This window comes from Oncorhynchus nerka, linkage group LG15, assembly GCF_034236695.1.
Source record: "Oncorhynchus nerka isolate Pitt River linkage group LG15, Oner_Uvic_2.0, whole genome shotgun sequence".
NCBI classification, from domain to species: domain Eukaryota; kingdom Metazoa; phylum Chordata; class Actinopteri; order Salmoniformes; family Salmonidae; genus Oncorhynchus; species Oncorhynchus nerka.
In genome coordinates, this window is record NC_088410.1 from 61,622,071 (window position 1) to 61,900,345 (window position 278,275).

A 278,275-nucleotide genomic window follows, 5' to 3' on the forward strand; every position below is an offset into this window, starting at 1 on the left:
GGGAAGGGTACCAAAACATTTCTGCAGCATTGAAGTTCTTCAAGAACACAGTGGCCTCCATCATTCTTGAATAGAAGAAGTTTGGAACCACCAAGACTCTTACAAGAGCTGGCCAAACTGAGCAATCGGGGAGAAGGGCCTTTGGTCAGGGGGGTGACCAAGAACCCGATGATAACTCTGGCAGAGCGCCAGAGTTCCTCTGTGGAGATGGGAGAACCTTCCAGAAGGACAACCACCTCTGCAGCACTCCACCAATCAGGCCTTTATGGTAGTGGCCAGACGGAAGCCACTCCTCAGTAAAAAAGGCACATGACAGCACGCTTGGAGTTTGCCAAAAGACACCTAAAGGACTCTCAGACGATGAGAAACAAGATTATCTGGTCTGATGAAACCAAGATTGAACTATTTGGCCTGAATGCCAATCATCCCTACGGTGAAGCATGATGGTGGTAGCATCCTGCTGTGGGGATGTTTTTCAGCTGCAGGGACTTGGAGAATTGCCAGGATTGAAGGAAAGATGAACGGAGCAAAGTACAGAGAGATCCTTGATGAAAACCTGCTCCAGAGCGTCCAGGACCTCGAACTGGGGTGAAGGTTCACCTTCCAACAGGAGAAGGACCTGAAGCACACAGCCAAGACAACGCAGGAGTGGCTTCGGGAGAAGTCTGATTGTCCTTGAGCAGCCCAGCCAGAGCCCGGATTTGAACGTCTCTGGAGAGACCTGAAAATAGCTGTGCAGCTACACTCCCCATCCAACCTGATGGAACTTGAGAGGATCTGCAGAGAAGAATGCTAGAAACTCCCAAATACAGGTGTGCCAAGCTTGTAGCGTCATACCCAAGTAGAATCAACAAAGTATATGAGAGTTAAGAGTATGAATAGTTATGTAAATGTGATATTTCAGTTTGATTTTTTTAATTGCAAAAAAATCTAAAACCTTTTTTGTTTTGATTAGGGGGTATTGTGTGTAGATTGATGAGCGGGAATGTTTGTTTAATCCATTTCAGAATAAGGCTGTAACGTAGAAAAAAATTGAAAGTCAAGGTGTCTGTATGCTTTCTGAATTAACTGTACATTTATTTTTGTTGCGTTGCATTAACAGAATATGATCCCTCACATTTGAACCAGCTTACATCTGGTGTCTTTTTTCCATGTCATATAGGAGCTGACTGGTCGGCTGTCTGCAGACTACCCTTTGCTGCCTGGGGAGAAGCCACCTCAAATCCGCCAACGAATCGGAGCTGCCTTCAAACTAGAAGAGCAGAGCATCCCACAGGGAACAGTGGTAAAGAGCCTGACAGGGTTTGGGCATGGACAATATTGTAATTTACACTGACTATCCCTTTAACAGTAGTTGTAAAAGCCACACACACAGGTGTACTTAGTACTGAAGGCCACTCCCGTGGTTCCCCTTGGAGAAATATTATGTTTCGCAATTCAAGCCATCGTCCTACCTTCCTTGCCACCAACCATCAATAATCAAGCTTCTTTCATCGTAAGAGCCAGGAAGAGATCTTTCATGTTCAGCCACTCATGTTTGCCCAACCTCCTTTTGTCACATCCTGTAGAACTCTGAGCTGAACTCTGAGCTGAACTCTGTGGAAGCTGAGCTATCCCTGCAGTTGCAGATACACAAAGCGGTCCAAAGACTGTGCTGTGAGGAACACCAGAGCAAGGCGGTGAAGAGAAGCCGGTTACAGCAGTGCAAGCGTGAGGAGAAGAAAGTCAAACAACTGCAGGACACAGCGTTTCAGCTGCGCCTACAGCATGGGCGGTCTTCACCACGGCCAGACTGCACCAGCACACAGAGAGGTGAGCGCCGCCCTCCTGGCCAACTGATAAAATAACATTGAAATCTTTCCTCTCTGACCTGAGAGGAATAGAATTCCAGTGCCCTTCCCATGGATTAATACGGTTGTTCGCTATGCTTTTGTTTTCAGATCAGGGCACTTCTGATGATAGCTCTCTGTCGGATTCGGCACTGCTCGACGAAGGTTAGAGTCACTGTGCAAAAATTTGTCTTGTAAAAGTTATATTGATAAGCATGTTATGACAATACCACCAAAGTACCTAATAACACTCTGAATTCAATTGTATCTTTACTTTTCTCCAGTAGAGGTGATTAGTCAGTCATCTCAACCATCCGTGGAGCTCCCTCACCTAGGAGGACCAGTAGATCCTCCCCAGCCTCCCCTTGACCCCTCACACCCCCTGGGCCTAGCCCCCGCGAGTCTCCCACTACTACTCCAACCCTGGAGGAGCTACAGTCTCTTTTCAACACCAGCCTGGAATTGGAGCCCCCTCCCATCGAGCACTCGCCCTGGACAGAGTCCAGTCTGGACCAGCCTTACCAGAAGACCAAGAAGAAGTCACACTCTGGTAGCAGAAAGTCAAGGTAAAGGCCAAGGGAGAACCCACTGTGCCTCCTGTAATTTTATATGAACACTACCCTTGAATTTATTGTACAGGAAAGCCCAAGAATAGCTATAATTTAAGCTTCACAGGTTGGTGAAAGCTCTCTTAAACACAAGTCATTATGGCTTGGTAATTGTTTCCATGTAGCCTAATATAAGATTAACTTGGCTTTTTGAATTCATGCAGCTCCATAGTTGAACCCAAATAGATCTACCTTTATGAGAAACCACAAGATCAGGAATCTGCTTTGACAGCACTTATATGAAACTTAAACTCCATTTGATATATGAAAAATGAGAGTTCCTTTTCAAGTGGTTTCGCTCAAGTTGGCATTAATACGTACCTTGTTATTTTGGGGAGGAAATTACTTGGGAACATTCTGATTCAAGTTGTGACTCGTCTGAGTGAAAGCTCGAATAGACTGATACAAGGGCACATGGAACAGGTTCAAGCGTGCAAAGTACACGCACTCATTTGGCCAACTCATGGCTCTCCTCTGAATAAAAAAATCTTCTGGGTTTAGTCATTAACCCAGTTCTCTCTCCTTCCTGTTGATGTTGTTACCTTTCTGCAGTAGTCCAGCCACGACCCCTGTGTTGCCTCCTGTGGATACCTGTTGTAGAGACACGGCCCTGACACTGCAGTTCTCCTCCCATCTCAAACTGAGCTACACCCAGTCCAACAGTGCACCATCCACCCCGGAGATGCACCTTCGCCGCCAGCTCTCTCTCAGGTCATCAAATTAAAATGTTTTACATTTTGGTAGTTGTTCTTCGAGCGACTTAGTCAGTGCATTCAACTAAGGTAAATAAGACATCCACATCTCAGTCACACAACACCACTGTCCATTAGTATATCTCATTCACACTGTCCCCACACCGCTTGAATCTTGAGACTGTATCTTACAAATTAGTGTTGAGTTTGTACTGTTTTGGCCTTGTTTTTAATGCTTCTATGTAATATTTTAGACTTCCCAACAGTGAGCCTCCGTTGAACCTGGATAAGGATCGAGGACGTACCCGTGTTCCCAGGAGGCTACTAACGGATTACGTGGTAACGTCTCCAGGCGAGTCCCCTGTCCTGAGGGCAGGCTACGGAAATCCCATATACCATTCCAGCTCTGAGACTGAGGACAGTAACTCTGAACACTCTGCCCCATCCTACACCAGTTCACCATGTCGTGAGATGCCTTGTGACCTGCCCAGGCAGTCTCAGCTCACCTATAAGTACCAACACTCCAGCCCCAATGACAATCATCGACCAATGGCCTACCCCCCAGGCCCCGGCTTCTACCAGAACCCCCAGCACCAGTCCAACCCCAGCTTCCACAGGGGTTACTATGACGACAGGATGGTCTACCCTTCAGAGATGGACATGACCAGGCTGTATCATGGCACCCCGCTCCCCTGTCACCCCAGCCAGTATGAACACTGGTACGAGGAGGCCCCTTTGCACCCCCAGCGGGCTCTCAGGTCCCTGCCCCCTCACATCAGACTGTCCCGCGCCCCTTCGCTCCGGGAGTACCCTCACCACCCATCCAGAGGCCTCCCCCAGCAGGTGGTAAACGAAGAGCTCAAGTCGTGGCACCAGCGCAAACAGTTCAGACCTCGCTCCCTGGACAGACAGGGCACGGCCAGGGTGAGGAGCGTACAGTCACCTCTCACCCAGCACAACAAGTACCATGAACAGGTAAACTGCCACAATGGCACTTCACTCTCTAAATGACTATAGTTGCTCAATATGAAGTTACGGTCTTTGCAGAAGTCCTGTTAGCATCAGGCAGGTTCCCTGTAACTGAATATCACTGGATTATATTACTGTCAGGTCGGTGTCAGTCGGTGCACCGCAGGCTTTAGAGAAGGGGATTTCTAATCAGTTAAGATGGATGATACGGAGGTGCTGTGTCCAGACCTGTCTGCAAGTTCCATCGAATCAACAGAACTCTTAAAATGTTTGTGTCGTATATTAATGCGGTCTTTACAAGTTAGCTTACTTTGCCAAACTCACACAGTTCAATAGAACACAATCACACCTGACAAACAAACAAGTATTACCTCCATGAACTAGTAAGCAAACTATGTGAGGACAGGACAACACACAACTCTTCAATGATACTCGTCTCAGCACGTTTTATGACGGGGAAGGCAACCCTGTTCCTGGAGTGTCACAGGTACTGCAGGATTTTGTCCCAACTAGACACCACACGGAACAACTAAGGTAATTGATCGGTTCAGTGATTGCCTAAAGCACTCCTGGTGTTCCAGGTTGGTTAAATCAAAAGCATGAAGTACCTACAGCACTCCAGGACAAGGGATGCCTACCTGTTTTATGACTTTCAATCTACACACAGTACCCCAAAATGACAACGCGAAAACAACATGTTTTTTGATTTTTTTTGCAAATGTATTAAAAATATTTAAAAAACTTCATATTAAAAACACTAAACCATATTCAGACCCTTTGCTATAAGACTCAATTGAGATAAGGTGTTTCCATTGATCATCCTTGAGATGTTTCTACAACTTGATTGTCTACCTGTGGTAAATTCAATTGATTGGACATGATTTGGAAAGGCACGCACCTGTCTATATAAGGTCCCACAGTTGACAGTGCATGTCAGAGCAAATTCCAAGCCATGAGGTCGAAGGAATTGTCCGTAGAACTCCGAGACAGGATTGTCGAGGCACAGATCTGGGGAAGGGTACCAAAAATGTCTGCAGCATTGAAGGTCCCCAAGAACACAGTGGCCTCCATCATTCTTGAATGGAAACAGTTTTGAACCACCAAGACTCTTCCTAGAGCTGTCAGCCCTGCCAAACTGAGCAATCAGGGGAGAAGGGGCTTGGTCAGGGGGGTGACCAAAAACCTGATGGTTACACTAACAGAGCTGAAGAGTTCCTCTGTGGAGATGGGAGAACCTTCCAGAAGGACAACCATCTCTGCAGTACTCCATCAATCAGGCCATTATGGTAGAGTGGCCAGAAGGAAGCCACTCATTAGTAAAAGGCACATGACAGCCTGCTTGGAGCTTTCCAAAAGGCACCTAAAGGACTTTCAGACCATGCAAAACAAGATTATCTGGTCTGATGAAAACAATATTGACCTCTTTGGCCTGAATGCCAAGCATCACGTCTGGAGGAAACTTGGCACCATCCCTATGGTGAAGCGTGGTGGTGGCAGCATCATGCTGTGGGGATGTTTGTTAGCGGCAGGGACTGGGAGACTAGTCAGGATCGAGGGAAAGATGAACAGAGCAAAGTACAGAGATCCTTGATGAAAACCTGTACCAGAGTGTTCAGGACCTCGGACTGGGGTGAAGGTTCACCTTCCAACAGGTCAACGTCCATAAGCACACAGCCAACAAAACACAGGAGCAGCTTTGGGACAAGTCTCTGAATGTCCTTGAGTAGCCCAGCCAGAGCCCAGACTTGAACACGATCGATCATCTCTGGAGAGACCTGAAAATAGCTGTGCAGCAACGCTCCCCATCCAACCTGACAGGAGCTTGAGAGGATCTGTAGAGAAGAATTGGAGAAACTCTCCAAATACAGGTGTGCAAAGCATACCCAAGAAGACTCAAGGCTGTAATTGCTGCCAAAGGTTCTTCCTAAAATACTGAGCAAAGGGTCTGAATCCTTATGTTAATGTGATATTTCAGTTAAAAAAAATATACGTTTCAAAAAATGTGTCTAAAAACCTGTTTGGGATTTGTGATTATGGGGTATTGTGTGTAGATTGATGGGGGGGTAAAAAAAACGGTTTAATCCATTTTAGAATAAGGCTGTAACGTCACAAAATGTGGAAAAGGTCAAGGGGTATCTTTTGAGTTCAGATACAGTTAAAGAAAATCTATGGAGGCAGGTGGTGAGTCAATTTGATTTTTAAGACCTTGAAATTATTATAATATGTGAGGCAGTGGGTATCCTGAGTTTTTATTTTTTTTATTCTCCCCCGCAGAGGGTAAGGTGTGGGAATGTTCATGCATGGGAGGAAGACCCAGGTGCCACATTCCTGTATCGTTTTACTGTCTACCCTTCAGCGATGATTTATATTGCCAGCTGTTGAAAAAGCATGGGCAGCTGTAGTACAGTACTGGATCTAATATTTTGCAGCAGTAGTAGTAGTAGTAGCAGAAGTAGCAGCAATTCTTAATTTCAGGGGATGGTCTGATCACAGCAAGTAAAGGAGGTTTGAGAGACGTTCAGACAGCTGCAGTGTGGGAGTGAACATACTGTACGTGTGGCCCTCCCATCGTCAACCTCACCCCTGAATCATACAGTGTCACGCTGAGTCACATTGTGGCTCACTGTAGAGAAAAATGACACACCCTTGTGGATCAGCTGCTAAAACCTAAAAGCCAAGCTTTTTCAGACACTGGCTGTTTTGAACTCTTATGACCTCGTTTATGGAGCTCTCAATGGTGAGGTTATACCACAGTGCTATGTACTGCACTTCCTTTAACATATTTGTATATCCAACTTCCTGGTGTTGTGAGAACTGAGTAATACAGCAGCTGAGCCCTTGGTGTCTGCTGTAGGGCAGTATACTCACTCCTGGCCCTGAAGGGTTGCAGGGAACCACCAGTAGAAACATTATTGCAATGATCTACTTTGTTGCCTTCTCTCCATACTATGAACCAATAATGTTATTTCTTGTGATATTTAAAAGCCTAACTCTATTAGTACTGACTTGAAAAAACAGACATTGAAATAAATGTTCCCTGTTTGTCGTCCCATCTGCAGGCTCCCCAGAGACGTGTCATCCAGAGGGCAGCGGACGGGTCCCCAGTGCAGTGGTTTGTGGATGACGACTCTGAGATCGTCAGTCAGGTGTAGGACTAGTGAGAGGGCCCCCAGTGCCACCCTCTCTCTGGAAAGCTCTGACCTCCCCAGGCCCACAGAGCCCTATTTATTCATTAATTTATTACATCACTGGACTTGGTGCTGATATGAGATGAGAGAGAGCGAGAGACTGGGCATAGTATCAAAGAGGATCTGAGGCTTTATATTATTGACTTCAACATGTTACCAGGGCAACACGAAAGTCAAAGGCACAAAGCAACAGACTACAACGTTCCCCTGGTGCCTCCCTTTTTACTGTGAAAGAGCCGCTGTGTTGAACATTCTTTCATGGTTAGTTTGTTAGCTGTTTTTTTGTACGGATCTATTGTTTTTTTGTACGGATCTATTGTTTTTTTGTACGGATCTATTGATGTGTTAAGTACTATCGAAAATGTTTCTAAAATATATTTAGATATTGTTTTTCTAAAAGGAAACAGTTTCTCTTTAGAAATGAATAAATAATTAAATAAAGATTTATAATGTTAATCCTATCAGTGTCATTCTGTTAAACTTCACTTTCTTCAGAGTTGGCAATTCAGTTCCAACGGGAATTTTCTGAGTGGTGATATACATAGGATCAGAATAAGTACCAATATTATTATCATTGGTTACACATTATTTTGTCATCATTTGACCATTCAGTGTTGACGGTGCACTATCTTTTATCAATTTACTAGTCTCTCCCTGACAGACATTTGCAGCAAAGAAGCTCTTTGACTGACAACCAAGTTCAAGTTACTGCCGGTTGCATTCATGGCTCATGATTGCCCCCTGCTTTTGGACATTAATTATGCCCATGATAAACCCTTAATTTATAAGGCATTATAATACACTTTTTGTATATAGATTATTGGTACTTGAAAGTTGGACTTTATTTAACCATGGATGTCACATTGAACAATACATACTACAAAACAACTTAAATCCAAAATTGGGGGGTATTTTAAGAATCCCCCCCCAAGAAGTTGTTTTTGGGATTACCATGCTATTTCAATGTCAATACATTGTTATGCAGCATAATTAAACATTTGATTTCCAATTTTGGGATGAAGTTGGCAAAACATTGCAATGGCCAATTGGAAAACCAATTGTCATTAAACGTGTCAAATCTTAGGAATATGTGGGACAAGAATATAACATACATTATGTTGCTAGTGACAAGGTGAAATTAAACAAAATGGTACAAACAGAATGTAAATGAGGCTCAGGTACAAAACCTGTGGAGAATTTCAATAAGGGAATGTTAACTGCTCAGAGGAGCCACAGACTACCAACTTAATATGCAAAATGTACACACTTGAGGATAAAGAACCTGTTTCTGATCTTCATCCTGATCTGGAGTGTCATTGGTGCAGCTCAATCAAATCTCAGACACCCAAGATATTGGGAATGAATACTACCACTTAGAGACAAAGTTGTAGTAGAGGTTTATCAGATGAGGAAATCGTAAACTCTATGAAAACTGAATCAAATGAGCAGCATGCAATTGGAGAGTTCTCAATTCTCTCCTCTGCTCTCATCCTTCTAAACCTATCGGCTGCCTTCGATACTGTGAACCATCAGATCCTCCTCTCCACCCTCTCCGAGTTGGGCATCTCCGGCGCGGCCCACGCTTGGATTGCGTCCTACCTGACAGGTCGCTCCTACCAGGTGGCGTGGCGAGAATCTGTCTCCTCACCACGCGCTCTCACCACTGGCGTCCCCCAGGGCTCTGTTCTAGGCCCTCTCCTATTCTCGCTATACACCAAGTCACTTGGCACTGTCATAACCTCACATGGTCTCTCCTATCATTGCTATGCAGACGACACACAATTAATCTTCTCCTTTCCCCCTTCTGATGACCAGGTGGCGAATCGCATCTCTGCATGTCTGGCAGACATATCAGTGTGGATGACGGATCACCACCTCAAGCTGAACCTCGGCAAGACGGAGCTGCTCTTCCTCCCGGGGAAGGACTGCCCATTCCATGATCTCGCCATCACGGTTGACAACTCCATTGTGTCCTCCTCCCAGAGCGCTAAGAACCTTGGCGTGATCCTGGACAACACCCTGTCGTTCTCAACTAACATCAAGGCGGTGGCCCGTTCTTGTAGGTTCATGCTCTACAACATCCGCAGAGTACGACCCTGCCTCACACAGGAAGCAGCGCAGGTCCTAATCCAGGCACTTGTCATCTCCCGTCTGGATTACTGCAACTCGCTGTTGGCTGGGCTCCCTGCCTGTGCCATTAAACCCCTACAACTCATCCAGAACGCCGCAGCCCGTCTGGTGTTCAACCTTCCCAAGTTCTCTCACGTCACCCCGCTCCTCCGCTCTCTCCACTGGCTTCCAGTTGAAGCTCGCATCCGCTACAAGACCATGGTGCTTGCCTACGGAGCTGTGAGGGGAACGGCACCTCAGTACCTCCAGGCTCTGATCAGGCCCTACACCCAAACAAGGGCACTGCGTTCATCCACCTCTGGCCTGCTCGCCTCCCTACCACTGAGGAAGTACAGTTCCGCGCAGCCCAGTCAAAACTGTTCGCTGCTCTGGCCCCCCAATGGTGGAACAAACTCCCTGACGACGCCAGGACAGCGGAGTCAATCACCACCTTCCGGAGACACCTGAAACCCCACCTCTTTCAGGAATACCTAGGATAGGATAAAGTAATCCTTCTCACCCCCCTTAAAGATTTAGATGCACTATTGTAAAGTGGCTGTTCCACTGGATGTCTTAAGGTGAACGCACCAATTTGTAAGTCGCTCTGGATAAGAGCGTCTGCTAAATGACTTAAATGTAATGTAAATGTAAAACAAATGCAATATAGACAAAAACAAATGACAATTAAATGAAATAACCATATAAATAGCAATTCATGCTATTTGATTAAAAACACTTAAATATCTGTCTAGGTTGGAACTGTTGCTGTTAAAATACAATAAATAATTTTTAATTTTTAATTTTTAAGGGTTTTAAGCATAAGGGCAATGAAATGTACAAATATTTACATCTAGTTGCATGTTTTCATAAGCTTTGGTCCCAGGAAAACATAGGATTTCTCATTTGGGTCCTTAAGGACCACTGGCATAAGCCAGTATAGTATGTATTACATATACAGTGCTTCGAATTGTGGCTACCTATGGAATGGGTGGAGTAAAAAGCCAGCAACACTGTGTATTATTCAAAGTCCCATGAAATGACACCATACATGTACATTTTATATATCCGACGTATTTCCTACAATACTTTTACTGCGGCTCCCAGATACGGACCCTACTAAATATTCCCTAATGTAAAAACGGCCAGCTCATCTCCTTTTCAAGACCCCAAATGTTTTTTTGTTTTTTTAAATAAGGTCTTGGCAATCATCATTTTATTAGCCAATCAGCAGCCTTTTCCCCCGGGACTTATTGTAATACCGGACCAGGCAGGGCCTCAGGCAGTCTGTAGTTTTCGTTCTGCTGACCAACCGATGTTTGTCTCCTGCTTATTCTCAGTGGTGTAAAGTACTTAAGTAAAAATACGTTAAAGTACTACGTTTTTTTGTTGTATCAGTACTTTACTATGTATACTTTACTATTTATACTAGTTTTACTTTTACTTCACTACATTTCCAAAGAAACATTATACTCCATACATTTTCCTACACCCAAAGGTACTCCTTACATTTTGACAGGACACGCACTTATCAAGAGAGCATGCCTGGTCATCCCTACTGCCTCTGATCTGGTGTACTCAATAAACACAAATGCTTTGTTTGAAAATTATGTCTGAGTGTTGGAGTGTGCCCCTGGCTATCCATCAATAAAAATACAAATAAAATAGTGGTGTCTCGTTTGCTTAATATAAGGAATTTGAAATTATTTATACTTTTACTTTTGATACTTAAGTATATTTTAGCAATTCCATTTAATTTGGATACTTAAGTATATTCAAAACTAAATACTTTTAGACTTTTACTCAAGTAGTATTTTACTCTGTGACTTTTACTTTTGTCATTTTTTTTAATGTATCTTTACTTTTACTCAAGTATGACATTAGAGTACTTTTCCACCACTGCTTATTCTACCACCTTAGAAAAATGTTATTTTCTTTCAGATGTTTTATTGTGCATGCAGTTAAATAAGCACAATTAGTATCACAGAGAGTGGTGTTGTGTGTGTGTGGATCTTCATTAAACCCTTGAACTGGAACTACTGCTTCCTTGTGTTCTGAACGGACACCTTGTGGTGGTTGCTACCGGCCTAAAATCCAGCACCTACATTTTCCATCCCTTTTTATTGGATTCTTTAACACCCCATATTTTCTCCTACAATACTTCTACTGCGGAACCCAGAATAGTGTTTGCTCTATAAACCAACATGTATTCCATATACAGTGATTCGCATTGGTGGCATTTATTGGCACCATGGAACATGTTTTAAAAGCCAAATATCACTTAAATATTAACAAATATGAATCATTGTAATTTATTTTTCATATGTCATGAATAAAACAGGTTATCGACACTTTTCTACTATTATGCGGGGACTTTTATTTTGAAGATTTCCGTGACCCAGAAGTACTTTTTTGTGTGTTGATGCTGGAGAGGTGCAGCAGTTGGATGCCAATCACCGATATACACCCCACCGAGGAAGAAGAAGAAGCGGTGCAGCCAATCGTTGGAGGAAGACTCACGTTTACCCAGTTATTCTTGCTGTAGGCTACTAAAATATGGAAAAATCTCTCAAACTACACTCCGATCTAGCAGAGGACGTGGCTACGTCTTCGAGCTTTCGTCAATTCAAAATAAAACACTTCCACTTGGATCTAAGCGTGGACTTTGAGAAGAGAACTTTGAGAGGAACTGAAACGCTACAGCTGAAATGCATCCAAGATTCTCAAAGCGAGCTACTGTTGGACATTCATCCCTCCCTCTCAATGCAAGAGGTGTCCTACTGCCGAAGTGAAGATGATTCGGATTCAGTGAAAGTAGAATTCATGACGCGCAATTTCACCAGTTATGGCACCACACTGGTTGTAAAATTCCCAGCACCATGTAAAATTGAGGAACAGTTTCGAGTGGTGGTCAAGTTTCTTGCATCCGATGGACCAGGGGTAAGTGAATGTCATTCAGCCGTCGTAACTAGAGTCAGTTTACCTAGCAACAACAACACTAGCTTGTTACTTCCAGATGATTGGTTACCAAGAATGTATTTCTATTTGAACCTATACAGAAGAAAAATACAAACACAACATGTAAAATGTTGGTCCCATTTTTAATGAGCTGAAAGACACTTTATTTTTAAATATTTTTTTTTACATATGCACAAAAAGCTTATTTCTCTCATTTTGTGCTCAAATTTGTTTAAATCTCTGTTAGTGTACATGTATTTCTCCTTTGCCAAGATGATCTATCCACCTGGCAGGTGTGGCATATCAAGAAGCTGATTAAACAGCATGATCATTACACAGGGCTGGGGACAATAAAAGGCCACTCTAACATGTGCAGATTTGTCACAACACAATGCCACAGATGTGTAAAGTTGAGGGAGTGTACAATTGGCATGCTGACTGCAGGAATGTCCACCAGATTTCTTCACCTGCAGGATCATTTGAAACCAGTCACCCAGACAGCTGATGAAACTGAGGAATAACTGAGGAATATTTCTGTCTGTAATAAAGCCCTTTTGTGGGGAATAAATATTTCTTATTGGCTGGGCCTGGCTCCCCAGTGGGTGGGCCTGGCTCTCAATTGGGTGGGCCTATGCCCTCCCAGGCCTATGGCTGCTCCTGCCCAGTCATGTGAAATTCAAAGATTAGGGCCTAATGAATTTAAATAAATTGACTTTTTTCCTTATGTGACCGTTTGCCTCGATTCGGTTTTATGTAGAAAAATGTGAATTAATTTTTTTATATATTTTTTAAAATGTTGGATAAAAGTAGAGACTGGTATATCATACACTGCAGTTGAAGAACAATGGGAAAGTAATTCTGCTTTAAAAGTTAATAAACTTGTAACCCCACTTTTGAGAAAATGGTCCTGGAATGTTTTGGCACACCTACTGGAGAGCTCTTCTTTGTCTACATCCATTCAGCATCATTCACACCTTCTTAGCCTCACCCGTCTCTTTAAGGATTCACATGCGAGGCCATGTGTTAAACAGAGTGAGTAGTTTAGTAAACAACCAAAGATTAAAGACTAAAAGTGGTAAAAGTAGTGGCCTACAAAAAGGAAAAATTCCAGGTAACAATACACTATCTAGTCCTTGGCCTGTATCCTAATCTGATTTTGGTGCAGGTCATGTTGTTCTTCACATTACCATCTTTGGTAACACACACTATATCAAATATGATCTAACTTTATAAGTCACATCCACAGGATACAGAAGGTGTAAACTGTACAGTAAAATGGTTACTTGCGCAGTAGCAATATAAAAGTGTCCAGATACAAATATTTTATAATTATTAGATGATGCTTACCTGACGCACATGAAATACAATAGATGGCCATAAGCACCGCCAGACACACCTGGCTAACTTGACGGGTCATGTAATCATCTGTCGAAGTGGAGTCTTGTTTAGTCATGTAGCTAGCTAGCTAAGCAATGGACTGGCATAATCCAAACTCATACGACTACCTATACAAATGTTGTCATAGCTGTAGTATGAATCTGCAGGTAGCTAAAATCTAACAACTAGGTTCTCTGATTCAAATAATATTACTACACAGATCATACACGTAACGTTCCATAACTAGCTAACAGTACTCTTTAACTTTCAATGAAAACGACTCTGACAAAATTAAAAACGTATAATATCTTAAAATGTAGCTAGACTCTTACCCGTCCGTATACATGGATGAACACTTCACGGTAGACTGGAAGCATTTAACTCTGTTTTGTTTGTAGCTACATCTTGTTTGGCCAGCATTGTGTCAAGTCACTGCGGTTTACACTGACTTTGGCGTGAGCAGAAAGTAGCCCATCACTTTTTCCAACTGATCTGTCGATTTAGCAGCTGCTAAATTCAGGGCGTCAATGTTGTTGAGAAAGGTCCTTTCTACCGCGCCTTTTTTTAAATGATGAACTGTAACTCAGTAAAATTGTTAATTGTTGCGTTTTTTTGTTCAGTATATTTAAAACTGTAAAACCTTTTTTTTCTTTTCAAATTAGATCAACTCTGTTGGCTATACATTATATTCATAGTCTGCAACGTTTCATAGTTTTTAGTTTCACATTTCTTGGAAGTATGCACTCCATTTGGAAATTATTCAGACCCCTTGACTTTTAACAAATTTTGTTAAATTACAACCTTATTCTAAAATGGATTATGGCCCCCCCTTCAATCTACACACAATACCCCATGTATTACAAATAAACACACTACCGTTCAAAAGTTTGGGTTCACTTAGAAATGTCCATGTTTTTGAAAGAAAAGCCATTGTCCATTGAAAATAACATAATTGATCATAAATACAGTGTAGACATTGTTAATGTTGTAAATGACTATTGTAGCTGGAAACTGAGGATTTTTAAAGGAATATCTACATAGGTGTACAGAGGCCTATTATCAGCAACCATCACTCCTGTGTTCCAATGACACGTTGTGTTAGATAAACTTGGGTTATCATTTTAAAAGGCTAATTGATCATTAGAAAACCCTTTTGCAAGGATATTAGCACAGCTGAAAACTGTGGTGCTGATTTAAAAAAAATAAAAAACTGGCCTTTAGACTAGTTGAGTATCTGGAGAATCAGCATTTGTGTTCGATTACAGGCTCAAAATGGCCAGAAACAAAGCACTTTCTTCCTAAACTCGTTAGTCTGTTCTGAGAAATGAAGGCTATTCCATGTGAGAAATTGGCAGAATAGAAAGAGGAGTGGGAGGCCTCGGTGCACAACTGAGCAAGAGGACAAGTACATTAGAGTATCTAGTTTGAGAAACAGACGCCTCACAAGTCCTCAACTGGTAGCTTCATTAAATAGTACTCGCAAAACATCAATCTCAACGTCAACAGTGAGGCCTTCTAGGCAGAGTAGCGAATAAAAAGCCATATCTCAGACTGGCCAATAAAAATAAAAGATTAAGATGGGCGAAAGAACACAGACACCGAACAGAGGAAGATTGGAAATAAGTGCTATGGACAGACGAATCTAAGTTTGAGGTGTTCGGATCACAAAGGAACATTCGTGAGACGCAGAAAAAATGAAAGATTCTGTAGGAGTTCTTGACGCCATCTGTCGGGCATGGTGGAGGTTATGTGATGGTCTGGGGGTGCTTTCGTGGGAGATTTGTACAGGGTAAAAGGAATCTTGAAGAAGGAAGGCTATCACTCCATTTTGCCACACCATGCCATACCCTGTGAACGGCGCTTAAGTGGAGCCAATTTCCTCCTACAACAGGACAATGACCCAAAGCACAGCTCCGAACTATGCAATAACTATTTAGGGAAGAAGCAGTCCGCTGGTATTCTGTCTATAATGGAGTGGCCAGCACAGTCACCGGATCTCAACCCTATTGAGCTGTTGTGGGAGCAGCTTGACCGTATGGTACGTAAGAAGTGCCAATCCAACTTGTGAGAGGTGCTTCAGGAAGCATGGGGTGAAGTCGCTTCAGATTACCTCCACAAATTGACAACTAGAATGCCAACGGTCTGCATGGCTGTAAATGCAGCAAATGGAAGATTCTTTGACGAAAGCAAAGTTTGAAGGACACAATTATTGTTTCAATTAAAAATCATTATTTATAACCTTGTCAACATCTTGACTATATTTCCTATTCATTTTGCTACTCATTTCATGTATGTTTTCATGGAAAACAAGGAAATATCTAAGTGACCCCAACTTTTGAACAGTAGGCACATGACAGCCTGCTTTGAGTTTGCCAAAAGACACCTAAAGACTCAGACCATGAGAAACAAAGATGATCTGGTGAAGCAAAGATTGAACTCTTTGGCCTGAATGCCAAGCCTCACGTCTGGAGGAAACCTGACACCATCCCTACGGTGAAGCATGGTGGTGGCCGCATCATGCTGTGGGGATGTTTTTCAGCGGCAGGGACTGGAAGACTAGTCAGCATCGAGGGAAAGATGAACGGAGCAAAGTACAGAGAGATTATTGATGAAGACCTGTACCAGAGCGCTCAGGACCTCAGACTGGGGCGAAGGTTCCCCTTTCAACGGGATAATGACCCGAAGCACACAGCCAGACAACACAGGAGTGGCTTCGGGACAAGTCTCTGATTGTCCTTGAGTGGCCCAGTCAGAGCCCGGAGTTGAACCCGATCGAACATCTCTGGAGAGACCTGAAAATAGCTGTGCAGCAACACTCTCCATCCAACCTGACAGAGCTAAGCTTGTAGTGTCATACCCAAGAAGACTCAAGGCTGTAATCACTGCCAAAGGTGCTTCAACAAAGTACTGAGTAAATGGTCTTAATACTTAAGTAAATGTAATAATTCAGTTTATAATGAATAACTGTGCAAACATTACTTAATCTATTTTTGCTTTGTCTTGATGGGATATTGTGTGTAGATTGAGTATTTTTTTTGTTATTTAATCCATTTTCGAATAAGGCTGTAACGTAACAAAATGTGGAAAAGGTCAAGGGGTCAAAATATTTGACGAATGCACTGTACATAAGTGCAACAAATGAGTGCCTATTGATGAACTGCACCATCCTCATTAAACCCAGCATACATTTGTAGATATCATGGCTGGAGCCTGCTCAGACTGCCGAAAAGAAAGAGCCTTTCCTCTACACCTCTGGCTTCCCTGTGCTGAACCGCAGCCTGTTCCCTGGCTTCCACACCCCCATGACTAAGAGCCCCTACTCGGTTGCTGTGAAGGTAAAGTGTGCCCCTACCTCTACACTCAAACCCTGGTCTCTGCCCCCCTGACCCACTAGGTGTGCTGGCTGGATCCAGAGCAGACAGCTGGGAAGGCCAAGCCTTACGTCTTCACCCAGGGCCAGGCTGTGCTCAACCGCTCCTTCTTCCCCTGCTTTGACACGCCGGCCGTCAAGAGCACCTACTCGGCCGCCGTGAAGGTGAGCCCCTGGACTGGACTCGGACTGAGCCAATGTCCATGGGAGGATAACCACAGAGACATTGCTGTCTCACAATCTTTTTCTCTTTGTAGGATAATTAAGCTTCTGTGTTTTTCCTTTTTGTCATTCACATCTTTTTTGTCTATTATCCTGTTTATTCTATTTTGCCCTGTCGTTCAACTTCTTGTGCTTTGCATGGTGTGTTGTGTTCACTCGTTTTTCAATACTTAAAGCACTTTGAATTATAGGTCTAGTATTAACACACATTGATGAAAAAGCTCTTAATGTATGGTGGGAACCTCACCTTATCCACCATTCCGACTACTTTGTCTGTATTAGTAATGGATATTGGTACCATTATCGATCATGATGACTCTGTCCGAAGACTGCCCTGTGCCTCCACAGGTTCCTGATGGTTTCACAGCAGTCATGAGTGCCAGTAAGGGAGAGCACAGGATGGCAGACAACACGTTCCTGTTCACCATGGAACAGCCCATCCCCTCCTACCTGGTGGCCTTGGCTGTAGGAGACTTGGTCTCTGCGGAGGTGGGGCCAAGGTGAAAGAGTCTGCGTTGCCTTTAAAAAAAAGTTTTATTTAACTAGGCAAATCAATTAAGAACAAATTCTTATTTACAATGACGGTCTAGGAACAGTGGGTTAACTGCCTTGTTCAGGGGCAGAACGACAACTCTGGGATTTGATCTAGCAACCTTTTGGTTACTGGCTCAATGCTCTAACCACTAGGCTACCTGCCACCCCTGGTAGCCTAGGATAGGTCCCAGATCTGTTTGTGCTGTTGATTTGTTTGTGCTTAAGCCAAATATGACAATTCCAAAAGGAATTGTCAAGAGATCAGAAATAGACTGGCACCCATGCTAGGCCTCTAAATCTTGTGACAGTTTGACAATTTGTTTTGGTCAAGTAAGGGGTGTAATTTGATAGTGTTAAGCATTCTGCTTCTAGTATGGACCTCACCTAACCTCACGGTAGGTACAAGACAATATTCCTCTCCTGTCTAAAGCATTTACTGATAACAACCTGGGCGTGTTGGTCATTGACCCGCAAAATGCATTCTCTGTGTCAGACTGAGTAGAGAGATGAGAATCAAAAAGCAGGGTGAATGTTCAACTTGAATGAAGTTTGAACTTGAATGAAAACTGCACTTGCTACTTATGGGCCATATAATGCTGCTGAAGAATGTGCTTTGAAGAACATGCATGATAGTGTTTGCCTACTATGGAGTTTCAATGCTTGGTAGTAATTGTAAATCTGTATATTTTAGGACCCGAGTATGGACGGAGCCATGCCTGCTGCAGGCAGCCAAGCAGGAGTACGACGGAGTCATCGAGGAATTTCTGGTTGTGGGGGAGAAACTATTTGGACCCTACGTCTGGGGAAGGTAAAATTTCCCCAAATAACAATATGGTCCAATACTTCAGTGGTCAGTCAACAACCCTGGTTCTGAAGCGCTACAGGGAATGTAGGATTGATTGATTAGTTGAATCAGGTGTCTTAGTGCTAGGCTAGAATAGAAAATGCACACGGTAGCTCTTTCCATGACTAGGGATGGTGACCACTGACTTTGCGCTTGCAGTGTCATGACTTATTCTGCTTATAAACATACAGCTACATAATTGGTTCGTCCCCTCAGGTATGATGTGCTGTTCATGCCACCGTCATTCCCCTTCGGGGGTATGGAGAACCCCTGCCTCACTTTCGTCACCCCCTGCCTCCTGGCCGGAGACCGCTCACTGGCTGACGTCATTGTGCACGAGATCTGCCACAGCTGGTTCGGTAATCTGGTAACCAATGCCAACTGGGGTGACTTCTGGCTCAACGAGGGCTTCACCATGTACGCCCAGCGCCGGGTGTGCAGGGAGATCTACGGTAAGAGACTGTCAATCAATCAAATTGAATTTATAAAGCCCTTTCTTCATCAGCATAGTACATCACTTTGTCACAGTTTGTCTACTGTAGACCAGGGCTCTCCAACCATGTTCCTGGAGAGCTACTGTCCAGTTGGTTTCACTCCAACTTTAATCAAGTGCCCCTAATTCTAATAATTAGCTGGTTTATTAGCTGAATCAGGTTAGTTACAACTGAGGTTGGAGTGAACCTACAGGAAGGTAGCTCTCCAGAAATAGAATTGGCGAGCCCTGCTGTAGCAATGTATGATTGGCTCATCCTCAAGTCTCACAACTCTTTCCATTTGAAAGTAAACTGTAGTTGTCTACACAGCTATTTGTGCACACCTGTCTATGTCTTATCACTCTCAAAGCCCTGATGTCTATTGTGTTGTTATTTGTAGGAGAGGCCATCACTAGTCTGGAGGCAGCGACTGGGAGGGCTTTACTCAGACAGCACATGGACAACACCGGAGAGGACCACCCTCTCAATAAACTGCGTGTGAAGATCAAACCAGGTCAGACTGCTTACATTTACCCTTGACTGCTAAGGCTAAAGCCAAAACCAATTCCATTAGTAGCCCAGTGGTCTTAGTTTAATTAGTAGTTAATCTGACTGAGATTTGCCCATGGAGCTGCAGACCCAATAGAACTGATACACTTGATCATGACTGCTCAAGTTAAAGCAAAACATTTTATTTTCTCCCATCCCTCAGGTGTTGACCCTGATGACACTTACAATGAGACGCCTTATGAGAAGGGCTTCTGTTTTGTCTCTTACCTGGCCCACCTGGCTGGAGACCAGAGTCACTTCGATGCCTTCCTCAAGGTTGGTGTTGCTTCTCATTCTACGGTGCCTTCAGAAAGTATTCATACTCCTTGTCTTATTCCACATTTTGTTGTTAAAGCCCGAATTAAAAATGTATTTAAATATGTAATTTTAATGACAAAGTGAAAACATGTTTTTTTAAATGTTTGAACACTTATTGAAAATGTAAATACAGAAATATCTATTCACACCACTTTGCTCTGACACTCCAAATTGAGCTCCGGTGCATCCAATTTCCTTTGATCATCTTTGAGATGTCACTACAACTTGATTGGAGTCCACCTGTAGACAATTCAGTTGTTTGGACATGATTTAGAAAGAAACACACCTGTCTATATAAGCAGTGGTGGAAAAGTACTAATTTGTCTTTACTTGAGTAAAAGTAAAGATGCATTAATAGAAAATGACTCAAGTGAAAGTCACCCAGTAAAATAATACTTGAGTAAAAGTCTAAAAGTATTTGGTTTTAAATATACTTAAGTATCAAAAGTAATTGGACCATTTTCCTGTCAAAATGTAACGAGTACTTTTGGGTGTTACGGAAAATGTACGGAGTATAAAGTACATAATTTTATTTTGGAATGTAGTGAAGTATAAAAAATATGAATAGTACAACAAAACTCTACTTAAGTAAAAATACTTTAAAGTACTACTTAAGTACTTTATACCACTGTATATAAGGTTTTACAGTTGAAAGTGCATGTCAGAGCAGAGACTATACCATGAATTCCAAGGACCAGTCTGTAGGCATATGGGGAAGGGTATAAAACTATTTCTAGAGTGTTGAACGTTTCCAAGAGCACAGTGGTTGCCATCATTTGAAAATTGGAAAAATATGGAACTACCCAGACTCTGCTTAGAGCTGGTCGTCCGACCAAACTAAGGAACCGGGCAAGAAGGACCTTGGTCAGAGGGGTGACCAAGAACCCAATGACCACTCTGACAGAAGGTTCCTTGGCTGAGATAGGAGAACCTGCCAGAAGGACAACAGTCCCTACAGACCTTCACCAATCTGGGCTTTATGGAGGAGTGGCCAAATGGAAGCCACTCCTGAAAAAAAAAGGCACATGATAGCACGCCTGGAGTTTGCAAAAAGACACGTGAATGAATTCACGTGGCAAAATATTCTGTGGTCTGATTAATTTTTAAAAAACCTACTTGGCCTGAATGCAAAGCACTATGTTCGGCGAAAACCAGGCACAGCTAATCACCCGTCGAACACCATCCCTACTGTGAAGCATAGGGGTGGTAGCATCATACTCTGGGGATGTTTTTCAGCGTTAGGGACTGGTAAGGATAAAGGGAACAATAAATGGAGCCAAATCCTTGATGAGGACCTGCTTCAGAGTGCAAACAACCTTAGATTTGAGTGAAAATGTTATATTCCAACAGGAGAATGACATTTTACATTTACATTTAAGTCATTTAGCAGACGCTCTTATCCAGAGCGACTTACAAATTGGTGCTTTCACCTTATGACATCCAGTGGAACAGCCACTTTACAATAGTGCATCTAGGTCTTTTAAGGGGGGGTGAGAAGGATTACTTTATCCTATCCTAGGTATTCCTTAAAGAGGTGGGGTTTCAGGTGTCTCCGGAAGGTGGTGATTGACTCCGCTGTCCTGGCGTCGTGAGGGAGTTTGTTCCACCATTGGGGGGCCAGAGCAGCGAACAGTTTTGACTGGGCTGAGCGGGAACTGTACTTCCTCAGTGGTAGGGAGGCGAGCAGGCCAGAGGTGGATGAACGCAGTGCCCTTGTTTGGGTGTAGGGCCTGATCAGAGCCTGGAGGTACTGAGGTGCCGTTCCCCTCACAGCTCCGTAGGCAAGCACCATGGTCTTGTAGCGGATGCGAGCTTCAACTGGAAGCCAGTGGAGAGAGCGGAGGAGCGGGGTGACGTGAGAGAACTTGGGAAGGTTGAACACTAGACGGGCTGCGGCGTTCTGGATGAGTTGTAGGGGTTTAATGGCACAGGCAGGGAGCCCAGCCAACAGCGAGTTGCAGTAATCCAGACGGGAGATGACAAGTGCCTGGATTAGGACCTGCGCCGCTTCCTGTGTGAGGCAGGGTCGTACTCTGCGGATGTTGTAGAGCATGAACCTACAGGAACGGGCCACCGCCTTGATGTTAGTTGAGAACGACAGGGTGTTGTCCAGGATCACGCCAAGGTTCTTAGCGCTCTGGGAGGAGGACACAATGGAGTTGTCAACCGTGATGGCGAGATCATGGAACGGGCAGTCCTTCCCCCGGGAGGAAGAGCAGCTCCGTCTTGCCGAGGTTCAGCTTGAGGTGGTGATCCGTCATCCACACTGATATGTCTGCCAGAGATGCGATTCGCCACCTGGTCATCAGAGGGGGGAAAGGAGAAGATTAATTGTGTGTCGTCTGCATAGCAATGATAGGAGAGACCATGTGAGGTTATGACAGAGCCAAGTGACTTGGTGTATAGCGAGAATAGGAGAGGGCCTAGAACAGAGCCCTGGGGGACACCAGTGGTGAGCGCGCGTGGTGAGGAGACAGATTCTCGCCACGCCACCTGGTAGGAGCGACCTGTCAGGTAGGACGCAATCCAAGCATGGGCCGCGCCGGAGATGCCCAACTCGGAGAGGGTGGAGAGGAGGATCTGATGGTTCACAGTATCGAAGGCAGCCGATAGGTCTAGAAGAATGAGAGCAGAGGAGAGAGAGTTAGCTTTAGCAGTGCGGAGTGCCTCCGTGATACAGAGAAGAGCAGTCTCAGTTGAATGACTAGTCTTGAAACCTGACTGATTTGGATCAAGAAGGTCATTCTGAGAGAGATAGCGGGAGAGCTGGCCAAGGACGGCACGTTCAAGAGTTTTGGAGAGAAAAGAAAGAAGGGATACTGGTCTGTAGTTGTTGACATCGGAGGGATTGAGTGTAGGTTTTTTCAGAAGGGGTGCAACTCTCGCTCTCTTGAAGACGGGAGGGACGTAGCCAGCGGTCAGGGATGAGTTGATGAGCGAGGTGAGGTAAGGGAGAAGGTCACCGGAGATGGTCTGGAGAAGAGAGGAGGGGATAGGGTCAAGCGGGCAGGTTGTTGGGCGGCCGGCCGTCACAAGACGCGAGATGTCATCTGGAGAGAGAGGGGAGAAAGAGGTCAGAGCACAGGGTAGGGCAGTGTGAGCAGAACCAGCGGTGTCGTTTGACTTAGCAAACGAGGATCGGATGTCGTCGACCTTCTTTTCAAAATGGTTGACGAAGTCATCTGCAGAGAGGGAGGAGGGGGAGGAGGATTCAAGAGGGAGGAGAAGGTGGCAAAGAGCTTCCTAGGGTTAGAGGCAGATGCTTGGAATTTAGAGTGGTAGAAAGTGGCTTTAGCAGCAGAGACAGAGGAGGAAAATGTAGAGAGGAGGGAGTGAAAGGATGCCAGGTCCGCAGGGAGGCGAGTTTTCCTCCATTTCCGCTCGGCTGCCCGGAGCCCCAAGGATATAGCCAAAGCAATGCTGGAATGGCTTCAGAAAAATAATGTGAAGGTCCTTGAGTGGCCAAAGCCCAGACATGAAACCCATTGAAAGACTGCTAGGTGTGAATACTTACAGTACCAGTCAAAAGTTTGGACACCTACTCATTCCAGGGTTTTTCTTCTATTTTCTACATTGTAAAATAATAGTGAAGACATCAAATATGTGAATATTTGGGAACTCCTTCAAGACGGATGGAAAAGCATTCCAGGTGAAGCTGGTTGAGAGAATGCCAAGAGTGTGCAAAGCTGTCATAAAGGCAAAGGGTGGCTAATTTGAATAATGTCTTTTTTTGGTCTTTGCTATTATTCTACAATGTAGAAAATAGTCCAACTAAATAAACTCATTCCAGAGTATGTGTGTCAACTTTTGACCTGTCGGTCTGTCTGTCTGTCTGTGTCTGAGTGAGTGAGGGCAACAGTCTGACATGTGGGTGTTTCTTCTCACAGGCCTACATTGACAAGTTCAAATTCCGCAGTGTTATGGCAGAGGACGCTCTGGAGTTCTTCCTGGAGTATTTCCCTGACCTGAAGAAGAAAGGAGTAGATATGATTAAGGGTAAAACACAGTAGTTGCTTTTAGAGTGTTGGATTGGCCTTTTGGGGTCGTATTTGCCTTTTTATAATGAGTATTTAAGCTTGGAAGTGAGTTTGCTGTTACAAACTGACCTCACTCTCCTTGTGGTCTCTTTGCTAGGTCTGGAATTTGATAGCTGGCTCAATGTGCCCGGTTGGCCTCCCTACCTCCCTGACCTGTCGGCTGGCAAGAGCCTGATGAAGCCTGCTGAGCAGCTGTCAGAGCTGTGGGCTGCCGAGGTCCTGGATATGGCCAGCATCAAGAAGACCAACATCCAGGCATGGAAGACTAACCAGGCTGTCTACTTCTTTGAAAAGATCATCGAGAAGTCCCCACTCCCTAGAGGTAGGACACGATGGTAACAACACTTCTGTACTGATATCCTTAGCACAATCGTTGTTATGAAGATGCATGTGATTCACCCCAATTCCTCACTGTGTGGATCTCTATTCTTTTTTCATTACTTTACTTTTTGTAACTTGCACCTGCAAGTCTGGATGTGCGTACACTACTTTTGAAATGAGTCACACCAATGATGTACCATCCCTCCGACTTTGATAAGGTAATATGGAGAAACTGGAGGAGCAGTACCCTCACATCGTGATGTCAAACAACGCTGAGCTACGACTGCGCTGGGCCCAGATCGTCGCCAAGAATTATCACCAGCCAGGATATCAACATGTGCGCAGCTTCCTCAGCTGCCAGGTCAGAAAAACAAATGTTTGGTCCTCAACTATCAATTATAGGGCCTCCCGAGTGGCACAGCGGTCTAAGGCACTGCATCGCAGTGCTCGAGGTGTCACTACAGACTCGAGTTCGATCCCAGGCTGTGTTACAGCCGGCCATGACCGGGTGACCCATGAGGCGGCGCACAATTAGCCCAGCATCGTCCGGGTTAGGGGAGGGTTTGGCCGGCCGGGATGTCCTTGTACCATCGCGCTCTAGTAACTCCTGCTGGGCGCCTGCAAGTTGACTTGGTCGCCAGTTGTACGGTGTTCCTGCCGACACATTGTCGGCACAGCGGTCTAAGGCACTGCATCGCACAGCGGTCTAAGGCATTGCATCGAACCTGGCTTCCGGGTTAAGCGAGCAGTGTGTCAAGAAGCAGTGCGGCTTGGGAGGGTCGTGTTTCGGAGGACACATGGCTCTCGACCTTTGCCTTTCCCGAGTCCGTACAGGAGTTGCAGCGACAGGACAAGACTAACTACCCAATTGGGGAGAAAAATGGTTAAAAGTACAAAATAATAACCACAAATTATAGTATTTGTCAGGCACATTTTGTTTAGGCTAGTTTGTTTTATTATAGTAAATATAATATATTTATATGTGTGTGTGATATACCATGTGTATTTTTATAGTGTCCTTTTAAAGCTAAATTAGTATTTTTCAGGTGTCTGAAACAATCATGTAAATAGTAGTATTTTAGCATATTAAATTGTATCTTGCTCCCAGGGGAAACAGAAGTACACACTGCCTGTGTACCGTGCACTGTGGAATGGATCAGAGGAGACCAGGGCTTTGGCCACAGAGATCTTCAGTGCCACCTCCCATCAGCTCCATGTCAACGTCCGCAACTACGTCAAGAAGATCCTTGCCTGTGCGCCATCATAGGAGCTGAACATGAGATCCAGAGTCTAGTCTCACGGACCCTGGCCTAGAGATATAATAGAGGAGTAGTAGTCTTACCCAGTACTTTCAGATGGCCTCCTTTATTTAAATGTACTGTACCAGGTTAGATTGAGATGCCAATATCATCTAGCTTGGTCAGTGGTTACCAAGGAAAAGAGGCCAATTTACATATTTTACGGCATTTTTGGTATTTACGAAGGCCAGCCTTAAAGGCTCTGCTGCGGGTATGTCTTACTTTAAAGTACTTACTGTGGGAGGGCATACAACTAATTTAAGTAGTATTGGTAAAAAAAAAATGAAGGGAAAATAAAAGTAGGTATTACTTTGTTGTATTGAGTATGTAAACCATTGATTATGCTTTCACCCAAACTAAGCTGTATTTTAAATGTTCCAAACAGTAAAAGTACATTCTTCTGAAGTAAATCTAGTAATTGGTTTTCAAGATTCAATGCATCTTCTTGATTTCATTGCATATGCCATTCACAGCATACTTTATTTTGCTACCTTTTATGGCAGAATATTTCATTTCACTTGAGAACAAAACTGATGTATACTCCTTGCAGTAGTATCATAATCGTGCTGCTGTAAAATTAGGTTGGTTTTCCTCTTCTCCCCAACGGAAGTTGGACACATTTGGTGTAACCGCTAAATACGCCCTCCCATCAACTCAATTCTTTGGGTGTGCCTTCACTGATAAATTATAGCTAGTCAAGTACATCTTCGCTTCAACGGTATAACCTTGCTCTGGGGAATTCAGAATCGCCATGAAGTACGCATTGGTAAGAATATCCTGTCGTTTAAATACATTATTTCCTGTGTTGCTTGTCTGCGTACAGTAGCTACTTTAGCTAGTTACGTTTTCAAGCAGCACCTGATAGCCAGTCATAAGGTTGCTTGCTACCTAACTAGTCAGCTAGTTTGCGGTATTTTGTTATTAAACAGAGAGAGTGGGAACAAAGCACTGCAGCTGTCAGAATTTATATTCCCTGAACCATTCAAATTTAACTCCCATAATTTGTAGATTTGGCGCTGACATTGAACTGATTAGAATATAACTAACTAGTGACTCATGTTGTAAACTTGTGCAAGTGACTCATCTTGCCTAGCTGCCAGCCAAGAAACCAACTGCTGGTACATGTCACCGCAGTCTTTGCCGCAAGCAATGCTTTTTTTAACCATAGAGAATTCCAGATGCCATCATAGTTGTCAAATTTTGTCTGACATTGGTTGTATTTAAAAAGCAACTACACTGTCAGTGACAAATGTCACCAGGAAGACTGCTATTTTGTTCATTCTGAGACTATGCCTGACAAAGTGTCTTGAAAAAATGTAACGTATAATAGCAGAAAATATGCAGAATAAAAACAGTTTTACAGTGCCTTAAGTCTTAACACATTGACTTAAACATTTGGTTGTGTTACAACCTGTATTTAAAATGAGGGGAAATTAGATTTTCGTTCTCTGGCCTACACACAATACCCTATAATGTCAAAGTGCAATTGTTTTTTTTTATTTTAAATTTGTACATTCATTTAAAAAATGAAATGCTGAAATGTCTTGAGTCAGTAGGTATTCAACCCATTTGTTATGACAAGCTTAAAAATCACAAGTTGCATGGACTTGGTGTGCAATTACGGTGTTTAACATGATTATTGAATGACAACATCTCTGTACCTCACATTACAAACACTGATTCAACCACAAAGGCCAGGGAGATTTTCCAATGCCTTGCAATGAAGGGCATGGTGAAGTTATTCATTACGCTTTGGATGGTGTATCAATACATAATACAGTCACCACAAAGATACAGGCGTCCTCCCCAATTAAGTTGCTGGAGAGGAAGGAAACCGCTCAGGGATTTCACCATGAGGCCAATGGTGACTTTAAAAAAATGGTTACAGAGTTGATTGGCTGTGATAGGAGAACTGAGGATGGGTCAGCAACATTGTAGTTACTCTACAATACTAACCTAAATGGCAGAGGGAAAAGAAGGAAGCCTGTACAGAATGCACCCTGTGTGCAATAAGGCACTGAAGTAGAACTGCAAAGAAATGTGGCAAGAAATGAACTCTGTGTCCTGAATACAAAGCTTTATGTTTTGAAGCAAATCCAACACATCACTCATGCATTCAAGCATGGTGGTGGCTGCATCATGTTATGGGTATGCTTGTCATTGGAAAGGAATAGGGAGTTTTTTAAGATACAAATAAACGTAATAGATCTAAGCACATGCAAAATCCTAGAAGAAAACTGGTTCAGTCTGCTTTCAACAGACACTGGGAGACAAATTCACCTTTCAGCAGGACAATAACCCAAACCACAAGGCCAAATATACACTGGAGTTGCTTACCAAGACGACATAGAATGTTCCTAGTTACAGTTTTGACTTGAATCAGCTTGAAAATCTATGGCATGACTTGAAAATGGCTGTCTAGCAATGATTAACAACCAACTTGACAGAGCTTGGAGAATCAATTTTAAAAAATGGCAAAAAATATTGAACAATCGAGGTGTTCAAGGCTCTTCGAGAAAGACTCACAGCTTTAATTGCTGCCAAAGGAGATTCTAACATGTATTGACTCAAGGGGTTGAATACTTGTCTAATCAAGATATATTAGTGTTTTATTTTACATTACATAGTATGTTGTGTAGATCGTTGACAAAAAATGACAAATCCATTTTAGTCCCACTTTGTGTAACAACAAAATGTGGAAAAGGTCAAGGGTTGTGAATACTTTGAAGGATTTGTGATTGTTATTATTATAACACAAAACCTTCTTTCTCTCTTGTATATAGTCCACGACGGTAGCTGTGACTGCTGGGGTGGTAGTGCTGTCCACTGTGGGCATAATTGTAGCCCTCTATCTAGGCAAGAAGAAGAAGCCTCCAGTCACCTTGCTTGACCCTACTCAAAAATACCACCTAACACTCATCGATAAAGAGGTACTGTGGGCTATTGAAACAGATACTTGTATCAAATTAATTATACATTTTTGGTCTGTGCTTCAGAGGCCTGTGCCTAATTCATATATGTACTTCATGGAAATAATTTTTGTCTTAACATTTGGTAGTAGTTGTTCTTCCACACCGACCTCGATAAAGCATTTCTGTATGGACCTAGCTTTGTGTATGGGAGCATTGTCATGCTGAACAGGAAAGGGCCTTCCCCAAACTGTTGCCACAAAGTTGGAAGCACATTGTCTAGAATGTCATTGTATGCTGTAGCGTTAAGATTTCCCTTCACTGGATCTATTCCTCCTCCACCAAACTTTTCAGTTGGCATTGGGGTAGGTAGCAATCTCCTGGCAATCCGCCAAACCCAGATTTGTCCGTCAGATTGCCAGATGGTGAAGCGTGATTCATCAATCCAAGTAACGTGTTTCCACTGCTCCAGAGTCTGGTGGCGAGCTTTACGCCACTCCAGCCGATGCTTGGCATTGCTCATGGTGATCTTCAGCACTTCCAGTTGACCGGGTCAGCTGTAGCTGGGTTGAAATTTGACAAACTGACTTGTTGGTAAGGTGGCATCGTATGACAATGCCACGTTGAAAGTCACTGAGCTCTTCAGTAAGGCCATTCCACTGCCAATGTTTGTCTATGGAGATTGCATGGCTGTGTGATCCATTTTTATACACCTCAGCAACGGATGTGACTGAAGTAGCCAAATCCAGTAATTTGAAGGTGTGTCCACATACTTTTGTATATACAGTTGAAGTCAGAAGTTTACATACACCTAGGTTGGAATCATTAAAACTCGTTTTTCAACCACTCCACAAATTTCTTGTTAACAAACTAGTTTTGGCAAGTCGGTTAGGACATCTACTTTGTGCATGACACAAGTCATTTTTGCAACAATTGTTTACAGACAGATTATTTCACTTAAAATTCACTGTATCACAATTCCAGTGGGTCAGAAGTTTACATACACTAAGTTGACTGCACCTTTAAACAGCTTGCATAATTCTAGAAAATGATGTCATGGCTTTAGAAGCTTCTGATAGGCTAATTGATATCAGTTGAGTCAATTGGAGGTGTACCTGTGGATGTATTTCAAGGCCTACCTTCAAACTCAGTGCCTCTTTGCTTGACATCATGGGAATATCAAAAGAAATCAGCCAAGACCTCAGAAAAAAATGGTAGACTTCCACAAGTCTGGTTTGTCCTTGGGAGCAATTTCCAAATGCCTGAAGGTACCACGTTCATCTGTACAAACAATAGTATGCAAGTATAATGGGACCACGCAGCTGTCATAACGCTCAGGAAGGAGACACGTTCTTTCTCCTAGAGATTAACTTACTTTGGTGTGGAAAATGCAAATCAATCCCAGAACAACAGCAAAGGACCTTGTGAAGATGCTGGAGGAAACCGGTACAAAAGTATTTATATCCACATTAAAACGAATCCTTTATTGAGATAATCTGAAAGGCCGCTCAGCAAGGAAGTAGCCACTGCTCCAAAACCGCCATTAAAAAAGACAGACTACGGTTTGCAACTGCACATGTGGACAAAGAGAGGACATTTCTCCAAAAAGTACAACGGTCTGATGACACATTAGTAGAACCTTTTGGCCATAATGACCATCGTTATGTTTGGAGGAGAAAAGGGGAGGCTTCCAAGCCGAAGAACACCGTCCCAACTGTGAAGTACGGGGTGGCAGCATCATGTTGTGGGGGTGCTTTGCTGCAGGAGTGACTGGTGCACTTCACAAAATAGATGGCATCATGAGGTAGGAAAATTATGTGGATGGAAAATGACGTGGATATATTGAAGCAACAGCTCAAGACATTAGTCAGGAAGTTAAAGCTTGGTTGCAGATGGGTCTTCCAAATGAACAATGACCCCAAGCATACTTCCAAAGTTGTGGCAAAATGGCTTAAGAACAACAAAGTAAAGGTATTGGAGTGGCCATCACAAAGCCCTGACCTCAATCCTATAGAAAATGTGTTGGCAGAACTGAAAAAGCATGTGCGAGCAAGGAGGCCTACAAACCTGACTCAGTTACACCAGCTCTGTCAGGAGGAATGGGCCACAATTCACCCAACTTATTGTGGGAAGCTTGTGGAAGGCTACCCAAAACGTTTTACCCAAGTTAAACAATTTAATGGCAATGCTACCAAATACTAATTGAGTGTATGTTAACTTCTGACCCACTGGGAATGTGATGAAAAAATATAACAGCTGAAATAAATCATTCTCTCTGCTATTATTCTGACATTTCACATTCTTAAAATAAAGTGGTGATCCTAACTGACCTAAGACAGGGAATCCTTACTAGGATTAAATGTCAGGAATTGTGAAAAACTGAGTTTAAATGTATTTGGCTAAGGTGTATGTAAACTTCCGACTTCAACTGTATAGTGTATGCATGGCTCTATGGCCTCTTTTCATAGGTGATCAACCATGATACTCGCAGGTTTCGCTTTCGACTTCCCTCAACAGAACATATCCTGGGACTCCCTGTAGGTAAGTCTTCACTTGCACATTGTTCTTTCTGGGTTTTGTCAAGTGACTATTTGATCATTAATGATTATTTTGTAGAATTCAGTAGTCCTTTATCTCACCAGCATATTAACTAGACTCGCAACGTAATACTTGATTTGCGTTCCTGGAATGCTCTCTACTGTATGAGTCATTTAGCAGAACAATCAGAGGATGAAGCCACACCCAATGACCCTAGCGTTATTTTAAGTCAGTGTTGACTTTGTTTCTAACCACCTTATTTGTTTCTTTTAGGGAATCATGTATACCTCTCTGCCCGTATTGACGGCAGCCTGGTAGTCAGACCATATACACCTGTGTCCAGCAACGACGACAAAGGATATGTTGATCTGGTTGTGAAGGTATGTATGGCTTCTCCAAGCAATCCTATATCATATTCTGAATATGTACACACTAGTACTATCAAACCTGGGTCTGTATGTATCAAGCATCTCAGAGTAGTAGTGCTGATATAGGATCAGGTTCCCTTTGTCCATGTAATCTTATTATTTGTGATCTAAAATTAAAAACAGATCCCTAAATCAGCACTCATATTATGAGAATCTTGATGCATACAGACCCTGATCTGCAAAGTGTATTTCATGGATAAAATTTCTCCCCAGATCTACTTCAGGAATGTGCACCTCAAGTTTCCTGACGGGGGGAAGATGTCCCAATACCTGGAGAGTTTGCAGCTGGGAGACGTGGTAGACTTCAGAGGACCAGGAGGCCTGCTGGAGTACAAAGGACATGGTACGGCCAGTCTGCTGCCTGGCACACCCTCCCTCTGATATTTACAAAAATGATGTGTCCCAAATGGTACCCTATTTCCTATATAGTGCATTACGTTTTTTTTGTTTTTTTTATTTCACCTTTATTTAACCAGGTAGGCTAGTTGAGAACAAGTTCTCATTTGCAACTGCGACCTGGCCAAGATAAAGCATAGCAGTGTGAACAGACAACACAGAGTTACACATGGAGTAAACAATTAACAAGTCAATAACACAGTAGAGAAAAAATAAATAAAAAAATAAAGGGGGGGGGGGTCTATATACAATGTGTGCAAAAGGCATGAGGTAGGCGAATAATTACAATTTTGCAGATTAACACTGGAGTGATAAATGATCAGATGGTCATGTACAGGTAGAGATATTGGTGTGCAAAAGAGCAGAAAAGTAAATAGATAAAAACAGTATGGGGATGAGGTAGGTGAAAATGGGTGGCTATTTACCAATAGACTATGTACAGCTGCAGCGATCGGTTAGCTGCTCAGATAGCAGATGTTTGAAGTTTGTGAGGGAGGTAAAAGTCTCCAACTTCAGCGATTTTTGCAATTCGTTCCAGTCACAGGCAGCAGAGTACTGGAACGAAAGGCGGCCAAATGAGGTGTTGGCTTTAGGGCCCATAAGAATCAGGTGCCATTTGGGACACACACCTAGTCTCCAATGGAATGGGTGTTTTTTAGATTTGTGTGCTTAAGTGTGGTGTGGCTGGCTGAGACTGACCATGTGTGTACATACTTGTTTTCAACCTTAAGTCTACTGAATAAGTCAGCAGTACTTGTGTTATGTGTAATATCTCCAAGTATTCACATTTTGCAACTTTCATGCTCCAGAAAAGCACTGCATAAAGAATATAATTGTACTGTATTGCCACTGAAATGTATTATTAGATGATAATGGACACACCCAACAACTGTCTTCCATTTTGGACAAGATAGCTCCCCAAGCACACATTGGAAAAGGAAAGTAATTATTGTGTTGGCTTAGTTGTTGTCTCATTGCTTTCTCCCATTAAATTCAACAGGGCAGTTTGCAGTTCAGACAGACAAAAAGTCTCCTGCTGAGATAAAAGTTGCCAGTACTGTGGGTCTGATAGCTGGAGGAACAGGTGAATCTTCTTTTTGCAACCCTACCCTCTGAACTTAAACACTTACATGTTGTCTAAGCACAGGTAAATGTAGAGTGCTTTTAGTTCCTGGTGCTGAACTCCCTTCCCTGTCTGTAGGCATCACCCCTATGCTACAGCTGGTGCGCGCCATCATGAAGGACCCCAGTGACAGCACCACCTGCAGCCTGCTGTATGCTAACCAGGTGTGTGGCCGTAGCTCACACTGGTCTCTCCTAAAAGACTTTTAATATCATCTCTATAAATAAAGGATAGATAAATGCTTATGACTAGCATCACTGTGGATGTAGCTCATAGGCTTGCTTAGGTTGAGAGATAACACTGATCCAGACACATATGTTAACTGTGTGTGTGTGTGTATATGTGTTCAGACTGAGAAGGACATCCTGCTGAGGGATGAGCTGGAGGAGGTCCAAGTCCGACACCCAGACCGCTTCAAGCTATGGTTTACAGTGGACAGGGCACCCGAGGGTATGTGGTTTATGGCTTTTGCTTGCATTGCTTAAGTATTGGCATCCCAGATTTCAGAAGTCTTAACAAAATGTGTCAATTTGTATTATCGTTTTGAATTAGTATTCATTGTGTTTATTATGCCACAATAGTTTTTCAGACTGCTGAAAAGCTAAACCTGGCGGTCTCCCTGCACAGACATGTAACGTTACCTTAGAGCCTATTTGCACCAGAGACTCCAGTATATGCACCTTATAAATTATTTGCACTGACTACCCACAAATCCAACCCTTACAGACACATACACAGAAGCACCCATTAACACACACACACATTCACACTCAACTCATATACACACACATTCTTCGCTGCTGTTCTAATATATACTATTGATTTCACTGCACCTTTCGCTGCAAGTAGCCTAGTGGTTAGTGTTGGGCCAGTAACTGAAAGGTTGCTGGATCGAATCCCTGAGCTGACAAGGTAAGTCTGTCATTCTGCCCCTGAACAAGGCAGTTAACCTGCTGTTCCCCGGTAGGCCATCATTGTAAATAAGAATTTGTTGCCTAGTTAATTTGTTGCCTGACTTGCCTAGTTAAATAAAGGTTACATTTAAAATGTACCAAAAAAACTGCTTTAAACTGTATGTGACAAATACATTTTATTTTATTTGAATCCTTATGCATAGCGGTACTTGTTTGCGATCCCATAATTGAATAAGATTCATTTGTGTGGCTCAGGCTGGGAGTACAGTGAGGGCTTCATCAACGCAGACATGATCCAGGAGCACCTGCCGGCCCCCAGTGACGACACCTTGGTGCTCATGTGCGGTCCGCCCCCCATGATCCAGTTTGCCTGCAACCCTAACCTGGACAAGTTGGCCTACCGGCAGAGTCAGCGCTTTGCCTACTAGTCTCCAGCCTAGGGACTCTCCTCCCAGCCACCCCCGGCCTGGGCATTCTCAATTCAACAAGGACATCAATTCAGTGTTAGACTTAAGCTGGATCTACTGCTTGAGAACCAGCATCTCTTTATAGAATATTCGGTTAAAACTATTGCAGAGTTCCGGGACCTAAACATAAACAATACCGGCACCCAAAATGAGTAACGGCTCCTATTTCAGTCCACTAGAAGCACTGAATCAGTCTACTGCCAAAACCCCCATCTGATAAGTGCAGACATGCCCTCTTATATATCAGGTTGATCATTAAATGCTCACTTGCAACCAAAGTCCTACCTTTGTATTATTGGCCTCCACTAAGCTCTGCCTCCATCCCCTGCTGATGGCTACAATTGATTGGGCCCTGTGTATTTTTAGGTGAGCTGTTGAGGCTTTGATTTATTATTGATGTTCTTACCCTTGCACGTTCTTCCTAAGAACAGGACAGAGAGAACAAACCCTAAAGATAAAGCCACATACTGAACTGAATTACGCCCAGGGGTGCAGTGCTGAATATTGGAAGGCCACCCAGGCAGCATTGCTTTAAATGCACACAAATTATATGCACTTAAGTATTTCAGCTTCTGCAGAGATGCATTATACTGTATTTTGGCATCTGCTTTGAGTGTTACAAATATATACAGTGCCCTTTGTATTTACTGGGATGTTGACAATTTTGTTGTTATTTTGGCTCTGTACTCCAGAACTTTGAATTTGAAATGTTACATTGACTATGAGGTTAAAGTGCAGACTGTCAGCTTTAATGTGACTTTTTGTACATCGTCCTCTCATTTTAGGGGACCAAAAGTATTGGGACAAATTCACTTGTGTGTATTAAAGTAGTCAAAAGTTTAGTATTTTGTCCAATATTCACGCAATCGATGATTAAATTAAGCTTGTGACTCTAAACATGTGTTGGAGTCATTTGCTGTTTGTTTTGGTTGTGTTTCAGATTATTTTATGCCCACTAGAAATGAATGGGAAATAATGTATTGTCATTTTGGAGTCTCTTTTATTGTAAATAAGAATGTTTCTAAACACTTCTACGTTAATGTGGATGCTACCATGATTATGGATCGTATTGAATGAATTGTAAATAATGATGAGTGAGAGACTCACAGATATCATAGCCCCCCAGCTATCCTTCCCTGTTATTGAAATAGTGAAAGGTTAGCATGTCTTGGGGGGTACGATATTTGTATGTCTGTATTTTTCTCACTCATCATTGTTCAAGGTTAATTCAAGACTATCGGTAATCATGGTAGGTTTCCCATTAGCAAATGTGTAAGTGTTCAGTCAGAATGAGTGAGCACAATTACTAAAGGCGCTTTTTGTATGCCTGTGGCAAATGTTTGATATATTATACTTTCAGAGTTTTATCTGCAATGCACTACTACACTCGTTGTAAAATGTATTCTGTGTTTATGATGAGAGAGAAACGAACATTTCTGGCAGCATTTCAAATTGCTTCCACTCAGACATGATCCATCCTGTTCTGTTTACGCATTATGCTGATCGATTCCCTAGATATTATCCCTGGTTGCAAAAAAAAGAGTATTGAGGAAAACAATCATTTGTACACCTTCAGTTTGCTGGAACAATGTAGCTCTGGTTGTGGCAGTTGAATGCTGTCGCAAAGAGGAGTCGTCTGCATGGTCCATATGCTGGGACAGAGTGGGAGTTGGAAATGTTATTCTAATTCCACTGCCTACACTGTTGACAGGGATTAGGGATTACTGAGGATTGGAGATGCTGAATTGCTGTTGGTTTGGGTGTAGGAGTAGCTCTGTCCACAAGGATGCTGGATGAGGATTTAAAAAAAAAAAAATTTAAGTTTATCTTGTGCTGCTAAAATGTGTCGTCGGCAGCTCCGGGCCGAATACATTTTTTAACATTGTGAAGTACAAGAAACGTTCATGTGGGTTCGTGCAGGCACTATTATGGAGGTAATGCGATTCCACTGAATCATTAATAGCAGAAGCACGTGCATGACCTGGGAATAGAACATTACTATTTTTAGCCTATGTTGATTTGATATCATTCATAGGGGGTTAAACCTAAAACATTTTAACCGTTGTACAATTGTAATTTTAACCACTAGATGGAGACGCAGCGTCATTGTTTATGAGTCCCAGTTAAACGTAAACCAGTTGCTTGGCATTAATATAACTTGTCATTTTCATTCGTCGTGCTTCGTGACTGTTCGGAGGTTCGGCTTGTTTTTGTAAGAATCCGGAAGGGCTCAGGGTCACGTTTCTTTTGCCGTCTGGAGTATAAGGTACGTCTGTTGAATGAACATGTAAACGTTAACTACGACAACGAACAATATTATTGCAGGTGCAGTAATTGCAATAGTCAGTGTGTTTGGTATTGGTTTGATACAGCCAGATGTGCCCTGCTTTCTTTGAATATGCGAACGCTAATTTGCTAGTTCCACTAACCTGCTAGTGCTAGGCAGTTAGCTAGCGTGCGGTAGCTTCGGGCTCAAACTATAATTTACCAGTGTACGTAAGCAATCAAGTCAGCCAAATAATAATAAAGGAGTTTGGGGGTGTCAAGTCGTTATATTGCTATTTAATTTCATGTTTCTTCTGATACTATTGTGTTGATGTTTTGTTCAAAGCTAGTCAACCAGCTGACAGTCTTGCCAGTTTTGTTTGTTAGCTGTTAGCTAGCAAGCTAATGTTAGCTAACCAACTACCATTTCGTGTTTACCAAGAGCAATTTTGGTCTTGCCATTTTAGCCGAGTAACATATCGTCTAAACTGTTATAAAATGTTGATTTAACGAGTTAATATTTTCACGACTGTATAGCTGAGCATGATACTACAATACGTTGTTGCTGGTGTTAAAATGTTTGTCAAAGTAATACTGGAAGCTGCACACTCCGTGCTGAATGCAAGAGCAGGCGATTATAATCTCTCTGGGGGAAATATTAGATTTACCAAAAATCCACATCAGGTGCTATTGTCACAGGTGAAGTTAGTTGTAATTAGTTCATCGAGTTGTTTCAGTGAAAAGCTACAGTAACTGGCTAGGTAATGTATTTATTTGGCTAATTTAATTTGAGTCCTCAGTACTGGCCAACTGAGAACTGAAAGTGCCAGGCTTCAGCAGGATACACGGGCAGAGGACAGGTCATCAGGCGGTCTCCCTATGTCAGGCCGAAACGGGTCTGCGAGCGATGCAGACTGTCGGATCTCGGAGGACTGCCGGTCCCCGGATGTAGAGCTGATGGAGTTGGGACCCCTGCTGGAGGAGGCGGGCCGGCAGGCAGGGGGGAAAGGCATGATGTCGCAGGTGAGCGTGGGGGAGACAAAGTTATCTTTCCAAATAGCACCCTATTCTCTACACAGTGCTCTAAGATGGATCCGTTTCCCATGGGCCCTCGTGAAAAGTAGTGCCCTATATATGGAATAGGGGGTAATTTGGTATGAAGCCTGACTCAACTGCTGTATTAACACAGATATTTTCTAAAGCGGAGCTCAGAATCTTCTAAATCAACATTTTGAAAGATTGAGGTGGTCTGCTAACACAAGTTTCTAGTGAAACCATCAGTGTATTCAGAGAGGTGAAAGTTCAGAACGTTGCAGAACTCCCTATTGGCCAATTCTACATGGCAGACACATTGGTTTGTTATACACAATGCATTTATCTGAATGTTTTGAAGCATTGCACCCACCTGATTAGACCCCAGTTGAAGACAAAACAAATGTAGGTTGAGGTCATTGGGCAATAGCGCTCAGCTTGGTGGGGGTCACACCTAAGTATTGGTTAGGGAAATGTAGACCAAAGCCAACTGGGATTAATTCCCATGTGGTCACTATTATCCTGCCATGCTCTACTCACCTAACTAAATCACCTTCCACTTTATCTCTGCAGGGGGCCTCAGTTCTGCCTGATGATGATGAGGATGATGATGACGAAGAGGTGGAAGAGGTCCTGACGCTGCCCCTCCAGGCTCACCACGCCATGGAGAAGATGGAGGAGTTTGTGCACAAAGTAGGCATCATTGGGCTGTTCCAGAAGCCAGGATCATTAAGTTAGCCAGCTAACTTTCATAACCAGCCAAATGTATCTCTTGATTTCCTGATTCATTTAGAAAGCTAAACTTGAATATGGGTTGTTGGTTGTCGAGTCAATTATACCATGCCCATTTCAAGTCTATATTTCTTGAAAAGATGAAGTTATTTCAGAAATTCTGGTACAGTTACCTGGCTAACTCATTGATCCTGCTTTCTGGAACAGCCCCCATGGCTGCTCTGTCTTAAATTCATACCGAGAGAATAAGACTGGTGAGATGAACAAGACATTCATGGTAGCCTATACCCCTGTGTTTCAGGTGTGGAAGGGTAGTTGGAGGGTAATCCCTTTTCACGTCCTGCCGGAGTGGCTGAAGGACAACGACTATCTCCTGCATGGACACCGGCCCCCAATGCCCTCCTTCCGCGCCTGCTTTGGAAGCATCTTCAGGATCCATACAGAAACAGGCAACATCTGGACCCACCTTCTGGGTGAGTGAGTGTGTGAGATGACTACATGGCCAAAAGTATGTGGACACCTCTTCAAAGGCTATTTTCGGGCTATTTTATAAAATTGGGTACACCGCCATGTAATCTCCATAGACAAACATTGACAGTAGAATGGCCCATACTGAAGAGCTCAGTGACTTTCAATGTGGAACCATCATTTAATTTTAATTTTTAATTTTACCTTTATTTAACCAGGCAAGTCAGTTAAGAACACATTCTTATTTTCAATGACGGCCTGGGAACAGTGGGTTAACTGCCTGTTCAGGGGCAGAACGACAGATTTGTACCTTGTCAGCTCGGGGGTTTGAACTCGCAACCTTCCGGTTACTAGTCCAACGCTCTAACCACTAGGCTACGCTGCCGCCCCATCATAGGATGCTACCTTTCCAACAAGATAGTTTGTCAAATTTCTGCCCTGCAAGAGCTGCCCCGGTCAACTTTAAGTGCTGTTATTGTGAAGTGGAAACGTCTAGGAGCAACAACAGCTCAGCCGCAAAGTGGTAGGCCACACAAGCTCACAGAACGGGACCGCCGAGTGCTGAAGTTCATAAAAATCGTCTGTCTTCGGTTGAAACACTCACTACAGACTTCCAAACTGCCTCTGGAAGCAATGTCAGCACAAGAACTGTTCGCCAGGAGCTTCATAAAATGGGTTTCCATGGTCGAGCAGCCGCACACAAGCCTAAGATCATATGCGCAATGCCTAGCGTTGGCTGGAGTGTTGTAGAGCTCTCCGCCATTGGACTCTGGAGTAGTGGAAATCTTAACGCTACAGCAAGACAATGACATTCTAGATGATTCTGTGCTTCCAACTTTGTGGCAACAGTTTGGGGAAGGCCCTTTCCTGTTTCAGCATGACAATGCCCTGGTGCACAAAGCGAGGTCTATACAGAAAAGGATTGTCGAGATCGGTGTGGAAGAACTTGACTGGCCTGCGCAGAGTCCTGACCTCAACCCCATCGAACACCTTTGGGATGAGTTGGAACGCTGAATGCGAGCCGGGCCTCATCACCCAACCTCACTAATGCTGTTGTGGCTGAATGGAAACAACCCCCCCCTGCAATGTTCCAACACCTAGTGGAAAGCCTTCCCATAAGAGTGGAGGCTGTTATGGAAGCAAAGGGGGTCAAACTCCATATTATTGGCCTTGAATTTGGAATGAGATGATCGACGAGCAGGTGTCTGTATGCCCCATAGAGATCCTGTTCTTTCGCTAATGTTAATTTGTTATGATATGCCCTATATGATTACTGATCCACTAATGATGGCCTCACCTCTCCAACCCCCAGGGCTGATCCTGTTTATTTGTCTGGGCACGTACACCATTCTGCGGCCCAACATGTACTTCATGGCACCTCTGCAGGAGAAGGTGGTGTTTGGGATGTTCTTTCTGGGCGCGGTGCTCTGCCTCAGCTTCTCCTGGCTCTTTCATACCGTCTACTGCCACTCTGAGAAAGTGTCTCGCACCTTCTCCAAGTAAGGCCGCATGGAACTTTTGTTTGTTTTCTGAATAGCACTACCGTGTTTCAGTTCAGAAATTGTCTTATGTTCGAGTGTCATCCAAATGGATCTGCGTCAATCCTCATCTAACCTTCACGTTGTTGTTCGTCTCCCCTTAGGCTTGACTACTCAGGTATCGCCCTGCTGATCATGGGTTCCTTCGTGCCCTGGCTCTACTACTCGTTTTACTGTTCCCCACAGCCACGCCTCATCTACCTCACCATCGTCTGTGTGCTGGGCATCGCCGCCATCGTAGTGGCCCAGTGGGAGCGCTTCTCCACGCCCGCGCACCGGCCCACCCGAGCAGGTGCTGCACCACATATTAACCAGCCTGTCAGACAGTGAACTGTGACGTAGCTACAGAGCAAGGACATGCATGTAAATGTATTAATTCAACATGCTACTATCTTTATAGTACAATTATTTTTTAACTAGAGTATCTGATATAGGCTTTGAAGAAGTACCTGCAAATAGGCTACCAGTGCATAATAATGTGGGGAGTTCAACAAAATTGAACAATCTACCATATCTAATTTTAAAATGTTTTACTTCTTGTCAATATCATTTACCTGATAAGACAAGACATGGAAGGGGGGGGGGGCAAGAAAATATTGAAGACCCCCGTCCTATACTATGAATGCTCCAGCCCAGTGCTTCCATCAACCAACCTTTCCACTCCATGTCTCCCACAGGAGTCTTCATGGGCCTGGGACTGAGCGGCATCGTCCCCACAGTGCACTTCACCATCGAGGAGGGCTTCGTCAAGGCCACCACTGTGGGACAGATGGGCTGGTTCTACCTGATGGGCGCCATGTACATCACTGGCGCCGGACTGTACGCCGCCAGGATCCCTGAGCGCTACTTCCCCGGCAAATGTGACATCTGGGTAAGACAGGCACTTTTTTTTTTTTTTCATTTGGGATGTAAACACAGGCTTGTAGCTAGCTCCTGAACTAACCCTATGTCCTCATTTATATAAGGATAATGTTATTGTCATTTATCAGATGTTTTTGTGTGATGGGACTTACGTTCTCACATGTTCTGTAGGCATATGCGGCCCATGCAGTAATCAAACTCCTAGATCTTTAGGGATGCAAACGCCATGCTCCAACCAGAGGAGCCTTTGGAGATACTCTGGCTGCATCCCAATTCACTAAATGGAGAATTATGGTGCCATTTGGTACGCTGCCTCTGACCTCTCTCTCTCTCTCTCCTCAGTTCCACTCCCACCAGATCTTCCATGTCCTGGTGGTTGCGGCAGCCTTCATCCACTTCTACGGCGTCACCAACCTGCAGGAGTTCCGCTACGGCCTGGAGGGAGGCTGCACTGACGACACCCTTCTCTGAGAGCAGCCCAGCTGTGGCCCCCTCAGCCATTTCCTGGTCGATGCCCCTCCCTCCCCCGCCTCCCTACCCTATAAAGTGCTGCTGGAACACGCCATGGTCCCCCGTAGCTCCTTCTCTCCACTCTTCTTCTCCTCCCCTGATTTGCTCATGTCATACTTGGTTTTCTGGTGGTGGTTCGCTGCTTGGGCTCCTTTCTCCCCATTAAAGTATCTTTAGCCAGTGAACTAAATGGAGGGGCATCCCACTGATGCGGCACCACTTTTTTTCAATCAAAATTAAGCTCTAGGCTTGACTTTAGCTCATTAAGAACAACAGGGGATTTTTGACCAGATTGATTACATGTTTCCTTGAAGGAAGGGAACCTCAAAGTCATAGAGATATCGTAATGGTGTCTTTCTTGGCCTACAGAGCTGCCTACATCAAGTTGTAGGAGGCTTGTGTGATAAAATGGGTCCGGGTTGGGGTCAATACATTCCATATTTATTCTGTCAATACAAGGAATTATTTGAAATTCAATTAATGAACTGAACATTGAAAAGTCCTGATTGAAAACAATGGGCAATTCCAACAATTCATTATGGGCATTTGATTCTGTTGATTTAACATTTTTTTAAAGCAGTCAACCCCAACCCAGGTATGGGTTATGGAGCTGGAAGGCAAACAATTTAAATTACTTTCTTACAAGACATGGTGCTTGGCACCCTTACCCCTCATGTCCCTTTACAATTGAACACAATCTTGTATGATTGATAGCTGGTATGAAACTAACCTTGCAACGCACAATGGGCAAATCTGGGAATAGGTTAACTCTTTCTCTTCTCATCTTGAGTTTCTTTTTAAGGCTATATTTCAGAACTCTTAAGGTCAAATTATTGCACCTTAAAGGTATGTTATTACGGTTTAAACTTTAAGTCATTGCATAGGGTCCACCGTGTAGTGTGTATGAATAATCATTTAGTATTCCTGTGCCTTATGCAAACCTCACCGGCCACGTTGCATGCCGCGAGCGTTGCAAAATAAATGTACAAATACATGTTGTTCACACCGCTCGCGTGAATGAGTGCCTGCGTAGCCCAGCTCTAAAATAGAACTTGGTTCTATTGAGAAGCGCCAGATGCTGCAAGTCCCCTCCTTATTGGATATCAGGAAGATAAAAAGGGAAACCTACTTAGTTTCTAGTTCTGTGGATTAATGGTCGGGGTAGAGAAACGCACAACTGCGTGTGTTGTGATTGCATCAAATGTGGATGGACAAAATCAGCATACGCACGCGTGTGGCCGGTGTAGTCCGCATGTTAGGCCAGTGGAAATAGTTTTTCAATAGATGGGCCAATATTGCAGTCACGTGAACTTCATTAGGATCTCCAGATATGATAGGGACCTTTTTTTCCCCCTTATATCAATTCACTATTAAACTTTTGACCTCCAATAGTTCTCAAACTACTATTTATGAAGACCTTTTTTTTAAAGCTGACTTTGTGGCTTTATTACAAAGACTAAGCAATCTATGTATTCTTGACTTTGTGTTATATCCTGTGTAGACAAGTTCATGGATCATACATTTCCCTGAAATGTAAACACATAATAAATATTTATTAATGGGAACCAAACTGAGTCATGAATTTTCTGTCTGATATTGCACTACCTTTCACATACATGAACATTGTTTTCAATAATTGTTTAGCCATTTGAGTTACTAATGCTGCTTCAATGTAGTACATTATCTTTGGTGTGTTAATAGACTGACCATATTAATGCCTCATGTCTCTCCACATCTATACTAGTCGTAATTTATCAGGGGTGTTGCATATAATTGAATCACTCTTACTCCAGTACATTCGGAAAGTATTCAGAACTCTTGACGTTTTCAACATTGTTACGTTACAACCTTATTCTGAAATGGATTAAATAGTTTTTTCCCCTCATCTACACACACCCCATAATGACAAAGCGAAAACAGGTTTTTAGAAAAGTATTCAAAATAAAAAACACCATATTTACACAAGTATTCAGACCCTTTGCTATGAGACTTAAAATTGAGCTCAGGTGCATCCTGTTCCCATTGATTGTTCTTGATGTTTCTACAACTTAATTGGAATCCACCTGTGGTAAATTTAATTGATTGGACATGATTTGGAAAGGCAGACCCTTGACATATGGCCCATCCAGTTTAACAGGATTTTTGATAGTTACAATCTCATCCATAGAATTTGCTTTCTGAGAACAAAAGGCATTGGGGACGTTTGAGTGGTAAGGCTAAAGCAACCGACTGACGACATTTGAGGAGTGAAGTCAAGGGATGTTCAACCACAGAACAATGAGCCAGATATTTCACTGGAAGTATAAATGTGAAGCATCTGGCTGGCCTTTCCACTTACTACCAAATATGGTGATGAGATGGATTTTGGCTGACATTCTGCAAATTTTCGCATTAAACATTTTATCAGTATTGTTTCCAAAACTAGAATCTGTAACAATAGGATCTCACTAGCTCACGCTCGTCTCTGCCCACCTCTTTGCTTGTTCTTCCCTCTATGATTAATTTGCTCTCATTGGAAACGACAGGCTCTGGTCTATCTTGGGTTAGTTATACAAATCTTTGGCTGATCCTTCCTGATGACCTGGTTGGAGTCATGTCCAACCGGTTCATCAGGAGGGATCAGCCAATCATGATGAAGAAAATGGACTACTTCAAAATTGAGATTGCCTCAATGGAGCTGCCACTCTGTGACAGAACTATATATATATATAATTTTAAAAGGCTAATTGATGATTAGAAAACACTTTTGCAATGATGTTAGCACAGCTGAAAACTGTTTGTACTGATTATAGAAGCAATAAAACTGGCCTTCTTTAGACAAGTTGAGTATCTGGAGCATCAGCATTTGTGGGTTTGATTCTAGGCTCAAAATGGCCAGAAACAAAGCACTTTCTTCTGAATCTCGACAATCTATTCTAGTTCTGAGAAATGAAGGCTATTCCATGTGAGAAATTGGCAAGAAACTGAAGATCTCGTACAAAGCTGTGTACTACTCCCTTCACAGAACAGCTGGCTCTAACCAGAATATAAAGAGGAATGGGAGGCCCCGGTGCACAACTGAGCAAGAGGACAAGTACATTAGAGTATCTAGTTTGAGAAACAGACGCCTCACAAGTCCTCAACTGGCAGCTTCATTAAATATTACCCACAAAACAAGTCTCAACGTCAACAGTAAAGAGGAGACTTCGGGATGCTGGCCTTCTAGGCAGAGTTGCAAAGAAAAAGCCATATCTCAGACTGGCCAATAAAAATAAAATATTAAGATAGGCAAAATAACACAGACACTGGACAGTGTAAGAATGGAAAAAAGTGTTAAGGACAGACGAAGGCTGTAATTGCTGAAAAAAAAACACCATAATGATTGGTAGACAATAGAGCTGATGGCTGCAGGATGAAGTTGGTGAAAAGTAACTGCAGAAACTTGCAGTCAAAACTTCATGACCTTTGATTACATGTCTTTTCATGCGGTTGACATGTAGCCTCAAGTTGGACAATTTTATCCCCGTAATCCAACACACTTTGAAGGGTGTTGGTCACCACAAAAGTGATCCACTCGAACATGCCCAATAACAAGGCATTCTGCCTTATCCCAAGGGTTCTCAGCTAAAAGCACCGCTTGCTGGTGGGACCATGTGAACTACAATCCGACGCTCTGTTTTAACATTAATCATCACTTGTGATACGGTTTTTGAAACATATGGAACTTATCTTTTATATCAGCGAGAGCAGGTGTTTGAGCACGCTAGATAGCTAATTAGCACAGGTGGTCGTCTCCACTGAGGTCTCCCTCCAGCAGGCGGCGATTCTTTCGTTGTTTTTGCCCACCAAGCGAGGAGTTTTTGTAAGGTCAACGAGAGAGTGTCAAATTAGGTCAACAAAGAATGTCTTATTTGCTACGTGAGGTTTATTCGATCTAAAATAAGTTTCATCAATTGTTTAAATTGTTTCGAGTGTACTGATATAAGCAAGACACTTGACAACCTTGCGACTTAGAGAAAAAATTATATATATTGGAGTCTCGAGATGTCTATGCATATTCATGACATGAGGCTACTCGCATAGCATCTCTCTCCATTGAATACAAGCGGTTGACGTCAACAACCCTCATGGAATATTCAAAATAGGATTACAATAATGTGATGTATCCACCAATCCAAAGAAAGGATAGGCGGGAGCTAGACAGCCGCGGTGCCACTTTGTGGACAACGACAATTGTTAGGGCGGAGAGACATGTACACTATATATACACAAAAGTATGTGGACACCACTTCAAATTAGTGGATTTGGTTATTTCAGCCACACCCACTGCTGACAGGTGTATAAAATCGAGCACACCGCCATGCAATCTGCATAGACAAACATTGACAGTAGAATGGCATTACTGAAGTGCTAAGTAACTTTCAATGTGGCACCATCAAAGGATGCCACCTTACCAACAAGTAAATTCGTCAAATTTCTGCCCTGTTAGAGCTTCCCCGGTCAACTATAAATGCTGTTACTGTGAAGTGAAAACGTCTTGGAGCAACAACTGCTCAGCCGCGAATTGGTAGGCCACAAAAGCTCACAGAATGGGAGAGCTGAGTAGAGCATAAAAAAATGTCTACCCCCGGTTGCAACGCTCACTTCCGAGTTCCAAACTGCAAGCTTCATGAAATGGGTTTCTATGGCAGAGTAGCCATGGAAAGAGTCGGCTGGAGTGGTGTAAAGCTCGCCGCCATTGGACTATGGAGCAGCGGAAGCGCATTCTCTGGAGTGGAGTGATGAATCAGGCTACTGGCACTTTCCTGTGCCAGTAGCACAGGAAAGTGCCAGTAGCCTGATGTGCACAAAGCGAAGTCCATATGTAACTGATGTGAAATGGCTAGCTAGTTAGTGGGGTGCGCGCTAATAGTGTTTCAATCGGTGACGTCACTTGCTCGGAGACCTTGAAGTAGTTGTTCCCCTTGCTCTGCAAGGGCCGCGGCTTTTGTGGAGCGATGGGTAACGATGCTTCGAGCGTGGCTGTTGTCAATGTGTGCAAAGGGTCCCTGGTTCGGGGCGAGGAGTGGCACGGAAGCTATACTGTTACACATACAGAAATGGTTTGTTGAGATCGGTGTGGAAGAACTTGACTGGCCTGCACAGAGCCCTGACCTCAACTCCTTTGGGATGAATTGGAACGCCGACTGCGAGCCAGGCCTAATCACCCAACATCAGTGCCCGACCTCACTAAAGCTCTTGTGGCTGAATGGAAGCAAGTCCTCACAGCAATGTTCCAACTTCCAGTGGAAAGCCTTCCCAGAAGAGTGGAGGCTGTTATAGTAGCAAAGGGGGGACCAACTCCATATCAATGTCCATGCTTTTGGAAAGAGATTTGCACTACCCACCACCTATTCGACTGGAGTACAACTCCCTTATAATATGCTTGAAAAAATAAATAAACAAATACCATCTAACACAACACTCACAAAAAAATAAAGTAACAAAAAAATAACATCACCCTACTCCACTATTTAAATCTATTTAGTCCTACTTCAGGCCAACGACCTGAAAGGATGAGATACCACCACTTAACACCCTGTAACTCCAGCCACCACAACCTCCATTTTCTGCGACTAAATGTCCATCCCTAAAGTACAGTTGATAACCATTGCTATAAATGCTAAAAATCAAATCTTACTGAAACATATATCACTTGTTGGCCTCTGTGCTGTACTGGTACAGATCTACTACTCACACCACTCTTCCCCCCCACTACTCTAACCTCAACCTGCCTCTCTCGCACGGGACCTGTCTGTCTTCCGTAAACAAGCGCTTTAGTATGGAGATATGGCCGTGTGGGAACACTAACCCTAACGAACGATTTATTGCAGTATCAGCCACATTCTGGCATCTTATATATTGTTGACCTCACTCTAACGAATTGGTAAACTGTGTGGATGTGATTATTTCTGTCACAAGGGTCTGTCTGTTTTGATCTTATCCAAAGTAAATTAAATTAAATTGTTTGAACCATATTTGAGTTATAGTAGACTTATTGTTTCCCTAAAATATTATCTTAGTGTTTAGATGAAATTACATTATTGAATTTGTTTTATCTCTAGATAAAGAACAATAAAGCAGCAGTTATTTTAACGTCTTACACGACGGAGGAACGTATAATTTAACGATGTGGTTTCCGAACGGAAGTTTCAGCGGGTGCACACTGTCCCGCAATGCTTGTTGTTTGATATAGCCGAGTGTTTTAAATACAATTTAGTTACATTATTTGTACTACCGTTTAGTAGTACTTTAGGCGTACTCTAGCCATTATTTCTTATGGTTGTTAAGCCCAATGTACAGCAATAAGGCCAATGAAGTTCGCATTAGCCGATATTAGCTAGCTAGTTGGGTACTGTTTGCTGGTAAGGCAGGCTAGACGAATTGTTGCAAAAATATATATAGAGCAGTAGTTCGACTATAGCTAACGATCTTAGCATTAGCTTTATAGTGTACTATAGTCACATAAGTTGCCTTCTATTCGCGTTTAACATGGACAACCACGAACAGTGCTCTCCCTCTGAAGGATGCGCCGACCGGTCTACGCTGGTGTCAGAGGATGGAAAGAATATCAAATCAGTTTTGTGCCAACGTTGTGGATCGAAGGTCCTCTGCCCAGGGGTGGCGGTGATTGCAGAGAAGGAGGTAAGGTTCTCCTCAGACAGGAGTAACCCCAAAATATAAATGACCTAAAATGTCAAGTTATTTCATTAATAAGTATTTTCCTATCCGAATGAACATTCATCATAGTTGCTTTGTTTTTAGAATAGTGCAATGTCTAACCACCACCTAATGAACGAAATGATATTGTGCATACAATGTGCAATTTGCTATGCCATGATTTGACTAAATGTCAGGGAGTGGAATATCACTTCTGTTAATCTATTCATATTAAGGCTCATTGACATGATGAATCTTGTATTTTATTTCCTCCCCAATATGCACCAGCTGTTCCTTCCCGCAATGAGGAAGAAGACCACTATCACCCAATCAGAGGGATCCGTGGATGGGGACAAATTGACTGCCCACTGGTTAGTCGATGATATGTACACCTTTGAGAATGTGGGCTTCACCAAGGACGTGGGGAGAATCAAGTACCTAATTTGTGCAGACTGTGAGATTGGACCCATTGGCTGGCACTGCCTGGATGACAAAAAGAGCTTCTATGTTGCATTGGAAAGAGTCAATCATGCCTAGTGTGGTCCATAGTGAGAAACTGAGGAAACATGAGAAGAGTGTACAATTTGGAACTGAAGGACAAGACGGACCAACACGAATGTTGGCCATGCGCAGTAGATTATCTTCTGGGTGTCGGCGGACAGTATCGATTCAGCATGTAGAATCGTTGGGAAATTAACAGAAAATGACGGCCAATGTTCTGTGGTCAGAGGCAAGAGACTGGTCACCTGCTGGGATAGGCGACATTGGTGTTGGTCTGTCTTGTCCGTAACTCTTTACTCCTTCTCTTTCCCCTTCTGGCTGGTGCTGGATGCTGTCTCTGTTATGATGACTCCTTAGTTCAGCAAGGCCAAGCTTTTACTTCTATCCCTTTTTGTTCTCTACTGATAACAATGGTATTGATGTGGTTCTCTAGACACACATCTGTCTTTAAAATTGTTATTCAATCTAATATTCAATCAATATTCTGGTGTTATGCTTTGGTCTGAGGCTAACCCTACAGCCTCAGCTGAATTTAATTGTTTGTATAGGCCGAATGATTACTTTCTACTTCTGAAATATTACTACTAATACTTATTGAAGATGGTAATATGAAATTATGTGCAGCATTTTAACCCGTTAGTGTGCTTATCCACTTGGCACACCCTTCACCTTGCATGTTGAATAATGGGAGTGGTTGTATTTGATGTGTACTCTAGGCATTTGTTGCTGATATACTTCACTTCAAGTGTTCTGTCTGTTGATATACCACATTGGCTTTGAAGGCTGCTCTCTGCTGCCTTGTTTGGCTCTTCTATTGCCAGCTGACTCCATTAGATCTCTACAGTACATGCTCATCATGTTCCGGCATTTATTCAGTTTCATCTGCATTAAGGACTGAATTACTCTTGGCTTCACTATGTGACCTATTGATCATGCATTTCACTTCTCTTGCTCTGCACCCAAGCATTTTTTATGCTCTTCTAAACCGTTCTTAACTCATTAAAATAAAACGTATCACTCAGTTCTGTGCTTTTTGACCAGTTTGTGAGTTCAAGGATAGAGTACACCCTCATTGATGTAATTGTATGGGAAATAGGAAGTCAGTACTGGTAGCGCAAAACCCCCTGTGGCTGATGGAAATATTTGGGATTAATGATTTTTATTATACTTTCATTGGACAGTCGCTACGGGACAGATTTATCTAACTTAAACATGTTCACTATTGGTTCAAGTAGCCTATTGTTTTTATTTATTGCATAGCTTGCCAGTTTTACATGTACACTGAGTGCACAAAACATTAGGATTAGAGGTCGACCGATTATGATTTTTCGACGCCGATGCCGATTATTGGAGGACCCAAAAAGCCGATACCGATTAATTGTCCGATTTAAACATTTTTTTTCATATATATTAATATATACTTTAACAATACTGAATGAACACTTATTTTAACTTAATATAATTCATCAATAAAATCAATTTAGCCTCATGTAAATAATGAAACATGTTCAATTTGGTTTAAATAATGCAAAAACAAAGTGTTGGAGAAGAAAGTAAAAGTGCAATGTGCAATGTGCTATGTAAGAAAGCTAACGTTTCAGAACCTGAGAACATATGAAAGCTGGTGGTTCCTTTTAACATGAGTCTTCAATATTCCCAGGTAAGAAGTTTTAGGTTGTAGTTATTATAGGACTATTTTTTATTTATTTTTTAACTTTTATTTCACCTTTATTTAACCAGGTAGGCTAGTTGAGAACAAGTTCTCATTTGCAACTGCGACCTGGCCAAGATAAAGCGTAGCAATTCGACACATACAACAACACAGAGTTACACATGGAATAAACAAAACATACATATCCTCAACCATGTGTAGTTAACTTGTGATTATGATTGATTGTTTTTTATAAGATAAATTTAATGCTAGCTAGCAACTTACCTTGGCTTACTGCATTTGCGTAACAGGCAGTCTCCTTGTGGAGTGCAACGAGAGAGAGGCAGGTTGTTATTTTGTTGGACTAGTTAACTGTAAGGTTGCAAGGTTGGATCCCCCGAGCTGACAAGGTGGAAATCTGTTCTGCCCCTGAACGAGGCAGTTAAACCCACCATTTCTAGGCCGTTATTGAAAATAAGAATGTGTTCTTAACTGACTTGCCAAGTTAAATAAAGATTAAATAAAGGTGTAAAAATTTAATTAAAAATAATTTAAAATTAAATAAAAAAATCGGCAAATCGGCGCCCAAAAATACCGATTTCCGATTGTTATGAAAACTTGAAATCGGCCCTGATTAATCGGTCGACCTCTAATTAGGATAACATTTTACTAGTCACATGCGCCGAATACAAGTGTAGCCCTTACAGTGAAATGCTTACTTATAAAGCCCCTAACCAACAATGCAGTTGTAAAATAACAATAGGTCTGTGAGAGCCAGAAATCTTGTTTGTTTGTAGGTGACCAAATACTTATTTTCCACCATAATTTGCAAATAAATTCAGTAAAAATCCTACAATGTGATTTTCTGGATTTTTTTTCTTCTCATTTTGTCTGTCATAGTTGAAGTGTACCTATGATGAAAATTACAGGCCTCTCTCATCTTTTTAAGTGGCAGAACTTGCACAATTGGTGGCTGACTAAATATTTTTTTGCCCCACACTACCTGCTGGAGCGTGTGCTACGGGTGGGTGTTGCTATGGTGACCAGTGAGCTGAGATAAGGCGGAGCTTTACCTAGCAAAGACTTATAGATGACCTGGAGCCTGTGGGTTTGGCGACGAATATGAAGCGAGGGCCAGCCAATGAGCATACAGGTTGCAGTGGTGGGTAGTACATGGGGCTTTGGTGACAAAACAGATGGCACTTGATAGACTGCATCCAATTTGCTGAGTAGAGTGTTGGAGGTTATTTTGTATATTGCATCACCGAAGTCAAGGATTGGTAGGATAGTCAGTTTTGAGCATGCATTCTGTTTTACTAGCATTTAAGAGCAGTTGTACTCATGTAATTTTCTCCATACCCTAATCTTTCCATCAGCGTGTAACCGCAGCAACCATGATTCATCAGACCAGGCAATGTTTTTCCAATTCTAAAGTATCCAGTGTTGTCGTTTCTTAGCCCACTGCAACTGCAGTTTCTAGTTTTTTTTGCTCTAAGAAGTGGAACTCCGTAAGGTCGTTGGCTGCCATACGTTATTCGTGTCAAGGTACGACTAGTTGTGCATTCTTTTATGGGTCTTTGGTCACCAATGTTGTACTGGACTGTCAGTTGACTAACTGTAGCCTGTCAGTTGCTCTGCACAATTCATGTCAGTCTCCTTTATCGTTTTTCATCGATGACCCATTTTCAACCGGTGGCCTGCTGTTGGCTGGATGTCCTTTGGGTGGTGGACCCTTCTTGAGACACACAGGAAACTGTTGAGCATGAAACTCAGTAGCGCTGCAGTTCTTGACATACTCAAACCAGTGCGCCTGGCACCTACTACCATATCCTGTTGAAAGGCAGTTACATATTTTGTCCTGCCCTTTCACCCTCTGAATGATGCAGGTACACAATCATTATTTATCCTGTCTCCCCTTCACCTACACTGATTGAAGTGGATTTAACAAGTGACACCAGTAAGGCATAATAGCTATCACCCAGTCAGCAGCATGGAAAGAACGGGTGTTTTTACGTTTTGTACACTCAGTGTATCTCTGGCCCTCGTCTCCGCAACCTACTGCCACCAGAATTCAAGGAATGCCACCCAATCAACGAGCCCACCGAGTCCATTTAATAAACAAGTCCCGGTCACCAAAAGGATTTAGTATGAATGCGCTCATCTTTTTCACTGCCACTAGAGTGCATAACTCAAAAGGTAGCATATACATTTGTGTACTATAAACTGAAGAAAGAAGAATAAAACATATTTTATTTGCCTATTTATTCGTTTTATTAACTATATAAATGACAATTATTTTCTTGGTCGGACCAATTAAATTACAAACGGTAGGTTGTGTATTTTCATTACGTGTATTTTTTTGTTTTTATTGTTTACTGACCATTTGTTTCTTATTTGCCACAATCCGTTGAGATTTTGGTTGCTATAAGTACATTCTAGTCATTTAGTGCATTGATAATGCGACCTTTTTGTATTTAAACTCCCAAAATGGCATGCCACGATTGAAGCTACCGTGGGTAGTTATTTATAAAAAATAAATAAACAAATTTCGAATGTTTTGTAGCTGGTCTGTGTGTGTGGGGGGTTCTCTACTTTTTTAAGCGGAAGTAGGTGCTGTTCCCCGACCAGATAATGCGAGTGAGACTTCAATGAGTGAGTGGTGATGTTCTTAATTGACCGAGTTAAAGGGTGCAGTTCTTCAAAGACAGCTTTCATTGAACTTTAATACGTGCAACTCGCAGCTATTTAGAACGAAGATGCAACGATGACCCAGCTTCGGACCAACGAATTCATTGCTCCACCAGAGTGTCCTGTTTTTGAGCCCAGTTGGGAGGAATTTGCCGACCCATTTGCGTATATCAACAAAATACGGCCTATTGCAGAGAAAACGGGCATCTGCAAGGTCCGACCGCCAAAGGTGAGTGTCTTTAATCAGGGTAGCATTTCAAACTCCTGCTTAAACATTTTCTAAAGGTTGTTGGTGACATTTTTAGTCGTTTACTTATCTTTTTAGACAGATTTTCAACATGGCGGCTTGAGTTGAATTGCCAGCTTCTTCTGTGTATGTGTGCCTCTGTGTGTATATTATGTGTGTGCATGTATACGCACGCGCCCAGTGATCTATGTGCGAACAGACGCGCGACAAAATTCTAATAAAGTATCGCCTATGTTCCAGAGAGTACGTTACATTGTATGTGAAGGGATCTTTAGAGGCTATTGGTCAAATGGATGGGTGAAAAGGTTGCTTAACCTTTCTCTTCCTGGGAGTTGTACATTGTGAAATGACAGGGAAATAAAGACATTTTACCAAGTCACTTTAATGCCTTCCAGTTTATCAATAAAATGTTCTACTGTGAAATTGGAAGATATTTATAAAATATCCTTCCATACTGCTTTTTATATCGACTTGTATTGACCTCGCAATGTTTTGATGCTAGATTGCCGTGTGACGGTTACGTGCATCATGACAATCTAGATTATTTGATAACTGGTAGTGGGGCTGATTTAGAGGCCTGTCTATATTGATGTTGTAGGCCTGTCTTCTACCTTGGTAATGCCATCCATGTTGTCTTTGTGGTTGTGGGTGTGTTTTAAAAGCTGGATTGTGTGTGCAAACCAAGTGAGTTTAACAGTTCAACACTATTACATAATAATCGGTGGCAAGTAGCCTAGCGGTAAAAGCGTTGATCCTGTAATCTAAAGGTTGCTTGTGTGAAAAATCTGTCGATGTGCCCTTGAGCAAGGCATTTAACCCTAATTACTCCATGGTCGCCTTTTGATAATGTCTGACCCCGGTGGTGACCTCACTCTCCAAGGGTGTCTCGGAGTTGGGATATGCAAAAACACATTTTCTATTTTACACATGTATAATTAAGCAATAAAGCCTGAGGGGCTGTGGTATATTGCCAATATACCATGGCAAAGGGCTGTTCTTAGGCATGATGCAAGGCAGCCTTTAGCTGTGGTCAATTGGCCATATGTCACAAATCCAGATGTGCCTTATTGCTGTTATTAACTGGTTACCATCGTAATTAGCAGTAAAAATAAATGTTTCGTCATACCTGTGGTATACGGTCTGATATACCACAACTGTCAGCCAATCACCATTCAGGGCTCGAACCACCCAGTGTATAATACACGTGTACATGTGTGAAAACGGACAAATATAACCACTCACCAAATTATTAATCAGATTTTGCTAGGGATATTTGTTGATTCATCTGTGAGTAATTTGACCCTTTTTCTAATGGTAACCCAATGGTTCTTGAAGGGCTGGCCTCTGAACATTCGTTATCATAACAAATTCCTCTATGTAGGCTATGGTAATAACTTTTTTTACTGGGGTATGCATGCATTATTGCTGTCGTTTGCAATAAAACATATTACTACAAGAGTTGATAGTAGTTGATTAAACATAACAATTTGGGTAACACTTTACATAAGTAGTTAAACCTATTTGTTAATACTGTAGTTGCACTTTGTAGACCTATTAGTCAGTTTATAGCCTAATTGAGTTGATTGTTTTATTAGACCACATAATCGGGACTGTCCCTCATACCACTGGTGTAATATCAAAATATTCTCATTGACAATCAATTATTAAAATACTATGCAACAACATTGTACACCTACAATAACCTAAATGTAAACTTTGAGAAACCAAGGCAACCTGTTTATGCATTAACATTGTTTACCAGCACATTGTTTAGTCCCCACCATTTGTGCTGTATTATATAAACCCATTTGTCCCACTCTGTACGGTCAACAATGCTGTTTTCACTTTGCTTCTTAATATAAATCTCTTCTATAATTACACTATTAGTCTGTTTCTTACATCTGCAAACAGCTAGTCTTTTTTTCTTAGCAAGTTGGGCCTAAATGTTGTTAGCTGCTAATCGCTAATGTACTGAGTCAGAGCAAATGTTTATGTATATATTTTTATTTTACCTTTATTTAACCAGGTAGGCCAGTTGAGAACAAGTTCTCATTTGCAACAGCATCCTAGCCAAGATAAAGCAAAGCAGTGCGACACAAACAACAGAGTTGCGCATGGAATAAACAAATGTACAGTCAATAACACAATAGAGAAGTCTATATACCGTGTGTGCAAATGTAGTAAGATTAGGGAGGTAAGGCAAAAAAATAGGCCATAGTGGTGAAATAATTACAATTTAGCAATTAAACACTGGAGTGATAGATGTGCAGAAGATAAATATGCAAGTAGAGATACTGGGCTGCAAAGGTTCAAAAAATAAATAACAATATGAGGTAGTTGGGTGGGCTATTTACAGATGGGCTATGTACAAGTGCTATGATCGGTAAGCTGCTCTGACAGCTGATGCTTAAAGTTAGGGAGATATAAGACTCCAGCTTCAGTGATTTTCATTCCAGTCATTGGCAGCAGAGAACTGGAAGGAGAGGTGGCCAAAGGAGGAGTTGGCTTTGGGGATGACCAGTGAAATATACCTGCTGGAGCGTGTGCTACGGGTGGGTGCTGCTATGGTGACCAGACATATTACCTCAAATGTAATTGGCTATACAGTCTGATAATACCAGTGATGGTGTAGATCTACATCAGAATGTTTGTGCGACACTATCTTCTAAATCAAAGAAGAATACGCAAAGCAAGAATATGTTTGCTACATGAAGTAGCTAAAACAAAACATTCAGGAGGACCGAGCATGCCCCCATTCTCATCAACAGGGCTGTAGTGGAGCAGGTTGCGAGCTTAAGTTTCCTTGGTGTCTACATCACCAACAAACTAACATGGTCCAAGCACACCAAGACCGTCGTGAAGAGGGCACAACAAAATCTATTCCCCCTCAGGAGACTGAAAGGCTTTGGCATGGGTCCTCAGATCCTCAAAAGGTTCTACAGCTGCACCATCAAGAGCATTGCATCACTGCCTGGTATGGCAACTGCTGGGCCTCCGATTGCAAAGCACTACAGAGGGTAGTGCGTACGGCCCAGTACATCACTGGGGCCAAGCTTCCTGACGTCCAGGACCTCTATACTAAGCGGTGTCAGAGGAAGGCCCAAAAAATTGTCAGACTCCAGCCACCCTGGTCATAGACTGTTCTCTCTGCTATTGCACTGCAAGCGGTTCACTGTACGGTGAAGTAGACCTGTTGTATTAGGAGCATGTGACAAATCAAATTTGATTTTGATTTCAATGTAGCTAAAGATTACAGGGTCCCTTAAACACAAAAACTCCTCTCTGGCATTTTCATAACAAACACTGTATTCAAAGTGCCCACTATTGTATTCTAACTAGAGCATTAGAACATTCTTTATATCCCATGATTCCATGACTGTCGAAAATGCAGAAATGGACAATAAGTTTTATTGTTAAAAAAAAAAAAAAAAATTTCAGAATAAAGACCCATTGAAATCCCATAGAATATACAGTATGTGTTGCCACCCTAGGGTTCCACACTTCTCATAAAGCAAATTTAGAAATTTTACTATTCAAAATCAAAATGACGTCCAATTAAACTTTTATACCGTGATATATTGGCAAAATCGCTGAGCCCTAATTTACCTTGGAAAAAGTCTCTCTCGATTGACTCGCTTGCACAGCAGTCGTGTCATCTGAATGTTTTGTTCTTACAGCTCTGTATTATTATTTAATATTTTGAAATATGATCCAGATCACAACTGTGCCTACCTTAGGTAGTCTGATGGCTGAATTTGGCTTGTTGTTCAGAGGATTGAAATTGTTTGTACGGAATGGGAGGGCTTATGCAGTGGGCCTGCCTGTTGTCATAGCTCCACTACTCCACAAAGGGGCTGATGGAAATGCAGCCAGAGCTGTTTTCATAAACCATGTCCCCATCTGGGCCGTGCACTGCAGACTGAGCGTGCAGGGTCAAAGGGTAAGCTATGGAGGCACAATTTATGGTGCTCTCATCACCCCTCTTCCCCGGCCCCATGGGATACATATTTTTTTCCAGCTAATTTTTTATGACTGGAGGGCACTTAGATTCGTCCACATCCCCAGCTGGTTCACTTTTCAGTTTGAAGTGACAGTTGGGTTCTCTTGTTTAGGGAGTTTGGTTTTAGGATGGATTCTTCCAAAAAGGGTTCTGTCCCATCTGTTGCTTGAGCCGAATTTACAGAATTGCTGTGAAATAGTCTGAGAGCCTCTCTATCACTTGTGTGGCCTATTTAAAATTATATTGTTCTCTATTCCTGAGTTATCATGCACATTCAAATAGGCATGCTGGCACTCTGAGATGCCACGCAAGGTCACAGTGTAGTCTCCAAAGGTAAGGATGCTATACTAGTGCACACTGAGTTTCCTGTTGATGTTTGTCAAACAGTCTCTCTCTCTGAACCCACTGTTTAATAGAAAATGAGAGGACTGGAAATACCAACTCTACTCAGAGGGCCCATATCAAAGAAAATACTTTAAAGAAAGTCTTATGTGCATCATACTGTATTTTAACTGCTGGTCCAGTGCCGAAATAAGACTTAGACTTTCATGGTGCATTTATGGTTTCTCAAATGTGTAGGTCTATTTATAAATAGTTGTTAATCACCAACTCTACTCAGGTGATGCTAACTATTGACAGGGTGCCCGTGTCTATTGACATTGAGTACAGTTACATGCGCACAACAATGCGATTATTGTGGATAGTCAGATTAATATAATAGTTTGATTAAAAGATGTACATGCATTTCAAGAATGGTTTCTCTAATAATCCTGTTTACAAAGGACACGTCTGAAATCAGGCTACCTGATGGCACTCTGATAAATGTAGAAAATCGGCAATTAAAATAAACATTCTACCACAGCGACAATGTTATTTTTGAGATGCATATTTGATTACATTTAACGTTTGTGAAAACTACTTCTAAGACTCATGCATTGTTCCATTGACACTACGTGTTAATTTAAAAATATATATTTTTTTGTCTGTAATGTCTTATTCGTTATTTCAAACCCCAGCATGTTGACCACACCGCTCGTGTCGCCAAATGAATTCACACATGCATGTTATTTAATCATTGCACCCACACTGCTCGCGCGGGTTAACGAGGTCCACACTCCAGTCCCATTAGTGGTGGTAATGCACCTTAAAGTTGGATGGCAAATGCCATATAAAGTCCAAAAAATTAGCCTGAAGGAGGAGAGATTACAAGAAACTCTGTTAACCCTTTTATCTGTGGATTAATTGTCGGAGTAGAGGACCTTGTGCATTTTAGGTAAAATAACAACCCAATGTTTATATCCCAGGACAAATTAGCTAGCTATTGCCATAAATGTTCAATACTCTTCGACCTGCCCCAAATTAATATAGTTGGTTCAGAGATCGTTTTGATATTTCAACCTGTGTGTCCTGATTTGCGTGTGGGTGAACAAAATCAACATGTGCATGATTGCTGGTCAGATAGTGCACATGTCTGCGTGCACCATCGCAAGGATGTTTATTTTGTCCACCCACACCAGACATGATCAGGACACACAGTTTGAAATAACAAAATTAACTCTGAACCAACTATATTAATTTGGGGACAGGTCGAAAAGTATTAAACATTTATGGTAATTTAGCTAGCTAGCTTGCTGTTAGTAGCTAATTTATCTTAAAATAGCAACCCAATGTTTATATCCTATCTGAAATGCACAAGGTCTTCAACTCTACCCTTTTATCTCTGGATTAATTGTCAAACCGAGTTAGTTTCTTGTAATCTCTCCTCCTTCAGGCTTCTTTTTTGGACTTTAAATGATGGTTAGCATCCAACTTTAAGGTGCATTACCACCACCAACTGGACTGGAGTGTGGACCTCAGTTCATCTTTCAATCACCCACATGGGTATATGCCCCTAAAAACTAATGAGGAGATGGGAGAGGTGGGACTTGCAGCGCTTCAAACGTCACAAATAGAACCAAGTGCCTGGCTATGCAGACACTCGCGAGCAGTGTGGGTTCATAACCTTTTGTGTACATTTATTTTGCAGTGCATCCTAATAAATGAAATCGAACTGACTTCACTCGTGCTAAAGAGGGAGGCTTGCTCGGCTGGTGCTAGCACAGGTCAAATACACTGTTGTTGAATGTTTATTTAATTTTTATGGCGTTTACATGTCCTAATTCGAAAGGTTGCTCAGAAAACCAGGTGTTTTAATCAGCGTATGCTTACTTTGATTCAGACTTTACTCGGATTAAGATTATTAGAGTAAATTGTTTACATGACTATTGAATAATCTGCCTACTGCCATAATCAGTTTAATATAAAATGATTACTTTGCATGTAAATGTACTGTGTGTCTGTCATGCACCCGTTGGTCAAATATATTTCATATCCACTCAGGTTCTTATTGATCCATCGGGATCAAATTGTTTTATTAATGTGATATTTGAAATCATGTTTGATTGGCATCTAGCCTAGTGTTAATTAGTAAGAGTGTAACCAGAGGAGATATCAAATATGGCTTTAGGCTGAAGAGGAACAGCCAACGTGACTTTCTTAATGGAACATAACCGTGTCACAATGTTCCTAAACACTGTAGTGTAAATAATATATTTAAACATGTATTCAAATTCAGCACCGACTGTTGCTCAATTGATAATGATTCTCCTAAATGGAAGATAAACTAGGAAAAAGGTTTGTCAGTTTGACAAGATGGTGTTGTTTACTCCTGCAGGGATGGCAGCCACCGTTTGCATGCGACGTGGACAGTCTGCACTTCACTCCCCGTATCCAGAGACTTAATGAGTTGGAGGTACGTTCATGTCACTACTTAACTGGTATAGCCATTACAATACTGAGTAAAAATATCATCTACTTTTTTTAAATTATGAATGACTGCATATGTACGTAACCACGTTTTTATTTTGATTAAATATGTGGATTACTTTTTACAATGATGATCCACAGATATTCTGGGGGGGATTTAGCCTTTTGTACATTTTTCTAATTATCCCAGTCTTTCGTAAGTGCTAAAGAAATAAAAGAAAATGTACAAATAAGTAATCTGCGAATGCTTTAAGCCTAATTGAAGGTGATTCGGAAGGCTGCGTTGGCGCATCAAGTGACGTTGTCAGTAGAACAGTGGCTTCAGCAGGCTTAGAACCCACAGCAGCAGGGTGTCTATTGAAGCCAGAGTGCTGATGACATCAGGTTAAAGGTCACTGTGACCCCCTCTGATGAGCTTGTTAAAATGTCAATGTCCTGTCATTTGCAATTAAAAGTAGCACAGCAGGGGATGTTATTATATAAACAATGTTAATAAGGGCATGTAATGCACCATTTGTGATCAATATTATTTGTTTTATGTTGGCAATGTGTAAAATGTACCATCTCTTATTGTGTGTTTGTTCATGTTGAGTAGGCTCAAACCAGAGTCAAGCTCAACTTCCTGGATCAAATCGCAAAGTTCTGGGAGCTACAAGGGTGCACATTGAAAATCCCTCATGTGGAAAGAAAGATTCTGGACCTATACCAACTCAACAAGGTATGTAGCTACAACTTCTGGCACACCCTGGATGCAGGTAACTGGCCAGCTATTCTTGGATAGGATCCAGTGTGCATTTGTGTTATACACTCATATAAGCATGGTGTGTTCTATATGCTTCTTATGTTGACAAATTTGAACACCCACACAATAACAAGGTCATTAATTGGGATGCTCCTTTCCCAGTTGGTGAACGATGAGGCGGGTTTTGATGCGGTTTGCAGAGAGAGACGCTGGTCTAAGATAGCCCTGAAGATGGGCTTTGCTCCAGGAAAGGCCATAGGCTCTCATCTGCGCTCCCACTATGAGAGGATCCTTTACCCCTACAACCTGTTCCAGACTGGAGCCAACCTTCTGGTGAGTCAGATGGGTCTTTCGCTCTCTCTCTTTTTCTCACCACCCTTGTATATTCTACATTCTCTCTTTTCTTTCTCACTCACTCTCTCGCCCGCTCTCCTGTGTCTCCCAGTACTCTCTCTGCAGAGTCATCTTCCACCCCTCCCTCTCATCCTCTTTGTTGTTCTCTCTCGATGGGTAGCCTTGTCTTGGTCCTCTGCTCTGTTTACTATTGTGTAATTTTCTCGAGTTGTCTAAGATTGTGCTGCGTCAAAGGTGTAGATATTGTTCATAGCAAAATGGCAGGTAAATCTCAATTTAATTTGTCCATGTTTTTGCTGTTGATATAAGATCAATTTTCCATCAAATACCTGCTCTAAGAAGAAATCACAAATTAAGTCATAGGCTAGATGAGGCCTGGGATGTTTAAAAAGTATGACTGGAATCCTGAAAATAAACCAACCATTTTCATAGCGTGCTCTCCTCCCCATTGGGTAATTTAAAAAATGTAGTACCGGTTTCCTCTTGTCTCCATGTTTATTTTCATTGAAGACCTCAGTTGTCTCTTGCAGCTTCCCTGATTGTACCTTGGGGCCCTGGTTGGGGTTTTGTGGTTAGCAGCAGCTCATCCTCTCTGCAGTGCTGCATGTCGCTCTCTCTCTCGCTCTCTCTCGCGCTCTCTCTCTCTCTCAGCCTGCTGGCCTTGACCTCTCCTGTTCCCTCCTCCCTCTCGCCCCACACTCCCTGTAGCAAAGTTAATGAGCTAAACACTGTCCTCCTGATATACCAGAGAGCGGAGCGTCAGTGTTCCCATCCCCCACCTCAACCGACAGTGTTGCTGCCTGTCTTCCTCTTTCTCATGTTAGTGGTGTCAACAGAAAGAACAGACCACGTGTTGATCTCGCAAGACAAAAACAAGTATCAATAGTTGAAGCCCGTGTGTAGTGGTGGGTGGATGTTTGTATTGAATGATTGTGTTTATAATCAAGCCACGGTATTCAACAACTCCATTACAATGTCAGACAACTAGACACCTGAACAACCAAATGGCCCTGTTGTATATAGATGCCTGGTTTGTTTTTGTCAAATGGAATTTGTCACAACATAATGGTAGTAGGAGTGACAAGGAGGTAGCAAAGCTCATTCTGTTCAAACAGAATGATTGTCCTTTTCTTATAATTTTCTGACAAACATATCAGTTTGAGATTGGTGAAACATTTCTCATTGATCTTATGGGGACTTTGTGCTGGAAAGCTCTACATGCCCATTCACTCCCCCATGTCTCCCCTACAGAAGCCCACCCTGACCAACGACACGAAGGACACTGACTACATCCCCCATGACCTTCCCCAGCGGCAGTCTGTTCAACCCCTGGAGACCTGCAGCATCGCCCGCAGAGCCAAGCGCATGAGAGCTGAGGTGGGCCTCTTCCCGGGTCTCCATAAGTCACAGTTCTACCGCTAGGTCCCCATAAGTTACAATAAGTACATTCGCTCATTTTTCATGCCTCTGACATGCGGTAATAATAAAAAGTGGTATAATGGCCTACAGCTTTGTTGACATTTTGTTTTAATTATTGTGATATGTTCTACTGGTACAGCATACCCCCACTCTTTGTTTTGCCGGGAAGCAGTATTTCCTTATTTCACCCTGACTATAACTCACAATAGTTCTCGGGTCCTCATAAGACACAGCTCTTCCTGAGCCAATGGATGACTAACACCCTGTAAAACAAAAGCCCAGTGACCCAATGCAGACAAGCGGTGGTTTGCAGCTTTGCATGTATTTCTGGACACCAAACCAAAGAGCTTTTGTGTGTATGCAATTGTGAGCTCATAAAAAGGATGTTGCTATCCCTGAAATTCCTGTCGTGGTCCACATGGCATGGACCCCTCTTCTCTTTCTCTCTGGCAGGAAGGCTGTATGAAGACGGTGACCGAGGAGGACTGTGAGAACCGGCCCAACCTGAGGAGGAGGATGGGCTCCTACGTAGCCAAGCCAGAGCCACAGGCTGGTAAGCTCTGTCCTCTGGCAAAGTTTAGTGCAATGTGAAAGAACTGAATATTTTTCATGAACTAAAAAACAGTTTTTCTGGATTCATTTAAGTCTTGGGAATTATTGCATTTTAAAGAAATGTTTTAAAAGTAAAATGATTTAGAGAATGTACCTTTTTTTTTTTTTACCATATTTTAAATGTATACTGAACAAAAATATAAATGCAACAATTTAAAAGATTTTCCTGAGTTACAGTTCATATAAGGAAATCATACAATTGAAATAAATTCATTAGGCCCTAATCTATGGATTTTACATGTTTGGGAGTATGAAGGCCATGGATGAACTGGGACATTTTTAGTTTCCAGGAACTATGTACAGATCCTTGTGACATGGGGCTGTGCATTATCATTCTGAGACATGAGGTGATGGAGGCAGATGAATGGCATGATAATGGGCCTCAGGATCTTGTCACAGTATCTCTGCGCATTCAAATTGCCATCAATAAAATGCAATTGTTTGGTGTACATTGTCCATAACTTATGCCTGCCCATATCATAGCCCCATCGCCACCATGGGGCACTCTGTTCACAACATTGACATCAGAGTCCCGCTAGCTCACACGACGCCATACATGTGGTCTGTGACTGTGAGGCCGGTTGGACGTACTGACAAATTCCCTAAATAGATGTTGGATGCGGCTTATGGTAGAGAAATTAACATTCAGTTCTCTGGCAATAGCTGTGGTGGACACTCCTGCAGTCAGTTTGCCAATTGCAAGCTCCCTTAACTTGAGACCTCTGTGGCATTGTGTGATACAACTGCACATTTTAGAGTGCCCTTTTATTGTTCCCAGCACAAGGTGTGCCTGGTGTAATGATCACGCTGTTTAATCAGCTTCTTGATATGCCACACCTGTCACGTGTATGGATTATCTTGGCAGAGGAGAAATACTCACTAACAGGGATGTAAATGAATTTCTGCACAAAATTTGAACGAGATAAGCCTTGTGCGTATGGAACATTTCTGGGATCATTTATTTCAGCTCATGAAACATGGGACAAACACTTCATGTTGCGTTTTATTTTTGTTCAGTGTTTATTAGAACAGGGTTGTTTATATTAGTACATACTGTATTCCTTGGCCTCCATTAACAATGTGATAAATGTATTTCAGTGAAAGTGTTACCTGTTCAGGTGAAACAGGAAGCCACCGAGCATGAGGAGCCAATAACAAGTGACAAAGAAAACATGCTGACTAAGAAAAACGACCCCACAGTGAGTAAAGCACCTTTATATATGCTAATGTATTTTAGCTAATCAGGGCTAATTGTCTCTTCATTATTACTATGATGATGGTAATGATTATAATAACCATAATAGGGAGCATTTATACAGGTCAGTTTCTCTCAAAAGTAACTCATCCCATCCACCCACCTGGTTGATCTATGGCAGCCATTTTGCAATGTTTTAGCTGAAAAGTGTGTGTCGCTGTGTCTGTCTGTCTCAGGTGGACCAGTACATGTGTCTGGTGTGTGGCAGCGGGAGCGAAGAGGACCGCCTGCTGCTGTGTGACGGCTGTGACGACAGCTACCACACCTTCTGTCTGATCCCGCCCCTCCACGATGTCCCCAAAGGAGACTGGAGGTGTCCCAAGTGCCTTGCTCAGGTGACAGACTGCCTCTCTCTTCCAGACCCAATTACCATACTACTCTGTCAACACACTCCACACACCCCGTCCACTGGGGAAGCTGCTGAACACTGCAGCAGCAGTAGTCTGGAAATGGAAACTCCAATATTGTTTTCACTGTAAAGGCAAACGCACAGCTCGACAAAAGCATGCTCAAATTCTGCTCTTCTGTTTGTTATTTTCTGTAGCTACTCAATGGAATTCTTCTCCTGTTATTTTATTTATTTATTTATTTAAAGGTGACATTTGCTGTATTAGTGCTTACTTCCCATTCTTGTCTTCCCCACAGGAGTGTTGCAAACCTCAGGTAGCCTTTGGTTTCGAGCAGGCTGGCAGGGACTACTCTCTACGCACTTTTGGGGACATGGCAGACTCCTTCAAGTCAGACTATTTCAACATGCCGGTTCATGTAAGTTTGGCAGTATATGTGGTGTTTAGTAGAGGGAGAACTGGAAAATATTTGGATCCTCCATTTCAAAATATTTTCTCAGTGGCGTGCTTCTGAACTCCAGCCTGATATTGACTGTATTAGATGGAGCTCGGTCGGAAGTTGAGGTAACGGTGTGTCTTTCTGTCTGTCAGATGGTTCCAACAGAGCTAGTGGAGAAGGAGTTCTGGCGCTTGGTCAGCACAATCGAAGAGGACGTTACTGTGGAGTATGGGGCAGACATCGCCTCCAAGGAGTTTGGGAGTGGCTTCCCCATCAGAGGCGGACGATTCCAAGTCTCCCCTGAGGATGAGGTACAAAGGCTCTCTTACAGGTTAACATAGGCTAGGTATTGGGAGGATTATGAAGTTTATTTTACCACAACATCATTGCAACAGTACATCATCTCTGATCTAGAGAGCAGTTTGTCACCTAAAGATAATTCATTTCTTTAGAATCTACCTCTCTCAATATTTTCTAGATCTAGAATTGAGACAATCATTAGCTAGCTAGTAGCTAATAATCACAACCTCCCAGAAATCTATGCCCATCAGAGACCCTGCTAGTATTTATGGTGATATTGGAGTTCTAATGCAGATGAAACCCTTCCCAGTAAAGTAGCATCTCAGACCCAGTATCTTAGACTGTCACCCTGAGTTCAGTCTAGCCTGAACTTGTCCTTTCTCTGACGCTTAGGATTACCTGAGCAGTGGCTGGAACCTGAACAACATGCCCGTGATGGACTCTTCGGTGCTGACTCACATTACGGCCGACATCTGTGGGATGAAGTTACCCTGGCTCTACGTGGGCATGTGCTTCTCCTCCTTCTGCTGGCACATTGAGGACCACTGGAGCTACTCCATCAACTACTTGCACTGGTACAGACAGGTGTCCTCTTAAGGCCCCACAGGCCATCAGTATAGTATAATATGACCTTGTGTCTGGACCTGGGATAACTTGGCCCTCGGTATCAAGCATTGTGTAGAGGTCTAAGCAAATAGTCTCTGCTTCTTTTATTCTGAGGAATCTTTTGAAACCCATATGCTTGTTTACTATTGGAGTTAGTTTATTGGTTGACGTAGTATTAACACACAAGAATACACCTCAAGCTTAAGTGATAACATCAGTGTTTTTGAGACAATGGCATCTGTGTTCTCAGGGGAGAGCCCAAGACGTGGTACGGGGTTCCGGGATACGCTGCAGAGAAGCTGGAGTGGGTGATGAGGAAACTGGCCCCCGAGCTGTTTGAGTCCCAGCCTGACCTCCTGCACCAGCTGGTCACCATCATGAACCCCAACACACTCATGAACCACGGCGTCCCCGTAAGTACCACACCCACCAACAACACACATACAGTGATGAAGGCAGGTGGGTAAGTGAAAAAATATAACATTGTGTGTAGCTATGGTATTGGTCTAACCATGACTTCATACCTACTCTTCTCTAGATTTATCGCACCAATCAGTGCTCTGGCGAGTTTGTCATCACCTTCCCCAGAGCCTACCATAGTGGATTTAACCAGGGCTTCAACTTCGCTGAGGCTGTCAACTTTTGCACCATGGACTGGGTAAGATGCCATGAAGTCCCTCATAAATACCATACAGAAGCTAGTAATTTAATAACCGGAAGATGCTTCTAATGAGCAGTGGACAAAAGCCTTTATACCTTGTAGCTCTTTGGATCAAGTTTGGTTATCACTGATGTAACCAGCACTGTGTATGGATCTTGTTGATGGTGTTAAATCGATGGTAGAGTATAGTTCTAACCCAAAGCCTCCTGCTGTTTCTCAGATGCCCATGGGCCGCATGTGTGTGGACCACTATCGGCAGCTGAATAGGTACTGTGTCTTCTCCCACGACGAGATGGTCTGCAAGATGGCGTCCAAGGCGGACACCACCATGGATGTGGCCCTTGCCTCGGCTGTGCAGAGGGACATGACCGTCATGCTCCAGGAGGAAGACAAGCTGAGGGACAAAGTCAGCAAGATGGTGAGGCCTTCTCATACCGGCACGTACAGTGCATTTGGAGAGTGGTACTGTATGTGTATATATACAATCAAGTTTGGTCACACCTACTCATTCAAGGGCTTTTCTTTATTTTTACAATTTTCTACATTGTAGAATAATAGTGAACACATCATAAAAAATATGAAATAACACATGGAATCATGTAGTAACCACAAAACAAATCAAAGTATCTTTGAGATTATTCAAAGTAGCCACCCCTTGCCTTTGACAGCTTTGCACACTCTAGGCATTCTCTCAACCAGCTTCACCTGGAATACTTTTTCAACAGTCTTGAAGGAGTACCCCACAAAAGTTGAACACTTGTTGGCTGCTTTTCCTTCACTCTGCGGTCCAACTCATCCCAAACCATCTCAATTGGGCTGAGGTCGGGTGGTTGTGGCCAGGTCATCTGATGCAGCACTCCATCACTCTCATTGGTCAAATAGCCCTTACACAGCCTGGAGGTGTGTTGGGTCATTGTCCTGTTGAAAAACAAATGATAGTCTCACTAAGTGCAAACCAGATGGGATGGCGTTATGCTGCAGAGTGCTGTGGTAGCCCTGCTGGTTAAGTGTGCCTTGAATTCTAAATAAATCACAGACGGTGTCACCAGCAAAGCACAGCAAAGCTTCATGGTGGGAAATACACATGCGGCGATCATCCGTTCACCTACTCTGCGTCTCACGAAGACACGGCGGTTGGAACCAAAAATCTCAAATTTGGACTCATCAGACCAAATGACAGATTTCCACCGGTCTGTCCATTACTCGTGTTTCTTGGCCCAAGCAAGTCTCTTCTTATTATTGGTGTCCTTTGTAGTGGTTTCTTTGCAGCGATACGTTCATGAAGGCCTGATTCACACCGTCTCCTCTGAACAGTTGATGTTGGAATGTCTGTTACTTGAATTCTGTGAAGCATTTATTTGGGCTGCAATTTATGAGGCTGGTAACTCGAATTAACTTATTCTCTGCAGCAGAGTTAACTCCGGGTCTTCCTTTCCTGTGGCAGTCCTCATGAGAGCCAGTTTCATCATAACGCTTGATGGTTTTTGCGACTGCACTTGAATGAAATGTTAAAAGTTCTTGAAATTTTCCGTATTGACTGACCTTCATGTCTTAAAGTAATGATGGACTGTCATTTCTCTTTGCTTATTTGCACTGTTGTTGCCATAATGTGTACTTTTACCAAATAGGGATATCTTCTGATAAACCACCCCTACCTTGTCACAACACACCTGATGAGCTCAAATGCATTAAGAAGGAAAGAAATTCCACAAATGAACTTTTAACAAGGCACACCTGTTAATTGCAATGCATTCCAAGTGACTACCTCATGAAGCTGGTTGAGAGAATGCCAAGAGTGTGCAAAGCTGTCATCAAGGCAAAGGGTGGCTACTTTGAAGAATCTCAAATATAAAATATATTTTGATTTAACACTTTTGGTTACTACATGATTCCATGTGTTATTTCATAGTTTGGATGTCTACACTATTCTACAATGTAAAAATAAAAACCCTTGAATGAGTAGGTGTGTGAACTTTTGACTGTGCGTGATATATAAATTCAGCAAAAAAAATAAACACTCACTGTCAACTGCGTTTATTTTCAACAAACTTAACGTGTAAATATTTGTATGAACATAAGATTCAACAACTGAGACACAAACTGAACAAGTTCCACAGAAATTGAATAATGTGTCCCTGAACAAAGGGGGGGGGTCAAAATCAAAAGTAAGTCCGTATCTGGTGTGTCCACCAGCTGCATTAAGTACTGCAGTGCATCTCCTCCTCATGGACTGCACCAGATGTGCCAGTTATTGCTGTGAGATGTTATCCCACTCTTCCACCAAGGCACCTGCAAATTCACAGACATTTTGTGAAGGAATGGCCCTAGCCCTCAGCCTCTGATCCAACAGGTCCCAGACGTGCTCATTGGGATTGAGATCTGGGCTCTTGGCCATGGCAGAACACTGACATTCCTGTCTTGCAGGAAATCATGCACAGAACGAGCAGTATGGCAAGAGGAGGATGTCTTCCCTGTAACGCACAGTGTTGAGATTGCCTGCAATGACAACAAGCTCAGTCCGAAGATACTGTGACACACCGCCCCAGACCATGACGGACCCTCCACCTCCAAATCGATCCCACTCGAGAGTTCAGGTCTCGGTGTAACGCTCATTCCTTCGACGATAAATGCGAATCCGACCGTCACCCCTGGTGAGACAAAACTGCGACTCGTCAGTGAAGAGCACTTTTTGCTAGTCCTGTCTGGTCCAGCAACGGTGGGTTTGTGCTCGTAGGCAACGTTGTTGCCGGTGATGTCTGGTGAGGACCTGCCTTAAAACAGGCCTACAAGCCCTCAGTCCAGCCTCTCTCAGCCTATTGCGGACAGTCTGAGCACTGATGGAGGGATTGTTCGTTCTGGTGAATATCTGAAGTAATTTAGATTTTTACAAATGATTTTTGAAAGACAGGGTCCTGAAAAAGGGACATTTTCTTTTTTTGCTGAGCTTATATACAAAGAAGTTGTTCTAAAAATGATTAAATATACATTTTCCTCATAAATCTACACAATACCCCATAATGACAAAGCAAAGTGTTTTTTTTATTTAAATTTTTACAGAAATACTTTATTCAGACTCTTTGCTAATGGATTTGAAATTGAGCTCGGGTGTATCCTGTTTACATTGATCATCCTTGTTGTTTTTAAAACTTAAGTCCACCTGTGGTAAACTTAATTGATTGGACATGATTTGGAGAGGCACACACCTGTCTATATAAGGTCCCACAGTTGACAGTGCACGTCAGAGAAAAACTAAGCCACGAGGTCAAAGGAATTGTCCGTGGAGCTCCAAGACAGGATTGTGTCGAGGCACAGATCTGAGGAAGGGTACCAAAAAAATTATGCCGCATTGAAGGTCCCCAAGAAAACAGTGGCCTCCGTCATTCTTAAATAGAAGAAGTTTGGAACCACCAAGACTACCTAGAGCTGGCTGCCCGGACAAACTGAGCAATGGGGGAGAAGGGCCTTGGTCAGGGATGTGACCAAGAACCCAATGTTCACTCTGACAGAGCTCCAGAGTTCCTCTGGAGATGGTTTTCCCTTCTCTTCAGAACTTCACCAATCAGGCCTTTATGGTAGAGTGGCCAGACAGAAGCCACTCCTCAGTAAAAGGCACATGACAGCCCGCTTGGGGTTTGCCAAAAGGCACCTAAAGGACTCAGAACATGAGAAACAAGATTCACCGGTCTGATGAAACCAGGATTGAACTCTTTGGGCTGAATGCCAAGCATCACGTCTGGGGAAAATCAGGCACCTCCCAACAGTGAGGCATGGTGGTGGCAGCATTATGCAGTGGCGATATTTTTCAGCAGCATGGACTGGGAGACTAGTCATTTACATTTACATTTAAGTCATTTAGCAGACGCTCTTATCCAGAGCGACTTACAAATTGGTGCATTCACCTTATGACGTCCAGTGGAACAGTAGTGCATCTAAATATTTTAAGGGGGGGGGGGGGGGGGGTGAGAGGGATTACTTTATCCTATCCTAGGTATTCCTGAAAGAGGTGGGGTTTCAGGTGTCTCCGGAAGGTGGTGATTGACTCCGCTGTCCTGGCGTCGTGAGGGAGTTTGTTCCACCATTGGGGGGCCAGAGCAGCGAACAGTTTTGACTGGGCTGCGCGGGAACTGTACTTCCTCAGTGGTAGGGAGGCGAGCAGGCCAGAGGTGGATGAACGCAGTGCCCTTGTTTGGGTGTAGGGCCTGATCAGAGCCTGGAGGTACTGAGGTGCCGTTCCCCTCACAGCTCCGTAGGCAAGCACCATGGTCTTGTAGCGGATGCGAGCTTCAACTGGAAGCCAGTGGAGAGAGCGGAGGAGCGGGGTGACGTGAGAGAACTTGGGAAGGTTGAACACCAGACGGGCTGCGGCGTTCTGGATGAGTTGTAGGGGTTTAATGGCACAGGCAGGGAGCCCAGCCAACAGCGAGTTGCAGTAATCCAGACGGGAGATGACGAGTGCCTGGATTAGGACCTGCGCCGCTTCCTGTGTGAGGCAGGGTCGTACTCTGCGGATGTTGTAGAGCATGAACCTACAGGAACGGGCCACCGCCTTGATGTTAGTTGAGAACGACAGGGTGTTGTCCAGGATCACGCCAAGGTTCTTAGCGCTCTGGGAGGAGGACACAATGGAGTTGTCAACCGTGATGGCGAGATCATGGAACGGGCAGTCCTTCCCCCGGGAGGAAGAGCAGCTCCGTCTTGCCGAGGTTCAGCTTGAGGTGGTGATCCGTCATCCACACTGATATGTCTGCCAGACATGCAGAGATGCGATTCGCCACCTGGTCATCAGAAGGGGGAAAGGAGAAGATTAATTGTGTGTCGTCTGCATAGCAATGATAGGAGAGACCATGTGAGGTTATGACAGAGCCAAGTGACTTGGTGTATAGCGAGAATAGGAGAGGGCCTAGAACAGAGCCCTGGGGGACACCAGTGGTGAGAGCACGTGGTGTGGAGACGGATTCTCGCCACGCCACCTGGTAGGAGCGAACTGTCAGGTAGGACGCAATCCAAGCGTGGGCCGCGCCGGAGATGCCCAACTCGGAGAGGGTGGAGAGGAGGATCTGATGGTTCACAGTATCGAAGGCAGCCGATAGGTCTAGAAGGATGAGAGCAGAGGAGAGAGAGTTAGCTTTAGCAGTGAGGAGCGCCTCCGTGATACAGAGAAGAGCAGTCTCAGTAGTCAGGAGGGAAAGGTGAACGGAGCAAAGTACAGAGATCCTTGATGCAATCCTGCTCAGGACCTCAGACTTAGGTCAAGGTTCACCTTCCAACAGGACAACGATCCTAACCGCAAAGCCAAGACGACGCAGGGAGTGGCTTCGGGACAAGTCTCAATGTCCTTGAGTGACCCAGCCGGAGCCTGGACTTGAACCCGATCGAACATCTCTGGATATACCTGAAAATAGCTGTGCAGCGACACTCCCCATCCAAACTGACAGAGCTTGAGAGGGTCTGCAGAGAAGAATGGGAGAAACTCCCCAAATACAGGTGCGCCAAGCTTGTAGCGTCATACCCTAAAAGACTCGAGGTTATAATCGCTGCCAAAGGTGCTTCAACAAAGTACCTAGTGAAGGGTCTGAATACTTATGTAAATGTGATATTTCCGTTTTTATTTTTTTATACATTTGCAAACATGTCTAATCCTGTTTTTGCTTTTTCATTATGGGGTGTTGTGTGTAGATTTAATCCATTTTAGAATAAGGCTGTAATGTAGCAAAATGTGGGGAAAGAAGGGGTCTGAGTACTTTCTGAATGCACTGTATATACTGTATTCTAGTCCTATCCAATTGAACTATTGCTCTACATATATTATTCTATCCATCTACTGTCCATAATGTCTATACATCCCATTTATTTATACTCTGACATTGCTCTTCCTAATATTTCTTAATTCCATTCTTTAACTTTTTTAGAGTTGTGTATTAGATTACTGCACCGTTTCGCTACACTTGCAATAACATCTGCTAAATATGTGTATGCGACCAATACAATTTGATTTGAAATGGCCACAGTTAACTTTCCTCCAGATGTGTCTATGTGCCCGGGTCATCCCTGTCTCTCCTCCTAGTATGGCTCTAGGTGTGGGTGTCTGTGTGTGATCTCTTTGACACTACTAATCTGTGGGTGTGTGTTGATGACCGTATCTGTGTTCCCAGGGCGTGCAGCGTTCCCAGCAGGCGGAGTACGACCTGCTGCCAGACGAGGAGCGCCAGTGTTCCAAATGCAGGACCACCTGCTACCTGTCTGCCCTCACCTGTCCCTGCAGCCCCGGCCAGCTGGTGTGTCTGCACCATGCCCACGACCTCTGCTCCTGCACCTCCAGCGAACTCACACTCAAGTAAGTCAATCCACAGCCAAGTTAGTTCTAAATGGCCACATAATGTTAATATACATCATGTCCCCCTCATTATGTACATCCCATGTTTTACAGAAACGAGCAGCCAACAGCTCAAATGCAAATTTACAGATCCCATGCACAATTGTATTTAAAAAATGTTCTCGACTAAAATGCCCCTTTTTAAGAACGTGTCAACTTAAAGTAAGGGTCAAAGTTGGAGTGCGCAGCATTGAAACGTCTAAAGGCCTAGACCTTCTGATAAAGACGAAACACTAAAAAGATATGGGTCACCTGGCTAGAAAAATCACCAATTGTGACAGCTGTTACTCAGCCAGGATTAGTCCTCAGAAACACACTAGACCTGTGTCTTGGTCTACAGCTACAGGTTTACCATGGCTGAGCTCTACCCCATGATGGAAGCAGTCACTCTGCGTGCTGAGTCCTACACATACTGGGTCTCCCATGTCAGTGACATCCTGGAGGCCAAACAAGACAAGAAAAGTGGTAAGTTGTAACCCTAAGTAGGATACCTCTGGGTTCAGGCATCTTTGTAATTCAAATGATTCCTTACGTAATAAAACGCTAAATGTTTTGGTTGCTTATTTGCATAACCCAAAGAAGACAAGATGTTCTTAAATGTCTCATGGAATGTTTTGTACTCCTCATCACCCAGATATGTTGTCTTTGTCTAAGGATGCACACAGAATACCAGAATAGTTTAAAATAGATTATTCTCTACCCTTTGCTAATTGTACAGCTTACTTGATCATTGGACCGTGATTCTTTGAATGCATAGATGACTGTTTAAAGCCATGTTGGTTTATTTATGTGTGTTCAGGGTTGGAAGAGCTGCGCTCCCTGGTGGTGGAGGCAGAGGTGAAGCGGTTCCCTCAGAGTGACCTCCTGCGGCAGCTCCGCACAGTCACCCTGGATGCTGAGAAGTGTGCTGTGGTGGCCCAGCAGCTACTCATTGGGAAGAGACAGACCAGGTAGGCCGTGTGTGTGTGTATAAACACACATGATTGATATTATTGTATTATCATGCTTTTTTAATAAAAAGATGTTACCCCCTTTTTCTCCCCAATTTCGATCTTGTCTCGTCGCTGCAACTCCCCAACGGGCTCGGGAGGTGAAGGTCGAGTCATGCGTCCTCCGAAACATGACCCGCCAAACCGCCCGTTATCCCGGAAGCCAGCCAGACCAATTTGTCGGAGGAAACCCAGTTGAACTGACGACTGCGTTAAAACACTGCACCACTCGGAGGCCCATTTAAAATGCTTTATAATGTTAAAATTAGGGATGAACCGAAATTACAACATCCTCCACGACAGAGAACAGTTTATTGTCAAGGGCAATGAATACCATTATCTTGGCGTTAATGGTTTTCGCCTTTGAGTTGTCTCGCTGAAATATTGTTACTCTTTCAAAGGACTGCTCGACTTGAACTTGTTGGAAGTGTGAGCTTAGTTTTTTTTGTTCTAAGTAGTCGCCGAACGTCTGGGGGTAATGCAATTTAAAATTAGTAATTAGGTTTGTGGTATTGAAAGATTTCACTTTCTCCTGTCCTCTGGAAATAATAGCAGCACAAACGTTGCATATGGCCTTTTTGTCATCTTCCTTTGAAACTTCTTCAAAATAGATCCACACAGCAGACATTGTGGGCTAGGTTAGGAATGCTGTGTTGCACATGTAGCTCAGTATTTTTCATGGCGTCATTGTCATCTGCCTACGTTATATAGGTATGCACATCAGCGTTAAACTAGATATCGGGCCCATGCCGATGTTGGCATTTTTAGCAAATATCGTCCGATATGCTTACCGATTTATATTGTGCATTCCTAGTTAACATCCTTTACCATACCTGATTCTTGTGTTCTTAGCCACATAGTTAGCCAAATGATAGCTAATTCTGAAAGCAATAACGTAAGTAAGTAGCCTTGCGCAAGCCTTGGCCTGACAAGCCAGAACAGCTTATAGGGTAGGAGCCAAAGGCAGCTTGATGTACAAGTACACGCCCTGGACAGTACACAAATCTATCGCAGAGCAAATGTGGTTTAGTGAAAATGTATTCCAGCTTGTGTGCCCTGAATGTTAGCCGTGTCTCTGATCTAGTGTGTTGTTGTCAGGTATCGTTCAGGTGGAAGGAAGTCCCAGAGCCAGAACCTGCTGACAGTGGAGGAGCTCAGGTCATTTGTCAGGCAGCTGCACAACCTGCCCTGCAGCATCCGCCAGGCCCCCTTACTTAAGGTAGGCGTTAGGAAGGTTTTACTTGATATATGGTTGACTTAATTACCTTACATACTGACCACACCAAAAGTAAATGTACACATACATGTTATTCAATCATTGCACCCACAATGCTTGTGCACGTCAACGAGCGTCTGCGTAGCCAGGCGCTAAAGTAGAACTTGGTTCTATTTGTGACTTTTGAAGCGCTGCAAGTCCCACCTCTCCCATCTCCTCATTAGTTTTTAGGGGCATATACCCATGTGGGTGATTGAAAGATGAACTGAGGTCCACACAGCATGTTAGTTAAATGACATTAAAGTAAACGCTTGGTGATAGGGGCCGGAGGACCTACTACCACCACAGTAACAAGACAAGTACTTTGTTTCTCACTTCACTAACACACCTGACTCCGCTAAGCAGTCTTGATGAGTTGATTGATTACTTGATGTGACACTAGGCTGGGACAAAAGCCTACCTACAAGCCACCGTAGTCTTTTAGGACCAGGAGAACACTGAAAAACAACTTGAATTGATTAGCGCTTTAACCTGCTTGTATTTCCCCCAGGACCTGCTGACCCGCGTGGATGACTTCCAGCAGAGCAGTGAGCAGCTCCTCTCTGACGAGGCCCCCAGCCCAGTGGCGCTGCAGGGCCTACTGGACCTGAGCTTGGGCCTGGATGTGGAACTTCCCCAGCTGGCCCTGCTCAGGGAGAGACTGGAGCAGGCCCGCTGGCTAGACGGGGTTAAGGGGGCCAGTGTCCGGCCACACAGCCTATGTCTGGACACCATGCGGAGGCTGATAGACCAGGGGGTGGGCCTGGCCCCACACGGCTCAGTGGAGAGGGCTATGGCCCGCCTGCAGGAGCTGCTTACCATGTCGGAGCACTGGGAGGAGCGGGCGCTCCGCCTCATGGAGGCTAGGTGAGAGGCAGACGAGGAGGCGAGTGGCTTAGACAGTACTGTAACTGAATATGCAATGATTTATATATACACTAGATGACTGATAGGGGGTGCTGTGTTTAAGCTACGTCTTGTCACTCATCACCATTTTAGAAAATATTTTGGAAGCTACAGAAATGCCTTTATTAATGTCTACATTATTCTATTACAGACCTTAATGCATACATTTTTACATTTATGTTAAGCTCACATAATATAATGTCTGAAAATATAGAAATGTTTTCCTTAAAGTATCATTTTTAGAGATTACTGTTACTGTCCCCACTACTACAAAAATACTTAAATGCATGTAATTTTGTCCTTAACATTTAATTGAAATACTGTAGAATTCCATTCAGCCACTCAATAGCCAATACATAGCATCAGCAATCCAGGGTTTATATACACTGAGTGTACCTATCATTAGGGACACTATTAATATTGAGTTGCACACCCTTTTGCCCTCAACATCATGAATTCGTCGGGGCATGGACTCCACAAGGTGTCGAAAGCTTTCCATTGGAATGCTGGTCCATGTTGACGCCAATGCTTCCTACAATTGTCAAGTTGGCTGGATGTCCTTTGGGTGGGGGACCATTCTTGATACACATGGGAAACTGTTGAGTGTGAAAAACCCAGAAAATTTGAAGTTCACGAGACACACACTGGTCCGCCTGACCCCTACTACCATACTCTGTTCAAAGGGACTTAAATCTTTTGTCTTGCCCATTCACCCTCTGAATGGTACACATACACAATCCTTGTCCATCTCCTCCCCTTCATCTACACTGACGTGGATTTAACAAATGACATCAAGGGATCATAGCTTTTACCTGGTCAGTCTGTCATAGAAAGAGGTGTTTGTAGTGGTTCTATTCTACATGAAACAATGTACATGGAAAACTCTTGCCCTGAGACAGGGCTGTAGACTCCTAGCTGTAGTAGGAGTCAACCTGAGACAGGGCTGTAAAATGTCTTTCCTGACTTGAGTAATAAAACATTTTTCAAGCGCAACTGAACCGAAAAACCAACTTCTCTGGTTGAAGACAGCCAATGTGGCATCGCTATAAGTCAAAGATTTATTCCTGTGTAAATAGGTTAATTTTGGTCATAAAGTCGGCATCGTCCAAAATGGAGATTTGCGAGATGTAAGGAATCTAGTATGTAACAGATTTCCTTGGGTTGGGCAGCACCATAATGGCGCCGGAGGGAATGGTGGCAGTTTTATGGTCTCCTGGCCAATTGTACTATTTTGTGTTTAAAAAAAAATAATTATGCTGATTATAGGATGCCCCTTTTCCAACAAGTCAGTTTGTAAAATTTCTTCCCTGCTAGAGCTGCCCCGGTCAACTAAGTGCAGTTATTGTGAAGTGTAAATGTCTAGGAGCAACAATGGCTCAGCTGCGAAGTGGTAGGCCACACAAGCTCACAGAACAGGACCGGTGAGTGCTGTAGTGCGTAAAAATCGACTGCAACACTCACTACCTAATTCTAAACTGCCTTTATCAGCAACGTCAGCACGATAACTGTTCGGGAGCTTCATGAAATGGGTTTTCATGGTCGAGCAGCAGCACACAAGCCTAAGATCCCCATGCGCAATGCCAAGCATTGGCTGGAGTGGCGTAAAGCTCGCCGCCATTGGACTCTGGAGCAGTGGAAGCGCTTTCTCTGGAGTAATGAACCACGCATCTAGTAGTACGACAGATGAATCTGGGTTTGGTAGATGCCTACTAGTTTTTTGTTTTTTTTGGTAGCAGTGTATTTACCACCACAAACTGATGCTGGCACTGAGACCGCACTCAATGAGCTGTCTAGGGCCATAAACAAACAAGAAAATGCTCTCCTAGTGGCCGGTCACTTTAATGCAGGAAAAAAAAAACGTTTTACCATGTCACATGTGCAACTAAGGTGAAAAAAAACTTTAGATCACCTTTTACTACACACACGCACATACAAAACTCTCCCTCGCCATACATTTTGCGAATCTGACCAACTCTATACTCCTGATTTACAACCAAAACTCAAACAGGAAGTACCAGTGACGCGCTCAATACAGAAGTGGTCCAATGAAGCAGATGCTAAACTACCAGACTCTTTCACTAGCACAGACTGGAATATGTTCTGGGATTCATCCGACGGCATTGTGGAGTTTACCACATCTGTCACTGGTTTTATTAATAAGTGCATCGATGACATTGTCCCCGCATATGTACATATCCCAACCAGAAGCCATGGATTACAGGCAACATCCACACTGCACTAAAGGTTATAGCTGTCGCTTTCAAGGAGCGGAACACTAATCGGGACGCTTATAAGAAATCCCTCTACGACCTCAGATGAACCATCAAACGGGTGACGTGTCAACACGGGACCAAGATCGAGTCCTACTACACTGGTTCTGATGCTTGTCGGATGTGGCAGGGCTTGCAAACTATCACAGATTACAAAGGGGAAACCCAGCTGCGAGCTGTCCAGTTGAGGCGAACCTACCAGAAAAGCTAAATACCTTTATGTGCGCTTCGAGGCTAGAAACACTAAACTATGCATGAGAGCACCAGCTGTTCTGGACGACTCTGTGATCATGCTCTTCGTAGCCAACATGGGCAGGACCTTTTAAACAGGCTAACATTCATAAGGCCGCAGTGCTAGACAGATTACATTTACATTTAAGTCATTTAGCAGACGCTCTTATCCAGAGCGACTTACAAATTGGTGCATTCACCTTATGACATCCAGTGGAACAGTAGTGCATCTAAATCTTTTAAGGGGGGTGAGAGGGATTACTTTATCCTATCCTAGGTATTCCTTAAAGAGGTGGGGTTTCAGGTGTCTCCGGAAGGTGGTGATTGACTCCGCTGTCCTGGCGTCGTGAGGGAGTTTGTTCCACCATTGGGGGGCCAGAGCAGCGAACAGTTTTGACTGGGCTGAGCGGGGACTGTACTTCCTCAGTGGTAGGGAGGCGAGCAGGCCAGAGGTGGATGAACGCAGTGCCCTTGTTTGGGTGTAGGGCCTGATCAGAGCCTGGAGGTACTGAGGTGCCGTTCCCCTCACAGCTCCGTAGGCAAGCACCATGGTCTTGTAGCGGATGCGAGCTTCAACTGGAAGCCAGTGGAGAGAGCGGAGGAGCGGGGTGGCGTGAGAGAACTTGGGAAGGTTGAACACCAGACGGGCTGCGGCGTTCTGGATGAGTTGTAGGGGTTTAATGGCACAGGCAGGGAGCCCAGCCAACAGCGAGTTGCAGTAATCCAGACGGGAGATGACGAGTGCCTGGATTAGGACCTGCGCCGCTTCCTGTGTGAGGCAGGGTCGTACTCTGCGGATGTTGTAGAGCATGAACCTACAGGAACGGGCCACCGCCTTGATGTTAGTTGAGAACGACAGGGTGTTGTCCAGGATCACGCCAAGGTTCTTAGCGCTCTGGGAGGAGGACACAACGGAGCCGTCAACCGTGATGGCGAGATCATGGAACGGGCAGTCCTTCCCCGGGAGGAAGAGCAGCTCCGTCTTGCCGAGGTTCAGCTTGAGGTGGTGATCCGTCATCCACACTGATATGTCTGCCAGAGATGCGATTCGCCACCTGGTCATCAGAAGGGGGAAAGATTACCAGCACACAAACTCCGAGCATGCACTGACACCTTTAGTTGGTTCTCCCCATTTTGATTTCTAGAAAAACAATTCTTAATCTGTTTTCCCTGTGTTTGTTTGTTTTGTTTTGCTTCACTTATTTGGTTTTCTTCCTGTATTTAATTTTGGTGTGGGTTCTTTTATTTGCGTCTTGGGAAAATTTAGTGGGTACACATGGTGAGTATCTTTTTAGGCTCCAGTTGTTGTTGCTAGTAATGTTTTTCATTTTGGTTGTTGGTCAGTGAACCTTTGTTAGTTCCCCCTTCTGTTTGAGTGACATTTTTGGTTTTCTTGCTGGGGAACGTAACGGTATCATGTGTTTTTTATGACCATTCTAAACAAAATAATAATGTATGTTTTTGATTGTATATTAAATGGATTTATTAGACTGGTGACTATTGGTACTCGTCGAGGCCCAACTAGTCTAATGTTAAATATGCATACAGTCATTTTGATTGTCGTGCGCTTTTTTTTAAGGATGAAATGCGAAAAGTTTTATCTTATGATATTTATCTCGAAGTACTGATGGTGTAAAAACACATTTCGAAAAAGTCAGGGACAGGTGGGTTCAAGGTTTTTATTGAAATTTAAGTTATTGAAATTACAAATTGAAAACGGTGAGATTGATAGTCTTGGCGGTTCTAGTGTTAAGTGTGGTTTGAACTACTGTGGCTGCCATCTTAGCTATGCCACCTTGTCTGCATAGTTGTCACTGCTGTAACTGTTACTGGTCACTGGTGTTAAACAGTTGTGTAAAGTAAATTGTTACTAATCAAAACATTTTTAATATTATCAGGCAGTACAAACATTTTTTTTAAATGTTTTGTTGTAAAAAGGCATTAAGCTGTAATTTATGTTGATTTATAATGTTAAAGGATGACTAATACATTTTGGTTTTAAAACAGATTGACCAATTTCATAGAATGACCCAGAAGTGGAATTTTGTTAATATTACCGTTGCATCAACACTCGGCACGTTAAATCGCTTATGGCACAGTAGGCAATAAGTTACTTGCCGATAATGTTGCATAAAACATTTTGAAAGGTCTATCATTAATTCCCGAACACACAGGCCGCCCTTGATGCTGTCATTGGCCAATTCTTAAGTGTATAGGATTGCCCAATTTGGCCATCTTTTTTAACAATGTGATAATACGCTCCAAAGTGATAACATGATGTAAATTAATGAAATAATCCAAATAAAAATGTAATGATTTATTAGCCTAGTGGTTATAACTATTCAGGCATATCATGTCAAATCTTTGTCAAAAGCGCAAGAGATACTGTTGCATGTAGGTCTGTATTATTTATGAGTTGATCATATAGAAATATCAAAACATTCTTTCAGCTCCAAAGCAATTGCATGTATGTTGCACAGGAACCACTGACTCTCTTCCTTTTTCTATAATCAAGACACCTGCTGGTAGCTCTTAACTGGTTAGGACAGCTCTCTTAAATATATGTGGAGTAGGTGGGACTCCTTATTACTAGAGGCTTCGTGCATAGTTTTTATATTTTACCCATAAGAGTAGAAGTAAAGTGTCTCTTCTCAGTACTTATGACCAATTTTCTACTCTTGACAAGCTTTGTGGATATGGGACCTGGTTAAACTGTTTCAAGTTGTATAGAAGGGTGAGTAACTGTTTTGGCAGAGTGAATGTACAAACGCTTCCCACGTTCGAACATACACAAGACACCCACTGCAAATTATGCCCCTAAGACCGAAATATTGTTCTCAGTCTTCCTAATGAGACTGTTTGAAACCGAGGCTAAATCAGTCATTTCGGCCCCCCTTCAGTAGTAAAGCAATATAAATGTTTTCATTAGGAAATGGCTACGAGATACACAAAACAAGTTAGATAAAATTGATTGAGACTCGTAAAACTAAATAAGGCACACTGAAATGGTACATAAATAGCACTGACACCTTGCTTGCAAAAGCTGCTTAGAAGTTCAGCCAGCAGAGTGAAAAGTGCAAGGTTTGCATTTTGGAGTTGAAAGCTGCTTCCTGGTGTTTTAACTGGATCAGTGGGTTCGGACAGTGCTCTGCTCTGCTCTGCTGGCTTACGCCACAGTTTACACAGATGCCAGTAACAGAGCATGGGCCCATAGCCATTAGGGTAAACTGGCCTAAAGTGAGACATCTTGGACAATAAGGTCGTTATTTGACAACTGAACTTCAGTCAACGTTTTGAATAGAGTAACATGGTATACTGAGCACTAATTCCACTGTTTTATAAGCAACATTGCTTCAAAGTTGTCTCGGTTTAGTCAGATTTCAACTCGTCTGAAAAGAGAACTCCTTAGTGCTAATGTGATAAGTGACTACTGTAGAGCCATATGAACTGGGAAATGTGTGACTCATTTGTTCCACCTGGTTTGGGGAATATATGAAAAGGTCTTGACAGAACTTGACACTGAAGATAAAAGCAGTACTGTGCATATTTTTTTGTTTTTAAACCTAGCTTCTATTATCTCCAGGCCGCGTCACTGTGTGGAAACTCTTGTGGAAGCTCTGCAGGAGGTGGCTAGTATCCCTGCCTATCTTCCCAACTGTCTGCTGCTGAAGGACACGGTGGACCAGGCTAAAGACTGGCTTCAGGAGGCAGAGACCCTACAGGTATGAGCCTCTTAGGTTATGTCCCAAAGTGCAATACAGTGCCTTGCGAAAGTATTCAGCCCCCTTGAACTTTGCGACCTTTTGCCACATTTCAGGCTTCAAACATAAAGATATAAAACAATTTTTTTGTGAAGAATCAACAACAAGTGGGACACAATCATGAAGTGGGACACAATCATGAAGTGGAACGACATTTATTGGATATTTCAAACTTTTTTAACAAATCAAAAACTGAAAAATTGGGCGTGCAAAATTATTCAGCCCCCTTAAGTTAATACTTTGTAGCGCCACCTTTTGCTGCGATTACAGCTGTAAGTCGCTTGGGGTATGTCTCTATCAGTTTTGCACATCGAGAGACTGACATTTTTTCCCATTCCTCCTTGCAAAACAGCTCGAGCTCAGTGAGGTTGGATGGAGAGCATTTGTGAACAGCAGTTTTCAGTTCTTTCCACAGATTCTCGATTGGATTCAGGTCTGGACTTTGACTTGGCCATTCTAACACCTGGATATGTTTATTTTTTAACCATTCCATTGTAGATTTTGCTTTATGTTTTGGATCATTGTCTTGTTGGAAGACAAATCTCCGTCCCAGTCTCAGGTCTTTTGCAGACTCCATCAGGTTTTCTTCCAGAATGGTCCTGTATTTGGCTCCATCCATCTTCCCATCAATTTTAACCATCTTCCCTGTCCCTGCTGAAGAAAAGCAGGCCCAAACCATGATGCTGCCACCACCATGTTTGACAGTGGGGATGGTGTGTTCAGGGTGATGAGCTGTGTTGCTTTTACGCCAAACATAACGTTTTGCATTGTTGCCAAAAAGTTCAATTTTGGTTTCATCTGACCAGAGCACCTTCTTCCACATGTTTGGTGTGTCTCCCAGGTGGCTTGTGGCAAACTTTAAACGACACTTTTTATGGATAACTTTAAGAAATGTCTTTCTTCTTGCCACTCTTCCATAAAGGCCAGATTTGTGCAATATACGACTGATTGTTGTCCTATGGACAGAGTCTCCCACCTCAGCTGTATATCTCTGCAGTTCATCCAGAGTGATCATGGGCCTCTTGGCTGCATCTGTGATCAGTCTTCTCCTTGTATGAGCTGAAAGTTTAGAGGGACGGCCAGGTCTTGGTAGATTTGCAGTGGTCTGATACTCCTTCCATTTCAATATTATCGCTTGCACAGTGCTCCTTGGGATGTTTAAAGCTTGGGAAATCTTTTTGTATCCAAATCCGGCTTTAAACTTCTTCACAACAGTATCTCGGACCTGCCTGGTGTGTTCCTTGTTCTTCATGATGCTCTCTGCGCTTTTAACGGACCTCTGAGACTATCACAGTGCAGGTGCATTTATACGGAGACTTGATTACACACAGGTGGATTGTATTTATCATCATTAGTCATTTAGGTCAACATTGGATCCTTCAGAGATCCTCACTGAACTTCTGGAGAGAGTTTGCTGCACTGAAAGTAAAGGGGCTGAATAATTTTGCACGCCCAATTTTTCAGTTTTTGATTTGTTAAAAAAGTTTGAAATATCCAATAAATGTCGTTCCACTTCATGATTGTGTCCCACTTGTTGTTGATTCTTCACAAAAAAATAGTTTTATATCTTTATGTTTGAAGCCTGAAATGTGGCAAAAGGTCGCAAAGTTCAAGGGGGCCGAATACTTTCGCAAGGCACTGTACATGGGGAATTGTCTTTGACAATGTCCCTGGTCAAAATAAATGCACTACATTCTAGTTTATGATCCCATGTAATTGGAAACATTTCTGAATGAATATAGTTGTATTCTATATTGATACCTTTTTTAAATAACAATACAACTGCTTCTGGTTAGCCAGACTGAAAAGAAAAAAGCGAGAGAGAAGAGAAGGAAAGAAAGCCAGACTTCTTATAAGAGTATCTATATACTTGTCTTTCTGTGTTTTGTTTGTTTGTGTGTAGCTGGGAGGCCGTATCCCTGTGCTGGATACCCTGACTGACCTGGTGTCCCGGGCCAAGGCCATCCCAGTCTGGCTGGACCCCCTTGCTCGACTTGATTCCCTGGTGTTTGACGTGCAGGCCTGGAAGGAGAGCGCTGCCAAGACCTTTCTAATGAAGAACTCTGCTTACTCCCTGCTGGAGGTAAACCATCTACAACACTCTAATGCCAATACACATAATCAGACAACTTAGGGGTTGTCAAAAGTAGTACACTATAAAGTAAATGGTGTGCCATCTGGGTGTTAGTCTTAAAATCACTCCTGAGGTCTTTTGGGATTTGGCTTGGTGTCTTGTGTGTTTAGGTGCTGTGCCCCCGGTGTGAGGCTGGGACGGGGCCTCAGCAGTCAAAGTATAAAAGGGCAAAGGATGCGGCCCAGTGCAGCGAGAGAAACAGCGCCAGGCTGGACTGCCTGAGTGATGTGGAGAGGGCCCTCTCAGAGAGCAAGGACTCTGCCTCTGCTGTACGTGCTGCTCTCTCTCTGTCTACGTAATGTTTTTTTAAACCAAAAGCGCAGACCATTGAACTCATTAAATTCCACTATATTCTAAAGATACCCACTACACCCAGCTATTGCAATCAGTGAACTCCTCTAAATTGATATGAGGACCCATAATATGAAGGTGCATGATTAAATGTATGTATGGTTTGATACAGTATTCCATATACTGTAGCTGTTTGGTTACATGTATGTTGATGTAGTGAGTTGCGTCTTGTCACGCCAACCTGTGCTGGTTCCCCTCTCTGTAGATGGCCACTCTGGCTGAGGTACGTCAGAAAGAGATGGCGAGTCTGCTGGCCCTTAGGGCCTCAAACGAGTCCAAGCTCCTCCTGGCCGGTGACTGCGGGGCATTGAGGGTGTGTGTGTGCCACAAGGCTCCGTCAGGTGCCATGCTGCAGTGCGAGCTCTGCCGTGACGCCTTCCACCGCAGCTGCGTCTTAGGCTCTAACCAGGACCCCTTGCCCAACCAGGCCTGGGTGTGCCCCCAGTGCCAACTCTCGGAGAAACCCCCTCTTGACCGGGTGCTGCCCCTGCTGGCCTCCCTGCAGCGCATCAGAGTGCGGCTGCCTGAGGGTGACGCCCTACGCTTCCTCATCGAGAGGACGGTCCGCTGGCAGCACCGCGTGCAGCAGGCCTCCGCCGAGGGGGTGGTTGTGACGACGTCACATCAGCGCTGGGCCTCGTCTAGTCCAACCTGGGCTCTGTCTCCGACTCAGGAAACAAACAGCATGTCGTTCTACACAGAGCACCAGTGCATTCCTCTGCAGGGTCAGTGTCGGGCTGGGAACAACATCTAATACCCCAACCTCTCAGAACAAGTCACATTTCTATTATATGTATCAAATTAATGACACTTTAAAAAATATATATATATATTCCTGAAAGGGCTGTGTTGAGCCGTATTGTTGGTGTTTGTTTCAGGACTGAGCCCTGAGCTGGAGGAGCTGATGGTAGAGGGCTTCCTGCTGCAGGTGACTCTGCCTGAGACCCAGCAGCTGTACAGATCCCTCATTAAACTGGACCCCCGCCATCACCACCACACAGACAGCCCCTTTCCACAGCACAGCGCAGAACAGGATCAACACCAGCAGAACTCTCAGGGAGGGAGCCCCCCTCACAACCAGGTAACATACTAGTCTACTACTTTAAGGCAGAGCTCAGGTAGCAGGCTAACCACTTGTTGTAATGGTTATATTGATGTATTTATGAAGTTTCTGAAAATGTGTCCTTCAAGTTTGACATTCATTTTTTAAATTTTATTTGGGTAATAAATAATACGACAAGATGTGCATTGAATCCCAGAGGATGGCACTTAAAAGCATGAATTAAAACTTATTTTCAAAGTGTTCCTCGATGGTAAAACAAACATCTAATGATTAAAAGATGACAAAGTTACAAAACAAACATTTTTCAAACCAAAACATCACATTCATGACTTTAGAGAGCCTAATAGATGTGATAAAGGAGTCAATGGAATGCAGACATTCCATTGACCAGATTGGCGCACATTCGACAAAGCTGATCGAACAAAGGGGATATTCATCATATCCGTCATGATTTATGTATTGTTACAGGTCCACAATGTGCTTACTTAAGTTAAATTTGGCTGTTTTCATGTAGAAGTTGTCCCTTTTCAGGTCTAGAAGACGTGACTGCTAAATGCCAACTCCCGCTCGTATCACTTGGTTAGCACAGCTAGCATACAGAAATCGTTGATGGTAGTCATTTTTAACTGTAATGCAGATGATTGGTAACGATGACATGAATGTGTTGGGGTTGACATCCATACAAGCATTATACTCAGATTTTTATGTCAACATCGTGTAAAATACACATATAAAGAATAGCCGAAATGTAGACAAATTTATACAAAAATAGAGCCCCATAGTGGAGGTGTCATAATACCCATAAAACCTAGCGGTCAAACAGCAAAATGGTTCCAAAAGTTTTTGGGAATTTTTAGAAACACTTCAAATAAGGTCTGTTTCGTGTAGGCTTAGCCTGGCGTGACATTTTGATAACCATGTAAATCTCTCTCGGACACGGTGACTTATCAAAACTATACACGGTTATCAAAATATCACACCAGGTTAAGCCTACACAAAACAGACCTTATTTTAAGTGTTTCCAAAATTAGGTTTTATGGGTATTATGACTCGTACTGTGGTACTCTGAGGAGACACGGGATCATTCCCCCATGGCTCTTTCCCCCACAAGATTCCATGGCAATTCCATTGTTTTTGGTCGAGTTCAATATTAAATTACTAGAGGGGAAATGTCAGTTTCATAACTGGGTGGAAATGGCAGCCATCTTGGTCAGCGAGAAATCCAAAACCGGTGTAATTGGAATGAAGGGCAGTAGTGGCATTTCCTCTGACTTACGCAGGAAAATAAAAGGCATGGGACGGATCAGAAATTGTGTAATGGAATTATAGTAAACAGGTTTTATATAAACATTTCTTTATAAATAGCCTGTAAAATATATGTAAACAGAACATAAATGTCTCGGATGTTGTTTTCTTGGAAAGCTGAATGCTATTATATGATACAATATCAGTACTTGTTGCATTTACATCATGTCTAAATCCTATCAACTGATTTCAGCCAGTGTATGGCTGTGGATTGACAACATTGTTTGAATGGAATGTTGGCATATTGGCGGTTAATTTGAAAACATTTATGGATTATTTCCTCTAAAACTGGCCGTATATCTAGTTGACACGCATGCAGTGCCGATAAATTACTACAGCACTGGCAAATCATGGTTGACCAATGGCTGATCTTTGGACCATCATAAGAATGTTTATGTCCAGTCTAGTGTTCTAATTATGTGTATGACCTTCATGTGTGGTTACTGTTACCAGAATGGAGTAGCCTGTCCCAAGAAGGAGGCTGTGAATGGAAAGAGGACCAAGCGGCACATGGAGGAGGAGGGCTCCGAGCGCAAGGACAAAGCCAAGAAGCCCCGCAAGAAGAAGCCCAAGTTGAACAAGGAGAGGAGCCAGGAGGCCAAGGGGACCTCTTCACTCACCGCCACCCACTCTGACCTCTCCTTGTCGGACTCGGATGAAGACTTCACCCTGTGCGCTGCACCGTGGTGCCGAGAGCCAGAGGGGAAACAGGTTAGCATTACACCCCCCTCCACTGCGTAATATTGTGGGTCATTTCAATGTGCTTTCCCTCCCCTTGTGTCAAATTGTTTTAGAGATCAACTAACAGACTTATTGTAGTATATTCAAAATAGTATTTAGTATGATTTGTATAAAGTGAGTATACAGCAACAATACAGAATCTGACCAGTGTCTCTTTCCCCCTCTCGTTTTATCAGGTGAATTGGGTCCAGTGTGACGGAAGCTGCCAGCAGTGGTTCCATCAGGTCTGCGTGGGAGTGTCTGCAAAGCAGGCTGAAAAAGAGGACTACATCTGTATCAGCTGCACACAGCCAGACCATATCAGGGAGTGAGGACCAAAAGGAATGGTTTTGAAGTATCATGAGTTTTTAGTATAAGTCACAGCTCTGGGTGCATAACCACCCAGTGAACCTCCTTTCTTCGCTGTGCTCTGGTCCCACTTCCTCCTCATTGATCTTCCTGATCCCAGCCCAGACTGCTTTTCAGAGTTATTGAGGCTCTTCCATCACCATTTTGTTATAGGGGCTGGCATTACAGCCAATCAATTTCATCCTTCCAATCAATGACATGATGCAGATTGTACTGCATGAGGTTCCAACTGTCTACGAAGGAGAATAAAGTGGCGGAAACAAGACTTTTTCACTTGACTGACTTGCATGTGTAACAAGACAACAACAGGGATTTTTCAACCAAAATAAGTCAATTGGATAACATTTTTGGAACCCAGTTTTTGTACATGCATCTGAAATGTGAACCATTTTCTTCTCATGTAGAGCTAATATTATTTATCTGAGCAAATACTGAACTGCTAATTAATAGGAGTTCAGTTTTCGTCTGAGCTATGTTTGTGCTTAGAAATGGTTCTATACTAGAACCTATAGAATGCCCTCCTAGGCTGTAGGTTGAAAGTGGTGTTTTTGACTTGCAACCTAGCTAACATAAGGAACTGTGTGAATTAACTGCCACTGGTATCGTTTGACTTTTTTCCTCCTTTGGGTAAATATGAATCATATGTTGCAGTTTGCATAAGAAATAAAATCATGTTTTCTCACAAGTGTATGTTGTCCTTTATTTTTGGAAGCTAATCCAAACTCTTAACTAGGCCTACTAGTAAGTAGGCATCTAATACCTGTCTCCCTCATGGACATGAATGATATTTAATTATAGAAAGCATAATGGGATTATAATGGCTGAGAATTAATAGAATAATCCATAATGGTGTAGAGGGCTAATCATGATTACTTTCAAGGAAATATTGGATATTGTCCAAAGATTTGAAATAAACCCTAATATCAGTTAACATTCAAATAAATGAAAATATTTAAAAATGTATTGTTATTAAGCGCACGCTATGATGCTGGACTATTTCGTTCCATATTTGTATCAAAATACTTTAATTCCCACTGTATTTTCTTTAACCACTGCAAGTGAAGACACGACATTCATTTCCCCAGTACTCGATTTTCCACCATTTTGTTTTCTCCTAGCGAATCCTAAAACCGGTTAACAAAACTGTTCCATATCGTTCTTTTTTACTTTGGTTTACCCCTCAGTCGTGCATCTAGTTAAAGTAGGCGCAGGTATTCTTATTATTTTAGAGGGCAAATCAACAGGAATTAATCTGCATTTGTCTGTTTACATAAACATGCATTTATTCTGCCGCGCCACAAGGTGGCGTATGTTCTACAGACCTTTAGTTATCCGACGGATGTATATGTTTTTAAACTACCCCTTTAGCTAGCTAGCTTACCCGAGGCAATTGTTTTGTTTTCAAAAATATTATCGATACTTGCTTTATTATAGCTTACTGGGTGCTTCATATTGTAAAGCTACTCACTCTCTCGTCATCATGGACGAGGAATATTACGAAAGGAATATTGGAGACTGGGATGGTCCGGATGGCAATGTAAGCATAATCTTTACATTGTAGCTGGTGAATGTACACTGGTAACCTTACAAAAAATGGTAGCGTTCAGGGAGCTAGCTCTACATTGTTGCTGACTGTTGATTCATTGCTTGACAGACAAATCGCAAATGTATATGGTGATCGCTACAATCTTAGGATGTTCCTTCCTTGGCTGAAGTGATGTGACTTCCATCTAGCAGGACGACTATGTTGAAGGGGAGAACGATGGGAAAGTTCAGGAGGACTGCCTACAGAAGTTCTCCAGCAGAGATTACATCATGGAGCCTGCTGTCTTCAACACCCTCAAAACGTAAACCCATTATTGAATGTGTTTGTGTCTAGTAGTGTATGAAGAGTCAAACCATTTCCTGAAGAGACTTCTGTTTCCACAGATATTTCCAGGCTGGTGGCTCCCCTGAACATGTCATCCAGCTCCTGTCGGAGAACTACTCTGCCGTGGCACAGACTGTCAACCTGCTGGCAGAGTGGCTCATCCAGATGGGTAAACAACACTCGACTGAGCTGCAAATGGCACCCATTTCCCTATGTAGTGGGCTGTTTGGGACCAAGGCCCGGACTCGTCCACAATCACTGAAAATGTGTTTTGGTTTCTCACACTGTTTGAGAGAGAGCCTAAATGACATGTCCCCCCCATTTTTCTGTGTATTTCAGGTGTAGAGCCTGCTCAGGTGCAGGAGCGGGTAGAGAATCACTTGAAAAGTCTCCTGATCAAGCACTTTGACCCCCAGAAGGCAGACTCCATTTTTACTGTAGAGGGAGAGGTGAGATCTCTGTCACCAGTGATAGACAAACTACTAATGCCTTGGACGTGAACGATAGCTGAAAAGTGATCTCCTGATTTCCTGCTGTTTTGTCCCACTCTTACTCTATTTTTTTCACTCTTACTGTTGTTTCCCTCAGAGTATAGTCATAACCCTATAGTATACAGAGTAACCCTGTCCTTCTGTGTTTGTTCAGACTCCTGCCTGGCTGGAACAGATGATCGCCCACACCACCTGGAGAGACCTTTTCTACAAGCTGGCCGAGGCCCACCCTGACTGTCTGATGCTCAACTTCACTGTCAAAGTACTGATTGATCACCCAGCAGTTAATAACTGATGGAATTATGGGTCAAACAGTGCCATGTTCCTCCTCCTTGCTGACTGTGTGCGTGTGTCCTCAGCTCATCTCAGATGCGGGCTACCAGGGGGAGATCACCAGTGTGTCGACAGCGTGCCAGCAGCTGGAGGTGTTCTCCAGGGTCCTAAGGACCTCTCTGGCCACGCTGCTGGATGGAGGAGAGGACAACCTAGAGAAGAACCTGCCAGAATTCGCTGTGAGTCTCACCCAGCCACATGCAGATTCTGGGCCTGTAGAGAAGGAGTGCTGATCTAGGATCAGGTCCCCCTGTCCATATAATTATATTCATTAGGTTGTATAAAGGCAATACTGATTATAGATCAGCACTCCTACACTGAGTCGCTTTATGAATTATGTTCCCAAGAAAAGGTCTAGGCCTATCTATCATTCTCACTCAGAACAAATCCTTGGTTTGATGGTTTTGAAAATGGGATGTATTTGAGGTTTTGATTCATTTGAAAATGATACTACAATCAATATTGCTCTAAGTAATATGGAATTGCATGGACGTGGGTAACACCACATGATGTTACAGGCTACCTGTCTTTTGGCATGAGTGTCTCTGTTGGTTTGGAGCTGAACTGTTCTCTCCTCCTTTTCTGCATTCCACAGAAGATGGTGTGTCACGGGGAGCACACATACCTGTTTGCCCAGGCCATGATGTCCATCATGTCTCAGGAGGAGCAGGGGGGGTCGGCCATGCGCAGGATCGGCCAGGAAGTACAGAAGTCTGCACATCAGCGGTATCCTGTCCTCTACACTATTTTGCCAGCATTCACTTATGCTCTTGGCTCTTATAGACAGCAAAGGCCATTGACAAATGTCATCTATCTTGGCAGAATTCCATACTTATTAGAGGAAACAGAGACACCTGAAACCCCACCTCTTTAAGGAATACCTAGGATATGATAAAGTAATCCTTCTCCCCCCTTAAAAGACCTAGATGCACTATTGTAAAGTGGCTGTTCCACTGGATGTCATAAGGTGAAAGCACCAATTTGTAAGTCGCTCTGGATAAGAGCGTCTGCTAAATGACTTAAATGTAAATGTAGGAAATGTACATTATTTAATTGAATTGATTTGATTCCTACGTTTTGTAAAATTATTTTATTATTATTTGTCAAATCCAGTGTTACAATAAACATTGAGTGAGCAGCTTTGTGGAACAGACAGAAATGATGGTCTCACCTATCACACTGGTGAATGGGATTGTAACTAATTTTATTACAGGCTATATGTTCTTCCGGGAACAAAGTAGTTGAAGTACGTAAGTTAATTTGAGTGTTTTGCTGTTCCTTGTGTTGTTTTAATGTCAGGGGCCATGATGCCAGTCAGATTACTCTGGCATTGGGCACAGCAGCAGCCTACCCTCGAGCCTGCCAGGCCCTGGGCGCAATGCTGTCCAAAGGGGCACTCAACCCTGCCGACATCACTGTGCTCTTCAAGATGTTCAGCAGCATGGACCCACCTCCCGTAGAGCTGGTTAGTGTGGAGCATCCAGACACTTTATAACCTCTAACCTAGGTTGCACCCCAAATCTCCACCCCGGCACAGCCAGAAGAGGACTGGCCACCAGGTGCTTCTACACCTGCATTGCTTGCTGTTTGGGGTTTTAGGCTGGGTTTCTGTCCAGCACTTTGAGATATCAGCTGATGTACGAAGGGCTATATAGTGCAGTACTTTTTAAATGTATTTTTTTAACCCCCATTTTTTTCCCCCAATTTCGTGGTATCCAATTGTTAGTAGTTACTGTCTTGTCTCATTGCTACAACTCCCGTACGGCTCGGGAGAGACGAAGGTCGAGAACCTTCGTCTCTCCCGAGCCCGTACGGGAGTTGTAGCCATGCGTCCTCCGAAACGCAACCCAACCAAGCCGCACTGCTTCTTAACACAGCGCGCCTCCAACCCGGAAGCCGCACCAATGTGTCGGAGGAAACACCGTACACCTAGCGTCCTGGTCAGCGTGCACTGCGCCCGGCCGCCACAGGAGTCGCTAGTGCGTGGTGAGACAAGGATATCCCTACCAGCCAAACCCTCCCTAACCCGGACGACGCTAGGCCAATTGTGCGTCACACCATGGACCTCCCAGTCGCGGCCGGCTGCAACAGAGCCTGGGCTCGAACCCAGGGTCTCTGGTGTCACAGCTAGCACTGCGCCACCCTAGTGCAGTACTTTTGATCAAAAGTGGTGCACTACATATGGAATAAGGTGCTATTCTCCAAGTTCAATGGGGGACTATTTTCAACGGCCTTGCATGTTGGACGTGATGACAAACAATATGAGTTAGCAAGATGGCACCATCAGATCTGGAACCAGGCTAGCCTTACCAGAATGCTAAACCTGAGAATTACTTGTCTTTCAGCTGTTGATGTTGTCTTTTGAGATAGTGGGTGAAGTATTTCTGTTGTCTCTTCAGATCCGAGTGCCTGCGTTCCTCGACCTGTTCATGCAGTCGCTATTCAAGCCGGGCTCAAAGATCAACCAGGACCATAAACACAAATACATTCACATCCTGGCCTATGCTGCCAGTGTGGTTGAAACATGGAAAAAGGTACCAGAAACGAAAACATCCTTGACATAAATCCCTTATACTAGCAAGTCTATCAGATTTTCTCTCGTTGCTCATACGTATGTGCAAAATTCAAAATCTTTTTGTTTTTTCCCGGTATGTGAGAATATTTTATTCAATGATGCATGTTTTTGTGTGTTTTTTTCTTCAAGTAAAAACATCCAGATAACAGTGTCTCTCTTCTCGTCCATCCACAGAACAAGCGAGTGAACATCAACAAGGACGAGCTTAAATCCACCTCCAAGGCCATTGAGACGGTCCATAACCTGTGTTGCAATGAGAATAAAGGAGCCACAGAACTGGTGGCTGAGCTCAGCACCCTGTACCAGTGCATCCGGTGAGCCCAGCAGCCAACCTAATGAACCCATTGGTCTCCTGTATGTAGCTAACAGGATTCCAAGAATGTAATTGATTACCACTGTTGATTGAGACTTCCTTTGGGTGACCATCGTCGCTTTGTCCATTTCCAGGTTCCCAGTTGTTGCCATGGGGGTACTGAAGTGGGTTGATTGGACGGTCTCTGAGCCCCGCTACTTCCAGCTCCAGACAGACCACACCCCTGTCCACCTGGCACTTCTGGACGAGGTAGGTGTTTGTGCTTGTCCTCTGGTTGAGGGAGAATGTTTTTGTTGTGGTATTATGGTAGACTCACTACACATAATAGATGAGCCCCTAATGGCAACCTATTACCTATATAGTGCACTACTATTGCCATATGTGTCTGGTCGAAAGTAGTGCACTACATAGTGAATAGGGTGCCATTTGGGATTCAGCCACAGATCGTGCCTTTTAACTGTCATTCTTGGAATTATTTTGGTGGTTAAATACTAGGGCCAGGTTTTTAATCTAATCACCGCTTTTTAGCTATGCATCATTTAAAGGCAACGTTACCGCAGTCGCGGAGATCGCGTTCAAAGTAAACGCTGTAGATGTCGGCTCAATCGGAAATGACCTTTTAAACATCAACCGCACTACAACACGGATCTTCTGCGGTCCAGATTGAATCCTCGCCTTGGACTGATCCGCAAGTCGGTGTTAAGGACAGAGAGTAATGAGAACATTATGTTTTTATTTCCCAGATCAGCACCTGTCACCAGCTTCTGCACCCACAGGTCCTCCATCTACTGATCAAGCTCTTTGAGACCGAACACTCCCAGCTCGACGTCATGGAGCAGGTGTGTGTGTTATGCGTTTGTGCGTAGGCTTAATCTGGACCCATGCAACTGTCCGATAGACTTTCAGTGGATGACTTAGCTGACTGTATGGGTGTTGTTGTCCCTGTCAGATGGAACTGAAGAAGACCCTGTTGGACCGTATGGTCCACCTGCTGAGTCGAGGCTACGTGCTGCCTGTGGTCGGATACATCCGCAAGTGCCTGGAGAAGCTCAACACAGACATCTCTCTCATCCGCTACTTTGTAACGGAGGTAAGGCACACTTTGAGCCAGAAACTACTGTCAAAGAGGTCACATTTTAAAGAGAAGTGAAACATTCTAAAGAAACTGTTGGTCTGTCGGTCCAACGTAGTTGCGCTTGAGGAAATGGTAGTGGAATTGAAAATATAAATGTTTATTTTTGCCCTATCAGGTGTTGGATGTGATTGCCCCTCCGTACACTTCAGACTTTGTCCAGCTGTTCCTGCCCATCCTGGAGAACGACAGCATCGCTGGCACAATACGCACAGAGGGAGAACACGATCCTGTGGCTGAGTTTATAGGTCAGTCATTATACATATTGATTATATGACTGAATATTTTCATTTTGCCCAACTTGAAATATCTTTATGCTCTGTTTCAGCTCACTGCAAATCCAACTTCATCATGATGAACTGAGAATGACGCTGGTGGGTCCACCTTGGATGAGGATGTAGTGGGAAAACCAGGGAGGGGCAGAAGGCGTGACCTCAGTTATGAGCCAATCATACCTTGACGTGTTGTATGGACCGGTGGAAGAGGAATAGAACAATTTTGAGGCAGACCATTTTCATAGACTGACCTGCGATTTTGCGTTCTCTTCAAATGTGGCGTAAACACATGACTTTGAGAATTAAAAGGATGTTGTAGTGTATCATTGCTTATCACAGTTAATAAGGGTCTGGAGGTTTGAGGATAACTTGTTTTACAGTGCAGCTCCATCATTGGTTTCACTGTTGTTTCCATTGGTATGTGCCAAGGTTTCAAAATCCATTTTCTGTTGCATTGTCTTTTGATTTTTATAAATGTTAAAATGACTGCTCAAAAGATAAATGTTCATTGAAAAGTTCCTAGTTCCCCTTTTCAATTTGACAAGAATCTTGACACACCTTGGTTTTATTTGTTTTTCGCACACCTAGCAACAGTTAATTGTACAGTGGTAAGTGTAGATCACCGGTATTTATACAAGACAATGAGTTTCCACCATGCTGCATCATTTCCTTTGAGGTGGTTCAAGGAAAGTTAATGTATAAAAACAAGTTTCCATCTGGCCTGGATTCAAACACACCACTAGTGCCAACACATTGCATGAAACACCTTAAACTATGAAGCGATTTCAGTGCCAACTGATTATTTGGATATTGATTTAATTCATAAATTGAACTTGTATTTTCATGATTTATAAGGGAGAGTCACAACCACCATTTGGCCCCCATAAGAATACAGTTGAAATGCCTTAAGGATAGCTTTTCCACTCCCTAATAAATCTTGCTCTTGTGACTGACTGGGTTTGAACCAGGTCTCCTGCAAGGTTACTCATTAAATGTGTGGTTCATCGAACCAACTCGCATTACACCCCCTTTGACCTCAGAACCAATATAACTGACTGGGTTTAATCGGGCCTGCTGCACAATGGCAAACAAGCAGAAGGATCTGCAGAATGCCTGAGACGTCAGTTTAATTGGAGTTCTAACTCAGGTCTCCTGTGTGCCAGACAATGCAAATGTTCAGGTCTCCGATCATTTCTTAGATGGTCAAAGTCACATGTTACCTTTGCCGGAGATTTGAACCTAACACGTCATCGGGTCTCAAGCAAGGTTCTTAAAAATCACGCTCTTTTGACAAGTAACCTTGCTGGAGCTTGAAGACTTGTTTTGCAGGTGGGTAGTCTAAAGTGTCGCCCCTTGTGCAATTAAAGCTGAATCAGCGTGAAGTAACTCGCTAAGCAGGCAACGTGAAGTCCTTTACAATGGTGCCACTGGATGTCTCGTTGCACTGGTTTAACCACTTGGGGGTCGCTGTGGAGTGAGTATGTAGCAGATGTGGATCTGTGACAGCCTAAATTGTCACCCCTTTATCAATTGAAAATGCCACTTTCAATAGCATGGTGGGTTACAATACTTCAGGAGGGTGGTCACATGTGTTTGTGAAACAGATGTCCTGAGTTGGTCTCTGTATAAGCTGATTCTGTCCTTTAAAATGGTCCCCATAGGCTTTACCTAAGAGGGCTAACAGTGTCGTGACATGCAGGAGACCTGGTTCGAACCCAGTCAGTTGCAAGATTAAATGGAGTTGAAAGGCTATCCAACTACTCTTATGGAGGACAAATTGCAGTTGACACTCCCTTCTGATCACAGGTTGCGTCAGAGGGAACTAGAACGCACAGCCATGGTCGAGATTCTTAGCTTTCAGGAATGTGGTCAATAGCCTGAATGGTTCAAATTCTTAAGAAAATACCAGCGACATACCACATAAGTTTCAGACACCGCTAGAAGCGTCTGATTTTGTTCCAGGTTGAATCTTAAATGAATGCAATAGCTTCCATATTGAAACTCAAATTTTATTACATTTAAAAAAAACAATAAGACCCAGATTAAATACAAGTTACATTTAAGTCAATGGTTCAACTTGTACATTCAAACAGAAATGTAAATAAACTCTGTCAGCACTGAAATCACACGAGTCAGTGCCTTGATACAATCCTTGAGTTAATTATCATGAACAAAAGACATATGGCATCAGAATTGATGAAGGCTACCCCTGCAAACATTGACAGCAATTTGTTTTGCTTACTGGCATTGATCTTTGGCTAATTGTGCAAATCTGCAGTCGTACTTGTTCCCAAGGCAAAGCACATGTCTTGTTGCCACAAAACAAAAAAAACAAAATTGAATGTATTCCCTTTCCCTGATTTTACAGTATTAAAATGTCGATGTAGCCTGAGATTGTCATAGAAAACTGTAGATATGCATAGAATAGACAGCATTGTGTTTAAAATAAACTGGTTGGCTCCACTGCCGGTTGTCTACATGTAGGTCTTGGGAACGATGGGATCTCCATACATGCAGTCTTCCTCCAGGGCCAGGTTGTACTGACTGCCACTTCCTCCCTTGTAGGCGCTGGTCACGATCCTCAACCAGCCCTTCTCTCCCTGGCAAGAAAATAGAAACTTCCTCAATCTGGAGTGTCAGCTAGATAAATATGCTTGATGGTACATGAGCAACAGAAAAGTTCAGTTAACTACAGGAAAAGCTATAGGCTAGGTTTGTTGCCGCATCTTGAGCGCAAGGTAATTCTGTAGCAGAACAGGATTCTCTGCTGCAGTTTCCATAGGAGATCACTGCAGACAGATATAAAATGACATGCATGGTGTTCATTTGATAAGCTTACCCAGGGCTCTCCCCAGGAGTTGCGGACAATCCAGAACTCCACACCATTCTCATCCAGGCCCCAGCCGGCAACGGACACAATGTGGTTGATGTAGGGCTCCTGTATATACTCAGAGTACAGGCCTCCTGTGTAGGCGTCCAACTTGTCTGTTGCCATGATCCCACAGCTACCAAGAAGAAAAAAAAAAAAAAGGCATCTGTATTTAGTTAAAGCGACACCATGTTTGTATGTACGTTTTGAGGGGCAGGAAGGGAAAGGGAATACTTGGACAGAGTTGCATGGCTGCAGTAAGCCAATGAAAATTAAGCAGCAACTCCATACAGACAAGCAAAATGAATTGTTCCTTCATTAACTTCCTAAGTCATAGTGCTACTGTGGGGTCACTTTGTTTCACGGCAGACATGGGCAAACTGACACTGTGGTAGGTGCCCGTTTGACTGACTTGGCTCTATTTCTCATGCAAATCCATACACCGTCACGACAGGAGGAGCACATGAGAAGAGAAACAGTCACCACGTTGACCAAGTCCAGTTCCTTACCTGATCGGTCCGCCAGCGTAGATCTCAGCCATCATCTTCTCCCTCCCACTGACAGGGCCGAAGTCTGCGACCTTCCACAGGGTGTAGTTCTGGATGATGTTGCAGACCCCGAATGTGGTGCAGGTTCCACACTGGTTGAACAGTTTGCACGCTGCATGACAATATGGAGAACATATTAAAATCAGAGAAATGGCAAATGAACCACAATCTTAATTTTGTGATCAAGTCTATAATGGGAAAGACTGCTGAACCAAGTGAAGTGACTGTTCAGCTGAGAGTTAAGATCTTGAGGCCTTACTCTGATCAATGGCCTGGTAGTTGTTGCAGGTCTCGTCAGGGATGCCATGTTTGTTGGCATACTCCCACACCCCAGTGTGATCACCTCCATGACAAGAGCCAGCCTCACCACAGTCCACCACATTTTGGACTGACAGATAAGCAGAGGGCCAGGCTCCCTTCCGCTTGATGTTTATGCGATCTGGGAAAAGGAGCACACCAACAACCAGTCTTAATTCAATACTTGTTCCAGAATCTGCTCATAAATGTGTAAGTCAAACTTAGTAAGGACAAGTCTAGGATTCTGAAGATATTGTATTATGATAAAGGATTACTTTTATGAGCAGGAGGAAATTGCCTTTGCATTTTAAAAACAGATTTACCGGAAACCCAAATGACAGGAAACCATGAAGCTATAACTGCACAGTCAGGTGTTGCCACAAACTTCCCTGCCAGGCCAACCCCCAAATGGGTCAAATGTGTTAAATGCCTGACAGGCAGTCATGTTTGAACAATTGCAATTCCACTTACGTTATAAAATCTAGTTTAAATGACTTTAGATTGGTAAATCTCATCTTGAAGGGCAATTACCAAGCTTTGCAACCGTGTACCGATAGAGAATCAAAAATTTGCAGACATCCATAGCCAAATAGAATTTTACAGTCCGATCTTCATCCTGTCCATTTGTACCATGTAAACTGTATGCTTTGTTCATTTCTATGAGCTGTACAAATTAGATGACAGCAGAAAGGCGAGGTTAGGCTACCTGCCATGGCGCTGGTGCTTCCGTGTGCCCAGCAGGAGCCACAGTACTGAGGGATGTGCTGGTTGCGGGTAGTACTGACGTAGTTGGTGCCGTTGATGTTCCTCCAGTCCCAGGCCTTGGGGAGCTCATTGGCTTCAAGGAACTCGTAGGGTCGGGGCATCGTCCTGATGAAAGACATGACATTAGGGTACAAGGTGCTCTAGATATCATTATTTTTGGGGGGATAAATTGGTCGTTAGTCTTGTCCGTGCAGGAATTGCAGCGACGGGACTCGGGAGAGGCGAATGTCGAGAGCCATGCATCCTCTGAAACACGACCCCGCCAAGCCGCACTGCTTGCTTAACCTGGAAGCCAGCCACACAAAGACATCAGAGGAAACACCATACAGCTGGCAACCGAAGTCAACATGCATGTGCCCAGCCCACCACAAGGAGTCGCTAGAGACGATGACTGGCCAAACCCTCCCCTAACCCAGACGATGCACACTAGGCCAATTTGTGCACCACCTCATGGATATCCTAGTCAGCTGCGACACAGCCTGGGATCGAACCCAGGTCTGTAGTGACCCCTCAAGCACTGATGCAGTGCCTTAAACCGCTGCGCTGCTCGGGAGGCCCTAGATGGCGTTCTAGGTGAACGCACCAATTTGTAAGTCGCTCTGGATAAGAGCGTCTGCTAAATGACTTAAATGTAAATGTAAATGTAGAGCGGCTCAAACTCTGCAAGCATGAAGGAGCTAAGCACTCGAAAGGTCCCATGCAAAGCCGGACCAGATTGAGCTTGGCAGAGCTGTGAGCACCCAATAGCAAAATGGGATGATAAGCTTTAAACGACAGGTCAAAGTCTGCCCAGACTACAGTCATCTCCTAACCACAGACAAGTCAGAAACCTTGTCTCCGTCGGCTTTGATTGCTTTAAAACTTTAGATAGCAATGATGCGCCTTCCGTAATACACTGATTAAAGTCTTAAAGGGGAGGAACTTGTCAACATTTGAACCATTAACCCGGTTGTACTATGTACAACAAACTCGCTCAGTGACTGACTAATAATATCAATGGCGTGCAGAAGATGCAGGCAAAGTACGCCTGAACAAACCAAGAACACAGAACAAAAAAAATGTAAACCACTAGAGGCAAAAAATAAGCATGCGCCTGCTGGCCGCCCTACTTCCCATATCAGATGGCTACGATTATATGAAATAAACAAAAAGTAAAACATAAAACAAAAAAATGCGGTGGAGGAAAAAAAATCTAAGTTCCTTACTTACAATCATGTTGCAACAACTAGTTACTATTTATAGCTCAAGAACAATCACTAGACATATCAAATTTGGTGATGGAAGACATCACGGCTAAAGTTACCTGAATCCATTGTGCTTGTTCAGCTTGGGTCTATAGCATGGCTGCTTCTCGTTAAAATAGCGTCCAGCAAAGACACCCGACACCATAAACACGAATAACAACAGTGACCGAGCCATGTTGAAAAATATTTGTCATATGACTTCTTCGAAACTCGTTGGGATTTTTATACTGTTTCACCACGAGGGTCAACCTGAACAAGGCGTAAACGCGGCGCAGAGTTTTGTGTCATAAGGATTATACTTCCCTGCCATTGATTACTGGTTTTACAGACAGCACGACGTGGTTTATAGATCAGTGCTAACTGCAGTTCGACCTACGTGAACAACCACGTCGCAAACGCCATCCCGTGACTAGTGACTCATTACAGTACACACATAGGAACAGCTGAATTGATGTTGTTTTACAAACATTGCACCTTCTAATTAATTAACCAACCAAACACTGCCCTTGGCTTTAATCATAATCCTTTCAAAAAGTTACATTTTGGGTGGGGGGGTAATATTCCCGAATGGGCATAACATGGGCAGAACCTGCACTTGCAACATCCAGAAAGTGATGCATTGGTATGCTACAATTTGAGGCTCGCCAAAATATGACATTTCCATTTTACAGGCTTGCATGTTTCATTGCAAGTTTCATTCAAGAGAGCTATTGATACAATGTTAACAATTTTACAGGCTTGCCTGCATCAATGTGGCCAGCGATCTAAGGAACTGCATAGAGGTGTCACAACAGACCCTGGTCCGATTCCAGGCTGTATTACAACTGGCGCACAATTGGCCCAGCGTCGTCCGGGTTAGGGTTTGCGTGTGTAGGCTGTCATTGTAAATAAGAATTTGTTCTTAACTGACTTGCCTAGTTAAATAAATAATAATAACCTCTGGCATTCAAATGTTGCTCCATGCAAATGATCCGTGGTGGAAAAAGTACCCAATTGTCTTACTTCAGTAAAAGTCATGATACTTTAATAGAAAATGACTCAAGTAAAAGTAACCCAGTAAAATACTACTAGAGTAAAAGTCTAAGTATTTGGTTTTAAATATACTTAAGTATAAAAAGTAAAAGTATAAATAATTTCAAATGCCTTACATAAAGTAAACCAGACTGCACCATTCTCTTGTTTTTTAGCCAGGGCATACTCCAACACTCAGACATAATTTACAAACGAAGCATGTGTGTTTAGTGAGTCTGCCAGATCAGAGGCAATAGGGAAGACCAGGGATGTTCTCTTGATAAGTGTGTGAAGTGGACCAATTTCCTGTCCTGCTAAGCATTCAAAATGTAATGAGTACTTTTGGGTGTCAGGGAAAATTTATGAAGTAAAAAGTGAATTAATATATTTAATGTAGTGAAGTAAAAGTTGTCAAAAATATAAATAGTAAAGCACAGATACCCCCAAAACAACTTAAGTAGTACTTTAAAATATTTCTACTTAAGAACTTTAAATATATATGGTGTGTTCCTTTGTCTAGGCATTGCTGACAGATCTTACAACACTTGGATAGGTTTTACATGTCAGCTAAACACAATACAGCAATCTGTCAAGTCGATGACAGTCAATGTGCTAGGCAACCATTGGTTGATGCTTTCAACAACTGAGCAGTGGAACACAACCACAGCTTGCTTGCTACTTATAAAAGTATTCCACATTACCAGGCAAGGTTGTCAACTTTTGTATTTCATGCAGCATATAAGATTGCTTAATGTTTAATTCCAAGAAAAGCAGAAGACAAATTTCCACATCATGTGGACTAATATAGTTATAGACCCCCTTCAGCACCCAGCTGTGCCCTGGACCACATATGTGAATTGATCGCCCCCCCATCTATCTTCAGAGTTCGTACTGTTAGGTTACCTAAACTGGGACATGCTTAACACCCCGGCAGTCCTACAATCTAAGCTAGATGCCCTCAATCTCACATAAATTATCAAGGAACCTACCAGGTACAACCCTAAATCCATAACCATGGGCACCCTCTTAGATATCATCCTGACCAACTTGCCCTCTAAATACACCTCTGCTGTCTTCAACCAGGATCTCAGCGATCACTGCCTCATTGTCTGCGTACGTAATGGGTCCGCGGTCAAACGACCATCCCTCATCACTGTCAAACGCTCCCTAAAACACTTCAGCGAGCAGGCCTTTCTAATTGACTTGGCCCGGGTATCGTGGAAGGATTTTGACCTCATCCCGTCAGTAGAGGATGCCTGGTTGCTCTTCACAAGTGCTTTCCTCACCATCTTATATAAGCATGCCCCATTAAAAAAATGTAGAACTAAGAACAGATATAGCCCTTGGTTCACCCCAGACTTGACTTCCCTTGACCAGCACAAAAACATCCTGTGGCGTTCTGCATTAGCATCGAATAGCCCCCCCGATATGCCACTTTCCAGGGAAGAGGAACCAATATACTCAGTCAGTTAGGAAAGCTAAGGCTGGCTTTATCAAACAGAAATTTGCTTCCTGTAACACTAATTCTAAAAAGTTTTGGGACACTAAAGTCCATGGAGAATAAGAGCACCTCCTCCCAGCTGCCCACTGCACTGAGGATAGGAAACACTATCACCAGATAAATCTACAGTAATCGTTCATTTCAATAAGCATTCTTCTTCGGCTGGCCATGCTTTCCACCTGGCTACCCCTACCCCTGCCAACATTTCAGCAACCCCCTGCAGCAAATTGCCCAAGGCCCCCCCGCTTCTCCTTCACCCAAATCCAGACAGCTGATGTTCTGAAAGAGCTGTAAAATCTGGATCCCTAAAAATCAACCGGGCTAGACAATCTGGACCCTCTCTTTTTAAAATTATCAGCCGAAATTGTTGCAACCTCTGTTACTAGCCTATTCAATCTCTCTTTCATATTGTCTGAGATCCCCAAAGATTGGAAAGCTGCCGCGGTCATCCCCCTCTTCAAAGGGGGAGACACTCTAGACCCAAACTGTTGTAGACCTATATCCATCCTTCCCTGCCTTTCTAAGGTCTTCGAAAGCCAAGTTAACAAACAGATCACTGACCATTTCGAATCCCACGTACTTTCTCCACTATGCAATCTGGATTCCAAGCTGGTCATGGGTGCACCTCAGCCATGCTCAAGGTCCTAAACGATATCATAACCGCCATCGATAAAAGACAGTACTGCGCAGCTGTATTCATCGACCTGACCAAAGCTTTCGACTCTGTCAATCACCTCATTCTTATTGGCAGACTCAATAGCCTTGGCTTCTCAAATGACTGCCTCACCTGGTTCACCAACGACTTCTCAGATAGAGTTCAATGTGTCAAATCGGAGGGCCTGTTGTCTGGACCTCTGGCAGTCTCTATGGGGGTGCCACAGGGTTCAATTCTGGGGCCGACTCTTTTCTCTGTGTATATCAATGACGTCGCTCTTGCTGCTGGTGATTCTCTGATCCACCTCTACGCAGACGACACCATTCTGTATACATATGTATGTATATATATATGTATATTTCTGTATACATCTGGCTCTTCTTTCGACACTGTGCTAACAAACCTCCAAACGAGCTTCAACGCCATACAACACTCCTTCCATGGCCTCCAACTGCTTTTAAATGCTAGTAAAACTAAGTGCATGCTCTTCAACCGATTGCTGCCGGCAGCCTCCCACCCAACTATCATCACTACTCTGGACGGTTCTGACCTAGAATATGTGGACAACTACAAATACCTAGGTGTCTGGTTAGACTGTACTCTCCTTCCAGACTCACATTAAGCATCTCCAATCTAAAAATTAAATCTAGGATCTGCTTCCTATTTCGCAACAAAGCCTCTCATGCTGCCAAACATACCCTCGTAAAACTGACTATCCTACCGATCCTCGATTTCTGCGATGTCATTTACAAAATAGCCACCAACAAACTGGATGTAGTCTATTACAGTGCCATCCGTTTTGTCACCAAAGCCCCATATACTACCCCCCATTGCGACCTGTATGCTCTCGTTAGCTGACCCTCGCTGCATACTCGTCACCAAACCCACTGGCTCCAGGTCATCTAGAAGTCTTTGCTAGGTAAAGCCAAGCCTTATCTCAGCTCACTGATCACCATAGCAACACCCACCCATAGCAAGCGCTCCAGCAGGTATATTTCACTGGTCATCCCCAAAGCCAACACTTCCTTTGGCCACTTTTCCTTCCAGTTCTCTGCTGCCAATGACTGGAACGAATTGCAGAAATCACTGAAGCTGGAGTCTTATATCTCCCTCTATAACTTTAAGCATCAGCTGTCAGATCACTGTACCTGTACACAGCCTATCTGTATATAGCACTCCCAACTACCTCATCCCCATATTATTACTTACCCTCTTGCACCTCAGAATCTCTACTTGCACATCATTAATGATAAAATTTTAATTATTTCACCTCTATGGCCTATTTATTGCCTCCCTCCCTACTCTTCTACATTTGCACACAGTGTATAGATTTTTCATTTTTTTTCCCTATTGTGCTATTGACTGTACGTTTGTTAATGTGCAACTCTGCAGTTGTTTTTGTCACTCTGCTTTGCTTTATCTTGGCCAGGTCGCAGTTGTAAATGAGAACTTGTTCTCAACTGGCCTACCTGGTTAAATAAAGGTGAAAACAAATATATATATATCCTATTCCAAATATTCAGCTTTACTATTCACATGGGTTATTCCCAATGTCCAGAATGAGAAGTTGGCCATCAGTGGCTAGGCTATGGCTAAAAACCAAAGTATGTGTTTGCCTGATACCTAAACAAGCTAATTTGCTCAAGGACATTGAAACAGAAAAATAAACCATCACTTACCACACAGGATCAAATACCTTATTCAGTTACTTAACCATTTAAGGCTGTATTTTGATGTTATTATAGCTATGGTTAATTTTTGAGAATTGACAAAATTAAATGCAACATGAACAAATTTGAGAGAAATTCTAGCCACCTGCTCTTTTTCCCAAAAAATGTCACTCCATTGTGAATGAGTAAAATAAAAATTAAGGATTGGAAATGCTTTCTAGGTGTTCAGTGTATGTCAGTGTAAAGAGTGGAGGTGGGTGGGTCCAGAGGTGTCTGCTTGGAGGTTTTACACCAGTCTCCTCCACTTGCAGTCGAGCTCCATCGGGTCCCTGGATGCGGCATTCATGGTAGCGGCCCCCAGAGGAGACACAAGGTTGAGCATGGGGTCGTCTGAGGCCTGGCCGAACAGAGCCATGAGCAGAGCCACGCCAAAGTCGGTATTGCGCTCCCCCTGCAGAGTGTGAGGGAGGGAAAGAGCGAGAGAGAGGACAGGTTACACCATGACTCAACTATATTTGGGCTCCCAGCCCCCATTCCCTTAGCTCCTACACATTTCTTCACCGATCTATAAGCGCTAGATTGATAAGCTATACATATGAAGATCCTTTGTTTATACAAGTCAGTCAAGATCTGTGAGGGGCTGAAATTAATTTAATATAGCATGTCTAGTTTATACTTTCTAAATATTAATTGAAACTTTAAGGAGCTGTTTCCAGACATTAAGCCTAATGCTGGACTATAAAGCATTTTCAGTGAGGATTCTCCATTGGGTTTGCTTTTTAGTTCATGACTAGGTTTAATCTGTGTCTCGGAAATCACCCCTACTAAACTCAAATATCCAGTCACTTACAGCATGGACAGGGGAGGCTATGTCCACATGGACCCAGACCCCAGGCCAGTCAAAACCCAGGTGAGAGCCGATAGAGGCCGGCACAGGAGCTTGTGGCGTTCTTCCTGTCATTTCACAGACACAGCAAAGACATCCATTTACATTTGAGTAATTTAGCAGACACTCTTATCCAGGAACACAAGGAACACAATTGCTTTTTAAATCGATGGCAATTTAAAGATACCGTGACGAGATCCTGAGGCCCAAAGTCGTGCCATTCATCTGCCGCCATCACCTCATGTTTCAGCATGATAATGTACAGCCCCATGTCGCAAGGATCTGTACATAATTCCTGGAAGCTGATAATTTTCCAGATCCTCCATGGCCTGCATACTCACAAGACATGTGACCAATTGAGCAAGTTTGGGATGCTCTGTATTAATGTGTGACAGAGTGTTCCAGTTCCTACCAAAATCCAGCAACTTCGCACAGCCATTGAAGAGGAGTGGGACAACATTCCACAATCAACAGCTTGATAAACTTTATGCAAAGCAGACTGACTGGTTTTCTGATCCACACCCAAACTTTTTTTTAAAGGTATCTGTGACCAACAGATGCATTTCTGTATTCCCAGTCATGTGAAGTCCATAGATGAAGGCCTAATGAATTTATTTCAATTGACCGATGTCCTTACATGAACTGTAACTCAGTAAAATCTTAGAAATTGTTGTATGTTTCATTTATATTACGTATAGATTTAAACCTTTTCTGGTCAGCAACAAAAATCAGCCCCAATTTAGTGCTGATCAGACCTCAGCGACAAATGTTTCACTTGCAATTAGCTAATTCATTAGCTAGCACAAAAAAGACAATATGGTGCATCATGTGGTGTTTTCAGAATGAAACGAAACAGCACATCATGAGGGTTACCACAGGATGTGGTGTCGTCATCACCAGCACGAGGTGTGTTTTGAGTTAGAAAATGACTGTTCTAAGGAAAATCTCTTTTTGTAGGCCTAACAATTTTGTGTGATTAACACCATCCACTTGTGTGAGACACCCTTGATAAGTTGTTTTGTTTTGTTCCTCAGAGAATGTGGGGAGTTTGTCTTGGGCTAAAGATAAATGTCAGTGAGTGCAAAGATCAATGGAAAGTAAAACTTTTTCATTACTAGTTATTATGTCTGTCACAAGCCCTGTTAACCTTTGCTCTGATTGAAGTGCAGTGAATGTAAAACAGTCCCAACTGGCTTTTATGAGCCCACCATGGTCTTTGGTGACAAAACGGATGGCACTGTGATAGACTGCATCCAGTTTGTTGAGTAGAGTGTGACAAAACTACCCACCATTGCGACCTGTACGCTCTCGTTGGTTGGCCCTCGCTTCATACTCGTCGCCAAATCCACTGGCTACAGGTTATCTACAAGTCTCTGCTAGGTAAAGCCCCGCCTTATCTCAGCTCACTGGTCACCATAGCAGCACCCACTCGTAGCACGCGCTCCAGCAGGTATATCTCACTGGTCACCCCCAAAGCCAATTCCTCCTTTGGTCGTCTTTCCTTCCAGTTCTCTGCTGCCCATGACTGGAACGAATTGCAAAAATCTCTGAAGCTGGAGACTCACATCTCCCTCACTAGCTTTAAGCACCAGCTGTCAGAGCAGCTTACAGATCACTGCACCTGTACATAGCCCATCTGTAAACAGCCCATCTATCTACCTACCTCATCTCCATACTGGTATTTATTTATTTATTTTGCTCCTTTGCACCCCAGTGTCTCTACCTGCACATTCATCTTCTGCCGATCTACCATTCCAGTATTTAATTGCTATATTGTAATTACTTCGCCACCATGGCCTATTTATTTCCTTAACTTACCTCATTTGCACTCACTGTATATAGACTTTTTGTTTTCTTTTGTTCTACTGTATTATTGACTGTATGTTTTGTTTATTCTATGTGTAACCCTGTGTTGTTGTATGTGTCGAATTGCTACGCTTTATCTTGGCCAGGTCGCAGTTGCAAATGAGAACTTGTTCTCAACTAGCCTACCTGCTTAAATAAAGGTGAAATAAAATAAATAAAAAATCCCCAAACCATCACACTACCACCACGCTGACCGTTGGTATGAGGTTCTTACTGTGGAATGTAGTGTTTGGTTTTCACCAAAAATAATGGAACACATGTCATCCAAAAAGTGATACTTTTGAATTATATTCTTATAGGAAATTCTTCCAAGAGTCCTGATGATCATCCAGGTGCTTTTTTGGAAAACATGAGCCAACTTTTTGGATGACAATTATGCAAATACTTTTTCATGGCAATGTACCAAGAAAACTCCATAAGGGAAGTGGAAGAAAGCAATGTGGTCCACACGTGACCTGATACATACAGTACATATTCATGTTGTTGTTTAAACACTTCACAAGAGTACAGCCAGTTTGGAAAAGTATTTTATAACTGGCCCACACATTAGTCTGTGTTATTGCAAGCAAAGAACCCAACAGATTGGAGTTCCAATCCATAGCTAAAATGGCTTCAAATGGAAGCATAACACATAGCCAAGGCTTTGGATGCATGGCCATTATAACAAGCCTTCTCCTGATACAGTACCTCCAAATCCTTTCTGTTTCATTTCCTCTCCAGGAATTATGACAGGAGTAATGCCCAGTTCTGTCCCCACTGCCTCAATCTCCTGAAGACAAAAAGACATACCCAGTCAAATAGAGTATATTTGGTTTAAAATAAGTTGTTAGTTAGAGTTAGACTCCAAAGTCAGCTGGTTGGACCAAACATTAATTCATGTCACGAGGAGTAATAGCTAGGTTAGTCGTTGCCTGGGGTCCAGGTGGTGAATATCTAAATACACCATCTGGAACATGATAGTGTTTGTTCCTCTCAGATTTTCTACAAGCCAGAATGTTGAATACAATTATTTTAACTTACTCTGCGCTGTTGGTCCTTCAGTTGCTTGAAATTTGAGATACAATATCACAGGAAAGTATTGTTTAACCAACCTTTTAAAGCATCGGTACTGAAGTTAACATTTCTATCATCTGGCACACATGTAAAAGCATATAAACACCTGCAGTATACATGGTTCACGTGTGTCTGTCTTGTGCACGTACCTTCGGTGATGAACAAAAGAAAAACAATTGCGGCCAGCAATTGTGAAGTCAATCAGAAAAATGAATCAAGTCAGTAAAAAGAGTTGTAAAATAACGAATTGTTCACAAATTGAACATCACTAATCTTGATTGCCACACACATAGACCTGTGTTTTGAAGTCGGTTTAATAATAACGTTACTTTCCTGTGGATAGTTTGTCAAAAATTGACCAACAGAGGGACCAGCACCACGGACAATCGGCAGAGTAAGTTTAAATAATATTGTATTCAATATTCGTGACAAACAAGGGACATTTAGAATGTTTATATGTAAATGTGCAGAGCCTTGTCTACATAATGTGAAGACATCGCCACATTTCGTGACTAGGTTAGTCGGGGACATGCGACTTGGCACATGAACATGTTTAGAAGGTTGGAACATGCTAGCTAGCTAATACAGCAAGACTGACTTTCCCTCAGGCCGGCTTCCTCTAGTAAAATGGGGGAAAAGTTTAATATTACATTTTAAATTTTTTTAAGAATAGAGGCCAATTTATTTTGTCAGGGATCAAGAAATTAGTCAATATGGTTGGTTGGAGAATAGAGATGGCATGTTACAAACTAACAGTGGTTTTGACCAGTGACGGCAGGTGAGAAACATTTTTTTCATGAGCATGGCCTTATTTATATTAGGTCTACAGCAAATATTGGATGACTGTCATTCATATTCCATTCACCCAGTTCAATGTACCATCGACAAGATTTAGGCTATTACATGATAGGCTACCCGAATTTGCCCTATAAACATCACGAGGTTGCTACAACCTATCCTACAAATTAAAGTTTATAACGTAGGTGTACAGGTCAAGAGACAAGTTGGAGGAATAAAGGTGACAGACAGTGATACATTCAATACCACCTTACACACTCTTACCTGCATCTAGCTTATCTGGACTGCAATAATTTCATTCCGTTTGCTTCCATTTAAGAAAAGTTTGGCAATAGAATCAGCGGAATGAATACACCCCTGATCCCCGCACACACAGTTCACTTTCATAGCAGCCATATACAGCATCATCACTTTGCTTGTTGTATAAATTCCTTCTTGCATCAAGGCACTCTCCGCCTTTTAGCTTTTCCCTTCGCTTGTGGACTTCAGTGCACAACACAAGCGGTTTGTGACCAGGCGCAAAAAACTCTCCAAGCCTAACCTTCATATCATAACCGCTACACAGCCTACATCATTGTCAACATATTAACGTTGTCAACAAACTAGAACTAACACGTTACTAAACGCACAATCCAATCCATGTATGCAATCACACAGTACAGCAAGCAGTTTAGCAGTTGTCCCGGTGGCAATACATTTATAAAACCGAAAGCTTACCTTGACTAGGAAGAGTTGCAGTGTTGGATAGATAGCCAGCTAGTTAAAAAGAAAAAAAAGCCTACTCAACAACCTGACTCTCTGTTTGAGTCATGTTGTTGAGTAGGCTAAATTAGCTAAGTAAGTGAAAGGTAAACTAAGAAAATATTTACGACATATAGCTAGCTCCATCACTCTGCTGCATCTCCTTAATTAAAAAAAAAGGTCTTTATGCACTGCAGTGGTAGTTGGTTGTAGCTTTTTATTTTTTATATATTTGTTTACCTTTATTTAACTAGGCAAGTCAGTTAAGAACAAATTCTTATTTTCAATGACGGGCTAGGAACAGTGGGTTAACTGCCTGTTCAGGGGCAGAACGACCGATTTGTACCTTGTCAGCTCAGGGATTTAAACTTGCAACCTTTCAGTTACTAGTCCAACTCTCTAACCACTAGGCTACCCTGCCGCCCCATGCTTATGCTTTCAGTACTAGATTTATTCTCTGATCATTTGATTGGGTGGACAAGATGTTAGTTCATACTGCAAGAGCTCTGATAGGTTGGAGGGCGTCTTTCCGGAAGTGGTCGTAATTACTGTGTAAGTCTATGGAAGGGGGTGAGAACCATGAGCCTCCTAGGTTTTGTATTGAAGTCAATGTACCCAGAGGACAGAAAATAGCTGTCCTCCGGTTTATACCATGGTGCTACCCTAGATGATGCTGTTGAGGTTACTGTAGACCATTGCAAAACAGTGTTTTAATCAGTTATTTGGAGACATTAATATATTATAGTTATATCTAAAAATGATAACTTTCTAAATGTTTCACAATTTTTATTAAAATTCACTGAGTTGGATGGTCCTCCCCTTCCTCTGAGGAGCTTCCACTGGTTTTGACCAGAATGCTTCTTTCCAACGCTCTACATTCATTTTGCATAAAGTAGAGCAGAGTTCCGCTTTTGCTACCGCTCTGCTTGCAGGGTACTAATGCTCATTTTCTCATCGCGTGCCCTCCTTGAAAATGAATGGGAGCAGAACTTCTGCCGAATTCGTTGTCGGTGAAAACCCACTTTTCTAGCATGACTTGATTTGTGGTAGCTAAGCTAGTTTGCGAGCTATCTAACCATTTAACTATTTCACAAAATACCGAGCGTAAAAGTAAGCATTGTCATAGTATAATTACTAGGTAGAAAAAAAGTTACTGATACAGGTTAGCCAGCTAGCTTTGGTGAGTGCTTATCGGAGAACTCCAGCGCCGCTCAGTTCAGCTTTTTTTATTTCCTCACCTTTACGCTGACACATCGCTGCAATTTCCCCATGACTTGGGTCCAGGTTGCTTGCTTCAGGTTATTCAGTTGACCGGGCGATTTTGGGGCTCCGAGTCTCCGGCAGAAACCTTGAATTCGAACACCACATTCGCCACCTTTGGACAAAGCGACGGATTGATGCACTTTATCGTACATCCTGCTTTTCATAGAGAAGTGTCACAGCTGAGGTTGAATTAGATGCCTTTTCCATATTTTTGTATAGTAACGTTAGTCTTTCCATTTAATATTTTCCACTTTGATTTTACGGGGGAAATTACCAAAACGTACTGATTTAAGAAATCTATTTCACACACTAACCCTCCTTTTGCAAAGTTTTCTTGGATCTCTGAAACTGCTGCTACAAACCTAATGCAATGCATCACTTTTTTTTTACTGCTAATATCCACAATCGTTAAAAAAAACAAGCTAATATACCAAGGACATAGCAGGCTTTTTTCCACACAACACGAGCAATGCTGATTTGCCATTGAAGTGTGTCTGTATAACCAAAGATTATGTAAGGAATAATCAACGGAGGGGCTTATGAGTTCTATGGGGAATAATAAACGACGTGCAACTGCCCTTTTAACGTAGTTGCATTATTTTACAGAGAACGCATAGAGCCCGTAGATGATTCTCTTTCATACCATGGCTATAATTTAACATTAGCCACTAGACTTGTGTTTACTAGATGGCGACAGTAGTTGCCGTGTTTTCCAAACAGACTTGCTAACCAAACCATCAGTCCTAGCTTGCTATTATGTAAATCGAATTCAACAATCAATACTGTTTTAAATTAGACTTTTGCTTTCAAAAGCTGCTCAAAGTAAAACATTTTCCCCCCAAAAGTAAAATGCTTCATAAGAAACAGAGTAGTGTGAGAAAAAGGTACTCAATTTTTAATTGATTTTGCAGTGGAATGGGCAAAGTCATTTCTGAGATCAAGGCTTGATCACAATTTTCATCCCCATACTTTAGGCCAAAGACACAATGTAGGCTACTCAATACATCTTTGTCATATTAGACAAAAAACGTTGAACTTTTATACAATTTAAATTCAAAATAAATAATTATAATTTCATATTATACAGGAGACCTTCACAGCCATGAAACCAAACCCATCAGTCTTTCGATATGTGCAAACTGTGAGGGATAAAAGACAAGAACAAACTGAACTGATGTGTTAGCGATATCGGACAATAAAGGTCATGAAACAAAAGAAAGCAGTCATCAAGTGATCTAAATGTGCAAATTCATTAAAGACACTACTCTTGGTAGAGACATGATGGTCAACTACAGCTCTTAAACCAAAAGGTTGTTTTTGGTATTCAATGAATCAGCTATTGTAGTTTTTCAGCCACTGAGATGCAAACCTTGTCATTTCTCCCTCTAAAAAAGTAACCATGATAAAGTGAAAAATCAAATGCAAAAATGACCAGGGTCGTGTAGAATCGCCACGAGACACAAATGTTCCTTGTTCATAGACATTCAATATTCATCTAGTTGACTAGTTGAGTTGTCAGGATTCTTCTCTTGAAAACAGACATTGGAGGGCAGGGCTTACAGCTATAGCTTACAATAAAACTGGACATATGATGCTTACGCTCACACAAGCAAACCACTTATTTGCTTGAAAAACAAGCAAAATGTGTGGCCATGACAATTAATCAGTAGTCTTCCACAAGGGAATTTAAGGAGTGTTTTTTTCTGTGTTTGTTTGCAGCAGGAACCATAACAGATGGAGGGTACGGTCATGTTTAAGAGGGTATTGGGGCGGACAGTGGCCATGTGTGCAGGCCAGTTGAAAAGTGAAATAGGAACTCTCCCTGGCTGTCCTCTCTTAGGGATCATGCATTCAATACATCTTCATGAGCCATACAGAGAGAGATTCGGGAAGGGTGATTGGAAAGTTGGACAGATTGTACTTTAAACGATACTGACAGACACCCCTCACACAAGCACACATAGATGCACACCAAACATTCACACAGACATACCAAAAGCAAAGGAATGCATCACTAGAACTTGGTCCCAAATAGAATAAGTATTAGAACAACAACTATAACAGTAAGAATTAAAATAACCAGCATCTTTCGGTTTTTCTTCTGATACTGTTCAGCCTGCAAGAAAACAAAGAGAGAAAATGTTTTAACTAAGTTTGTTGGCAAGATAACATCGTTCCCTTTTTTGTGGACATAATCAACAATTGGGCTGAAACATCAACAATTCTTAACATTGTGTCCTCACCTTTTGTAACTGTTTTAACCCCTCATCTGTTTTGACACACGATTGCTCCACATTAAAGTCAATTCTGTCAAGTACTGTGCCCTGATATTGGAGAAAGAAAATCAGGTTGAAGACAAAGTTATATATATTTTTTATTAGTTTGATAGTGATGTAAATCAGATATTATTCATATTACTGTTGAGTCTAATTAAATGATGGATAAATGGACTGTAAATCTTCAACTTTATTTCCATATAATTGTCGTGTTTCCAAACACTGAAAATGTTTTCCCTCACAGACCTGTTCCACCACCATTCCTGCCAGGTCTCGGAAAATCTCATTCAGGTCGGTGATGGACTGGACTATCTGTCGGACCTCTCTCTCACGTTCCTCCACCATCACTGTGTTCTGCTCTACCAGGACCAGCTGGTCATCTGTAAACCCCTGGGTGAGATCAGAGATATGGGCTCAGCGAGATATAACTTTGTCTGCATCCCAAAATGGTGCCATATTCCCTTTATAGTGAACTACTTTTTTTCTCTTTTCCTTTTTGTGGTATCCAATTGTTAGTAGTTACTATCTTGTCTCATCGCTACAACTCCCGTACGGCTTGGGAGAGACGAAGGTCGAAAGCCATGCGTCCTCCGAAACACAATCCAACCAAGCCGCACTGCTTCTTAACACAGCGCGCATCCAACCCGGAAGCCAGCCGCACCAATGTGTCGGAGGAAACACCGTGCACCTGGCCACTTGGTTAGCGTGCACTGCGCCCGGCCCGCCACAGGAGTCGCTAGTGCGCGATGAGACAAGGATATCTCTAGTGTAAATAATAGTGTGATATTTATAATGGAAAGTATGTCAACATTTTGGTGGCTATCCAAATAAATCATGTGGTATCAGATGAGTATTGTTAAAATTGAAAGGTGTTACATTGCGATAAAGCACAACACCCATTGATTTTCATTAGGCTTCAAGTCAACCTATTGGAACTCACATTCTTGTTACATTTGTCTATGCATTACTATATTAATTTAACCAGGATATTATATTTTTCCTGAGAGATATGCATGAACACCTATGCTGATCAGGTAAATGTCAAAATACACTGTCAGTTCCAAGCTCACCATTTCATATAGTGCCAGGTCTTCATCCTCCTCCATTAGAGGACCAGAGTCAAAAAAGTGTTTGGATCTCTCCTCACGATTCTTCATGCCTGTAACAGAAAGCATCAACATTATGACAATAAAAGAGACATATTATATGAGGGTGGACGTGAAAACAAAGATAAATGTAGAGAGTGTTTGTGTAAGGAGAGAGAGAAGTGAGGGATGGAAGACTTGAAACTAATAGAAAGAAAACAATTCAGAAAAGATAGTTGCGAGGTATAGGAGTAAATACTGAGTGAGTGCTTACGTTTCAGATAGCTGGACTGCGTGTGTCTGAAGTTGGTGGAGAGCTCTTGCAGGCTCCCTGCCAATGAGGACACCACATTTCTCAGCAGCCTCTCCTCCTGCTCTGTGCAGTGGCCACAGCGAGTCTGCAGACCTGTCACTGCACGCTGACACCGGTGGAACATCTACACAGACAAAGGAGAGAGCAATACATCTTTGCCATAAGACAAAAGACCGTTGTACAATTTAAATTCTAAATAAATAATTATCAACACAGACCCAAGAAAATGAGAGCACGGAGAAATGCTCACTGAAAAATATTTTTCTATATAACAAGAATGGCCAATAATTGTTGACATACAGTATTACATCAGAAGGCTCTATTTACCGTAGCCCCTTATAAAAGCCACAAACGTTAACATGTACAAGAAGTCTTAAATATGATCAGATCATACTAACAAATTCATATTCATAACAATAAGTTAGGAACTCATAATTCTCATACTTGAGTAAAAGTAAAGATACCTTAATAGAAAATGACTCAATAAAAGTCACCCAGTAAAATACTACTTGAGTAAAAGTTTACAAGTATTTGGTTTTAAATATACTTGTATCAAAAGTAAATGCAATTGCTAAAATATACTCAATTATCAAGAGTAAAAGTATAAATCATTTCAAAGTCCTTTTATTAAGATAACCAGACAGCACAATTGTTATTATTTTTACGGACAGAGCACACTCAGACATAATTTACAAATTAAGCATTTGTGTTTAGTGAGTCCGCCAGATCAGGGGCAGTAGGTATGACCAAGGATGTTCACTTGATAAGAGTGTGAATTCGACAATTTTCCTGGCCTGCTAACAATTCCAAATGTAAGAAGTTCTTCAGGGAAAATGTATGGGGTAAAAAGTACATTCTTTTCTTTAGGAATGTAGTGGAGTAAAAGTTGTCAAAAATATAAATACTGTAGTAAAGTGAAGTACAGATTTTGTACAGTATTTGTACTCAAGTACTTTACACCACTGCATAGGCATTGGCTTTTCCAGAAGGCCACTTATGAGGTGTGTCACCTTTTGCCTCAGCAGGTTTCCTATGTAGTAATAATAAATGTGACTTCTCTTTAAAGTTCTTTCAATGTGGTTTCTTTCAAATGGGGTTTATTGTATAGAATGTGGTTTCTTTCAATGGGGTTTCTTGTTTTCCTCAGTGGGTTTCCTATGTAATAACAGTTATAATTGTAGTAGTGACCTCTCTTCAAAGTTCTTTCAATGGGGTTACTTGTATAGACTCCCATCTCTGTCACTGACCTACCTGTGTGATCTCCTGAGTGGTGATCTCTATGGCATGCTCCTCTTCACTGCTGTCATCGAGGGTAGGGCGGTTCATGTGCTTGTCATGGAGGGCGGCCAGCTCCTTCATTTTCTGCCGGACCCGTGTGATTTCATACTGAATCTGATAGCCCACACAACCACAGGATTTACACATGAGAGGTACGAGAAAACTAGACACCAAAAGATCCAAAGTTCCAAATAAGAAATCTATTTTAAAGAAAGACGAGTGAGATTGGATTTAGGAATTTTATATAGACTAATACATATTAGGCCTACATTTTCTAAAGTATCTAGCTTAATAGTTTCATTGTTTGTGATGGTGAAATTAAGCATTTGAAGTCTGCTGCTTTGAGAAGAGACTAGTAATAAACATAATAATAAACTTTTCATACTGAAGTAGTTAAGAGCATGTAATTGTTTCTTACCTCAACGACCCCATCTACCCACTTGGGCGGCAGTCTCTTGGTGACTCCGACGGCAGCTTCTGGGTCCAGACTGATCCCTGAGACCAAGGCCATGCGGTCATCAGCCAACTGACAGTAAAACCATACACATTACACAGTTATCACTACCCATTTGAAACATTGTTTGCAGACTTTCCAACCAATACAAAGCATGGTTTATTATTTTTTCTGTGTGACAGTTTGGATACGAGGAAATTAGACAGTACCTCATCAAGCTCCTAATGTGATTGGCAGACCCCAGCGAAGTCCCATCCAATGAGGAGAGAGGAAGAGGTGAGATGAAATAAGACAGCAGTGATAGTGAGACCCAGACAAAAAGCAGTGATCAGCTTCACACAGAGACATTTTGCATGCACTCACAGACACTGTTTAAAGAGGGATCATACACTTTGCAAAATGTCTCATTTTGAGTCACCAGATTGTCTGGAAAAAAAGTCTAATGAATTTTATGTCAATCAATTGAGGTTCTTCAAACCTGTGAAATCCCCCTTTAAAATGTATCTGAGAAATCTATAAAAATTGTGAGGAACAAATCATTGGATATGCAATAAAAAATATAAAAAATTCCTGTGATATATTAATATATATATACACACAAACACGGTCGGAATAATACTGTGAAATTGTAAAAAATTATGAAAATGCCCTTTTAGTGTAAGAGCTGTTTGAAAAGACCGCCTGGAATGTCAGCCTGTTTTGAAGGGATGGAGCTTTGACCTGCCTGGGGACATCACACCAATAATGTTTGTAGCATGTATTGTGCTGCTACGAAGTTGTGTTGCTGCCATGTGTTTCTACCATGCTGTGTTTTCATGTGTTGCTGTCATGCTATGTTGCGGTCTTAGGTCTCTCTTTATGAAATGTTTTGGTGTCTCGTTGTGATGTGTATTTTCTTTAGTCTGCCGACTAAAACATCCAGAGCTTCCCGAAGACTGTGCATGTGCAGATCACGTTCTGCGTATGTGCACACTCAGTAGCCAGGTTATTAGGTACACTAGTACCGGGCCAGAACCACCTTTGCCTCCAGAACAGCTTGAATTCTCCGGGCAATGAAGCATTGCTCAATTGGTATCAAGGGACCTAACGTGTGCCAGGAAAACATTCCCCACACCATTACACCACTGCCACCAGCCTGTACTGTTGACACCAGGCAGGGTGGGGCCATGGACTCTTGCCGCTTATGCCAAATCCTGACTGACACCAACATGATGCAACAGAAACTGGGATTCGTCAAACTAGGCAATATTTTTCCACTCCTCAATTGTCAGGTATTGGTGACTGCGTGCCCACTGGAGCCGCTTCTTGTTTTTTAGCTGATAGGAGTCGAACCCGGTGTGGTCGTCTGCTGCAATAGTCCATTCGTGACAAGGGCCGACGAGATATGGGTTCTGGGGTGTGGAGGCTGTGCTTTGGCAAAGTGGGTGGGGTTATATCCTTCCTGTTTGGCCCTGTCCGGGGGTGTCCTCGGATGGGGCCACAGTGTCTCCTGACCCCTCCTGTCTAAGCCTCCGGTATTTATGCTGCAGTAGTTTGTGTCTGGGGGCTAGGGTCAGTTTGTTATATCTGGAGTACTTCTCCTGTCCTATTCGGTGTCCTGTGTGAATTTAAGTGTGCGTTCTCTAATTCTCTCCTTCTCTCTTTCTTTCTCTCTCTCGGAGGACCATGCCCCAGGACTACCTGACATGATGACTCCTTGCTGTCCCCAGTCCACCTGGCCGTGCTGCTGCTCCAGTTTCAACTGTTCTGCCTTGTTATTATTCGACCATGCTGGTCATTTATGAACATTTGAACATCTTGGCCATGTTCTGTTATAATCTCCACCCGGCACAGCCAGAAGAGGACTGGCCACCCCACATAGCCTGGTTCCTCTCTAGGTTTCTTCCTAGGTTTTGGCCTTTCTAGGGAGTTTTTCCTAGCCACCGTGCTTCTACACCTGCATTGCTTGCTGTTTGGGGGTTTAGGCTGGGTTTCTGTACAGCACTTTGAGATATCAGCTGATGTACGAAGGGCTATATAAATAAATTTGATTTGAACACCACCATTGTACTGCGCCGTTATTTGCCTGTTTGTGGTCTGCCTTTTAGCTTGCACGATTCTTGCCATTGTCCTACGACCTCTCATCAACGAGCTGTTTTCATCCACAGGACTACCACTGACTGGATGTTTGTCGCACCATTCTCTGTAAACCCGAGACACTGTCGTGCATGAAAAGCCCAGTTCCTGAGATACTGGGACTGGCGCGCCTGGCACCGACGTTCATACCATGCTCAAAATCACTTAGATCACTTGTTTTGCCCATTCTAACACTCAATCGAACAGTAAATGACTGCCTTGATGCCCGCTTTATATAGCAAGCCACGACCACGAGACTCACTTTCTGTAGGAGTAAACCATTTTCGTGAACAGGGTGCTGTACCTAATAAATTCTCTACACGCAGAGAACAGGCTACTCAGGCGAATGGTGCTTGTTTATTAAAGTTAGATCAAGCTGAATCAATGTCTGCAAGATCTCACAATATTCTACATAACAGAACCAAATATAATAGCACAACGTTACCGTAAGACAAAAACAACACAGCATTTAATTGTGAATGATAATTCTTCAAGTTTTACCCATAGTAACCAACCATCAGATCTCAATCAGTATAATGGGGATTTGAATTTTGTGCCTTGAGTTATATAGTGTTGTTTTGAATGATGTACACTGAGCAAATTTTAGAGAACATGTTGTTAAACTGTAGCATAGCCTACCTGTGTATTTTGCCTAGAGACGCACATGGTTGAGTTTTGGCCTCATGAGAAAAAACAATTGTGTTTTTGTCTTACAGTAACATGACATTGTGCCGTTACATTTTGGTTCTGTTATATGATCTTGCAGACATTGAGTGAGCTTGATCTAACTTCCCCCTAGTAGCCTGTTCTCCGCACAGGGGTGCGTTCGAGCGGATCACTTTTGTCAAGGCGTTGACCAACGTTGGTCTCCGCCTTTCAAAGTGTGTTGCGTTATGGGTATAAAAAAATGTTGCCACTACATGTCGACTGCATGAACTACACAAAAATCATGTGATCAAAAGTCATGCTGTTTTTGATGAAGTCAGATTCAAGTCGCTGCAGTGTCTCCTCGCCAACTGCACCATGCAGCCATCACTTGCATTGTGGGAGGCACTATTTGTCAACCAATCATTTGGGGTGTTTTTGTTTGACCCACGAGAACGTGGCCAAAGATATGACTGAAACAGGAACCAACTTTTCCTCGATACTAAAGCTACAGGGGATACAAATGAAAGTGATATTTGAGACCTCTTTAACCAATTAATTGTACACGTTAGGTTTTCAGTTTGTGATATGGGGGTATAGAATAGTGTATTTGGACATTTATAAAGAAAAACTTGTATAAACAATGTTGATCTGAGCCTTGCTGTTGAAAAACCACTATAGTGTCCGACTTTCGGCTGTCGCAGATTCATATCCCCTGACTGCACTTGCCGACAGTTGGATCTACAGCCACTCTGAATTAGTTACAGGGATACTTCAGGATTTTGGCAATGAAGCCATTTATCTACTTCCCCTGAGTCAGATGAAATCATAGATACCATGTCTCTGCATCCAGTATGAAGGAAGTTAGAGGTAGTTTCGCAAACCAATGCTAACTAGCATTAGAGCAATGACTGAATGTCTATGGTATCTACTACTGTAGCATGCTAGCAGTTATCATAGACTTCTAATCATTGCGCTAACTCTAGTTAGCAACTTCCTTCAAACTGCACGCAGAGACTTACAAATGGTATCCACGAGTTAATCTAGGTAAGTAGATGCCAATAACAGCTAGTTTGTAGTTTTCCCCCTCCCCACTCAGACCACTCCCAGACAGTTCTAGAAAAAATCTTGCTTGAGAAATGGTTTGAGTTTGTTTTCAATTTAAATTGTAAAAAAATAATCACTGTAAGGTACTTAATTGTTACCCATAAATTATTTGAGATAAAAATAGCTGCATTGGACATTGAACTCCCTGAGATCAATTAAAAAATGGCGACCATAATAGTAAGGCACAACGGAGGGTAGTGCGTACAGCCCAGTACATCACTGGGGCCAAGCTTCCTGCCATCCAGGACCTATATACTAGGTGACGTCAGAGGAAGGCCCAAAAGAAAAGTCAAAAACTCCAGTCACCCAAGTCATAGAATGTTCTCTCTGCAACCGCAAAGGAAGCAGTACTGGAGTGCCAAGTCTAGGTCCAAAAGGCTCCTTAACAGCTTCTACCCCCAAGCCATAAGACTGCCGAACAACTCATCAAATGGACATCCCCCCTCCTTTGTTTTTACACTGCTGCTACTCGCTGTTTATTAACTATGTATAGTCACTTTACCCTTACATACATGAACAAATGACTGACTAACCTGTACCCGCGCACATCGACTCAGTACTGGTACCTCCTGTATATAGCCTCGTTATTGTTATTTATTGTGTTACTTTTAATTTTAGTTTATTTTTTACTTTTGTTTATTTAGTAAATATTTTCTTAACTCTTTCTTGAACTGCATGGTTGGTTAAGGGCTAAGGGTTAAGGGTTAAGTAAGCATTTCACGGTAAGGTCTACCTACACCTGTTGTATTCGGCGCATGTAGGCTCCAGAGTGGCGTAGCGGTCGAAGGCACTGCATCTCAGTGCTAGAGGCGTCACTACAGACCCTGGTTCGATCCCAGGCCATGATCAGGAGTCCCATAGGGCGGTGCACAATTGGCCCAGCGTCGTCTGGGTTAGGGGAGGGTTTGGCCGGGGTAGTCCGTCATTCTAAAATAAGCATTTATTCTTAACTGACTTGCCTAGTTACATTAAGGTTAAATAAAATAAATGTGACAAATACAATTTGATTAGTAGCAACCTATTGAGGTAAAGACGCTCATCTTCAAGAGCTAGGCCTACATACAGTGGGTCAGTGAAGTGTGTCATGAGTGTGTGTGAAGGCAAAGATATAGGGCTAGCCTATGTCCCCGATCCCCAAATGATTAGCCTAACCACAGAACCATTTCATATAGGCCCAGAGAAAGGAAAGATGCAGGACAACAATTAGTATTATAAAGAGGATTTTGATATGCAGATCACTCAGCATGAGCATGCAGATTGCAGTACGCCATACAAGAGACACAGTGACAAAAACAAGCACCTCAGAGATATCCATCAGATAAACTCAAAGCCTAGTAACCACCGGATTTGCTCTTTGATCCAAACAAACATTTGATAGTTGGTGCTATCAGTGCCAAAATTGACCTATCCAAGCTACTATCCAAAATCAGGTGAATTTTTCAAAGTCTGGATTGAGATCTACTATGAAGCTGCTTCACACAATAACCGTCCCAGAGTCAAAATCCAATTTGTAAGTCGCTCTGGATAAGAGCGTCTGCTAAATGACTTAAATGTAAATGTAAAACACCTACAAGCCCAGAAGGAGGGTGAATGAGTGAGCGACTGAAAGGGAAAACCACAAACAATATAGAGTTTTGAAACTATACAAAGGAAATTAGGCTACAAGATATTATAGACTTACATAGAAAGTATTTGTAAAAGACCCGGCATCCTGGTCAATAATGAAAAATAAAATATATACAGTACCAGTCAAAAGTTTGAATGAGTAGGTGTGTCCAAGGGTTTGTCTTTATTTTTACATTGTAGAATAATAGACATCAAAACTATTAAATAACACATATGGAATTATGTAGTAACCAAAAAAGTGTTAAACAAATCTAAATATATTTTATATTTGAGATTCTTCAAAGTAGCCACCCTTTGCCTTGATGACAGCTTTGCACACTCTTGGCATTCTCTCAACCAGCTTCACCTGGAATGCTTTTCCAACAGTCTTGAAGGGAGATCCCCACATGTGCTGAGCACTTGTTGGCTGCTTTTCCTTCACTCTGCGGTCCAACTCATCCCAAACCATCTCAATTGGGTTGAGGTCAGGTGATTGTATAGGCCAGATCATCTGATGCAACACTCCATCACTCTCCTTGGTCAAATATCCCTTACACAGCCTGGAGGTGCGTTGGGTCATTGTCCTGTTGAAAAACAAATGATAGTCCCACTAAGTGCAAACCAGATGGGATGGCGTATCGCAGCAGAATGCTGTGGTAGCCATGCTGGTTAAGTGTGCCTTGAATTCTAAATAAATCACAGACAGTGTAACCAGCAAAGCAACCCTACACCATCCCACCTCCTCCTCCATGCTTCACAGTGGGAACTACACATGCGGATATCATCCGTTCACCTATTCTGCGTCTCACAAAGACACGGAGGTTGGAATCCAAAAATCTCAAATTTGGACTCATCAGACCGAAGGACAGATTTTCGCAGGTATAATGCCCATTGCTTGTGTTTCTTGTCCCAAGCAAGTCTCTCCTTTACTGGTGTCCTTTAGTAGTGGTTTCTTTGCAGCAATTCGACCATTATGGCCTGATTCAGTCTCCTCTGAACAGTTGATGTTGAGATGTGTCTGTTACTTGAACTCTGTGAAGCATTTATTTGGGCTGCAATTTCTGAGGCTGGTAACTCTAAACGTATCCTCTGCAGCAGAGGTAACGCTGGGTCTTCCTTTCCTGTGGTGGTCTTCATGAGACCCAGTTTCATCATAGCACTTGATGGTTTTTGTGACTGCACTTGAAGAAATGTTCTTGACAAAGTTCTTGCCATTTTCCGGATTGACTGACCTTCATGTCTTAAACTAATGATTGACCTTCATGTCTTAAACTAATGATGGACTGTCGTTTCTCTTTGCTTATTTGAGCTGTTCTTGCCATACTATGGACTTGGTATTTTACCAAATAGGGCTATCTTCTGTATACCACCCCTACTTTGTCACAACACAACTGATTGGCTCAAACGCATTAAAGGATAGAAAGAAATTCCACAAATCAACTTAACAAAGCACACTTGTTAATCGAAATGCATTCCAGGTGATTTGTTTAACACTTTTTTGGTTACTACATGATTCTACATGTGTTATTTAATAGTTTTGATGTCTTCAATATTATTCTACAATGTAGAAAATAGTACATATAAAGAAAACCCTTGAATGAGTAGGTATCCACACTTTTGACTGGTACTTTATTTCAGTGCAGAATGTATGAAATTAAACAATGACCAACAGTGCAAACTAGGTATTCCAAAAATTCTAGCATACAAATATCTTAGTAACAACCATATTGATCTAAAGAGCATTAAATACGTTTTAAAAGAACAGTTTACCAAGCACAGGATCAACTAAATCTATAACTGAAACAACAGCACCATCTAGCCTAATCGAGAGGTTGAGGCATGCAATTCACTAAGGCAAAAGGGCAAATACAGAACCCACACACTATCAACAAACACCTCATGAAATGTAACATGTATATTGTTACATTTGACCATCTGTATAACAAAAGACAAGCCAAGTCATTCCAGCATGCACTGTTGTTGTGACTTATTAAGTATTGAACATTGCCCCTAAAAATGCATTTCATGTTCTACCTTTATCTTTTACTTAGTTGCTTACTCTGACAAATGCATTCCTTCAATTGACTATCATGGCAAAGGAAAATGCACGCTCTTTGATAATTGGTAGCAAACGGAGCTGGTCAAATATTGTGGCAAGACAGGAAATGCAAGTCGAGGGCATCAGTACTCCAAATGCATACCTCTAACATGACTCGATGCAAATGTACGCATCTAGTTTGACAGCTATACGCAGCCAACATCAGGTTAATGTTGGGTAGATAGCTAACTAGCGAGTGACTAAGGAAGATGTGTAATCAAGTTACGGCTAACATATGAATGTGTTAACTATCATAACACACAAATCAAATGTCAAATCCAGACGATTAACGTTAGACTCACCGCAGCATTGCTACGTGTACTCAGAGTACGACGGGGGTCGTATGTACTCACTTGCTCAGCCAATATCTGCCGATTTTGGATGGCATTGTTCCGCATTAATAAGAAGGCATCGGTCAGGCGCCTAGTCGCCATGATTAATTTACACACGAAGGATGTACAGCTATCAAATAACAACCAGTGGCAACGACGAGAACCTAGCTAGCTAACGTTAACTTACTAGTAAGTTACAATACAAGGAAAGTTAGCTAACGTGAGCTAGCCAGCAAAACAGCAGGCACACTCGCCGACCGGCTAATCGAGGGGTTCTTCCGTTTTCTATCTTCACAATAACATATACTTTGTTATCTGTAGCTTTCACGAAATGCATCAATAAAACCATAAAATACGACCGATACGGTTTGTTTTCAATGTAAAGTGGAAAGGATTAGAGCGGGTCGGTGGTAAAAGAACGGCCTTCTCTAGCTACGTGGAACGGGTGCGTTCGTACATTCACTCAGGCACTCTCGTCCGAGTGTGCTAGAGCGCAGAATAACTGACGAATTTACCAATGTTGAATAGGGCCGCTGTCACTAAATGTCGTCAAAAAAAAAGTAATTAAATTGTTGCCAGTAGCACAGTCACCAACGCTCTGGATAACATGAAAACAACCTAACCAGCTCTGTTAGGGCGGGTAAATGGTCAGAGTGAGGTGTTCGCTCATTTGTGTCTGGAAGAAGCTAGCTAACGTTAATTTGTATGCTTGACGTTAAGTGACCAGAACGCTCGGATCAACCCTACTCCTCGGCCAGAGCGTCCAATGTGCGCTCTGAACACTCCGAGAGCGAAACGCTCAGCGTTTATGAACGGACAACGCTCGGAATATACGAGGGCACTGTGGTACTCCAGATTGAATTTACGAACGCACCCGTAAATACACAGTAAACCCAGAGGCGCAACATCGGAAGTCTTCCGGGAATGCTTGCGAAACAGGCCAAGCAGACCAGGGCGGGGTTTGAGGTTTGAGAAGTCAATGAGAGAAGTGAAAAATGATTCCTTAGTTGTTCTTTTTCTCGAAATCTAAAAGCACAACCTATATTGGAGACAATGTGTTAAGTAGTTGAACATGTTATTACTCAAACTTTGGGAAAGTAACAAACTGACACGTTTTTATTTTAGTCAAAAAGTAATTTATACCGAAAGACTCTTTCATTTTGACCGCTTGCACATGCGCAGTTTGGCTCGAGACGACCGGTTAGACCCGATGACGTGTTTCTGCGTATGAGTTTAGCTAGCAAACGTCGCCATGACATCGCCTACAAGTGTGATCGGGGGTTTCTATTGGATAAATCTATCTTCATACTGTACTGTCTTTGGCAAAATCGAATCAACACTTTTATAATAAAAGTCCTCCTTTTAATTGAAGACCTCTATAAAGGGATTTTTTTTTAAACCTCAATAAAACTACATCTAATCATCATTGATATTCATATTTTGTTATATTTTCATATAATTAACTGTTATATTGATAAAATAAATACATGAAAACGAGAACATACATTTTTGTTTTTTTTCCGGGTCAATCCGATCCTAGTGTTCCAGTCCACTGATATTTTGGAAGGAGAGTTAAAATAATGAATATAATAATAAAGGATTCATTATATGTAGTTCTGGAATACATAGTATTATATGGTAATACAATCATTGCCATTTATAACTGAGGAATATATTCGTTTTTAAAGAGAAAATCTATTTCACACACGTCAGTATTGGCGCTACCCAATCAGCAACCTTCCCATTGGAAGGTGTAGCTCGCGTGCTTCCATGAATGCGTAGCGAATGGCTGAGGATAAACTACATAATCAGTCTAACAATTTGTATTTACAATGGCAGTAAATTGAGAGGAAGAGAGATTAATGTTCTCTGTAGAAGGTTTATTTGCTGATTCATTGTCTGATGATAACGTATACAAATTAATCGGTCAAGAGTTAAAGATCAGCCAGGTGTTCAGCGCCAACCCCAACCCAACCGTGTACAAATTTATCGGTCAAGAGTTAAATATAAGCCAGGTGTTCAGCGCCTGTTCACGATTTACTCCATTATTACAGTGACTGGCTTAAGTTTTTCAGAACATGATAAATAAAGCTTTGTTGATTAGTTGTGCATTTATTACAGTAGTCTTGTGCAAAGACTGCAATGAGATGCATTGTTGTATTTACCGTACTGTTTGTTACATAGGCGCTTCATCTATGCCGCTATTTTGAGGAAAACACACTCAACCTGAAGGGAAAGCGCAGAGACTGGTAATTGTTGGCATTTTGGCAGCACGATTGGGTACTATGTTGGTTAATTCTTTGTCCGTCCAGTAGAGGTCGGTAATGATGTTCAGTAGCAGCCACTGTTATTTAATTCGCCTGAATCATAATTGTAAAACATTTTAATATCCGTTAATATATTTTTAATAGCCCTTCCTATGAGACTGTTCCATCATGTCACAAACATTAGCCTACAAATGCGCTTTTCTGAGACTTTGAAACACTAAAAATAGGTATAAATCACATTAATTTATGGGTTATTTACCTCATATTTCCCACTCTTACAGGATCGAATGTGACCTTGACAAACCTCCCCCTTGCTGTCCCTTAACTGCAAAGCAATGTCTCAGCAAACATGCCATCTTCCGGCTGGCCTTCTTATGCCCCCTCCGTCCTCTCCCTCTCCTGGGTCTAGGACCAGGACAGCTTCCCTTCAAACTGGGACCCTGGTGCTGGGTGCAGATATTGTGTACCTGTCTGAGACTTACCCCCTCCTTCTGGACACACTGGCTCACCTGAGCAAGGACAGGACTGTGACGTACCTCTCATCCAAGATGCGAGGAGATCACGGGACACCTAGCTTCTACTGAGACACTCTGCCTCCGTAGAAGGTTCCATGTGGAGCTTTTGCACCGCTACCCCACACAGAACATCAACATCTACCGCGCTACTCAGAGAGGGAAGTAGTAACCACAATGAGACTGGATAGGGTTGGGAGACTGTGATGAACAGTTTAATAGGTTGAGACCTGGAGGGGAATAACACAACAGTGAATCCTCTGGTCAAGAGGGAGTCTTCTAGACATCCTCTCTGAGACAAGTACATGACTGTTACTAGTATTTTACTGCCAGAACACGTATACCCTGATACATTACTATGGTCAGATAGAAAAGGAAGAACATGCACACATACAAAAACTTTTTGTATGCGCTGGATACCAAAGGAGAGACTTTTGAATAGACATTAAATAGCAACGGCTCCTCACTCAATTTTGAGTATTCCCAACTGTTATTTTACACAAATATACACCAATATGTGTTCATGTTGAAGTAAGAAACAGAGATAAAATAATACTTTGTGAGCAGTAAAAGCAGTGCACAGATACTTTTCCTGTCTTTGTCAGGTTACTGCAGTCAAATCATGTGAAGTTGTGTTTGATCCAGTTTGATGAAGTGCTCTATTGTAGAGGTTGAAGGGGTTGTTGATTACTGGTTAAAATATTGTTTATACCATGACCATCCACTTGCAGAACGTTTTTGTCAACATCGACAGATTCTGACCCCCCCCTGCCTGTACATACTTCATCCCCGCTCTTCTGCTCTCTGCTGATGTGCAGAGTTTCTGTTCAGAAAAGAAAAGCCTGTTTGTTCCGCTGGAGAGTTTCAAAGAAAGAGAGACCGGCGGTCTTCCCCCCTCCATCTCTCTCTTTGCTATAGCACTCCCGACAAAACAACAGATCCCTATCTATATTCAGAGTCTGCTCTCCACCAGCGATCCACAGAGTCCCCACACTAGAAACTGTCATTCACTGAGTGTGTAATAATCCTTTGATCAACATTGATATAGACCTTAATTGTAACGATAATGCCCAATGCAGGTTGGACGAGAAGTAACTTATGGTACAACATAAAATACAATGTTATTGACATTACTTTAAAATGCTTATTGTGCCTGTAAGATAAATTCATATTTTTTGAATGATCAAATGATTGATTTGGCAGCAAAACTTCAAAGAAATAAAGTAAATTAAATGTTTTTTAAAATGTTGCAACGTAATATCCTTGTCTGCTTTGTCGGTATAATTGATTACTTGTTGTTATGCTTCTTACAGTGCTTTTTTACTTTGTTTTGTAATGTCAGTCACGAGAAGTAACTTATGGTACAACATAAAATACAATGTTATATGCATTACTTTAAAATGCTTCTTGTGCCTGTGTAACAGTATAACTTTAGACCGTCCTCTCGCCCATACCTGGGCGCAAACCAGGGACCCTCTGCACACATCAAAAACTGACACCCACGAAGCATCGTTACCCATCGCTCCACAAAAGCCGCGGCCCTTGCAGAGCAAGGGGAACTACTACTTCAAGGTCTCAGAGCAAGTGACGTCACCGATTGAAACGCTATTTAGCGCGCACCGCTAACTAAGCTAGCCGTTTCACCTGTAAGATAAATTCATATTTTATATGCATTACTTTAAGCACATCAACAAAGGGAAGCATGTCAACCATCAGTGTCATTTCAGCATTGTACAAGCTAACATGACAATCAAGTTATTTCAAATCAAATCTTATTGGTCACATATACATGGTTAGCAGATGTAAATGCGAGTGTAGCGAAATGCTTGTGCTTCTAGTTCCGAAAGGAGGACATAATTGGAAAGATATCATCTTGTATAGTGTCATCCTCAAATCTTCCACCCCTGCAGTCCCTAATCCTCAATCTGACCCCCATGCTTTCAGTTAGTCAGTCCCAATAAATTCATGGTGGACAGCCTTTGTCACCCCCAAACAATTGACTTCAGCCGAAAAACGCTGAAGTAAGCGTTTGGGAGCAACGGTTGTTTTTTGAACTACTATGCCACATTGGTATGTACAGACACAGTCCATTTTCCCACTTCTCTCATCCTTCTAGCTGTCAGTCTACAGAAGGTGACTGAGTGGGGGATGTTTGTTTTGACCAGGAGACTGTGCCTTTTAAAATACTTTAATTAAAGAATTCCGTTGTGATGTTTTGACTGGGAAAGTTGGATGTGCACAAGAGGAGGAAGGCCTCTCTGGCGCTGACAGGGGAGTGAGGGTGTGTGGCATGAGGAGGGGGGGCTCAATATCATTCTCTTTTTAAACAAGCTGCCCAGTTGGCGTGGACAGCATCAGACCATACCCTAACAGCAAGGACCTTCATCCAGACGCGCTGACCAGCGGTATGTGTGATGTGACAGTCGTTGGATTATTATGTGCTATAACTATATTTTTAGTTCATATTTATACAAACCCACACTTGTTGACATTTGTATGCAAGTCTGGACTATAAAAGTGTAGTTTTCAATAGTGAAATTGCATCTCATTTGATGAAACAGAGAAAACATATTTTTCAAAATTCTAAGAGCTATTCTGTAGTCAAAAAGGCATACATTAGGGATAAAATAATAACATCATTTTTTCCTTCTACAATAATTTCAGAAGTCAGAAGTCAGTCCATGGTTTCAAACCAAGTGTGATGGAGTTCTGGTCTGGGAGTCAGGGGCAAACGCCCCTGTATGCCAAATTTGGGACTGTTCCTGGACGAAACTTTGCACATGCGTGAGTTCAGTTCACTTTAAGCTATTTCAAGGTGATAGTGTGTTTGTCTCTGTGAGAAACATTAACAAATAGCTATAGTCTGTTTAGATTGTTTTGATGTCTCTTTGTTTGCGAACATAAACAGGGCAGAATGTTCATAATCCTAAACAAAAGAAACCTGCTTGCAATAGTATCACATAAAGATCATGTAAATAAGGTTGTTTGTATTCATACAAAAATACATTTGATTTACAAGTAAAGATGGATTAACCAGAATTGACTATATAATGCAATATGTTCTTTATTGTTTATATGGGTTATTAGATGTCCTTGTAACATGTTACTACACTGTGTCCTGCAATGCTTGTTATGGGGGTAATCTCCATGTTTTATTTTCTATATCCACAGATATCAGGACAAGCATCAGGCAGCAGATTTTCAACCGTACCTTTGTGAGCGGCAAGACTGGGCCAGGGAGCCCAGCTGTTGGACAGTACCAGGTTCTAGGACCGGAGGGGTCCTACAGGACTATACCAACGGGACTGATCAAGACCTGTCACCCTCTGCCCCTCATTTCCCCTTTGCTCTAGACAGCCAGCCTCGACAGCTTCACGGTTTGAGGGACTATCAGGCTCAAGAGAAAAGAGAGAGAGAATGGCTGGTGGGAGAGGCTCATAGAGCAGCAGCTAGGGAGAGGGAAAGGGAGTGTGAGAGGAGGATGCAGAGGGAGGTGTTGCAGAGGAGGTGGGAGCCCTGTAGTCCTGTCCACTACAGGAGGGAGCCAGCCAAGAGGAGTTTGAGCAACACTAGCTATCGGGAGCTGGAGGCCTGGGCGGCACGTTACAGCCACTCACTCCCCAGGAAGAGACGCCTGGAGGCAGGGCTATGGGGAGCCCAGGGGCCGCAGGAGAGTGAGAGAGTGCTGGAGAAAGATTCATGGGGCAACAGAGGTGGAACAGAACACAGAGCAAGTGCAATACATCTGGGGGGACTTCTTCAGCCGAGAGAATGGGGACAGTGGGAGAGAAGGGACACACAGAAAACTATGTCCCACTACTTGTCTCAGCCTGTCATTCCTGATACAACATACCCATCAGACACCAAGGAGAATGAGACAAACTACCAGAAGAGGGTGTTTAGTCAACCTCCAGGCTACATTCCACCTCCGCCTTATAACGCCCCACATAACATTTCACCAGTAATGCAACATGCTGATAAATATACCACTAAAAAAGCAGTGGCTTCTGTGTACGCAGGGTGGAATCAGGGAGCTAGCAGACACACATACTGCACACTGCCTTCTCCAAGGAAGCAAGACAACTCTGTACTAGACTTTCATAGCGAGAGGGGAGGGGGAGATAGGTTTACAAAAGAGGACTGGAAGCAGAGGACCTGGTCTGATCCTGGAGGGCATAGGCAGCAAGGACATGCTGTAGTTGGTCAATGGACAGGTTCTTCTGCCCATCCACAGAACATCCGATCTGATAGCCTCTCACCTCTGCTGCAGTCCCCACAACAGCCTCAGACGTCCAACATCTGTGAGATGGCCAACCTCAGTGCCACCATGGAAAGGAAAGTCAGCCTAAAGAAAAGCAGAGGAGGGGAGACCATATTTTGCTTGGTGTCTCGCATGGGTGGAGCGGCAGGGTTGTCAAGTTCTCCTGAAGAACCACTAAAAACCCTTTCCCTGCCTCTCTTCACCACCTCACCTCGGACAACTGTGTCAAACAGTGAGGTAGACAGGGTATCTAGAGGCCTAGAAGAGTGTGGTGACATTAATGAATCGCATAAGCTTGCAGATGAAGTTGATTCAGCTGTGCCATCACTCCAGCATGAGTCCAGTGCTCCAGCCCAGACCCCTGTCTACAAAAGAGACAGCAATTTCAAACCTAAAGTGAAGGGGGTACTAGAATGGATGGGAAGTGAGCAGGTAGCAGCCCACAGGGAGGAGCTTCTCAGGGCCATTCAGAGCCGACCAAGGCTTCAAGGAGAAGAAAGAGACCGTCAAAGCCTACCCAGTACGACGGACATTGAAGTTGCTTTGCCAGAAGGCACCCAGGTTAGTGCTTCATCCCCTGTATCCAGGAGAAAAGGGATGCAGACATTGGCTCCTGTGTCAGTCAAGTATCCCTTATGGAGGGAGCCCAGTTACATGGGCGGAGTCAAGAGTGACAATCCCTCACCTTGCTATTTGAAGGGTACTTGGAAGGAGGGCGAACCAGGTAAGGATCTGAATGATGATCATACAGAAAATAGCCCTGACGATGTCAATCATCCCCTTGATGTTGAAGTGAGGCGATTGGAGTTCAAGAGAGACACAGAGTCTGACGGAAGCAGTGGTCTTCTCGTCATCGACGCAACTTGTGTTGTAGTCAGAGTGGAGTTCATTTTCCCCCCTAAAAAAGAACATGTCCAGTATTTGTGCTCACCATCTCCTAGTGACCCAGCTGAGCCTGGTCTAGACCCAAGCTCCCCTATCGACCTTAACCCAATACATAACCAAGTCAAGGAAGATACTTCACCTGAACAGAGCACTGATATATCAGCCCAGGTCTGCCCCCTGTTAGATAGTGAAGAGCCTGTGATTGATTTTAAAAAGCTAGATGTAGAAGAGCAGGTGGATAAAGATCAACATACTTACTCTGACACACCTTTCACTGAAACATACTTACCTCAGCAGAGAGAGGACACAAGCCAACTCCCTGAATCGCTCTCGCTCTCGCTCTCGCCCTCAACTTCAATTACTGACAGTAAGACATTGGAGGAGCGTGCTGAAAGGATTTTGGGGATCCCTCTTCTGAGCTGTAGTGTTCTGGATCAAACAGAAGAGGATGAGTCGCCACAGCCAAACAATGACAACAATGACTCCCTTGAGGGCCTTCCCATGATTACTCTGGAGGAGTCAGTGTCAGAAAGATCACCTGAGATTGTTCAAGCTAAAGATGACATTTCAGTTGCAGAGGCTGGTGTCACTTTAGATGCCCAGTCTTCACCAGACATAATTGTGGAGCCCAAGATGGAGGTGAGAGAACAGACATGTGATTTCTCAGTGCAGTATTCCAGTGATGGTCTGCCTGACATACAGGTAATGTATTCACAGAAGACAGATACCACAAATGTGCCCCCATTCAAACACTGCGTTCCGGTCAGCCCGGAGGCAGGTGAAATTGGTGATGCTGGTTTTTCCCCACCCATCTCTCAGTGCCTCAACCCACAGCGAAGTTACCCTGATTCTCCCCCACACTCACCTTTAAATATGAATTCCCCCTCTAATTCAAGATCCTCATCTCCCTCTCATCACTTCTTGACCATACCCTCCCAGTTTACTTCTCAATCTGCTCCTCCTGAATCTAACACAGATCCCCTCTGTCTTCCTGAGGAAGTGCCACTCTCTAAATCAGACATAAGCTTACCCCTTCACCCTGATCCCTCTCCCTCGGTCCTACTCTCCCCCTCTAGATCTCCCTCTCTCTCAGTCCCACTCTCCCCCTCTCGATCTCCCCCATCCTCTCTCTCAGTCCCCCTCTCTCCCTCTAGATCTCCCCCTCCCTCTCTCTCAGTCCCACACTCCCACTTTAGATCTCCCCTCCCTCTCTCTCAGTCCCCCTCTCCCCTCTAGATCTCCCCCTCCCTCTCCCTCAGTCCCACTCTCCGACTTTAGATCTCCCCTCCCTCTCTTTCAATCCCACGCTCCCCCTCCAGATCTCCCTCTCCCTCAGTCCCACTCTCCCCCTACAGATCCCCTCCCCCTCCAGGCCCCTCCTCTAGACCCCAGAGTCCAGAGATACTGGTCAAGTCCTTTACCCCTGTCCTGTCCTCATCTTCCACACCAACCACACATAGAGAGGGGCCTGAATACCCCAAGTCCCTCTGGGATGCAGTGAAATGCATCCGGAAGCACACAGCACCTGATTCAGAGAATGAGGAGGAGGAGGGAGGTGAGCTGTGGGATCCAGAGAGTGCGGGTGAGGATGGTGCTCCACTAAATGAAGAGTTTGATTTGGGCATGGGGAATATGTTGTTCCAGAGTAGTGATAACCTGAGACAGGAGATCATGTTCAGCTCTGGCGGAAGTTCCCTTGAAGTAGCAAATGACTTAGAGGTGCAAAGGGATCACAAAGAGGAACACATTTTGGTAACAGATGAAAAATGCAGTGAGAAGGAGCCCAGCAGGCCGGCTGAAGATGACACGCTCTCCTGCAGCAGCACAGACAGCCACGGCTCAGGGGAAACGGTCATCATGGGGGCCGAGGGATTGTCTGACTCTGACTCTGAGACAGAGACTGAGACTGATGAGGAGACAGATTGTGAAGCTGAGCACCGTGTTACTGAGGGAGAGGAATTGAGCTGCACTGTGAGGCCAGAAAGCTATGTTGTAGTGGAGGAGGAGCGAGAAGATGAGAGAGATGGGGAGGTGAGGGACCCAGCTGAGCTTTGTCAAAAGGAAGGCTATCTGTCTGAGATACAGGCGACAACACAACAAATTGAGGACAGGGATATGGTAAACTGTCAGAAAGCAGGGGAAGTCCAAAGCTCTGAGGGGGAGGAGAGCAGAGGTTTGGTCAATGCAACCACATCTGAAAGGTTCTCTGGTGGGGCTATGGGTGATGAGGGTCAGTGTGGATGCGTGACAGTAGAGGGGCTAGAGGAGAGTGATAATGGGCAACACCATAACAATGGTGAAGGAGTTTACAGTAGTCAATGCACTGAGGTGGTGGAAAGGGTTGAGGAAATGTGTAGCAGCAATGTGACATCAGAAATTATGGATGATAAATCCTGTGACTCATCCTTAATGGAGGAGTCCTCTCAGGAGGATATTCCCTGTCAGTCAAGTCAATAAGTAGCGCTGCAAGTGGTATATCATGCTATCAGAGCACGAACTTGAACTTGCATACTTGAATATGAGCTAATTTACATTTTAAATTCCTTCAGAACCTTATATTGACATTGAGGACACGTCTATGTGTGTGGGATCTGACTTTTTATAGACATACAGGATTTTAAATAGTAGAACAAGGGTATTTAATTTATTAAAGGGCATTTTGCAAGACCGCCGAGATTTGTTGTATGGCAGGGTGTAGTTATTGCCAAAGCATCTCTCAATGGGTCCAATCTGTTTGCTGTGTTTTTCATTCATATTCATGCTGTGGGATTTTGGTTTAGAGATGTGCGTTTTGAATTGTGCATTTTTGACATACTCTGACATAATTTTGCTTCAATAATTGTGCTGTTTTAATTTAAAATTATGTAATAAATGAACCATACTTTAGTCTGTGTAAAACATGTTTTTTCAACATCCACAATTTGTTTATTGGTTTTGGTCGCCTTTTTAAGTTATTGGCATGTCCTCTTCATGATTTACATGACTCAGCAATAAACAACTCATTAGGCCTACTTTAAGCAAGGTGTCTTAAATATTTAATGAACAATTCATTCATATATGACAGAGATTACATTTCCATTTTGTAGAAATGAGTAAAACACACTGGAATTATTATCATAGATTTAAATGCATGCTACCATTTACAGTGCCTTGCGAAAGTATTCGGCCCCCTTGAACTTTGCGACCTTTTGCCACATTTCAGGCTTCAAACATAAAGATATAAAACTGTATTTTTTTGTGAAGAATCAACAAGTGGGACACAATCATGAAGTGGAACGACATTTATTGGATATTTCAAACTTTTTTAACAAATCAAAAACTGAAAAATTGGGCGTGCAAAATTATTCAGCCCCCTTAAGTTAATACTTTGTAGCGTCACCTTTTGCTGCGATTACAGCTGTAAGTCGCTTGGGGTATGTCTCTATCAGTTTTGCACATCGAGAGACTGAATTTTTTTCCCATTCCTCCTTGCAAAACAGCTCGAGCTCAGTGAGGTTGGATGGAGAGTATTTGTGAACAGCAGTTTTCAGTTCTTTCCACAGATTCTCGATTGGATTCAGGTCTGGACTTTGACTTGGCCATTCTAACACCTGGATATGTTTATTTTTGAACCATTCCATTGTAGATTTTGCTTTATGTTTTGGATCATTGTCTTGTTGGAAGACAAATCTCCGTCCCAGTCTCAGGTCTTTTGCAGACTCCATCAGGTTCTTCCAGAATGGTCCTGTATTTGGCTCCATCCATCTTCCCATCAATTTTAACCATCTTCCCTGTCCCTGCTGAAGAAAAGCAGGCCCAAACCATGATGCTGCCACCACCATGTTTGACAGTGGGGATGGTGTGTTCAGGGTGATGAGCTGTGTTGCTTTTACGCCAAACATAACATTTTGCATTGTTGCCAAAAAGTTCAATTTTGGTTTCATCTGACCAGAGCACCTTCTTCCACATGTTTGGTGTGTCTCCCAGGTGGCTTGTGGCAAACTTTAAACAACACTTTTTATGAATATCTTTAAGAAATGTCTTTCTTCTTGCCACTCTTCCATAAAGGGCCAGATTTGTGCAATATACGACTGATTGTTGTCCTATGGACAGAGTCTCCCACCTCAGCTGTAGATCTCTGCCGTTCATCCAGAGTGATCATGGGCCTCTTGGCTGCATCTCTGATCAGTCTTCTCCTTGTATGAGCTGAAAGTTTAGAGGGACGGCCAGGTCTTGGTAGATTTGCAGTTGTCTGATACTCCTTCCATTTCAATATTATCGCTTGCACAGTGCTCCTTGGGATGTTTAAAGCTTGGGAAATCTTTTTGTATCCAAATCTGGCTTTAAACTTCTTCACAACAGTATCTCGGACCTGCCTGGTGTGTTCCTTGTTCTTCATGATGCTCTCTGCGCTTTTAACGGACCTCTGAGACTATCACAGTGCAGGTGCATTTATACGGAGACTTGATTACACACAGGTGGATTGTATTTATCATCATTAGTCATTTAGGTCAACATTGGATCATTCAGAGATCCTCACTGAACTTCTGGAGAGAGTTTGCTGCACTGAAAGTAAAGGGCTGAATAATTTTGCACGCCCAATTTTTCAGTTTTTGATTTGTTAAAAAAGTTTGAAATATCCAATAAATGTCGTTCCACTTCGTGATTGTGTCCCACTTGTTGTTGATTCTTCACAAAAAAATACAGTTTTATATCTTTATGTTTGAAGCCTGAAATGTGGCAAAAGGTCGCAAAGTTCAAGGGGGCCGAATACTTTCGCAAGGCACTGTACTTTACAACTATTGAGGTTTGATAACTATCCTATGCAAACCTTCCTTGAATTAGTCCTACATGATGCCGATATTTTCTTACAAACCTTATTCATAAACTTTACAAATGCATTTCTTTACAATTTGTGCATCACGTGAAAACGAAAGATGTATGGAACATTTTCATTTACTGTTCCATGTTTTATTTATCTAATATTTGTTCTTCTGTCTTGTACAGAATACTATCTTAGTAGCAGTTAGATATTTATGTGCCATCAATACTTGGCAACTTTTTTTTGTTTGTTGCAAAAAAAGCTATATAGTTAGCTACCTAGATGTTATTAGCAACATACCCTTACATTACCAGATCCTCTTCTCCTTCAGCCAGTGGAGGTCTTTATTAAAGCCCTTGTCATTTCTACCATCTACAGTATATGGACGAGGTCAAATCTATTTCAATTCATGGTGTCAGAATGCACTGCTGTATTAAAACAATTCAGAACTAACTTGACATGTTCTGTTGCAGATTCAAATCCAGATGAACTCTTTACAGAATATATCCATAATCATGAATGAATAAGCATATTTATTTGACAAGAATGCACCTAGTCACCCGTCAATCACATCAAACACCCGAACTTTACCAATTACATTGTTTTAAAGAAATCAAAATAGTAAACAATGCATACATATGCCTTTTATTCATAACATACAAACATCTGAATTTAAGTAAACATTCAATTATGTATTCATCAATGCCACAGACCTGGGACATCGAAGAGCACCATATGAACTATTATTACTATCCGAGAGCACACAGATTCTTATGCTTTTCCATTTTAGGAATTAGACCAGCACAAATAAAACAAAATGTAAAACAATGTTAGGTTCTAATTTTGAGTAAATAACTCACGGACACTAGAGAAGCTTAACCAAGTTTAATTCTCCCCAAAGGCTCGATACAGCTGTAACTCAGACAAAAAAAACATTTCACACAAGCACTGATATTTAACCCTTTCTCCTAGACTGAGTCTCCTCCTACACAACTGAACAGTCAATGCATCTCTGTTGCTAGACAGAACCTTAGTGATATCTGTTCTTCCTCACTTCATCTAACCTGAACTCTACCCCAAAGTGCTCACTCCTCCACAACTCAAGGTTGACATGGTTATTGATACCAGACTGTGTCTCTCCACCTCCCAGAGGAATATAAACGCAACATGTAAAGTCTTCGTCCCATGTTTCATGAGCTGAAATAAAAGATACCAGAATTTTTTCCATACACACAAAAAACGTATTTCTCTCAAATTCCTTTGCCAAGATAATTCATCCACCTAACAGGTGTGGCGTATCAAGAAGCTGATTAAACAGCATGATCATTACACAGGTGCACCCTGTGCTGGGGACAATAAAAGGCCACTCTAAAATGTACAGTTTTGTCTCACAGCACAATGCCACAGCTGTCTTTGAGGGAGCGTGCAATTGGCATGCTGACTGCAGGAATGTCCACCAGAACTGTTGGCCAAAAATGTAATGTTAATTTCTCTACCATAAGCCACCTCCAACGTCGTTTTAGAGAATTTGACAGTACGTCCAACCGGCCTCACAACCGGAGACCATGTGTAACATCGCCAGCCCAGGACCTCCACCTCTGGCTTCTTCACTTGTGGGATCGTCTGCGACCAGCCACTCGGACAGCTGATGAAACTGCAGAATATTTCTGTCTGTAATAAAGCCCTTTTGTGGGGTAAAATTAATTCTGACTCCCCAGTGGGGGGGCATTGCCCTCACAGGTCCACACATGGCTGCACTCCTGCCCAGTCATGTGAAATCCATAGATTAGGGACTAATGAATTATAGAGTGCAGTGATGTGTCCTATAAGGAACATTGGCCCAGTTGGAGTGAGATTTTTGGAGAGAATGGATCGTTGACTTCTGGAAGATCCATATGTGGTGTCAGGTTGGTTGGGGAATGTTGGGTCGTTGAAAGTGACTGAAATTGGAATCGTGTCCATTTTTGTTGCGGTTCTCCGCACCAAACGACTGGGGACAAGAACTGTGACTTGTTGAAATGACTGGAGTGGCGTTAAGTATTGAGAAGGTTCAACTGAAACGATGAAAATGTATATAAATCAGAATTCAACAACATTTGGATGGATCATATAGCCTTCTTAGACTCAACAACAACGAAGAAATGATCAGCAGACAAATAAGAATGACTAAAAACAGAGCACCCAGAAATACATATGAGATACTGTTAATAAAACAGTCACGCGGCAAAAAGTACGGATGGCTTTCCCATATAATTATTTTCATCATTTATGGGACAAAAATGCACACAAATGACAACACATATATCACTCAATTCAGTACTTCCTACTTCCATTTACCAAACAGTTATTTCAGTTATATTAAAACCAGGAAAATCTGCAGAGTTCCCTGCTTATTATAAACCCATAAGTTTAATAAATTGTGACAATAAAATAATAAGCAATAGAACGGCAAAAGTCTTACCAGACTTGATACATATCAATCAAATAGGTTTATACAAAATATACACTTAAAAACAAATACAAGAAAATGTTTCAGTTTAATACAATATGAACAAAACCAAGATGTAGATTCATCAATAATGGCTGTTAATGCCGAAAAGGCGTTCAACCATCTTGAATGGCCTTTTCTACTTAAAACTTTGGAAGCTTTCAACTGCCCAGCTAAAATAATACATTAAATACACATATTATATACATCTGCTAATATACCTGACTAATACTGATAATATTTTCATAATATTTTCATAATACTCTAAAATCTCAGGATATAAAATGTACGTGAAAAAATGAAATAATGAAAATAAGAAAAAGAATAACTCACGATCTACAGCAATCCTTTAAGTGGACCACACAAAATATTACATACTTAGGATACTTAATAAGTGACAACAAATAACAAATATATAAAGATAACTTTATTCCATTACTCAACAATATGAAAGCCGATCTAATTAAACAGAACAATCTTCCCATGAATCTTACAGGTAGAGTATACCTCTTCAGAATGGCATGGCTCCCACAGTTTTTGTATTTATTTTCTATAACACCAATTACCCCACCAAGGACATTCTTTAAAAAAGTTTACTCAATAACAACAGACTTTATATCGGCAAATAAAATGCATAGAATAAAAACTTCCCAAGACTGAGGGTATTTTTTACAATCTAGACTTGGAATTGTTTCAACTCGCTACCAAAGGCTTTTACTTGCTACTTATAGTTAAATTCACTAAATAGGAACAATGGGTAACTATTGAAGACGCACATGCTCATCCCCAGAATATTTTTATTTTCAAAGGATAAAGCAAGGTACATTTAACAACGTCATACACTAGCCAAAAGTACAGTGGGGCAAAAAAGTATTTAGTCAGCCACCAATTGTGCATGTTCTCCCACTTAAAAAGATGAGAGAGGCCTGTAATTTTCATCATAGATACACTTCAACTATGACAGACAAAATGAGAGAAAAAAAATCCAGAAAATCACATTGTAGGATTATGAATTTATTTGCAAATTATGGTGGAAAATAAGTATTTGGTCAATAACAAAAGTTTATCTCAATACTTTGTTATATACCCTTTGTTTGCAATGACAGAGGTCAAACGTTTTCTGTAAGTCTTCACAAGGTTTTCACACACTGTTGCTGGTATTTTGGCCCATTCCTCCATGCAGATCTCCTCTAGAGCAGTGATGTTTTGGGGCTGTTGCTGGGCAACACGGACTTTCAACTCCCTCCAAAGATTTTCTATGGGGTTGAGATCTGGAGACTGGCTAGGCCACTCCAGGACCTTGAAATGCTTCTTACAAAGCCACTCCTTCGTTGCCCGGGCAGTGTGTTTGGGATCATTGTCATGCTGAAAGACCCAGCCACGTTTCATCTTCAATGCCCTTGCTGATGGTAGGCTTTGTTTCTTTGGTCCCAGCTCTCTGCAGGTCATTCACTAGGTCCCCCCGTGTGGTTCTGGGATTTTTGCTCACCGTTCTTGTGATCATTTTGACCCCACGGGGTGAGATCTTGCGTGGAGCCCCAGTTCGAAGGAGCTTATCAGTGGTCTAGTATGTCTTCCATTTCCTAATATTTGCTCCCACAGTTGATTTCTTCAAACCAAGCTGCTTACCTATTGCAGATTCAGTCTTCCCAGCCTGGTGCAGGTCTACAATTTTGTTTCTGGTGTCCTTTGACAGCTCTTTGGTCTTGGCCATAGTGGAGTTTGGAGTGTGACTGTTTGAGGTTGTGGACAGGTGTCTTTTATACTGATAACAAGTTCAAACAGGTGCCATTAATACAGGTAACGAGTGGAGGACAGAGGAGCCTCTTAAAGAAGAAGTTACAGGTCTGTGAGAGCCAGAAATCTTGCTTGTTTGTTATTGACCAAATACTTATTTTCCACCATAATTTGCAAATAAATTCATTAAAAATCCTACAATGTGATTTTCTGGATTTTCTTTCTAATTTTGTCTATCATAGTTGAAGTGTACCTATGATGAAAATTACAGGCCTCTCTCATCTTTTTAAGTGGGAGAACTTGCACAATTGGTGGCTGACTAAATACTTTTTTGCCCCACTGTATGTGGACATGACTCAATGAATTTAGCTATTTCAGCCACACCAGTCACTGACAGGTGTATCAAACGGAGCACACAGCCATGCAATCTCCATAGACAAAAACCTTGCCAGTAAAATGGCCGTACTGAAGAGCTACGTGACTTTCAATGTGGCAGCATCCTAGGATGCCATGTTTCCAACAAGTCAGTTCATCACATTTCTGGCCTGCTAGAGCTGCCGCTGTCAACTGTAAGGCTATTATTGTGAAGTGGAAACGTCTAGGACCAGCCGCGAAACCACGAAGTAGTAGGTCACACAAACTCACAGAACAGGACCACAGAGTGCTGTAGTCTGTAGCGCGTAAAAATCGTCTGTCCTCGGTTGCAAAACTCACTACAGAGTTCCAAACTGCCTCTGGAAGCAATGTCAGCACAATAACTGTTAGGTCGGGATCTTCATGAAATGGCTTCCCATGGCAGAGTATCCGCATAAAAGCCTAAGATCACCATGTGCAATGCCAAGCTGGAATGGTGTCAAGCTAGCCGCCATTGAACTCTGGAGCGGTGGAAACGCGTTCTCTGGAGGGATGAATCACGCTTCACCATCTGGTAGTCCGATGGACGAATCTGGGTTTGGCGGATGCTGGGAGAATGCTACCTGCCGGAATGCATAGTGCCAACTGTAAAGTTTGGTGGATGGGGAATAATGGTCTGGGGCTGTTTTTCATGGTTCGGGCTAGGCCCCTTAGTTCAAGTGAAGGGAAATCTTAACGCTACAGCATACAATGACATTCTAGACGATTCTGTGCTTCCAACTTTGTGGATAAAGTTCGGGGAAGGTCCTTTCCTATTTCAGCATGGCAATGCCCCCATGCACAAAGCGAGGTCCATACAGAAATGATTTGTCGAGATCGGTGTGGAAGAATTTGACTGGCCTGCACAGAGCCCTGACCTCAACCCCGTTGAACACTTTTGGGATGATTTGGAATGCCGACTGCGAGCCAGGCCTAATTGCCCAACATCAGTGTCTGACCTCACTAACGCTCTTGTGGCTGAATGGAAGCAAGTCCCCACAGAAATGTTCTAACATCTGGTGGAAAGACTTCCCAGAAGAGTGGAGGCTGTTATAGCAACAAAGGGGGGTCCAACTCCATATTAATGCCCATGATTTTGGAATGAGATGTTCAACGTACTTTTGGCAATGTAGTGTAGTTAAGAACACTATAACAATTATGGAAGAAAATGAAACATATTCTAAAAGAACCAATATCACTCCCTAAAAACACAATCCTATGGAATAATCCTTGGATTGCTTTTCAGAATTCACTGATGAAGTCCACATGGAAAACTAAAAGCATAGAAACCGTAAATGACTTGGTAACAGGAAATAAATGTATTTCCATAAAATAATGAAAAAGCAATTTCGGACTGACCAATGTGGATATTTTCAAATACATGATGCAACTTAGAAGTTACATTTCACAAAATGTGGATTTGAAATCTTTTGGACATCAGAGCAACTTTGAAGGAATCTTATTTGAGTCAGAAAAGGATGTTCATATGATAGGTAAGATATACAGTAGGTAATGCTAAATTTGATAATGCTGATGTGCCAACTTTTGTCTGTAGCGTCTGAACCATTTGGACTATAACTAATATGTAGAAAGGGGAGACTCTCAAGAACACAATAGTGTTCCCCGTTTTGCTCTATGACCCTCACAAGTGTCATGGGACTCATATAAAGGTAACCCATACAAATTAATAGTAGTATGGAGGAAGTTTTGTGCCCCCCAAAAAAGGGGTTAAATGTGTCCCAAAAATAAAAACATTTCCTGAGCTTTCTTGTATATCCTAGATATAGGACAGACATTTCAAAACCCTTTTCCTTGTGATTTATTTGGACTTTTCCTGCCGTTTATGAATGTGTTATTCAATGCTATTCAATATTGGCTACAGCAGTAAAGGTCAAAATCAATTCAATTCCATATGTCAGCTTGGAGAGGACCTATGTCTGCACCAAGTACTCTCACTACTGGTGTCCCCCAGGGCTCGGTCTCCACTTCTCTTTATACACCAAGTCACTCGGCTCCATCATATCCTCACATGGTCTCTCCTATCATTGCGGATGATACTCAACTACTTTTCTCCTTTCCCATTCTGACACCCAGGTGGCAACACGCATCTCTGTGTGCCTGGCAGATATCTCAGCTTGGATGTCGGCCCACTACCTCAAGCTTAACCTTGACAAGACGGAGCTGCTCTTCCTCCCAGGGAGAGCCTGCCCGCTCCAAGACCTCGCCATCACGGTTGACAACTCCACATTGTCCCCCTCCCAGAGTGCAAAGACCCAGGACAACACCCTGTCGTTCTCTGCAAACATCAAAGCAGTGACTCGATCCTGTAGGTTCATGCTCTACAACATCCGTAGAGTACGACGATACCTCACACAGTAAGTGGCGCAGGTCCTAATTGTCATCTCCCGTCTGGACTACTGCAACTCACCTTTGGCTGGGCTCTCCACTTGTGCCATAAAACACTTGCAATTTATCCAGAACGCTGCAGCCCGCCTGGTGTTCATCCTTCCCAAGTTTTCCCATGTCACCCGCTCCTCCGCACACTCCACTGGCTCGCATCCACTACAAGACCATGGTTCTTGCCTACGAAGCAGCAAGAGGAACTGCCCCTCCCTACCTTCAGGCTATGCTCAAACCCTACACCCCAACCCGAGCAGTCCGTTCTGCCACACCTGGTCTCTTGGGCCTCCCACCCCTACAGGAGGGCAGCTCCCGCTCAGTCCAGTCCAAGCTCTTCTCTGTCCTGACACCCCAATGGTGCTGTCCTAGCTTCCCCCTGAAGTATTTTAAATAATTGCACAGCACCACCTCCTCACTTTCGTGATCTAACACATTCATTTGACTTTTTCCCCCCCTTACTAGCTCTGAACTTGTTGATAGCTACTTTATTGAGGAATATTTTTCTTACTATGACTTTGATATGTGGTTGTTCCACCTAGCTACCTTAAGATGAATGCACTAACTGTAAATTGAAGAGCATCTGCTAAATGACTCAAATGTATAATGTAAATGTATTTACATATTTGTAGTATTGGTGATCTTTTGCAGAAATTTATGAAATGGAGAAAGTTAAGAATTAGATGAAAATTCTGAAAATGAAGGAAAACGAGGAATGTGGAAACTGTGAAAATGGTGAAAACCACTGGTCGAGTACCTAAGTTTGAGGCTACAAAATCGGATTTTGATTCCTATTTAGAGCATTTTGAGTGTTGGCTGTCTGCAAATGAAGTCAAAAATGAAAAGAAATCAGACATATTTCTCAGTGCTCTGAAATCCGTATGGATTGCTGAAAGGTCTCATTGAACCAATAAAAGCAGTGGAGTTGACCTATGCAGATCTGACTGAAACTCTCTCAAGGTATTTCAAGCCCAAGCCAATTCTCATTGCAGAATTCGTCAGATTCTACCAATGTTACCAGAGTCAAGGGAAACCGTGGCTGACCTCATCATTGCTTTGAAAAGGCTGGCAAGTACATGTGAGTTTCCCAATTTCTTGATGACGCTCCCCGAGTAACCATTGTGACTCAGCATTTTTAGGTCCTATATAATATCAGTTTTTTCATTTCCAATTAGGCTCTCAGCCTAACAGTCAGAACAAGACTGTTGGACTGATGGTTTCATTATTGCAATAATTAATCAATATTAAATAAAGATGATTGTTTGAAGAAATTACCAAGTCTCTCTCAGTACTGAATTTCCACGACAGATGTCAAGACTGGAGAGATAACATTCATATATTAGCCATTTCTGAGACTCGCTTAGATAATTAATTTGATGATACATCACTAGCAATACAAGGATATAACATTTATAGGAGAGACATAAATGCTTATGGGGGAGGAGTTGCTTTATATATTCAGAGCCATATCCCTGTAATGCTTAGAGAAGATCGCCTCACGGGTGGCGCAGTGGTTAAGGGCATTGTACTGCAGCACCAGCTGTGCCACCAGAGACCCTGGGTTTGCGCCCAGGCTCTGTCGTAACCGGCTGCGACCGGGAGGTCCGTGGGGCGACGCACAATTGGCATAGCGTCGCCCGGGTTAGGGAGGGTTTGGCCCGGGAGGGATATCCTTGTCTCATCGCACACCAGCGACTCTTGTGGCGGGCCGGGCGCACTGCACGCCAAGCAAGGTTGCCAGGTGCACGGTGTTTCCTCCGACACATTGGTGCGGCTGGCTTCCGGGTTGGATGCGCGCTGTGTTAAGAAGCAGTGCGGCTTGGTTGGGTTGTGTATCGGAGAACGCATGACTTTCAACCTTCGTCTCTCCCGAGCCCGTACGGGAGTTGTAGCAATGAGACAAGATAGTAGCTACTAACAATTGGATACCACGAAATTGGGGAGAAAAAGGGGGTAAAATAAAAATAAAAAAAATGCTTAGAGAAGATCATATGTCAAGTGTTATTGAAGTGTTGTGGTTGCAGGTTCACTTGGCCTTTTCTTTTGGGGTGTTGCTATAGGCTAATATGTGTGAAATGCTTGATACTGTATGTGATGTAAACAGAGAGGTTACTTTCTTGGACAAAGAATATTGACTGGTTTTCATCAAGCTGTCCGCTCAAGAGGAAGCTTCTTACTCTAACCAGTGCCTGTAATCTGTTTCAGGTTATTCATCAACCTATCAGGGTGTTTACAAACACTACAGGAACAAGATCATCCACATGTATCAATCACATTTTCACTAATGCTGTAGAACTTTGTTCTAAAGCTATATCCGTACTCATTGGATGCAGTGATCATAATATAGGGGTGATATCCAGGAAAGCCACAGTTCCAACAGCCGGGCCTAAAATAGTGTATAAGATTTGGTTGTGGTTGTGGATGATGTTAAAAATATTTGTTGGTCTGATGTGATTAATGAGGAGCATCCAGACGCTGCACTTGATGAATTTATGAAATTGCTTCTTCCAATTAATGATAATTATTCATTATTGACCTGTTAAGAAACTGATTGTTAGAACTGTTAAGGCTCCATGGATTGATGAGGAATTGAAAAACTGTATGGTTGAAAGAGATGGGATAAAATGAGTGGCTAATAAGTCAGGCTGTACATCTGACTGGCTTACTTACTGCAAATTGAGAAATGATGTGACTAAACTCAACAAAAATAAAGAATAAACTTTATTATGAAGCCAAGATTAATGGTATAAAGAATGATGGAAAAAAGTAATTTCGCTACCAAGAAAAAGCGGTAAAGTAAAGCGGCCTTTACTGTTTCTAACAGCAGACCTATAAACTTGCTGCAAGCTCTTCGCAAACTGTTGGAAAAAATTGTGTTTGACCAAATACAATGCTATTTCTTTGTAAACAAATTAACAGACTTTCAGCATGCTTATAGAGAAGGGCACTCAACATGTACCGCACTGACACAAATGACTGATAAGTGGTTGAAAGAAATTGATAATAAGAAGATTGTGTTAGTTGTACTGTTAGATTTCAGTGCAGCCTTTGATATTATTGAACATAACCTGTTGTTGAAAAAACTTCAGTACTATGGCTTTTCAACCTCTGCCATATCGTGGATTCAGAGCTATCTATCTAATAGAACTCAAAGGGTTTTCTATAATGGAAGCATCTCTAATGTCAAACATGGAAAGTGTGGTGTACCGCAGGGCAGCTCTCTAGACTCTCTACTCTTTTCTATTTTCACCAATGGCCTGCCACTTGCATTTAACAAAGCATGTGTGTCCATGTATGCTGATGATTCAACCATATTCGCATCAGCAATCACAGCTAATGAAGTCACTGAAACCCTTAACAAAGAGGTGCAGTCTGTTTTGGAATGGATGGCCAGTAATAAACTGGTTCTGAACATCTCTAAAACTAAGAGCATTGTATTTGGTACAAATCATTCCTTAACTGCTAGACCTCAGTTGAATATGGTAATGAATGGTGTGACTGTTGAAAAAGTTGAGGAGAGTAAATTACTTGGCGTTACCTTAGATTGTAAACTTTCATGGTCAAAACATATAGATTCAATGGTTGCAAAGATGGGGAGAGGTCTAGCTGTAATAAAGAGATGCTCTGTTTTTTTGACACCACACTCCAAAAAGCAAGTTCTGCAGGCTCTAGTTTTGCCTAATCTTGATTATTGTCCAGTCGTGTTGTCCAGTGCTACAAGGAAATACCTAGTTAAGCTGCAGTTGGCCCAGAACAGAGCGGCACATTTTGCTCTTATTTGTAATCAGGGGGCTAATGTTAATACTATACATGCCAGTCTCTCTTGGCTAGGAGTTGAGGAGAGACTGACTGCATCACTTCTTATTTTTATAAGAAACCTTAATGTGTTGAAAATTCCAAATGGTTTGCATAGTCAATTTACACACAGCTCTGACATACACACTTATCCCACCAGACGTGCCATCAGGGGTCTTTTCATAGTCCCCAAATCCAGAACAAATTCAAGAAAACGTACAGTATTATATAGAGCCCTTATTGCATGGAACATCCTTCCATCTCATATTGCTCAAATAAACAGCAAACCTGGTTTCAATAAATAAATAAAGCAACACCCAACGGCACAACGCCTCTCCCCTTTTTGACCTAGATAGTTTGTGCGTATGCATTGATATGTAGGGTACGTGTGCCTTTTTAAAAATGTATGTAGTTCTGTCCTTGAGCTGTTCTTGTCTAATGATGTTCTGTATTATGTTTTGTGTGGACCCCAGGAAGAGTAGCTGCTGCTTTTGCAACAGCTAATTGGGATCCTAATAAAATACCAAATGAGCAAGGCAAAGGCAACAAGCCTGATATGGAGATGGTGCAGAGATGGCAGGAGCAGTGGAATAGATATATTAAGGCATTTATTTCAAGTACAGAGGAAGGTTGGGGAAGGTAGAACGGCAGGAAGGGACAGAAGAGAGGAGCCGATTTTTTACAAAATTAAAGGTGAGACCCAGCTGGTTGAATAAGATCTGAAATGTGATAGAAAAGCATCCAACAGGAAAGTGTTATTCTTGCCATTAAACAGATACAGTGGAGCATGTATTGCTACAGTGTGAGCAGTTTCAGAGGGAAAGAGACACTGAGATCTAGTATGAGGGAAAAGGGGATACAGGAAATTAGTTGAATTAGAATATTGAGTAGAATGTTATTATATATAGTCTCAAATATTTGATTTTTTTTTAAGAGCAACGGGGCTGGCAGATAGGATTTAGTTTCTCACTGTCTCTGGGCCGCACTCCAGTACAGTAGGTGGCAGTAATGTACCATAACGTTGGATGCCAACTACTGATAAACCCCACCGAAGAAGAAGTTGTGTTACTGGCTCAGTGGTGTCACTGCACTTGCTTGTGTCGACATCTAACGTTAGCTATGTGTTATTTAATGTAATGACATTTACACGACCATACTTTTTACACGCTATATCCAGGTAAGACGGCGCATTTTTTATTTATTCCAGTGGTTGTTTTACTTGTGAACTGTGCAGCTAATTGCTTGCCAGATAGGTCAAAGTTAGCTGGCTAGCTGGTTAACGTTAACTGTTAATAAAAAAACGAAAGTCACGATAACATCTTTGCTTCACTGCTTTATGGTAACGTTACTCATTTGATGTCTACTTTTTGGTCATTTTAAGTAGCTGCCAACCATAGAAATGTCTAGACTTTCTGGCTCCCTTCCTAATCCAGTTGACCACACTTGCTATTTAACGTTAGTTGTTTTTGACTGGGTCTCAATGTCAAAGTGAGCCCATGTGGTCAAACAGTTTACAGGAAATAAATATAGTCTAGTGTTAGTCCAAGTAGTGCTCTTAAGGAGCCTAATGTTACCGTTACTCCTTAAAGTGGAACTGACAGCCTTTTAACTACTTTGCAGATATGAAACACAATCATAATATCAGTTTAAGAAAAATCGAATTCCCAGTTTATGCTTAAAAACTAACTTCATAAGAATTTTTTAAAATATATTTTATTTAACGCTATTCCATGACATGCATATTGGGTGCGTTCATACTCTGATTTCAGAGCACTCTTGTCTGAGTGTACATATTATACACATTTGCAAAATGTGTAAAAAGTCAAGGGGTCTGAATACTTTCCAAATGCACTCTATTTGCAGAAATTCATTCGGGTGTATTTTGTGGCTTTTGGCGAATGCATTCCAATGATCAGAAGTCGCGCTATTGCTACTGCCTGTGAACACAGTACAATTCAAAGGGAATGATTGCAGGCCCGTGTGACAAATGCCTTATTTGCCTATAAGCCTATTTCAGCTTTGATTGGCTATGGGTCACCGGTCTGTGTAGACTTCTGTCCTTGAAAATATGTTTTTATTAGGTTTTATTGACTAATTCTATGAATTTATGAAAATGACCATATCTAAGTGCTCGCTTGTCAGAAATTGTACAAAAAAAGTGTCATATTCTTCCTGGGGGTGTATATGAACAGATTTGAATAATATTTAATGTTGCTAAATCGTTGTCAGTTCCAGTTTAAGGTCCAAAGACCTTAAGTCATTTTCAGAAGTAGACTGGCTCTGGCAGCCAATACTGCATCTAAACGTGAATCGGTTCTTCATTGCGATACAGTTCTTGAAATATAAAGCCTTTTACTTTCATATCACAATTTCACAAATACACTATTTACCAAACTCCACCGTACAAAATACTCCTTTGTCCAATGACTCTTATGTGTACTGTAATGGAACTGAGAGTCATGATCAAGGGCTAGTCTCGTGTATGCAGTGTAGGTTGCAGGTTCAAACATATACCTTACATAACTTCACTGTTTGAAATACTGCTAGTTCATCATTTTAATCTTCTCAATGGAGTAGTGTGGATATAGGTACAGTGGCATATCCCATCCTTACATTGAGGTATGTTTTCTGACCCATATCTCGCACCAGCACCACAGTGTCTTAATGTAACCATGATTGCGTTCTGACCTCAGTGTAAACTATCATAACGGTATGGTCGATATCTTTTGGCAAGGCCTATAGCCTAGTATAACATTTTAAACAACTTTATAAGATGTTCTAAAGTTGCTAAGCTGTTCATTCAGCCCTCTGAGGCATTTCTAGGTGAAACTGTTCCTTGTCTTGTGAGGAATGTAGCCTAAAGATTTGTGCTTCAGTCCTAATTTAGGCTGTTGTACCTTTAAAAGAGATTGTGTGTGTGCAAGGTCCTTGTTCCGTTAGGGAGGTGACAGATATGGAGTGAGCTGTTTTTTACAGATTAGGTCTGGTAGAGAGAGAGGAGGGGGGCGAGCAGAACTGCTCCCACTCTGTTCTCTCTCTTCTGCCCTCATTCTTCTCAGTATCGTGCGTCTGTTCTTGGGAAGAATGAATGACCGGGACTGGTAATTTGACAATTTTGACTGAGTAGTCCTATACACAGGTGCTATACAATTTAATTTGATTTACATTGATTGGGGTGTAAGTCCAAGGTTGACAATGGATAGGGAGTCGTTCCATGTCATTTCAGCATGCCATGACACCCACCATCTCAGATTGTTCTGAAGTTGTTTCTGTAGTTAGAACCAAGTAAAATAGGCATTCTTGAAACATTATTTTGTTGAAATTTAATTTGATCTCAGAGAAATTAAGAATTGCACAAATTGGCCATTTTTTATTTATAGGATTCAGATAATATTAAATAATTATATTACCTAACATCTGATTTGGGACCAAACTTATTCCTACCCATTAGGGCTGACCACATTTAGTCGATTGTTTGGACGATAGGCTGTTGGTCAAGCATGATTTTTTTTTTTTTTTGTCGAGCAGTGGCAAATAAATTATTTTTATATATGGCACACAAGTCACCTGTCTGAGTGGACTAATCCATTATGGAGGCCGCAGGGATGGAACACCAGTATCACCAGTAGTAACCTACATTTACCGTTAAATTAACATACACTGAATGAAAATATAAATGCAACATGCATAGTGTTGATCCCATGTTTCATGAGCTGAGATAAAAGAAAAAGCTTATTTCTCTCAAATGTTCTGTACAAATTTGTTTAAATCCCTGTTAGTGAGCATTTCTACTTTACCAAGATATGCTACACCTGTCAGTTGGATGGATTATCAAGAAGCTAATTAAAAAGCATAATCATTACAGATTTGCACCTTGTGCTGGGGACAATAAAAGGCCACTTTAAAACGTGCAGTTTGTCAGGTGCCACAATGCCACAGATGTCTCAAGTTTTGAGGGAGCGTACATTTGGTATGCTGACTGCAGGAATGTCCACATGGAGCTGTTGCCAGATAATTGAATGTTCATTTCTCTACCATAAGCTGCCTCCAATGTCGTTTTTAGGGAATTTGGCACTACGTCCAACCAGCCTCACAACCACAGACCACGTGTCTGGAGTGTTGTGTGCGCGCAAGTGGTTTAATGATGTCAACGTTATGGTATGGGCAGGCATAAGCTAAGGACAACGAACACAATTGTATTTTATCGGTGGCTATATGAATGCCCAAAAATACCGTCCTGAAGCCCATTTTGTTTTGAGCACTCCTGTCAATTTTGATTAAGGACACTCACATGATTATGCGTAGAAGGAGACCTAGGCTGCCTGGCCTGCATGCAAATTTAGGCCCCAAAATTTGCCCATTTGGGGATCTGATACTATTTCTGATTGTCTTAACTCCGCATCACTTTGGAGCTTCTCAAAGTAAGTTTTTCTTCGCCTCAAACAGCAAGTAAATTATGTCTATTTTTACATCCATTGAGAATGACAATAGTTCCTCAACTGTTTCCAGCTCTATCCCTTGCAATAACCACTCACCATGAAAGGGGAAACAGATGTGATGCTCTGATCCGGTGGAAATTTCATAAAATAGGCCTACCTGATTACCCATTCTCCTTGCGCAAATAGCCTACAGTTGTGTCTCTGTCTGTCTGGAGCTCACTGGCATGGGAAACGATGTTGCAAGTTTGCTAGCACTAATTTAGGGCCTGACCAAGTTAATAGTTGAAACAGCCTTATTCTAAAATGGATTCAATTGTTGTTGTTTTTTATCTCTCAATCTACAATACCCCATAATGACAAAGCAAAACGTTGTTTAAAAAAAAAAAAAAAATGTTGGCAAATAAAAAATAACTTTTATCACATTTGCATAAGTATTCGGTCCTATATTCAGTACTTTTTTGAAACACCTTTGACAGCGATTACAGCCTCGAGTCTTCTTGGGTATGACACTACAAGCTTGGCACACTTGTATTTGGGGAGTTTCTCCCGTTCTTCTCTGCAGAGCCTCTCAAGCTCTGTCAGGTTGGATGGAGAGCGTCGCTACACAACTATTTTCAGGTCTCTCCCGAGATGTTCGATTGGGTTCAAGTCCGGGCTCTGGGCTAGGCCACTTCAGGACATTGAGACTTGTACTGAAGTCACTCCTGGATTGTCTTTGCTGGGTGTCCTGTTGGAAGGTGAACCTTTGCCCCAGTCTGAGGTGCTGAGTGCTCTGGAGCAGGTTTTCATCAAGAATCTCTTGGTACTTTGCTCTCTTCAGCTTTCCCTCGATCCTGACTAGTCTCCCAGTCCACGTCGCTGAAAAATATCTCCACAGCATGATGCTGCCACCACCATGCTTCACCATAGGGATGGTGCCAGGTTTCCTTCAGACGTGACGCTTGGCATTCAGGCAAAACAAAGCGTGATTCGTTGACAATTATAATCCAAGCCCAACCTTATTTGTTGTCTTTTGTTTTGAGCACTCCTGTCAGTGTGACACACTGAGGTTCCAAACTCAGTTTTAGACTAGACTGACTTTGATAAAAATGATCATATTTACACTTTGTAGTCAATTTTGACACCTGAATAAATGTTTGACTCGTCAATCCTACATAGACCGTTTTCAAAGGGATCAGTTTCTTTTTAGGGGCAGTCGCTCTTTACAACTGAATTCATGAGAATCACCCTGCTCTCTTAGGGGGCTATCCCTATGCAATTCTCATATGAATACTTTTCCTATAAGCCCAAAATATTGATTAAGAAATGGGCGAGGGACTACAATGTTGTAATAACCTTAATAAAAGAAATAATTGCATGGAAGTCTTGTTTAAAAAAAAAAAATTAAATCAGGAAACAGCTCTATCTATTGTGATTAGTGACATTTACCATTAAACCCAACGCAACCCAAAACCATTAAAATTACAAATCAATACACAGTGTGTTTGGGACTTTTACCATTGATGATCATTACAGACCATACCATTGAAACCATTAGAACTGCTGTAGCCTAATGGTTTGCTTGTTCAACAGGAATGGTCTAACAATAACTAATCCAGACCTTTCTTGAAGAGAGAACTACACACAAAGGGGTGGTTTCCTGGACACAGATTAAGCATAAAAGACCAACAAACTGATTTGCTTTCATGGAGGATGACCACACAATTGTTTTTCATCATGAGGCAAATCTATTGGTTTTCTGCACAAAGTTGCAAAGAATATGTTGTGATCTATTTAATTAACACGAGACCTGCAAAATATATAAAAGACTGGCGGTATTGCGGGAACAGCTGCATTTAGTGAACAAAACCTGGGGTTTCCGCACTACTTCATGGTAAACAATATACGTGACTTCAATTATTCTCTCTGAACAGGGAACACATTACATAGAATGGAGAAGCAATACTACAAGCCGCAGTTTCATACTACTGGTCAAACAGTGTATTCAGACCCCATCCCCTTTTCCAAGTTTTGTAACATTATTATACATTATTTTTTCCTCGTCAATCTAAACACAATACACCACGATAAAGTGAAAACTAATTCATAAAAATAGACACCTTTTTTACATATGTATTCGGACCCTTTGCTATGAGACTATAAATTGAGTTCCAATGCATCCTGTTTCCATTGATCATCCTTGATGTTTCTACAACTTGGAGTCCACCTGTGTTAAATTAAATTGAACATGATTTGGAAAGACACACACACCTTCCAGAAGGACAACCATCTCTGCAGCATTCCACCAATCAGGCCTTTATGGTAGAGTGGCCAGATGGAAGCCACTCATCAGTAAAAGGTACACTACAGCCCGCTTGGAGTTTGCCAATAGGCACCTGAAGGACTCTCAGACCTTGAGAAACAAGATTCTCTGTTCTGAGGAAACCAATATTGAAATCTTTGAACAATGAGAACTTTTTCAACTTAATATAATACATAAATAAAATCAATTTAGTCTCAAATAAATGATGAAACATGCTCAATTTGGTTTAAATAATGTGAAAACACAGTGTTGGAGAAGAAAGTAAAAGTGCAATATGTGCCATGTAAAAAAGATCATGTTTAAGTTCCTTGTTCAGAACATGAGAACATTTGAAAGCTGGTGGTAAAGTATTCCCTGTTCTTCAATATTCTCATTTAAGAAGTTTTAGGTTGTATATATTATAGTAATTACGACGCGTAGGCTATTTCGCTCTATATACCATTTGTATTTCATATACCTTTGACTATTGGATGTTCTAATAGACACTTTAGTATTGCCAGCCTAATCTAAGGAGTTGATAGGCTTGAAGTCATAAACAGCACTGTGATTCAAGAGTTGCTAAGAGCAGCTGGCAAACGCAATAAAGTTTGAATGAATGTTTACTAGCCTGCTGCTGCCTGCCACCACTCAGTCAGACTGCTCTATCAAATATCAAATCATAGACTTAATTATAATATAATAAACACAGAAATATGAGCCTTTGGTCATTAATATGGTCAAATCCGGAAACTATTATTTCAAAAACAAAACGTTGATTCTTTAGGTAAAATACAGAATCGTTCCCTATTTTATCGAACGGGTGGAATCCCTAAGTCTAAATATTGTTACATTGCACAACCTTCAATGTTATGTCATAATTATGTAAAATTCTGGCAAATTAGTTCGCAATGAGCCAGACGCCCCCAAACTGTTGCATATACCCTGACTCTGCGTGCAATGAACCCAAGAGAAGTGACACAATTTCCCTAGTTAATATTGCCTGCTAACATGAATTTCTTTTAACTAAATTTGCAGGTTAAAAAATATATACTTCTGTGTATTGATTTTTCTGATAAGGTAAAAATGTTTCTGTTTCTGTCTCCATATGATAGGGTAAATATATCCAATGCAAAGAAAATCTACATTTAAATGGTGTTAATATTAATTTGCAGAAGTCGGAAGTTGACAAACACCTTAGCCAAATACATTTAAACTCAGTTTTTCACAATTCCTAGTAGAGAATAATAGTAGAGAACATTATTTATTTCAGCTTTTATTTCTTTCATCACATTTCCAGTGAGTCAGAAGTTTACATACACTCAATTAGTATTTGGTAGCATTTAAATTGCCTTTAAATTGTTTAACTTGAGCCAAACGTTTCGGGTAGCCTTCCACAAGCTTCCCACAATAATTTGGGCTCCTGACAGAGCTGGTGTAACTGAGTCAGGTTTGTAGGCCTCCTTGATTGCTCACACTTTTTCAGTTTTGCCCACACTTCTATAGGGTTGAGGTCAGGGCTTTGTGATCGCCACTCCAATACCTTGACTTTGATGTCCTTAAGCTATTTTGCCACAACTTTGGAAGTATGCTTGGGGTCATTGTTCATTTGGAAGACCCATTTGCGACCAAGCTTTAACTTCCTGACTGATGTCTTGAGATGTTGCTTCAATATATCCACAATTTTCCCTCCTCATGACGCTATCTATTTTGTGAAGTGCACCAGTCCCTCCTGCGGCAAAGTACCTCCACAACATGAAACTGCCACCCCCGTGCTTCACGGTTGGGATGGTGTTCTTCGGCTTGCAAGCCTCCCCCTTTTTCCTCCAAACAGGGTCATTATGGCTTCATCAGACCAGAGGACATTTCTCCAAAAAGTACGATCTTTGTCCCATGTGCATTTGCAAACCGTAGTCTGGCTTTTTTATGGCGGTTTTGGAGCAGTGGCTTCTTCCTTGCTGAGCGGCCTTGCGGGTTATGTCGATATAGGACTTGTTTTACTGTGGATATAGATACTTTTGTACCTGTTGCCTCCAGCATCTTCACAAGGTCTTTTGCTGTTATCCTGGGATTGATTTGCACTTTTCGCACTAAAGTCTGTTCATCTCTAGGAGACAGAATGCGTCTCCTTCCTGAGCGGTATGACGGCTGCGTGGTCCCATGGTGTTTATACTTGCGTACTGTTGTTTATACAGATGAAGGTGGTACCTTCAGGCATTTGGAAATTGCTCCCAAGGATGAACCAGACTTGTGGAGGTCTACATTTTTTTTTGAGGTCTTGGCTGATTTCTTTAGATTTTTCCCATAATGTCAAGCAAAGAGGCTCTGAGTTTGGTAGGGTAGGCCTTCAAATACATCCATAGGTACACCTCCAATTGACTCAAATGATGTCAATTAGCCTATCAGAAGCTTCTAAAGCCATGACATAATTTTCTGGAATTTTCCAAGCTGTTTAAAGGCACAGTCAAATTTGTGTATGTAAACTTCTGACCCACTGGAATTGTGATACAGTGAATTATAAGTGAGTGAAATAATCTGTCTGTAAACAGTTGTTGGAAAAATTACTTCTGTCGTGCACAAAGTAGATGTCCTAACCAACTTGCCAAAACTATAGTTTGTTAAACAAGACATTTGTGGAGTGGTAAAAAAAAACAAATCCCACGGAAAGTTTCCACCTGTGAATAGTCCACAAAATGTGCAACCTTAGTCAAGTGCCAGTTTTGTCACAATCACCCAGCACTTGTGGGGACTATTCAAGGAGAGTTGGGCTGAAGCGTTAGGTTGCAATTAGGACAAAGTGAATTGCTTCCCTGGAGGACTGGCTTGATTTGTGAGGATGACCACACAATCTATTGGTTTTCTACCCAAAGTTGCAATGAAAATGTTGTTATCTATTTAAACACAAGAAACCAGCTAAATGGATTTAAGAGTTTGGTGGTATAAGCAGGAACAGCGGCATCTAGTGGTCTGAATTTGGTACTTTCCCACTACTTTATGGTAAATGATGCAAACGTCGATGACCTAATTTCTCTGAACATGCGAAAATTAAAGTAAAAAATCACCAGATTCACAGGGAATACATTACATGGTACTGTATGTACAAGCAATACTCCAAGCCACAGCTTCTTACTACTTGTCAAAAGTCAAGAACTGATACTGTATAATCCTACAGGTTTTTATTTTGTGATTGGCATGAGGGGTCTGAGTGGCTTTTGTGTTGTTTTTTCCCCTCATGTCTTACTCACTGGTAGGAAGAAGTTTGGTCCAAATCGGATATATTTATTTAATATTATCTGAATCCTCTAAATTTAAAATGGGCAATTTGGTTTCAATGAATTAGCTTAATTTCTCAGGGTTCAAATTCTATTTCTGCTAAATCTTTCATGAGTGCTAATCGTGTCGATCTGAGATGGTGGTTGTCAAAAACGTCTCATGCTTTTTGAGGTGGAACGACCCAAGGGTCTTCTGATATCTCTTGTATGGGCATTTGTAAAGCTGTACTGTGTAAATGAGGTCAGGAGGTTTTTGTTGACTTCACATTGAGGGAAGTACTGAATAAGATGTATTCTAACCATGGTGACCATATTGAGGTCAATTCAAGGCTTTTGTTATGTTCTCACTATTAGGCTAATATGACGGAAGTGGTCATGTGCATTTCTTGCGGAGTCATTTTTGCTGTTGCAGAACTAGTTACTAAGCATCAATATCAGTTGTCTCCTGTCATAGCTTATCGATAGCTTTAAGAGTGCTTATTTCCCATTGTTATGAAAAACTTTGGAGGTTACTTTTGTTTAGTTTATCCTAACTCCTCAAATCCTCAATTTTCAATAGCGCGCCTGCTCTTCTCAGGCAAAGCAATATTAAGCTGAGAAATGGTGGAAGGAAACGGAACTCTAACCGTTCACAAACATGGATCCTTCTGTGATTTAGTGGCTGACTAGAATGAATGATACCCACAATGACCAGAGTTGAATTGGTCAGGATTTTAAGACTAGATAGTTTTTAAAACTATAAATAAGAGTGTTACTGGTCTCTGCAGTGTTTGAAATTATATTTTTCTTAATATTTTTGTTTTAATTTCAGTTGTCTGTTTCCAGACAGATCTCCAGTCCCTGCATTTACAGAGCTCCCCCTCCCCTCGGGCCCCCCTTTAACCCCACCCCACCCTGATGAAGACAGCGTGGGAAGCAGACCAGGAAGGTAACTTATGATAACAGAAGCACGACACACTCACTCCTACGCCTTACTGTGGTCAGCTCAGCACACATGGTGCACTATAGGCCCTATGCCTGCCTACACAATACATAGAATTGTAGAATTGCTTTACTAAACCTCATTTATTGTTAACATTTCGGTCCAAGACCTTTTTTACAAGACAATGTGAGATTCACACATTGTTCTAGAATATAGAAATGCTTTTGCAAAAACGTCCTGCACTACAAAGAGAAGCTTGGTAGTGGGAGTGATAACTCTCTTCTAAAGTGCACACAATAGATTCACTTACAGTGCCTTCAGAAAGTATTCACACCACTTGACTTTTTCCACATTTTGTTGTTACAGCCTGAATTGAAAAATTATTCTATTTTGATTGGCCTACATACATTACCCCATAATGTCAAAGTGGAAAAGCTAAAATGTCTTGAGTCAAGTATTCAACCCCATTTGTTATGGCAAGCACCTCTTGTGACTAGAGGGCAGTATTTTCATTTTTGGAAAAATAGCGTTCCCAAAGTAAACAGGATATTTTGTCAGGACAAGATGCTAGAATATGCATATAATTTACAGTTTATGATAGAAGACACTCTAAAGTTTCCAAAACTGTAAAAATATTGTCTGTGAGTATAACAGAACTGATATTGCAGGCGAAAGCCTGAGAAAAATCCAATCCGGAAGTGCCTCATGTTTTGAAAGCTCTGCGTTCCAATGCGTCCTTATTGAGCAGTGAATGGGCTATCAACCAGATTACTTTTTCTACGTATTCCCCAAGGTGTCTACAGCATTGTGACGTAGTTTTACGCCTTTATGTCGAAGAATACCCGTAAGCGGCTACATTGTGTAAGTGGTCACCTGATGGCTCTTAGAGTGATTCTCGCGTAAAATACAGAGGTAGCCATTTTTCCAATGGCGTTATGCTAATGAGTGTCAGTCGATGATTACGCTCCCGGATCCGGGATGGGGTGTCACTAGAGGTTAAGTAAGTTCAGGTGTACACATTTGCTTAACAAGTCACATATTAAGATGCATGGATTCTGTGTTCAATAATAGTGTTTAACATGATTTTTGAATGACTTTGTCATCTCTACCCTACACATACATTTATCTGTAAGGTCCCTCAGCTGATCAGTGAATTTCAGACACAGATTCAACCACAAACACCAGGGAAGATTTCCAATGCCTTGCAAAGAAGGGCACCTATTGGTAGATGGGTAAAAAAAAAGAAGCAGACATTGAATATCCCTTTGAGCATGGTGACGTTATTAATTACACTTTTCATTACACCCAGTCACTACAAAGATACAGGCGTCCTTCCTAACTCAGTTGCCGGAGAGGAAGGAAACAGCTCAGTGATTTCACCGTGAGGTCAATGGTGATTTTTAAAATATGCTGGACAAAAATATAATCGGAACATGTGTTGATCCCATGTTTCATAAGCTGAAATTAAAGATCCCAGAAATGTTCCATATGCACTAAAAAACGTATTTATCTCAAATTCTGTGCAAAAATGTGTTTACATCCTTGTTAGTGAGCATTTTTCCTTTTCCAAGATAATCCATCCACCTGACAGGTGTGGCATATCAAGAAGCTGATTAAACAGCATGGTCATTACACAGGTGCACCTTGTGCTGGGGACAATAAAAGGCCACTCTAAAATGCACAGTTTTGTCATACAACACAATGCCGTCGATGTTTTGAGGGAGTGTGCAATTGACATGCTGACTGAAGGAATGTCCACCAGAGTTGTTGCTAGAGAATATAATGTTCATTTCTCTACCATAAGCCACCTCCAAAGTTGTTTTTGAGAATTTGACAGTACGTCCAACCAGCTTCACAGCTGCAGACCACGTGTAACAACACCAGCCCAGGACCTCCACACCCGGCTTCTTCACCTGCGGGATCATCTGAGACCAGCCACCCGGGTAGCTCATGAAACAGGAGTATTTCTGTCTATAATAAAGTCATTTTGAATAGCTGGGCCTGGCTCCCCAGTGGGTGGGCCTATGCCCACCCATTGCTGCACCCCTGACCAGTTATGTGAAATCCATAGATTAGGGTCTAATTTCACTCTTTCAATTGACTGATTTCCTTATATGAACTCTAACTCAGTAAAATGGTTGTGTTTTATATTTAGTTCATTATACAATTTACAAAAATCACAATTGACAAAGATACACCTTATTTTACAAGTATAAGTACTGTAATTACATGCATGTGTTTTCAAAAGTCAAATGTGGAATTAAGCATAAGGTGTGTTTTGGAAAAAGTACTTTCACCAAGGTCTTTCTAGGTAATATTGGTATTAGGATGTGGATATGTGTGGTTCAAATGTATTTTAGATGTATATATTGAATGTGATCTAATGGGCAAATGGCATAACATGATATGCCTATAAATGATCTAAATATGTGGTATATGGACCGAAAACTCTCTTGGGATCAATAAAACAGTATAAGTAAGTGCTAAAACAGGTACACATGTCAAAATGGGGAGATATCCTCATTTAAGTTGTGTGCTTACTCTTTTCTGAAACACAAACTCCAGATTGTGGCTTTGAGTAAATTAAATGGGGTTTATATTAGAGGTCGACCGATTAATCGGAATGGCCGATTAATTAGGGCCGGTTTCAAGTTTTCATAACAATCGGAAATTGGTATTTTTGGACACCAATTTGGCCGATTTAAAACATTTTTTAAATTTATTTTTTTAACACCTTTATTTATCCTTTATTTAACTAGGCAAGTCAGTTAAGAACATATTCATATTTTCAATGACGACCTAGGAACGGTGGGTTAACTGCCTTGTTCAGGGGCAGAATGACAGATTTTTACCTTGTCAGCTCGGGGGATTCGATCTCATAACCTTACAGTTAACTAGTCCAATGCTCTAACCACCTGATTACATTGCACTCCACGAGGAGACTGCCTGTTACGCGAATGCAGTAAGAAGCCAAGGTAAGTTGCTAGCTAGCATTAAACTTATCTTATCAATAAATCATAATCACTAGTTATAACTACACATGGTTGATTATATTACTAGTTTATCTAGCGTGTCCTGCGTTGCATATAACCGATGCGGTGCGTATTCGCGAAAAAGGACTGTTTTGCTCCAATGTGTACCTAACCATAAACATCAATGCCTTTCTTAAAATCAATACACAGAAGTATATATTTTTAAACCTGCATATTTTGCTAAAAGAAATCCAGGTTAGCAGGCAATATTAATCAGGTGAAATTGTGTCACTTCTCTTGCGTTCATTGCACGCAGAGTCGGTGTATATGCAACAGTTTGGGCTGCCTAATTTGCCAGAATGTTACGTAATTATGACATAACATTGAAGGTTGTGCAATGTAACAGGAATATTTAGACTTATGGATGCCACCCGTTAGATAAAATACGGAACTGTTCCGTATTTCACCGAAAGAATAAACATATTGTTTTCGAGATGATGGTTTCTGGATTCGACCATATTAATGACCTACGGCTTGTATTTCTGTGTGTTATTATGTTATAACTAAGTCTGATTTGATAGAGCAGTCTGACTGAGCGATGGTAGGCACCAGCAGGCTCGTAAGCATTCATTCAAACAGCAATTTCGTGCGTTTTGCCAGCAGCTCGTCGCTGTGCTTCAAGCATTGAGCTGTTTATGACTTCAACTCCCGAGATGAGGCTGGTGTAACTGATGTGAAATGGCTAGCTAGTTAGCAGGGTGCGCACTAATAGGGTTTCAAACGTCACTCGCTCTGAGACTTGGAGTGGTTGTTCCCCTTGCTCTGCAAGGGCCGCGGCTTTTGTGGAGCGATGGGTAACGCTGCTTCGAGGGTGGCTGTTGTCGATGTGTTCCTGGTTCGAGCCCAGGTAGGGGCGAGGAGAGGGACGGAAGCTATACTGTTACACTGGCAATACTAAAGTGTCTATAAGAACATCCAATAGTCAAAGGTATATGAAATACAAATCGTATTGAGAGAAATTGTCCTATAATTCCTATAATAACTACAACCTAAAACTTCTTTCCTGGGAATATTGAAGACTCCTGTTAAAAGGAACCACCAGCTTTCATATGTTCTCATGTTCTGAGCAAGGAACTTAAACGTTAACCAAATTGAACATGTTTCATTTTATTTGAGGCAAAATGGATTTTATTGATGTATTATATTAGGTTAAAATAAGTGTTCATTCAGTATTGTTGTCATTATTACAAATACTTTTTATTTTATTTTTTAAAAATCTGCCGATTAATCTGTATCGGCTTTTTTTGGCCCTCCAATAATCGGTATCGGCGTTGAAAAATCATAATCGGTCGACCTCTAGTTTATACACCCATATTTCTTGACAACCCTTACTTAATCAAATGAATTATATTTTACAAAAAAATATATACGATAGGTGTAAGCAGTGGTCCTGGTAAATAAAGTTACCAACACACATTGAGTATACATTAGAAATAGCATGACTGAAATTAAGGTTCTCATTGCTGAAACGGACCTAAAAAGGATTCGGTAATGAGATGTTTCGGTATTTTTTATTTATTTAACTAGGCAAGTCAGTTAAGAACAAATTCTTATTTACAATGATGGCCAACCGGGGAACAGTGTAAATGTAAATGTAACAGTGGGTAAACTGCCTTGTTCAGGGGAAGAACGACAGATTTTTACCTTGTCAACTCGGGGATTCGATCCAGCAACCTTTCAGTTACTGGCCCAACACTCTAACCACTAGGCTACCTGCCATCCCGGTAATGATGGGCCAATAGCTCAATTTGCAAGTAATAGGAGACAGCCATTATGAGTCTGCAAACAATTGTTCTCATCACTAAAGCCCATCCATGCCTCCATGTTGGTAAGTTAATGGTTCTCAATTTCCCTATTTTTGTCATTTCGGGTGACGATTTGGCAATAATAAAAATCAGGAGGTTGTGACCAAGCTTCCACGGATTGAAGGGGAAGGGGTTGTAAGACAGTCTTTGCCATTCTGACTCATATTGACATTGGAAGTTCTTGAGACATTCAGTGAGGTAGGCTACAAATAGCCTACGGAACCGAAGTTCAGGTTAGAAAGAGGATTGGATTTAGACACCAGAGAGTCCGTGGGAGTTGAGCAAACAAAGAAGCACAATGAACACTCCAACTTGAGTGGAGTACTTGTCCTTGTATCAGACTCAGTACACTTCGGTGCTGTTATAGTGTGAGGACACATCAAGGATCTACTATACTTTCATAATGATGTGCTGTTACTAGGGCTGTTTAGGTGTCTATAATACCGCCACACCGGCGGTCACAAGTCATGACTGCAGTCAAATTCCACTTGACCGTTTAGTCATGGTAATTCAGATTGTCCAAGCTCTGATGCTGCTGATGGTCATTAGTAGCCTACCAAACATGCTAACTGCCTGGTACTCAGCACTCTATTGTCCCTCTAATCACTCTGACATGAAAATGAACCATGGGAAGAGTGTCCTCCATTCGCTATTTAAATGCATACAGTAAATTACTTTTTTTTTCTGCCCATGGTTTCGAGACCCGGTGCATGATAATCGTCTATTCTAAATCAAAACAAATTTCACATATTATTTAGTATATGTCAAGACAAGATAAATCAAAAAGTCTAATTGGTGGCAATATTAGCTGAAAACTTGTGAATTATATATGATCAATTGTGAGTGATGCCCAGCTTAAGGCAAGAAACAGCCATGCATTTGCAACTTTTTTAAATCATTGTCGCACACCTCATGTAGCCTAGACAATAGGCCTATAAGGTTTGTATCACAACTAAAGTGACCAAATTTAGGGTCACTTTTGAGAACGGTGTTTTCCTGCTAATGGAACTAATGCGCATATAGCCTACTGCCGTGTACGCATTTCTGCACTAATAATGTGAAGAAATAGTCAAATAGTTTCTCAACATTTTAACTTCTTGGATATAGGGGGGCGCTCTTTTAATTTATGGATAAAAAAACTTTCCCGTTTTAAACAAGATATTTTGTCACTAAATGATGCTCGACTATGCATATAATTGACAGCTTTGGAAAGAAAACACTCTGACGTTTCCAAAACTGCAAAGATATTGTCTGTGAGTGCCACAGAACTAATGCTACAGGCGAAACCAAGATGAAATTTCATACAGGAAGTGCCCCAGATTTTGAATGTGCTGTGTTCCAATGTCTCCTTATATGGCTGTGTATGGGTCACGAATGAGCTTAGACTTTCTGTCGTTTCACCAAGGTGTCGACAGCATTGTGACGTATTTGTAGGCAAATCATTGGAAGATTGACCTTAACCTCTTACGTCGACCCGACACGCATGCGACCCATCTAGCCATCTGGAAATGCAAATGCGCTACGCTAAATGCTAATAGCACTCTTTAAAACTCAAACGTTCATTAAAACACATGTAGGGTACTGAATTAAAGCTATACTCGTTGTGAATCCAGCCAACAAGTCAGATTTTTAAAATGCTTTTCGGCGAAAGCATGAGAAGCTATTATCTGATAGCATGCAACACCCCGAAATACTCGAAGGGGACGTAAACAAAATAATTAGCATAGCCGGCGCTACACAAAACGCAGAAATAAAATATAAAACATTCATTACCTTTGACGATCTTCTTTGTTGGCACTCCTAGATGTCCCATAAACATCACTATTGGGTATTTTTTTCCGATTAAATCGGTCCATACATACCCTAAATATCGATCTATGAAGACTGTGTGATCAAGGAAAAAACACAGTTTTAAAACGCAACGTCATTTTTTTAAATTAAAAAAGTCAACGATAAACTTTCACAAAACACTTCGAAATACTTTTGTAATCCAACTTTAGGTATTAGTAAACGTTAATAATCTATCAAATTGATCACGGGGCGATGTGTATTCAATAACTCCACGTCTTGAAATCATGTTCAGAAATTTCTACTCCAAAACATCCTGTCGGAGACCGGAAGGAATGGGCTCTCTCTGACTCGTTTGACCAAGAAACAAAGGCCAGGCAATTGACAAGACTGGCGACATCGTGTGGAAGCTGTAGGACTTGCAATCTCAGCCCTATGTAATTTGGTTTCCCATAAACAATACATGCAAGTGGCGCATTGATACTTTTTCCAGTTTTCAGTGATCAGTTTTTCTTGCGCTTTTCGATGAAACGCAGGCTCTGTTATAGTCACAGCCGTGATTTAACCAGTTTTAGAAACGTCAGAGTGTTTTCTATCCACACATACTAATCATATGCATATACTATATTCCTGGCATGAGTAGCAGGAAATGTTGCGCGATTTTTAACAGAATGTTCGAAAAAGTAGGGGGTAGACTTAACAGGTTAAGAGACTACATCTACCAGGTGGCCGCTTGGTGTCCTCCATTGCAATTATTGCGTATATATATCTCCAGCTGCGTGTATTTTTAGTTTGCTTCGAGGAGAAACACAGCTGCCACAAATGATTTATCATCGAATAGATATGGGAAAAACACCTTGAGGATTGATTCTAAACAACATTTGCCATGTTTCTGTCTATTATGGAGTTAATTTGGTAAAAAGTTCGGCGTTGTAGAGACTGCATTTTCGGATTTTTTTCTTAGCCAAATGTGATGAACAAAACGGAGCGATTTCTCCTACACAAGTAATATTTTTGGAAAAACTGAACATTTGCTATCTAACTGAGAGTCTCCTCATTGAAAACATCCGAAGTTCTTCAAAGGTAAATGATTTTATTTGAATGCTTTTCTTGTTTTTGTGAAAATGTTGCCTGCTGAATGCTAGGCTTAATGCTATATGCTAGCTATCAATACTCTTACACAAATGCTTGTGTAGCTATGGTTGAAAAGCATATTTTGAAAATCTGAGATGACAGTGTTGTTAACAAAAGGCTACGCTTGTGAGTGAATATATTTCATTCATTTCATTTGCGATTTTCATGAATAGTTAACGTTGCGTTATGGTAATGAGCTTGAGGCTATAATTACGCTCCCGGATATGGGATTGCTCGACGCTAGAGGTTAAGCTAAAAGTTCTCATCTGTTGCGTAAACCTCATTGCTTAAAACTGTTTTTTTTTCAACCTGTTGCTCCTACCCTCTACTTTTTTGAACATTTTGTTAAAAATCGCGCAACATTTCAGCGCCCTGCTACTCATGCCAGGAATATAGTACGTTCATATGGTTAGAATGTGTGGATAGAAAACACTCGGACGTTTTTAAAACTGGTTAAATCACGACTGTGGCTATAACATAACGTGCGTTACATCGGAAAGCGCAGGAAAACCTGATCACAGAAAATGGAAATAAATATCCTTGCGCCACTTCCAGCAATTGTTCACAGTGAGCCGAATTAGATAAGACCGAGGATTCAACTCCCACAGCATCCCCATGTTGTCTAGAGTCTTGTGAATTGAATCATCTTTGATTCTTGGTTGAACCGAATCAGGGGAACCACTTACCTCCAGTCTCCGCCCAGATCATTTGGAAGAGCTCTCTCGTGAAATTTTTCCAAGACGACAGCTAATGATTTTTACATCGCCTCCTGATGATTTTTATCGCTTATTAACGTTTACTAATACCTAAAGTAGCATTACAAACGTATTTGAAGTGTTTTGTGAAAGTTTATCGTCTACTTTTTGAATTTAAAAAATTACGTTACGTTGTGAAATCGCTGTTTTTTTCAGTTTATCACACAGTCTACAAATAACGATATCTTGGCTTTATATGGCCCGATTTAATCGAAATAAAGACCCAATAGTGTTTATGGGACATCTAGGAGTGCCAACAAAGAAGATGGTGAAAGGTAATGACTGTTTTCTATTTTATTGTGCGGTTTGTGTAACGCCGAAATGCTAATTATTTTGTTTACGTCCCCTGCTGTGCTTTTGTGTTGTAGTGTATTGGTGCATGCTATCAGATAATAGCTTCTCATGCTGTCGCCGAAAAGCATTTTAAAAATCTGACTTGTTGCCTGGATTCACAACGAGTGTAGCTTTAATTCGATACCCTGCATGTGTATTTTAATGAACGTTTGAGTTTTAACTAATACTATTAGCATTTAGCGTAGCACATTTGCATTTCCAGAGCTCTAGTTGGGACGCAAGCGTCCCGAGTAGAGGGAAGAGGTTAAATGCTAGTCGTTGTATTAATTTGGGATCCATCGCATCCCACAACTGTCCCAGTCTATGTTTGGATATTTATTTCTAGCACCGAATAGAATATGTAAACTTTTGTACTATGGGGGATAGTAGATTGACATAGGCTACTGCTTTTGCTGTTTGTTAAACCTACTCATCTTGTTGGCTGACGAAAAGTAAAGGACAGTTCTTCCAATATCTTTAATATGCGTCTCAGATTTGGATAAGGATGCGCGCAGTTGGGTCCCCGATGTGTCTGTCTTCACTTGTAGCCTGTGAGAAAGACCCGATCACCAGACAATGAGAGGTGCTTCGGAATGGCTGCAAAAGGCATGGATTTTTGGGGGAGGAATTACAGCCACACAAAGGGGATGCAGCCGGGAAATTTGAGGCATTATCAAGTGCTTGTCAAAATGTGAATGAGAGACTGATGAACTGTGTACAGCCTGCACACAAAAAAACAAAGCAAAGCTCATGGCCTTCATGCAACTTTTTTCAAATCATCATTAGTCGCATCATGTAGCCTTAGAATGTGTTAAAAATCAAAACATATAGCCCAACATATGTAGCACAAATAGATGTACATAAATAACTCTAAGCATATAAGACGACCTGTTTCTTTGTTAACCGCTCAATGCAGAATAGCTGCATGTGCGACTTCCCTCAAATCGTTTGGAGGAAATATATTTATATTTTATTCAGCAATGTTTAATTGTATTCAGAATACTATAAAATAATGCCACAGAATTCTAAGAAATCTTGTCTGCTAAATTATCTTGTGTAGCCCACAGCCTTATGGTATAGCCAGATCAGACCCTAACATAAGGACAACTCAGAGTATGCTATTATGTTCTTCTGAAATAGACAACATTTTCTTCATATCATGTTTCTTTAGACCTGTCTAAAATAAATAATGGATTTATTGTGATGGTGTAGGCTATATTACATGGATTTATTCGATTTGTTTTAAATATAGTTTTTCCAAAGGTCTGCATCAGTGGCTTGTATGCTGTGCGTGAAAGCCAGGAGATGCTAAATAGGTTTATGTTAATTAATGCTAAATTAACGTGAGACCGCTTTTCAAATCAAATCCAATTTTATTTGTCAGATGCGTCGTAACAACAGTTGTTGACTAGCAGGGAAATGCGTACTTACGAGCCCGTCTCAACAATGCAGAGAGGAAGAGAAGATAAATAATAGTAAAGTAAGACAAGTAATAATAAATACACAATTAGTAACGATAACTTTGCTATATACAGTGCCTTTGGAAATATTCAGACCCTTTGCATATAGCAAAGACTCGAAATTGAGTTCAGGTCCATCGTGTTTCCATTGATCATCCTTGAGATGTTTATACAACTTGATTGGAGTATTTTATTTTTATTTAACTTTTTAATTTAACTAGGCAAGTCCGTTAAGAACAAGTTCTTATTTACAATGACTGCCTACCAAAAGTCAAAAGGCCTCCTGCGGGAATGGGGGCTGGGATTAAAAATAAATTAAATAAAAATATAGGACAAAACACACATGACGACAAGAGAGACAACACTACATAAAGAAAGACCTAAGACGACATGCCATGTGTTGCTGCCATGCTAACACAACATGGTAGCAACACAACATGGCAGCAGCACAACATGGTAGCAGCACAAACATTGTTGGGCACTGACAACAGCACAAAGGGCAAGAGGGTAGAGGAGACAATACATCACGCAAAACAGTCACAACTGTCAGTAAGAGTGTCCATGATTGAGTCAAAACTGTCCAGTTTGAGCATTTGTTGCAGCTCGTTCCAGTCACTAGCTGCAGCGAACTGAAAAGGTGAGCGACCCAGGGATATGTGTGCTTTGGGGACCTTTAACAGAATGTGACTGGCAAAACAGGCAGAACAGAACATGTGGAGGATGAGGGCTGCAGTAGATACCTCAGATAGGGAGGAGCGAGGCCTAAGAAGGTTTTATAAATAAGCAACAACCAGTGGGTCTTGTGACGGGTATACAGAGATGACCAGTTTATAGAAGAGTATAGAGCGCAGTGATGTGTCCTATAAGGAGCATTGGTGGCAAATCTGATGGCCAAATGATAAAGAACATCTAGCTGCTAGAGAGCACCCTTACCTGCCGATCTATAAATGACGTCTCCATAATCTAGCATGGGTTGGATGGGCATCTGAATCGGGGTGTGTTTGGCAGCTGGGGTGAAAGAGTAGCAATTGCGATAGAGGAAATCAAGTCTAGCTTTAACCTTAGCCTGCAGCTTTGATATGTGCTGAGAGAAGGAAAGTGTACCGTCAAGCTCTAAACTACCTCAAGCTCTAAACCCTCAGAGGTAGTAATCACACCTGTGGAGGAGTACACTTGTGTGTGGTAAATTGAGTTGATTGGACATGATTTGGAAAGGCACACACCTGTCTATAAAAGGTCCCACGGTTGACAGTGCATGTTAGAGCAAAAACCAAGCCATGAAGTTGAAGGAATTGTCCTTAGAGCTCCGAGACAGGATCGTGTCTGGAGAAGGGTATCAACAAATGTATGCAGCTTTGAAGGTCCCCACAGTGGCCTCGATCATTCTTAAATGGAAGACGTTTGGAACCACCAAGACTCTTCCTAGAGTTGGCCACCTGGCCAAACTGAGCAGTCGGGTGAGAAGGGCCTTGGTCAGGGCGGTGACCAAGAACCCGATGGTCACTATGACAGAGCTCCGGAGTTCCTCTGTGGAGATGGGAAAACATTCCCGAAGTACAACCATCTCTACAGCACTCCACCAATCAGGCCTTTATGGTAGAGTGGCCAGACGGCAGCAACTACTCAGTAAAAGGAGTAAACTAGGAATAAAAGCTATTAACTATTTAGCAGTCTTATGGCTTGTGGGTAGAAGCTGTAAAGGGTCCTGTTGGTTCCAGACCTGGTGCATCGGTACAACTTGCCATGCGGTAGCAGAGAGAACCGTCTGAGTGGCAGGAGTAATTAGACCATTTTTAGGGCCTTCCTCTTACACCGCCTGGTCTAGAGGTCCTGGATGGCAGGGAGCTCGGCCCCAGCGATGTACTGGGCCGTACGCACTACTACCTGTAGCACCTTGCACTCTGATGCCAAGCAGTTGCCATACCAAGCCGTGATGCAGCCAGTCAAGATGCTGTCAGTGGTGCAGCTATAAAACTTTGAGGATCTGACGACCCATGCCAAGTCTTTTAAGCCACCTGAGGGGAAAGAGGCATTGACGTGCCCTATTCACGACTGTGTTGGTGTGTTTAGACCATGTAGTTCGTTAGTGATGTGGACACCGAGGAACTATGGGGGCGTGCTCAGCCCTCTGTTTCCTGTAGTCCACTGTTACGGATACAAGTATCCTGTGTGTGTATCCTGTGTGTGTGTTTCTTTTCTCCCCTCACAGGTGAAAATCATCACTCCCCAATCAGTCAACAATCAATCATCAATCAGAAGACACACCTCCTCCTGTTTCCTACCCTATCACAGTTCCTTTCCCTTGGTTTAAAACCCCCATCAGTTGTTTGCTGTAGAGCTCAATCTCTCTGTAAATGCCATGTCTGTAGGTCTCTGTGTTTCACTCTCTCTTTGTGTATTAACCTCTCTTTTGTTTGAGCACCTCCATAGCACTTTTTCATCACCTGTGAGTATTGTTTTGGTTATGGTGTTTGTTTGTTTGCTGGTGGGAAAAGGGGAAACCAAGACAAGTCGCCCATGGGCATACACTACCCGTAGGTAGACTTACTAGTTAGAACTGGGCGGACCACCCACTGTATTTTTGGTTAGTTAGTTAGCTATTGTTAAAGTAGGCTAGTCTAGCTTAGGGGTGTTTTTTAATACTTATTGTTTCTTTCCTTGGGTCCAGCTCAGCCCCTTTTCCTGCTCCCCCCCATTACCGTGTGTTTACAAATAAACCTTGAGTTTGACGGTAGATTTCAGTTGTCGTGGTTATTTCGTTCTCACTTTTACTTTGTCACAATTATAATTTGCATGAGTTATGTTACGGGTCTCATTACCATCCCCCCTAGACTGTCGGGCCAAAAGGGATTCGTAACATTCACAATCAGCTCTTTTGTCTTGCTGAATGTTGTCAAATCAAATCAAGTTTTATTTGTCACATACACATGGTTAGCAGATGTTAATGCGAGTGTAGCGAAATGCTTTTGCTTCTAGTTCCGACAATGCAGTAATAACCAACAAGTAATCTAACTAACAATTCCAAAACTACTGTCTTATACCCACAAGTGTAAGGGGATAAAGAATATGTACATAAAGATATATGAATGAGTGATGGTACAGAGCGGCATAGGCAAGATACAGTAGATGGTATAGAGTACATTATATACATATGAGATAAGTATGTAAACAAAGTGGCATAGTTAAAGTGGCTAGTGATACATGTATTACATAAAGATGCAGTAGATGATATCTACTGCGTCCTGGCATAGAGTATGTGATCGGAGTTAAGAGGTTGCACCCATTTGGTTTTGAAGTATTGAAACCAAACCATATGATTTGAATGATGAGTATTTTATTAAGCAACATGGAAAGGTGATAATTTCAAATAGGCTACATGTCATATTAAACAGCATATAAACACTAGGTCAGTAGCCAGACAGGTAGCCTAAATAAATGAATTATTTAGACTATAATATTAGCCTATTTCAGTTATTTCAAGGCTATAGCCTACAAGAAATTAATTGTGAATCATTTGTTGGTGCGACACACTAGGCTGGTGGTAACATTAAGCACTCAGCATTTACATTTTGTTGTATTAAATCATTATAGTCTATAAATTGCGCATATAGGCTATGACTTCGAATTAAATGGGCTCCCGAGTAGCGCAGCGGTCTAAGGCACTGCATCTCAGTGCTAGAGGCGTCACTACCGACTCTGGTTTGATTCCAGGCTGTATCACAACCGGCCGTGATTGGGAGTCCCATAGGGTAGCGCACAATTTGCCCAGCGCCGTCCGGGTTAGTGTTTGGCCAGTGTAGGCCGTCAATGTAAATAAGAATATGTTCTTAACTGACTTGCCTAGTTAAATAAAGGTAAAATCATTTTAAAAAATTAACAAAATGTGTTGCCTTTTGAATTCACTTTTAGAAACACGAGTTTGGCCTGTAGCTTGGAGTCTGTAGCTTCAGGCTCATGCAATGTTGCTGAGAATACCCTTTTTCCACTCTTGCAGAGCCAATAGGGATGCTTAACACCCTTCGTGCCACTCTTGCTAGACTGGCCAGGGATGCAGAGTTAAATAAAAAAAAATCTGGAAGGTAGGCCTAAAGGTTTTTAGGCAGAATAGCCCTATCAAAACAGAAAGCTCCATGAAAGAGGTCATATGTCAGGTCTATTGGGCCAAAATCAATATGTGTGTGTGGATAATAGAACGAAAATGAACTAAACTTTTAAGAGATCCGATTTTTCATTTATAAATGGTTTGCTACAATGACTCACTTAGCTAGCTACCAACCTCGTTCCTTTCTGTTAGCATATGCATGTAGTACACTATCAACAAGCTTTCGGGATATGTGTCTTTTCAGATTCCACAATGATTCTTTAGTTGTGGACACTACATCACCGCACTCCCTCTCTTACTCTTGTTCCTCCTCATCTTTGTAAGCACCTTTTGTGTTTTATCAGTTTCTTTATGAAAATATTTAGCGAATTCCATGACAGTAGCTAAAGCAATGGGCTTATAGCAGCACCCAAGTAGCCTACAAATGCATGCTGGGCTGGGCATGCCCTGAACCTGCGAAGTGAACGGTACTGGACCAAAATTGTTCCGGGCGAGAAGGCAGACAAGGCAGACGCTCTAGCCTTTGGGGAAACTCGCTCTGCGCTCCAGTCAAATTAGGCACTCTCCACTCCTCCCTCCGCTCACATACTCTGTCCTGGCATCACACTGCCAGGTCTTTGATCTCCCTATAGGCTGTATCAACGTCGTCGGTGATCAGGCCTACCAATTAATATTTATTCATATCACGTGTCGTGAACAGTCGTTTGATCAGTCTGTTAATATTTTAACTTTTAAGGAAATGTATATATAGCATTGAAGTACTATTCTTTGTTTACTTTCTAGATGTATAATTAGGCCTAGATATAGCCTATTTATGTAGACAAAAATGTCTTAAGAGAAAAAGGTGTCCTTAGTCGCCTTGCGTTAACCTATTGTTGACATTACATCTACTTTTACTTTTTAACCTGAAGTGTTTAAAATTGTGTCAAAACACGTTTGTGGGTCCTTCCTGTGGACTCAGCTGATTTCAGAGTATTGATTGACGCACTCTTTACACATGACTTTGATGTACCGGGCTATATGTGGCACTTTCTTGTTGAAAATGGCAAATGCTGCCTTCTAGGCATTTATGACGTTAATGACAGAAGTGATTGTGGAGAATGAAAGTAGAGCTTTCAATCTGTTGACTGTGGCAAGGTTGCCAATGAAGGTCTGCTTTCATCTGGTGCTGTATAGAACAGATGGCTTGTCATGGGAATAGTGGGGGTAGAATAGAATCTCTTCATATTGTTTAAGGTCATATGCTCACAATTGTTGTTTTCATGTCAACAGAATGAAGTATAGGCAACATGCTGCTTTTGTTGAAATTGTTGAGGGACCTTTTTGCCTCTTCCCCCCTCTCCTTTCTTCAGAGGAGCCTCCACAGGAGAATGGGGTTATCCAGACCACCCAGGACCAGCACAGCTCCATCTCTCCGCCATCCTCAACAGTGTCTGGGGCCCCAGACGACGAGCCCTTCTCTACATACTTTGAGGAGAAGGTGGCAATCCCAGAGGATGTCACCCAGGTACTGAGGCCATTACATAGCTTATGACCTCACAGGGATTATTAACACAGCCTATGACCCCCAGGTTCTATGACATCACAAGGAATACTATGGTTCTTTCAAGACAATTCAAAACCTCAGAGTTAAAAGTGTGCATATATTGTTTTGCGTAGAGCTTTCTGTTGGTTGATTCTGATACTTTCCAAGTTGGAAACTCAAACATTTGACTTGGAAATATAAAGGTGAGCTCTATTTCCAAGTCGAAAGTTTGAGATGTTTTGAACGCGGCATTAACTCAGAGCCTATGGCATCAAAGGGCTTTCATGACCGCATATGGACTCTGACCTCAAAGTTATTGAGTCATCGAGCCTATGGAATCACAAGAGTTATTATAACCTCACCAGGTATGACATCACAATGATTATTGAGACATAGAGCCTATGACATCACAGGGATTATTATCTGTCTGACATCATAGAGATTATTATTACCTCAGTCCGTGACATCACAGGGCCTCAGAGCCTAATACATTAAGTTTATGACCTGTATAAAGTGATATACACAAAGTTGCTTTGACTATAGAATAGTTTAGAAATTATGAATCATCCTAACTTCAATGACAGATAATACTTCATGCTAAGATTTATTTTCAGGCGTTAACTGTGCTATTTGTGATTCTCTCGTTCAGATGTTCAGTTTCCGTAAACTCTGGGCCTTTACGGGACCTGGTTTCTTGATGAGCATCGCCTATCTGGACCCAGGGAACATCGAGTCTGATCTACAGTCTGGAGCTAAAGCTGGCTTTAAGGTGAACACAGACACAACATCAGCCACGGGTGACCTTCACTCTCTAGCGGCAGGGGTACTATGCTCAAAAACTATGGCAAAAAAGTATTTAATCTGCAAAGTTCTATCTCCGTTTGACAGTGAAGTTGTACTTTATTCCATTCAATTCTATAATCAGCATACCCTGTTCCCTCTGGTCTTTTTGCTCTTAGTTATCTCTTTCATTGACTCATTTAATCCCATGCTTCATTACCACTGTACCGTTCTCCCTCTTTCAGCTCCTGTGGGTATTGTTAGGGGCCACCATCATCGGCCTCCTCTTGCAGAGGTTGGCTGCACGCCTGGGGGTTGTCACAGGGATGCACCTAGCAGAGGTCTGCAACCGCCAGTACCCTACTGTGAGTATCCCTCCCTCGCCTTACACACACACTCCAGTTCTTCATACACACTCCGGGATAACACCATATAAAAGGGTTTGGTTTTGTTTAATGTAATTTAATGTGGTTGCTGTGCGTGTTATATCCAGTCTTGTTATTCACACCTCCATCCCCTCCTCACTCCCAGGTTCCTCGTATTATCCTGTGGCTGATGGTGGAGCTGGCCATCATTGGCTCAGACATGCAGGAGGTCATTGGCTGTGCCATTGCCTTCAACCTCCTCTCTGTTGGCAGGTAGCTACAGTACCACCAGCCAGACTATAATTTACTACACTAAGGATCAAATTTTATTTGTCACATGCTTCGTAAATACGTGTGGACGAACAGTGAAATGCTAACTTACGGGACCTTCCCAACAATGTAGAGACAAACATATAAATAGTAGAAGAAATAGAAAAATAATAACACAAGGAGTTTGCTATATACACAAGGTACCAGTACTGGGTCGATATGCAGGGGTACGAGGTAATTGAGGTAAATATGTATAGGTAGGGATAAAGTGACTAGTCAACGGGATAGATAATAAACAGTAACAGCAGCGTATGTGATGAGTCAAAAGAGATTAGTGCAAAAAGGGTCAATGCCTATATTCTGTGTAGCTATTAGTTAACTTTTGAACTATTTAGCAGTCTTCTAGCTTGGGGGGTAGAAGCTGTTCAGGGTCCTGTTGGTTCCCGACCTGGTGCATCGGTACAACTTGCCATGCGGTAGCAGAGAGAACAGTCTGACTTGGGTGGTAGGAGTATTAGACCATTTTTAGGGCCTTCCTCTGACACCGCTTGGTCTAGAGGTCCTGGATGGCAGGGAGCTCGGCCCCAGTGATATACTGGGCCGTACGCACTACCCTCTGTAGCGTCTTGCGGTCAGATGCCAAACAGTTGCCATACCAAGCCGTGATGCAGCCAGTCAATATACTCTCAATGGTGCAGCTGTAGGACCTTTTGAGGATTTCAGGGCCCATGCCAAATCCTTTCAGCCTCCTGAGGGGGAAGAAGTGTTGTTATGCCCTCTTCACTATTGTGTTGATGTTTGTGGGCCATGATAGTTCCTTAGTGATGTGTACACCAAGAAACTTGAAGCTCTCAACCTGCTCACAACAGCCCAGTGGATGTAGTCCACAATCAGCGCCTCTGTCTTGCTGACGTTGAGGGAGAGGTTTTTGTCCTGGCACCACACTGCCAGGTCTCTGACGACCTCCCTGAGGCTGTCTCGTTGTCGGTGATCAGGCCTACCACCGTTGTCATCGGCAAACTTAATGATTGTGTTTGAGTTGTGCGCCATGCAGTCATCGGTGAACAGGGAGTACAGGAGGGGACTAAGCACTCACCACTAAGGGGCCCCTGTGTTGAGGGTCAGCGTGGCAGATATGTTGTTGCCTACCCTCACCACCTGGGGGCGGCCCATCAAGAAGTCCAGGATCCAGTTGCAGAGGGAGGTGTTTAATCCCAGAGTCTTTAGCTCAGTGATGAGCTTGAAGCTTGAATACTGAGTTGTAGTCAATGAACAGCATTCTCACATAGGTATTCCTTTTATCCAGGTGTGAAAGGGCAGTGTGGAGTGCAATAGAGATTGTGTTATCTGTTGGAGTGGTATGCGAATTGGAGTGGGTCCAGGGTGTCTGGGATGATGATGTTGATGTGAGTTATGACCAGCCTTTCAAAGCATTTCATGGCTACAGATGTGAGTGCTACGGGGCAATAGCCATTTAGACAGTTTACCTTGGTATTCTTGGGCACAGGGACTATGGTGGTCTGCTTGAAACATGTAGGTATTACAGACTGGGTCAGGGAGATGTTGAAAATGTCAGTGAAGACACCAGCTGGTCAGTGCATGCTCTGAGTACGCGTCCTGGTGATGCTTCTGGCCCTGTGGCCTTGAGAATGTTAACCTGTTTAAAGGTCTTATTCACATCGGCTATGGAGAGCGTGATCACACAGTCGTCCGTAACAGATGGTGCATGCATAGTTGAGTGTTGCTAGCTTCGAAGCGCGCATAGTTGGTATTTAACTTGTCTGGTAGGCTCGCGTCACTGGACAGCTCGCGTCTGGGTTTCCCTTTGTCAGTGCATTCGGAAAGTATTCAGACCCCTTGACTTTTTCCACAATTTGTTATGTTACCGCCTTATTCTGAAATGGATTAATAAAATCATCAATCTACACACAATACCCCATAATGACAAAGCCAAAACAGGTTTTTAGATATTTTTGCACATTTATAAGAAACAGAAATACCTCAAAATTGAGCTCGGGTGCATCCTGTTTCCATTGATCATCCTTGAAATGTTTATACAATTTGATTGCAGTCCACCTGTGGTAAATTCAATTGATTGAACATGATTTGGAAATGCAGACATCTGTCTATATAAGACAGGATTGTGTTGAGGCACAGATCCGGGGAAGGGTACCAAAAAATGTCTGCAGCATTGAAGGTACCCAAGAACACAGTGGCCAACATCATTCTTACATGGAAGAAGTTTGGAACCAACAAGACTCTTCCTAGAGCTGGCCGCCCGGCCAAACTGAGCAATAATGGGGTGGTCGGGGAGGTGACCAAGAACCCGATGACTCGGACAGAGCTCCAGAGTTCCTCTGTGGAGATGGTCGTCCTTCTGGAAGGTTCACCCATCTCTGCAGCACCACCAGTCAGACCTTTATGGTAGAGTGGTCAGACGGAATTCACTCCTCAGTATAAGGCACATGACACCCCGCATGGAGTTTGCCAAAAGAGACCTAAAGGACTCTGACCATGATTAACAATATTGATGAAACCAATATTGAACTCTTTAGCCTGAATACCAAGCATCACATCTGGAGGACTAGTCAGGATCGAGGGAAAGGTGAACAGAGTAAAGTACAGAGAGATCTTTGATTAAAAAAAACTTCTCCAGAGCGCTCAGCACCTCCAACTGGGGTGAAGGTTCACCTTCCAACAGGTCAACAACCCTAAGCACACAGCCAAGACAATGCAGGAGTTGCTTCAGAAGAAGTCTCTGAATGTTCTTGAGTGGCCCAGCCAGAACCCGATCGAACATCTCTGGAGAGACCTGAAAATAGCTGTGCAGCTATGCTCACCATCAAACCTGACAGAGCTTGAGAGGATCTGCAGAGACGAATGGGAGAAACTCCCCAAATGTTCCAGGCTTGTAGCGTCATACCCAAGAAGACTCGAGGCTGTAATCGCTGCCAAAGGTTCTTCAACAAAGTACTGAGTAAAGGGTCTGAATATTTAAGTAAATGTTATATTTCAGTTTTAGATTTTTAATGCATTTGTAAAAAATTCTAAAAAACAGTGTTTGCTTTGTCATTATGGGGTATTGTGTGTAGATTGATGGGGGGGGGGGGTTTAACCCATTTTAGAATACGGCTGTAACATAACAAAAAACGTGGAAAAAGTCAAAGGGTCTGAATGCACTGTATAATGAATGCACTGTATAACCTTTGTTCAAAAGTAGTGCACAATATAGGGAATAGGGTGCCTCTGGTCAAAAGTGGAGATGCAGACATGCAGTGACTTTTGGGATGTAGACATAGACATAAAACGGCCGCTCTAGGGGTCAATTTATTGGGCTCAAACTAACATTGTTGTTTGCCATCTACCAGGATTCCACTTTGGGGAGGTGTCCTCATCACCATCATTGACACTTTTGTGTTCCTCTTTCTAGATAAATATGGTGAGTGTTTCTTTGACGCACACCAAGATGTGTATGTGATTTAATGGTCCTTGGGTACTGGTGTGTATCAATTTCTGCCTGGGTGTGTTTCAATGTGATTTTCAACTTTTGTTTTTTAGGCCTGAGAAAACTTGAAGCCTTCTTTGGGTTTCTCATCACAATCATGGCTGTAAGCTTTGGGTATGAGGTAAGAACAAGTTTTTCTCTGTATTGATCATTAACACTTTCCAACTTCTCCCGTAGACCTGGCAGCAGGTTTGATAATATATACCGTAGCTTTGATAGAATTTAGTAGGTTTTTGTTTCTGCGTTTGTGTATCTGACTGTCTTTTCTTGTATGTGCCTGTAGTATGTGATGGTGCGTCCGGACCAGGGGGAGCTGCTGAAGGGGATGTTTCTGCCGTACTGTGAGGGCTGTGGTCCTGCCCAGATGGAGCAGGCTGTGGGCATCGTAGGAGCCGTCATCATGCCCCACAACATCTACCTGCACTCAGCTCTCGTCAAGGTAGGTCTCTTGCATTATGACATGGTGCAGGGGAGTCAAAGACCTGCTTTGACATAGTATGACCCCTCAGATCCTCCATTATACAGCTGAACCATTGAGAGCATCTTGACTGGCTGCATCACCGCTTGGTATGGCAACTGTGGCATCCGACCGCAAGGCACAATAGTGTAAGACTTTCACTGACATCGTACAGGGGAGCTAAATGCCTTTACTGTGACAGTGCAGTTTAGTCAAATAAGTAATTGGGACATAGTACAAGGAATCAGACCTTCACTATGACTTAAGACCAAACAAGGGCCAACCGAAATTTGACTTCCGCTTTTAACCCAATGCCTCTGAAAGACAGACATACATAGGCTTCCATAAGGGTCTTTCTATAAATAATGGGGCCAATGTGTGACATTGGGATCAACATTTGAAATGCTTTGAAACGTACAGAAAAAAGATTTTCATGCAGTTCCACATATGTACTTAGAGGAATGAATATATGCAAATTGGCCCATAACTCCAGCTATACAACAACATAGGCCTAGGACTATACATCCTTTAAGCAGGGTTCATACAGACATTGATAAGTCAAATTCAAGGACTTTCATGGACCTTTTAAAATACTTAATTGTGATGTTCAAGGACCTCAATGTTATATAGGGCCTAATACAGAACCCCCCCTCCCCAACAAAAAAAAAACATGCTAAAAGTGTCAGAAAAAGTAGGCCATTATCACTTTAAGAATAATGCATTTTGTAGGTCTTGCCAATGCATTGATATTCAAATGATTAAATGTGAGAATGTAGACATTGCCTGACGAAATAGATTTTCTGTAGACTATGGCAGACGCAGGCACACATAAAAAGCGGTAGCATTAATCTCACCATTTTTAATCTCACAGTCGCTGTTTTTATAATGAGAAAGTGACCAAAAACCAGGTTGCTTTTTTAAACAGAAGGATTTGTATGGAAAGCCAAGTTGAAGCCAACATTAGATGTTGTCCTCATAATAACCGCACATGGTTTTACCTCAACAGAGTAGAGTAACTCCCTTCAATTGAAGTAGCGGGAAACAAACGAAAGTGGCGACATCTCTCTCATTAACTGATCAAAAATGAAATCACAGATAATTAAAAGGGTGTTCATTATGACTTATAAATTGTCTCCAATAATTACAAGGACTTTTCAAGCAACAAATTGAGGTAATGTCTGATTTTTAAGGTTGGCCTATTCGACTATTTTAATTTCTGAGCTCCAAGTTCAAGTTGTTGTCTTTAAGCCCCTCGTATTGTTTAAATTGCAGGTGTAACATGGAAAACAAAATGTATTTGTCATGTTATTTAATTACCAGAACATATTGTGAATAAGCCCACTGAACAAAAATATAAATGCAACATGTAAAGTTTTGGTCCCATGTTTCATGAACTGAAATAAATGATCCCAGAAATGTTCCATATGCACATTATACATACGCATTTATACTTTGCCAAAAGTAATCTATCCACCTTACAGGTGTGGCATATCAAGAATCTGATTTAAACAGCATGATCATTGCACAGGTGCACCTTGTGCTGGGGACAATAAAAGGCCATTCTAAAATGTGCAGATGTCTCAGGTTTTGAGGGAGCTTGTAATTGGCATGCTGACTGCAGGAATGTCCGCCAGAGCTGTTGCCAGGTCATTTAATGTTCATTTCTCTACCATAAGCCGCCTCAACGTCATTTTAGAGAATTTGTCGGTACGCCCAACAGGCCTCACCCGCAGACCACATGTATGGCATCGTTTGGGCGAGCGGTTTACTGATGTCAACACTGTGAACAGAGTGCCCCAAGGTGGTGGTGGGTTTATGGTATGGGCAGGCATAAGCTACGGACAACAAACATAATTGCATTTTATTGATGGCAATTTGAATGCACAGATATAACGTGATGATATCCTGAGGCTATTTGTGGGGACTTTTTTTTTTTAAGGTATCCGTGACCAACCGATGCTTATTTCTATTCCCAGTCATGTGACATCCATAGATTAGGGCCTTATTTCCTCGTATGAAATGTAACTCAACAAAAACCTTTTGAAATAGTTGCAATTTATTTTTATTTCACCTTTTATTTAACCAGGTAGGCAAGTTGAGAACAAGTCCTCATTTACAATTGCTACTTGGCCAAGATAAAGCAAAGCAGTTCAACACATACAACAACACAGAGTTACACATGGAGTAAAACAAACATAGAGTCAATAATACAGTAGAAAAATGAGTCTATATACAATGTGAGCAAGTGAGGTGAGAAGAGAGGTAAAGGGGAAAAAAGGCCATGGTGGCGAAGTAAATACAATATAACAAGTAAAACACTGGAATGGTAGATTTGCAGTGGAAGAATGTTTACATATTTGTTCAGTATACTTTGTCATTATATCCAGAATAAATCATAGGAACAGGGTTTGGTTTTGCGCAATATTCTATCCCAGTGGATCCCAAACTGTGCGCGGGGTTAAAGGAACTCTGTCTGTGGAAATCAACATCTAAGAGGTTAAAGGAACTCAGTCCAGCTTTAAACTTACTCTTGAAAGTTGTAGTAGTAGAATGCACAAGGTATAATTTTGAAATTGGAATCAGTTCCTCTTATCATGTCAGTCATTGCAGACCTTGGAGAGCTATTTATAACATGTCAGAAATGTCCAGATTAACTGGCCCATGTCAGCTAATGTTTTTTTAGACCATAGATATTGGTGCAATTTTTTTGTAACTTTTAGTGACACATTAGACATGGCAACATGTATTGAATTGCAAGAAAACTTGATTTAAAATTGCAGATTTTTTTTTGCACCCCATGACAAAATGTGTAGAATTGCACGAAATTAGCTTTAACCTGAAAAATTCTCTCCACCAACAAGTGGGTTGTGAAGAGTTTGTGTTATGAACAGTGCATTTACCCATATAAATAGGCATGACTCGTGCTCAGCGGGGGTGCAGGATGTTGCCCAATGCTGGAAGGGGGGCCCCGAGTGATAAAGTTTGAGAACCCCTGGTCTATCCTACTGTTAGGTTCTAATTATCAGTGTAAGAACTCGACGGACACTATGAAAGCTTAAACCAAATGTATTCTTCCCAAAGGATCGAACAGGTGAATCGACAAAGACATGGTTACAATAGTGGTGGTATATGTACCCCACTTTGGGTGGAGTCTCCTCCTTCTCGCTAAACATTGCTTTATTACTAGGTAGGAAACTAAGTGATATGGGAAATAAACGGTTCCTCTTCCCTTAACCTGACCTGACCTCGGCCCCCTCATTACATTTACATTTAAGTCATTTAGCAGACGCTCTTATCCAGAGCGACTTACAAATTCCACGGCTCTCTCCCCTTATCAGTACTGCCACGTGTGACCGTTTCCCCTGCACTCAGCCCCTCCCACCCAACATAACCCTTCCTCCTACAGACAACTCATGGTGTAAACCCTCAGCTATTGCACCTCTCATGTCTCTATTAGATCTTATGATTAATAATAGTTAAAGCTCAGAAATCCAAACCCATCACTACACAATTGCACACAGCAGACTCATATGAACTCATTACCTTGATGCGTTCTCTGTTAAATCTAACAAGATGCTTCTGTAAATCAAGCAGACAACAACAGATCCATATCAATTTGCTAGGGATATTTCGAGCCAACGTAGAACCAGGCACAACTGTCTTCACTTGCGTAATGAATGAGACTCCAAAATATGTTGGACCAGTGGTTCCCAAACTTTTTATAGTCCCGTACCCGTTCAAACATTCAACCTCGAGCTGTGTATCCCCTCTATCACCAGGGTCAGCGGACACTCGGATGTTGTTTTTTGCCATCATTGTAAGCCTGCCACACACACACACAGTATACGATACATTAATTAAACATAAGAATGAGTGTGAGTTTGTCACAACCGGCCCGTGGGAAGTGACAAAGAGCTCTTATAGGACCAGGCCAAAAATAATAATATTCAATTATTTTGCTATTTATTTAGCCATCTTACATTTAAAACCATATTTGTTCATTGAAAATTGTGAATAACTCACTTCAGCATAATGAGAAGGGTGTGCTTGAAAGGATGCACATAACTCTGCAATGTTGGGTGATATTGGAAAGAGTCTCAGTCTTTAATCATTTTCCACACACAGCCTGTGCCTGTATTTAGTTTTCATTCTAGTGAGGGCTGAGAATCCACTCTCACATAGGTACGTGGTTGCAAAGGGCATCAGTGTCTTAACAGCATGATTTGACAAGGCAGGATACTCTGAGCGCAGCTCAATCCTGAAATCTGGCAGTGGCTTCTGATTTAAATTACATTTTCACAGAACCGCTTGTTGCAATTTCGATGAGGCTTTCTTGTTCAGATATCGGTAAGTGGACAGTAGGCAGGGCATGAAAGGGATAATGAATCCAGTTGTTTGTGTCGTCCGTTTCGGGAAGGTAACTGCGTAATTGCACACCCAGCTTACTCAGGTGCTTCGCTATATCACATTTGACATAAGCTTGTTCATTTGCACACAAAAAAAAATCAATGATGGGAAGACCTGTGTGTTCTTGTTAATGCAGACAGAGAAGAGCTCTAACTTCTTAATCTTAGGCTCAATTTTGTCCCCCGCACATTGAATATAGTTGCGGAGAGTCAATGTAATCCTATATTCAGATCATTCAGGTGAGAAAAAAACATCACCCAGATAGGCCAGTCTTGTGAGAAACTCATCATCATGCAAGTGATCAGACAAGTAAAAATTGTGGTCAGTAAAGAAAACTTTAAGCCTGTCTCTCAATTTTTTTTAAACGTGTCAATACTTTGCCCCTTGATAACCAGCGTACTTCTGTATGTTGTAAAAGCGTTACTGCTTGCTGCCCATATCATTGCATAGTGCAGAAAATACATGAGAATTCAGGGGCCTTGCTTCAACAAAGTTAACCATTTTCACTGTAGTGTCCAAAACGTATTTCAAGCTGTCAGGCATTCCTTTGGCAGCAAGAGCCTCTCATGGATGCTGCAGTGTACCCAAGTGGCATCGGGAGCAACTGCTTGCATGCTCGTTACCACTCCACTATGTCTCCCTGTCATGGCTTTTGCGCCATCAGTACAGATACCAACACATCTTGAACAGCAAAGTCCATTTGATGTCACAAAGCTATCCAGTACTTTAAAAAGAGCCCCTCCTGTTGTCCTGGTTTGCAGAAGAAGATGTCTTCCTTAACTGACCCCCCCATAAACATAATGGACATATACCAGGAGCTGTGCCTGGCCCGCCACGTCTGTTGACTTATCCAGCTTTAACGCATAGAATTCACTGGCTTGTATGCTAAGCAGTAATTGTTTCAAAACATCTCCTGCCATGTCACTGTGTTGGGAAACAGTATTGTTTGATGAAGGCATTGTCTGTATAGTTTTTTCTCACAGCATTGTCCCAGCCATATCTGCCGCAGCAGGAGGAATTAAGTCCTCCACAATAGAATGGGGCTTTCCTGTCCTAGCCACTTGGTAGATCATCATATAAGACACTTCTAGCCCCTTCTTATTAATGGTATCTGTTGCTTTTATACATGTCTTACTACTTGAAAGTCATCTTAATTCTCGCTAAAAAAACTTCCGTGGCTTATTTTTGATATTGGCATGTTCTGTTTCTAAATGTCTGCGCAATAGTGAAGGTTTCATTGAGTTGTGAGTCAGTACTTTTGCGCATAGGAAAGGCACTACTCCCAATATGTGACCCCCAAATCAATGTAGTTCTCATCATATTTGCACCTCTTCGATGGTCCAACGTCCTTGTCTGTTGTTCGGGGCTTTCCCGGGTAAGGGGGCAGTAGCTCTTCGGCTGCATCAGATTCACAACTGTCAGTGTCCATGCTAGCTATGCTAACAACACATGTAGAATTACTGATTCTAGCATTGGATGTGCTTTTGAAAGCAGAACAACTTGTGTCGTCGACAGGTGCAGGTGTAGTACTGCTGGTCGTAGCAGTACTACCAGTAGAGCTGGTATGTGTCTCTATGGACGCGGGCCTTACTCTTTAATTATTTATTTTTATAATTGATCAGTTTTCAAGCAAACGGAATGAGCAGCAGCTACTTTTGGAATTCCCGCGAGAGAGTAATGGTTTAATGTGATTGGATGTTAATTATTGGACTTGGCTACCTGTATTTGACATTGTGTTGTTATTTCGCTCATTTCACTATTTTTGGCAGTGAAATGAGGCTACTCAGGCGAGGAAATAAAACCTCATCCAAATGTATAAACCCGTTTGAAAATCTAAATGGACTGTTTGAAAATGTGAATCACATTTTTATTTGGCGTACACCCGACGGCACCTGGGGTACCCCCGTTTGGGAATACCTGTTCTGGACATTCCTCGCAAACTCTTTTTTTTCCAGCACTTGGGCTGTTGTTGCATCACATGTGCCATCACAACAGCTGTTTGTCTCTTGATTGTCATTTGGAAAATTCCTTCTTGGATCAGATGATGTGAAAATATCACGGCTTAACTAATCAGCTGGACACCAAATGCATAATTATTGAAGAACCACGTTAATGATTGCATCGATTTAGGTTTTAAGTATCAAGGTAAGGTGAATCTTTTGGTTGGAAGCATTTGATTTTGCAATCGCATACATTATTTTGAATTTGTGTGCCCATGAAAACTGGGAATTGATACCAGCAACCCTCCAGTTTGCCAGCTCACTTCCTGCCTCCGGTTGCTGGCTCTCCTCTGTAACCTCTAGGCTACCTGCCGCCCCAGAGCCATCATAGACCTTCACTATGACATATATAATATTAGTGAATACATTTTGAGAATAATTGGAACAGAATCATTGCAACAGTTTTGGGGCAAACAACCTGAAAGTCCAATGTCACAGCAATTGTGATTTTATATTTTAATTAATATGAATGATATTTTATTGTCTAGTCTCGGTCAATAGATCGTGGGAACAAGAAGGAGGTGAAGGAGGCCAACAAATACTACTTCATCGAGTCGACTATCGCTCTCTTCATCTCCTTCCTCATCAACGTCTTCGTTGTAGCAGTGTTTGCCGAGGCCTTCTACGAGAAAACCAACATTGAAGTGGTGGGTATAATGACTAACCAGACCCAGCATGTCATCTTATGTCTCAGAATGTAACACTCCTTTACAGATGTTTTATTTAAGCAATAAGGCCCGAGGAGGAGTGGTATATGGCCAATATACCACGGTTAAGGACTGTTCTTATGCACGACGCAACACGGAGTGGCTGGACACAGCCCTTAGTCGTGGTATATTGGCCATATATTACAAACCTCCGATGTGCCTTATTACTATTATAAACTGGTTACCAACCTAATTAGAAGAGTAAAAATAACTATTGTCATACTTGTGGTATACGGTCTGATATACCACGGCTATAAGCCAATCAGCATTCAGGGCTCAAACCACCCAGTTTATAAATAGTAATATAGCATGGCCAGTATGGCACCTCTAAATCAGTGACGTCCTTTGTTTGTGATGTGCTGCTGCTCTTCTCTGTGTGTCACAGAATGCAATGTGCAATGCATCAGACAGTCCACACACAGACCTCTTCCCCCTGGACAACAGCAGGCTACAGGTGGACATCTACAAGGGGGTACGTCTTTAATGGATTAACAACAGTCTACATGGCCTCCTGTGATAGGAAATGACAGGATCTGTCAATACATTTGTCATTAAATAACATTTATTTAGGTCTTGATAAGATGCATAACACTGTCTTTCTGTATGTATCTGTCTGTCTCTCTCTTGACTGTACAGGGGGTTGTGCTGGGTTGTTTCTTTGGCCCTGTAGCCCTCTACATCTGGGCCATCGGGATCCTTGCTGCCGGACAGAGCTCCACCATGACTGGCACTTACTCTGGCCAGTTTGTCATGGAGGTGAGAACGTGCTGATATACTCATTGACTGTGTTTCTGTGTGTTTGAGAGAGTTTGCAAATTGTATTGTTAACCATTAGTGTGTGTGTGTGTTGGAGATAATGGGTTTTGTGTGGGTGTGTTGACTGTTAGTTTTCTCTCTCTCTTTGCCCCTGCCTCAGGGTTTCTTGAATCTGCGTTGGTCCCGTTTTGCACGGGTTCTTCTCACCCGCTCCATCGCCATCTTCCCCACCCTGCTGGTGGCCATCTTCCAGGACGTGCAACACCTGACGGGCATGAACGACTTCCTCAACGTGCTGCAGAGCATGCAGGTCGGAGCGAGTGGGAGGTCTGGGGACATGGAGGACAAAGAGAGAGAGGAGACAGGGAGGCTTGACAGAGAGGAGACATGAGGGCTGGGGACATGCAGGTCAGAGAGAGGAGACAAGGGGGCAGGTCAGAGAGAGTAGAGGCTGGGTCTGGGGACATGCAGGTTAGAGAGGGAACACCATGGAGACTGGGTACTGCTGTCCTCCCAGTGCAGCTAATCAGGGCTGGCTGGGAGTCTTTTAGGGTGTTATGCTGATGCTTGTATTCAAAGGTATAGAAGGGGACTGAATGCAGTCAGTTTTAACTGTTCTTTCTGCCTTTCCTTGTTCTATAGCTGCCGTTTGCTCTGATCCCCATCCTGACCTTCACCAGTCTGACATCCATCATGAATGACTTCGCTAATGGACTGTGAGTCATCATAACCCTCTACCCCAGAGATGGGTGGCAGGTCTCCTGCCAGGTAGGGGTTAGAGCGTTGGGCCAGTAACCGCTTGTTCGAGCCGGCAAGGTGAAAAATCTGTCGATATGCCCTTGAGCAAGGCACCTAACCTTAATTGCTCCAGGGTTGCCTTTGATAATGGCTGACCCTGACTCTGAGGGGAGTTGTGATATGCAAAAAAAAAAAAAAAAACATTTCCGATTCACAGATGCGTATAATTCATACATACATAAAATAGGAAAAATATAAGCACCCACCAAATTATTATTATATGACTTCGATTGGTTCTATGTTTTCACCGATAGACCAATTAATTCATAGACGTGATGACAGGGATGCGTCTCAAACATAACCTACTTTTCTACTTGTGCTGAGCGATTAGTGCTTTTTGAGGTTGGTTCAGTTATTAAAAAATCATCAGTATTATTTTAAACATTAAATGCATTTTGAAATAATGACATTAAAATTATTTTAGAGCTTCCCTCAGCCATCACCTGCCTTTTTCCTGCCACTGACAGTGGGTTGAATTCTGTAACAACACAGAATAAAACAATAAGAGCCCCATGATGGTAGTGAATGCCTATTACTGCTTCTCAACCAAAATGTAGTCACATTACTTACTTTAATACAATATTTCAGTTGTGTATATTACTTAGTTTTTATTTGATGACTTTATAATTTAATTCCTTTAAATCATCATCTAATTTTACATTTACATTTTGAGTCATTTAACAGACACTCCTATCCAGAGCGACTTACAGTTAGTGAGTGGATTCATCTTAAGATAGCTAGGTGGGACAACCACATATTACAGGCATAGTAGTTGAGGTGAGGAGATTATTTAAGATATTATTTGAAGAGTTATGGTTTCAGGTGCTTTTGGAAGATGAGCAGGGACTCTGCTGTCCTAGTTTCAAGGGGAAGCTGGTTCCAACATTGGGGTGCCAGGACAGAGAAGAGATTGGGCAGAGTGGGGGCTGCCCTCCCATTATCGTTGGGAGGGCCAAGAGACCAGAGATGGTAGAACGGAGTGCTCGGGTTGAGATGAAGGGTTTGAGCATAGCCTGACGGTAGGAAGGGGCAGTTCCTCTTTTTGTTTTGTAGGCAAACACCATGGACTTGTAGTGGAACATTTGAGTTATTTTAGCAGATGCTCTTATCAAGAGTTACTTACAGTAGTGAAAGCTATGTTTTTTTTTAACTGGTCCCCATGGGAATCGATCCCACAACCCTTGTGTTGCACTCGCCATGCTACCAACTGAGCCACACGAGACTCCATCTCATCTCTGCTCAAGCAGTAGCAGCCAGCCAGACAACCATCTGTTATTTCTGTGCTTCTCATTGAACAAGTCATCCTATTTAGGTAGGATAGTAGTAGCTAAACTATCAATCAGGTAGAGCTACCTCACGAACTGCCTGTCCCTCTCTTCGTTGTGTTGTCATTCCTCTTTCATGCGGTCTCCTATGGTCTGTGTGTATCCACCTCTTTCTGTGGCCGGAAAGAACAGGCGTAATGGATTATGGTCATTCATTATAGTTAATTACCAAGTTTCTGCGTTGAGCTAGGTTGAATATTTGCCTAATGAAAACTACAACTTCCAATGAGCCCAGTGTCCAACATAGTTCTTGACTTAATTTATCTTGTGAATTACTTGATTTCTCTAGAGAAACTAATTAAACCGACGTCTGTCAATTAGCTGTTTAATAACCGAACCCCCCCCTGAAATTTTGGTTCATCGCTCAGCACTATTCCCTACATAATATACTACTTTTGAACAGGGCCTGTAGGAAATAAGGGTGCCATTTTGGAATGCAGTTAGATTTTCTGTATTTGCACTGATAGAGAAATGATTTCATACATGTGATGACGGTGACAATTTATCATTGTGCCAACTTACCATCTCAGCTGTGCCTGTGCTCCTCAGGGTGTGGAAGATAGGCGGAGGGGTGGTCATCCTGGTGGTCTGTGCCATCAACATGCACTTTGTGGTGGTCTATGTGACCAGCCTAAGCAGTGTGGCTCTCTATGTGCTGGCGGGCTTTCTTTGTATAGCATACCTATGCTTTGTGGGCTACCTGGTGAGTTACTATAGCAGTTATTATAACACCATGGACCGGGCTAGATTAGCACATAACACTGTATATTAACATCAGAATGAGGTGATTACTTTTCAATGCTGAATACTGAATGCAGGGTTTGGAAAGATTCATTGTAAACTATTATAGGGAGTACAATGACCCTCTTCTGACCTCCTACCCTCTTTGTGTGTGTCCACAGGTGTGGCATTGTCTGATAGCCCTGGGGGTCTCCTGTCTGGACGTGTCCTGTCTGGCCAGCAGGGTAAGCAACAACATACCTTCTGTGTTCATAGAGGAACAGCCAGAGTATGACACCTAAAACTGAACAAGACAGTGTTAAAAAGATAGACCAACACAAATGTTGGCTGTGCACACAACCTGCTGGTTGTCAAAGAACGGTGGCAATTCACAGGGTGTCTGGAGGTTCGTAGTCTTAAATTCATTTATCTGTTTTCAAAGATGTTAGAGGATGTTAGAGAGCTATCCACGTGTGCGCCTCTGCGTGTGCCAGTGCGCGTCGGTCCGTTGCCAGAGGAGAGAACAAGGTAGCCTTTAGAATTTGATAGACACCAAGACTAGAGTTGGGACGCTAAACCGAAAATTGCTGACACTGTCATTTCCCTCTTAACAAAGCAATTTTGCTTACATCGGTGATTCGGCTACACAACATGCCTGCAGATTATTTGGTTCTAAAACCGTTATTTGGTTAACAGTAATGTGCATTCACCTGCTTCCCACAATGAAAGTATCTGCCGTTTCCTTGTTTCGTTGCTGGCTCTCACTCCCGCTCCACTCTTTGCACACGGAGTAAAGGAAGAGATCCATTCTGATAGGCGCAAGCGTACTGACAGTTGAGCAACATTTCAAAATGTAGGCTAATTGCAGGAAAGACCGTTTTTAAAACAACTTACTGTTAAAAAAGAGGAACGTCTCTGCTTTATGAGTATACCAATTATTTCTCAACTGTCAATATAGAGGAAATAACACCACTTTACAAGCATAGTATGTAATTGAGATTATGTGCCGGTAGAATGGAGTGGAGAGCGCCATTTGTGGTGAATAGTTATCAAGTAGCCTATATAGGTCTATCAATGGAAAGTTTTTGTAGAACATCAAATGTACTGTTAGATCAATTGCATTGCTATCTATATAATATTTAGAGTTAGCAATCTAGCTAATGTTTTTCGAGTTCCCATTTCCTCAGGTGATAAATTATGTAGCATATAGCCTAGGCCAATATGCACAAAATATGCAGGCAAATTCATATCTCAAAAGATATCTGATTATTCTGGATCCTATTTTGACATGTTGCACATCAAAATATCCATTATGCATTCCCTGAACATGTTAGATGAAATAGCTCACTTCTTTCGTGTCTTACTTTGCAGTGGAAAAAGTCAGTCTAGAGCCCTCCTACTTAGCTACCTTGCTTTGAAGTATAGCTATTTGATAACTGATTTAATGAATGAGGGAATTATTTTATTAAACTTTCTGGTTGTAGGCTAATGTTCAAATGTTATATCATAATACCTCCAGGAGAGCTACTGGGTGAGTAGACATTTATTTCAGCCCAACTCTAGCACCAGATTCTACAAATTCACTGCTCAACAGGACCTTGTTAAGCTGACTCTGTTGTTTGAGTAGTGCTGAATCAAAAGCCTGCACACCCAGTGTACATTTGACTTTAAGGCATTTTTTTATTTCAGCCCAACTCTATTGAGTGAGCATTAAGCTGGTATTGGTATCGAAGCCAAAATTCTGAACATTTAGTTTGAAATCTAGCTATTGGGGTAGCCTAAACAAATGCAGATGAGCAACCCCATGCTTCAGCCATCTATAGCATAGCCACTATGCTACTAAATTCCTTAGACTACAGGACAAATGCTCATGGCTAAAATGGCACACCTGCCTGATAATATGAGCCATGTAGGCTAAAGCCTTTGGTGAAAGAGCTAGCCCTAAAAATACTCATTTTTTTTGCCAACATGGGCTCATTTCTAGAGGGGAATATTAGCAGGTGTATGGAGCACGCAGACCTTAAAATTTGTATTTAAATTGCATTCCGAGTAGCATTAATAAGGTCTTAAATAAAACTTAATTGAATCTGCAGATATCCTGGATTTAACATGTATAATCATTGGGAAATGAACACAAAATGAAGCCTGAACAGAAATGACGCACCAGCTGTGCACAACGGACATTATGTAAACCCCAATGACAACAAATACACTTGTTCCTGTTCAGAGGCCTCCCTTTCCCTTTTGAGAGGATTCATTTTTGATATCCTATCTTTCATGCTCAAGCAGAGCAAGTGTGACTTGTTCTCATGTTTGTCAATGAGAGAACTAAGTTTGAATTCGATTTCTCTCAAATTATTGCAGTCCTATTCCAGGTTAAGATGTGAAAAGTTAATCTTGCACAATGGAAATTAATATCCTGCTGACATGATAATAAGCCCAAGTCTACAGTATTTGGAAACTGCTATCTATTTGGTATTTGAACATTATTGTACACTACATGAACAAAAGTATGTGGACACCTGCTCATCAAACATCTAATTGCAAAATCATGGGCATTAATATGGAGTTGGTCCCCCCATTGCTGCTATAACAGTCTCCACTTTTCTGGGAAGGCTTCCCACTAGATGTTGGAACATTGCTGTGGGACTTTCTTCCATTCAGCCACGAACATTAGTGAGGTGGGCACTGATGTTGGGCGATTAGGCCTGGCTCACAGTGCACCAGAGTCCAATGGCGCCGAGCTTTCACCTCTCCAGCCCACACTTGGCATTGCGCATGGTGATTTTAGGCTTGTGTGCGGATGCTCGGCCATGGAAACCCATTTCATCAAGCTCCCGACTAACAGTTATTGTGCTGACATTGCTTCCAGAGGCGGTTTGGAACTCAATAAAGTGTTGCAACTGAGAACATACTATTTTTACGCGCTATACGCTTGTGTGGCCTACCAATTTGCGGCTAAGCCGTTGTTGCTCTCCTAGACTTTTCTACTTCATAATAACAGCACTTACAGTTGACCGGGGCAGCTCTAGCAGGGCTAGTCTGTAGCAACCACTTCATAATAATAATTGAACACTCACAATCACTTGATGAAAAGGGCTTTGCTGCTTACAGTACATAGCCTATGCACAGTCAACATACAACTGCTTAAGCATTTCCCAGGAATGGTTAATGAGTTGATGAATGAGATCCTACCAATCGAGTGCTTATGACATTCAGTAATAAGAGAATCATACTCGCATTGCATGAGATTAACCATCTCTCACGCTCTTCTTCACTTCTCAACAGATGCTGACTGGCCACAATGACATTTACCTGCTGAAGGACATGGACAGCGACACGATGGTGGAGAGATTAGAAGAACACGTTGGAGGAGTGGTTATTAACAGTGATCCAGTCCGTAGCTAGAGAGAATTCACAGGGGTGACCTAACATGGAGGATGCAGTGCACCACCTGTGCCTTAGTGCCAGCCAGACCTTCGTAAGTGCCCATCCTCATCATCTGACCCTTACAAGAAGCCTTGAACCCCTCACTTGACATTCCACTAGGCAGGTAGCCTAACTATGATTGGCATTATATGAAGGTTAGGCCTATGATCAAGTTTACCCCAATGAGTTGTTGGTTTTTATCATGTCGAGCATGCTTGATCAACGTGGCACTATAAAAATTCGGCAAATGAGACGGCTTTTTCACGGGACAGCATTTTTATGACTTTGAAAAGCTGTGATCATTTTATATGGGAAATACACTGTGTGTAGTGAGTTTGTTACAAAAAAGGCAATTGCCACCAATTTATATGCATGTACGTTGTAGAATTTTTTTAAATTTATGAACACACAGAGAACTTCATTTTCGTAAGACTTTATCAGAGCAAGCACTTAAAGGGCCAATTCACAGTTGTTACATCCATTTTTGAGCATATAACTTAATGATATACACTGAGTACACAAAATATTAGGAAGACCTCCCCACAACCCCCTTTGCCCTCAGAACAGACTCAATTCGTCGGGCATGGACAGGAATGCTGGTACATGGTGACTCCAATGCTTCCCACAGTTGGCTAGATGTCCTTTGGTTTGTGGACCATTCTTGATACATACGGGAAACCGTTGAGCGTAAAAAAAACAGTAACGCTGCAGTTCTTGACAGAAACTGGTGCGCCTGGCACCTACTACCATATCCTGTTAAAAGGCACTTGAATCTTTTGTCTTGCGCATTCACCATCTGAATGGCACAGATACAAAATCCATGTCTCAATTATCTCAAGGCTAAAAGTCCTACACTGATTGAAGTAGATTTAACAAGTGACATCAATAAGATATCCTAGCTTTCACCTGGATTTACCTGCTCAGTCTTTCATGGAAAGAGCAGGTGTTCTTAATGTTTTGTATTCTCATTGTATATCAATTGTTTCTTGAAGAATATTACTTAGAAATGCCTCATGACCATAGTTCAGTCGTACCCCATCAGAACACAGTACATCAAATCTTGGAGGGTCAGTCCTTGCATCCATAGCGCGGTCTATGAATTTAAGTGGTTACATTTCTCCAGGCCCATCCCTCAGCTTTTTATCAAAACAGCTTTGTCTGCTTTGTTATTGTTTCAAGTGCGGATTGGCCCTTTAAGAACAATTTCCTAACCCAGTTGCTCTGGCACTTGCAATTATAACTCCCCAGGGCTCCTGAGTGGCGCAGCGGTCTAAGGCACTGCATCCCAGTGCAAGGGGCGTCACTACAGTCCCTGGTACGAATCCAGGCTGCATCACATCAGGCCGTGATTGGGAGTCCCATAGGGCGGCGCACAATTGGCCCAGCGTCGTCCGTAATTGTAAATAAGAATTTGTTCTTAACTGACTTGCCTAGTTAAATAAAGGTTACTTTTTTTAAAGTAAAAAATAACTGGAATATCTTGGCCACGTTTTTATTTATTAATTTTAAAAAATAAGGTATGCGCCCACTGCCCGGCTTAAACTGGGGCAGGGGTGTTCAAAATAATTCTACATTTTATTTATAAAACACAATTTATCACACTCAAGGTGCTAATAGATAAATATTTTAGATTTTGTGTGGAGTCATTTAAAATTTTCTACAAATGTCCTGCTATTTTGGTCATTCCCTCCAAAGCACCCCAGTAAAACTAAAGCTTTGGCTTTACAGTGAAAGGCATAAAAGCAGCCCACATGCCCAAATTATCCCATTTCCTTAAAATAATTTCTCAGGGAAAATGTTAATGTGATACTAACAATTGTACTGACCTCTTTCTGTGAATTCAGTGTTTTTGTTAGTACAAAACTCTACCCATTGAAATTCTGTTGAAGTTTAAATTCATACCCAAAGCCCAATATAATGAAAGATGCAGGCCTTTTCTGCTTCTTGACCCGGTCTATGAAGTTAAGGTGTCACTGCTAAATACAGCTGATGACCATTGTAGAATTTACATATATTTATAGACTGACATTTTGAGAGTAGATCTATCATAAATAAAAGGTCTCTGAGTGTGCATGATCACACCACTTTAGTGAAGTCATTACCCTGGATTGTTTTAATTATGAAATCTTCATACAGAAGTCATTCACTTGTATGGTTTACATGTTTAGATTTGACATTTATTTTTAATGTGGAATTTTATGTACTGTAAAGCCAGCATTTGTATTTGGTCAATTTAACAATCGCATAGATATCTTGACTTTATTTTTTATATATATCTTTTTCAAAGGAAACTAAAGTATCAACAGTTTGTGGCTGTTAAGTTTTGCTGGTACCATACATTTTTGATGAATAAAATGACATCATGCCAAATAAAATAACTTTGTTTTTTTGTCACTCTCCAAAATAAATCATTAAATACTTTTCACTAATGTCCCTATGTACAAACTCATTAACGGTATTATATATATTTTTTAAACAGTCCGGACACTGAAAATATCATCTTTGAGACCCATGAGGTTTTTGTCAATACTTCTCTTTAGGGAAGTAAACGTTCTTTATAGTAAGGGTTACATGGAGAAAATCGGGCCGCTCTGAAATGAAATTGGATGGCTCTCCCTTCAGCAAAATATATTTTATCTAAACCCTCCCCCAACGCTTGGGGGGAAAAAAACAAGTAACCATCCCCTATATCCAAAATAATAATTAAATCAAAGTGGATAGCAGAGAACATTCCTACCATTTTCCCTCACTTCCTGGACAGATTAGAGCCTTAGATAAGCAGTTTTAGAAACTGTTCTTCATCCTGTAAGCATCACATGGCAACACAGGAGTTGATAGCACAGAGGGCTGCAGGCCAGAAAGTTGTGGGTTCGCAGACCACCGTGGACAAGAGTAGGGGTGGAATGAATGTCTTTATAGTAAAAGCATTGCATGGATCTATCATTGTATTTGCAGGTCTGAGAAAAACTGGCCTTTTTCTAAAAATGTCATGCAATTCTACATATTAGCAGAATTTTTTAATGCCACACAAATGACCAAAATTACAGGCCTCTCTCTGTCCATTCTTATCTTATTTCTACAATGCTAAATCAGTGTGTCTTGTTGGCAAACAATTAAATCTGTGACAATCAATAGGAATCTGAGCATAGTATTTTCAAAAGTTAGGTCTACTTTTCCACCCCAGACAGAGTAGGCCTACCAATGCAGAAATATGTAAGCTTTGACTACTGGCTACTCTTCTTCTGTGACTTAACTCAACGAGAGTTGGTCATAAGTGTTTACCTAAAAGCTGTCTGGGTTTTTATTTGATTTCACCTTTATTTAACCAGGTAGGCCAGCTGAGAACAAGTTTCAATTACAACTGCGACCTGGCCAAGATAAAGCAAAGCAGTGCAACAAAAACAACAACACAGAGTTACAAATGGGCTAAACAATCGTACAGTCAATAACACAATAGAACATCTGTATACAGTGTGTGAAAATGAAGTAAGGAGGTAAGGCAATAAATAGGCCATCGTGGCGAAGTAATTACAATTTAGCAATTAACACTGGAGTAATAGATGTGCAGATCAGGATGTGCAAGTATAAATACTGGTGTGCAAAAGAGCAGAAAAAAAACAAATATGGGGATGAGGTAGGTAGTTGGTTGGATGGGATATGTACAGCTGCAGCGATCGGTAAGCTGCTCTGACAGCCAATGCTTGATGTTAGTGAGGGAGATATGTCTCCAACTTCAGTCATTTTTGCAATTCGTTCCAGTCATTGGCAGCAGAGAACTGGAAGGAAAGGCGGCCAAAGGAGGTGTTGGCTTTGGGGATGACCAGTGATATATACCTGCTGGAGCGTGTGCTACGGGTGGGTGTTACTATGATGACCAGTGAGCTGAGATAAGGCGGAGCTTTACCTAGCAAAGACTTATATATGACCTGGTTCCAGTGTGTTTGGCGACGAATATGTAGCGAGGACCAGCCATTGAGAGCATACAGGTCGCAATGGTGGGTAGTATATGGGGCTTTGGTGACAAAACTGATGGCACTGTGATAAGACTGCATCCAATTTGCTGAGTAGAGTGTTTGGAGGCTATTTTGTAAATGCCATCGCCGAAGTCAAATATCGGCAGGATAGTCAGTTTTACGAGGTTATGTTTGGCAGCATGAGTGAATGAGGCTCTGTTGTGAAATAGGAAGCATATTCTAGATTTAACTTTGGATTGGAGATGCTTAACGTGAGTCTGGAAGGAGAGTTTACAGTCTATTCAGACATCTAGGTATTTATAGTTGTCCACATATTCTAAGTCAGAACCGTCTAGAGTAGTGATGCTAGGCGGGTTGGTGCGGGCAGCGATCGGTTGAAGAGCATGCATTTAGTTTTACTAGCGTTCAAGGGCAGTTGGAGGCCACGGAAGGAGTGTTGTATGGCAATGAAGCTCATTTGGAGGTTTGTTAACACAGTGTCCAAAGAAGGGTCAGATGTATACAGAATGGTGTCGTCTGCGTAGAGGTGGATCAAAGAATCACCCGCAGCAAGAGCGACATCATTGATATATACAGAGATAAGAGTCGGCCCGAGAATTAAACCCTGTGGTACCCCCATAGAGAGGTCCGGACAACAGGCCCTCCGATTTAAACATCTATTGTACAGAAAGTGAATAGCTTAATCAATTGATAGTAACAGAATTCGATGACTTCCCAAGCAAAGTCTATTTTTCTTCTCGGCTATAGAAGGTATATACCTTGGCGTGATCCTGGACAACACCCTGTCGTTCTCAACTAACATCAAGGCGGTGGCCCGTTCTTGTAGGTTCATGCTCTACAACATCCGCAGAGTACGACCCTGCCTCACACAGGAAGCGGCGCAGGTCCTAATCCAGGCACTTGTCATCTCCCGTCTGGATTACTGCAACTCGCTGTTGGCTGGGCTCCCTGCCTGTGCCATTAAACCCCTACAACTCATCCAGAACGCCGCAGCCCGTCTGGTGTTCAACCTTCCCAAGTTCTCTCACGTCACCCCGCTCCTCCGCTCTCTCCACTGGCTTCCAGTTGAAGCTCGCATCCGCTACAAGACCATGGTGCTTTCCTACGGAGCTGTGAGGGGAACGGCACCTCAGTACCTCCAGGCTCTGATCAGGCCCTACACCCAAACAAGGGCACTGCGTTCATCCACCTCTGGCCTGCTCGCCTCCCTACCACTGAGGAAGTACAGTTCCCGCGCAGCCCAGTCAAAACTGTTCGCTGCTCTGGCCCCCCAATGGTGGAACAAACTCCCTCACGACGCCAGGACAGCGGAGTCAATCACCACCTTCCGGAGACACCTGAAACCCCACCTCTTTCAGGAATACCTAGGATAGGATAAAGTAATCCTTCTCACCCCCTTAAAAGATTTAGATGCACTATTGTAAAGTGGCTGTTCCACTGGATGTCTTAAGGTGAACGCACCAATTTGTAAGTCGCTCTGGATAAGAGCGTCTGCTAAATGACTTAAATGTAAATGTAAGGTTGTAGCTCAGCTTCAATGTCAAAGACACGAGGCAATGATATTCGCATATGCATTGGAGTCGTGTCTTTCCCGGGTGTTTTACAGCATAAAGCATCACGGACCAAAGCGCTGTTATAGATCATGCTTTTTGCCATTTTCTTAAATAAAAGGTAGGCATACCCTCTCATTACCCCTCAATTCGAGTCTTGGATTTAACTTAGCTTACCTCCGTGACAGTGAAGGGCTGTTATTTATAGAGTGCATGGTGGGTTTTTTAAACAAATATTTAAGTCAGTTAAGAACAAATTCTTATTTACAATAACGGCCTAACCCGGACGACGCTGGGCCAATTGTGCACTGCACTATGGGACAGCCTGGAATCGAACCAGGGTCTGTAGTGACGCCTCTAGCACTGAGATGCAGTGCCTTAGACCAACAAATCTATGGATAGCCTATTTTTGTCTGTCAAACAGGTACGCCTACCTCTTTCGTAAATAGGCTCCAACACAAAGCTCTCTTATTGTTAAGTCTAATTAACATTAAGACTATGAATGAATTACACCTACTGGAATTTGCCTACCTACAGCACCATGAGCTGTCTGTCCATTTCCGATTGACTGTACTGCAGCTGTTGCTTCAAGTTTCAGCACCACAATGTAAGTTACTCAAATCTGGCTTATTGTGAGGACAGTAACTCTGATAAATACATAATGGGCAAGAAACAGTTTTTACTGAAATCAATTATAGTTGTAGCACGCTATCAAAGTTGACCTTTGTTCCTCATCTTTGCGCTCTCCTCAAACTGAACAGAACATAGGCTAGTATGTGTGCATTTTTTTTGGACTAGGCCTAATCATAAATTATTTTCAGAAGAAGCCTTTGACTCTCCTCCTAAATTGCCACTGTAGACCTACCTACACAGCACACAAAAATAGTTTTTGATCAGCAAGAGCAGGCCAGGACTCAGGGTTGGAATATCTATTGCAGCCTAATTGTATTTACACCATCACAGCAGCTTTCTTAGAAATGTAACTTTGCTCTTTGCTTCTCCGAGTATGCACTTCGTAGCCTATAGGCTATAGATCATATGATTGTCACCACACTAAATGGCATATAAGCACACTTGACATTGCGCATCCAGGCACACATTGATATATAGCCTAATAAGCAACAAATTCAAGAACACTGAAAAATATTGAAATTTCATCAATTACAAATTACATGACCCTCCCCTGGACTAGAGTTAATAAAAAAAAATACTAAACCCTCCCCTTGACTGAAATTGAAAAAGCATGACCCTCCCCCATTTTCTTCCAGGTAACCATTCTGTACATTTCAATCCATCCCCTAGAAGAGTTAGTAGTGTGCGGATAGGTGGTTGAAAATAACCTTTTACCTACTTCTGTACCTGTTAATTAAATAAAAACTTAACCCATATTTCAAAGTAGAGTTTAGAAAATAACCAATATTATTTATTATATAATAACAATAACACTACATGGTGAGGCTGACAATGGTGAATGAGTGGATCGGCTATAGGAGTTTATGGGTGTGCTGGTCACCTTCAAGGTGGCATTTTACTGGTGGTTTACAACAGGTGTCTAGCAATGAGGTAATGATTGAAACATAATGAATGTGCCACTCGACTTCCTCTGAAATGTACTAACCTTCTTCAAAGTGGCTGCTTAGCTTAAATGACACCCTCGCCAAAATAAATGACTTGCCATGAATGGAATGTTATTTTGACAGATATAATCCATTCTATGATTTCTATTTCTAAGGGTAGAATGCAGAAATGGCAGGCATGGAGCGTTTTCTGGTCATGTCACTTGCTGATTGGCTAGTAGGCTCACTTGCTGTCTTTACCTGGGTCCGTGGGGGCAAGGTATTGTTTGTACATAGAGTAGATCACCCCTACAAATAGACAAACATTACAGTTATGTTAGTGTTCCATTTTATGGTAGTGGTACGTGTATAAGGGCACAACACAGTCTTGTGTGATACATGTTGCTCCTGTAAATTGATTAAGAGATATTAGCTGTTGGGCCTGTGTATCTGTTATACAGCACATATTGGATTAGGACTTACCTAATGTCATTGCGCCTACTATAAAGCCTTGAGCTCCAACACGCATGTGGATGAGGTGGACTGACATCTTTGTGTCTCCCCGCGACTTGAGCCTCCACAGACCAAAGGCGACCACTGCAGCGCATCCTGCCATGCCTGTAAAAAAACACATGGGAAATGCAGTGATGGTCTGGTTGTATGATATCGAACCATAGAACCAGGGTTGAAAAAGTGGATTACAATTTATTCCATGACTGACTGGGATTCAATCAAACATGCACTATGAAAAAGTTCCATTGCGGTGAAACCACCAACATAATTCATGCTCTTCACTTACCTATTGGGACAAACGGAGACTCCTTTGCTTTCCTCATAAATTTAGATTCATTCTCATCATATGTTGGCATATCTTGGTTGGAGGACATGGTGACTGCTGGGAGGAGAGGCTGACAAGGAATACTGGCTTGAATAACACACAGTCCAACTTCTATCCCTCACTAATTACAGTAGGTACTATAGTCTTGTCATACACACTACTGTTGGTAAAATATAATGTACAGTGTCTTCGGAAAGTATTCAGACCCCTCCACGTTTTGTTACGTTACAGCCTTATTCTAAAATTGACAAACATTTGGTTTTCCTTAATCTAGACACAATACCCCACAATGACAAAGCAAAAACAGGTTTTTACAAATAATACAACTGAAATATCACATTTACATAGGTATTCAGACCCTTCACTCAGTACTTTGTTGAAGCACCTTTGGCAGTGATTACAGCCTTGATTCTTCTTGGGTATGATGCTACAAGCTTGGTACACCTGTATTTGGAGAGTTTCTCCCATTCTTCTCTGCAGATCTTCTCCAGCTCTGTCAGGCTGGGTGGGGAGCATCGCTGCACATCTATTTTAAGGTCTATCCAGAGATGTTCGATCAGCTTGAAGTCCTGGCTCTGGCTAGGCCACTCAAGAACATTCAGCGGACTTGTCCCGAAGCCACTCCTGCATTGTCTTGGCTGTGTGCTTAGGGTTGTTGTCCTGTTGGAAGGTGAACCTTTGTGCCTGTCAGGTCCTGAGCGCTCTGGAGCAGGTTTTTAATCAAGAATCTCTCTGTACTTTGCTCCGGTCATCTTTCCCTCGATCCTGACAAGTCTCCCAGTCCCTGCCGCTGAAAAACATCCCCACAGCTTGATGCTGCCACCACCATGCGTCACCGTAGGGATGGTGACAGGCTTCCTCCAGACGTGACACTTGGCATTCAGGCCAAAGAGTTCAATCTTGGTTTCATCAGACCAGAGAATCTTGTTTCTCATGGTCTGAGAGTCTTTAGCTGCCTTTTGGCAAACTCCAAGCGGGCTGTCATTTGCCTTTTACTGAAGAGTGGCTTCCGTCTGGCCACTATGGTTGACTGCTGCAGAGATGGTTGTCCTTCTGGAAGGTTTATCAACAGAGGAACTCTAGAGAGAGCTCTGTCAGAGTGACCATCGGGCTTGACCAAGGCCCTTCTCCCCCGATTGCTCATCTCTAGGAAGAGTCTTGGTGGTTCCAAACTTCTTCTATTTAAGAATGATGAAGGCCACTGAGTTCTTGGGGACCTTCAATACTGCAGAAATGTTTTCGTACCCTTTCCCGTACCCTGTGCCTCAACACAATCCTGTCTCGGAGCTCTACGACAATTCGTTCAACCTCGTGGCTTGGTTTTTGCTCTGACCTGCACTGTCAACTGTGGGCCCTTATATAGACAGGTGTGTGCCATTCTAAATCATGTCCAATCAATTTAATTTACCACAGGTGGACTCCAAGTTGTAGAAATTTTTCAAAGATGATCAATGGAAACAGGATGCACCTGAGCTCAACTTCGAGTCTCATAGCAAAGGGACTGAATACATGTAAAAAGGGAGGTTATTTTTAATACATTTGCAAAATTTTCTAGCAACCTGTTTTCGCTTTGTTGTTATGTGTAGATTTTAGGATTTTTTTGTTATATAATTTTTTTGAATAAGGCTAACATAACAATGTGGAAAGTCAAGGGGTCTGAATACTTTCCGAAGGCACTGCAAAGATACTCATTTAATTATAATACATTTATATTCCAGATGCATTGCTTATAACAGATGCCCCTTTGCCACATAACGCTACTTAGCAACATGACACAAAGCAGGAACATGACAGTCCTAAAATCATCTATAAAGCTAGGATGGAGCAGCATTTACAGTGAGAGTACAAATTATTACACGGCCATTCGAGTGAGCTTTAAACTATTGGTTAATTACTTACATTCGATCTGTCGAAAGATCCCGATAAAGAAGCACTGTTTTGGCTGCGTTTGCTCTCTGTTTCAACCTCTGAAGTCATGCAAAGATAGCGATGTCCATTTCCCGTGACCTCGTTTCCGTATCACGCAATATTTCTACGGCGATAGAAAAGCTACGGTAACGTTAGTGTACCGTAATACACCCTAATAACGTGCATAAGGACAACATTATCGAATATTTGTATATTTTTTTCAACATACGATTTGATATGTAGGTAGGTTACAGTGATTTTTGGAAGCTATTAATTTGTTTATTTAAAATGAATAAGAGGTGCTGATTGATCAGTCAGCAAGTTATGCCTGGGTCAGCAAGATGTAGTAGCCGTATGCCTATCGCACTCAATTGTTTTTTATTATTTGTATTTAACTTTTATGTAACTAAGCATTTATGAACAAATTCTTATTTACAATGACGGGCAAAAGGCCTCCTGCTGGGACCGGTGCTGGGATAATATATATATATATATAGGACAAAACATATCACGATAAGAGAGAAACCACAACGCTATATAAAAGACAACAACATCACATGGCAGCAACACAACATGACCACAACATAGCAGCAGCACAACATGGTAGCAGCACAAAACATGGCACACACATTGAGCACAGACAACAGCACAAAAGGCAAGAAGGTAGAGAGAACAATACATCACGCGAAGCAGCCACAACTGTCGTGAGTGTCCATAATTTAGTCTTTGAATTAAGAAATTGAGATAAAACTGTAGTTTGACTGTTTTTTGTAGCTCGTTCCAGTCGCAAGCTACAGACCGTTAACAGAATGTGACTGGCAGAACGGGTGTTGGATGAGGGCTGAAGTAGTTATCTCGGATAGGAGGGAGTGAGGCCCTAATCTCTGGCGATGCTTACCGTCTGAATACACACGGGGGTGCCCGCGAGGTAAAACAAGTGTCTTGTCAACCAGAGAGGATATTTGCCTCGACAGTTATTTATAATACTTGCCACAGTTTTTTATTTAGATTTTATTGCTTATTTGCTGTTGTTGCAGTTACATTTATTGCACTCCCAAGTTATTCCATTCTGTCTGTTATGATGACATCCTTATAAATAATGAAAGTCTCTGCACATACATCATTTCTACATTAATTTTTAAAAAATGTATTCTTACTCAAACATCTATTCCATTTTACAGGTAGGCCAACTGGTGTTACTCTACAAAGGAGTTCTCTGTGAAATCCCTTATTTTCCCAAAGTGCGCAGTCTGCACTGCTGGACATTGAGATTGCTTTAGGATTTATGTAAAAATGGGAGGTTTTTCTCGCATTTTCTTTCCTTCTCTCCCCCACCTCTCTGATTCAGAGGGTTAAATGCAAAATACACATTTCAGTTGAATACATTTAGTTGTACAACTTCTGTCTCCCTCAATCTCTCGATTTGGGCATTTTTGTTTGCTTCTGTTGTTTTATCACCTCTTTTTACTACGCCTCTCTCCGGGCTGTCTCTCTCGTTCTGTAGTTCTCTTATTCCCACTTTCTCTCTATCCTCCTGTTCCACTCTGCCCAGGCATCACAGTTTGCATTCTAGGCCCCTTTTCCTGGAACCAGGGCTCTACAGCAGAGGCCACCTCAGGGCAGGATGGCAAGGAGGGGGAGCAGTCTTCCTGCAAATCACATGGTACAGGAGGTGTCTTTACTTCATGAGTTCAGCTTGTGGTCTATGATGTAGTTGAGATATAAATATATTTGTAACCAGGGGTATTAATCAAAAGGGACTATTACACCACTGTTTTAGTTAACGTCGCTATGCGTGTCTGCTTCCCCCACCCTTGTGAGTTCTGGTGTTCTCTACTTATCCTGTCTCCCTCTCTTCAGCCCCCTCGTTCCTGCCAGACACTGAGGATCACGTGACCTCTGTATAGGTTTTCCATAAATTCCTCACATTCAACCAATAGGTATCCAGTATCACACCCTTCTATTTCCCTGTTACTTCACTGTTCTGCTGCCTGCACATGTGTGCTCTCTCTTCCCCTATAGGCCAATGTATTGGTTTACTGTATATAGTGCCAGACCTCGCACAATGCAGCGCACACTGTATTGCTCAGGCATATCTGGGACAGGTTGTTGGAGTATGTTGTCAGAGAGTGAGAGATTACAGTTGAAATCAGAAGTTTACATGCACCTTAGCCAAATACATTTAAACTCAGTTCTTCGCATTTCCTGACATTTATTTAATCTTAGTAAAAATTCACTGTCTTAGGTCAGTTAAGATTACCACTTTATTTTAAGAATGTGAAATGTCAGAATGATTTATTTAAGCTTTTCTTTCTTTAATCATATTCCCATTTGGTCATAAGTTTACATACACTCAATTTGTGTTTAGTAGCATTGCCTTTAAATTGTTTAACTTGAGTAAAACATTTTGGGTAGCCTTCCACAAGCTTCCCACAATAAGTTGGGTGAATTTTGGCCCATTCCTCCTGACAGAGCTGATGTAACTAAGTCATGCTCGCAAACGCTTTTTCAGTTCTGCCCACAAATTGTCTATAGAATTGAGGTCAGGTCTTTGTGTTGGCCACTCCAATACCTTGAGATTGTTGTCCTTAAGCCATTTTGCCACAACTTTGGAATTATGCTTGGGTTCATTGTCCATTTAGAAGACCCATTTGCGACCAAGCTTTAACTTCCTGACTGATGTCTTGAGATGTTGCGTCAATATATCCACATAACTCTCCTCATGCCTCATGATGCCATATATTTTGTGAAGTGCACCAGTCCCTCCTGCAGCAAAGCACCCCACAACATGATGCTGCCAATCGGTTCACGGTTGGGATGGTGTTCTTCGGCTTGCAGCGTCCCCCTTTTTCCTCCAAACATAACGATGGTCATTATGGCCATACAGTTCTATTTTTGTTTCATCAGACCAGAGGACATTTCTCCTAAAAGTATGATCTTTGTCCCCATGTGCAGTTGCAAACCGTAGTCTGGCTTCTTTATGGCAGTCTTGGAGCAGTGGTGTCTTCCTTGCTGAGCGGCCTTTCAGGTTATGTCGATATAGGACTCGTTTTACTGTGGATATAGATACTTTTGGACCTGTTTCCTCCAGCATCTTCACAAGGTCCTTAGCTGTTGTTCTGGGATTGATTTAGCGCTTTTTGCACCAAAGTCCGTTCATCTCTAGGAGACAGAATGCGTCTCCATCCTGAGCGGTATGACTGCTGTGTGGTCCCATGGTGTTTATACTTGCGTACTATTGTTTGTACAGATGAACATGGTACCTTCAGGCGTTTGGAAATTGCTCCTAAGGATGAACCAGACTTGTGGAGGTCTAAAATTTTTTCCTGAGGTCTTGGCTGATTTCTTTTGATTTTCCCATGATGTCAAGCAAAGAGGCACTGAGTTTGAAGGTAGGCCTTGAAATGCATCCACAGGTACACCTCCAATTGACTCAAATTAGGTCAATTAGCCTATCAGAAGCTTCTAAAGCCATGATATAATTTTCTGGAATTTTCAGAGCTGTTTAAAGGCACAGTAAATTTAGTGTATGTAAACTTCTGACCCACTGGAATTGTGATACAGAAAAATTACTTGTCATGCTAAAACTAGTTTGTTATCAAGAAATTTGTGGAATGGTTGAAGATTGAGTTTTAATGACTCCAACCTAAGTGTATGTAAACTTCCAAATTCAATTTTACATGTGAAGGTTTACTCAATGACATTAGTCCTCAGAGGCCATGATAAAACATTAGAATCAACATATAGAAAACAGATATCATTGTGATGTCATAAGGTGAACGCACCAATTTGTAAGTCGCTCTGGATAAGAGCGTCTGCTAAATGACTTAAATGTAAATGTAATAAGCCTATTCATCATTGGCTGCAATGCATTTTTTTTTAAATGTATATCACAATGAAATTAATATAAATCATTTATCCAATCTGCAGCCTAGTCACACTGCTGTTTTTAATGAGCTTTGCTCTTATCAAAACACATCCTGTGTTCTTTGCTTGGTGTTTGTTAGAACTTATGCATGTTCACCTGTTATATTCTGTTTTCAGTAAATTCATTTATTTTCCAGCTGTGTTGAAAACTTTCGATTTGTATATGTCATCATGTCTTAAAAACGAACCCTTATACAAACATACCATCAATGTAGATTAATTACATTTCTGCCTGGTATTGCATTGTTATGCAGACGGTGTTGCAGATATTCTATATCTCCAAACAACAATCAAACTCTCTCTCTGCATAATGGAGAGAAAAATCTTAGAATTGACTTTGATGTGTTATTACATGCATGATTAAGAGGATATGTAGGTTAATCAGACAAGTATGTACCTAATAATGTTTATAAGCAGTTTACAATCATACTCTGTATGACAATATAGAACAGGGGTCCCAATTTCATTCAGCCATGGGCCAATTTTCTATTGAGCAGATGGTCGGTTGTCCAGAACATGTAAATTAACCACAAAAAACCTCACAGACAAAAACAGAATTTCAAAACTTGATTACATTGGGATACGATCACATAAGCCTCTCTATTTATACATGGGAATACTTGGAACATATTTCCTAAATTAAAATTACCTTGAGCTGATTTCCTGTTAATTTCATGGTCTTTTATGTCCCCAAAAAACGATTGAAAGCGTTTTTGGGGGAAACCCTGACATAGAATATCAATCAAAAACCAAATAACTAGGTGATGAAAACGGTCCTATAAATGCCGTTCTAAACGGGTTGAGCTAGGCTAATTTTAGCCTATGATGAAATTATAAAATGTGGATTGTAAATCAAACGATTAGTGCTGCCACAAGGTCAAAACATAACAGTATGCAGACTTTATATTCTTCAGTTCAAATATTTCACATGGCAGTAATTTATTTGGTCCTCAATTGCCGCAGATAGATGATCATTTTTGGCAATAGGCCTTTGCATAGGCTTCAACCACATAGGTCTACTACTTAATGTATATATAAATAGCATTTAGAATAGTATTCAGCATTGAAATATGCAATTTATTAAATGTATATTAAATGTCAAACTCGTCTAAATAAGCATAGTCTACGGATATTAAACAAATTGTCCGTGAGCCATATGCTATATCGATAATGGGCGCATGAGGCGTTGCTGACTGATGCCTGTCAGATTGTACAACGTCTGGATAGGTAGGCCTGTATCAAGCTAACCAAATGATATGTTATAGTAATCTGTCAATCGATGACACAGCACGCAACCATTGGTTGATGCATGCAACATCTGAGCAGGGAACGCAACCAAACATGGTCACTTCAAAAGTCCCCCTCCCCCCCCCCCCCCCGTTCCTAACCTTAACCTAATTATCCTAACCTACTGCGTAACATTCTACGAAAAGTCCAACCTGATGTTAATTTGACAAAAGATGGATCCCTTCTAGCCTGGACCATAAAACCTGGCCATATACCCTGCGACAACTAGTGAACACAGGAATGCGCTCAGAACGAACTCTGAAGCGAGTTGAGAAGAATGCCTGTGGTACTCCCACTTCTACGTGATCCAATCCGCGACGATGAGCGGTTTCAAGGCGCCCCCAAAATCCTCAGAAGAGCAAAAACAAAGCGTCATCCAATATACTAAAACAATAATTTATTAATCAGACATATACACATTGTTCATTTGGACCAAGATAAGGAATTATTTGACCAACATATTTTCAGTTTTCGTATAGTGGATTATGATCACTCAAGGTTGTTTATCAGTATTAAGGGGAACTTGAAACCGCACCCTGCCCCATTTCCTCGGTTGTTTTGCTTTTTTCGCCTGGATTCTCCATGTTGGAGTATTAGCGAGGTCTTTCCTAGTGTTAGCTAGCTATCAGAGGGGACCGCAGCGTTACACTTATACACTTCATGTTGAACGCATGAAGCACACTGCCTAGCTTGAACTAGGAAAGATAGCGGAAGCTATAATTGATACGAGAAAAACCAAGAAGCTGTTTTTATTGGAATATTTTCGGATACCAAACGCAACGGGTTGGTAAACGTGATTGCTAACCAGCTAGCTGAATGTTGAAAGTACCTGCAAATTGGGGTAACGGATTGGACTTTGAGGGGCTGTGCATTTGTTAGATGGAAAGTTCTATTATCACTCAAGTGCAGAAAGAAGATAGTCAACTGCCGTTCAAAACAGGTAAGTCCTCGTGTTTATCCGCTCAGTGAGATCACTTTCGCAATGTATAAAATTGTTTGTTGAAGCGGAAGAAGCCAGCCAACTGTCGCGCGAGCTAACTGGTAGGCGCTGCTAGCATGCTAATAACTACACGCCAATCATTGGCTTGCGCCCGTCTAATTAATGAATTTCAGGTTTGAGTGAGTTTTGTCATGTGAACAAGTTATTGGTAAATGTGTTTGACATTACATGTACGACAAAGATATTCCAAATGCTAGTTGTACTGAATCAGATTTGCGACTGTGTGGGTGTCCATTTTACATTCAGCATGCGAGTCAAATAGTAGAACGTAACTCGTTAGTTCGTTACGGGTAGCTAAACGACCATCTCGCAGACGATAGCGTCAGTCAGGTATAGGGAACCTCTGGATAAAGTTATTTTAACAGCAAAATAACTAGCGAACTACGTTGTTGGAAAAACAATCGACTGTAGCCTATATTGTGAGCCACGTAGTAAAGAACTATATACATTTATTTTTTAGTACTTTCAATTACGTTTGACATTGTTTCACGGCTTTTCAATTGAGACAAGTGGTGAAAGTTTAGAAGTTACTATTTGTCTGGAGTATGCCTGGTCAGCCTATTTTTCCAGACAGTAACAGAACTCTTTTGTTTGCAATTTGTCATATCGGCTTGTATACATTCATTTGTTGTCGGATGTAGCTACTTTAAACCTATGGTCTGTAATCCAATTATATCTGTCAAAGTAGATGCTTTTTTAATAAAACAGAAAAACATTGGTAAAATTGTCTACTTAATTATACTTAAATACCTAAGCATTACAGAAAGTCAACATAAGATATGGTTAATGCCACAGGCGACAAAGATGGTTACAATGTATGTATGTTGAGCATGTTTGTGCACGTTTCAGATGTCACCCCTAACCAGTACCCTACCCACATGTAAAAATGTGACCAACAGGCTTGATTCGGTCTTATGTAGCAACATTTGAAATAGTTTTTTAAATATTGAGTAGAGTAGACATGGAGCTAGAAAACGGTATATCATACACTACAGTTGAGGAACAATGGATAATGAATTCTGCTTTGAAAGTTGATGAATTTGTAACCTCACTTTTGAGAAAATGGCCTTTGAATGTTTTGATACACCTACCTACTGGAGAACTCTTCTTGGTCCCATTCAGCATTGTTCACACCCTCTAAAGCCTAATCCCACCCATCTCTTCAAGGATTCACGTGAGGCCATGTACTGAACAACCAAAGATTTCAAGACTAAAGGCTGGTTTATGCTATGGGTGTGTTTGTAAATTTAATCTGGAGTGCCAGAGTGCGCTCTGGTCATAAGTAAACTCAGCGTTGTCAGATTGTCTGTTTGTAAATTCAGAGCGTTTCGCTCTAGGAGCGTTCAGGGCGCATACTGGACGCTCTGGTCGAGGAGTAGGATTGATCTGAGCATTCTCACTTAACAGCTGTCAAGCACCCAAGCTAACATTGGCTAGCTTGCTAGCTACTTCCAGACACAAATGAGAGAACAGTTCACTAACCATTTTACTTGCCCTAGCAGAGCTAGTTGGGCTGTTTTTAAAATCTTATCCAGTGTGTTGGTTACTGCAACTGTGCTGCTGGCAACAATTTTAATTACGCTTTTTTGCCAACGTTTCCTGACACCGGCCATATTCTGTGTGTTTGAAAAGTTATTCTGCGCTCTGGCACACCCAGACGAGAGTGCTCTGAAATCAGAGTGGATAGCCAGAGCGAATTTACCAGCTCCGCCTATCGACAGTTGTTGCAGTGACATAATGAAATTCTATTGATATGGTTACTTGCATAGTAGTTAAGTCTTTTGTTTAGACATCTAGCTAGCTAAACAATTAACCATAATCACAATTTATAACATTACTACCCTCCAGGTAGCTAACCAACCAGGTTCAATGTTAGCTAGCTAACTTTAGGCTATAACAACACTGGAAGTGACTCTGCGATATGAGTAATATAACATACACGTAACAATAGCTTGTGAGCCAACCAGCTAACATTAGCTAGCTACTAACAGTGCACTTTAACTTGAAATTAAAACAACTTTCTGACAAAATTAGAAATGTGTCATGTGAAAATGTAGCTAGCTAGACTGTCTTACCCAAATACATGGGTTGACGCTTCTCCCTCTGTCACGGATGACATGGTTGCCCTTAGTTTGAAGATGTAATACAGAGACTGGTGTTTTATACAACAGCCTTCGGTGTGTTCTCTTTTCTACTGTGTCTGCATATTTACTATAATTTTTTCCATCTCCTTAGCTATCATATTCTAGTGCCACTGATTTCAAAACCCAGTCCTCCAGAAAGTGGAGAGCAACACTTATGTAGTTCTAGTATGTGATATCTTTCATAAAAGCCACGTTTGAAATGATTACCTACACATACTGACCAGCTCATTTTATAGACAAGAAGCGTGCTACATGACAGACCAATCCAAACTCATCTCGGCATGTTCAGCCCACTCATTATCTCAGTCAATCATGGCTAGCGGGAAGGATGCAGACTTTTCCTTTGGCTAAACCAACTAGGTTCGTAATTTAACAATTGTATTCATATTTACAGATGGGATGCAAGTTTAGTATTAAGGCACACAAACCTTCACATGTTGCAGAAGCCATTTCTGCCAAAAAATGCATTTTGATTTAAAAAATGTTTGCGTTCAAATGGCTCTCCTGTAAAGTAGTGACACGTGACATACGCTAAGTTTCCTGAAACGAGTCGCTTATGGTAATAGGATGTTGCAGCTCATATGAAGGCACTATGTGTTGTTTATGCTCATTCTCTGATCAGGATTAACCCCGGCCAAACTAGAACCCGGATGGGACTATGGGACTCCCAATCACTGCTGGGTTGTGATACAGCCTGGAATGAAACAAGGGTCTGTAGTGACGCCTCTAGCTCTGAGATGCAGTGCTTAAGACCGCTGCGCCACTCGGGAGCCCAGATGGGAGACTCCATATTTGTTTTTCAGATTGACTTGAGCTGCGGTGGGTAGGTGTTATTTATTGCACGTCAACTGTCCTTTGTTGTCCTGCACAGGTAGGCCTACATCATGTCTGACAGGCAAACAGGAAGCAGTTTATTGTTTTTCAGCAATGTAGGCTAGAGGTAGGCCGATTATGATTTTTCAACTAGATGCTGATTTATTGGAGGACCAAAAAAGCTGATACCGATTAATCGGCCAATTTTTTATTTTTTATTTGTAATAATGACAATTACATCACTCGACAGATGTGGCAGGACTTGTAAACTATTACAGATTACAAAGGGAAACCCAGCAGTGAGCTGCCCAGCGACCTTCCAGATGAGCTAAAGGCCTTCCGTGGGGGGAAATAAGAAAGAAATCTATCGAAATATCTGCATATTCGTCTGTTTCAGCACCAATTGGTTGATCAAAAAAATATTCTGATTTTATAGATTATTTCGTTTTTGGAAGTATTTATGAGTCATGAACAGGTTGGAGAGCCTTTATGCACAAAATAAAGTGGTTTCGTTCAGAAAATTGCCACATTCAGTTCTTCAACCCATGGTAATGTATGATTAGTGTAAATATAATTATAATAGGCTATAACCTCATCTATTGCTTGCATTAATCATGGAATTGTGTGATGACACGGCCAATTATCGTGTTATGCGTCGCTTTCAAACGGTTACGTCTTGGTCTGTGCTCCGCTCCGTATCCGTTTAATTAGCATACATGTCTTATATTATCAACTGTTACTACTGACCCTAAGCACCAACCTCACGGCCGTGACGGCGTTTACAGAGGAAGCAAATGAAGGTAAATTGAATGTTAATGTAGGTTATACCACCTGAAGGGAACTAACAGTAAATTTGCATTTGAATGAGTTTATTAGGCCCACTGGCGGTCGACAATGATAGTGGCTAATATTTAACATGATTGAAATAGGAAACCGAAAAGTCGGGGAAGCCTATAATTAAGACATTCGAGAGTGCCCATCCCTGCAAGTACACATTTAAATTCTGCATAATGAGACAGCATTTCATAAACTTGGGGAAAGGTGATATACTACAGTTTGCTGCCATTATGACTGGTTTCACATTTGTCTCCAGCAATTATACAATAAAATAGATCTAAAACAAGTGTGATTTCTATTTACAATTCTGTTAATCAAACAGATCTTCTCTAGACCTTATTCATGGTTTCCTCATGTAAAAGGGGTGTAATTATTAGGTAACTAAGTCAAGGTCAGAATATGGAATATCTGTAGACACACCTCCGCAACACTTTAATTTGTTCAAACTCCACCCCAAATAAATAGCGGATGAATAGCATGCTATTGTCATGGTCAAGTTCAAGGTCAGAATATGCATAGAGAGTAAAAAGTGCATAAAAAGGGAATTGCATTCCATTTACTCACGTTTATCTCTGGTCGGAATTCCCCACATACTACCCCAACAGAACCACAGATGACATGTTCTCTATTGCACTCCACACTGCCCTCACCCACCTGGACAAAAGGAATACCTATGTAAGAATGCTGTTCATTGACTACAGCTCAACAATCAAAACCATAGTCCGCTCAGGACCCTGGGACTGAACGCCTCCCTTAACTGGATCCTGTACATTCTGACTGGCCACCCCCAGGCGGTGAGAGAATAACACCTCTGCCACGCTCCTCATCAATACGGGCCCTTTAGGGTGTGTACGTAGTCCCCTCTTGTACTCCCTGTTCAACCATGAATGTGTGGCCTCACACGACTCCACCACCATCAAGCTTGCTGACGACACAACGGTGGTAGGACTGATCGACATTGAGGTCGTCAGAGACCTAGCAGTGTGGTACCTGGACAACAACCTCTCCCTCACGGTCAGTATTGAAAATAAGATGATCGTGGACTACATCTAACAGGGGCGAGTACATCCAATCCACATCTTTTGGGCTGTAATGAAGCGGGTCGGGAGCTTCAAGTTCCCCAGTGTCCACATCACTTACAGATTAAAGGTCCTGAGCAAGTTGGATGACATTTGGAATGAAACCAGTTCAAAGTAGGATGACTCAAGTATGGAAAATGACTGTAGCTGATACATTGATAAAGTTTGATCATAAAGTTACTGGTCCCCTCCCGTGTCAAACACTTGGATTCAGGAGGCAGGCACTACCAAGGATTTACTTCATGCTTTATGTAACATCGCATAAAGCTGAGGATTATATACACCAATAGTAGCGTCTTGAATATGTACCGCCTTAACCGTCATTACATGTGCGCCTATGCTAGCTAGCTCAAGCAGAATGTGTAGACAATCACAGACTACAAAAAAACAACAGCTATGTCACGGACAAGCTAAATACTTTTTTTTTTTTTTGCCCGCTTTGAAGATCACACAGTGCCACTGACCCGGCCAGCTACCAAGGACTGTGGGCTTTCCTCCTCCGTGGCCGACGTGAGTGAGACATTTAAACGTGTTAACCCTCGCAAGGCTGTCGGCACAGACGGCATCCCAAGCCACGTCCTCAGAGCATGCGCAGACCAGCTGGCTGGTGTGTTTATGGACATATTCAATCTCTCCCTATCCCAGTCTGCTGTCCCCACATTCTTCAAGATGGCCACCAGTGTTCCTGTACCCAATAATGCAAAGGTAACTGAACTAAATGACTATTGCCCCATTGCATTGTCATCATGAACGTCTTTGAGACTAGTCAAGGATCATATCACCTCAACCCTACCTGATAACCTAGACCCACTCCAATTTGCTTGCTGCCCCAATAGGTCCACTGACGATGCAATCACCATCACACTGTACACTGCGCTATCCCATCTGGACAAGAGGAATACCTATGTAAGAATGCTGTTCATTGACTATAGCTTAGCATTCAACACCATAGTACCCTCCAAGCTCATCATTAAGCTCGAGGCACTGGGTCTGAACCCTGCCCTGTGCAATTGGGTCCTGGACTTCCTTACGGGCAGCCCCCCAGGTGGTGAAGGTAGGACCCCACAAGGGTATGTGCTCAGCCCTCTCCTGTACTCTCTGTTCACCCATGACTGCGTGGTTATGCACGCCTCCAACTCAATCATAAAGTTTGCAGATGACACAACAGTATTAGGCTTGATTACCAACAATGACGAGACAGCCTACAGGGAAGAGGTGAGTGCTCTGGGAGTGTGGTGTCAGGTAAATAACCTTTCACGCAACGTCAGCAAAACAAAGGAGATGAGCACCCCCCTATCCACATCGACGGGACAGCAGTGGAGAAGGTGGAAAGTTAAGTTCCCCGGCATACACATCACGGACAAACTGAAATGATACACCCACTCAGTGTGGTGAAGAAGGCCTCTTCAAGCTCAGGGGGCTGAAGAGATGTGGGTTGTCCCCGAAAGCCCTCACACACTTTTACAAATGCACAATTGAGAGCATCCTGTCGGGCTGTATCACAGCCTCGTACGGCAACTGCACCGCCCTCAACTGCAAGGCTCACCAGAGGGTGGTGCGGTCTGCACAACGCATCAACAAGGGCATACTACCTGCCCTCCAGGACACCAACAGCACCCGACGTCACAGGAAGGACAAAAATATCAAGTACAACCACCTGAGCTACGGCCTGTTCACCCCTCTATCATCCGGAAGGCGAGGTTATTACAGGTGCATCAAAGCAGGGACCGAGAGAGTGAAAAGCCGCTTCTATCTCAAGGCCATCAGACTGTTAAACAACCATCACAACAATTCCTTTTCAAAAACGTTACAAGCTACATAGACGGCTCCTGAACCTCCTCTTCAACGAGGTCATCCTTGATCCAGCGCCATGTGTGGGGAAGCTGTGTGAGCTGTCCATCCCAGGACCCCTGTCTGCTCAGTGTGAGAGGCCTGATAAGGAAGCCATAGCTGCATTTTCCTTCCGCTACAGTCTTGGGTGACTGAAGTCAAGTGGATGATGGAAGCAGGGTACATGAGTCCTCGTCTCCCACTCCCCTCCCCATCAATCTCTGTAGTTGGTTGTAATTCACTTTTACATGAAATATCACATTTTGTTACTTAGTATTTTTTTTCATTGGATGGGAGATGAGTGCTACAAATTGTACAAATCAATGTGTGCTGCACACTGTAGGGCAGCCAGTGAGTTGCTGGTGAGTTGTAAATGATCAAATAAATGTCTGATCAATGTGTACAATTCTGAACATATTGTCATTTATAATGCTAATGCAGATGCACTGATAATTTGTCTAGTACAGTTATTGTATGCTGTTTTCATGTACATTCCCTTATGTCTAAGCTTCAAAGGTGAATTCTTGTGAAATGTATCAGTGAACTATTCTGTAATTGGTTACAAAGCAATAGAAATGCAATTGTGTAATTCCTTTTTGTCTGATATCCAACAGTCCACGATCAACTCTGTTGACCATGAGAGCATTTTGCTGAGAGAATGGTTTGAGACATACTATTTAGGCTTGGAATGACATGTGCCCCATTGTTTACCTTGTTACATGGCAATGACCTCAAGGGCAAGCTCATGAATATAAGCTCCCCACCCACTCATCTTGTTCTTTCAGGCATCCTGATAGTTGGAGATGAGAGGTCACATTTCTATTCTATTTTCAATTCTGAGCATTTTAATAGCGTAAAAATGTACTGGGTGATGTTTTGGTGCTTAACCTCTCGGGGATATGTAGGACGGTAGCGTCCCACCTCGCCAACAGCCAGTGAAAGTGCAGGGCGCCAAATTCAGAACAACAATCTCAATTAAAATTCCTCAAGCATACAAGTATTTTATACCATTTTAAAGATCAAATTCACGTTAATCCAGCCACTGTGTCTGATTTAAAAAAAAAAAAAATGCTTTACAGCGAATGCACCACAAACAATTATGTTAGGTCACCACCAACTCACAGGAAAATCACAGCCATTTTTCCAGCCAAAGAGTGTCACAAAAGCACAAATATAGGTAGAATTAATCACTAACTTTTTATGATCTTCATCAGATGACACTCAGGACTTCATGTTACACAATACATGTATGTCTTGTTCGATAACGTGCATATATCAAAAAATCTCATTTTACATTGGCACGTTACGTTCAGTAGTTCTAAAACATGCGGTGATTGTGCAGAGAGCCACATCTATTTACAGAAATACTCATAAATGTTGATGAAAATACAACTGTTATACATGTAATTAGAGCAATACTTCTCCTTAATGCAACCGCTGTGTCAGATTTAAAAAATACTTTAAGCAAAAAGCATAATCTGAGTACAGCTTTCAGACAAAGCAGCCAAAGAGATCTGCCATATTGGGTGATCGACATTAGTCAGAAATAGCATTATAAATATTCACTTACCTTTGATCTTCATCAGAATGCACTCCCAGGAATTGCAGTTCCACAATAAATGTTTGTTTTGTTCGATAATGCCCAATTATGTCCAAATAGCTTCTTTTGTTAGGGCGTTTGGTAAACAAATCCAAAAGCGCGTTCAGGTCCAGCCAAACTCCGGACAGAAAGTTCCTTTAAAGCCCGTAGAAACTTGTCAAACTAAGTATAGAATCAATCTTTAGGATGTTTTTATCATAAATGTTCAATAATGTTCCAACTGGAGAATTCCTATTCAGAGTCTGCTTCAGAGTCTGTGGCGATCTGCCAGACACCTGGCTCATTCCTCTCTCATTCGGTCCCACTTCACAGTAGAATCCTGAAACAGAAGATTGTTGACATCTAGTGGAAGCCTTAGGAAGTGCAACATAACCAATATCCCACTGTATCTACAATAGGGGCTGAGTTTAAAAAAAAACTACAAGCCTTAGATTTCCCACTTCCTGGTTGGATTTTTCTCAGGTTTTCACCTGCCATATGAGTTGTGTTATACTCACAGACACCATTGAAACAGTTTTAGAAACGTCAGTGTTTTCTTTCCAATACTACTAATAACATGCATATATTAGCATCTGGGACAGAGTAGCAGGCAGTTTACTCTGGGCACCTTATTCATCCAAGCTACTCAATACTACCCCCTGTCACCAGGACGTTAAGGCTATTATTACTTGGGAAATAGTATGACTGTGTGTGACCTTTAACATGGTCCACACACACCCAAAATGTTATGAAGAGGGCATCCCTCCCTCTCGGGGAGGCTGAAAATATTCAGCATGGGCCCTCAGATCCTCACAGTTCTACAGCTGCACCATTGAGAGCATCTTGACTGGCTGCATCACTGCTTGGTACGGGAACCCAACCTCAAGGGGTTACAAAGGGTGGTGAGTACGGCCCAGTACATCAATGGGGCCCGAGATCCCTGCCATCCAGGACCTCTATACCAGGCAGTGTCAGAGGAAGACCCAAAAAATTGTCAAGACTCCAGCCACACAAGCCATAGACTGTTCTCTCCGCTACCACACGGCAAGTGGTACCAGTGCACCAAGTTCGGGACCAACAGGACCCTGAACAGCTACCTACAAGCCACAAGACTGCTAAATAGCCAATGAAATGACTTCCCGGGCTACCTGCATTGACCATTTTTTGCACTCACTCTGTGCGCATACACTGGGGCCACACTCACCACATGCTGCTGCTACTGTCTGTCTATTCTTTTGCCTAACCACTTTTACTCTAACGATATGTACATTTGCTTCATACCCCTGCACATCGACTTAGTACTGGTTCTCCCTGTCTATGGCCATGTTATTTTTAATTGCTATTTACTGTGCAGTTATTCCTCGTGTCACTATTAAAAAATATATATCTTTAACCAATGCGTTGTTGGAAAAGAATCCATAAGTAAGCCTTTCAATGTTAGTGTTGTATAGGAAGCATGTGACAAATGAGATGTTCTTGATTTGAGGATGATTTTTGGTTGTGAAAGTTGAATCCAGTCCCAGTTTAGAACAGGGAGTGTACTTTGTTGCAGCTTCATACCTGTAGTTGAGAGTATGACCTATAAAACTTGGCTGCTCATCAACTTGGTTTAGTTGGAAAATCCAAATCCTCTGACACAGCAGGCTGAACTAGAGTCAAACAGTTTTATTTAAGTTCCAGCGAGGGTAACCTGAGTCTGAAGTAGATTTAGGCCTTAACCTGAACAGGGCAGAGGGAACAGGAAATACTTACAATAAAGGATGGCTGAAAAGTATTGACAAAAATGTCATGTTAAGGCTATGTACTCGTTTCAAGGAGCATGTGAGCGCTGAAGTTGGGGTAGAAAACCAAATAGGAGCGCTCAAAAAATGTAGGAGCGCAATGAAAAACATTTGAACTAACTTTTTTTTTTGTAGTAATGGTCTAAGATGACTGTCAATCTGTGGTCAGTGTATTCTCCATGGCATTCAGGGGCTGCAGTGAAGTAATCATTGTAACAATTATCAGTTTTATTTTTGTACTTTTAAATATATTTTTTTAAATTACAGTTTGCATGGCTGCATATTTTGCCGCAAATGTGAGTAAAATGGTCGCGCGTTGAAGAGCCCTGTAAGCATTTAGTTCTGATAAGTGAGAGGCCCACTCTTGCACCTCTTCACATTCACATCAAAGTGTGTGTTCACCTTATCCAGGGGGGAGGATGTTCAGTAAGGTTATTTCCATTTAAAAGGACTCATGAGCACCAACATTAAGTCTATATTTTTGAGAAATTGAAGGCATACATTTTTCAAACATTTTGCATCATAAAAATGTTGAAAAATCAAAGGCTTTGATTTCTGGTCAAAAAGATGGAAAGGGGATCTTTGAAAACATCTACCAGAATACGTCTTAAAACATTATTAGAAATGCATCAAAACACAGCCAACTAATATCGAAACGTATATGTAAGTTTAAGAAACGTTGTCTTGTGCCTTGAAATTCCGTTACCAAAAACCCATATCTTTAAGATCTTTTCCAATTTTTCTCCTTCATGAGGAAAGATAGGTCTGCCTTTACTTGTTAATTCCGTTAACTATCAATTACTTGTAGTGTGTTTACAGTTATCAATTTTGTTCATGAATGATTAAGTAATTAAAACTCAAATCTGTTACCAAACCGGTTATGTAAATTCTGAAAAATTGTACATGGAATTTATGCAATTGAATTGGCTACATTGGGAAGTCATAGTAGTCACAAACCACAGTTGTATTCACAAGTTTGGACAGTAAAGAAAACTAGAGTAAATGTCATTTTTATTTGTCACATGCTTCATAAACAACCGCTGTAGACTAGCTGTAACAGTGAAATGCATCAATGCCAAGAGAAAAAGGGGAAATAATAGAAAAAGAAAAACATGAAGAATAAATACACATTTACTAATGATAACTTGGCTATATACACGGGGTACCAGTACCAAGTCGATGTGCAGGGGTACGAGGTCATTTACTTTATTTATTTAACCTTTTCTTGAACTAATCTAACTAATTGAGGTAGATATGTACATGTATGAAGGAAATAAGGGACATAGTTCTGTTTGAGTTCATTAAAATAATAGCCATTGTGTAGAATAATATCCAAATATGCAAAGGAGATATTGCATATTTATACCTTTCTGTGTACCTATTTAGGATACATCACCATGAAGAGAATGACATTCATATCCCTAAATATGCATTTCCGTATAGTTCAGATCAGGGTCCCATGATGCAATTCCGTTACTGCAATTCCATTACCTGGTGTATATCCACTTCACTTACTCCAGTTCAATAACCAATATTTTTTTTTTCTGTAGACATCATAGAATCTTAATTCAGAGCAGATATTTAACAAAGTTTTTGGAAAATGTGGTCACGTTTACTGAAATTCTGTGACCAAACTGCATCTGCACAGTTCTTCCAGTAAATGTGTTTTTGTAAAATATTCAGTGTGAATTCTTAAAAGTAGTCCATATGCATAGTTGTATGGTTGGTTAAACTTTGAAATCAGTGGATTTAGTTTGAAATACATTTCAAGTGAAAAATCAGTGTCTCGCCACTAGTTCTGTGACCGTGGAATTACCCGTAATTCAATTGGATCCCTTTCCTCTCTTTTTCCTCTCCTTTTCTAATCCTAACCTGAGTACCAGAGAGCTGACGTTACTCCAACAGACTCTTAAATTCTAGCCTGTTATTTTTGTAGCTAAAATGTTTTTGGTGCCGAGTCACTATTAATAGCTATGCTGGAATTTGTCTAATAATAGACATTTACTGTCATTAAATGTTTGTCAGCACTTTTTGGTTGTAGCCTTCTCTTGAGTCAGCGAATGTGTCCCAAACGCCCCCCCTATTCCCTATGTAGTGCACTGCTTTTGACTAGGGCTAAGACGGCACCAGTATCGCAATATTTTTTTCCATGGTAAAACTGAAAACACGAAGCAGACCAAACTCTGGTCCTTCAAAAACCTGCTGTATCTAAATTTGTGTGTGCTATAGCTTGGAAAATAAATACAACATAATAGGGTTGAATAGAGGGAACCGAGTTACTGAGATTTTCCTGAGGCGGCAAGTAGCCTAGTGGTTAGAGCGTTGGTTGCTAGACCGAAAGGTTGCATTATCGAATCCCTGCGCTGACAAGGTAAAAATCTGTCGGTCTGCCACTAAACAAGGCAGTTAACCCACTGTTCCTAGGCCGTCATTGTAGATAAGAATTTGTTCTCAACTGACTTGCCTAGTTTAACAAACTCACTTCCTTTTCCTGGGATAACAGTGTCAACTGTCAATTATAATACATAATTTCTATGAACACCATGGTGTGAAATGGAACTTAAATTATGTCTAAAGAGGTCTTCTCTACAGGCTCTGCTATCTGCATCTGATCATGCAACTAGATGATTATCATCAAGTTCCGCATGCATGTATAATCACATCAGGTTACTTATTTTCTTGTGACAGGTAGGCCTACATTTGCTGCAACAGCCTATGCTACAGTAATATAAGGACTGAATGCATGTATAATTTAAACATATGTCTGGCCTAGCCCGAACCATGAAAAACAGCCCCATTATTCCTCTTCCACCAGACTTTACAGTTGGCACAATGCATTGGGGCAGGTAAGCGTTCTCCTGGCGGATTGCATGGCGGTGTGCTCGATTTTATACACCTGTCAGCAATGGGTGTGGCTGAAATAGCCGAATCCACTCATTTGAAGGGGTGGCCATATACTTTTGTGTGTATTTATATATATCCTACCGCTTTCACATAATAAATTAGCCTTATTTAGCTATGAAGGATGGGTTATGCATAAGCTAACTTTTAGCTTCTGTCTCTTGTGCAATATCCCCATGTACTCCGCTGTCCTCTCATTAAAAACTTTTTTAAACTCTGATTCCCAGCACTGGTTTTTGCTCTAACATGCGCTGTCAAGTGTGGGACCTTTATTTCGACAGGTATGTGTGCCTTTACAAACCATGTCCAATCAATTGAATTTACCACAGGTGATTTTATTTTATTTTATTAGGATCTCTTTTAGTCGTCATCAATACAATTTAAATACAATGACATTTTCACATATAGCACACTAACACACAGTCAAAATACTCTGACATATTGACCAGATAAATACTCTGTCTAAAAGAAAGATTGATTATTCGTCTACCATAGTCCAGCACAACTTTCCTATGTGTTATATTTAAATGGTTTTAAAGTATTGTTTGAATTTATATATTGAAAGGTTTCTGGTTTGCTCAGATAAATTATTACATTTCTTTATTGCTCTAAATCGAAATGTTATTTTGCCTGTCTGGATAACACATCTATGGTGGACAATCTATTATTAGTATTTACTGAATGTATGTCTCTTACCAACTGAATACTGTTGTGAATAGAGTTTGACCGTTTTTTTTGTTATCTTGTTGATTGATGACCAACCAAGAGCATTAAACATGACTACAACAGAAGATCCATATCTCCACCTTAAAACAATCCTTGCTGCTTTGTTCTGTACAATCTGCAGCCTCCTAATTTCACTTGCTGATGCATACAGAACAGTACTTCACCTGACTCTCAATTAATGCTTGGGTTATTTGCTTAAGAATCTTTCTCTGTAAATATTTAGCTATCCTTCTGATCATGCATGCAGTTTTTTTATATGGTTATTTGAGACTACCTTGATAAGCAGTTGTCTAGCTGCACTCCTAGTAGTTTGATTTCTGCCACTTCCTCAATTTGTACTCCCCCATACTTAATTTAATCCCATGCTGTGTTGGCCTTTTCCTGGGGGAACAGACCAATATAACCTTGGTTTTCTTGGTGTTCAAAACAAGTTTGTAACAGCAAACCCATATTTCTCAGATCTACTTGTAGAGCTTGCTGTACCTGTTGAATCGATGTCTTACTGTATCAATTATAGTATCATCTGAAAATATAGTAGCTTGAGTTTCAGATAAGACATAAGGAAGGTCATTGGTATATATTAAGTAAAGAAGTGGCCCAAGGCAGCTGCCCTGCAGTATTCCACAGTTTAAAGCATGAGGGGAAGAAAAATAACCATTGATATAGGTGGACTTTTTCCGATCAGTTAGATATGACTGTACCCAATTCAATGCTACCTTCTTAAAACCATAATGCAATAATTTTGTAAATTATTTAATGATCCACTAAATCAAACGCTACTCTAAAATCTAAAAATAGTACACCCACAAACCTGCCATTATCCATTGCATTGAGCCACTGGTCAGTCATGTCATTGAGCCACTGGTCAGTCATGTCAACCAATGCAGTAGTAGTGGAATGGGTTTTGCGATAAGCTTGCTGATTGACTGTAATCAGATCATTCTTTTCCATGTACTCCCATATTTGTCTACTCACAATGCCCTCCAATATCTTACTGAATGAATGGAGTAGACTAATTGGTCGACTATTGGCAGGAGTAATGGTTTTTTTGCTGTCTTTTGGGATAGGACCCAGTTTAGCATGCTTCCATACATTTGCAAATGTCCCCAGTGACCAATTAAATGTGTGTTTTAGTGGAGCTGTAATATGGGGAGCAGCAATCACGTTGTAGAAATATCTCAAGGATGATCAATGGAAACAGGATGTACCTGAGCTCAATTTCGAGTCTCATGGTAAAGGGTCTGAATACTTAATCTAAATAAGATATTTATGTTTTTGAATATATTTGCTAAAATTTCTGAACTTGTTTTCGCTTTGTTATTATGGGGTATTGTGTGTGTATAATTTTCTTTTTTAATCCATTTTAGAATAAGGCTCTAACTTAACAAAGTCTGGAAAAAGTAAATGGGTCTGAATACTTTCCGAATGCACTGTAACTGTTGAAAGTGAGGAAGGAGGAAGCAACAATAGAGAGAGAGTAATACGCACATCATTAGGGGAAATATTATAAAATATATATATGCGTCAGCCTACTAAATGTAAAAATGTACATTTCTAAGTTAAAATCAAATTTACTAGCTTATAAGTGTAACGTTGTCGGACGCATGTCCTGTACCAGTATTGCATGTTCGTTTCCATCTTCATGGTTTGATCGAGATGCGTAATTCTACTTTAATACAGTACACTAGGCCTAATACAGTCCACACTCAAAAAGATTAGCCTACTGGAGCTTGTTCCATTTATCTATGGGCTTTTATGGTTTTCTGTAGTGTGTAATGTGCTATCCATGTGCTGAATCACAGCACAATCCTTTTGGGCTCGGGCTCATGAAATGTCTTAAGCTCGTAAAATATCTTTACTGTATGGTTCAGTGTGCAGCAGGCTTGAATTTTCATTCCTACAAAATTTGTAATCAAATCCAGACATATTTATATGCTTTAGAATGACACTTCTGGTTTTGGTCGGAAATACTGGGTTACCCAGGAGCAAAGTTATTTATCCTCGGGATGGAACATTTTGTAAAATAACTGGAAAATATTCAACCCTACAACATGTTTCTTTCCAACATTAGTGCTGTTTTCCTAAAGTTAAATGCGCTTCGTGTTTTGACCAAGGCTCATAGTCCACTACATAGAGATTAGGGTGCTTTTTGGAACTCAGACCAGTCAGTCAGTCAGTGGCTTTTTATACTTCCTCCTCTCGTGCCTCCCAGATGCCTGAGTGTGTAAATGGAGCCGACTCCCTCTGACCCTGTGAACTGAGCTCATGCAGAAATAGACCCACACAGAGAGCAGGATCGGTTTCCTGCCTGCTCTGATCTGTCAGCCCTGGTAAAGACTAGGAAGGGAGGCCTGAATGATATATTCTAGTGACAACAGGATTATCCTCTAGAGAGCGATATGGAAGGCATATAATGGCCGTCGGAGATGAAGCATAGTCCTGGAATAAAAAACAAGCCCAATCTTACTCCAGGACTAGGCTTAATTGGTGTCTGGGAAACCGGCCTTAAGGGTATACTTAAGCGATAAGGCCCGAGGGAGTGTGATATATGGCCAATATACCATGGCTAATGGCTGTTTTTTATGCACAACGCAACACGGAGTGCCTGTATACAGCCCTTAGCTGTGGTATATTGGCAATATACCACAAACAGTAGAGGGGCCTTATTGCTATTATAAACTGGTTATCAGTGTAGTTAGAGCAGTAAAAATACATATTTTGTCATACCCATGGTATACGGGATGATATACCATGGCTTTCAGCCAATCAGCATTCAGGGCTCGAACCACCCAGTTTATAATGGTTATCAGAAAGGGTGACATCATAAATGTTTGGTACCAATTAGGGTGTCAGTTATTGTAGGTCTACTTGTTATGGGTATTAGTTAGTGATTGAGGTTGACTGGAAGACTCATGATTGCAAATGAAAGTAGTCCCGGCAAAGTCTGTTTAGGGGTAAGGGATTTAATTTTTGTGTCTTCTCTTTATCCCATATTAAAACACTCAGTCACTTATATTCTAGGTGTGGGTATACCCATATGGGTTTCACCTGCTGTGAGTTTATTTACATATTTGTTGATATTGTTTTTGTTCCTGGTCTCCCTAGGCCAGGTGAACAAATCTTCCCCAAAGAAGCCTCGGAGCCGAAATATCTTCAAAGCGCTCTTCTGTTGCCTCAGAGCACAGGATGCCTCTCAGCCTCCACCCCCTGCCCAGGATACCTTACTTCCTCCTGAGGACAATGGGACGATCGCCAAGGTAACACAAACAGCCCCCCCCCCCCCACCCCAGCAACTTCTGTCCAAGAGGCTATGGCAAGTAGTGATGCAATTTACATCAGAATTGGTCTTAAATAGTGGCAAATTCAATGAAATGTCATGTTAGATAAATCGGAGTGAATGGAGAATAAAGCCTAGATGGAGATTTTATAACTTCTCCCTGACAGATAAATTGGTCTTCATGCTCTACAATCTTATTTCCTCAGATTCAGTATTATTGTCTGTTTTCACACTGTTCAGTACTCTAGATAAACCATGTAATTACTATATTAAATGGCTAATGTGGCCTAATATGAATCACTATTGCTCTATTAATGTAATTGACCAACTATAGTAGATCCATACAGTACAACACTTGTATTTGGGTCAGTGGGTAAGCATAACTACATCCCAAATGGCACCCTGTTTTCTGTGTAGTGCACTACTTTTTACCAGGGCCCACAGGGCTCTGGTCAAAATTAAGGCACTTTTTAGGGAATAGGGGGCCATTCGGGACGGATCCCATATCATTACCCTGCAGATTAATATCTGTGACTTTGAATTACAGTTCCTTTTAGCTTAATGACTCGTCCCCACACCATGTTCAGATGTTAGACTGCTCATGAACAGTCAATCCCCAGTTCACTTAAGTCTTCAGGATTTAATTGGGCCAAGATAATAGGGTGTAGATGAATATAATTAAATTATTCAAATGCCACAGTTGAAACTACCACACTTCCCAGATCTTCCCCCTGTATTTATTTATTTATATTATAGGGTGTCCAAACAAAACGCAGATTTTGACCATGGGTAAAATGTTAATTGTATAGATAATCCTCTAAGAAAACCAATGGTCCAAACCTCATGTCTCTATCATAATTGGTTCAAAAGTTAGTTTTTGCCCTCGTAAGATGGACAAATAAATGGAGCCCAGAGAAAGAGTGGTCAGAAGTAAGGAAAATTGCACAGCATCATGTCAGCTAAGCTGGATGCGGTGCGAGAATGATTGAACTCGTCATCTTTCATCTCGACTCTGCAGGATATGAAACAATTTAGAGGTAAGAGAGATCCATTTTGAGACATGTAGTGTTTTCAACCGAGCACTGAGCTTACTGGAAGCTTGTTATTTTCAAAACCTTTTACATTTAATTCATCCCGTGCCATACTTATTTAGATTTTTGCAACCCACGAAAACAACAGGAAGACTACCATCACAACATGTAAAATCCACTAAAATCCATTATCGGATGTAATAGGTTACGAAACCTGACTTTTTGGATACTGTTAATGAAATGTTCGATAAATACTCCACTGAACGATTCAGAACATGAATAATCATATTTGTCGTGTTAAATGTATTTTATAACATAAGGAAGTGAAATTTCCTCTCACGTGTGTTTTCACCCACTCTGGGCATAGTGGGTGGACACCCTATATATTGATGACACTGGTTTAGTTAACATGGTTGGCTTTTTAAATATGAGCTGTTCAGACAAAGGCTAACCGTTTAAACTCTCCCCTGTGCTAACTAAGGCTAACACCTTAAACTCTCCCTTGTGCTAACTAAGCCCAACACCTTAAACTCTCCCCTGTGCTAGCTAAGGCTAACCGCTTAAACTCTTCCCTGTGCTAACTAAGCACCGTCTTCGACTGATGATGCTTCAACTGTTTACCAAACACATTAGTCAGTAAAAAAAAAAACACATCTGTTATGTTTGACTTTATAACATAGATTAACACGACCGTGTGGACCTCACTGTTCTTCTGTTAAAAGTGTTTAGAGAGAGAGCGTGGATATGTTTAGAATAGATAGGCAGGCTACTTGTAGGCAGCAGCACATTTAGACCAAAGAGGAAAATATTTTGGTTGCAGAAATTAAGCTACTTTTCTCCCAACGCTAGGCTGTATTAGGCCTGTCCTCAAGCCAATAAAATACTTTGTTGCTGATATGTAGCCTAATGCTGGGTTTTTTTCTACTAGGCACAGTTCAGAACTGTCATGGATATAGGCCTAGAATAGATGTTTGTGTTGAGCCCTGTTGGTGGGTTTGGGATGGATGAGTGGGAGACTCTAGAACCTAGTTAATGGTCTTTCATCTCTCTGATTAGCTTGATCTACTTCAAAACCTTCGCTACCAGTTTCAAGTACGTAAAGGACAATATCACTGTGGTTTTTGTGGAAGTTAGAACTATACTGAATGGGGTTATATTAAACTGTCAAATTGGGGATGATGCTCAGGCAAATGTTTTATGACAGTTTTTTGTTATTTTGATCCATTATCGTCAGACATGTTATACACAGCTGTTAAATGCTATTGTATTTGGGATGGAAAAGGAAATTAATTCAGTTTTGCAGGACAGTGTATTGTGCAATAGGATACGTGTCTTCAATTTTGATTGTAGATAGGTTATTTTTCTGAAACTCACATTGAACGTGATTCCTGTATAGAATTGTACCAGAGTCCCAGGTTATTAGATGATGGATTCCCTCTGGAATCTGTCGTCAAGTGTGGGGTGTGATGGGTATTCAGGTACTGCAGAGGGTCTGAGATTTTTATTTATTTTATTATTGTTATTTCAATGTTTTTATGAATATTGCTAACAGAATAAACACATGTTTAATTACATACTTAGAGTAGAATAGAGGATAATATCATCTTTCTAATAATGCCCACATTATTTCTCAACTCCTAATATTGAGCATGTTACACTCATTGAAGCCAATTACACTCACAGGAGTATCTGCCCTAGGCTTTGAAAAAGCACCCGTGAATAGGCTACCAGTGCGGCACACAGCTGGTAAGCTTTGCCAACACATTGCTTACCTTTTTGTTTTACCAGCTAAACAGCTGCTTTTAGTGAAAATGTTTTTGGAGTTGCCCTTCTAGCAAATAGGCTATGTTAGAGTTTCTACTTCCTCTTCCAATTATAATGTGGGGAGATCAAAATAATGAAAAACTATTCACAGTCTATTAATTTTAAAATGTTAATTACTTCTCCTTGCCATTCACCTGATAAGACAAGAAAAACTGTTTTGCTAACGTATGATGGTGTCCCTGACATGCCGGTTTGCCTGGGAGGAGAGGGTCCCTGGGCAAGAAAAGGTTCAACACAGGGAAAAGTGTAACCTGGTGGCCAAACATGTTACTACAGTGCACTCTGAATATAAGAATCCTAGATATAACAATTAACCACTTACAGTAGTTTTAAACGGTGGGACGGAAGTATTTCTAAACTATAATCAACAATGGCCACTTACTTTACTGGGAATTATGTGATTTTTATAGCCAATGCGATTCTTACAAGGCTGGTGCACTGTAATGTGAAAAAGAGAGTAGGATGAGTGCAACATGTAGTGGTGCAGGCTGGGAAATGTGGTTCCTTTTTGACCTCCCCACCTCTACCCTCCTACTCCTCTCCCTACCATTCTCCCTGTCCCGCCCCTTTCAGGTCCCAGAGACCAGTCTACTGCCAGAGGTAACCCCTGAGGATGAGGGCAAGATCTGTGTGGTCATTGACCTGGACGAAACGCTGGTGCACAGCTCATTCAAGGTAACACACACACACACTTAATAAGAAATGGTGCTTATGGAAAACCTTGACCTATTATCTCACCACATATGAAGAATTCCGAGAGATGTTGTTTTGATCCTGTGCAAGCCAGGGCAGATGATCATGCAGTATATACAGTTGAAGTCGGAAGTTTACATACACTTAGGTTGGAGTCATTAAAACTCGTTTTTCAACCACTCCACAAATGACTTGAAAGCAAACTATAGTTTTGGCAAGTCGGTTAGGATATCTACTTTGTGCATGACAGAAGTAATTTTTCCAATGATTGTTTACAGACAGATTATTTCACTTATAATTCACTGTATCATAATTCCAGTGGGTCAGAAATGTACATACACTAAATTGACTGTGCCTTTAAACAGCTTGGAAAATTCCAGAAAATGATGTCATGGCTTTAGAAGCTTCTGATAGGCTAATTGACATTGTTTGAGTCAATTGGAGGTGTACCTGTGGATGTATTTCAAGGCCTACCTTCAAACTCAGTGCCTCTGCTTGACATCATGGGAAAATCAAAATAAATCAGCCAAGACCTCAGAAAATAAATTTTAGACCTCCACAAGTCTGGTTCATCCTTGGGAGCAATTTCCAAATGCCTGAAGGTACCACGTTCATCTGTACAAACAATAGTACGCAAGGATAAACACCATGGGACCACACAGCCGTCGTACCGCTCAGGAAGGGGATGTTTTCTGTCTCCTAGAGATGAACAGACTTTGGTGAGAAAAGTGCAAATCAATCCCAGAACAACAGCAAAGGACCTTGTGAAGATGCTGGAGGAAACCGATACAAAAGTATCTATATCCACAGTAAAACGAATCCTACATCGACATAACCTGAAAGGCCGCTCAGAAAGGAAGAAGCTACTGCTCCAAAACCGCCATAAAAAAGCCAGACTACGGTTTGCAACTGCACATGGGGACAAAGATCATACTTTTTGGAGAAATGTCCTCTGGTCTGATGAAATAAAAATAGAACTGTTTAGCCATATTGACCATCGTTATGTTTGGAGGAAAAAGTGAGAGGCTTGCAAGCCGAAGAACACCATCCCAACCGTGAAGCATGGGGGTGGCAGCATCATTTTGTGGGGTGCTTTGCTGCAGGAGGGACTTGTGCATATCACAAAATAGATGGCATCATGAGGTAGGAAAATTATGTGGATATATTGAAGCAACATCTCAAGACATCAGTCAGGAAGTTAAAGCTTGGTCGCAAATGGGTCTTCCAAATGGACAATGACCCCAAGAATACTTCCAAAGCTGTGGCAAAATGTATTAAGGACAACAAAGTAAAGGTTTTAGAGTGGCCATCACAAAGCCCTGACTTCAATCCTATTGAAAATGTGTGGGCAGAACTGAAAAAACGTGTGCGAGCAAGGAGGCCAACAAACCTGACTAAGTTACACCAGCTCTGTCAGGAGGAATGGGCCAAAATTCATCCAACTTATTGTGGGAAGCTTGTGGAAGGCTACCCAAAACGTTTGACCCAAGTTAAACAATTGAAAGGCAATGCTACCAAACACTAATTGAGTGTATGTAAACCTCTGACCCACGGGGAATGTGATGAACGGAATAAAAGCTTAAATAATTCTCTCTACTATTATTCCGACATTTCACATTCTTAAAATAAAGTGGTGATCATAACTGACCTAAGACATGGACTTTTTACTAGGATTGAATGTCAAGAATTGTGAAAAACTGAGTTTTAATGTATTTGGCTAAGGTGTATGTAAACTTCCAACTTCAACTGTAACTCTTACTTCACTTGTTTGCAACAACAGGTTGTAATCTCTTGGCTCAGTTGATAGAGCACTGCGCTTGCAACGCCGGGGTTGTGTGTTCGATTCCCACGGGGGGCCTGTACAAAAATGTGTGTTCTCACTGTTAGTGATGCACCGATATGACATTTTTGGCCGATACCGGTATCCAATATTTTCCTTGACAAAAAAACAATGCAGATAACCGATATTTAAACTTTTAGCAGCCTTTTAAGAATTCTAGTACAGTTAAATAGTTAACACACACATGGACACAGCGGTCTAAGGCACTGCATCTCAGTGCAAGAGGCGTCACTACAGTCCCTAGGCTGCATCACATGGTAAGTCCTTGCATCCATAACTGTTTAGTCCGGTCCGTCATTGTAAAAAATGATTTGTTCTTAAAACTCTTACAGCTACCCCCCTACTTTTTTCAATTTCCGCCTGAAGACATACCCAAATCTAACTGCCTGTAGCTCAGGCCCAGAACCAAGGATATGCATATTATTGGTTTCATTTGAAAGAAAACACTCTGAAGTTTCTGTAAATGTGAGTTGAATGTAGGAGAATATAACACAATAGATCTGGTTTAGATAATAGAATGAAAAAAAAACATTTTTTTTTTATTATTGTATCATCTTTAAAATGAACAAGACAAAACAAACATTCAGATAGGATGACGGGGACAATTTCAGTGAAAAACATAAGAGGGCAACAGTACTTTTGCAAAGTTTCAGAATGATAACTTCCAAAATGAGTGTGCTACATGACATTTATCATGAAGTCACCCAGGTGTCCCACACAAGTAGCTCAAATGTACCCAAGTGGCCAAATTGGTGAAGTTATACATTTTGAATGGAATAACTATATACTAAATACCAAAATTGTATTCTAACACCCCCCCCAAAAAAAATGGGGGAAAAATATATACATTTACAAAATAACACTTTCAAAAAAGCAGAGGGTCACCAAGCATGTGGTGCAGGTGATGGGGGCCTTCATTTTGCAAAGAACACAGCGACGCCTCCATGCTGTGCCCTTTTGGCCCTGAGGCACATCCATGCCTGCAGAAATACATTTGGGCAGATGAACACCACTTGTGGCAGGAGCTGGATGAACCAGCTTCAGTGGGGGATGGACACCTTGGCACTGGGGGCTCCCATTCGGAGTCAGTGTCACTGAAAGAAAATGTTCAGTAAGAATAGTTTCACATATGAGCCCTGTATCAACAGGTATATATATATATATATATTTATTATACATATATATAGATATTATATGTATAATAATTATATATATTTATTATACATATATATAGATATTATATATATGTATAATAATTATATATATGTATAATATATATATGTATAATAATATATATGTATAATAATTATATATATGTATAATATATATATATATATGTATAATAAATATATATATGTATAATAAATATATATATGTATATATATATATGTATAATATATGTATATATATATGTATAATATATATGTATATATATATGTATAATAAATATGTATAATATATATGTATAATATATATGTATATATATGTGTATAATAAATATGTGTATATATATGTTTATATATATGTGTATAATATATGTATATATATATATGTATAATATATATGTATAATATATATGTATATATATGTGTATAATAAATATGTGTATATATATGTTTATTTATGTGTATATATATGTATATATATACACGTATAATATATATATATGTGTATTATATATATATATATATATATGTGTGTATGTATAATATATAATATGTGTGTATATATATATATATATGTGTGTATAATATATATGTATATATATATATATATATATGTATAACAAATATATATATATATATATATATATATATATATGAGTACAGGGAACATAAGGTTGAATATATTATTATAGACCTGTAAGATCTACTGTCTATTTTATATTATGACATTTCAGCTAGATCTACTGTCTTTATTATATTACAACAGACCAGCTGTATCTACTGTCTCCATTTCACTTTGGCCATTGTTGTGGGCCTGCCCTCCCCTCAACAGCCTCAAATAGGCTTTCATGTGGGGGTGGGGTGGAGCGGCAGACACGCATCTCGGCCATGCTCCCTATAATCCACAATATGTATATATACACACACAAACATAGGCTATGGGTCAAAAACATACATACAAACATACCCCCACCCACAATGTATAGCCAACGTGTACTTTAGACATTTCATTACATTTTTATATATTGCTACTAAAATTTTTAAAAATCACACAATATTTTATATTATTAATTTCAAACAACGGCATTAGCATGAGAAGAACTTACCAGTCCAAAACGATGTCCTCTCCGTTCAAAAAATATTCCTCCATTTGGGAATCAAAGCTATGAATCGTCCTCCAACAATCTCTGTCTCACTTTCCCGATCAATTTCTTCTAAAATTGTGTGTACATCTGTATATCTAGACTTAGATTTAGCTTTCCCTGACTTAGTCGCCATACTGATTGATATATAAAAAGCTGAAGATGTGCTTTACCAAAAAAGTGCTGTGCGTAACATGCGTGGCTCCTTCCGGTATGAATCTTCAATGGCGAATGACCCTCTTTACGCCGGAGTTTACTACATGGGTTGGTCTTCCAACACATAACCATTACATATTGCCGTTTACCTCGGCTCATTGGCTATCTACCCAGCTAGATTTCAAGATGATCTGTGGTCATTGGGTTAAAATACAGTCAATCAACGAAACAGCAGTCATATCATTGGTGCACAATGATGTCATTACTTGTTGTCTTCAAATCGGTTTCTTTCAGTCAATACGTCCAGCGAAAGGACCTATCAAGTTTGGTTGTGTTACAAACAAACCCGTTGATTGCAATGAAACCAAACATGACTGGAAAAGTCACGTTTAGTGTGTGTATTTACATCGAATGTGTCGTCGAAAATTGAATGAGACGGAATTCACAACACAAGCGGTTCACAAAATGTTTTGTGTTAGGCTATAAAAATGGATTTGATCAAACAAAAGACCATTCATTGTGTAAAAATGAGCATTGGGATTGCAAACAGAGGAAGATCGTCAAAGGTAAACAATTTATTTTATTGCAATTTGTGATTTTGTTACGCCTGTGCTGGTTGAAATATTTTTTTTAATGGGGCTCTATCCTCAGATAATCGCATCATATTCTTTCGCAGTAAATCCTTTTTTAAATCTGACAACGCAGTTGGATTAGCAAGACTCTAGGCTTTCGAAACATGTGAGACACTTGTACTTTCATGAATGTTTAATATGACTATTTATGTAGCGATCACCGTATGTTGTCGAATTTAATCCCGCTAACGGGTTCCGTGCGCAGAGAGGTTCAGTAGCTGGCTAGCGATCATTTTCATGAACTGAAGTTCCATTTCAATAGGCGAACAACAAGTGGCAACCTTCCTAAAACGTACTCATAAGGTTTCCTAAATCATTGCAAAGAATAATAAAAATGACTGCAGTTTCTGCTGGTCATTGTTTTCAGGCTGGTTGTATTGGTGCTAGCTAGGTACCAAGCTAAAGCTAGCCACCCTATAAGTTGCTTTGGAACAAATTATGCTTTATTACCAACTCAGTATTGTAAACACATCGTTCGTGTCCTTGTTTGTAGACATCGTTCGTGTCCTTGTTTGCTTGTTTGTAGACTTTTTTTGTACAGCTTAGACAGTGCTACTATCTTTTTTGACACGCAAAGACCCAAACGGCGTTCCATAGTGTGTATGTCGTGAAGCTAATAGTGACGCTATTACTGTGTAACTCCGGAAGGGCAAAAACTAAAAATTAGCACACTTAGTAGTGTGTACCCGTGCTCGACCAGTCGGCGAAAGCCAACATCACCCTTGACAGAGAACGGTTGATTGTCAAGGGCAATGAATTCCATTATCTTGGCTTTAATGGATTTCACCTTTGAGTTGTCTCTTGCTCTTTCAAATGACTGCTCAACTTGTTGACTGCTCGATCCACACAGCAGACATTCTGTGTGCTAGGTTAGGAATGCTGTGTTGCACGTGGAGCGCAAAATTTGACGTTGCATTATTACGTCATGTACCTACGTTATATAGGTTTGCACGGTAGCTTTGACATAGGTTTTTAACATCGGCGTTAAACTAGACATCGGCCGATACCGATGTTGGCATTTTTGGCTAATATCGTCCGATTCCGATATGTTGACCAATATATCGTGCATCCCTACTCACTACTGTAAGTTGCTCTGTATAAGAGTGTCTGCTAAATGACTAAAATGTAATCATTTGATTTTAGTCCTCTTGTTTGTGGTCGTCTCACTTGTAGATCCTCCTATTAGTCTGTGTGTCATATGTAGTAATGGACAGCTGTTAGCTGGATCAGGTAGCTCATTACACTGGCTGGGAGAGTGAAAGAGGAGATGATGATGCTGTAAACACATTCATCAACAAAACATTGGTCACTGGCAAACAGACCACTGTTGTACATATCCCCCTTCGTTTACATGTTTCTCTTGATAGGGCATGATTTCAACTGCTTTTGGTGGGGAGGAGTGGTTTTTCTTTTTTCCTCATTTAAAACTTGACTATGATTTTAAATGTGTTTTATAAGACTATCATCTCTGTTAGCCGGGAATTAAAATCTAGTGTTAGTTGGTCGGCTGTGTAATTTAACTTTTGTGTTTTACTTGTTAGAAATTAAGAGTTCTGACAAAAATGAAGACTCCACCCTCACAAAAGGAAACTCTCAGTCAAAGCCCCTCCTCTCCCGGGCGGTGTGGGCGCACACACAAAGCACTCAAGGGGAATCTGCTCAGATCTCACGCATCTCATTCAGTCCTGGCAGATTCTCTCGGTCTACACGCAGAATCTGCTCACGGGAGATTACAGAATATCTCATCTTTGTGGTTAATGTATACTTTTGTATTTTGAGTGTCACTGCAACTGGTTTTATTGGATTTGAAAACTGATGATGGTGAATGGTTGTCCTTTTCTGATCCTGTAGCCCATCAGTAATGCTGACTTCATTGTACCTGTGGAGATTGAAGGAACAACACACCAGGTAACTTACAATGACTATGGCATTCAGATCAACACACATGTATTGTGTGTATGTACTGTATGTGCTCCATCAGACAAATTCAAATAATCAGCCTCCCTGTGTTTATGTTTAGCTATTGCAGCCCATTAGAGAAATACAACCGCTTCGGAAATTGAACACATTTAACATTAATACATTAATTCAAATTTGAAATCAAAAGGAACATTTGTTGTATAAATATGTTATTTTCCATGATCAAGATGGATTTACTTCTTATTGTAGAAGTCATAGCTACATATGTATCAATTGTAAAAATGTTAAAGCTGTATAGTACAGTTAAGCCAGGGGTCAGCGAGGGCTCCCTCACCCCATAATGGCCTCCTCGTCGTGGGACACTAGCCAAAGCTCTCTGGCTTCGGCCTGATTCAAGTAATCCAGGATAGGCTGGTTCCCGCCAGCACGGCCTATTCTCGATTACTTGTTTCAGGAGGCGGCTGCCAACTTCCAACACACCCTCTGGAACGACCACACCGACAGACGCTTGGACGCATTCCCTGACCCACAGACGGAATGAGTAGGAAAAAGCAGGCAGACCAAACAGGGAGGCAGGCCTCCATTGTATTTAGTAAATGTTTAACCCTTTTTTAACCTTTCTGTTCAGTTTTGTTTTATATGTTGGCTTTCTTTTCTTTTCTGAAATGTTGAACCAGGTTGTTGAATGGAAGAGCGTCTGCTAAATGACTTAAATGTAAATGTAATGAAAGATGGATCCACTTGTGCTTACTAGCCTCTGTTTTCTTTTCACTGTTGCCTTTTCAATTTGCCAACACATTAAGCTTTTTAAGCCAGGTGAGTCAACTCTGTAGCCAGTGAATAACTTTGATCAGATTGCAGATCAATAGATACTGTGGTCCTTACGGACTAGAGTTGTGTGAAGTTGCTCCAGTCAGTTAGTTAGTCCATAGACTAGTGTTCATAGATGGTCGCTGCTGGATAGCTGTACTTGATTCTCCTAGCCAGATGCTTATAACCGTGCTGTGATGTGTCCAAGGTTTTCGTCCTGAAGAGGCCACATGTCGACGAGTTCCTCCAAAGGATGGGAGAGCTGTTTGAGTGTGTTCTCTTCACTGCAAGTCTTGCAAAGGTAACATTGCTTTTACTGTTTTGGAAAATTAACTGGTACGTATACCATTTGCTCCACCTGGTGGCGAAGAGATATGCCTCTTGAAAACGTAGCAATTCCAGCATTGTTAAAGGGATACTTCAGGTTTTTGGCAATGAGGCCCTTTATCTACCTCCCCAGAGTTGGATGAACTTGTGGATACCATTTTTATGTCTCATTGCCAAAATCCCGAAGTATCCCTTCAACTCATCTGTACCACCCAACATACCACTCCCCATACATCCTACTCTCTGTCCTACTCCCTTCCTGGCCCTCGCTACCTTTCTGTTTCTATCTTTTTCTCTCCATCTCCTCCCTCCCGTCTCTCATGCAGTATGCAGACCCAGTGACTGACCTTCTAGATCAGTGTGGTGTGTTCCGGACGCGTCTCTTTCGGGAGTCCTGTGTGTTCCATCAGGGCTGCTACGTCAAGGACCTGAGCCGCCTGGGCCGCCAGCTCAACAAGACCCTCATCCTGGACAACTCCCCCGCCTCCTACATCTTCCACCCTGAGAATGCTGTGAGTGCTGCTGTCCAGCCTGAGCTTTACTGTCTCACCAATGGCCTTACAGGCCTGTCCCAATGTAGAATCACTGAGGTGATCTTCCTGGTTTAAGCAAGAAGCTATTTGATGCCAACATTCCCGGGTTTTTTAAACTGTGGAAATCAACATTTCCCAACTGCAGTGAAAAGTTTATTTCCTTAATTAATAGCCTAATTTCTCTAAAATGTCAAATGTTTTAATCTATGTGTGTGTCCTCAGGTGCCTGTGGTGTCCTGGTTTGACGACCTGGAGGACACAGAGCTGCTGAGCCTCCTGCCTGTCTTTGAAGAGCTGAGTGAGGCGGAAGACGTCTACGCCAAACTGCAGCAGCTACGGGCCCCCTGACACGACACACCCCCTCTTATAAGCCAGAATCTCCCCCTCCCAGCCAGACCACACCCATCAACCGACGGAAAAAGACCAAACCTTACTTACATACACACACTGTGTGCGGTGTTAGTATCCTAGAGACACTCGGTGGTGTGTTTGTTTGGCCCCTGAACTGTGTGTCTGGACGGCTGTCCACTGTTCCTACTATTTTCCCCTCAGTATGTTAGCTGGTGCTGCAAAACTGCTGTTCTGGAAAAAATCCAACAAACACAATGCAAAGTGGCTCACTCTTTTCTCATTTTAAATGTACTCAAACACATACTAGTACTCAAATAATTTAAACTGACTGGCCAGATCTTTGTTTCTCCAAAAACGAGACTTAGATTTTATAGCACTAATTGCGACACAAAACAATTGACTGTACACACAACATCTCTGCTTCGACAACAATCTCTGTACAAACACTTTGAAGGGGGACTCTAAAGCATTGCAAGGAAACTACAAAAACCACATAGTGATTTTCATTTCCATTTCGTAGTACAACGGCCTGTATAAAGGCCTTTTTTAAGGAAGTTTCTCCTGAATGGATTGAGTCCTTCAGGAAATTAATTGTAAAAGCTAAACCCAGTGGTCTTTCTGATCCAAGGCCAGCATGACATGACATTACAGTGCATGACATGACCTCATTTGAGCAGACCTTACATGGGGAGCAAGGGATCTCCATCTTTGTGCCTTCTGAAAAGAAAAATATATTCATTCTGTTTTGGTTTTGTTTTTGAAGTAAGAAAAAATTGCGTTCTTTCCAGAAAATGGTTCTTTTTCAATTGTTAGGTTTTTCTATACATTTTTGAGATGTCTTTTAAATGTTTGATATGGTAAGAAGTGTAGATGACTTTTGTAATGTCTTGGATGTTGAGGAACAACAGCCATACGTTAACAGCCTCTGTATGTTGTATTTACATGAAATCCTCCATTCTCATTAGCTGAAGATAACCTAATCCCCGGCCAATAGGGACCATTACAAACCAAGGGTCACACCATCGTGTAAAGGCAGGGCTGTAACATAAACCCTGCCTCTTTATGCAGATTCACACTGAGATGCATCAGGTACAGGACACTTGAACTGGTTTCCCTAAATTTTTGCCACCCCCTTTAAAAAATGCCCTTTAAATGAACAGACATATTTAGACTTTAAAGTTCGGTAGCAAATTTGGAGTGATTCTCTGCTGGTGTATAGTCTGCTAAGGATGCCATATTGGTTAAACCGAGGCCTTTTTGTTACATTTTGTGTCAAGCCTTCTGGGTGCCATATTTGGGTCGCGTGAGGGACTTGTGATAAGTAGGCTGCTAAGAGTGAACACAATGCACACTAGTTTACCCCCTATCGGTTGCCCTTTATCCATAGTTTGCCAAGTCATTTCCACTCAACTTTTACTATTTTAAAATGTATCCTATTTAAAGTAAGATATTTCGGTTTGTAAAAAAAAAAAACGACAATGCTGAGAAGTAAAGGTATGTGTTTTACAAATTTTCTTTGCGTTATTGCCTGTTCCAGAAGTTCTACAGTACTCACACTGACATATCTTAGGTTTTGTACACATTGTGGGGCGGCAGTGGTTTTGTGGTGGCAAAATATGGATTGATTTAGCAAGATATGTTCTATTGCTCAAATTGTAACTGTAAGCACACACAGGCATGCCCAATCCTGACTAGTCACTGTATCCCAAAGAGATTTGTTTTGTGGTTGTTTTATTCACAAGATAAAGCACCGCCTTATACTATTACACTCTATGAAGTGCCTACGGTTTCTTTCTGCGTTGAAAGCTTTAGAATAAAACATCAAGGGTCTCCATCATCCCCATTTTAGAATTTTACAACTGATAACCTGTCTAGTGTTGGTCGGAAATTGAGTAATCCACAAATCTCTCTTTGCCAAGTGATCCTACTCCGCTGTTTCATTGGGATTCAAAGAAAGGGCAGTGTGTTATAATGTTGTGGACCCCACATCCACACTGTCAGAGAAATGTATCTACTGCATGTTTGTCATGTGTTCTGTAGATATTTATAAGCGTGTTAATCCCTGGCTGCATTGCAAATGGCACTCTATTCCGTATATAGTGCACTACTTTTGACCAGAACTATGGGCTCTGGTTAAAAGTAAAAACTAAAAAATGTTTTATTGTCGCATACACCGGATAGGTACAGTGAAATGTGTTGTTTTACAAGGTCAGCCATAGTATTACGGTGCTCCTGGAGCAAATTAGGGTTAAGTGCCTTGCTCAAAGGCACATCGGCAAATTTCTCACGTTGCCAGCTCTGGTATTCGAACCAACAACCTTTCAGTGACTGGCCCAACGCTCTAACTGCTAGGCAGTGCACTATATAGGGAATAGATGACCTTTTGGGGCACACAAGAATCCTCTTCTTTTGTCAGTTGGATAGGATGTTAAGTTTTGTCTTCTGGTGGTGGGATTTGGTGGAGGGTGCACAAGGTGTGACCTGACTGTGTTATTGTTATGTCTGAAACACGAAAGGTAAAGTGGGGTCATAGACATCAGTATTTACCAAAGCTCAACACTTTTATTTTGTGGAGGTGGGTTGTAGGAGGGGAGGGGTGTGGGCACCAAATATTCACACTACAACTTTAATTAAAGCATTCTTGCACCAGTTTCCCTTCTTCTAGTCGAAAGAACCAGTATTGTTGCATTAAACATGCAGCACTTCACTGTCAGTAATGGTGAATCGGTAAAAGAGGCCTACATGATACCTGGTATATTCAGTCAAAATGTCTGCTGACATGAAATTACTAAATGTAGTGAAAGATATTGACATTCAAATCAGAGGTGACATGTCAAACGTTAATTACAGTCATGTTATGGATCATGGTTTCAGGAGAAAGTTTATCGTCTATAATTGTGAGGTAATATGTAACGTCTATGAAATGCATGCTATGGCCCTCAACAAATGCGACTTTAAAAATGTCCTGTTTGATTCAAATATAGTTTACTCTTAAGTGAGAAATACAAGATTTCATGATCCCTTTGTTCCTATGCATCTGAATGATGCAATTATAATTGAGATCATACTATTGATTTTATCTTTCACATATACATTTGATTTTCTCAAAGACCTGGAGAGAAATAATGTAAAGAACTAGAGTGTTATGTCCTTGAAATTAGTTTGTCCTAAAAAGTCCAATTGTAAAAATAAATAAAAAAGAATTCTTGGTACTTGGTAATTCTTTTCTTTTTTGATATGAAATATTACAAACAAATAATGGATTGAAATATAGCTCTAAAAAGCTTTGTTCTCTTGTTTTGGACATGGATTATTCCTATTTGGATTATTTTGTCATTTCTAACATATATGGAGATCTTTCTGCAATCTCTTTATTTTAAGTGTTCAGTTGGTTTACTTACTGTGCGGCTTCTTAGATGCCAACCAACGATCAGAACAAAATAAGGTATGATTCAGAGGGTACAATCTATTGATGCCTGTATGTCTATTGATCAATCTATTGAATAGATTGTCATGGTGACCAATGTAGTATTTTCTGATAAGTGATGGGGAAATATTCAGCAAGTAAGTTCTGTTTGGATCAAATTATTTTTTGTTAACTGGATTCTTTAATAGGTTGATTGTGTGGTTGGGTCAGGATTTGTGTACCATGAACAAACTGCTGATCTTACACAGAAACTATGCAGAAGGAGATACTGAAATACATACAGTATATTGCTAAAATGATCAACCCACTGGGCACAGACGTCAATTCCACATTGGTTCAATGTAATTTTGTTGAAATGACGTGGAAACAACGTTGATTTAACCAGTATGTGCCCAGTGGGAACTTTTACTCTTGAAAATATGTTTTGTACAGCTATTTTCTGAAAACTTTAACGTAAGATTCCTGCATTATATTTTTGGGGGCTTTTTTGTTAAACTAGAAATTCTGAAAATTGTTTTTCAAAGATGGAATAAAAACATTGATTATAGTGAGTTTGTCTACTGTAGTGTATATATGTCCGCATTTCCAGAGAGCAGTAACACATTCATTCACCTTGCTACACACACCAAACAAACATACCCAAACCTCAATTCCCAATCACAAAGAGATTTGCATTCCACAAACAATATTGTAGAATCAGAAAGTCAAATTCAGAGTAAGCACCCCAAATGGCACCCTTCTCCCTATATAGTACACTACTTTTAACATGGGACCATAGTGGTTTGGTCTAAAGTAGTGCACTATGTTGGGAATAGGGTGGCGTTTGGGATGCAATCAGAGGCTTTTGGGGAGAGTCATTACATTATGACATCATATTATGTGATGTTATGAATCAGCTGTCCACTGTGTTTGGACAAAGCCCTGTCCATCAATGGCCACGTAAAAAATGGAGCCTTAACTAGATTTGGGAAATAGCCAGGGCAGAGGTGGGGCGTACTGAGATTGGATCATTCTGATCACATCCAACCAATCACAGAGGTCAGCATGAGTAGATGTGGCTCCTTCCCTGGGTGTTAACAAATCCTTTCATATTTCACTAATCTTGCCTGGGTGGCATCATTTCCATTCTGTAGGGTTTTCCCTGAGAACACAACAGACCACTGCTGTAGTTTTTCATGTTCCTCTGAAATTGTTTGCATTAACGGTGAGGTAGCAAACTGTGACTGACACCGTGTCCAAAATATATGGGTGTGTGATGTCCTTAGCATTGTGTACACTTATTCAACACAAGTAATTTGCCTGTCAAACTTCTCAGGCTGGTAAGGGCCCCACCGTATTTGTGTGATCCGTCCAACAAGGTTGAGTTCTTGAATAAACCTTTCAGACTGCTTCCGTGTGTCTGGCATGAATCATCAGATTTCATGGAAAGGTACTTTTAGACTGCAGCTAGATTTGTCAGTAAGGACATTCAGTGAGAGCATTCTGATGTTGAAAATCAATAACACCATTCGAAACATAATCAATGTAGAGTGAATGTCACATAGCAATGTGGCCTCGTGAGATTCTCTCCTACAGTATAGGCCTCTACTTGGGGTGGCTGTTAGGACCTTCTAATGCATGAATATTATAGGCAGCAACTGCATTAAAGCATCAGTGGTCCACCCTCTGTGCACTACATCATTTAACTAAAAATCCATAGCTCTGTGGCTTCCTTCCAATACAGCCAGAGCCATTTCCTGGCAAAGGGAGGGTTTTAACTACTCCACCTCCCTCCCTTTCTTTCTCTCCCCCTCCACTCCCCCCTCCCTCACACAGTCCCACCACCACTACCACTAAAGTGTCTTTTCAGCCTGTGGTCTTTTGAATAGGAGTCGTGTCTGCTTTATCCTCATTTGCCTGCTGGTTTGTGTATCTTTCCCTTTCTCTAATCAGCGATTGGACGGAGCGATAGGAGGTCCTGGAACATGCAAACTCAGGCAAATCTCTCAGGGGACGAGGGCCAGGAGGAGGAAGAGGAGAAGGATGCTTTGATGCCCCAGTGACAGCCCTAAATCGTCTGGTTCTCTCCTGAGGGTTGCACTGCTGTGTCCAACCTTGAGTCAACGGAAGAACCATCCAGACACACACAGAGACACTTACTCCTACAAGCAAGCAACTCTCTAGCTGGACACGCTTGTCTTCTGTCTCCGCAGCCGCAACTCAAGGTACTGTTTGACTTGATCATATCTGCCCTCTGTGATTTCAGACAGTGGCTCACTGAGTTTCATGATGTGATTTGAAAGGAGAGAGTTAGGATGTTTTGTGGCTGGATCGATGGAGTTAATGGTCAGAGGGCTGAGGCAAACACATCTCTGACTATCAGAACAGTAAAATACAGTATGTCGTGAACTTTGTGATATTGACTGAATCAAACGTATAGTAGTGGGTGTCAACAGCAATGCAGTGCTTTTGAATGCTTCTTTCTCTTCTTCCGACAACACGCTGTCTGATGTAAATACATTAGTCCTGCAGTAAACCTCCAGTAATCCTGAAATGGATATTGAAGTCCTTTTAATATCCATCTCAATAACCTCCGGATTTAGATCATGTAATTTGTTTAAGTGGTTAACAAATTACTCCTTCCTGGGTCCAAAACCAGGAGGTGGGCCAAGGAACTCTTTCCAACATCAGATTGAGATTGCCTGAATCTGAGAAACATGGAGTACACATTCCGCGCAGTAACCCACAATCCTGGGATTATAATCTGGCGAATCGAGGTAAAGAGGCTGTCAGTCAGTATATTATTTAAAATTGATCAGGGTGTGTATTCACAGTCAGTGGTGAAAACGATTTCTTTGTCCTCCCAGAAAATGGAGCTGGTGCAAGTCCCTGAAAAATCCCTTGGCAATTTCTACGAGGGTGACTGCTACATCCTACTCTCTGTGAGTCCGGGGGCCATGATACTTATCAGGGGTGTCATGTCAGCACATTCATTTGTTGAATTAGGGAGTTATGACTTAGCTAAATGCCCTGGAGTGAATCAGTGTGTTTGCACTATAGATTATGTTTGCTTTGGAGTCTGTGCTACATGATTATCAATGCTCTATGTGATGTTTCCTCTTTCCATCTCTGTCTTTTTGTCTGTCTGCCTCTCCCTCCATGCTTTTTGTCTCCCCCCACCAATCTCTCTATCTCCCCCTGTCTGTCTCAGACCCAGAAAGTGGGCAGCTCTCTGATCTATGACATCCACTACTGGATCGGCTCCCAGTCCAGTCAGGATGAACAGGGTGCGGCCGCCGTCTACACCATCCAGCTGGATGAGTTCCTGGGATCAGGGCCTGTCCAGCACCGTGAGGTCCAGAACTATGAGTCTGATTCCTTCCGAGGATACTTCAAACAAGGTGTCATGTAGGTCTATTTGCAGAGCAGCCAGGGAGCCACATTAACCTTATAGGCTTACAGAGAGAGAGAGCAATCTCATCATTACACTCTGTCCAGTATTCTCATTCTGATCTTATTCTGAAGCACGAAGGGTAATTCTTCTGTGGGTGTAGTTTGGGGAAATGAGCTCTAGTTATCAATGGTGATTAGTGTGCAATCTCAAACACATTTTATTTTAGAGCAAATGCTCTATTTCTTGAACGGCATTGTTGGTTAAGGGCTTGTAACTAAGCATTTCATGATGAGGCCTGCACCTGTTGTATTTGGTGCATGTGACAAATCAAATTTGATTTGATATATATAAAAAAGACCATGCATTGTAATAAAAGCAAGAGATTGATTGTTTTGCCTACTTACCTCTCCGCCCCTTACAGCTATAAGAAGGGTGGGGTGGCGTCAGGAATGAGACACACAGAGACTAACAGTTATGACATCCAGAGACTGCTCCATGTGAAAGGGAAGAAAAGGATAAGCGCCATGGAGGTGAGAAACACATACAGGGGGAAGTCATTCTGTGGAACACAACAGGAGGTGCCTCTGATAATGCCTGAAATTTTACTTGTAATATATCTTGCACAATTTCCTGCATACTGTAGGTAGAGATGAGCTGGGAAAGCTTCAATCTTGGGGATGTCTTTCTGTTGGACTCTGGTAAGACCATCATTCAGTGGAATGGACCAGAGAGCAACAGACAGGAGAGGCTCAAGGTACGGTAATGTGCAAATGCTTTTCTCAAGGAGTGCACCAACAGTAAAGTCAACCCACACTAGTTGAATCAATGTTGTTTCAACGTCATTTGTCAACCTATTGTGATGTGGAATCTACGTGGGAAACACATTTGTATTTTGAAAAAGTCATCAGTGAAAAGTCATCCATTTTCATCTCATTTCAATCAGCGCTGTAAACATTGAAATTAGAATAAAACCTTTACATAAATACAATGACTTAACCTGACTAACAGGTTGTTACATCAATCTAGTTTTAACATAATCATTAGAACTATGTATATGTTGAAATTGCATAGAAAAATTTAACAATACGTCATATAACATCATTACACCACTACATACAGTATAATACCACCATGCAACAATATTACAATGTACTGTACAGGTGCGTAGTGTGAGTGCTAGCGTGTGTGTTTACGCATGTGTGCCTGTGTGTGTGTCTCTCTTCACAGTCTGCGGCCTTGTTCCATAAGGTGTCGTTTTACCAGTTTTTAAAAAATCAGATTTTACTGCTTGCATGAGTTACTTGATATAGAATAGAATTCCATGTAGTCATGGCTCTGTGTAGCACTGTGAGTTTCCTGGAGTCTGTTCTGGACTTGGGGACTGTGAAGAGACCCCTGGTGGCATGTTTTGTGGGGTATGCATGGGTGTCTGAGCTGTGTGCTAGTCGTTTGAACAGACAAGTAGTGATGCAGTCAATCTCTCCTCTACTTTGAGCCATGAGAGATTGTCATTGATGTCAGCTCTGTGTGTATATTTAAGGGCCAGCCGTACTGATCTGTTCTGGGCCAACTGTAATTTGCCTATGTCCCCCTTTGTCGCATTTGACCATATGACTGGGCAGTAGTCCAGGTGCGACAAAACTAGGGCTTGTAGGACTTGTTTTGTTGATAGCAATGTCAAGAAAGCAGAGCAGTGCTTTATTATGGACAGACCTCTCTCCCCATCGTAGCTACCATTGCATCAATATGCTTTGACCATGACAGTTTACAATCCAGGCTTACACCAAGCAATTTAGTCTCCTTAACTTGCTCAATTACCACATTATTCCTTACAAGATTTAGTTGAGGTTTAGGGTTTAGTGAATGGTTTGTCCCAAATACAATGCTTTTAGTTTTTGAAATGTTTAGTGCTAGCTTATTACTTGCCACCCATTCTAAAACTGACTGCAGTTTTTTGTTAAGTGTGGCAGTGATTTCACGAGCTGTGGTAGTTAACGCGTATAATGTTTAGTATTCAGCATACATCGACACACAGGCCTTACTCAGTGCCGGTGTCAGGTCATTAGTAAAGGGCCTAGACAACTGCCCTGGGGAATGCCCGACTCCACCTGGATTATGTTGGAGAGGCATCCACTAAAGAACACCCTCTGTGTTCTGTTAGACAGGCAACTCTCAATCCGCGATATAGCAGGGGATAAAAAGCCATAACACGTACATTTTCCAGCAGAAGATAATAATCGATAATGTCAAAAGCTGAACTGAAGTCTAGCAAAACAGCTCCCACAAGCTTCTTATTGTCAATTTATTTTGTAAGTGTCAGACATGTATTTGTTATTTAACCTTAATTTTATCAGGGAGTCATACTGAGATCAAGGTCTCTTTTATAGATGAGCCCTGAATTACAGAAATCACAAAAAATACACATATCAAAATATAAATACAAATTTAAGAACATTTTGAAGATTGTTCCACAAATAATGTGCAAGAAAACTAGAAGCTGATATACGTAACTCAATAGAGACCAAATTAATTTCCAGAGTTAGCCATCCCTGAAACCGGGTATGGTAACTTACATGTCCAAAGTTTAGTAAAGATGTTAGGTTTAGTGGGACTTTATGTAAAAGGGCATTATAAATTAAATAGCAATATACAGTGCATTTGGAAAGTATTCAAACCCCTTGACTTTTTCCACATTTTGTTACATTACAGCCTTATTCTTAGACATTTAATCAATGTTTTCCTCATCAATCTACACACAATGACAAAGCGAAACCAGGTTTTTAGAATTTCTTGCAAATGTATATAAAAAAAACTAAACTGAAATTCTTTATTTACATAAGTATTCAGACCCTTTGCTATGAGACACAACATTGAGCTCAGGTGCATCCTGTGTCCATTGAACATCCTGAGATGTTTCTACAACTTGATTGGAGTCCACCTGTGGTAAATTCAATTGATTGGACATGATTTGGAAAGACACACACGTCTACAGGTCCCACAGTTGACAGTGCATGTCAGAGCAAAAACCAAGCCATGAGGTAGAAGTAATAGTCGTAGAGCTCCGAGACAGGATTGTGTCAAGGCACAGATCTGGGGAATGGTACCAAAAAATGTCTGCAGCATTGAAGGTGCCCAAGAACACAGTGGCCTCCATCATTCTTAAATGGAAGAAGTTTGAAACAACCAAGACTCTTCCTAGAGCTGGCCACCGGGCCAAACTGAGCAATCGGGGGATTGGTCAGGGAGGAGACTAAGAACCCGATGGTCACTCTGACAGAGCTCCAGACTTCCTCTGTGGAGATGGGAGAACCTTCCAGAAGGACAATCATCTCTAAAGCAATCCACCAATCAGATATTTACGGTAGAGTGGCCAGACGGAAGCGACTTCTCAGTAAAAGGCATGACAGCCTGCTTGGAGTTTGCCAAAAGGCACCTAAAGGACTCCGAACATGAGAAACAAGATTCACCGGTCTGATGAAACCAAGATTGAACTCTTTGGCCTGAATGCCAAGCGTCATGTCTGGAGGAAACCTGGCACCGTTCCTACAGTTAAGCATGGTGGTGGCAGCATCATGCTGTGGGGATGTTTTTCAGCGCAGGGACTGGGAGTTTAGTCAGGATCGAGAGAAAGATGAACTGAGCAAAGTACAGAGAGATCCTTGATGAGAACCTGCTCCAGAGCGCTCAGGACCTCAGACTGGGGTGAAGATTCACCTTCCAACAGGACACTGACTCTAAGCACACAGCCAAGACAACACAGGAGTGGCTTCGAGACAAGTCTCGGAATATCCTTGAGTGGCCCAGCCAGAGCCCGGACTTGAACCTGATCGAACATCTCTGGAAAGACCTGAAAATAGCTGTGCAGCGACGTTCCCCATCTAACCTGACAGAGCTTGAGGATCTGCAGAGAAGAATGGGAGAAACTCGCAAGTACAGGGGTGCCAAGCTTGTAGCGTCATACCTAAGAAGACTTGAGGCCTTAAACGCTGCCAAACGTGCTTCAACAAAGTACTGAGTAAAGGGTCTGAATACTTAAGTAAATGTGATATATTTAATACATTTGCAGAAATGTCTAAAAACATTGTCATTATTGGGTACTGTGTGTAGAGTGATGAGGGTGAAAAACAATTTCATCCATTTTAGAATAAGGCTGTAATGTAACAGAATGTGGAAAAGGTCAAGGAGTCTGAATACTTAACGAATGCACTGTAGTTCTGATGATTATGTTGAAATTAAATTGATGTAACAACCTGTTAGTCAGGTTAAGTCATTGTATTTAAGTTTTTAAGTTTTACCCTGATTGAAATGTTTACAACGCTGGTTGAAATGATGTGAAAACAGTTTGATTGGTTGATGACTTTTTGCAAATCCAATTGAGTTTTCCACGTAGATTCCACTTCATAATAGGTTGACAAATGATGTTGAAACAAGGTTGATTCAATCAGTGTGTGCCCAATGAGAATGTAATCTTATTGCACCTACCATCCTACCAGTGACACAAGGAAGCTAATTCCACATTGGTAGCTCAATAAATCAAGAGTAGTTGAAGGGAAATCCACTTCACTCCCCTAAAGATTGGCTGAAGAGACCCCTAGTAGAAACACATTAGAATTAACGTTTTAGAATCATAGAAAATCAATCCATGTCACGCACCTCTAACTTTACATGCAATGACTCTTAGGGCATGCTGTTGGCTAAAGACATTCGGGACCGGGAGCGAGGGGGTCGGGCGGAGATAGGAGTGATAGAAGGGGACACAGAGGGGAACTCCTCTAAACTGATGGAGATCCTTATTAGCATCCTGGGGCAACGGACCTCCAAGCTTCTCAATGGAATGCCTGATGAAACAGCGGACCAACAACAGAAAGCTCAGCTTACTCTGTACCAGTGAGTGGCTGAGGGCCATGTCCAGATGTCCTGTCTTTTTGCCTGTTTGAATTGTTTCAGGCATTTATTGCAAAGAAAGTGGAACTTAACAAAGTTTTATACTCTTTCTAAATAATACTTAGCCTAGTCCCAGATGTGTTTGTGCTCATGTCAATTCCATTGCTAATTTTCAAGCCAAACCATGTTTGCATGATAGCACGACTGGCACGCAGGCTAAATCATACTTACTCATTAGTAAATACAGTGCATTCGGAAAGTATTCAGACCCTTTCTCCACATTTTGTTACGTTACATTCTTATTCTCAAATGAATTAAATATTTTTTTCCTCATCAGTCTATACACAAAACCCCATAATGACAAAGCAAAAACAGGTTTTCAGAAATATTTGCAAATGTATAAATAATTCAAAACAGAAATACCTTATTTGCATAAGTATTCAGACCCTTTTATATGAGACTCAGGTGCATCCTGTTCCATTAATCATCCTTTAGATGTTTCTATTTGGAAAGGCACACACCTGTCTGCATAAAGTCCCACAGTTGACAGTGTATGTCAGAGCAAAAACCAAGCCATGAAGTCAAAAGAATTGGAGCTCCGAGACAGGAATGTGTGGAGGCACAGATCTGGGGAAGAGTACCAAAAATGTCTGCGGCATTGAAGGTCCCCAAAAACACAGTGGCATCCATCATTCTTAATTGGAAGAAGTTTGGAACAACCAAGACTCTTTCTAGAGCTGGCCGCCCGGCCAAACTGAGCAATCATGGGCGAAGGGCCTTGGTCAGGGAGGTGACCAAGAACCCGATGGTCACTCTGACAGAGCTCCAGAGTTCCTCTTTGAAGATGGGAGAATCTTCCAGAAGGACGTCCAACTCTGCAACACTCCACCAATCAGGCCGTTATGGTAGAGTGGCCAGACGGAAGCCACTCCTCAGTAAAAGGCACATGACAGCCCACTTGGAGTTTGCCAAAAGGCATCTAAAGGACTCTAAGACCATGAGAAACAAGATTATCTGGTCTGATGAAACCAAGATTGAACTCTTTGGCCTGAGCGTCATGTCTGGAGGAAACCTGGCCATGCCTACGGTGAGGCATGGTGGTGGGAGCATCATGCTGTGGGGATGTTTTTCAGCGGCAGGGAATGGGAGACTAGTCAGGATCGAGGGAAAGATGAACTGAGCAAAGTATAGCGAGAGCCTTGATGAAAACCTACTCCAGTGCTCAGGACCTCAGACTGGGGCGAAGGTTCACCTTCCAACAGAACAACGTCCCTAAGCACACAACGCAGGAGTGGCTTCGGAAGAAGTCTCTGAATGCCCTTGAGTGGCCCAGCCAGAGCCCGGACTTGAACCTGATCGAACATCTCTGGAGAGACCTGAAAATAGCTATGCAGAGAAGCTCCCCTTCCAACCTGCCCGATCTTGAGAGGATCTGCAGAGAAGAATTGGAGAAACTCCCCAAATACAGGTGTGCCAAGCTCATAGTGTCATACCCAAGAAGACTTGAGGCTGTAATCTCTGCCAAAGGTGCTTCAACAAAGTACTGAGTAAAGGGTATGAATACTAATATAAATGTGATATTTCAGTTTATACATTTGCAAAAATTTCCAAAAAACTGTTTTTGTTTTGTCATTATGGGGTATTGTGTGTAGATTGATGAGCGAAAAAACGATTTAATCAATTTTAGAATAAGGCTGTATTGTAACAAAATGTGGAAAAAGTCAAGGAGTATGAATAGTTTCCAAATGCACTGTATGTCTTTTCCCCAACAGTGTGTCTAATGCTGAGGGCCAGATGAAAGTCACGGAAGTTGCCACCAGGCCACTGGTTCAGGACCTGTTAAATCATGATGTGAGTCTGCAGAGCAGCAAACTGTACAAGTCGGACATAATTTGATCTCGGTATTATAAAGAGTAATTGGCTCCCAAGCTATACATATTACCTCATGTGACTTCATCTTTCTCCAGGACTGTTACTTCCTAGACCAGGGAGGGGTGAAGATCTTTGTGTGGAAGGGGAAGCGAGCCAACAAGGCCGAGAGACAGGCTGCCTTTTCCAGAGCTTTGGTGGGTACAAGAAATCACACATACTGTACATACTGTAACAAAAAATAAGCCATAGTTGAGTTTTGTGTGTCAAATACCAGTTGCAGTATCTGATGGGAATACTCTGAAACTGTCTCCTGCCTCTGTGAACAGGAGTTCATTAAGCTGAAGAACTACTCCACCACCACCAACGTGGAGACAGTGAATGACGGGGCCGAGTCGGCCCTCTTTAAGCAGCTGTTCCAGAGCTGGAGTGTGAAGGACCAGACTGTAGGCCTGGGAAAGACACACAATGTGGGGAGAGTGGGTATGTGTTTCTATGTTAGCTAACAGAAGCAAATCAATCACTAGAAAAACTCTAAATGGTTCTACCTAGAACCCATTATAAGGGTTCTTCCTACTACCCTCTATAAATCGTTCTGCCAATAACCCTTTTATTATCTAAAGGTTTTTCCTAGAACCCTCTTTGAGCGGTTATTATGAGAACCCCTTCATCTTTAAAATGTTCTTCTTAGAACCTTCTATGAGGAGCATTTCCACCAGCCTTTACAATTAAACACTTAATGACAATATATTACATCCCATTGGGCACAAACTGGTTGAATCAACATTGTTTCAACCTAATTTGTCAACTTATTGTGACGTGGAATCTATATGGAAAATGCATTTGAGAAAAAAGGGTGAACCACGGAATTGTCGTCATTGAAACCAATTTTCAACATATACAAACTTTGTATAAAGTATGCTGCATTTGTACCTTTGAAACAACTTCAGATCTTCAACTATGAAATAACGTATGTGGCCTCCACAATCTCCCAACCTCAACCCAATTGAGATGGTTTGGGATGAGTTTGACTACATAGTGAAGGAAAAGCAGCCAACAAGTGCTCAGCATATGTGGGAATTCCTTCAAGACTGTTGGAAAAGCATTCCAGGTGAAGCTGCTTGAGAGAACGCCAAGAGTGTGCAAAGCTGTCATCAAGGCAAAGGGTGGCTTTGAAGAATCTCAAATGTAAAATACATTTTTATTTGTTAAACACTTTTTTGGTTACTACATGATTCCATAATAGAACTGGTTAGGCTGTTTTCATGTTATCCATAGGTAAACAAATCATCGGCCAGAGCGTCAAGTGTGCGCTCTGAACCCCCGAGAGCAAACGAGATGAGTGGGGCTAAAGCTTAAGAGGGTGTAAATGATGCTGAATGTGTGTAGACAAAGAAGAGCTCTTCACTAGATACCAAAACATTCAAAGGCCATTTTCTCAAAAATGAGTTTAAAAGTTTATCAACATTCAAAGCATAATTACTTTCCCATTACTTTCCCATTGCAGTTTATGATAAACCATTTTGTAGCTCTGAGTCTCTACTTTTCTCCAATGTAAAAAACACAATTTCAAATTTTGCTACATAAGACTGAATCCAGGTGGTGAGTCACATATGTGTTATTTCATAGTTTTGAAGTCTTCACTATTATTCTACAATGTAGAGAAGTAAAAATAAAGAAAAACCCTTGAATGAGTAGGTGTGTCCAAACTTTTGGCTGGTACTGTATATGCCTAGGGTTTCAAACTTTGGTTGATTAAAGTTTGGTAATCTTCAAGTTAATCATTAGTATGTTGGATTCACATCTCCATCTCAACCAAGAATCAAAGTTAAAGAATAGGACTAAATCGAATCAAACTTAAAATGCACTTTAAAAAAGTTTGATTTGATTTAGTCCTATTCTCAAACTTTGATTATTTGGTTGAGATATAGACATGAATCCAACACACCAATTATTAATTTGCCAAGTCAACCTGTAACGCGGACACGGAGCCATGAAGTAAGTGCAGTTGGTGAGTTTAATAACAAAGAAAATGAAGACATACAAAACTGGAAAAGCGTACTGGGAATGAAAACAAAAACAATACTGCCTGGAGTCTGAGGCTATTGAGGACTAAATAAAGGTGGAGTAATCAATATACTGATGAAGTCCAGGAGTGCATAACTATGGGAAGCAGGTGTGCGTAATGTGGGTTGCAAGGACCAGTGGTCAGCAGACCGGTGACATCAAGTGCCGGAGTGGGAGTAAGCATGACAGTAACCCTCTCCTGACGCACAGCTCCAGCCGCAGGACGACACCATCCAGGGGGACCACCCCGAGAGCGAGGAGCGTGCTGGTCCGGAGGTGGAAATCCCGGATGATGTTGGGATCCAGGATGTCTGAAGGCATAGGCAGGGCTCCAATCGATGTCCAGGGTAGGCGGGGGGTGGGGGGGGGGTGTCGCGGGGGAAGGAACCAGCCAGGGGACCAGGATCCACCGGCCTGAGGAGGGAAACATGAAAAGAGGGTGAGATCCGGTAGTTAGTGGGGGAGCTGTAATCTATAGGTTAACTCATTGACCGTCCAGAGGACCTTGAACAGCCCCACAAATCAGGAGCTCAGCTTTTTACAGGGCAGGCGGAGTGGGAGGTTCCTGGTGGAGAGCCAGACGCGATCACCAGGATGAAACACGGGAGCCTCACTGTGGTGGCGGTCCACCTACTCCTTCTGGCGGTGGACAATGTGCTGGAGTCTCACGTGGGCATTGTTCCAAACCTCCTCTGCGCGCCTGAACCACTCGTCCACAGCAGGAGCTTCGGTCTGCCTTGGTGTCCAAGGAGCCAGGGCTGGCTGATTTCCCAGGACACACTGGAAGGGGTCAGTCCGGTGGAGGAGTGATGCAGTGAATTCTGGGCGTAATCTGCCCAGAGAAGAAACCAGGACCACTCCCCCATCCTCTTCACCTGTCCATTGGCAGGTCTGTTCCCGAAAGTGAGGCTGACCGTGAACCCAACTTCTCCATGAAGGCTTTCCATACCTGTGACGTGAATTGGGGGCCACGGTCGGAGACGATGTCCTCCATAGGCTATAGTGTCGGGAAGACCTGCTGCGACAGTGCCTCAGCGACCTGGAGAGCAGTATGAGGACTAGAGAGAGGGATAAATCGGCAGGATTTAGAGAATCTGTATACAATAACCATAATCGTAGTGAAATCATCTGAAGAGGGGATATCAGTGATGAAATCAAAGGACAGATGAGATCAACCAAGGCGGCTGAGGCACGGAGTTTCCCTGCTGGAGCGTGCCGGGCAGATTTGGTTTGGGAAAATATGGAGCAGGAGTTGCGTAGCGGGCAACGTCCTGTGCCAAAATGGGCCATCAGTACTTAGTGGAGATGAATCGAATGGTGCAGGTGATACCTGGGTGTCCAGCGGCAAAGGATGTGTGCGCCCTGGTCAATAGTAGCAGGCGCTGGTTCCCTCTCCAGAGCCTGGCGGATGTCCACGTCTATGTCCCAATGTATGGGGGCAACGATTCGGGAGGGCGGAATGATGGGCGCACTCTGGACAGGAACCTGTCCCGAATCGTGGAGACGGAACAGGGCATCGGCTTTGGTGGTACTTCAGGTTCCAATGGTCTTTGGGGATGAGAAATGGGTCCTTGGCGCCCTCCAGCCAGTGTTTCCACTCCTCTAGTGCCAGCTTCACTGCCAGGAGCTCCCAGTCGCCGATGTCATAGTTCCTCTCTGCAGGAGACAGTTTTTTTTAGTAGTACACACTCTTGTAGTAGTAACATTTTTGTGGGTTACCTAGGCGTTGTGACTGGACAGCCCACACACCCACTTCTGAGGCGTCAACTCCACCAGCGTAGGATCTGGCTGTTTCAGAATCGGGGCGGAGGTGAAATGCCCCGTCAGTAGGTGGAAGGCCTCATCGGCTGCAGGATTCCACACCAACTTACGGGGGCCACACTTGAGGAGAGTGTGATCTGATGACCAGGTGGCGAATCACATCTCTGCATGTCTGGCAGACATATCAGTGTGGATGACGGATCACCACCTCAAGCTGAACCTCGGCAAGACGGAGCTGCTCTTCCTCCCGGGGAAGGACTGCCCGTTCCATGATCTCGCCATCACGGTTGACAACTCCATTGTGTCCTCCTCCCAGAGCGCTAAGAACCTTGGCGTGATCCTGGACAACACCCTGTCGTTCTCAATTAACATCAAGGCGGTGGCCCGTTCTTGTAGGTTCATGCTCTACAACATCCGCAGAGTACGACCCTGCCTCACACAGGAAGCAGCGCAGGTCCTAATCCAGGCACTTGTCATCTCCCGTCTGGATTACTGCAACTCGCTGTTGGCTGGGCTCCCTGCCTGTGCCATTAAACCCCTACAACTCATCCAGAACGCCGCAGCCCGTCTGGTGTTCAACCTTCCCAAGTTCTCTCACGTCACCCCGCTCCTCCGCTCTCTCCACTGGCTTCCAGTTGAAGCTCGCATCCGCTACAAGACCATGGTGCTTGCCTACGGAGCTGTGAGGGGAACGGCACCTCAGTACCTCCAGGCTCTGATCAGGCCCTACACCCAAACAAGGGCACTACGTTCATCCACCTCTGGCCTGCTCGCCTCCCTATCACTGAGGAAGTACAGTTCCCGCGCAGCCCAGTCAAAACTGTTCGCTGCTCTGGCCCCCCAATGGTGGAACAAACTCCCTCACGACGCCAGGACAGCGGAGTCAATCACCACCTTCCGGAGACACCTGAAACCCCACCTCTTTCAGGAATACCTAGGATAGGATAAAGTAATCCTTCTCACCCCCCTTAAAAGATTTAGATGCACTATTGTAAAGTGGCTGTTCCACTGGATGTCTTAAGGTGAACGCACCAATTTGTAAGTCGCTCTGGATAAGAGCGTCTGCTAAATGACTTAAATGTAAATGTAAGGAGAGAGTTGAGTGGAGAGGCGATGGAGCTGAGGTTCTTAATGAAGCGGCAGTAGTCCATTGTAGTCCCTTTATGGTGGTTGGGACTGGCCATTACCTGACTGCCTCAAACTTCCTTTCATCCATAACCACTCCCTGCGGGCTGATCCGGTATCCCAAGAATGAGACAGCGGCCTGATGGAACTGGCACTTCTCCGCTTTGATGTACAGATGGTTCTCCAGGAGGTCGTCCCAGAACACCTCGTTCACGAATGCCTGGAACAACGATGGAGAATTGGCTAATCCATAAGGCATCACCAAGTACTTGTAGTGCCCAGACATCGTGCTAAAGGCTGTTTTTCATTCATGCCCCATCCGGATGCAGATCAGATTGTAGGCACTCCGCAGGTCCCGTTTAGTAAGAAAACGGGCCCCGCGGAACTGTTTGGGGGTGGATGAAATGCTGTTGGAGAGTCTCCTGGATGTATTCCTCCATAGCCTTGGTTTCAGCCATTGACAGGAGGTGGAGGCGGCTGCGCAGAGGCACAGTATCTGCTAGCAGGTTAATGGCACAGTCCCAGGGATGACTCGGAGAGAGACAGGTGGTGCTGGTCCTGGAGATCCCGATAAGCCTCTGGGATGTTGACCTGGAACCACAGGACTCTCAACTGACGTGGAACCACAGGGTAAGGGAAGCAGGTATTCCGACATCTGGGTGCCCAGGCAGTGATCTCCATCCTCGACCAGGAGATGGTGGGGTCGTGAAGTTGAAGCCACAGAGGCCGAGGATGACTTTGTTTACGTGTGCCTCAATGATGACGAAGGGAAGGCTTTTGTGGTGCAGGGGTCCCATGGTAATGGTTAGTGGTGCTGTGATGTGTGTGATTGTCCCGGATCCAAGTGGTCGACTATCCAGTGCTTGAACTGAAAAATGAGAGGAGAGTAGGTATGAGGTGATGTTCAGGGAGGAGGCAAGGGCCTTGTCAATGAAATTCCCCGTGGCACCAGAGTTCGCTAGAACAATACATGAGGGACAGCCAGCCAGTGAAATTGAAACCAGAAAGCGTTTGGTGGAAAGTGATGATGATGGAATACTCACGCCTACCCGGGGAGACGGTTGATCACCGGGCTGTTCCCCTGCCCTCGTGGATCCCTGGTTGGGACGCACCGGACACTGTTGAAGCTGGTGCCCCTCCTGACCGCAATAGGGACAGTGCCCCAGCTCTGCCACCGGCAGGTTTGCAGACCCTACCTCCATGGGTTCAGGCTTTGTCTCAGGACGGCCAAAAGAGGAGGGCGAGAGGCAATGTGGGTCCCCACGCTCGCGAAGAAGATTGTCCAGATGGATGGCCATCGCGGTGAGTGCGTCCAAGGAGTGGTTGTCATTTCGACACGCCATCTCCGTCTGGAGCTCTTTGCACAGTCTTCTTCTGAATAGGATGCGGAGCGCCGGCTCATTCAATCCACTGGAGGCTGCCATGGTCCGGAAGGTGAGGGCGTACTCCGCAGCGGTTTAGGCACCCTCCTGAAGTTGGAGTAGTCGCTCACCTCCCTCTCCGCCCTCCGGTGGATGATCGATGACCACCCTGAACACAGCCATGAACCTCTCATTGGAACCCAGATCCTACTCTTCTCTCTACCAGACGTCCGTGGCCACTCCAACGCCCGTTCGGTCAGCAGGGAAATTACATGGCAACCTCGAACCTCTCAGTGGTCTCCCGTCTGATGGAAGAAATAGAGGGATCACTGGAGTAGGAAGCCACAGCATTTAGATGGAGTCCCATCATATTTGTCCAGGAGGACAACCGGGTATCGCTGACCTGGGCGGACTGCTGGATAGGCATGGGGACTGGCTAGTTGTAGATAACGCCCCTCGGGTGATGTCAAGGCGTTGGAGAACGCAGAGGACCTCATTCGTAGCCGTACCCAGTTGCGCCAGTTGGTTGTGGTGTTGCCGGATTAGGTGTGCCTGTTCAACGACATTCTGGGAGATGTTTGGATTTTCTGCTGCTTCCGTCGATCACTGGAGCGGGACAACAGGAGTAGGCTTGACACAGCCAAACACAATTCAATATTACTTTTGTAATACAGTACATACTAATGTAACATTATTTATTCAACCTTAAAGTAACACATCTATGGCCACATTTTGAGGTTAGCCTAATATAACTATACATGTATTCTTATGTAATCATAGAAAGCGTGCATGCAAAGGTCAAAGATCTGTGGAGGTCATCAAAATTGCTATAATAATCTGCGTATGAATCTCAAACAGCATTGATCACTCTCACTATGAACTTTTAATGAAATTTCAACTGCAATTTAGGTCATTTGGTTGGTTGTGCTATTAGATGAAGCACAGTGATAACACATAACGTTGTTGTATAAATACTAAATATCTGACAATGTACTCCCATTTTAACTGTGTTGTGCTTTTAAAGTGCAGTGATTACACATGTAGATGACAACTAAACCAAAATATCTGACTGTTTTTCCATTGGAATTTGGTTATGCTTTTAGATTGTTGAAAGCATAGTGAAAACATATTGGGAATTCAATCAACTTCTGGCTGTCTTTTTGAGTGTGTGAATAAAGGTTGAAATCTCACTGATCAACGTCTCAACCAAATATTAACCAAATTCCCACGTTGAAATGACGTGGTGTGCCCAGTGGGACATATCATAAGGCCTTTCTTTGAGGGACTAGTTATACCTTAACACAGTGGTTTTAGAAAACACCTGGTTTACAGGCCACATCAGGCCTGCAAGTCACCTTATGCAGGTGTGCAAATTGTTGTGTAATGCCTATCAGAATCCAGCAAGAGGTAGGATATCCAACAATTGGAACTTTTAATCACCCACGACTTGCATTCAGAATGACTGCCAGGGTAGGAGAGATTGATAATATAGACTACTTAAAAGATGTAAACTGAAACAACCATCTCAGTAATTGGTGCAATAAGTTAGAGGTTTGCAGAGTAGTTGGACAAAACACGTATAGTAAACGGATATGGGCAATTTACTGGATATTCCGAGTATTTTTGTAATTATCCGTAATCTGAAAGAAATGACTTTTTGGGTGCCAGCACGCCTCTTTCTCATGTCAGTCAGTCAAGTGAGGTACTATGTGGTCTAAATAACTCAACTGGCTAGTTTGCATGTTTGTAAAGTGAAAGAGTAGCTGTAGGACCCGCCTGCTCTGATTGGATAGAATGAAGCTGTATTTCTCTGTCCACTCACTTCATAATTTCACACGATCACTTTCACTTCTCTGTTTGTCTTTTTCAACTGTAGATGGTTAAAGTTTATGCACTGAGGTAAACCTTCATGCTCACAGCACTATTTAAAATATGAAAAGTATGTTAATTCGGATTCAGAAGGGTTTTATTTCAAACGTTCTTGCCTTCCAAAGAATCCTTCTTGCCCTTCCAAAGAATGATCAAAGAACCCTTTCTTCCAACAATGGTTCTTAAGATGAAAAAGGTTCTTGGTAGAACCCTTTGGCTTACAAAGAACCCTTGTCAATCAAAAAACGGGTTCTTCAGATGAAAATGGGTTTCAGTAGACCCCTATCCCTCCACAAAGAACCCCTATGGAACCCTTTTTTCTAAGTGTACCTTTCTTCCTTTTTGATGTATGATTGAGATGTGAGCGCTTGGCAAATACTACCTTTAGTATGTAATTCCTCACCTTGTCTTTGTTTTGTGATTCTACACTGTCTTACCTACATATACACCTTAGCCATTGTGACTCAGGAGAAGTTTGATGCCACACGGATGCATGTGATGCCAGAAGTAGCGGCACAGGAGCGCATGGTGGACAATGGCACTGGTCAGGTGGAGGTAAACTCACCAAAACATTAACTCTGATTCATGTCATTTGTTCCAAGGTATCTCGCCGTCATTCTACTCACCGTTTGTTACTTGTGGACATTTTAACACTCTCTGTGACACATGCAGGTGTGGCGTATCGAAGACCTGGAGTTGGTCCCAGTGGAACCCCAGTGGCATGGCTTCTTCTATGGAGGAGACTGCTATCTGGTGCTCTACACTTATGAGGTCCACAGCAAGCTAAACTACCTCCTCTACATGTGGCAAGTAAGGGAGCTCCCTGCCATTGTAGAATGCATAAAGTTGAATCCTTTTATTTGTAATAACATGGCAACAAAATGGCATACCTTTAGAGCTAAAAGCCTCATCATTTTATAAATAAATATTTTGTTTTAGGGGCGCCATGCCTCTCAGGATGAGATAGCAGCGTCTGCCTTCCAGGCCGTGGCCCTGGATCAAAAGTATGGCAACCAGCCTGTACAAGTGAGGATCACCATGGGCAAGGAACCCAGACACTTTATGGCCATGTTCAAGGGTAAAATGGTTATCTTTGAGGTGAGATCATTTTGTTTTGATTTAATGGTACAATGATCAAATTTAAACACTGTGAAACTGGTTGTCGTTATCTGATAGCAATGGATTGTCTTTGGTTCAACCATGATTATAGGTTGATATAGGATTTCTAACCATGAAGTAATTTATTACCACATACTGTACATTTAAATCAAACCTGACTTGCTATCATGTTTTAGGGTGAGACCCAGATGCAGACAGTGTCAAAGTAAAAAAAATGTTTATTATTAATACATGGGCATGCAAAAAGACAGGTCAAAGACAGGTCAACGACGTCATTAATCCAGATAGGGTTAAAAAGGTCCAGAATGCCAGGCAGTCTCAGGGTCAGAGCAGCCAGGGGTCAATAATCCAGTGTTCTGTGGCAAGGTACAGGAAGGCAGGCCGGCTCAGGGTCAGGACAGGCAGAACAGTCAAAACCGGGAAAAAATAGAAAACAGGAACTAGAACAGACATGAGCAAGGGGGAAAACGCTGGTAGGTTTCACGAGACAAAACGAACTGGCAACAGACAAACAGAGAACACAGGTATATATACACTGGGGATAATGGGGAAGATTGGCGACACCTGAAGTGGGGGGAGACAAGCACAAAGACAGGTGAAACAGATCAGGGTGTGACAACTGCTTTCCTCATCTTCTGTTCTACAGGGCGGTACCTCCAGAAAAGGCGTGTCTGACCCAGAGCCACCCGTCAGATTGTTCCAGGTCCGCGGTTCTGACGCCTCCAACACCAAAGCCATCGAGGTGCCTGCCCTGGCAGCCTCGCTCAACTCCAACGATGTCTTTCTGCTGAGGAGCCTGTCAGGGATTCACCTGTGGTGTGGCAAGGTACTGTTGGGAGGGTAATTAGGTATATGAAGTTGTGGATACTACAGATATAGCAGCTTAGAGATACTGTGCGTGTGCCAAATGACCAGGGTCCAATGGTCAAAATAAGTAGGAATAGATTGCCTTTTGGGACACAGACACGGAGATATAGAGATGGTAAAACATTCTGTCTAATAGTCTCTCTCTGATTGGCCAGGGATCAAGTGGGGATGAGAGGGCCATGGCTAAAGAGGTCAGCTCTGTGATTGGACAGCACTCGACTGCTGAAGAGATCATGGCAGAGGGTCAGGAGCACATTGAATTCTGGAATTTACTTGGAGGGAAGGCCCCTTATGCCAACAACAAGAGGTAATACACAAGTTGCCTTGCCATAATCTGTATTTCAACCAACTATTATCTAATAAAATGTCAATGGGAGCAGCTGTACGAAGTTAGTTAAGCGATTGCGTCCTTAACCATGTACAATTGATGGATTGTGATTCACTGTGCTAGATATTATGAATTTTAAGTAAACAGTGTGGTGTATGTAAAGTTGTATGTGTTCTCTGTATGTGATTTGTGTGTGAAAGACTACAGCAGGTTGCTCTGGATCATCAGCCGCGTCTCTTTGAATGCTCCAATAAAACTGGTCGTTTCATCGTTACCGAGGTGACCCAGTTCACCCAGGATGACCTCAGCGAGGATGATGTCATGTTGCTAGACACGTGGGACCAGGTACCGTGTGTATTGTTAAAATGTCAGTTTAACAGCCTTATTCAGTGTGTAGGTCCAAACATTAGATTATAATACTATTAGACCACTGCCAAGCACCCATTTGTGGGCCGTCATCAATTATTTGATGTTGCATCCAGGTCTTCCTCTGGGTGGGGAACGAGGCCAATGAGGTGGAGAGGAAGGAAGCGGTGGTCACCAGTCAGGAGTACCTGCGTACCCACCCAGGGTCCCGGGACCCTGACACCCCTATCCTCCTCATCAAGCAGCGGTATGAACCCCCCACCTTCACCGGCTGGTTCACCGCCTGGGACCCCTCCAAATGGAGTGTGAGTGCAAATGATCTCCTTCTCTTACAGATGAACTCATGGTCTGCTTGTGTGTGTGTGTGTGTGTGTGTGTGTGTGTGTGTCAAATAGTGTACACAACTGTTTAAGTTAATATATTCCATCAATAATACTGTACACGCATGTTTTGTGTTAGGGTGGGAAAACGTATGAAGAGCTGAAGAAAGAGTTGGGTGAGGTGACATCCCTCATAAGGATCACAAATGTAAGCACAATTGTATTTATCTATGCACTCACCAAAACTTGGTATAACGAGTGGGATTGAGACAATGATGAGCTGGATCCAGAAAATCAATTTATCTAACCTTGCTGTGAACTCAACCCAACAAACTCATGGTTAAATCAATTTTATTGGCCCCATACACACTTCCCACTGGGCAAAAGCTGGTTGAATCAACGTTGTTCCCACATCATTTCAACAAAAAAACGCAATGTGATGGTGTTGAATCAATGTGGAAAACTCATTGAATTTGCAAAATGTCATCAACATTTCGTAAATATTTCAACAAACATTTAACCTACAGTAAATCCAATGAAATTGTGAAATGTTTTGTTGATTTCACATTGAATTCACGTTAGTTGACAACTCAACCAAATGTAAATCAAAACTAGACGTTGAACTAGTGGCGAACCGTGACTATAGGACCTAGGCCTTCAGAGGGACCAAAAATATTACAATACATTGTATCAAAGAAAACAACATCACTTAATGCGCCCGACGTTATATCTTCTGTAGTCGGACCAGAGGAGCAATTATTTTTGATGACATTAAGAATGAATAAAATAGGCCTGGCAGCGTTTTGGGCTGCGGCAACACAGAGGCGGAACCCGGCATGGACACAACATGTGACAAATAGCATAAAATAATGCGACCAGCAAAACAAAAACACACTGTTTATACAACCAATAGTAACCTAGCACCACTATCACACTATCATCAATAGCGACAACAACAGTGTCACATCAAAGGTGACTGGCTCATGGTGCTGAAAGGACAGCGACCGTAATACCTCGGCACTCCATGGCGCTGAAGGAGAGACAGATTTGATCAAACACATAGATACAGCTGATAGACAACAGTCACACACAGCATCAAATAATGTTAAAGAATAAGCAGCCCATTCACTCCAGCAGGCCCCATGAAATTACAACAATTCAAAATCACAACCATTTAATTTACAAAATGAAATTAACAAACCAGCTATTACTTCCCATTGCAAATATATTTGATCACTTTCATCACACTAACCCAGGGGTTCCTAAACTTTTTGTGCCCACGACCCCAAATTATCACGAACCCAACCATGTGAAAAAAAGGTATGTAATTAACAGCCAATGTTTACTTTTTAAATTGGGGCCATGGCAGTCAATTGAAAAACATTATAACAGTATTTCTGATCGACTTCTCAACTCACCATGATATACTTTTAATGTGGGGCTATGGCAGTCAATTGCAAATTAATCTGACATAATGTCCCACCACTAATGAGATTGGTATGCTTGATTCATGTGGCTTCGGAGCTTCTCAACGTCACAGGCGTGCTCGACAGTGCGCACATAATTTCTCAGGGAGAGATGGCAGGGTATTTATTCCAAGTGTTGAAGGTGAACAGTCAACACTCGTGTGAGACACTTACAGAAGATGTTTTCTGTTAGAAACATGCACAGCCGAAGGAAGCGGTCTTAGTTCGGTTTTGAAAGTCTCTCTCGAATAAGAATGATTTCCTCTGAATCAACTGATTCGGTCACTCATCTGTAGAATGTTTTTGTATTTCCCCTGCATGCTTGCGTTCAATTCGTTCAGTTTCCTAAATATGTCTGTGACATCAACACAATCTCACACTCAATTTGTGCAAATATGTATTAAAAGTATTTCAGCAGATTTCGTGCGTATTTTGCGTTTTTTTGCGAATTAATTCGTAGAATAAATTTTTTTTACGACTTCATTCATAGGAAATTACATTTGGGGGGGAAACTTCAGAACAATATTATGAAAGTTATTGGAGCAATGCATTTTGGGTAATGGGGTTATAGACTGCCTTTTTTTGAGTCCAACATTTATTTCTAAACATTTTTAAAAAGTGTTAGCAACCCAATATTAGTAATAAACCAGATTGTCACGAAATACTTGTCATATAATAGTAGCCTTACATTTTTTGGGGGGGAGGGGGGGGATACTTGTGCTATGTCCGATTTTATGAGGGTTGCCAGATTATAGTAAAAAGTTGTATTTGTCTGTATTTTTTGTGTGGTATCAATGGAAGGAATTTGATTGGGGAAGGAGGATACATTTTCATGATGGGAAATTAATTTATCAATAAATGTGGGGAAACAGAGTACCTGCAAAAAAGATCTAACATTTCCCTGGTGCAACTGCTTGGTATTTGCAACTATAACGAGTCTAGACTATGATCAATTAAACCATATCAATGCATTTAAATAGGTTAATGTAAAATAACGAGTTATGTTGGCTTAATCTTATGGCACTCCAAGGCCATTTCATGATGATTATTACGGTCGTATCATTCATGTTATATACTTAGGCTATTGTAACAAGGCATATGCCAGCATTGTAGGCCGACTGCCTCTGCCCAGAGGCTTACCAGAGTCGTGGAAATTATCGCCAGGGACACATGAAGTTAATATTAAATGAATCAGTCTTTCATATCAGCAAGCTAGAGAGGTTCCAACAAACTTAATGCACCATAGTACACGTCGGTCGGGCTCTCCCCCGGGGCAGTCCCGTTAGTTTTCTTATAGTGCCTTGCAAAAGTATTCATCCCCCTTGGCATTTTTTGCTTTACAATCTGGAATTTAAATAGATTTTTATTTGGATTTCATGTAATGGACAGACCCAAAATAGTCCAAATTGGTGAAGTGTAACGGAAAAGTGGTGCGTGCTGTGAAGCCCCTAATTAAGATCTGGTGCAACCAATTACCTTCATAAATTACATAATTAGTTAAATAAAGTCCACCTGTTTGCAATCTAAGTGTCACATAATCTGTCACATGAAAGCACGGTAGCCTAGTGGTTAGAGCATTGGACTAGTAACCGGAATGTTGCAAGTTCAAATCCCTGAGCTGACAAGGTACAAATCTGTCGTTTTGCCCCTGAACAGATAGTTAACCCACTGTTCCTAGGCCGTCATTGAAAATAAGAATTTGTTCTTAACTGACTTGCCTAGTTAAATAAAGGTAAAAAATATATATATATACAGTTGAAGTCGGTTTACATACACTTAGGTTGGAGTCGTTAAAACTAGTTTTTCAACCACTCCACAAATTTTTTGTTAACAAACTAAGCAAGTCAGGTAGGACATCTACTTTGTGCATAATTTTTCCATTAATTGTTTACAGGCAGATTATTTCACTGTATCACAATTTCAGTGGGTCAGAAGTGTACATACACTAAGTTGACTGCACCTTTAAACAGCTTGGAAAATTCCAGAAAATGATGTCATGGCTTTGGAAGCTTCTGATAGGCTAATTGACATCATTTGAGTATATTGGAGAAATGTCCTCTGGTCTGATGAAACAAAAATGGAACTGTTTGGCTATGATGACCATCGTTATGTTTGGAGGAAAAAGGGAGAGTCTTGCAACGTAACGCTCGTCTTCCTCCTCTTCTGAGGAGAAGTAGTAGGAAGGATCGGAGGACCAATGCGCAGCGTGGTAAGTGTCCATATTGATAATTTATTATCATGAACACAAAAAAACAAAATATGAGAATGAACGAAACGAAACAGTCCTGTACGGTGAATACACAAAACAGAAAACAATCACACACGAAACACAAGTGGGAAAAGGCTACCTAAGTATGATTCTCAATCTGAGACAACTAACAACACCTGCCTCTGATTGAGAACCATACCAGGCCAAACGCAAAACACAACATAGAAAAAGAAACATAGACAACCCACCCAACTTACGCCCTGACCATACTAAAACAAAGACATAACAAAAAAAACTCAGGTCAGAACGTGACATGCAAGCCAAAGAGCACCATCCCAAAAGTGAAGTACGGGGGTGGCAGCATCATGTTGTGGAGGTGCTTTGCTGCAGGAGGGACTGGTGCACTTCATTTTGATGTCTTCACTATTATTATACAATGTAGAAATAGTAAAAAGAAAGAAAAATCCTTGAATGAGTAGGTGTGTTCAAACTTTTGACTGGTACTGTATATATTTTTTCTTCAGGATTTTGGAAATTCTCCCGTGATCCCATTTGGGAGCGACCGGCTCGATTTGGTCTTATGTCGCAACATTTTAAATGGTATTTTTTAAAGAATTGGATAAACGTAGAGACTCAGAGCTAGAAAATGGTATATCATACACTACAGTTGAGGAACAATAGGAAAGTAATTCTGCTTCAAAAGTTAATAAACTTGTAACCCCACTTTTGAAAAAATGCCCCTTGAATATTTTGATACACCTACTGGAGAGCTCTTCTTTGTCTACACCCATTCATCAACATTCACAACCTCTTAAGCCTTTGCCCTCCCATATCTTTAAGGATTCACATGTGAGGCCATGTGCTGAACAGACTGAGTACGGTAGTGTGATTTAAAGGCTGATTTATACTAGTAGACAGTTTTCGCAGTGACATCATGAACATTCTATTGTCTTCCGACATCAAACTTGCTGTTGTTGTTATGAAAAAGTATAAACACAAAAACAACAGGCTGCATGACATCAGCAGCCTGGTGGTCCAAAACAGCATAACTGGTGTTTTTTAACACCAATAAACCCATCCGTTTAAAAATGAATTCAGTATGTGCCAATCTAGCAAACCAGGCAACTAAAAGCAACTTTCTAAACAATGTTTTGGTTCATTTCTAGTTTGTTAGCTAGCTAACGTTAACTTAGCTGGCTAGCCAGTTCAAATAATGACCATATCATGGCTGACAACGTCTTAATTTGAGCAATTCTTTTGTAATTATTACAGTTAATGACGAGCTAATTACAAAAAATAGCTCACGGTTGTGAATGTTGCAAAATAAAAGCAGGGCATTCTACTGGAGAATTGGCCTAACGTTGGCCTAATGTTATATCCTAATTTTACTTTGGTGGAGCTCATGTTGTTCTTCACATTGCCGTCTTTGGTAAATGTTGTAAAAAAATAAATAAAAAAGGTTGTATTTCTTTATTTAACCATTATTTAACTAGGCGAGCCAATTAAGAGCAAATTCTTATTTACAATGATGACCTACCAGGGAACAGTGGCTTAACTGCCTTTTTCAGGGGCAGAACAACAGATTGTTACCTTGTCACCCCGGGGATTCGATCCAGCAACCTTTTGGTTACTGGCCCAACGCTCTTACCACTAGGCTACCTGCCGCCCCCAAACACTATATCAAATCAAATCTATGTTTATTTGTCACATGCACAAAATACAGAAGGATTAAAAGGTACCTTGAAATGGTTACTTGCATAGTGGAGTCTTTTGTTTAGTTAGCTAGCTAAACAATGAACCATAATCCCAACTCATAACGTTACTACCATGCATGAATATGCAGGTAGCTAACCAACTAGGTTCAATGTTAGCTAGCTAGCTAACATTAGGCTATAACTAGCCATGCAAATGGCTTTCTGAGATAAGAATAATATTACTACACAGATCGTACATGTAACGTTAACTAGCAAGCCAGCCAGCTGACGTAGTCTAGCTATCTAACAGTACACTTGTTTTTTTTTTGTTTGGAGGGTGGATCATCTTAATATTGCAGAAAAAATGTTGCTTCCAATGTAATTGTCTGCATCATTTCCAATCCCCCATATTTTTTTGGATAAATATATATATCCATACACATATATACATACACATACCTATATAGACATACATACTTTTTTAAAGAATATACCTTTATTATTATTCCCCGCAAACCCTTCCACCGATCCCCCAATTGGAATAAACTAATAAACACTTCTGCTTCTACCTTCACTCCATACATCTTATACACACTCTACAGACACAGTCTACTTTACAATAGTTCTCTCCTGTTTGTTCTTAGTCCTTCCTCTATTTCTGATCCATCCAGTTTGATTTCTATTTGTAACTATGCTATTTCACAAAAGCTCCGAACCTATATACATTTTACAGATCCCTTATGCCCTACATTGTTTATCTTGTTATTAGTCCCACCCTTCAGCTCCACTCAACCCCTCCCATCTGTCTCTCAACATCATCCATTTTGGATTTCTACTTCCCATATATTTTTCAACTGTGCTGTGATGCTTCACAAAATAATTGAACCTTCCTATTCTCATAGCTTCTACAGATTGTAAATTAAAAATAAACATTTTTGCTAAAATAATTATTATATTACTGATTGATTGACTATGGCTTTTCAAATCACCCAGTATTGCTATCTGTAGTGTTAGTTCTAGGCAAATGTTGCAATTCTTCAGCCATTCCTGGACCTGTGACCAAAAATGAGCTACATATGGACAATACCAAAATAAATTATCTAATGACTCTGCCTCCTCACAGCAGAATCTGCAGAGCTGGGAAGATTGTATCCCCCATATACAGTGCCTTGCGAAAGTATTCGGCCCCCTTGAACTTTGAGACCTTTTGCCACATTTCAGGCTTCAAACATAAAGATATAAAACTGTATTTTTTGTGAAGAATCAACAACAAGTGGGACACAATCATGAAGTGGAACGACATTTATTGGATATTTCAAACTTTTTTAACAAATCAAAAACTGAAAAATTGGGCGTGCAAAATTATTGTGTACAGATATTCATTTTACATTATTATTAGGGAAAAAATCCATACAATTAGTTTCGGTTAGTGGAGATGGTGGAGTCTGAAATGAAAACATATTCCCAAAGTACTTTACATCCTCCTTCAAAATATCATCCGGTGAATCATGTGTGACTCCATCATTTGTAACAAGTTTTAATACATTTTTTTGGTAGCATTTCTATATTGAAGATTGAAAAAGAATTTGGTGCATTTTTCCCCATATTCCATCCAGTTCGCTTTATTTTTATAATATATTACACTGGATCTTTCTTGAATAAGTTCCTCCATTTCTTTTTGTTTTTCCTCTAACTTATTCTGTGCCTCTATGGTACCGTTTTTATTGCTATCTAACTGTACTGTTAGTCCTTCTTTTTCCTTTGTTAATATGGACTCGTTTGATCTAAATTGCTTTTGTTTCATAGATGAGTACTGTATTGCATTGCCTCTAAAGGCACATTTAAAAGTGTCCCATACAGTAAGTGGATCTGCTGTACCTATGTTATGTCTGAAAAAGTCAGTTATAAATTCTTCTGTCCTAGTTCTAAACAATTTATCATCTAGTAGGCTCTGATTAAATTTCCAGAGAGAATGGTATAAGAAAGTAGTCAAGGCAACTAGCTTGATTAAGCCTCCGCCATGTATATCTCACTAGGTCAGGGTATTTAAGTCTCCATATATCCACTAATTCCAATATATCCATGACATTCATGATTTCCTTAAATGTCTGAGGGTGACAGTTTGTAGTGTGATTTCCTTTCCGGTCCATAGAGGTATTTAAGACCGTATTAAAATCTCCCACCATAATAATAGAGTCTAGTGTTGCTTGTAGAGTTGATAGATTCTTCTATATATTTTCAAAGAAACTTGGATCATCATTATTTGGACCGTATAGGTTAATAAGCCATATCTGTTTATTGTCCAATAACATATTTAAAATAATCCATCTACCTTGAGGATCTGTTTGGACAATTTCCACATTTGGATCAAAATTATTGTTAATTAAAACCATTGCTCATGGGAGAAGTATATTTCACCCCCTCCACTTCTTTTTCGACAACTTTATCTAAAACTGTTGAATGGGTTTCCTGTAAACAATAAATATTATATTCCTTCTCTTTTAGCCAGGTAAATGCTGATTGTCTTTTCTTATTATCTGCTAGGCCATTACAATTGTAACTGGCTATACTTATTTCACCACTTACCATAATGAGACATGACTTTCAATTCTATTTATCAAAATATATGTTTGTAAGCGTACCATTAAAAAGTAACATGATGATGGAGTGTCTATATAGCTGTACCATGATCTTTGCCTTTCTACTAAGTAAACCTCCAATTGGTCCCTACTATTCCACCCGCTAAAAGCCCTCCTCATCCCGGGTTGGTTTGTCATCCCAATGCCCGGCAGACCACCCTCGACCCCCTGTATCCCATAACCCATAACCGACTGGGATCCATCCTTTGGAAAGAGCACACAGTGCCATTTACCGAATTGAAGTAGATTAACTGCCAAATGAATTTCCATCGCCCTCACCTCGATTTGTATTATATATAGCTGTGGATCATCCTCTATTGTCCCTAACATCTTTTACTTCTTCGCAACAGTTGTGGGATACACTCATACACCCACACACACTCAACCCATACCCCTAGACAACCATAAGCTCACTTACTCAACAATTGCACCACCCCAGAGCCCAACTCAAGACAGGTCTTGAATTACAAATGTACTCGCAGTTGCATTACCATTGTCACATCCTAGATGATGGAGGTCAAATGTACACCTCAGTACACTTTAACTTGCTATTAAAACAACTTGCTGACAAAATTAGATATAATAACTAAAAATGTAGGTAGCTAGACTCTTATCCGTATACATGGATGAACGCTTCTCCCTCTCCTTTTATACAACAGCCTTCTGTATTCTCTTTTATACTCCCTCCGCATATTTGCAATCAAAAGCCAGAATTTTCTCCATCTTCTTAGCTATCATACTCTGCTTTTACCGGGCATTCCACTGATTTCAAAACTCGGTCAACTTCTTCCATGGCAATAAAACTGTTGATTGCTGTTTCTTCCCCATCACTGTCATCAGAAGACTATACAATGTCTGGTTCAATGAAAATGTTTTTACCCAAATCAGGTATTTCCTCATTGTCTGATTTTTTTCAGAGGCAGAGAGTCAGCAAGGCATGATCGTCCTCCAGAAAGTGGAAAGCATTTGCAACACTTTTACAGTTCTTTGTGATATCTTTAAAAAAAATGCATTAGAAAGAATTACCTACACGTACCGAGCAGCTCATATCATATACAGAAGCATGCTACATGGCAGACCATTCTGAACTCATCTCTTGGCAAAATTCTGCTCTGATACAGTTGAACCACAGAGTTTCTAAACGCAGAGGCACAATATTCCGAGACTTCTGGGAACGCTTGTGAACCAGACCAAGCAGACCAGGCTGGGGTTTGGGGTTAGAGATGTCAATGAAAGAAGTTAAACATTTTTCCTGAGTTGTTAATTTTAGAGAAATCTAAAGGCAAAACCTATAATTGAGCTAATGCCTTAAGTAGTTGAACATGATATTGCTCCAACCCAATGAAAATTGCAAACGGAGACATTTTCAATTTTGTCCAAAATAACTTTATATTGAAGGAGTGCCTTTGATTTGATGGCTGCACATGCGCAGTTCGGAGCACGAGCATTGCTAGCCAATGTCGCCATGACATTGCCTACAAGTGTGATCAGGGATTTCTACTGGAGAAGCAGTTTTAGCCTGTCTTTGGTTGAATGGCAGAGGACTTCTGTCCAGATTTTGAAGGCCTAGCCAATGGCTGGCTGGACTAGCTAGATTTTTCTACCTATGGACCACCAAATAAAATCCTGATTGGATATTGTTTTCTCTTTAGTATTAATGAAATCAGAAGATCATAAAAACAAATTCTAAAGATGAAATAGAAATCAAAACGAAATGTGATAAAAAACATGTATACATTGAGACCAGTGTCTCTTTTACATGAGAGCTCTACATATACAATTTCATCAAATACATAAAAAAACAAATACAACGTGAACTCATGGTTCCCCACTGCGTTGAACTGACATTTGTGGACTGTGGGTAAGGTCGTACAACACATTTACAACCCATTTTGGTTGTGATACAACTGCTAGTTTTGTGATAGGCTACAACAGAGAGCTTGTATAAAGAAAAATGATTACACAACTATTATGCAATGACTCGACAACCGTTGTGTTAACATTTTTGTGCAGACAAACCTGAATCGAATCATTTACTCTCAGGGGCAGAATGGTGTTGAGACCAGGAAGAGCTTCCAGTCTTACCCACCAGAGGACCTGATCAACAAACTAGCCAATGAGCTGCCTGAGGGTGTCGACGCCACCCAGAAGGAGGTAGGTGTTCTGAGCTGCTATAATGAAGTGACTAGTGTTCAAAGTACTGCCACACTGATACCCTCAGATGCAATATTGTTCAGTAGTTTTTGAAGTGTGAAAAGTAGATTCCTCCATACACTACTATGAGTTACGGTGTATTATAGCTGGTTTTAATAAAGTGTCTTGACAAATGTATTCTTTACACTTGAATGTTGCCTTGAAAAATAACAATGGTCTCCTTCGCTCTCTGTCTGTCTCTCTCTCTTTCCTCCTTCCTCTGTCTTCCAGAAACATCTCTCAGACTCAGACTTCAGTGCCATATTTGGAATGTCTAAAGACCACTTTGCCAGCCTGCCTCAATGGAAGCAGCTGAGCATTAAAAAAGGCAAAGGCTTATTTTAAGGGGAATTCATCTCTGATAAATTGATGTCTTATTATTTCAATTTAATGACAGTCGGTCTAAAAAAAACCTGCACTTGTCTGTTCCTAATTGTGCATTTAAAAAAGATGTTCATATATCATACTATATACATACTGTATGTCTGCCTCTCAATTAAGTATATAGATGTCCATGTTGAATACGATCAACCTAATCAAAAAATCTGTGTATTCTGAATGATTGTTTTATTGACTCTTCTGTGTTCCGACCACACAATACTACCATATCTCTTGTAGTTTTGTTGAATGTAATATGGTATGGTGGGACTTAATATACAAATAAAAAAAGGGGAAATGTTATGTGTATCTCATCTTGTAGTGCACAAGTCCTGAGTTAGAGAGTACACCCCCCCCCATCCAGATTCAATAAATTGTTATTAATAATGTCAAAGTCAAACACTCATTCATATACAGTGCATGTACAGTGCTGTGAAAAGGTATTTGCCCCCTTTCTGATTTTCTCTACTTTTGCATATTTTTTTATATTGAATGTTATCAGATCCTCAACCAGAACCTAATATTAGATAAAGGGAACCTGAGTGAACAAATAACACAACAATTACATACATATTTCATAAACAAAGTTATGCAACACCCAATGCCCCTGTGTGAAAAAGTAATTGCTCCCTTACAATCAATAACTGGTTGTGCCACCCTTAGCTGCAATGACTCCAACTAAATCCTTCCTGTAGTTGTTGATCAGTCTCTCACGTCGCTGTGGAAGAATTCTGTCCCACTCTTCCATGCAGAACTGCTTTAATTCAGCGACATCTGTGGGTTTTCAAGCATGAACTACTTGTTTCAAGTCCTGCCACAACACCTCAAGTGGGATTAGGTCTGGACTTTGACTAGGCCATTCCAAAACTTCACATTTGTTGCTTTTTAGCCATTTTCATATAAACTTGATTGAGTGTTTTGGATCATTGCTGCATGACATAGCTGCACTTCAGCTTCAGCTCACAGATGGATGGCCTGACATTCTCCTGTAGAATTCTCTGATACAGAGCACAATTCATGTTTCCTTCTATTAAGGCAAGTCACCCAGGTCCTGAGGCAGCAAAGTGTCCCCAAACCATCACACTACCACCACCATGCTTGACAGTTGGTAGGTTCTTACTGTGTAATGCAGTGTTTGGTTTTCGCCAGGCACAATGGGGCACATGCAACAGTTGCAGCTAAAGCTGGCATAACTAGTGATTGAGTGTAAGTGGGCAATTACTTTTTCACACAGGGGAATTGGGTGTTGCATAACTTT

General features: G+C 41.9%; 15 protein-coding genes, 2 long non-coding RNA genes and 1 pseudogene across 30 annotated transcripts in view; 13 read left to right on the forward strand and 5 right to left on the reverse strand.

Annotated features, from left to right (window-relative positions):
• LOC115143051 (innate immunity activator protein-like) overlaps window positions 1–7,742 on the forward strand; it is a 16,221-nt gene extending 8,479 nt beyond the window's left edge. Inside the window, 8 exon segments of the mRNA XM_065001774.1 lie at window positions 1,163–1,282; window positions 1,578–1,812; window positions 1,941–1,994; window positions 2,114–2,203; window positions 2,206–2,395; window positions 2,990–3,148; window positions 3,384–4,104; window positions 7,158–7,742. Coding sequence (XP_064857846.1) covers window positions 1,163–1,282; window positions 1,578–1,812; window positions 1,941–1,994; window positions 2,114–2,203; window positions 2,206–2,395; window positions 2,990–3,148; window positions 3,384–4,104; window positions 7,158–7,250 — 1,662 coding nt within the window. The 3' untranslated portion in view covers window positions 7,251–7,742.
• A 4,077-nt stretch (window positions 7,743–11,819) lies between these two features.
• Window positions 11,820–26,124, forward strand: rnpep (arginyl aminopeptidase (aminopeptidase B)). 2 transcript variants are annotated; one of them, XM_029683057.2, is made up of 11 exons: window positions 11,820–12,332; window positions 16,922–17,062; window positions 17,668–17,819; window positions 18,545–18,661; window positions 18,914–19,149; window positions 19,571–19,684; window positions 19,883–19,995; window positions 23,925–24,033; window positions 24,172–24,396; window positions 24,614–24,756; window positions 25,504–26,124. In XM_029683057.2, the coding sequence occupies exons 1-11, from the start codon at window positions 11,949–11,951 to the stop codon at window positions 25,660–25,662; spliced, it is 1,893 nt and encodes a 630-aa protein (XP_029538917.2). In that variant the 5' UTR covers window positions 11,820–11,948; the 3' UTR covers window positions 25,663–26,124. The 2 variants fall into 2 exon arrangements, with proteins under 2 accessions (XP_029538917.2, XP_029538916.2); XM_029683056.2 differs by lacking the exon at window positions 16,922–17,062 and adding an exon at window positions 17,122–17,262 and having other exon boundaries at window positions 11,821–12,332.
• A 169-nt stretch (window positions 26,125–26,293) lies between these two features.
• On the forward strand, window positions 26,294–35,396 carry LOC115143054 (NADH-cytochrome b5 reductase 1-like). Of its 2 annotated transcripts, XM_029683061.2 has the most exons (9): window positions 26,294–26,459; window positions 28,477–28,623; window positions 31,071–31,143; window positions 31,414–31,520; window positions 31,782–31,911; window positions 32,965–33,048; window positions 33,166–33,251; window positions 33,438–33,537; window positions 34,257–35,396. In XM_029683061.2, exons 1-9 carry the CDS (start codon window positions 26,445–26,447, stop codon window positions 34,427–34,429), a joined length of 915 nt encoding a protein of 304 aa, XP_029538921.1. In that variant the 5' UTR covers window positions 26,294–26,444; the 3' UTR covers window positions 34,430–35,396. The 2 variants fall into 2 exon arrangements, with proteins under 2 accessions (XP_029538921.1, XP_029538922.1); XM_029683062.2 differs by lacking the exon at window positions 28,477–28,623.
• Window positions 35,397–36,625: 1,229 nt separating this feature from the next.
• Window positions 36,626–43,444, forward strand: LOC115143053 (adiponectin receptor protein 1-like). 4 transcript variants are annotated; one of them, XM_029683058.2, is made up of 8 exons: window positions 36,626–36,734; window positions 37,534–37,756; window positions 38,339–38,458; window positions 38,799–38,970; window positions 40,278–40,464; window positions 40,608–40,795; window positions 41,181–41,374; window positions 41,707–43,444. In XM_029683058.2, exons 2-8 carry the CDS (start codon window positions 37,613–37,615, stop codon window positions 41,833–41,835), a joined length of 1,134 nt encoding a protein of 377 aa, XP_029538918.1. In that variant the 5' UTR covers window positions 36,626–36,734; window positions 37,534–37,612; the 3' UTR covers window positions 41,836–43,444. The 4 variants fall into 4 exon arrangements, with proteins under 4 accessions (XP_029538918.1, XP_029538919.1, XP_064857847.1 ...); XM_029683059.2 differs by having other exon boundaries at window positions 36,638–36,734; window positions 37,527–37,756; XM_065001775.1 differs by lacking the exon at window positions 36,626–36,734 and adding an exon at window positions 36,741–37,432.
• Window positions 43,445–48,020: 4,576 nt separating this feature from the next.
• Window positions 48,021–50,074, forward strand: LOC115143686 (guanine nucleotide exchange factor MSS4-like). Its single transcript, XM_029684158.2, has 2 exons — window positions 48,021–48,537; window positions 48,841–50,074. Exons 1-2 carry the CDS (start codon window positions 48,385–48,387, stop codon window positions 49,087–49,089), a joined length of 402 nt encoding a protein of 133 aa, XP_029540018.1. The 5' UTR covers window positions 48,021–48,384; the 3' UTR covers window positions 49,090–50,074.
• A 3,194-nt stretch (window positions 50,075–53,268) lies between these two features.
• LOC115143056 (lysine-specific demethylase 5B-B-like) lies at window positions 53,269–89,591 on the forward strand. Its single transcript, XM_029683063.2, has 26 exons — window positions 53,269–53,621; window positions 60,353–60,430; window positions 61,040–61,162; window positions 61,349–61,519; window positions 62,792–62,917; window positions 63,413–63,512; window positions 64,670–64,770; window positions 65,003–65,161; window positions 65,472–65,591; window positions 65,765–65,923; window positions 66,306–66,487; window positions 66,769–66,931; window positions 67,057–67,176; window positions 67,400–67,597; window positions 73,332–73,513; window positions 73,893–74,017; window positions 74,352–74,502; window positions 75,640–75,760; window positions 76,308–76,663; window positions 82,787–82,925; window positions 84,868–85,047; window positions 85,209–85,367; window positions 85,655–86,174; window positions 86,328–86,530; window positions 88,271–88,528; window positions 88,735–89,591. The coding sequence occupies exons 1-26, from the start codon at window positions 53,469–53,471 to the stop codon at window positions 88,867–88,869; spliced, it is 4,482 nt and encodes a 1,493-aa protein (XP_029538923.1). The 5' UTR covers window positions 53,269–53,468; the 3' UTR covers window positions 88,870–89,591.
• Window positions 89,592–90,238: 647 nt separating this feature from the next.
• Window positions 90,239–96,413, forward strand: nelfcd (negative elongation factor complex member C/D). 2 transcript variants are annotated; one of them, XM_029683064.2, is made up of 15 exons: window positions 90,239–90,443; window positions 90,641–90,753; window positions 90,836–90,945; window positions 91,116–91,225; window positions 91,422–91,529; window positions 91,627–91,779; window positions 92,196–92,326; window positions 92,900–93,065; window positions 94,000–94,134; window positions 94,350–94,489; window positions 94,623–94,737; window positions 95,232–95,327; window positions 95,438–95,578; window positions 95,739–95,868; window positions 95,949–96,413. In XM_029683064.2, exons 1-15 carry the CDS (start codon window positions 90,387–90,389, stop codon window positions 95,981–95,983), a joined length of 1,740 nt encoding a protein of 579 aa, XP_029538924.1. In that variant the 5' UTR covers window positions 90,239–90,386; the 3' UTR covers window positions 95,984–96,413. The 2 variants fall into 2 exon arrangements, with proteins under 2 accessions (XP_029538924.1, XP_029538925.1); XM_029683065.2 differs by having other exon boundaries at window positions 90,644–90,753.
• Window positions 96,414–96,674: 261 nt separating this feature from the next.
• Window positions 96,675–98,018, forward strand: LOC135560226 (uncharacterized). Its single transcript, XR_010458810.1, has 2 exons — window positions 96,675–97,042; window positions 97,076–98,018. It is a non-coding gene; the product is annotated as an uncharacterized LOC135560226 (long non-coding RNA).
• Window positions 97,884–101,852, reverse strand: LOC115143058 (cathepsin Z-like). Its single transcript, XM_029683066.2, has 6 exons — window positions 101,678–101,852; window positions 100,316–100,479; window positions 99,572–99,751; window positions 99,274–99,424; window positions 98,735–98,900; window positions 97,884–98,495 (listed from the first exon to the last, which is right to left on the reverse strand). Exons 1-6 carry the CDS (start codon window positions 101,791–101,793, stop codon window positions 98,370–98,372), a joined length of 903 nt encoding a protein of 300 aa, XP_029538926.1. The 5' UTR covers window positions 101,794–101,852; the 3' UTR covers window positions 97,884–98,369.
• A 768-nt stretch (window positions 101,853–102,620) lies between these two features.
• On the reverse strand, window positions 102,621–113,229 carry LOC115143060 (probable aminopeptidase NPEPL1). 2 transcript variants are annotated; one of them, XM_029683071.2, is made up of 5 exons: window positions 113,038–113,229; window positions 111,776–111,814; window positions 109,895–109,976; window positions 107,306–107,409; window positions 102,621–106,906 (listed from the first exon to the last, which is right to left on the reverse strand). In XM_029683071.2, the coding sequence occupies exons 1-5, from the start codon at window positions 113,224–113,226 to the stop codon at window positions 106,742–106,744; spliced, it is 579 nt and encodes a 192-aa protein (XP_029538931.1). In that variant the 5' UTR covers window positions 113,227–113,229; the 3' UTR covers window positions 102,621–106,741. The 2 variants fall into 2 exon arrangements, with proteins under 2 accessions (XP_029538931.1, XP_029538932.1); XM_029683072.2 differs by lacking the exons at window positions 111,776–111,814; window positions 113,038–113,229 and adding an exon at window positions 111,323–111,648.
• A 702-nt stretch (window positions 113,230–113,931) lies between these two features.
• On the reverse strand, window positions 113,932–126,831 carry LOC115143059 (syntaxin-16-like). Of its 3 annotated transcripts, none has more exons than XM_029683068.2 (8): window positions 126,341–126,831; window positions 118,433–118,540; window positions 117,988–118,128; window positions 116,698–116,860; window positions 116,409–116,497; window positions 115,585–115,728; window positions 115,306–115,386; window positions 113,932–115,178 (listed from the first exon to the last, which is right to left on the reverse strand). In XM_029683068.2, exons 1-8 carry the CDS (start codon window positions 126,470–126,472, stop codon window positions 115,077–115,079), a joined length of 960 nt encoding a protein of 319 aa, XP_029538928.1. In that variant the 5' UTR covers window positions 126,473–126,831; the 3' UTR covers window positions 113,932–115,076. The 3 variants fall into 3 exon arrangements, with proteins under 3 accessions (XP_029538928.1, XP_029538930.1, XP_064857848.1); XM_029683070.2 differs by having other exon boundaries at window positions 126,392–126,830; XM_065001776.1 differs by lacking the exon at window positions 126,341–126,831 and adding an exon at window positions 118,678–125,449.
• Window positions 126,832–127,580: 749 nt separating this feature from the next.
• Window positions 127,581–129,318, forward strand: LOC135559839 (EEF1A lysine methyltransferase 3-like; annotated as a pseudogene).
• Window positions 129,319–131,390: 2,072 nt separating this feature from the next.
• On the forward strand, window positions 131,391–135,584 carry si:ch211-159e12.5 (uncharacterized). Its single transcript, XM_065001777.1, has 3 exons — window positions 131,391–131,554; window positions 131,814–131,933; window positions 132,321–135,584. The coding sequence occupies exons 2-3, from the start codon at window positions 131,851–131,853 to the stop codon at window positions 135,529–135,531; spliced, it is 3,294 nt and encodes a 1,097-aa protein (XP_064857849.1). The 5' UTR covers window positions 131,391–131,554; window positions 131,814–131,850; the 3' UTR covers window positions 135,532–135,584.
• A 15,380-nt stretch (window positions 135,585–150,964) lies between these two features.
• Window positions 150,965–198,695, forward strand: LOC115143061 (natural resistance-associated macrophage protein 2-like). Of its 3 annotated transcripts, none has more exons than XM_029683073.2 (17): window positions 150,965–151,083; window positions 160,707–160,823; window positions 176,579–176,733; window positions 177,401–177,520; window positions 177,777–177,896; window positions 178,063–178,169; window positions 181,535–181,605; window positions 181,725–181,792; window positions 181,955–182,110; window positions 189,024–189,182; window positions 189,628–189,714; window positions 189,879–189,998; window positions 190,159–190,308; window positions 190,641–190,714; window positions 192,671–192,824; window positions 193,024–193,086; window positions 196,130–198,695. In XM_029683073.2, the coding sequence occupies exons 2-17, from the start codon at window positions 160,793–160,795 to the stop codon at window positions 196,247–196,249; spliced, it is 1,755 nt and encodes a 584-aa protein (XP_029538933.1). In that variant the 5' UTR covers window positions 150,965–151,083; window positions 160,707–160,792; the 3' UTR covers window positions 196,250–198,695. The 3 variants fall into 3 exon arrangements, with proteins under 3 accessions (XP_029538933.1, XP_029538934.1, XP_029538935.1); XM_029683074.2 differs by having other exon boundaries at window positions 160,721–160,823; XM_029683075.2 differs by lacking the exons at window positions 193,024–193,086; window positions 196,130–198,695 and having other exon boundaries at window positions 190,641–190,766; window positions 192,671–192,755.
• LOC115143063 (uncharacterized) lies at window positions 190,196–194,012 on the reverse strand. Its single transcript, XR_003865594.2, has 2 exons — window positions 193,552–194,012; window positions 190,196–193,145 (listed from the first exon to the last, which is right to left on the reverse strand). It is a non-coding gene; the product is annotated as an uncharacterized LOC115143063 (long non-coding RNA).
• Window positions 198,696–203,190: 4,495 nt separating the features above from the next.
• On the reverse strand, window positions 203,191–206,223 carry LOC115143064 (HIG1 domain family member 1A, mitochondrial-like). 3 transcript variants are annotated; one of them, XM_029683076.2, is made up of 4 exons: window positions 206,088–206,223; window positions 204,150–204,258; window positions 203,834–203,968; window positions 203,191–203,659 (listed from the first exon to the last, which is right to left on the reverse strand). In XM_029683076.2, exons 1-4 carry the CDS (start codon window positions 206,163–206,165, stop codon window positions 203,595–203,597), a joined length of 387 nt encoding a protein of 128 aa, XP_029538936.1. In that variant the 5' UTR covers window positions 206,166–206,223; the 3' UTR covers window positions 203,191–203,594. The 3 variants fall into 3 exon arrangements, with proteins under 3 accessions (XP_029538936.1, XP_029538939.1, XP_029538938.1); XM_029683079.2 differs by having other exon boundaries at window positions 204,150–204,242; window positions 206,088–206,176; XM_029683078.2 differs by having other exon boundaries at window positions 204,150–204,245; window positions 206,088–206,175.
• A 5,426-nt stretch (window positions 206,224–211,649) lies between these two features.
• LOC115143065 (carboxy-terminal domain RNA polymerase II polypeptide A small phosphatase 2-like) lies at window positions 211,650–245,680 on the forward strand. The gene is made up of 7 exons (XM_029683080.2): window positions 211,650–212,250; window positions 229,106–229,257; window positions 232,706–232,807; window positions 239,613–239,669; window positions 240,700–240,792; window positions 241,145–241,330; window positions 241,574–245,680. Exons 1-7 carry the CDS (start codon window positions 212,190–212,192, stop codon window positions 241,697–241,699), a joined length of 777 nt encoding a protein of 258 aa, XP_029538940.1. The 5' UTR covers window positions 211,650–212,189; the 3' UTR covers window positions 241,700–245,680.
• Window positions 245,681–247,016: 1,336 nt separating this feature from the next.
• On the forward strand, window positions 247,017–277,318 carry LOC115143066 (advillin-like). The gene is made up of 20 exons (XM_029683081.2): window positions 247,017–247,333; window positions 247,768–247,885; window positions 247,976–248,050; window positions 248,320–248,516; window positions 248,924–249,032; window positions 249,146–249,256; window positions 253,184–253,389; window positions 255,159–255,237; window positions 255,354–255,452; window positions 255,585–255,738; window positions 263,893–263,993; window positions 264,111–264,248; window positions 264,378–264,536; window positions 265,204–265,383; window positions 265,580–265,731; window positions 265,953–266,097; window positions 266,235–266,423; window positions 266,578–266,646; window positions 276,490–276,600; window positions 276,871–277,318. Exons 2-20 carry the CDS (start codon window positions 247,826–247,828, stop codon window positions 276,982–276,984), a joined length of 2,448 nt encoding a protein of 815 aa, XP_029538941.1. The 5' UTR covers window positions 247,017–247,333; window positions 247,768–247,825; the 3' UTR covers window positions 276,985–277,318.
• Window positions 277,319–278,275: the final 957 nt, after the last annotated feature.

Bases quoted from the DNA above. Each gene is read 5' to 3' on its own strand.
- LOC115143686 (XM_029684158.2), top strand. From the start codon at position 48,385: ATGGACAACCACGAACAGTGCTCTCCCTCTGAAGGATGCGCCGACCGG. The intron at 48,538-48,840 runs GTAAGGTTCTCC...AATATGCACCAG, and splicing joins CGGTGATTGCAGAGAAGGAG to CTGTTCCTTCCCGCAATGAG.
- LOC115143060 (XM_029683071.2), bottom strand. From the start codon at position 113,226: ATGAAAAGCAGGATGTACGATAAAGTGCATCAATCCGTCGCTTTGTCC. The intron at 111,815-113,037 runs GTGAGGAAATAA...CTTTTTAACTAG, and splicing joins AGCGATGTGTCAGCGTAAAG to CTGGCTATCTATCCAACACT. The intron at 107,410-109,894 runs GTACTGTATCAG...GTGAAATGACAG, and splicing joins GAAACAGAAAGGATTTGGAG to GAAGAACGCCACAAGCTCCT.
- LOC115143061 (XM_029683073.2), top strand. From the start codon at position 160,793: ATGAAGACAGCGTGGGAAGCAGACCAGGAAG. The intron at 160,824-176,578 runs GTAACTTATGAT...TCCTTTCTTCAG, and splicing joins GTGGGAAGCAGACCAGGAAG to AGGAGCCTCCACAGGAGAAT. The intron at 181,606-181,724 runs GTGAGTGTTTCT...TTTGTTTTTTAG, and splicing joins CCTCTTTCTAGATAAATATG to GCCTGAGAAAACTTGAAGCC.
- LOC115143064 (XM_029683076.2), bottom strand. From the start codon at position 206,165: ATGACTTCAGAGGTTGAAACAGAGAGCAAACGCAGCCAAAACAGTGCT. The intron at 204,259-206,087 runs GTAAGTAATTAA...ATTCCTTGTCAG, and splicing joins GATCTTTCGACAGATCGAAT to CCTCTCCTCCCAGCAGTCAC. The intron at 203,660-203,833 runs GTAAGTCCTAAT...GTCTATTTGTAG, and splicing joins AGTAGGCGCAATGACATTAG to GGGTGATCTACTCTATGTAC.
- LOC115143065 (XM_029683080.2), top strand. From the start codon at position 212,190: ATGGAAAGTTCTATTATCACTCAAGTGCAGAAAGAAGATAGTCAACTG. The intron at 232,808-239,612 runs GTAACACACACA...CTGATCCTGTAG, and splicing joins TGGTGCACAGCTCATTCAAG to CCCATCAGTAATGCTGACTT. The intron at 240,793-241,144 runs GTAACATTGCTT...TCTCTCATGCAG, and splicing joins TCACTGCAAGTCTTGCAAAG to TATGCAGACCCAGTGACTGA.
- LOC115143054 (XM_029683061.2), top strand. The intron at 31,144-31,413 runs GTAAGTCTTCAC...TGTTTCTTTTAG, and splicing joins TATCCTGGGACTCCCTGTAG to GGAATCATGTATACCTCTCT. The intron at 33,252-33,437 runs GTGTGTGGCCGT...ATATGTGTTCAG, and splicing joins GCCTGCTGTATGCTAACCAG to ACTGAGAAGGACATCCTGCT.
- LOC115143053 (XM_065001775.1), top strand. From the start codon at position 37,353: ATGCAAGAGCAGGCGATTATAATCTCTCTGGGGGAAATATTAGATTTA. The intron at 37,433-37,533 runs GTGAAGTTAGTT...TTGAGTCCTCAG, and splicing joins ATCAGGTGCTATTGTCACAG to TACTGGCCAACTGAGAACTG. The intron at 37,757-38,338 runs GTGAGCGTGGGG...TTATCTCTGCAG, and splicing joins GGAAAGGCATGATGTCGCAG to GGGGCCTCAGTTCTGCCTGA.
- nelfcd (XM_029683064.2), top strand. From the start codon at position 90,387: ATGGACGAGGAATATTACGAAAGGAATATTGGAGACTGGGATGGTCCG. The intron at 94,135-94,349 runs GTACCAGAAACG...GTCCATCCACAG, and splicing joins TGGTTGAAACATGGAAAAAG to AACAAGCGAGTGAACATCAA. The intron at 95,579-95,738 runs GTAAGGCACACT...TTGCCCTATCAG, and splicing joins TCCGCTACTTTGTAACGGAG to GTGTTGGATGTGATTGCCCC.
- rnpep (XM_029683057.2), top strand. From the start codon at position 11,949: ATGGAAAAATCTCTCAAACTACACTCCGATCTAGCAGAGGACGTGGCT. The intron at 24,034-24,171 runs GTAAAACACAGT...TCTCTTTGCTAG, and splicing joins AGGAGTAGATATGATTAAGG to GTCTGGAATTTGATAGCTGG. The intron at 24,397-24,613 runs GTAGGACACGAT...GACTTTGATAAG, and splicing joins GAAGTCCCCACTCCCTAGAG to GTAATATGGAGAAACTGGAG.
- si:ch211-159e12.5 (XM_065001777.1), top strand. From the start codon at position 131,851: ATGGAGTTCTGGTCTGGGAGTCAGGGGCAAACGCCCCTGTATGCCAAA. The intron at 131,934-132,320 runs GTGAGTTCAGTT...CTATATCCACAG, and splicing joins GGACGAAACTTTGCACATGC to ATATCAGGACAAGCATCAGG.
- LOC115143056 (XM_029683063.2), top strand. From the start codon at position 53,469: ATGACCCAGCTTCGGACCAACGAATTCATTGCTCCACCAGAGTGTCCT. The intron at 73,514-73,892 runs GTAAGTCAATCC...CTTGGTCTACAG, and splicing joins TCCAGCGAACTCACACTCAA to CTACAGGTTTACCATGGCTG. The intron at 74,503-75,639 runs GTAGGCCGTGTG...TGTTGTTGTCAG, and splicing joins ATTGGGAAGAGACAGACCAG to GTATCGTTCAGGTGGAAGGA.
- LOC115143058 (XM_029683066.2), bottom strand. From the start codon at position 101,793: ATGGCTCGGTCACTGTTGTTATTCGTGTTTATGGTGTCGGGTGTCTTT. The intron at 100,480-101,677 runs GTAACTTTAGCC...GTCTTTCATCAG, and splicing joins AACAAGCACAATGGATTCAG to GACGATGCCCCGACCCTACG. The intron at 98,901-99,273 runs GTAAGGAACTGG...TCTTCTTGGTAG, and splicing joins TACGCTGGCGGACCGATCAG to CTGTGGGATCATGGCAACAG.
- LOC115143059 (XM_029683068.2), bottom strand. From the start codon at position 126,472: ATGGCGACTAGGCGCCTGACCGATGCCTTCTTATTAATGCGGAACAAT. The intron at 116,861-117,987 runs GTAGGTCAGTGA...TTGTCTGTGTAG, and splicing joins CCACTCAGGAGATCACACAG to ATGTTCCACCGGTGTCAGCG. The intron at 116,498-116,697 runs GTAAGCACTCAC...TTTCTGTTACAG, and splicing joins GCAGTCCAGCTATCTGAAAC to GCATGAAGAATCGTGAGGAG.
- LOC115143066 (XM_029683081.2), top strand. From the start codon at position 247,826: ATGGAGTACACATTCCGCGCAGTAACCCACAATCCTGGGATTATAATC. The intron at 264,537-265,203 runs GTGAGATCATTT...TCTGTTCTACAG, and splicing joins GTAAAATGGTTATCTTTGAG to GGCGGTACCTCCAGAAAAGG. The intron at 266,647-276,489 runs GTAAGCACAATT...ATTTACTCTCAG, and splicing joins CCCTCATAAGGATCACAAAT to GGGCAGAATGGTGTTGAGAC.